Below are 286347 nucleotides of genomic sequence, written 5' to 3'. Positions count from 1 at the left end.
GCAGGAATCTGGTCACTTTTGGTTTTTCCCTTCTCTGTTTTTACATGTTTTCTAGAATGAACCAAAGATGATCGTTGTTCATTGATTCGCATCTTCCTTACAGCTGATTGTGAGTTTGGGTTTTTGTTTGGGTTATTTTGTTGAGGACACTCTGGACCTCAGCCATCTTAGAATAATTGTTGTAGTTTCTTTGTGTATTAATATAATTCCCCTTTTCTTTCTTGCTTTCTTTTCTTGTAATATCTGGGTGGAAGGGCTTCTCATTTGCTGTTGTTTCTTGTGTGTGTGTGTGTGTGTGTGTGTCTGAGTTTCTGGGTCATGTCCAACTCTGCGACCCCATGGGCTGTAGCCCGCCAGTCTCCTCTGCCCATGGATTCTCCAGCCAAGAATACTGGAGAGGGTTGCCATTCCCTTCTTCCATTTCCACTTTTTTCCTGGGAATCTCTGGCAGGGACCATGGAGAGTATAGTAGTTCCCCACCACCCTTGTCCCAAGCTCCTGTCCACACCTCAAAATAATTTCTTTGGTCCTAGGGAAGACTGTGGTGAAGTCTGTCTTATTCTTTGCCTGAAACCTGGCTTTTTGAAAAACCCTAGGAGAGAGAGCCTTCTAATACAATGGAATTCGTGTGGCAGAATTTCTGCTACAACCTTCTACTTACAACAGAATGATTTTTCTTTTTTTTTTTTTTGCAGTGTCGGTTTTGAGTACTTTTTGACCAATTTAGGCAAATAGATGACTGGGGCAAGGGGTGTTTCAGCCTTCCTGTATCATCTTAGGCTGTACTGTCCCTAGGAACAGAGCGCAGGGAGTTCATGCCACCTCTTCTTGTGCTCTGGCATGAGGATTTCATAGCGGCTCTGCATGTTCTAACCTTTTTGGCTGGTGCTTGACGTTTTTTAACCCACAAGCTGCTATTTCTGTACTGATACCCTGCAGGTGCTGACATCTCCCTTCAGGATCATTTTCCTATCTGCACGTTTGTTTCTGTGGTCTTGGTTCCAAGGCATCATGTTTTTGGATTATATGTTTTCTATTTATAAAAGGTGGGTGTGGACAGGCCACTAGACCTATTGTTACCCATGAGGCTGGCGCACTGGACCCAGCTGGGTGCAGAGCATGTGACCCAAGGACCTGTTTTATGATCTCTTGTGGTAGTTAAGTAACAGCCAGGTAAAGAGCTTATTAGAGAATTAGAACTGATACCCTTGGGTTTGCCTGGTTTCTGATTTTCTTTTGTTTTCTTTCAAGCGGAGGTTCATTAAGCTCAACAAACTGAGCATCTGGTGTGTGCCAGGAAGACAGCTGTCCAGATTAACAAGGGTGTTTGGTTTTGCTGCAGAAAGACTATTCTGGGTTTATTATTCTTATTATTATTTTAGGTTTTTCAGTGTTTGTATTGCAAAAAAAAAAAAAATTTAGTAGGTAAACGCATCTACATGATGAAAGAAAATATTCGAAAGGCACAAAAGTGAGGTAGGAACTACATCTCTGCCCGTCCCTGACTGCCGCCACCTGGTTTTATTCCTTAGAGGCACCACTGTTACTGGTTTTTCGTCCTCCAGAGGTGTTCCGGGCACAGCCAAGATATTTTGTAACATCTATTAGCAAATCCATTATGATTATCTTTCCCTTTTACACAAATGGTAGCAGACGATACATGCTATTTGGAACCCTGCCCTTTTCCACTTAGTATTTCTTTGCAGTACAGGAAGAGCTTCAGTATCCTTTTTCACAAAGGTGATCTATTTTAAATATTCGATTCTGTTTCCAAGGCTGCTAAGAACCAGTCTTATTTAGGCAATAGCTTCACATGGAGATCCTAAGGCGTTTCTGTGTATGTTGGAGGGCAAATATTTTTCTCCTCTATGTCCTATAGCTCTGAGCCTTAGAGGAGGCTAGGTGAGTGGGAGGGCCTCTCCTGAAGGTCCTCCTATGAAGGGAGAGTGGGACATTGAAAAATGAGCATTGGACCTTAGGCCCTTGGCCTGCGCTCTGGGCAGAAGGTGCTGGAATCACCTGAGAAAGCTTGCTGTGCTTTCTCTGGTCTCCAGGGAAAGCTCTGGGCCTTCCTGATTGGCCTTTCGGCATCTCTACCACTTCTAATCCATCTCCTACACCCCAGCCCCGGCTCTGTGTTCGCCTTAGGCATCAGAAGGGGAACCCTCCCTTCTTGACACAATGTCCTGTCTGGTCGGCTTTGTTAAGCCCCGGCCCTTCCTTTCCCTCACCCCAGAAACGACCAGCTCTCACACCTATGCCTCTGTGAAGTATCCTTCCCAAACAATATTTGGGAATATAATTTTTTTCTCTCCTCACAAGTCTTTCCCATTCTCCATATCACTTTGTCATCTCCAAGGCCTCTGAGACTCACATGGCCTTGCTAGGCTCTTGATGATTACTCTAAAGAGAGTTTAGGGGGTCTTTGTGTTTGAATTTTCTCTGGCTGCAATTATGTTTTTCTAACCACACTGATTTAAACATGGTCTTATGGTCCTCAGTGGCTTCCATCTTGCCTGCTGCTTTATTTTTCCCTTTTCTTTAAAATCTGCCTTAATCTTCATCTTGTTTTTATTTCCCTCCGAATCTAATTTAGAGTCACCTTGACCTTGCTTTGAATCTTCATAATGTCAGTCAGCCAGTCTAACGGAGAATCGTTGCATTCTGATCTTTGCTCCTCGCTAGGCGTCTACATTCTCAATCAGTTGTGCCATAGCTGCTGTGTGATGTAATATGAGAGGGGGTGATGTTATCAGTCAGCTTCTGGAGGTAGAATAGTTACAAGCTTTGAAAAACCACCCCATATCTGCATAGTCACGCTAGGCATGTATTTGTGTACCGTTTACTTAGTCATATCAGTGACAACAGTTAAAAAAAATCAGGAAGTCCAACACAGGATTGCCGAATTTTGTTTTTCAAATAGGGAAATAAAAAAGCTCTGTTCTCTTCCATCATCACCATCATTTCTTAAGAAAAGACATTTTAACACCAAAAATGAGGGAGGGTCCACCTCCCAGAATAAAGAGCAGCCTTCTAAACAGAGCGTATTTAGATTGATTAAAAAGGTGGAGGGCTTCCCTGGTGGGCTACTGGATAAGAATCTGCCTGCCAGTGCAGGGGTGTGTGCTAGTCGCTCAGTCATGTCCGACTCTTTGCGACCCCATGGGCTGTAGCCCACCAGGCTCCTCTGTCCATTGGATTCTCCCGGCGAGAATACTGAAGTGGATTGCCATTTCCTCTCCAGGGGATCTTCCCAACCCAGGGATAGAACCTGGGTCTTCTGCACTGCAGGCAGATTCTTTACCATCTGAGCCACCAGGAAAGCCAGTACAGGAGACACGGGTTCAATCGCTGGTCCTGGAAAATCCCAGATGTCGTGGGGCAGCCAAGCCCATGAGCTACAGTGAGAGAAGCCACCACAGTGAGAAGCCCAAGCACCCCTAGAGAGTAGCTTGTGCACAGCAACAAAGACCCAGTGGAGCCAAAAGTTTAAATACATAAATAATTGTTTGAAACAGTTTTGCTAATGGAAATTGAATCGTGGCATTTGAGAGGGTCTGAAGTAGAGGATTCTATTCAAGGAAGGTTCCACTCTTTCAGCTTCCTTAAACAGTGCCAGCTTTTCTTCTGCTGGGAAACAAGGCCATTCACTTAAGCTAACCTAGCTGTGGCATCATTTGGTGCAGTTTTGTGCCCAGTTTCTTTTAGGGGATACAGACCACACAATGTCAATATGCGATGGTGCTGTCAGAATGATGCGAGCTGACTCATAGGAGTCAGGGTACGTTCATGTCCTACATGTGGTCTCTGGTAGTTCACTGGTTAGGGCTCTGTGCTCCCACTGCCAAGGGCCTGGGTTCAATCCCTGGTTTGGAGAGCTAAGATCCTGCAAGCTGTGGCCAAAAAAAAAAAACACTAAACCACAGTAATAAAGTGCCATGTTGTAGTTTTTAAGGAAGAGGCGTGGGGGAAGCCAGGGTGGGACCTCCACAGCTTGGAATGGGGCCCTTTGATGTGATGTCTTTTGAAGTGTATGTTTACACGTATTAAATTCTTGATGTAATATGTCAGGGGGTGGCTCATATTATTTCTGAGATGCAATGTGACTTTTCATTTGAGTCCCCATGGCACCCTCTGCTCTCCTCCAGCAGTCAGTACCACGACATTCCTTCTGGGTTACAGATATGTCCCAATCCAAGACCAAGGGTATGTTCTTGACTTTCTTTGAGTTTTCCTTAAATTAAGAACACTCAGACTTTTAGAGTTCATATTAATGATAATTGGCAATATTTTAAAGGTATGCCTGGATCACTGGGATGACCATATTATATTAGGGTCCAGCCAGGCCACCTCAGTGCCTCTTATTATTTTTTTAAAAATTTTTAAAATTTCTATTTTTATTTATTTCTTTGGCTGCACCAGGTCTTAACTGGACTCTTAACCACTGGACCTGGAGAAGGAAATGGCAACCCACCCTAGTATTCTTGCCTGGAGAATCCCATGGGCAGAGGAGCCTGGCAGGCTATAGTCCATGGGGCCACAAGAGTTGGACACGACTTAGCAACTAAACAACCAAACAACCAAAATCAACCACTGGACCACCGGGGAGGTCCCTCAGTGCCATTTGTGTGTAAATTTCTGATAACTTAGAGCCAGGTTAACCTGCTATGAGAAAAACACAGAGACAGACTTAGTGTGGAGAAAAGATAACGTCAGATGAAGCCAAGTGTGCAAATGAAGGCTGAAACAGGGGTTCCAGCAGAGGAAAGTGGTGTAGTCAAGTGTAGTCAATCTGAATTATACTCTTTGGGTAATTTTATTTGTTTTTATTTGTACATTCATTTTAGTCTCCATAATTGGAAAAGTGCTAAGGTAAATTTATGCCTGGTTTTATGTTTATATATTTTAAGAAATAGTATAGGAAATAATAATTGAATAAAAGTAATTCAATGTAAAGACTTCCCTGGCAGTGCAGTGATTAAAACTCTGGGCTCCCAAGACAGAGGGTTCGAGTTCTATCCTTGGTCGAGAAACTAAGATCCCACATGCTACTCAGTGTGTCCAATAAATACATAAATTAGAGCTCCTTTCTTCTGGGGTCCCTGCATTTAAAAAAGAAAAAAAAAGCAATTTAATGTAAGAATCGAATAAAAGGCAGGACTATTTTTTTTCCCATAGAGGGGGCCACCTGGCCCCTGAGTTTGAAATACCCCATTGGAAATCTAACCTCACAACAGAGGTTTCCAGTCACATTTGTGTCATGCATGGCTCCTTTCCACGTGTTTTTGTTGAACACTTTAGAAATACCCTTTGAGTCTGTTCCTTGCTTTGTTCACTTAACGAGGAGCAATGCATTTTAGCAAATCTCTGCATGTATTGTTTGACATCCTGTTCACTTTTCTCCAATATCCAGCTATGACATTACTGCTCTCAAGAAATTCAGGAAAGCACAGTATTCCCAGGATGACATGATAGCACTGAAGTGTTTTTTTTTTTTGGCCACACCACAGAGCATGTGGGATCTTAGTTCCCCAACCAGGGATCAAACCCTCACCCTTGCCTTCGAAGCTCGGAGTCTTAACCACTGGATCTTCAGGGGAGTCCCTGCTCTAGCGTCTTTCAATAAACATTTACTGAGCCCTCTCTTTGGTGGGCCTCTACCATCCAGGCTCCTCTCTGGGGACTGGACACCCTCTGTCCCACTGTTGGCCCCTTGTTTGGCCCAGAGGTGGATTTCCATGAATACTTGCTGAGCTTCCAGCCCCTCCCAGCTATAGCTTTCTGTGTGGCCTGGACTGTAGACTTCAGCTTCTCAGATTCTGAATACCCCAGCTGCAATTCCCGTTTCTATTCTGATCATGTAAATAAAGTGCTCACTCACTCTTGTCAATGACGTTGAAAAATGTGCCCTTCTAAATAGTAAGATGATGGAAAATGCCAAGGAGATGATAGTCAAGCATACTTTTTTCCCAATTTAGAAAACTCAGTCCCTTTCACTTGGTCTGTCATTAATGTCACCCATCCCTCTATTTATTGCCTCTACATAGCTGGATGTTACCCTGAAATTGCGAGAGAAATCTTTACTTTGCCGCCAAAGAGCCTGTGCGGGGAATGCAGATTTCCAGAAGGCCCTCTTTGATGGGAGAGGATGTGCAGAGCTGCTGTCAGTGGAGCCAAAGGGGTCAGGATCCATCCAGCTCTGTGAAAGCTCTCCAAGATAGACAGGTGGCTTGTTTCTCTGTACTCCTAGAGCCCTTCCCAGGCCTGGCCCAGGGTGGGTCTCCAGGCCTCAGCCTCCTCCTCCCTGGCATTAGTAATAACTCACAGAACTGTCGTGAGTACCGAGTGAGGTCATGTCTGAGGACGCACTCTGTAAACAAGAAATTCCATATAGGTCTCCACTGTCAACACCAGTGCACTTTGTGACTTGTTTGAGGATTAACCAATGTAATGTATTAATATTTAGCTCACAAGCATTTGATTAACTGTAGAGCTACACAAATAGGAATTTTGTTTTCATCTGGTTCTGCTCCTTCCTTTTGAAGAGACAGTGACTTGTTAGAATTAGCCAGAGAGCACCTACTGGATTTCAGAGTGAGGGTCTTTGACCCCTAATCTGTGAATCATAAACTTTATAAATTCTCTGGGGGAGCTGATAGATAAGCTACGGGTCAGGAATGGGTACGGGAATGTGTAGAATGTCTGTGATCTGCTCATCACCTGCATGAGATGGTTAAATTAGGGTTGCTGGTGATCGCTCACAAGCAAGTTCAGGACCTGGACTAATCAGGCTTGAAGAGACCCACACTTTGGGCTCTGCCCTGGGACCCTCTAGTCCAGTTGGGTAAATCAGTTTCCTCTTTTGCCACATCTGGTGGACTCACCATTGCCAAGTCGTCGTGTCTGCATCTACCGTTTTTGTGGTAACGGCAGGACACTCTATCATCCCCATTTTAATGGGCAAGGAAACTGAGGCGCAAAGGGGTTAAGAAACTTGCCCCAAGTCATACAACCAGTTAGTGGTAGGATTGTGATTCTGGACAGATGTCTCTGCCCCCAAAGCCTGCCACCCTACTGTGAGCAGCCTCACTACCCCACCACCCCTGCACACCTATGGGAGCATCTCCATGAAGCAGAAATCTTTGTAACAAGACTTGTTCTGACCTATTTACACAAACCTGTTCCAAATGTCACAGATGTTTAAGGAAGCATTTTTCCATTTTTCTTAGATATTAAAAATGATCTTGGGGACTTCCCTGGTGGTCCAGTGGTTAAGACCATGCGCTCCTAATACAGGGGGAGTGGTCAGAGATCCCTGGTCAGAGAACTAAGATCCCACATGCCATAGGGAGCAGCCTAAAAAAAAAGATCCCTATTTTTTAAAATTCCATTAACTTCTCAATCTAGGTTAACCTTAGGATTAATTGTATTCAGATTTAAATTTTCTAGCTCAAATAAGCTTATGTCAGTTGGCAAAAGACATAGACAGTTTTGTTGCATTGGATGTTTTGGAGTAAGAAACAGGAGCCATGAGTCTTCTAATGGTATTTCAGTATTTATCTGAATGCCAACAATTAAATGGGTAGTTTTCTGCCTACCTTCTCTTTGGGCATCTTTCCTTTCTTCTGCTACATAGAACAGCCTGTTTATTAATGGCTCAATCCATTAATAAATATTTACAGAGTGCTGCCCCCTCCCCTGCTCCCGTGCTCCACACTCTGAATTGAAACTTGTATAGAATTGTACACTGAGGATTGAATTAGCAGGGCGTGGACCAGAATCCCTAGCAGAGATCAAAGGGACATGAATCATCACTTTTATGTGGCAGTGAGGCTTGCTGATTTTCTAGTCATGAGGAAGTATCTGCAAAACACAAAGGTAGGAAACGGGAGGTTTTTGAGGGCCTGGAGGGGATAGTCCTCAGCTGAAGACTCCTGTATACTTCAGCAGATTGTCTAAAAACTACTGCAATGTCATGGCAACTTGGGGCGATGTTCACGAGGTGAATGACAATGCTTGTCCAACATCCTACGGGTCGGGTTACACCCAGCCAAACAAGGGCTTCTCATACCTACCGAGGCACATCCGTCCCCCAGTGGGCCAGCCCACTGGGCTCCACCAGGGCACCATCTCCAAGCTGTTGTCTGGAATTCCTCCTGGAAGTAAAGCCCTGAAGCTTCTTCCACAGTGACCCACTCCCACTGCTCCCAGACCCATTCCTCCTGTCCTACCTGCCAGTTTCCTGGTTGTCCAGGATCTTCAGGCCTTGGCTCCACTCCTGAGCCCAGCTTGAGGTCTGCACCCACCCCTCCTTTCCCTCTTTTCTGTTCCTTCCCTTCCCTAGATGGCTCTCTAGCCATCTGAGTCCCCTCCTCCTTCTTCTTGCCTCCTTTGGGTTCCTCCAGTATTCATAGTTGGAACTTAGGATTTCATTCTTCATTATAGATGGGTTTGCACTGTTTGCTCATTATTTCCTGGACGCCATGTATTGTACTTCTTTCATAGTCCCCATAGGGCTTAGAATGAAGCTGATGCCTTTGGTACCTGTGGGGAGCCGAGTGGAGTGTCAGAAGTGGGATGTAGTTTTGCAAATAGCTCCCCCAGTGATATTGACACACTTTGGGTGGTGGGGGTGGGGTGTCTGTCCCCTACTTTTAAAAAGTGAAAAGTGAAATTGTTAGTCGCTCAGTCGTGTCCAACTCTTTGCAACCCCACGGACTGTAGCCTGCCAGTCTCCTCTATCCACGGGATTTCTCAGACAGGAATACTGGAGTGGGTTGTCATTCCATTCTCCAGGAGGATCTTCCTGACCCAGGGATTGAAGCCTGGTCTCCTGCGTTGCAGGCAGATTCTTTACCATCTGAGCCACCCAGGAAGCCCCGACTTTTACAAACCACTGCTTTATCCTTGAGGGTGCATCCAACTTACACAAGTAAATCAATTTGGGGGAAATGGGATCATTTTCCCAATAATGGAGAAACATTTCCCTCATTTCCAGTGAAATCTAACTTACCTTCCAGGAAACTAATGTTTGGCATCACATAAACGCAGGGAAAGCCCAGCAGAGGAAGACCACCTGTAAACTGAGCTCCTGGCTGAGTCTCTGCTCCCTGGGAGGCTCACCTGCCTTCGGTGGAGGTGGAGATGGACTCAGATCAAATGCCTGCCTGAACAGGCAAAATTTAAAAAAAAAAAAACGAAGGAGGAAGGTTGCTGGGCGACTAGGAATAACAATGGAGACTTGCTTTCAGGCTTTAAAGAAGGCAGAGAACTCTCATTTGCTTAGTGGGAGGACTGGGAGGAAAGTGCAGAACAACAGTGTGATGTTTGTGTTGGATGGACAAGGAGACAGGAACTTTTGAGAACGTGAACCTCCTTCTGTTTAGCTAAGACCTCAAAATATATCAACCCAGAGAGCTGCCCTTTTCATGTCAGAGCCTCTGAATTTTTATTCTTCTAGATTTTCAGGGTCCTTGGTAGAAAGATCTGATGAAGTCAAGCTCAAGACTGCCTAGGGACCAACTCCCCTGTTCTTCATATGTTGAGAACTCCCTAGCTCTTTCTTTCTTTAAACAATTTTATTTATTTATTTTTGACTGTGCTGGCCCTTCCTTGCATGGGCTTCTCTTTGTGGTGGCTTCTCTTGTTGCAGAGCACAGGCTCTAGGAGCTTGGGCTTCAGTAGTTGTGGCTCACAGGTTTAGTTGCTGCTCGGCATATGAAATCTTCCCAGACCAGGGATTGAACCTGTATCCCCTACATTGGCAGGCGGATTCTTATCCACTGTGCCACCACGGAAGTCCTCGAGCTGTTTCTTTACATTTTTATAATCTTGAAATATATAATAAGGCAGATTTCCTGTAAAAAGCTCTAACCATTTTGCAAACCGTGTCTTGAGTGTATCAGTATTTTATAATTACAAAGCATTTTCTTAACCAACATAATTTCACCAACTTCTTTCCCTCCATAGTCTGTAATGTAATCTCCCTTCCCCTACTTGATAGAAGAAAAAGTGAACTTGCATGAAATGTAAGTAGTTCACTCAAAGTCACTTGGAACAACCTAAACTCAAACCCAAGGCCTATGACTCTAAAATCTATGTCATTTGAACTGAATTTTTAAAAATGGACAGAGGTTCTGAATAGATGTTTTTTTCAAAGAAGATATGCAGATGGCCAACAAACACATGAAAAGGCGCTCAACATTGCTAATCATCAGATATACGCAAATCAGAATCCCAATGAGACATCACCTCACACCTGTCAAAATGGCTGTTATCAAAAAGAGAACACATAAATGTTGGTGAGGATGTGGAGAAAGGAGGGTCCTCGCGCACTGTTGGTAGGAGTGTAAACTGGTGCAGCCACTGTGGAAAACAGTTGGAGTTTCCTCAAAAAATTATAAATAGTCCTACCATATGATCCAGCATTTCCATTTCTGGGTATATATCAGAAGAAAACAAAAACACTAATTAGAAAAGATATATGCACACTGATGTTCCTTGCAGCATTATTTACAATTGGATTTCCCTGCTGGCTCAGTGGTAAAGAATCTAGCTGCCAATGCAGGAGACTCAAGTTCAATCTCTGGGTCAAGAAGATCTCGTGGAGAAGGAAATGGCAATCCACTCCAGTATTCTTGCCTGGGAAATCCCATGGACAGAGGAGCCTGGCAGGCTACAGTCCATGGGGTCACAAGAGTCAGACACGACTTAGTGACTAAACAACAAAAATATGGATGTAATCTAAGTGCCCACCAATACATGAATGGATTAAGAAGATATAGTATATATGCACAGTGGAATATTACTCAGCTATAATAAAGAATGAAATCTTGCTGTTTGCAACAACATGGATGGACCCAGAGGGTACTATGCTAAGTGAAATAAGTCAGACAAAAACAAAACACTGTATGATTTCAGTTATATGTGGAATCTAAAAAACAAAACAAATGAAGAAACAAAACAGAAACAGATAAAGAGAACAAACAGGTGGTTGCTTGAAGGGAGCCGGATAGGGGAAAGAAAGAAATAGATGAGGGAGATTTAAGAGTACCAACTTCCAGTTGCAAAATAAATGAATCACTGGTGTGAAATGTACAATGTGGGGAACGTAGTGAATGACTGTTTAATATCTCATGTGGCGATATATCGTAACTAGATTTAAGGTGATCATTTTTTAAAAGTATGGACAGATTGAATCACTTGGTTGTATAACAGGAAGTGATATAGTGTTACAGGTCAGTTTTACTTCAAGAACATATGGGCAAACTCATGGAAAAAGAGATCAGTTGTGTGCTTACCAGAGGCAGGTGGCAGGAGGAGGGGCAATTGACTGAAGAAGGGCAAAAGATACAAACAAAGGTCCTAAGATTAAAAAGCACTGGGGGTGTAATATACAACATGATATATGAAAGTTGTTCAGAGAGTAAATTCTAAAAGTTCTCATCACAAAGAAAAAGTTTTTTTTTTAATATATTTCTTAATTTTTGTTTCTCTATGAGGTGATGGAGCTTCACTGAACTTATTGCAATCATCATTTCATGATGTAAATCAAGTCCTTATGCTGTACACCTTAAATGCATGCAGTGCTGTACGTCCAATACATCTCAATGAAAGAAAGAATAAATGGAAGGGGAAAAAAAAATCTTTTGTCATTTGATTATACCACAGGGGCTCTTAGGGTAAACTTCAAAATCCCCAGAGAGGGCAAGTGATCTACTCAGAGCTGCACAGCACAGCCCATGCTCAGATTAGGGACTAGCACCACATACCACCGGAAGTACATCGTATGGAGACGCCAATGGGATGGGATCCCCTTCCTCTTCTGAGAGCCAGAATCCAGCACATCTGGGTCCTTCCACTTGAGCTGTGACCTGGACGCTGGGGACAAAGCTCTATTTAGCTCTCAGAAACAGCAGAACTGATGGCAGAGGCTGGATAGGGGCTCCCTGGAGGCTTGTGCAGCCCCAGAAGGGTGACTGTCTCGAGATACCCTGTCCTTCATTTTTAGCCTAAAGGCCTGAGTATGAGTCAGTGCGTCCTATGGGTCTGCATTTAGCTGGTGGATTTGTCTTCCGGGACGTGGGCACTGGTCTCTGGAATCCACGTGACCTTTAAGCTTACTGCTCCAAGCCTGCAGGAGATCCTGTGTCTAGTCCCAGAGCCCGAGGTATATATTAATAAAACAGAAGTAAGTAAAGCATGCCTTACACTGCATACCCTTGCCCCTAGAACCTTCTCTCCCTCTTGGAAGGACAGGGAGCCCAGAACCTTTCCTGCTTTCTAGGCCAAGCCCTGAGGAGAGCTACTGTTCTCATTACTGGCAGAAGGCTGAGCACTAAAGAATTGATGCTTTCGAACTGTGGTGCTGGAGAAGACTCTTGCGAGTCCCTTGGACAGCAAGGAGAGCCAACCAGTCAATCCTAAAGGGAATCAACCCTGAATATTCATTGAAAGGACTGATGCTGAAGCTGAAGCTCCAGTACTTTGGCCAAGTAATGTGAAGAAGTGACTCATTGGAAAAGGCCCTGATGCTGGGAAAGATTGAGGGCAGGAGGAGAAGGGGCGACCGAGGGTGAGATGGTTGGATGGCATCACCGACTCAATGGACATGAGTTTGAGCAAACTCTGGGAGGTGGTGAAGGACAGGGAAGCCTGGCGTGCTGCAGTCCTTGGAGTCGCAAAGACTGAGCGACTAAACAACAATGGGCAGAATTCATCATCAGAGGCCAGAGCTGGGAGAGGCCAGGAGTGGATGAGCCCAGCCTGGCCCTGTGGCCATGCGAGTGGGCAGAAGTGTCTCTTCCTAGGGGAGGGGCAAGGGGCTTGACCTGTGGGTTGGTTCTCCTCACAGACCTACTTCCTGCTGCCTGTGTGGTGACAGGCAAGTGTCAGGATTATAAAGGGCAGCACATCGTGGTCATGCTCCTATTACAGCTTCAAAGTGTGTGTCTTAGCCAAGTACTGTGCACCAATCTGGCTCTGGGGCCTTTGGGACAGAATGCTGAGGAATGGGGACTCCCGATTATTTTTATTTTCTCAATAACTGAAGGTGGCTGTAAGTGTTTTGTATTGCAGGTCTGGGTGAAACTTTCTTCTCTGTTTTAGTGAGTTCTATGGGGTCAGTGATTCTTCTTCTTCTTCTTTTCTTAATAAGTTAGAACCTAGAGTTTCTTTTTTAGTAAATATTTATTTATTTGGCTGCATTGGGTCTTAGTTGCAGCACGTGGGATATCCAATTGTGGCAAGTAGGTTTACCTGTTCCGTAGCATGTGGGGTCTTAGTCCCGTGACCAGGGAACGAACCCACATCCCTGCATTGCAGGGGCAGATTCTTAACCACTGGACCACCAGGGAAGCCCCAGGGTCAGTCACTGTTCAGCCAAGGGCTGTGCCAGGCACTAGGGCTTGCCCTCCCACCCCATCCCTGGTTTCCTCTATCTAGAAGCTTGTTTGCTGGGTGGGATCTTTGCCATTCCCATCGCACGCCCTGGAAGTTTCTTCTGTTTAATAAGTCTGGAGATGCCCTTCTCTTCAGTTGTACCTATCTCTTAAAAATTCCAGGGACTTCCCTGGTGGTCCAGTGGTTAAGACTTTACCTTCCAAAGCAGGGGTCGATCCCAGGTTAGGGGGCTAAGATCCTACATGCTTCCTGGCCAAAACATAAAATAAAAACAGCGTGTTAAATTCAATAAAGACTTTAAAAATGGTTCACTTCAAAAAAATCTTTAAAAAAATTCCAGTGTACTAGGCAATTGGGTTTGTTGGTTTCTGATAAACTGAGATTTTCTTTTGATATTACAGAGTTTAATTACAGTATGTATTTTTAAAGTGTTTTTTAAATCATTTATTTATTTAGGATGCACTGGCTCTACGTTGCTGTGCATGGGTTTTCTCGAGTTGCAATGTGAGGCTTCTCATTGCAGTGACTTCTCTTGTCACGGTCTCTAGGACTCTCAGGCTCTAGTAGTCACAGCACTCGGGCTTTAGTCGTTATGGCATATGGGCTTAGTTGCCCCATGGCATGAGGGATCTTCCTGGACCAGAGATCGAACCTGCGTCCCTTGCATTGGCAGGCAGATTCTTAACCACTGGACCACCAAAGATGTCCCACAGTGTATGTTTTTAAATACAATGTTGGAGTTACCAAATCTCTCCATTAAAATACCAGTCATATTAGAAAACTATTGGATCTCCGTAGAGGAAACCCCTGGCTTAGAATTTTGGGTTTGTCCTCAGGTTTGCATTGAATGGTTTCTTGACTGTACAGAAAACAATTTTCCTGTAATTTTATTAAGTGCTTTACCCATTGTCTTCCAATAGAAAGTACTACTCTTTGAGGAAGGCTATTTGCTAATGAGAGAGGCCAGCTCCCTTTCGGTAATTTAGTAAATGCATGTAAAAGGGCTCAAATCAATGTGCCTGCTTAACTGGTGACACAGTCTCCAGCTATTTTTAGTTTAGTGACTTCTTTTGTGAAACCTATGGGTTAGTAGTCACTCCTGATACTTAAGCACAGGGTTCACACTTTCTCTCATAGGATGACTTTGCTCTTACTAGACACTTGTAGGACACCTTCTGAAATTGCAGCAGGATGAATGCATGAGCTTATGACTTTGTGGAAGAATATGGTTAAAGGAAACTTATCACTTGGGTGAGTTTTCACAAAAAGGCAATTTCAAGCTCTTCATTTTGAACACAACTGAGAGTGAGGTTAACCTAAATGTATTTAATCATTTGGAAATCCCCTTCTCTTTACCAAATTGCGTGTGACTCAGAGCATTCCCTTCCCCTCATAGGACCTGATTTGTAAGGAACTAGCAATTGGATCTTCCTGCCACCACCCACACCCCAGCACCATAACCTGGTCCCAGGACGCCAGAGCTGGTCCCTGGTTTGATCTGCTGAAGGAAAGGGCCTGGGTACTCGATGCTTAGTGTTCAGAAGTCAATCAGTTAATTAATCAGCATGTCTTGGCATATCTGGAAAATACAATTACCCCTGTCATTGCCAGGGTTCTCCATCAATCTGGGGCTTGAGGTGATGGCAGTGGTGAGAGGCGGGATTTCAAAACCGGGTTTCCCTGAAGGCTCAGCCCACGGAAGTCTCCTGGGAGGAGGACACACAGGATTGGAACAGCCTGGCTGTGCTGAGAGGCGGTTCTCTGAGCTGCTGGCCAAGGCACTGACCTAGAGAATTGAAATCTCACTGTGAGATCAGAATGGGGCCGAAATCAGCTCAGGTTATCAAGCGTGCACACGTCTGGGTTGACTAGGACATACTTCAGAACCTTCCGTCTCAGCCCCGAGTCACTGAGCACTTAGCAAGTGCAGAGAAACAGCTCCTGAGGGGTGGCCAGGCTTTGTTCCAGCAAATCTGCTCTGGGCTTGTTCCTCCCCTTCTGTGTGACTGTGTGTGGTGTGTACAACAGCCCCAATTTCCTTAGTTAAGTGGCAGATAAAGTAGGGAGAAACTGGCCCTTTTCCTCCCTGCTTTCTCCCCAAATATATCATGTTGCCTCCATTTAGAGTTGACTACTTTTATCTAAGGGCTTCTCAGGTGGCTCAGTGGTAAAGAATCTGCCTGCCAGCGCAGGAGACGAGGTTTGTTCCCTGATCCAGGAAGATCCCCTGGAGAAGGAAATGGCAATGCACTCCAGTATTCTTGCCTGGGAAATCCCATGGACAGAGGAGCCTGGCGGGCTGCAGTCCATGGGGTCGCAAAGAGTTGGACACGACTTAGCGACTGAACAACTTTTCTCTAAGTTGTCACCAAAAGGTGGACAGATTAGAATGACCTGACCACCATGTGATATGGCCCTTGCCTTCTCCTATACTACTCACAGGGCCTTCTGAAGGAAGCAAGCCTGCCCCAGGCTTACTGTGCTGGCGTGGGGTTTTATTTCAAGGCGTTGAAGAGGTTTGCTATGAAAGCCGAGCAAGAGTAGATTTACAGGCAGGAAGGAGGTGCAGTTGGAGGAACGGTCTCCGTGGGAAAGGAGGGGTCCCTTGGCAGGAGAGAGGGCGTATGTGTCAGAAGCAGAGGTCCAGGCTGTGGACTGCCAGACCCTTTCAGCATAAACGAAAATGCACCTTGGAACTGTTGATGAACCTTGGTGATGAACATTTACTATCCAGCGATTTATTAAGTGTGTAACATGATTCTGCATTAGAAGATTGAAAGTGCATCCTGGGATTAATTTGAAACTTGTTGGAAGAGCCCAGGCAGTGGATCCACTAGTTATTTCATTGTTGATGAGGCCTCTGTGTCAGTTGGGAAAAGGGCATCTTTTGTGGTACTTGCTATCTGTCAGATTAGTGTTTACTAAGGCAAGATGGAGGAGAGTTTAATGATGGTGATGGGATAGCTAATATTTGGGGTTCACTTACTGTATACTGACTTTCCTGGTGACTCAGTTGGTAAAGAATCCACCTGCCCATGCAGGAGACCCAAATTCAATCCCTGGATCTGCAAAATCCCCCGGAGAAGGAAATGGCAACTCACTCCAGTATTCTTGCCTGGGAAATGCCATGGACAGAGGAGCCTGGTGGGCTACAGTCCACGGGGTTGCAAAAAGCTGGACACTACTACACTTAACTTACTGTATGTCAGGGATTGATTTAAAATTAACACCTTCGGTTTGCAGACAAGGCCCACAGGAGGTAAGAAATGTGGTCCAAAGACAAACCCTGACCTAGGTGGGGTCAGGGTTTAACACTGGGTCACCTTACTCCAGGGAATGAACCTAAGCATTATCTACTTTAACTAGATTGGATTTGGAAGAGAGAAATCCTTTAAGAGTTTGGTTTTGTTCTCCTTGAGGTGTGTTTGACACAAGATTCATGTCTGTGTTGAAGTTTGCTTGTCAGGTCCTTTGGATGGCAAGGAAAAGGGGGCCCTCTGTTCCCAGCCTGTGATATTTCGTCTCTGGGCTCCCTCACTTCACTTCCCTAGAACAGGAGAGGAAAGGATGGTCCTAACAGCTGAATCTCAGAGGCAATGAGGCCAAGCCAGTGAACACTTGGGCCCAGAGTACAATTTGTTGTGTGCTATGCAAGTAGCCTGGGAGTATCGTGTTGTTAGCTGATTATGGTTTGTATCAGTTGGAACTTGTCTGGGTGACTTTGGAAAGAGTGTGGCAATGGTTCTCGTCAACCTCTTGAGGACAGGGGTGTGGAACAGTTGAGTCATGAGAGGTGCTTTGGATCTGTTCTGTCATAGTTCTGGAGGTTAGATGTCTTAAATCAGGTGTCAGCAAGGTTCTTTTTTAAATGAGTTTTTATTTTTTTAGCCCCATGCAGCAAGTGGGATCTTAGTTCCCTGACCAGGAATCGAACCTGTGGCCACTGCATTAGAAGCGTGGAGTCCTAACCACTGGACAACCACTTCCTTTTTGCAAGGTTCTGAGAGCCGGCCAGGTTTTTCTTGAGAGCTCTGAAGGAAATCTGTTCCTTCTGCCCCTCTCCTAGCTTCTGGGGATTGCTAGCAATCCTTGGTGTTCTTGGTTCAGAGAGGTATGACCCTCGTCTCTACATCCATCTTCATTCACATGGCCTGTCCTCTGTGTCCAGATGTCTCTCTTCTTTCCTGGAAACCAATTGTGGGGTTAAGGGTCACTTGAACCAGTGTGACTGCACCTTAACTCGATCATATCTGCAAAGACCCTATAGTCAAATAAGGTCGCATTCATAGTTTCCTGGTGGACGTGGATTTGGGGGAACAGTGTTCACCCCATTATTACCAGCCACTGAGTCTTCTACATGTGCAGTCTCTGCTTGGTGTTTTTCTCCTTTTCTTCAGTGTAAGTTTTAGGTTTTTAGTAAACATTAGTATTCCAAGGCTGAAACCCCACTCATAGAGTTGGAATGAATAGGATGGAATTATTGGTGTAAATGGCACAGCTGAAAATATATTACTGTTTGACTTATTTGCAGGAAGAACAGAGGCCCTGAGGGTTGTTAGTTCTTATGAGTTTTATTGTTTAATGGTCCACAAAGTAGACTGGAAAACAGGGCTGTCTCCTGTTACCGAGCACAGAGAGAGTGTTTCCTGTGCTCTGAAGCCAAGGACTGCAACTCTATCCCTCAGAATCTCAGAAATTTTGAGCTGAGAGAGACCGTTGGCATCATCAACTTCTAATCTAGTCCTCTCCTTTTACAAATTAGTTCTTTAGGGCCCAGCAAGGTTAAGTGACCTCTTCAAGGTCGCCAGCTAAGAAGGGGCAGAGCAAGCACAAGGACCAGGTCCCAGACATCTCTCCTGGAATCTGTGCCTCCATCTGAAAATAACGCCCTTCGTCACGGAGGAGCATTGAGAAGCCCAGGCCCTCGCATCGGTGGAGATGGAGGTGCCCAAGTGTGTCTTAGAGACCAAGGACGATACTGAAAGTTCTTTTCCTGTTGAGCCTTTGGCAACACCTCAGATTACTTTTTAAATGTTAAGACGACAGATGGAATTTTAACTATCAGTTACAGCACCAAAATCCCACTCATAAAAAGACTGTGTTAGGGGATCTCCCTAACAGTCCAGTGGTTAGGACACTAAGCTTCCACTGCAGGGGGCATGGGTTCCATCCCTGATCAGGAAACTAAGATCCTAGATGATGTGTGGCCCAGCCAAAAAAAAATAGGGAAAAAAAAAAAAAGACTGGTGGGAGCAGAGAAATGTGTGGGTTGGAGTGGAAGAAGCACTGATCAGGTGCACCGTAGGTGGGGTGGGGAATGGAAAATGTCTGCTTTCCACCTAATGCATACTCAGCCCTAGGCTGCCAGAGGTCCATTTTAACTGAATTTCACTTGCCCAGGAAGGGAGAGGGAACACACAAAGAGTATGTATGTGCTTAGTCGTATCCTACTCTTTGCGAGCCCATGGACTGTAGCCCACCAGGCTCCTCTGTCCATGGGATTTCCCAGGCAAGAGTACTGGAGTAGGTTGTTATGTCCTCCTCCAGGGGAACTTCCCAACCCAGAGATCGAACCCGTGTCTCCTGTGTCTCCTGCATTGCGGGCCAATTCTTTACCCACTGAGCCATCGGGGAAGCCACCAGAAGTTCAATAGAAGCTAAGTTTGTTATGGCTGTGACAAGTGCAGAATATTAATTTTTAGTGGCAGGTTGAACTTAGAAAGAAGACCATAAAATAAAATGCAGTAAGAGAAATGAACATGAATATCAAAGAGTTAGTCCACAACTGCCAGTTAATTCCTGGTTTAATGTATATAGTGCACATGTACGCATGCACACACACAAAGAATCTCCCTCACACAGACTTACACACACACTTCTTCTAAATCTACACTTCACTAACGCCCAGTTCTAATTCTAGCTGCGCCATAAGTCCTTTTCCCACGTTTTTTTTTTTCCTGGACTACTTATTCTTGTCCCCAAGTTTCTAAAGTCAGTGTAGCGCTAACACAAACTTCTTTTCCCCCCAGCTAAAATGAGAATTCTATTTGATTGTGGTTCTACACAATGCTTAGCACAGTTCCAGGCAGACTGTACGTAGGTCATCAGGTCTTTAAGCCCCCTGAAATTCAAGGAAGGTGGCCCTAGAACCACCCTGCTTCTCGGAGCTTCAGCTCAAGGCTCCACATTTGGACCATAATAATTAGAAACCTCTCATAGGATTGCCTTCAGGAATTAAATCCAATTTTAAACCCTTGGTGTTTTTCAAGGGTTGAGGAAATTAATTCTCTACTGCATTTGCTATTAAAAAATCTTGTAGGAGGACATTGCCTGTCACATTATGCAAGGTCCCCTTATGTAAAGTCTCGAAGAATTTTTTTTTTTTTTTTTAATAAATTTGTGCCAGAAAAATCCCTCTTTTCTCTGAGTGCCTTCCTGGGAGGTAAGAAGAGTGTAACACATGTTGTCTCTGTGTTTTGGAGACTCTCAAGTCTGACTAGGTTTCCCTGTTCCCCCTGGCAGTCAGAAAGCTCAGATATAGTTTAGACTTAGTCACATGCTTAGTTTTATATATCTTGACGTAGGTATTTTCCTTGTTCAGAGTTTCTTTTCTTTTTAAATTTTGTTCATTGCCATTTTGAAGATATTTTTGGTAATAAAAAAATTGTAGTCATTATGAATTTTGGAAAAGAGAAAAGTTTGCCTATGCTCTAATAATAACCCAGCCAGGGTAACATCCATGAAGATTTAGGGAGATAGTAATTCCTCCTGTGTAATTAGAAATTACAGACTCAGAGAGTCTAGAAATAACCGCGGTTGAAACGTGCAAGGGTTTATTCTCTCGCAGAAAAGAAATCCTGAGATAGGCAGTCTAGGTCTGACACGGTGGCTCCATGGAATCATCAGGGACCCCGAGCCTCTGTCTTTCTCCTCTCCTGTCCTCTCAGCGTGGCTCCTAGAGTGACCTCATGGTCCATTCATGGCCCAAGATGGCTGTTGGAGTTGCAGCCCTCTTGCCTGCATTCCAGGGAGGCAGGGAGGGAAAAGGGCAGAACAGTTAATGCCTTTTTAGGCGTCTCCTCAGAAAGCAGACCAGCCCCTTCAGAACAGGCCCACATTTAGTCACGTGGACTCTCCTATCTGCAACAGAGGCTGGGATCTGTAGTTGGTTTTTTCTAGCTAGGCATGTTTTCTAGGTTTCTGTTCCGAAGAAAGCAGAGACTTCTTTTGTTCTTTTTTCTTCCAGGCACTCCACAGGGCATATGGGATCTTAGTTCCCTGACCAGGGATCGAACCTGTGTCCCCTGCTTTAGAAGCATAGAGTCTTAACCACTGAACTAACAGGGAAGTCCTGGGACTTCTTACTGGGAAGCACTCAGCAGTTAACTGCATTTCTGAATCTTTCTCTGTGCACGTCTATCCAGTATTCGCTTGAAGCTATCTCAAATAGTTTGTGGAAAGAGTAAAACTTCAGGAGGCTTCCCTGGTGGTCAAATGACTAAGACTCTGTGCTCCTGATGCAGGAGGCTTGGGTTCAATCCCTGATAAGGGAACTAGATCCCACATACTACAACTAAGAGTTCACATGTCCCAACTAAGGGTTCTTTTGCCTTAACTAAAGATCTTACATAAAAAAAAAAAGTCCCACATGCCACAACTAAAACCCAGCACAGCCAGATAAATCAATAAAAATAAAATGCTAAAAAATTAGTAGGAAGTTGATAGATGACTTCTAAAGTTAAAAAAAAAGAGTAAAGGTATAAATAAACATCAGTGTAAATATCAATAAATAAGACGTATTGCATCTTGTTATTTGCTACTCTGCCTTTCCATAATTCTTTTGTATTAACTTATCATTTATACATATACTGACTGGAGAAGGAAATGGCAACCCACTCCAGTATTCTTGCCTGGAGAATCCCATGGACGGAGGAGCCTCGTGGGCTACAGTCCATGGGGTCGCAAAGAGTCGGACACGACTGAGCGACTTCACTTTCACTTTCATACATATACTGATAGTGTATGTTTTGAATATTCAATCAGCATAGACTTATTCAATGCTAGTAGGGACCTTGGTCTTCCCTGGTGGCTCAGTGGTAAAGAATCTGCCTGCCAGTGCAAGAAATGAGAGTTCAATCCCTGGATGAGGAAGATCCCCTGGAGAAGGAAATGGCAACCTACTCCAGTATTCTTGCCTGGAGAATCCCATGGACAGAGGAGCCTGGTGAGGACTACAGTCGTTAGCATCGCAAAGAACTGGACATGACTCAGCGACTAAACAACAACAACCCTTTCCCCAAGGGTTGCACATTCGGATGCCTATAGCAACCATTCAGGTACCATCAGTGATTAAGGAGGTCAGAGATCATTGCTGAGGACCATATGGGGACGGTGGCCACCTGGAGAGAGCACAATCTGTCTAGAGGGTCAGCCCCGCTCAGCTCCATTCATTGCTGCCATGTGAGAATGCTGGATCAGTTTCCCAAACCTTTGGATTTTTTTTTTTTCTTCTTCTCAAGAGAAACCAGAGATTCAGATTTTTATCTGCAATCTCCTGGTGTTTATAACTTAGCAGCTAATAAATTCAATTTTTAAAAAAATGCCAACCAAATGCAATGCCATCCCACGGGTTGCCAGTTTAAGATCTCTGATCTGGCACATCCCTTGTTTTTTAGTGGACAGCCAAGCCCTGGAAAGATCAGGTGGCTTGTGATGTGGCTGGAGACATGCTCCTTAGTACCCTGCCCCTGCTCCCCAACAAAGCCTGGTCCTCTGTATCTAATTTGTCTCAGAATAGGAAAAAAATAATAAAAATTTGAATTTGAGCAAGGCTACTCTGAAGGTTAATTGAATCTCCCCTCCAACTGGCTTTCATTTTCTTTTTAAATCATTTCGGTGTGATGGAATCAGAAAAAACTGGGCTTGAATCCCAGCTCTACTATGTTACAGCTTCATGATTTTTTGCAAGCTCTTGGTGTCTCATTTGTGTTTTCCTCTACCATCCACTTTCTTTCTTCTCTTTTTCTTATTTTTCCTCTTTTCAAGTAGCACAGCATGGTGGTTAAAAGCATGTTCTTTGGAGCCTGATATGTATCTTGGTTTCTCTACCTACTACCTGTGTGACCTTGGGCAAGTCACTCAAGTTTTCTATGGCTCAGTTTCCTCATCTGTTTTCGTTGTTCAGTCACTCAGTTGTATCCGACTCTTTGCAACCTCATGGACTGTAGTATGCCAGGCTTCCCTGTCTTTTACCATCTCCCAGAGTTGGCTCGAACTCATGTCCACTGAGTTGATGATGCCATCCAACCATCTCCTCCTCTGTCACCCCCTTCTCCTCCTGCCTTCAATCTTTCCCAGCATCAGGGTCTTTTCCAGTGAGTCAGCTCTTCCCATCAGATGGCCAAAGTGTTAGAGCTTCAGCTTCAGCAGCAGTCTTCCAATGAATATTCAGGGTTGATTTCCTTTAGGATTGACTGGTTTGATCTCCTTGCAGTCCAAGGGACTCTGAAGAGTCTTCTCCTCATCTGTAAAATGGAATAATAATAGTACCTACCTCAGAGGTACTCTTAAAAGCATTAGGACGCGTTTTACATGAAATATAAGGGGAGCTCGGCACCTAGATGGTGCTCTGTAAACACTGCTGTCTCTCCCCCTCCCTGTTTCTCTTTTTGTTTCCTCTGCTGCTTTGGAAGCCGTGGGTCTTTAACCCAGAGGGCCCGGCTCTGGTTCCCCATCTCACGGTGCGTGCTTTCAGCCCTGGGTGGCCCAGCACAGCCAGCCTCCAGCCCGCAGTGTGGCCCAGATCTGGCAGGTGTTATGGCTCCCCACTCGTTACTTTCAGTTCTGTTCCATTTCTGGAACTGCGTTTTTGAGCCCATCTGTGCCCTTTTACTTTTCTCAGCTCCTATTTTTTCAGTCGTTTCCGTATATTTGGAAGAGATGAAACAAGTCAGCTGCCTGCTATCTCGACCTAAACCCGGCTAAATTATTTCATCAGTCACACAGAGATGATCCTTGTCGTCGTCAGGTATCTCTGAAAATGATGTTATGAGATAAAGGACAAAAGCAGCATGAGTTTACATTAGCCAGAGTTGTGAACGCAGCAGATAACTTGTCCTGGAAACCACAGAGCCTGCCAGTCTGTGGATTCATCAAGATTTCCCCCAGCAGGTCTGGCCAAGAGTGCGTCACATATGTTAATTAAAGAAATCGTTTTGGGGTTTTTTTCCCTAACGACTTTAAATGCAGAAAAACTTAGACTATGCTTATATTTCAGTTAAATTGCTTCTTTCTCAACCTGTAAAATGTCACTATCCAATCTTTTCAGCTTTTAGGTTAAATCGAATAAGAGATCTGACCTGACCGGCCCAGCTGTTCAACTCTTCTTCAAGATCAATTTGTATTCGCAGCAGAGAGGAACTGGTGACATAGGTATGTATTGGCGAAACTCTTATTTTTGCCTCTTCTCCCTACCTTCCCAGCATTCGTAAGTGGTGAGTGAAAGTGGGGGTGCAGGGACTTATTTTATGTTTTTAATTCAATGTGTCTACTCTGCTGCTGCTGCTAAGTCGCTTCAGTCGTGTCCGACTCTGTGTGACCCCAGAGATGGCAGCCCACCAGGCTCCCCCGTCCCTGGGATTCTCCAGGCAAGAACACTGGAGTGGGTTGCCATTTCCTTCTCCAGTGTATGAAAGTGAAGTCGCTCAGTCGTGTCCGACTCCTAGCGACCCCATGGACTGCAGCCCACCAGGCCCCTCCATCCATGGGATTTTCCAGGCAAGAGTACTGGAGTGGGTTGCCATTGCCTTCTCCGGTGTCTACTCTAGATCAGCCAGAAAACTGGTCAAGCCACCCAGTGCCGCCTTCTCCTCTCTTTGCGATTAAGAGGACAAGGAGAATGTCTATTTCAGTTTTGTATCACCAGCATCGTGCCAGAAAAACTGGAAATCCTCCTAGATTTTGGTTTCGGCCCCCCACTCACTACACTTAAAAGTCTCTATGAAAATTAAGACAACACTATTTCAATCAACTATACTTCAGTAAATAGCAAGCCGTGTCGTCTTGGATATTTGTTTCAAGTTGGTTTGACTGGCAGGTGGCAGGGTTTTGGAGATGTGAGGGACAAGGACACAGGTGGGACCACCAGAGCATCTTTGAGGGTGGTGCTGTGTGCTTGTTTAGGTCACAGGCCCCCTGGAGAATCTGATCATATCTGCAAGCCCTCTTCCCAGAAAACTGTACAAACATGCACATTTTCACACATAATTTCAGGAAGTTCCCAGAAACCCATAGGGGACCTACGGACCCCAAGTTAAAAGAATCCTTGTTTTAAAGGTTTGGGGAACAGCCTTTGAGAGACATGACCCCAGAAGTTAAGTTTTAAGGAAACGATCAGCTCATAAAAGGTCAAAGGTTGATGCAGCTGAAAAGTATATTCTGAGGTCCAGCCTTGATTCTAAACCATGCCAGATAAATTTAAAAAAGTGATTTTCTTGCCCTGATGGTGAGTTAAGGAACTGGGTTCTTTTTTTTTTCAGCTGGACTATAGTTGATTTACAGCGTTGTTAGTTTCCCGTGTACAGCAAAGTGATTCCGTTATACATAGACATACATTCTTTCTTTTTTAGATTCTTGTCTCATATAGGTTGTCACAGAATGTTGAGTCGTGTTCCCTGTGCTATACAGTAGGTCCTTGTTGGTTATCTTATATATAGTAGTGTGTGTGTGTGTGTGTGTGTGTTTATCTCAAGTTCCTCATTTATCCCTCCCCCACGCACATTTCCCGTTTGGTAACCATCAGTTTGTTTTCAGTATCTGTAAGTCTGCTTCTGTTTTGTAAATAAGTTTATCTGTTTCTTTTTTAAAATTAGATCCCACATATGAGTGATATCATATTTGTGGGATCTTTGATTGCCTTTCCTCACTCAGTTGGAGCCCCTGCCAGAGTTGGTCTGCCCTGTACTTGCCACAGTCGCCTCGATTTTAGGAAAGGGCTTCCAAGACCTCTCTGGCCTGACCGTCGGTCTCAGATGAGTTCGTTTGGTTCTGCCCCAAACACATATTTGAGAGATTGTTTCGTCCTGCCTCTTTTCTCTGTACCGCTGGCCCCTGGGGTTGTCCTGCTGTTTTCAGCAGAGGCTACTTGAAACCATTCCAGGGGAAGCTGTTGCCATAGCGACCTTGGCTGCCAGGAGTTACCATTTTCTTCTTTTTGTTAGCTTGTGGTTTCCCTGATTTTGAAGGTAACAGCTGATGTTCTGATTTCCTGCAGTGCAGCAAGGAAAAGATTGGATTTTTGTTATTGTTGTTGATGTCTGTTTTTTTTAAAGTTTGGAGGGATGTATGTGAGTGTCTGTGTGTGTTTTGTGTACAAGATAAAGCTACCTGAAAAGATGAAAAACTAGATATGCGTGTATATTTTCCATACTCCAGTTTTAAATTTTGGTCTAGCAGTTGAATGGTGGTCCACTTTTAGCCCAATTTTGGAGACTAATGACTGTAGGCAGTTGCCTTCAGTGGGGGGAAAAAGTGACCAAGTTCCATTTCACATCGCCTGTGACTCCCAGGCATAAAGACCTCTGGGAGCTGGGCTTAGTCTGAACTTGACTCCAGCGCCAGGACTGCCTCCAAGGGAGCAGGTGGCTGAGTCAGGCTCTTCCTGCTCTGAAAACAAAGCTGGGGCCCACAGGCATGACAGCCGCACCTGGTGGCCACAGCAGTCCCATCTCACGTCTGTCCAAGGCTGTAAACACAACACCTGATGCCCGGCCAGGGCACCAGGTGCAGGTGAGTTCAGGAAAGTCAAGGCTGCCTGGTAACAGAAATCAAAGCTAGTCTCCTGGTCCCCTTGTACCTTTCCAGCTGGACTTCTTTCTCCTGCTCTCATCAGGTTTTATTTATTTCTATTTTACACTTTTGGTCCTGCCACACTGCATGTGGAATCTTAGTTCCTAGACCAGGGAGGTCGGACCTGCACTGCCCATGTTGGAAGGTGGATTCTTAACCATTGGGCCACCAGGGAAGTCCTCTCCTGCTCTCAGCAGGACGCTATTCTCAGCATTTTCCAGTTTGCTCATCTTAGAAATAAATGCTCATTTGTTGTTGTTCAGTTGCTAAGTTGTGTCTGACTCTTTGTGACCCCACGGACTGCAGAACCCAGGCTTCCCTATCCTTCACTCTCTCCCAGAGTTTGCTCAAACTCATTTCCATTGAGTCTGTGACACCATCCAACCATTTCATCCTCTGTCACCCGCTTCTCCTCCTGCCCTCAATCTTTCCCAGCATCAGGGTCTTTTTCAATGAGTCGGCCAAAGGATCGGAGCTTCAGCTTTAGCATCAGTCCTTCCAGTGAACATTCAGGGTTGATTTCCTTTAGGATTGACTGGTTTGATTTCCTTATAGTCCACGGGACTCTCAAGAGTCTTCTTCAGCACCATAGTTTGAAAGCCAACACCCAGCCCAGTTTATCAGTGCTCAGGATTTTTGTGACCTGGGTTGTTGCCAGTTCATTGGCGGCTGTAAGGGCACCGATAGGAATTAGTCAGGGTGGGTTCTGTGGGCCCTTCTGGATCGTCACCGTTCCCACTGGCTTTGTCTCTGTGTGGTGGGCTTTTCCCTCTACACATGCTTCTAAACCCACCTGTACCCCTGCTCCCCAGATCAAGATGAATGCCATGATGGAGACCTCCGAGCTCCCGGCTGTATTTGACGGGGTGAAGCTGGCCGCGGTGGCTGCCGTGCTGTACGTGATCGTCCGGTGTTTGAACCTAAAGAGCCCCACAGCTCCGCCCGACCTCTACTTCCAGGACTCAGGGCTCTCGCGCTTCCTGCTCAAGTCCTGTCCTCTCCTGACCAAAGAGTAAGTAGACGTCAAACCCACCTGTACACCTGATTGCTGATCTGTCTGTCATTACACTGTTCAAAGAAGAACCTTCTCACCATGGGTCCTCAAGGCATCTATGTAAAATAGTGTCACTGACGTTAAAATAGCCACCATCTCTGTAGGAGTCTGGCACTTGAATCCTGGCGGGTAGGGGACAGACTCAGATCTTTGTTGCCCGAAGTCATCCCTTCTTCCACAGTGTGGTGTCATCAACCATGTTAAGGACTTTGCAGAAAACTGTTGTTGTTTTTAGGTAGATGCAGAAAACTTAGACAGTATTTTGCATGTGTGCAGACTCAGTTATTTCCGATTCTGTGTGACCCCATTGACTGTAGCCCACTAGGGTCCTCTGTCTGTGGGATTTTCCAGACAAGAATACTGCAGTGTGTTGCCTCTTCCTTCCCCAGGGGATCTTCCCAACCCAGAGATCGAACCTGGGTCTCCCACATTACAGGCAGAGTCTTTACCACCTGAGGCCAGTTCTAAGATAGAAGTCTTCCTGACCCCAAATAATTAATGAGCAAAAAAAAGCATAGGTTTCTTGGGTACCCTTGGTCTGCCCTATTGAAAAATATACATTAGCTAAGAGAATCCACTCTAAGAGAAGGTTTTCATTCTAGTTCAGTTCAGTTCAGTCACTCAGTCATGTCCAACTCTTTGCAACCCCATGAATTGCAGCCCTCCAGGCCTCCCTGTCTATCACCAACTCCCAGAGTCCACCCAAACCCATGTCCATTGAGTCAGTGATGTCATCCAACCATCTCATCCTCTGTCGTCCCCTTCTCCTCCTGCTCTCAATCTTTCCCAACATCAGGGTCTTTTCAAATTAGACAGCTCTTCGCATCAGGTGGCCAAAGTATTGGAGTTTCAGCTTCAACATCAGTCCTTCCAATGAACACCCAGGACTAATCTCCTTTAGGATGGACTGGTTGGATCTCCTTGCAGTCCAAGGGACTCTCAAGAGTCTTCTCCAACACCACAGTTCAAAAGCATCAATTCTTCGGCACTCAGCTTTCTTTATAGTCCAACTCTCACATCCATACATGACCACTGGAAAAACCTTAGCCTTGACTAGATGGACCTTTATTGACAAAGTAATGTCTGGCTTTTTATTATGCTGTCTAGGTTGGTCATAACTTTCCTTCCAAGGAGTAAGCGTCTTTTCATTCCAAGTGAACCAGATTTCCCTGCAGAAGCCCCAGCTCTGTGTTTTGGAGGTGACAGGGGTGAGCACAGCTTCTGACAGAAGTAAAACAGTAGTTGTGAAAGAGACAGAATCTGTGTTCCACACCACACATGCTGTTTCCAGGAGACGCATTTGACAGGATCTTCACTGAGGCACGTGGAATCTAGTTCCCTGACCAGGAATCAAACTTGGGCCCTCTGTATTGGGAGCACGGAGTCTTAGCCACTGGACCACCAGGGAAGTCCCTGAATGATTCTCTTCGAAGAACAGATGGGCAGCAGAGACACCTGAGATTCTGGGCTCTTGCTTTGTCCTCTTTGGTTGTCTAGGCATTTCCACAGCCAAGGGTAAAGAGCTGTGGGCTATGGGTGTTTTGGGTGTCTGTGTACAGTTTGCTTGTTAGTTGTAATGCCGTGACCCTAAAAAGTTGTAATCAAGCTGAAAGAGACTTATAGCTCAGTTATATTGCCTAACACCTGTGAACTGCCATGTACAATATAAATCGTGGTGACCTTGGACCTGCCCCTGCTGAGGGGATTCTACATCATAGTGGGCTCCACAACTATGATCAAGGGCGTGGTGTTCTTAGTAAGCAGTGTTTGCCGTGGAAACTCTCCTCTCTGAGGAGTGTGCACAGCGTTGGTGTGTTTTCAAAATCATCCAGCGTTTTTCTTCCATGTTTAATTTAGATAATTCACTCATCTGAACTGGCAAGGAACATTTGCATCCCCTACTTTCAGATGGGGTGGGATGCAGCTGGATCCAGTTCCTGGGTCTCTGTTTGTAGAGAGCTTTTGAAAAACCAAGGTTTTAAAAGCCCTACAAGATTATAGGCAGATGAATACAAATTTTCAGCCAGCATCAGTTCCTGAGTAATTAGAGGAAGCCCTGGGAAAGCTTCTCCCCTCTAGGCTGTTTGGAAAACATCACGTAAGGTTTCAGTAAGGTTTCAGTTCGTCGCTCAGTCTTGTCTGACGCTTTTGCAACCCCATGGACTCTAGCCCACCAGGCTCCTCTGTCTATGAGGCAAGAACACTGGAGTGGGTAGCCATTTCCTACTCCAGGGGATCTTCTCGAGCCAGGGATCAAACCCGAGTCTCTTGAGTCTCCTAGGTTTGATTTCACACTAATTGTTCAAAGCATTTAAAAAAAAAAAAAAAACTGATTTTTGGCAGGGTTTTTCCTAACCTGGTTTCTTGGTTTCCTTTGGAAAATAGCCTGGAGACATACGTCCAACAATTTCTCTTTGCTTTTTCTTCTTTCTGTACACTTTCTCGATGAACCTATGGAACTTCAAGGTTGGATTTGTTTTCCTCGCATTTTAAGGATGGGGAGATGAGGAATAGTAAGAGGGGGAGCCTGGAACCAAGTCTGTGACCCCACAGCTGGGTCCTTTCTTGTCCACAGGGAGGAGGAACAGTGACCTTTCTGAGGGTGCAGGCGAGGGATGGGAGGCAGAGAGCAGTAAGGGGCCAGTCCAAGACAAAAGTCTTTAGCTGGGCTAGCCCTGGAGTGGCCTTCTGATTCCTGCATGACCCTCTCGCTATTTTAATCACTATCAGAAGCCGGTGGCCTTGATGTTTTTTCTCTGTGTGGCCTTTCTGGCAACAGCCTTCCGTGTGTTTGAAGCCGAGCTCAGGAAGCTTATCTGTTAGGGGTAAAAGTGCTTCTCCCGGGACTTTGAAGATTTTTTTTTCCTACAGGAAGCCTGTCTACGGCCTTTACAAACAACTGTCTCGGCTAAAAATTTCACTTAACTGATTTAAAACAAGCTGATGGGGTTATTCAGTAACCCTGACGGAAAGCAGCCAGTTAATTATGACTTACGTGCAAAGTCACGGACATAGCCTTTTGATGTTCTGGTGTAGGGGAAAAAAAAAAAAAGTCGGTGAAAGGTGAACAGTGAAAACATGTTAGGAGAACAGGGATTTTTTCCCCTCTCTTTTCAGCATTAAAGTCAGTTTTTAAGTCTGTCTTGAGATCACCTACCCAAAGATACATCAGAAATGAATTTTTCAATGTCTCGAGAGAAACTTTTCTAAGGTGAGGTGATACATCTCTTGTTCACTTAGCAACAGGTCAATATTTACCTAGTGATTCAATTTTTGTTCTCAAAAAGTGTTCGATTTCAGTGAAACAGGCAGACTAAAAAGCTCGAATCAGGATTATGAGAAAATTTAGATGGTGATACAGATCTCCATTTTTTTCTCAAATAAAAAATTTAATGCATGTTCGTTTTTTTGTTTTTTTTTTTTTAAACGGAGAGTAAGGTGAAACACAAAAATCATCTGTGAGTCTCTTCCTTGGGGATACACATCACTACTACGTTGGTCATCACGCCTGCAGGGTTTTTGCTGCTGCAGATCATTTCCCCCAACAAAATCAGGGGCATATGTAGCATTTGGTAACCTGCTTTAACACTTAGCATACCATGGGGACTTCCTTGGCGGTCCAGTGGTTAAGAATCTGCCCTTCCAACACAGGAGCCGAGGCTTCGATCCCCGGCGGGAGAACTTAGATTCCATAGGCTGCATGGTGTGGCCAAAATATTTAAAAACAAACAAAAAACAAAACAGTATGCCATGGACATTCATCCACACTGCTACATATCTTCTAACATTTGATTTTTAGCAGCTTCAGGATTCTGTCAACTATTCAGATTTCCTAACGGCTGTTGGCAGCAGTGGCGCAGAGAAAAAGCGTTGATCTGAAATGTGGGTTAGGATGCAAACTGAGGTCTTCTAAACAAGGTGGACCCCTGGACCACGTGACAGGCCCTCTGGCCCTTGGTTTCCTTGTGTGTGAAATGAAGCAGTCTTATAGAGCTCCTTCTCATCATGAAGCTATGACCAGAAAGTACTATCCAAGAAAGCATCAATTTTTTTTTTTTTTTATACATGTGGCACACACTACATAGACTTCTAATGCCCCAGCTTTTTGTTGGGGTGAATGACTCAATGACTAGAAGTCACAGAGGGTGTGATGAGATGAACATTCTAGAGTTCTGATTTACATATATCTCTAGTTTTAAGCTGTGAAGAAAAGGCTGAATGTTCCTGATGGTAGTTCTTTAATTGTAATGCATGAGAAAAAACAGGGCCGATTGAACCCATCATTCTAGCTGTGTTTCCTACCCCTTCTCCCATCCTAACTCAGATTGAAGCATCCCAGTGTGGCTTGGAAAATGAGTTGTGCTATGGACTGAATTGTGTCCCCCCAAAATTCATATATTGAGGACCTAACTCCTTATATGATGATATTTGGAGGTGGGGTCTCTAGGAGATTATATGCTCTAGATAAGGTCATATGGGTGGGACCTTTATGATAGGATTAGTGCCCTTATAAGAAAAGGAAGAGCACCAGTGCTCTGTCTGTACCATATAAAGACACAGCAAGAATGTGGCCTTCCACAAGCCAGGAAAGGTGTGCTCACCAGGAATCAGATTGGCTGACACCTTGATCCTGGTCTTTCATCATCTAAAATTGTGAGAAATAATTTCTGTTAGTTAAGCCAAGAAGATAAATTAAGTAAAAATAAATGAATAAAATGAAACTGGGCTTTCTCCTGCAGTGCCCTTTCAGCACTATCATCCTCCGAGTCTAGGGCCACTGCATCGTCACAAGCACTGAAAGACTTTCTTAGAAGGACCCTGGGTTGGGAGCCCTAGCGACCAGGTAAGGACCGGAACCCAAAGAAAAGGGTTTTCTTGTGTATCTGCCCACTCCTAACCATTCTCACTCCCTTTGCTCTAGGACAAGGGGACACTGGACCCTTTGGACTTTTGTTTTTTTGAGGACTTTGTTGAGCTATCATTTACATGTAGTAAAATACACAAACCCTAAGTATACAGCTCAGGGCCTTTTGCATATATATTCACCTGTGTAACTGCCACTCCCCTGTGCTTTACAGGAATGTCCCACGTCACCTCTTGCCTCTGACCCACTTTGTCACTATGCCACTTGAGTTGGGTTCTTTAAGCAGGCCAGCACCCAGAGTGCAACACTGTGACCCTGGCCTATCCCAGCCTCACCACCCATGGCATTTTGCATTGCCCATTAAGTGCCTGCCCCTTAGGCACTCGTCCCTGGCTCCCCCAAATCTCTTCTTTCTCTCCACCAAGATGCCTCCTTACCCTGCAAGAAAAACTTAACTAGCATAACTTTGCTGGTGGTCCAGTGGCTAAGACTCTGAGCTCCAAATTCAGGGGGCCAAATTCCCTGTTTGGGGAACTAGATCCCACATGCTGCAACTAAGAACTGGTGCAACCAAATAAATACATTTTTCTTTTTTGAGTATGTCATAAAAAAAGAAAAAACTTAAATAGCTCCTATTCTGAGACACTTTACCTGACTACCCTCAGCTCCTCTTCAGTCAGAATGAGCCCCCTCTTCCTTCTTCCTGTCCGAGTTTCCCCAGCATGTAGCTTCTGTGTCCATTTAACATATTTCATCTTTTTCTGCAGGGCTTCTCTGGTGGCTCAGTGGGAAAGAATCTGCCTGCCAATGCAGGAGATGTGAGTTTGATCCCTGGGTAGGGGAAAATCCCCTGGAGAAGGGAATGGCAACCCACTCCAGTATTCTTGCCTGGAGAATCCCACGGACAGGAACCTGGCGGGCTACAGTCCATGGGGTCAAAAAAGAAATGGGCAATGGGTTGGACATGACTTAGTGATAAACAACAACAGTCTTATTCTATAGAGGTTTGTACCTGTCTCTTTTCTTCACCAGTGGAGTATATGTACCCCAAATCAGGATCCATAGTCTTGACCAGACAGAACAGGATTCCAAGCCATTCTAAGTCTTAAGTGTAATGCTGTTCTGCCACTTGTTTTCCACAGACAGGTGTAGTTGAGGGATGTTCCCATTTTGGTTTGGTTTGGTTCCCCACTCCAGCTTAAGCAATCAGTGCTGCTCAGGGGCACTTCAGGGAATCAGGTGTACCTTCAGCTCTGAGCTTAGGGCTTCCCTTGTAGTTCAGTCAGTAAAGAATCTGCCTGCAGTGCAGGAGACCCAGGTTCAATCCCTGGGTTGGGACGATCCCCTGGAGAAGGAAATGGCAACCCACTCCAGTATCCTAGCCTGGAAAATCCCCTGGACAGAGGAACCTGGTGGGCTGCAGTTTATGGGGTTGCAAAGAGTTGGGCACGACTAAGTGACTAACACTTTCTCAGCTCTGACCAAGTTTTGCTTATTAGGAAGTCACTGTGCTGTCTCTGAAAGAGGATGGATTGGTTGTTTGGTCTTGCTGCTGCCGCCAAGTCGCTTCAGTCATGTCCGACTCTGTGCGACCCATAGACGGCAGCCCACCAGGCTCCGCCGTCCCTGGGATTCTCCAGGCAAGAACACTGGAGTGGGTTGCCAATTTCCTTCTCCAATGCATGAAAGTGAAAAGTGAAAGTGAAGTCGCTCAGTAAGTGTCCAGCTCTTCGTGACCCCATAGACTGCAGCCTACCAGGCTCCTCTGTCCATGGGATTTTCCAGGCAAGAGTACTGGAGTGGGTTGCCATTGCCTTCTCCGTGTTTGGTCTTAAGTCAGGGCAAACCCAGGTATATCCAGAAAGCAGTTTGCAGCCTCCGCCCTCCCCTTGTAGTTCCCATCACCAACCCTGGTTTAGAAAGTGAAGACAGGAAGCAGGTGCCCTGTCTCTGGAAGCTGTTATTAAAATGCATACATTCCCTGTGAGAAGCCAGGCGTCTACTTTTTCACTCATTAGTAGGCTCGTCAGTATGGATCGTGGTAGAGCTGAAGATGAAGGCTTTTAAGAAGAATGTGATGGAGCACTTAGCTAATAGGCAAGCCTAAAAACAGATGACCGAGGTGTTTTTATTAGATGCAAGAGACATCTGTGAAGCCCTGCACAGTCTAGTGAAGGGACACAGTGAGATCAAATCGTCAACCATATGCTTGTGGGTCCTTTCTTCCCCAGAGGCAAAAAAGGTAATAGCTTCCTTCTGTAACCCACTGCTGCCTGTATTAATAAGCTCTGGATTTTATTATTCTCCATGGGTTTGAGAGACACCTGAAACTTGGAGTAGAGGGTCACACCCATTCCAGCACCAAGCCAAAAATAGTAGCTGACTCATCTCTGCCAATGGTGCCCTTTCTGAGCACTTCCTCTTTGAAGCTGCTTCAGACACTCATCAAACAACAGCAGAAACCCTGTGACCTTTCCATGGATCGTAGTGGGTTCGTCTTCTGTGGTTTGTTTTTTTTTTTTCTATTTCTCTCCTCATTCACAAGAGTAGACTCCAAACAAGAATCCCATGGAAATGTTGTTCTCATCGTAATTAGTCCCTATCTTTAGTTTCCTGCCAGTGGTCGGTCATTAGCCTGGGTTAATGAACATCGGAAGATTTACTTCTCTGAGACTCTTGTTGTTGGGAGGTATTTTCAAAAGATCATTTATTTTAAAACCATTTCATTGTGAAAAAAAATTTTGAGGGACTTTCCTGGCAGTCCAGTAGTTAGAACTCTGTTCTTCCTGCAGGGCATGGGTTGCATCCCTGGTCTAGGAACTGAGATCCCATATGACACGTGGTATGGCCAGAAAACAGAAACAAAAAATGGTATTGGTTTCTACACACCTGTGCTTAATTATTTCTTCTCAGATGCAATATCAGTTCCCTTTCTATGCAGGCATTCATACTCCCTTTCTATCAGTAATATTCACTTTTCTTTTATTTATCCCAAATAAAGGCCTTTTTCTATATATAAAAATACCATATTGTTGCTGTTGTTTAGTCGCTAACTCATGTCCAACTCTTTTTCGACCATGTGGACTGTAGCCATCCATGGGATTCTCCAGGCAAGAACTGGAGTGGGTTGCCATTTCCCACTCCAGGGGATCTTCCCATCCTAGGGATTGAACCTGCATCTCCTGCATCGTCAGATGGATTCTTTACCACTGAACCACCAAGGAAGCCATTCACACATGTATATATATCTGTGTGTGTGTGTGTGTGTGTGTGTATATCCTAGTATACCAAGGACATATTAAAAAATTAAAAGTACTCAACAGAAAAGCACTAATTCAGATCGGTCTCATGTTGCAATATATGAAATTATTTTCCAGATCTAAAGAGCAAAGGGCTCAATATGTAAATTCCTATTCCCCTTTCCATTTCCTGCCTTGCCTCCTTTTTATTTTACTGTCTCTTCTTAGTGGTGGTGTCACAGGGGAAGCTAGGACAAGAATCTTGGATGTGAATAATTGGTGTTTTCTCAGTCTTAGAGGAAACCGTGCAAAAGCAGCTCCACGCGTTCCCTTCCGGTCACATTGCCACCCCTGGGCCCCTCCTGGGTAGAAATTCCGGAGCCAGCACGGCTTATTTATAGTGAGTTAAAGTTGAAAAGAATTTCATTATCTTGGGCTTAAATTCTTAATTCCTTCTTGTTCACAGAGACATTCCAAATCAGATTTAGATCCTTTCCTTCTTGGCTGCACACTCAAGCTTTGTCCTTTTTATAGGATAATCTCCTAATTGCCAGGAGCCTTAATTCTATTGACCTGATTTTACCCATTTAAGAATTGTGCAAATATTTCCTTAGATGCTTGTGGTAAACCATTAACAATTGATAAGTGGATCTGGAGCACTCTAATGGGCTTATTATGTACGCACCAGACCTTCAGAGCACATTTGTTGAGAAACTTACATTGCAAGAGAGTCCTTGAAAGATGAAAGACTCAGAAAGCATCTCTGTTGAGACTGATGATTGGTGGTTAGCTCCCATGAGGTCGCCTTTTCAGGGGCCTTCATCTTAAAATGGCTTGTGTTTTTGATGACAGTGGCCCAAACCCAAACTGTCAAGGTGAGAAAGTTGAATTGCTAAAGCTGGGTTACTGTCCTGTCACTAGGCTGACCAAACATCCCGATTTTCCTGGGGCTTGATAGGGTTCCCAGAGTATGGAACTTTCCCACTAAAACCTGGGAAAGTACCAGATAAACAGGGATGCATCATCGGTCACTATCTGTTTCTCACTGTCTTCTGGGATCAGATGGTGAGGTTTTGGTAAGTGGGTGCCATTAGGAGTAAGTGTTTAGTTCGCCAGTGGTCAGCTGTAATTTAACCCTTGGATGTTGCCCATCTGTACTGTCTCTGCTCTAGCAGCTCAGTTATCCAAGAGACCAGGAGGAAAGTGCTGCCGCCTCTGAGGCCTGAACCGTGGAGAGATTCGTCCGCCTTCCTCTAGCCTTGGGACAGGTTGTAGCCTCTTGTTAGAGACTCTGCTTTCGTGGAGGAATTGCTGAAAGCTCTAAAAGGTTCAGAATCTAGAATATGTGAAACTCTCTTGATTTGGTTCAGATGGAAGGAACATCTCCTATGTGCCATGCACTCCGTAAAGCAGACGTTTCCAGTTTCTAAGAATGTATTACCAGCCTATTCCCCTGTTCATCATGCTTGAGTTTACCCTTCGGGGCTCTACCATGCCTTCAGAAGGGAAAAGAAGCACGTGCTACAGCTGATTCTAGCACATGGTGTCAGAGCCAGCACATCGGGTGGGGGTGGGCCTCTGCTTTGTGCAAGGCTGGCTGCATTGCCAAATCACCGTCTCTTTCAATTTTTCCCAGGACTCCAGGGTCAATCTTTGTCCATCAGTCAGCCTTAATTTTATTTAAACTACTTTAAACCTAATTTCCTTTATAGGATTTGCCTGGGATTAGATCCACTTTTGGGGTCCTTCTCAATATGTAGTTGACTGAAAACAGGTCCAACATCTAGGAGCACGACCAGGCTTCATTTTCTAGAAACGGTAAAATTTCCAAGTGTAGCCAGCTTTTGTCAGTTTTTCTTGTTCTATTGATCCTATAAATTTACTGCTTACGAATTTTGATCTCAAACTGTTTCTTTTCTCTGCCAGCTCCCTGGCACAGCTCCCCTCACTGTGACAGTGTGCTCGATATTATGTACGCTTTATTAATAAAGTATAATTAAGACTGCAACTTGATTTTGAACGTGTGTCCTAGGGACTTCCCTGGTGGTCCAGTGGTTAAGACTTCACCTTCCAATGCAAGGGGTGCGGGTTCGATCCCTGGTTGGGGAGCTAAGATGCCACATGTCTCGTGGCCCAAAAACCAAAACATAAAACAGAAGCAATATTGTAACAAATTCAATAAAGACTTTTAAAAATCTTAAAAACGTGTTCTAGAGGGTTCAAGTCAGGGATCGAACCAGGGTCGTCTCCTGAATTGCAGGCAGTTTCTTTACTATCTGAGCCACCTCCAGGGACGCCTCCTCTGGAGGGTTAATAAATATGGTTTCTAAACACTTAACTGCCCTCATCAACATTCAGTGGTGTGGAGGGTAAAGAGCTGACTGCCGTTTTACTTCATCTTCGTCCAAAGCAGCAGCAAGCAAAGCAACCAATTTTGGAAGCCCAGTCCTCTTCAGCCACCTCGAGGATGCCTCCCGTGCAAATGCAGTCTGTTGAGGGGACGGGGTTTTAGGATCAGAATCTGCTAAGTGGTATAATATTAATTCAAGGTAAGCATCTTCCGAGGTTTTTAAGGAAACTTATCCCTCTGTGAAATTCTGGGAAGTGTTTACTCCAACAGAAAACTGTAGTCCTTGACTAATCGATGTTTCAAACGGTTGGATGAGATGCCAACCCTGTCACCACTCCCAAGTGACAGTCTGCCAGACTGAGCGGCGCCATCCCCCAGGGGCCATGTCCTTCTGGGAGCACGCCCTCTGCCCAAGGTGACTCCCAGTGGTACAGCGGCCCCATGAGCCTCGGAAATGAGTCAGCCCTCCTGGCAGCTTGTGAACCAGCCTAAATCTCCACCTTGTGCCGTCTCTAATCATAGAGTGAGGACCCAGTCTGCGTGGGTGCAAGTTGGACGGCTTAACTTGTGACGTGGCCAATAAGAGTCTGCAAGCCGGAGCATTTGGGAAACCTCCTCACCCGGAGGTCAGCAGTTGATCCCTGCCAGGAAGGGAGAGGTCCACTAGAGGTGGCAGGTTGTGTGTTTTCCATCTTTTCCACTGGGTACTAAAGCCATTGCCAACCAACCCCACTTCCTTGTTGAACTGTGGTACCAAATTCTCCAACACTGGCATTTTCAGCCAGATAGCAAAAGCTTGAACAGTAATTCTTTTTTTTTTTTTTTTAAGATTTTAAAAACCATTTTATTGATTTGTTTATTTTTGGCTGCGCTGGGTCTTTGTTGCTGTGTAGGCTTTCCCTAGCTGTGGCGAGCCGGGGCTACTCCCCAGTGGCGGCGCTCCGGCCTCTTGTTGCAGTGGCTTCCCTTGCTGTGGAGCAGGGCTGTAGGGCTGTAGGGCGCGTGGGGCTTAAGTAGTTGCAGCTCCTGGACTTAGTTGCTCCAAGACAAGTGAGATCTTAGTTCCCTGACCAGGGATGGACCTTAGCACCCAGCAGTGAAAGAGCCGAGTCTCAATGACTGGACCACCAGGGAATTTTTTAAACTTGAAATCTGCCAAGCCATAACAATGCAGACATTTCCTTCCTTAGTATTTCCATAAAGGACAATTCTTCTTCTCAGTGGATAAATATATACATATATATATATATATTTTTTTTAAGTTAGTCAATTAATATAGAACAACATGCTCTTCCAGTCTGTTCTCTGTGTGTGCAGCCCATACTCACCCCTTCCCTTACACGCAGAATCCTTCTTCTCGTATTTCTATCTCCTCTGTGTATCAAAATCCTCTTCATCTCTCAAGGCCCCTTCACATCCTAGCTCTTCCAGCATTCTCTAACCTTTACTCTTCTTCTGTCTCTTTGGCTCCTACTTATCAGCAGAACTATAAATGATGTCTTTCCCTGTGTGTATCTCTCTTCACCCTCAGCTGTGTTCTGAGAGGCTTAAGGGCAGAAGCCGTCTTAACATTTTCTGTATTCTCTATGGCCGCTGCTTTGCACAGAGTCAGTGCACTCTGACACTTGTAGATCGTTTTGGTAGGAACCCAGGTGATTAAGGGTCAGAATGAGTAATTCAGATAAGTGATTAAGGAGTGTAGAGGAAGAGGGAGATGGTGCTGTGGCAGCTTGGATGAAGTCTTGTGGGATCCTGAAAGATGAGTTGGTTTGGAAAGAAGAAGACAGAGCAGTAGGCATGATCATGAGCTAGCGAAATCCATCATTTAAGCAAGTACTTCCGGTAGAAGACTGCCTTTGATCCCCAGGCCAACACTCTTCACCCACCCACGTTTGTTCCTTGGTCCTGTTGGCCATCCAGCTAGCCTGCCTGCATAAGGAGATGATGGACGTGCCACCGACTTGGCCTGTTTTCTCACTGTCCCTCTTTGCCCTACCCCCACAGCCTCTCTTCTCCTGTCGCCCATGTTCCAGGATCTTTATTTGGCTAGACTTGGACCATCTGTCTTGCAATTCCCAAACATTTCTTTGACGCTCTTTGTGTAGCATTTGGACCTGCTGCTGTCTCTGCCCTTTGTTCTCTGTGCCCTGGATTTTGTTTGCTAATGTGCTTTGGCCCCGTCACTGGCCTCATCTCCATAGCTGCTTCCTGGCAAGCTCCTTGCTGGATCCCTATGCCATGATCCAGTGTGAGGAGAGCTGTCTGATTACAGCAGATAGCCCCAGGTCACCAGGGGAGAAAGAGGAGTCTCAGATTCCCAGAAAGGAAGTGTCTGGACTTGATCCCATGAGCGCCTGTGGAGAGAGCAAAGGGAAGGGTGGGAGGCCTTTCAAGGTAGAATCAATAGGTGCTGGTAGATAGTGGAATAGCCTTGAGTGGTTGGAGGGAAGGGCTGAGTAACAGAAAATGCCATGATTATCGAGCAATTGAGAGAAGAATAGAGCCATTGACAGAAATAAAGGAGTCCAATGGGGAAGCTGCTTTCTCGGGGAAAGTTGTTTAGTTTGGGACAGTCTATGGGACATGCCTGGGCAACGAAATTTAGGTGTGAGCTTAAGGCCAAGTGGTTCAGATGGTTAAGAGTCCACCTGCAGTGCTGGGGATGTGGGTTCGATCTCTGGGTTGGAAAGATGCCCTGGAGAAGGGAATGGCAACCCACTCCAGTATTCTTGCCTGGAGAATCCCATGGACAGAGAAGCTTGGCGGGCTACACTCCATGGGGTCGTAAAGAGTCGGACACTACTAAGCAACTAACACTTTAAGGCCAGGCATGCAAAGTCCAGAGCAGCTATCAACAGGGGAGAGAAAGGCAGATGGGGAGAGAGCTGAGGACTGATGGCCATGGTAGGTGAGGGTGGGAGGAAGAGCCAGTGAACGAACCAGAGATGGGCAGTTCTTGAGGAGAACCAGGAGCCCCGGGTGTCATAGAAGCCAGAAAAGGAAGACTTTGAAGCAGACCATGTCAGAAGCCACAAAAAGTCAGGAAAAGTGAGGGCTGACCAAAGACCTTGGAGCTCAACTAGAAAGAAGCAGGGATTTTTGAGGATGAATTTTCTTTCTTTGGGGTTGGTTTTTTTGTTTGTTTGTTTGTTTTTACTCGGAGTATAGTTGCTTTTGGGTTTCCCTGCTGGCTCAGCAGTAAAGAATCCGCCTGCCAATGCAGGAGATTCAGGTTCAATTCCTGGGTCAGGAATTGATCTGGAGGAGGAAATGGCAACCCACTCCAGTATGCTTGCCTGGGAAATCCCATGGGCAGAGGAGCCTGGCAGGCTATAGTCCATGGGGTCCCAAAGGAGTCGTACAGGATTTAGCGACTGAACAACATAGGTGCTTTACAATGTTGTGTTAGTTTCTGGTGTACAGCAAAGTGAATCAGCTACACATATACATGTATCTCCTCTGTTTGGGGTTTCCTTCCCATTTAGAACAGACCACAAAGCACAAGGCTGAGTTTTCAGTAGTAGGGTCATAAATGAAGTCAGTTCATAGAAACTGCATGAGAAACAACAACAACAACAAAAATAAGTGTGGCAACCAAAGCTGAGAGAGAAAGGGGGGAAAATAGGAAGCTAAAAAGTGAAAGTCACTCTTTCACTTTTAAGCTTTCACTTTTAGCTTTCAAGTGAAAGCTAAAAAGTGAAAAGAGTTGTCTCAAACTCTTTTCGACCCCATGGACTGCAACCCACCAGGCTCCTCTGTCCATGGGATTCTCCAGACATGAGTACTGGAGTGGGTTGGCCATTTCCTGTGCCAGGGGATCTTCCCCATCCGGGTATATGAACCTGGGTTTCCCACATTGCAGGCACATTCTTTACCATCTGAGCTACTAGGTTAATCCTAGGAAGCTAGAGGAGAAAGCCAAATTGGATGAAGGTCTTCCCCAAGATCAGGAAGGTTGGTGCTGCAGTGCCAGGCAGAGGGAGAAGTTAACAGCTATTGCTCATGGAGCTCTGGAGCCCAGCTCTGTGGCAAGACCACCTGGGTTCTCGTGCCAGCTCTTCCATGTCCTGGCTGGGCCACTTCCCCTTGCTGAGTCTCTGCTTCCTCATTTGTTAACTAGCACTTGTTTCATTGGTGCAGTATGAGAAAAGGCATGTGAAACGGTTTATAGTCTGTTTAGCATGTGTAAGAAGTCAATAAGCATATATTGCTATGGGTGTTATTATTCTCTACCTCTGTCCTCCAATTTTTAACTAATAAGTAAGTGCAACTCAACAAGGTAATTGACTTGAGCAAAGTTGCAGAGCTATCAGGAATGAGATTGGACCCTGGTCTCTCTGACAACCTAGTTCTCGTTGTATTCTCTCTGCCATGTGTCATGACTGCCCAGTATTGTGTCCAACACATAGTAGGTGCTCCACAAATATTTACTGAGTGAAAATAAGAATACACAGATCACAAATAAAGGAGCAAAATTGTTAATTCCACTGCTATGAATCTAACACAAAGAAATCATTTAAACCCTGGTGGTCCAGTGATTAAGAATCTACCTTTCAATGGATGGGACGTGGGTTCCATCCCTGGCCAGGGAACTAAGATCCCCCATGCCTCAGGGCAACTGAGCCTATCTGTCCCACCTGCCACAACTAAGACCCAACACAGCCAAATAAATATTTAAAAATAAAATAAACAAAGAGAAATGCTGAAAGACTTGATTAAAAGTGGCAGATTGAACACATGTTTACCTTCACCTCTTCTCGAATCCCCACTAAAATGACAGTATAGGAAAAAAAGGCACGAATTTTCAAGAACATAGAGACTAGGAGGGGAGATGGGGGCAGATAAGTGGAAAGGAGACGGATAAGCGGTGGACACTAACTTAGAGAAGCAGAGAAAGCTGAAGCACAAGCCTGCAGACTGGGAACTCTACAAGAGTCAGGCTGATTTGAAAGCTCAGGAACTAGAGGCACCTCTGAGGTTGGGGTGTGAAATATGTCTGAAACCACAAAGACTGAGGGAGAGTCCCCCAATCTCCTCCTATCCCACACAACCAAGTGAGCACCCTGCCTCTGCCTGTTGGGAGACTGGCAGACTGAGAGTGGGAGTGAGGTGCCAGGTCATAGAGTCTGCCCACAGAAAGTCCCAGCCATGCCTAGGTTCCCCAAGGAGTTGGGAGGACTGCCCTCTGGGGAAACTGACCTGCCCAAGAGAAAAGTCCGAAAGACCTTTTTCTGGGGGTCCTCTAACAAAGGAGCTGGAACCCACAGATTGACAGGCCCTGCTTAAGGAAACAGCTGGGCTTCAATTTTCCTGCCACAGGAGCAAACACAACCAAGAGTCCCTGGACATTTGAAGAAAACCTTGAACATGAAAGCCAAAGATATAAAGCAAGCAGATGAAAGGCTAGGGAGGAAACACAATGGGAAGGAACCAAAATAAACTTGAGAAAACCTGTAATGAGCGTACTCAGAACTAAGAGAAAATGTACATCCTTGCGGCAGGAAGAATTGCAACATCAGGGAACAGGAAGAGCTTTGGGAACACAAATGGAGAAGATTGATAAAGGAATTAGAAGATTAAAGGAAGATCTCTTCCAGAAGGTAGAATAAGAAGACAAAAGATGGAAAGTGGAAGAGATATTAGAGGATCAGTCCAAGAAATCTAATATCCAAATAATAGTAGTTCCAGAAAGAGGTGAGAGAAAGTGGAGGGGAAGAAATTATCAAAGAAATATCCCAATATCCTATAAGTATGAAGTGAAGTGAAGTGAATTCGCTCAGTTGTGTCCGACTCTTTGCGACCCCATGGACTGTAGCCCACCAGGCTCCCAAATCCATGGGATTTTCCTGGCATGAATACTGGAGTGGGTTGCCGTTTCCTTCTCCAAGGAATCTTCCTGACCCAGGGATCGAACCCACGTCTCCCACATTGTAGGCAGATGCTTTACCATCTGAGCTACCAGGGAAGGACCTAAAAACTCTTATTAATTGAAAGAGCCTCTGAAATTCTAGCTCAGAGAAAAAGACCTAATCAAGGTTCTTTGTAAAATTTTGAAACACTAAAGCAAGGTCCCCAAAATTTGCAGAGTAAAGAATTAGATACTTTGGCCACCTGATTCAAAGAGCCGACTCATTGGAAAAGACCCTGATGCTGGGAAAGATTGAGGACAGGAGGAGAAGGGGGCGACAGAGGATGAGATGGTTGGCAGGGCAACCTGCCAGGACAGGGTAGCCTGGTGTGCTGCAGTCCATGGGGTCACAAAGAGTCGGACATGACTGAGCGACTGAACAACGGCAAAAGAAACAGAGCGCACGTAAGGACCAGGCATCAGCATGACACCAGATCTCAGTGGCGGATCAGAAGCTGGAGGACAGAGGATCGAGGCTTCCAAATCCTGAGGTGTTAATAAAATGGCTTTTAACTTAGACTTCTGTACCTGCCAAACTAAACCTACTGTGAAGATAAAATTAAGACATTTTCAGGGACTTCCTTGGTGATCCTGGGGCTAAGACCCTGTGCTGCCAAAGCAAGGGCCCAGGTTCAATCCCTGGTCAGGAAACTAGATCCCACACGCTGCAACTAAGACCCAGCACAGTCAAATAATTTTTTTTTTTTAAGTCATTTTCAGATATGGTGAGTTGCTCTCAAAAGGTTTTTTTTTTTTTTCCCCTAACTTACTTTTTTGCAAGAAACTAGTAGAAGCTATTGTTGTTCAGTCTCTAAATTGTATCCAACTCTTTTCGACCCCATGGACTACAGACGCCAGCTACCCTGTCCTCTACTGTCTCCTGGAGTTTGCTCAAACTCACGTCCACTGAGTTGGTGATGCCATCCAACCATCTCATCCTCTGTCGCCCACTTCTCCTCCTGCCCTCAGTCTTTCCCAGCGTCAGGGTCTTTTCCAATGAGTTGGCTGTTCGCATCAGATGGCCAAAGTATTGGAGCTTCAGCATCAGTCCTTCCAATGAATATTCAGGGTTGATTTCCTTTAGGATTGACTAGGTTAATAGAAGCTGTTAGTAGAAGCTGACCTCCACCAAAAGAAGGAAGTAAATGAAGGCAGAATAGCCATGGCATCCACTGCAGGATAGAGGCCTCACAGGATGGAGGGAAGGGAGACCCTTTCATAGGGTTGTGAGGGCAGAGAGCTCCTTGAACAGTGTCTCCAGGAGAAAGCAACACTGGTGATGTCTGATATCTTTGTCCGGTGGTCAGGGAACTAGACCCCACATGCTACAACTAAAGATCCCACATGCCACAATGAAGATCAAAGACCCCCCCCCCGCCCCACTTGCCCATACTGCAACCAAGACCCAATGCAGCCAAATAAATAGTTTTTTAAAAGGCATCCCCAGTGGAAGCAGAAGCACTACAATGCAGGGTTAAGAATGCAGGGTATCAGGTTAAGAGACATGGAGTTCAAATGCAAGGTCTGCTGCCTACTGTTATCTTTGGACCCTGTTTCCTGGACTACAAGGAGAGGTCCTGATAATAAATGTTGCTGTGAAGGATAAATTATATTATGTAAATGTGCCCATAGAAGGTGCAAGATAAATGTTTGCTCCCTAAACTACAGCTAATAAACAGGTTAAAATTGTATGTAGCCATTCAGAACTTAGTATTATAACTATATGTACAAACAGGGATTAAGTGAAGAAAGCAGAAGATATTAATAAAATTATATAGCTATATATCAAGAGACCAATATTATAATTATATAAATACTCTTTAAACAGATACAGGTAAAAAGGAAACAAAAAAAATAGAAATAGTTCTTGTTCTGTAAGGGTTGTGAGGATATGGATTTTTTTTTTTTAAACTTTTGGTTTCTTCTAGCTGTTGCAAATTGATATGAAATGAAATGAAGGGACTGTGAGTATACATTTCATCCTCCATAGTTTTGAAAGTCGTTTGTAGTTCATTTGCTTAATAATAAGGATAAGCAGTAATGCCAGCCACTGTCTTCTGAATCTATCCTTCATGTGTAAAGAGACATGTGCTTTGCTTTAGCAGAACTTTCTAGAATATACTTATCTGTACAGTTTTGTGATACTCTCTTGTCATGTGGGCAAGAATGAAGGTTCAGTGCCTAAGTTGCCATGAGTTTTCACAAGGGTGGAGTTGTTGACTAGCTGAGGAAATATTTTTCTGTTCTCATGTCATAGGAAAGAGCTGCCATTTCATCTGGGCTAAACCACAGCCCTCAACAGTGGCCTCTTTCAGCTTTTTGGAACCGCTTTCCTCTTACAGAAAGCTCCAGGGCAGCTGCATCATTTCCTTCCTTTTACATTTCTGCTCAAGAAGCAGTGTCTGCATTTCACAGTCGTTCTCTCATCACCCAGGAGCGTCCATGACCTCGTTCTGTCCTTCAGTGTTTCCCTGGCCATCAGTATGCTCTGAGGTTCATCAGGGTAAATTTGTAATAGTCATGCATATCATAAACATCCTTAACTCCTGGGTAGCTTATATTTGTTTTTAAAAGACAGGTTACATCCCCGTGAAGAGACTCCCACAGACATCATCTAGTTACCTTCAACCGATGTTTCCAGTTTCTTGACTGTTTTTCCAGATATATTTTTAAAATTTATTTTTTAATTGGAGCATAGTTGCTTTACAATGTTGTATTATTAATAGTTTCTGCTGTACAACAATGTGGATCAGCTATAAGTATTCATATAACCCCTCCCTCTTGTGCCTCCTTCCCAACCCCCGATGCCCACCCCTCTCGGTCATCACAGAAAACACCGAGCTGAGTTCCCTGCGCTAGACGGCAGCTTCCCTCTAGGTCTCTGTTTACACATGTGCTGTATACATGTCAGTACTATTTGCTCGATTCATCCAGACATTTTATGCAAAAACAGTTACACACACACTTCTTTTCCTCCTATTGCACAACTAGTAGTACACTATATACGCTTCTACACTTGGTTTTTCTTCATGAAATACCACCGAGAGCTTTCATATGAATATAGGAAGAACTTCCTCCATGTATGTCTCAGCTGCTTAGTATTCCATTAGTATTGCCAATCTGATGAGTAAAAAAGTGTTTTCTCACTGTGTGTTTTAATTTGTATTCCTCCTGTCAAAGAGGCTGTGCATTTTTTTTACATCTAAGAACTATTTTTATTTCCTTTTCTGTTGACCTTCTATTGGTAGCCACTGCCCAATCGTCCAGTGGTCACTGGTTTCTTCAGAATCATCTGAAAATATGATTTTTGTTTTGTTTTTACTTGGGCAAGATTTTTATTTTCAAATTATTGGTGATACCAATAATGATTATACCAATGGTACTTATAACATTAAAAAAAATCCTCAAATAGAATACAAAACAGTGGAAACTGATTGTAGTTACCTTTGGTATAAATTGCTCAATCTAGAAAACAGTTGATGATCATACCTTTTTCAATTATCAAATCTCCTAGACAGGCTCCTGTTTTGAAAAAAATTTTTTTTTCTTCCTTCTCTTTTAGAATGTATAGTTAAATATTTTCCTTCTGTAGTCTAACCATGCATGCTTTTAGTTTTTGGGGAAGGGACACCTCTGTCTCCTATAATATCACTTAAAGTGTATTTTTGAACTTCCTCTTAGTTTTCTCTGTATTACTTTAGCCCAGAGACCTTTGGGTGGGGTAATGGAACCTAGTTCTGTAATGGATCCTTTATGTATACTGGAGATTAGCCCTTTGTGGTATGTGTTGCAAATATTTGTTCTCGGTCTGTCATTTGTTTTTGTGACTTTGCCCATGCTGGTATTTGCCATGCAGATTTTTTTTTTTCTTAATATTTGCATAGTCAAATCTTTGGATCAATTCTTTTGGATTCTGGGATTTCTGTTTTCCTTTGAAAGATCTTCTTCATTGTGATGATTTTAAAAACCGCCAAACTTTCTGTGGGGTTTCCCTGGTGGCTCAGACAATAAGGAATCTGCCTACAATGCAGGGGACCCGAGTTTGATCCCTGGGTCAGGAAGATCCCTTGGAGGAAGGCATGGCAACCCACTCCAGTATTCTTGCCCGGGAAATGCCATGAACAGAGGAACCTGGTGGGCTACAGTCCGTGGGGTTGCAGAGTCAGACATGATTGAGCAACTAACAGTTCCTTTTCTTTCACTAATCTTTTTTGGGGCACATGTATTCTTTCATTTCCTATTTTAAAAAGTCGGATCTCTCTGGGATTTGTCCTGGTATGAAGGGTGACTCCAACTTAATTTTTTTCTACATGGTTACCCCTTGTCCATAGCCACTTATTGAACAGGCCATCTTTACCCCATTTATTGAAATGCCACCATCCTCTCCTACTAAATTTCCTGGATGCATTTAGGCATATTTCCAGTCTGTTCCACTCTGTTGATAATCCTGAATATACATCATTAGCAGATTTGTAGCTTTTAAATACGTTTTGCTGTGGGCAGAGGGGTTGGTACTAGTGCCCTGCCACTACTCCTCTGTTTCATAATTCCCTTGACTATTACAGCTGGGTCTTTTTTTCCATATGAACTTTAGAATGCTTGTTTAATTCCAAATATAAAAATCCTGCTATTTTTACTGTGACATTTATAGATAATTTAGGGAGAATTGGCATATTTGTGATGCTGAGTTTTCCTATGCAAGCTCATTTGTTCTTGTTTCCTGAGCCCTAAAGAGCTTCATACACTTTCCTTATTATCTCCTTCTCATGTCTGTGAACTTCCTGGGAACAAGAACGGAGCCAGATTTTGAGTGTAGGGTAGTAACAATGATACATATATTGCTGACAAAAAAAAGCAGCATATTTTTAATTAACTAGTTTAAGAACCTGTCTTCTTCTAATGGCAGTTTGCCATTTTGTGAATTATTTTCTGCATATCAAGGAAAGGCAAAATACATGCTATTGTTGAATGCTGACATTTTTAATTCTTACAGTAATCTCTTGATTAAAGTGCTCTTAAAAGGTACTCCATGTAGATAACCCAGGAATCTCACATTTCGGTATTCCAGTTCCCCCCACACTAGGAATAGTAGCAGATACGATGTGACATTTCAGCTCTTATCATCCCTCCTGTCTAGCCCTGGCATAGATTTTGAGGTGACCTTGGCCTGAGATGTGAACAAAGAGGTTGGACGAAGAACAGACTATTGCTATCTCTGTACCTGTCCTTCATACAGATGACGGGTGACCGAGGAAGACAGGGACAAAATGAAGGTGTTCCGTGTGCTGCGTGTCACTGTAGGTCCAGTGTGGTCAGCAGAGGCAGCTTTTCCAGAGCTATTTATTCATTTTTCCCTTTTGGCCACGTCGCATGGGTTATGTGATCTTAGTTCCCCCACCAGGGATTGAACCTGGGCCTTCAGTAGTGAAAGTATGGAGTCCTAACCACTGGATCACCAGGGAATTCCCAGAGGCAGTTTTTTTCAAATCCACGCTTTAGAAATAAGAAAGGTGAGGTGGGGGAACAGTTTAGCATCTTGGGTGCCAAACTCCAGGAGCTGTGATGTAGTCTCCAAGCAGAAAAGTGGAAGTGTTAGTTCTTCAGTCGTGTCCGACTCTTTGCGGCCCCATGGACTGTAGCCCGCCAGGCTTCTCTGTCCATGGGATTCTCCAGGAAAGAATACTAGAATAGGTTGCCATGCCCTCCTCTAGGGGATCTTCCCAACCTAGGGATTGAACCCAGGTCACCTGCATTGCAGGCAGATTCTTTTCCACCTGAGCCACCAGGAAAGTAACTAGTATTTGACTGGGTCTTTGCAGGACTAGTTATTTAATAGGTGATATTTGTCGGTAGAACCCCCAAACCTCCTGATAAACTATGAGCCCACTTAGAGCATAGTGTCCAAACCAGGTCAAGATATACATGAGGAGAGAGGGCTGAGCTTCCTCCCTTCTATGTACAGAGGCTGGTGACCAGAGCTAAATGTGCAGGAAGATAATGGGATCAGAGACATTTAACATGTGAGTACAATTCAGAGGGATTTTAATTGGTTTTCTTTGAACTTTAAAATTGAGTTTATTTTTCCTCAGAGTAAAAAAATGTCTGATTTCTTTTTAAGTGGTTTTTTTGTCACTCATGGGCTTCCCCAGTGGCCCAGTGGTAAAGAATCCATCTGCAACGCAGGAGACTTGGGTTCGATCCCTGGGTTGGGAAGAGTCCCTGGAGGAGGAAATGGCAACCCACTCCAGTATTCTTGCCTAGAAAATCCTGTGAACAGAGGAACCTGGTGGGCTACAGTCCATGGGGTCACGAAGAGTTGGACACGACTGAGACACTGAGCACACGTGCACACACATTGTCACTCGTGTGCTTCTTCCTGCTAATGTTCCTTCTTCATGGCTTGCACAGGATACATAATGGTTCAAAGATGTGCCAATGTCCTGTATATACTTAGAAACCAGGCAAAGGAATGGAAGTCGACTTCTCTCTTGTTTCCTTCAGCCACTTTTGGCCACTTCAGGCAGAAACAGCCCTCTCTGCACTGGAATTTTTCTGTGCACCATCCTGTAATTCAGGAACAGAGCAACAGCCGTTTTAAAAATGTAGCGTGTGACAGCTGTGAAGAGGAATTTGCCTCCAGTGGGGAGAATGCTGTGTTCCAAGCAGACTGCTGATGAGCCTATTAAGGGGCTTGGGGAAGCTGAATGTGCCATTTTGAGATAAAACGCCCAAGATGTTGGTTTCCAAAGCCAGTGATGAAGTCCCTTCCCAGCCTCAGCCTCGCCTCCCCAGCAGGACTGGTGTCACATGGTTCAGGGTCTCCTCCACGTCTGGGCCTCCTGCAAAGAAGGGCCCTCCAGGGGGCTGTGTCCTAGCGGAAAAGGGTGAGGTCCAGTGTGGGGAGACCACAGAAGACCTGCAGGCTTCGGGCCAGCCAGGCTGGATGCAAAAAGACAGGGGGGACCCAAGGGCTCTGCGGTAGGAGCAGCAGCAGTTCTGTGTTCAGGGTCTGTGAAAGAGAGGCTCTGGTAGTTCAGGATCCAGGACAAGTGTCTATAGGATGTTCCCCTAAACTCGAAAGGGCTCTGCCCCTTCCCCTCTCTTCTGTGTGGACACAGGCTTGTGCACACACACAGGCACATACACACAAAGGCCTGACATCAATTTTCTGACATCTGGAGCTGCCACAAATCTTCGCTCCCAGTGTCCTCCCCCCACCCCACACACGCCTGCCCCAGTGATCCTTGTCTTGATTAATTTATCCTCACTCAATTAAAGCAGGTAAAAATGATTCCCCAAACCAGACACCTCTCACCTTTCCAGAAGTATCTCCAGCCTCTTGCTCTACCATCCCTCTCCTGGGTCTCACTATCTTTGGGGAGATATTTAGTATGAATTTATTAACACTCTGGCCCCATCTTGAAATAATCCATGTGAGTATTCAAATTAATTACCCTCCAGATGACTCTCCTGCAGAAAAAAAAAAACTTCACTAATGTGACGGAGTTGGTTACAGTTGTGAAAAACATGTAAAATCAAAGAAGTTTCTTTTGTTTGTTTAATGTGTGCTTAGAACACCAAAGAGAAGTTCCAACAAATTCAATTATCAGATTGGAAAAACGTGATTTAACCTAACATTCTGCCAGTTGATCAGACAGAAAAGAGCGGGCACAAAACTGTTTGTTGTTTTAACTCATAGTTGAGGGAGTTGAGAAAGCTCAACATTCAGAGAACTAAGATCATGGCATCTGGTCCCATCACTTCATGGGAAATAGATGGGGAAACAGTGGAAACAGTGTCAGACATTATTTTTTGGAGCTCCAAAATCACTGCAGATGGTGATTGCAGCCATGAAATTAAAAGACACTTACTCCTTGGAAGGAAAGTTATGACCAACCTAGATAGCATATTAAAAAGCAGAGATATTACTTTGCCAACAAAAGTCCATCTAGTCAAGGCTATGGTTTTTACAGTGGTCATGTATGGATGTGAGAGTTGGACTGTAAAGAAAGCTGAGCGCTGAAGAATTGATGCTTTTGAACTGTGGTGTTGGAGAAGACTCTTGAGAGTCCTTTGGACTGCAAGGAGGTTCAACCAGTCCATCCTAAAGGATATCAGTCCTGGGTGTTCACTGAAGGGACTGATGCTGAGGCTGAAACTCCAATACTTTGGCCACCTCATGTGAAGAGTTGATTCTTTGGAAAAGACCCTGATGCTGGGAGGGATTGGGGGCAGGAGGAGAAGGGGACGACAGAGGATGAGATGGCTGGATGGCATCACTGACTTGATGCACATGAGTTTAGGTGAACTCCAGGAGTTGGTGATGAACAGGGAGGCCTGGTGTTCTGTGATTCACGGGGTCTCAAAGAATCGGACACGACTGAGCGACTGAACTGAACTGAACTGAGGGAGTTGATGCGTCTGGAGTATGGCATGGTAAGAACAGCTCTGAAAAGAAAGCAGAGGTCTGTGCTCTAATCCTGACTTCCTGATACCAAGCAGGTCAAGACTCTATTTTTCTCATGTGTAAAGTGGGGGTGATACCATCACTCAGAGATGTTGTAAACACTGCAAGACATGACCAGCCCAGTCCTTGACCAGAAGTTGGATGCTCAGAAACTTGCCCACTCTCTGGGAACCTTAGACTCCTGTCTTAGCTCAGGCTGCTATAACATAATACCGTAGACTGGGATGCTTAAACAACAGATAGTTACTTTTCAAAGTTCCAGAGGCTGGAAGGTCTGTGATCAAGGTCCCAGCAGGTTTGTTTCCTGGTTTGTTTCCAGGGCTCTCTTCCTGGCTTGCAGGTGGTCACCTTCTCACTGTGTCCTTGCATGGCAGAGAGAAAGAGAGAGAGAGACCTCTGGTCTCTCATCCTCTGCTTATAAGGACACCAATCCCATCATAGGGGCTCCACCCTCGTGACTTTATCTAAGCCTAGTTACATCCCAAATATTCCACTTCCAAATACCATCACAGGCGGTAGGAGAGCCAGGTAGGGCTTCAGTGTGTGAACGTTGGGGGAGGGGACACAAATATTCAGTCCTTAACACTCCCCATCAGATACTGAGTTAAACTGGTACTTCTCAGTCATGTGACTCAGTCTCCCCAAACGTCCCCCATCCTGCCTTTCTGACCCCATTGCCCACGCCTCCTCTCTGAGTAGTTGTCTGTGTTTCCCTCATGTGCTTCCACCCCCAGGATGTGAGCCTTCTAAGGTCAGGCACTGTGTCTCCTTAATCTCTGAACTGTATTGACTCAACATGTTAGAGCCAAAAAAAAAAAAAGTAGGGCGCGGCCGGCTCAGTTTCGATGACGTCTCTGGTTGGGTCCCAAGTACCAGCCATGTGCTCCTAGAGCCATTTCTGGTCCATGTGCTCACTCTCCAAACAAATCTCCTGGTCAGAATAAAGGTCATCTCTCTTCTCAGTGGTCAAATATTTTTGCTGAAATGGAAAATTTGTTTTTCTTTACCTGAGGCTGTGCTCTGAGGGTCTGTTGAGAAGAGTACCCTCTGCAGAGGCTGAGCGAAGGGCCCCAGCACCTGCCCCGACCCCCGGCCGGCATCTCGGCTCAAGGCCAAGGAAGGACATTATCAGCCACTCAAATGAGAGGTTCCCAAGAGAGAAACAGGAGCAGCTGTGAGGCAGTGCTCTGTGGGCCTGATGTGAGGGGAGCTCGTCCCTTGGGAGGCTGTCCCAAGACACCATGACCGCTCCCTTTCTGCCCCTGTCACTGAGGCATTCCCCGGGATTGGGCTCTGCAGAAGGAGAGCGAAGCTGAGGGCAGACTAGAGTCTGTGGAGTGAGCCGCTGGGTTGGGAACACAGTCAGGGCCGTGGACTGGTTGGGCCTCCAGCCAAGTGCTGTGTTCACAGATGCTGACATTCGAAAGTCACCAACCCTTGAGAAGGTGTCGTTCATTTTACCAAATTACCTTTTTTTTTTTTTAAATTGGAGTATAATTGCTTTAAAATGCTGTGCTAGTTTCTGCTGTACAATAAAGTGAATCAGCTTTATGTATACATATAACCCCTTCCCTCTTGAGCTACCTCCCACCTACCCCCATCCCATCCCACCCCTCTAGGTCATCACAGATGACCCTTTAAACCTAAAGAGCAAGTTCTAGGTGAATCCCTGAGGTCACCGTGGATGCCTGGGAGAATCCTGCAGACAGATCTGCTCAGTGTCTGAAACTTAGGCAGGGAGTAAACAAAATTACTGCTTCCCAGGTGGCTCAGTGGTAAAGAATCTGCCTGCAATACAGGAGATACAGGTTCTATCGTCGGGCCGGGAAGATGCCCTGGAGGAAGAAATGGAAACCCACTTCAGTATTCTTGCCTGGAGAACCCCATGGACAGTGTAGCCCCCTGGCAGGCTACAGTCCATGAACTGACAAAGAGACAGACATGACCTAGTGACTGAGTGTGCTCAAATGGAATCACTACTTTTAAAAAAAAATGTTTTTTGCAATATGTAAATTATTACTCCGATATGCTTTCTAGTCTTCAGTTGGAGCTGTATCATATATATTGGATTGGCCAAACAATTCATTCAGGTAGTGAATGTGTTGTGCAGTACAGTTCTTGGTGTATATGAAAAAGTATGTATTTTATTTTTACTTAAAACTGAATGAATTTTTGGCCAGTACAATAACTCAACTTGTGTAGATTCAGCTTTTTATGTCAAGAACGACAGACACTTACACGCACGCGCGCACACACACACACTCTTCCTTTGTGCTGGTCCTGCAGCCGGCTTCTTTACTCAGACACACTCAGCCCCCTTGTGTAGGTTGGGAGCCTCGCATCCCCACCAGCAGTACCAGGGCCTGTGTGCTTCTCCTGCAAGGGAGGAGCATCGTGCTATGTCCTTGCATTTAAACATTTGGGATTTCCTGGTTTCACAACACGACCCTAACCACAGGTCACCAGGGCTATCTGTGTTAATGCCGTCCCAGCCATCCGCCTGGCACTGGACGAGAGCTGCTTGGACTTCATGGACAAGCAGTGTGTTCCTGCCTGTAGGGTATTCAGAAGGTGATTTGACTTTAGCTGGTGGTTTGAACTTTTAATTTGAAAATCAGACTATGGGTGAGACATGACCCCACTACACTAACAGAATGACCCTGTGGAGGAGAGAGCAAAGTTAAAACAGGAGAAGGGATCACTTCTGAATGACCCCTTTGCCATGACTGTTGCACTCACCGAAGACCCAGGATGTGGTCTGAGGCTTCGTCCTTTCTCTGGGGTGTCACCAGCTTCTGACTCAATAAGTGGATTTATATCAGGAGTAGCTACCAGGGCTCCCTGTGTTGCTAAGAAGCCCCTGATTGGCCATAGCCTTAAAAACCGACAACTCTGGAATACGCATATGCTAATTTGATGTATTTTTAAAGCTAGAGGCTGCCTGTTGACTAAGATATGTTAAGTTTCATTTGCACTAGTTCTCTATAACTGTAATATTTTTAAAGGATGACTAATAGAATCATAGGAGTATCTGGAATGAAAATATCTCTTTTTCATCATCATGCCTGTTTTGTCATCCAGATAAGCACTGGACACAGTGGTCATCAAGGTCTCAGTTGAAGTCCTGACTCTGCCCTTGATTAGCAGAGTGACCGTGGCTAAACTCTGGGCCTCAGGGTCCCCATGGTTGACAACAGCTGCCCATTGCAAAAACTTGGTATCAAAGGCAAATGAAAATAAGATCGGACTGTGTAGCACAGGGGACTCTATTCAATATCCTGTAATAAAGCATAATGGAAAAGAATATGAAAAATAATACATGTATATGTGTGTAACTGAATCACTTTGCTATACAGCAGAAACTAACAACATTGTAAATCAACTATACTTTAATTTTTAAAAATTATTTAATTTGGGACTTCCCTGGCAGTCTTGTGGTGCTTTCAATGCAAGGGGCATGGGTTTGGTCCCTGGTCAGGGAAGAAAAATCCCATATACTGCATGACCAAAAAAAAAAAAAAACAACTTTTTTTTTTTAATAACAAACAGCCCTGTGATAACATAAATAAAAAAACAGTTTAAATTATTCTTAAAAATAAAATTTTAAAAGGCAAGTGAAATCCTGTACAGAAAAGATTTTGACAAATTGTGAAGTGCTGTAAGTAAATGAAATGTTCTGCGTTGAAAGTAGGAAATAAATGTGGTGATGGAACCGTAACTAGCACCTCAGATATTCCTGACTACTTTGGAAAAGCCTTGGGGGAGGATCCTTAATGTGCCTGAAGTCATGAAGGGTTTCAGTCCTGGTGATGTTTCTTTGCTCTAGTAAGCTTCCAGACCTTTGTCTTCACAGCTATCTCATTCTTGCAGATAATTAGAGTTTGGTGACTCTTCCCTCCCACTTCCTTTTCCTCTGTGAAATCACTGGCCCTCCTACTTCCTTATGATGGTGGAGAAGCAAGACTTCTCCCACGACTCCCACGGATCTCAACGGCCCCCAAGTGGACCCTGCATTTGGGATCTTGTCTTCACTGCCTCCTTACTTTTCATATCATCTACTTTGTTGGTACTGGTCTTGTCTGGATCGAGCTGGGAAGAAGGACCTCTAGTTGGGTTCTAACCATCTGCATTCCCGCAGGGAGAAGGCTCAGGAGAGGTTGAACCCAAGGTCATTTTAAATGCAAGTATTTTCATCAGATTTATGTTACCATGAAAGAATTTTAGAGAAACTATCTTTAGGAACAAATTCTACTGAACCAGTTTGGTTTCATGTTGATTTTTTAAAATATAATACAATTGAATTTTATCTCCATCAGGTTTATTTTCCATTTAACTTTACCTGCAAAGCTTGGATTCAGTTTTTTGTTCATATTGTGTGTTACTGACCATAGCTTCTTCTATAGAAAGCTCTCTTGTGGCTTTTCTTTTCATCAAGACCAATTCTCTAGGTTAAATTTTGCAAGTCTAAATGCTTTTATGAAAATGGATTCTTTTGTCAAAATTTAGACAATGCTAAATTATTGTTGTTGTTTAGTCACTAAGTCATGTCCCACTCTGCGACTCCATGGACTACAGCACATCAGGCTTCTCTGTCCTCCACTGTCTCCCAGAGTTTGCTCAAATTAATGTCCATTGAGTAGGTGATGCTATCTAACCATCTCATCCTCTTTCGCCCCCTCCTACCCTCAGTCTTTCCCAGCATCAGAATATTTTCCAGTGAGTCAGCTCTTCACATCAGGTGGCCAAAGTATTAGAGTTTCAGCTTCAGCATAATTTAGTATCCAACATAATACTAAATTATACCACATGCCATTTTAACTGTTACCAATTTTACTCTGATGTGATTCTTTCTACTGGTAGTAGCCAAATTATGATTAATATTAGAGATAGAGATAGAAGCAGAGATAGAGTGGAAGGAAATAGCCTGGAGTCAAAATGGTAGGGCTTTTCAGTGCCATTAATCATTAGGGAAATGCAAATCAGACCACAGGAGATGCCACTTCATACCCACTAGGGCGGCTGTAATAATTTTTCTCATGGAAAATAACAGGTGTTGGCAAGGATGTGGGGAAATTGGAACCCTTGTATGTTGTTGATGGAAGTGTAAAAGTGTTTCAGCTGCCATGGAAAACAGTTTGGAGGTTCCTCAGAAAGTTAAGCATGCAATTACCAGATGACCCAGAAATACCACTCCTTGGTATTTCCCCAAAGAATTAGAAACAGGTATTCAGTCAAAAACTGGTACACAAATATTCATATCAGCACTGTTCATGATAGACACAAGGTGGAAATAATCCAAGTATACATCAACAGATGAATGGACAAGCAAAGTGTGATATATCCATGCAATGAAATATTATTCAGCCATAAAAAGGAATGAAGTACTGACACGTACTACAACATGAATTAGCCTCGAAAACATAATGTAGGTGAAAATTCACAAGACAAAAAAATCACATATTGTATGGTTCCATTTATGTGAAATATCTAGACTATTCAAATACATAGAGACAGAAAGCAGATAGATAAGTGGTTGCCAGGGGCAGGGGGAGGGGAGGAAGTGAATATGTAGTGGGTGTAGCATTTCCTTATGGAATGGTGAAATGTTCTGAAACTAGGTAAGGGTGATGATTCCACAATGTTGTGAATGTACTAAATGCCACTGAATTATAGACTTTGAGATAGTTAATCCCATGTTGTGTGAATTTTGCATCAAAAAGATGAAAGTGAAAGTCGCTCAGTTGTGTCCAACTCTTTGGGACCCCATGGACTATACAGTCCATGGAATTCTCTAGGCCAGAATACTAGAGTGGGTAGCTGTGCCCTTCTCCAGAGGATCTTCCCAACCCAGGGATGGAACCCAGGTCTTCTGCACTGCAGGCAGATCCTTTACCAGCTGAATCACAAGGGAAGCCCAAGAACACTGGAATGGGTAGCCTATCCCTTCTCCAACATATCTTCCCGACCCAGGTATCGAACTGGGGTCTCCTGCATTGCAGGTGGATTCTTTCCCAGCTGAGCTACTAGGGAATCCCGGTAAAAGATAGTGGGGCAAAATGACGGGTTATGTAACATGTGTTAATTTAAGGTCAGTAAAAATCACTGACCGGGAGTCATAAAAACTCTACTTGATATCTCCTTTAAAGAAAACAACACAAACTTTATATATATATAATATTTGCTTTTATAAAGACAGGTGTGTGTGGGGGAAAAAAACACACTTGAGCAAGTAGGTTGTCTGTTTCTGAGCTATGCTATGTCATAAGTGAAGCAAATACTTCAAAGTAGATACATTTGAAAATAATGGGAAAATACTGAGTTGGGACCAGGTTTGGGGAATAGGAACAAAAAGAAAGAGGAGACTTTGGGAGCACTAGAAGAGGCATTGTGGTTTGATGGGGCTGTGGGGTGTCAGGGGCACTGAAAAAGCCTCCTTTTTAATGTTATTTATTTGTCTGTGTCTCTAGTTATGGTGTGTGGGCTCCAGAGCAGGCAGGCTCAGTAGTTGTGGCGCACGGGCTTATTAATTGCCCCATGGCATGTGGGATCTTACTTCCCCAACCAGGGATGGAACCTGTGTCCCCTGCATTGGAAAGCAAAATCTTAACCACTCGACCACCAGGGAAGTCCCTGAAAAAAGGCTCTTGAAGCAAAGACAAGTCCAGCTAAAAGCCTTGAAAATGATGTTTGTTACTTTTCTGCCGCCCAGTGTCCATTCCTCCTCTCCAACGGCACACACATTCCCTTTGGGGGACGTTCTTCTCTCACAATGCACATGAGTAGTAATTCAAGGTGCCCTGCCCAGCCACTCTGAAATTCCATGCTTCTAGACATCTCCCTCCTGGGACATTGATTCTTTGCAGGGAGTGATCCTGCTGACTGTGTAAAGAGCGCATTGCTAGAGCAGCCCCCTGGTTTCCTTCCTGGATCCTGCGCTCTTTAAGCCTGCTCCAGCCTCTCGTCCATTTGGGGAACATCCAGCATCCCTCTAATATGAGAGGAGTTAAGTTAGTCGGGGCTGGGTTGTTGCTTTAACCAAAGTATCCTGTTTGATACAAACATAAAACTCCAAGAAGTAGCTGCTAATGGGCATTTGTTTCACTGGGAAAGACTTGCTTGGAGTCATGGTGGGGGAATTAATCTCAGACAACATATCCTGAACACCTATTGTGTGCCAAGCCTGGAGCCAACTTGGTAGAGAGGTGCTGGAGAGAATCAAAGGGAATAATAACTAAGTCTAGGTCCTATAGCTATAAAGTGGTTTGATCTATTAATACATCCAAGGGACCCAAGTTCCCATAGGGAAGAATCAGTCACCCACAGATTTAGGGCAAAGATGAGCATTAGTCACCTTTTTTTCCAACTGTCTTATAAACAGCCCAGCAACCATCTGTCCTTGCTCATGTGAACTCCATCTGCCCAAAGGTGATGTGTGTGTGTGTGTGTGTGTGTGTGTGTGTGCCTGTCAGGAGGGACGTGGGTGGGAGGGAGGTCTAAATTTTCCCTTGAGGGCTTTTCCTTTGGGAATTCTGTTAGTATAGCCAGATGTTGATTATAAGTATGTTCAGAAGATAAAGACATACTGGCCTCTAGATTTTATTGTGGTCTTCCAACTTCTTTCTTAGTAACAGGATTCATTAACCACTGACCACAGCACGACATTGGACAAAATACCATCTAGATAAGTAAAGAAGTAGAAAACATCACTTCTGCTTCCTGGGAGTCAGGAGTAAAACATGCCCAGATGCTAACTCTTAAGAGTAACTTTTTAAAATGTAGACATGAATGCAAATTAGTGTAGTGGAAACTCAGTATTGAAACATGAAGCAAGCTATAAAGTTTTACTATAAGACATAAATACTTGAATAATGGAGAGATACACCATGTTTTTGAATGGGACAAGTCAAATTGTAAAGATGTCAATTCTTCGCAAAGTAGTATGTGTTTGGTGTGTTTCCAATGTAAAAATCCTAAATTTTTCATAGAACAAGCTAATATTACAGTTCATCTGGAAACTAAAATGCCAAAAGTCTGCCAAGAAAATGTTGAGTGAGGTAGGCCTATACTATCAACTCTCAAAATACTCCATAAAGCTATGTTAATTAAAGGGATAACATATTGGCACAAGAATAGACAAAGAAATTGATGAACCAGAATAGAAAATGCAGAAAGAAATCCAAATATTTCATTGAGAACTTGGTATATATTTAAAATGACAGTCAAAAACAGTAGGGAAAGGATGGGCCATTTATGGTGTAAGGACAATTAGCTAACTGTCAGGAAAAAAAAAATGACTGAAATCTTCACATCATTTTCAAAAATAAGTGGATTTAAAAGAGTAATACATTTTTAAAAACTATAGGAATAACAGAAAGAAGTATTGGGAATATACTTATAATTGGGTGTTGGAATAGTTTCCTTCTAAACACAATGCAAAACACAAAGGTTTTAACAGAGAAAATTAATAGATTTAACCACAACACATAAAATTTATATAAAGTGAAAGACAAAATTAAAACATGCAATACAGTACATGGTAGTTAAAAGAAAAAAGGAGATGTTTTCAGGTGTTAAGATCCCTGACGAGTCCTTTCCCACTTCCACACTAGCTCTCCTCCCCCAGCCCCTCCATAAAGGGCGGGGCAGTGGATGGGGATGGTGGGTCTCGGGCCTTAGCGCTCCTTTCTGCCTCTGCTCGTCCCAAACCACGGCTGTAAGAGTCATCTCATGATGACTGCACTAGGTGCTCAGCACATGCTTGTGAAGTTAATTCACACACACACACACACACACACACAAATAAATGGGATCAGATCAGATCAGATCAGTCGCTCAGTCATGTCCGACTCTTTGCCACCCCATGAATCGCAGCACGCCAGGCCTCCCTGTCCATCACCAACTCCCGGAGTTCACTGAGACTCATGTCCATCGAGTCAGTGATGCCATCCAGCCATCTCATCCTCTGTCATCCCCTTCTCCTCCTGCCCCCAATCCCTCCCAGCATCAGGGTCTTTTCCAATGAGTCAACTCTTTGCATGAGGTGGCCAAAGTACTGGAGTTTAAGCTTTAGCATCATTCCTGCCAAAGAAATCCCAGGGCTGATCTCCTTCAGAATGGACTGGTTGGATCTCCTTGCAGTCCAAAGGACTCTCAAGAGTCTTCTCCAACACCGCAGCTCAAAAGCATCAATTCTTTGGCGCTCAGCCTTCTTCACAGTCCAACTCTCACATCCATACATGACCACTGAAAAAACCGTAGCCTTGACTAGACGAACCTTTGTTGGCAAAGTAATGTCTCTAAATGGGATAGACTGGGAGAAAACCTTTGCAAAATGTAATATATATAATGACTTAATGTAGGGATGATAAAAAGGAAAAAAGAAAAGTATAATAGAAAATGGATGAAGGATATGAATAGACAGTTCACAGAAAAGAAATACAAATTGCTAATAAGCATATGATTCAAGGAAATGCAAATTCAAATACGAAACTTTTGGCCATACCTTTAAGAAACACAAATTGAAGTGAAATATACATTTTTTGCCTATCAAAGTAGCCAAAATGGGAAAAATTGATAACACCAATTATTGATGAGAGTGAAGAAGACAAGTACTTTCATACACAATTGGTGGGAATGTAAATTTGTAAATTTTTGGGGAGGCAGTTTGGTGATACAGTAACATTTAAAATGCACATAGCTCTTCTGTGTGTGTTTATTTTTTTAATACTTATTTATTTCTGGCTTCCATGGATCCTAGTTGTGGCTCTCAGGCTTAGTTGCCCTGTGGCTCGTGGTATCTCTGTTGCCCAACCGAGGATCGAACCCAAGGCCACTGCATTGGAATGTTGATTCTTAGCCAGTGGACCACCAGGGAAGTCCCAAGCTCTAGGTTTTATTTCTCATCCTCTCAGCCCACTCTGTGTTTCCCCACATCACTGTGTAGTCAAGGCCTGGCTTCTATATTGCATATGCTGTGCTTAGTCGCTTAGTTACATCTGACTGTTTGTGACCCCGTGGACTGTAGCCTGCCAGGCTCCTCTGTCCCTGGAATTCTCCAAGCAAGAATGCTGGAGTGGGTTTCCATTCCCTTCTCCCAGGGATCCTCCTGACCCAGGGATAGAACCTGTGTCTCCTGCATTGCAAGTGAATTCTTTACTGTCTGAGCTACCAGGGAAGCCCCTCTTTATTGCATAGCACCAGGCTTCCAAGGAGGTACAGAATAAGCTGCCAGATTCCTGAAGGGCCAGGCCCAGATCTGGGCAGCTTCCCATCACATCCTACCAGTCCAAACAAATCACAGGCCTGCCTGGACTCACAGGGTGTGCAGATGTTTCTAGCTCCTAATGGGAAGAGTGGCTTTCGGGGACAGAAATAGGTAAAATTATTGGCACCCGTATTTTCAGATGAACTCTTCCATCGGTAGTTAGAGTAAAACATATTCCTCCATGTATTATTTCAGCAGCATTTCTTAAATGTTTCCATATTCATACACATTTCAAATGTTCCGTTGTTTCGGTCCAGATTTCTTCGCTGAGCTAAACCATGTAACTAGGCACCTATTCTAGTTTTTCATTTCTTAATGTTTTTCTTATGATCTGTGGATTGGTTATATAAACAAACAAAAACACACAGTAAAGCTCCACTACAGTAAATGCTATGCAGAAACTCAATTTTGTAAGCCCTCGTTTTGTGTTACCGTGACGTTAATTAAAGACAGCGTTTTATCAGTAGGTGGTAGTGTCATAAAATGATAGATTATGAAACCTCCTCTGTGCACAATTGACTTTACACTGAAGGTTCCAGATGACCCTGAGGCAGTCGTTTATTCTCATACACACACATGCATGCATGTGTGTGTGTAGTAGAATTTTATCCCAAGCCAGTCTGAGAACAGTGCTAAGTAGCCTCTAAAGAGATCAGCAGCCAAACCTATCATGCCACAGCCAAGTTCACGTTATTATGATGCGTATGATATTTTAATCATATCTTTATCTTTTCAGAGGGCTTCCCTTGTTAAAGAATCCACCTGCAGTGCAGGAGACCCCGGTTTGATTCCTGGGTTGGGAAGATTCCCCTGGAGAAGGGAAAGGCTACTCACTGCAGTATTCTGGCCTAGAGAATTCCATGGACTGTATAGTCCATGGTGTTGCAAAGAGTCGGACACGACTGAGTGACTTTCACTTTTCACACCAGTAGGTCTGTACTCTTCATCCTCAAGTCCTCCCTACGTGTTTAGTGTGTATGTGTAGTGCCATGAGGACAGACACAAGAGAGAAGGAGCCTGGCTCCTGCAGGTGGCAGGGAGGAGTGTTCTTGAAAAGAGTGTATTTTAATGAAGCCTCAGGAGTGCTGGAATGGAGTTATGTCCCTGGGTGCTTTGCCAGGGGGCACAGAGAAGAGGCAGCGCCCCCAACAATCTGATTGGAAGTGACTCTTGAGAGACAGGTAGTAGCTGGACAGGAGAAAAATTGGATGTAGAAAGAGAAGGAGGAACTTCCAATGCAGGAGACGTGGGTTCAATCCCTGGTCAGGGAACTAAGATCCCACACGCCAAAGGGCTGCTAAGCCCGCGTGCCACAAATACTACAAAAACCGCAACTAAAGAGAAGCCCAAACGCCGCGACGAAGAGCCTGCTTGGGGCAACTGAGACCCAGCGCAGCCAAAAATAAATGCATATAATTTTTAAAATGAATAATTATTTAAAAGAGAGAAGGAGAGAGCATTCCAGGCAGAAGAAACAGCCTGAGCAAAGGTAGTTGGGATAAAAATAGCTCCTGGGTGGAGCTGGGCTGGTGGTTCAGGTTTTTTGGAGCTTAGGCAGAAAAGGCAGGCACCAGAGTGTGGTGGGCCTCCTAAGCCAAGCTACAGGGACTCAAGCAATGGGGGGCTGTGGCCAGGGCTATGTGTTAGTTATCCCTCCACTGGTCGGGGGATGCCAGAGTCGGCGGGAACAAGACTAGAGGCTAAGAGGCCACTTGAGGGAGGCAGATGCCAAGATTCAGAGGTGCTGACAGGACCTTGAATCTGGAGCATGGCCTCAGGGTCATCACATGTGTCATGATTATACAGGAAATCTGTGACGAGCCAAATGGAAATTTTATTCTTTTGTCATCTTCTCTAAGGTTATATTGTATTCCAAACAAAATCAGAAGATTTTGTATTCCAAACAAGATCAGAAAATAAGTAGATGAAATTTAACCCATTCTTCTGACATTTTTAACCTCAGAACATTTCCATTTTTAATTTACATTATAAACAAAATTTTCTCCCAACTTTTCCTCTAGGAGTGATTGGAAGTTTAGTTTCTTGGACCACTCCCCTACTCCATGCCCAATTTATCATCCAATTTAGTAGTCTGATGGTCATCCTCATCATTTTTCAACAGGGTTTTTATTGTTTAGTTGCTTAGTCGTGTCTGACTATTTAGCAACCCCCATGAACTGTAGCCTGCCAGTCTCCTCTGTCCACGGGATCTCCCAGGCAAGAATACTGGAATGGGTTGCCATTTCCTACTTCAGGGGATCTTCCCAACCCAGGGATTGAACCCAGGTCTCCTGCATTGCAGGTGGATGCTTTACCACTGAGTCACCTGGGAAGCCCCTAAGTAGTCTGAAACCCTTCATAAATTCTATTATCTAAATCTTGTATAGTATTCACCTGTCCAATTGACATTATTTTTATAGGCTTGCTTTCTGTTGCTATCATAATCCACTCATCTCTTATAGATGCTTCTGCCTGCTTTCCAAAGGCCATGCCCTCTGCACTGAGATTTGCACCCGTGGTGTGACATTGGCAAGTGATTTCATGTCCTTAGGTCTTAAAGTACTCTTCCTTGTCCTCCCTGCCCCCACAGAAGAAGCATGTCTGGGAACTGCCTTGCTTAAGTTGATAACTTCCCTTCTCTTAAACCTTGTGATAAATTAGTTAACAGTTAATGAATTACCAGGAAAAAAAAAAGAGTAAATCTGGTTTAAGGAGAGGATCTAGGATCATCTGGTCTGATAAAAAAGATGGTCTCGAATTGGCAAACAAACATTAAGGTAAATTCTTAACAAAATGCTCACCACTGTGATACGCTACGGAGATGGATTGACGTCAGTACCAAATCCTGCTTGACCATCAAGCTGGGGCTCAAAGCCGAAGAAGAGAAACAGATAGCAATTTCAGAAGATGGGATCATCTTGAGAACTGTGATTGTGAACAGTAATCATTTCTTAATTGTAACTTGGAGGACCTTGTTTTTCCCAGTAATTAACTAGTTTGTGGTTTTTGCACTTCCCTCTGACGACCAGAGTCACTCTGTGTTTTCACGAAGGACAGTTGTTAGGGTGGTGTCGTGCCTTGCTTGTGCTAACAAGACTTTATCCTTCATTAATCCAACAAATATTTACATTGCTCTACCCTTCCAGCACATTCTCCGGAGCATACAATGCTGCCCCCGCAACACACACAGACACGCACAAGGCACTCGACAGACTCTCAGGAGCTTTGCAGCCCTTGCCAGTTTAACAAAGGCAGCAGGTTTGTGTTCATGGGGTCACCCCTGCAGCTGTGGCTGCCTTATTAGGGGAAGGCAAAGAAGTGAGCATTTAGTGTGCGTAGGCGCCTGCCAGCTATTTTATATACATTAGCTCAGTTGATAATGAGGCTAACCCTGTCAAGTAGCATGTGTTCAAAATGTACTAGTTGCTTTCTTTCTGTTCTACATTATGGAAATAACCCATGTTGAATTAATTAACACCTTCAGTTTGAAATCCTGTCTATATAAGCATGTCCTGGTTGATTTCTAAAGCTAATCTGATGCATCAGTGGGAAAAGTAAATCATGGCCTGGATGTAAGGTTGAAAAAATATCCTATTTGTGCTTAGTGGACAGAATTGCCAGGGGGGGGAAAAAAGGTTGAAAAGCTTTTGTTCCAAGAGTTTTTCAGAGTGTTATTCCACGAGTGTGGGAAAATTGACCTCTCCTCTCCTTCTTTCTAGATACATCCCACCATTGATCTGGGGGAAAAGTGGACACATCCAAACGGCCTTGTATGGGAAGATGGGAAGGGTGAGGTCGCCACACCCGTATGGGCACCGGAAGTTCATCACCATGTCTGATGGAGCCACTTCGACCTTTGACCTCTTCGAGCCCTTGGCTGAGCACTGTGTGGGAGGTGAGCTAGTTCAGGTTGTGGGATTGGGCCAGCCCTCAGGGAGGGAGCATTAATCCCTGAGGGAGCTCAGTGTAAATGCTCAAGCCACTGACTGTCACCATCGCATCCAGGGGGCCCAGAGGACATCAGCTGAGGTTCATCACTTAGCTACCACCTGCAAGGACTGGGTCCAGCATGAGCTGGCCGAGTGACTTGTAGGGCTCTGCAGAGAGCATTGTCGAATACAGTTGTTTAGTCCTCTTGTGAAATAGAAAGGTTTGTATAAGAACTTGGAGCCCAGGATCAGATCTCTGGTTTGATAACGGCAACAGAAGCTGGCCTAGTCTAAGTGTTTCATATATACTATCATCTCATTTAATCTTCACAACCACCCTGAAAAGTCAGTGCCTTATTATCTCTACTTTACTGGTGAGGAACCCGAAGCTAATAGATGCAGTGTAGCTAGACTTCTTTGTTGGACAACAGCAGGTCCCAAAGGCTCTCAGGTACCCTCTGCTTAGGTTTTCAGGGGTCTGGGACACCTATTTCTCAGAAACAACCACAGTTTCTATTGCTGATAAAACTCTCATTGTTCCGTCCAGGCTGCACAATAAACAGGCATTAAAAAGCTTCACAATGAGGACTTTTGCGGAAGTGGAGTTACATGGCAGCATCCTCTGAATGTTGTTTCTACCAGAAGAGAACAATATTTTACTTCCATAGTATTCAAATGCACCTGGTTTTTTTTTTTTTTTTAATAGGAGCTCAGTAAATATTTAGGGGTAAATTCCAGTAAGTATAGTATTATAGCTCTCAGTTATTTGAAGCACTTAGAACTGCTGAGTAGCTAGTGACAACGTAGCTTATGTTCCCTCTGTCAGGAACGCTTGTCCCAGACTTTCACATGACTGCTCCCTTGTCACTTAGCTCTGCGCTCCAATGTCACCTCCTCATAGGGATGCTCTCTGGTCCTTCCCAGGAAATCCATCACACCTTCTTGCTCAGGTTCTTCATGGTACCTGCCAATCTCTAAATTTACTTGTGTAGCTGTTTATTATCTGTCTGCTAGAATGTTGGAATCCTCCAGAGTCCAATAAACAGTCACAGAAGGAATGAATAAATGAATAAGTTGGGCGTTCACAGTGTGTTTATGGTCTTGTAGCTGATCTTTCAAATATTTACTTCTCTACCAAACCCAGTTAAATATTTTTTTACCTTGTATCTAATGCTCTGACTTCTTCTACTATTGAAGCACAAAATTTAATTTAACCAGTCTGCTCTTCTAGGACAGAGGTATAAAGTTGAAAAAGACAAAACTTATATTCTTTTTTTTTTTTTCCAACTTGTCTGTGTATTTCTATCACCCTTGTGCCCAGAAAGAATTGATGAAGGTAGTTGTGGAAAGCAGTATTTGCATCCAAGAAATGCTTTAAGGAAAGCAGCCCTTTTTCCCCCCCTTTTTTGATTTTTTTCTGACAACAAAAGGAATACTCACTTTAAAAAATGTAGATAACATAGAAACTTTTTTTAAAAAGAGAAAATAATCATCAATAATCATACACCCTGCATACCATTGTTAACATTTTGTTCCATTTACCTTCAGTTCTATGTAAAACAGAACTGAAAAATTTTAATTACTACACATTATAAGTATATTCCCATATCATTAAAAGTCTAAAATGTCTTTAATAACAAAAGTTTAATGATTGCTTAATAGTCTACCATGTGGTCATGACATAATTTAATCAATCTATTTTTGAACATTTAGCTTGCTTATAATTTTGTTATTAAGTAATCCTTTGATAAGCATACTTATTCATAAAATTTAAGGCAGGATTCCAAAAATTGGAATTTCAAGATTTATTAAAAATTTTAATGTTCTTTATACATTATTGCATAAGAATTTAAAAATTATTTGTCTCAACTTTTAGAAGGAAAATTTATGATTAAATTTAATGACCTAAATACCACTTTTCTTTTAAAGAAAAATGCATATCCATATTTTCAAGTAGGTAGTTCATACTCACAGTAGAAAATTCAAAAGTTACTAAAGGACATACAGTAAAAGTGTAAATTTCTCTCCCACCCTTACACCCCAGTGGTACCAACTGTTAGGACTCATGTGCATGATTCCAGAGCTAGTGGATGCATTTATAAATATAGATGTCCTCCCCCACCCCCAAATGATAGCATAGTATAGCCTTTTTTTGCATCTTGCTCTTTTCCACTTAATACTTATTGGAGAGCTTGTCTTTAGCAGTGTATATAAAAATCTCATTATTTTTAAGGACTACATAATATTTCTTCATTTGGATATGCAAAAACTTATTTAACCAGACCCCTGTTTCTGGACATATACATTATGTTCAGATTTTTGCCATTACTGCAGATGTATTGCTTTGTATATGTACCATATATTTGTAGAATTCATATCTGAAAGTAAAATTGTTGGATCAAAGAAGTCTGTGCAAACATAGTTTTTTATTTTTCTGTTCATTGATTCATTCATACAGAATTTCATATAAAAATTAAGAGTGATGCTCAGAAATTTGTATGGTGGTTTGACAGGAATTTTATATCTGTTGAATCTAGTACTAAAAAATTGAGATTTGTATTTCTTCATTTTATTTTTCTAGTAATTAATTTTTATTGTATTTTATTTTTCAAAAGCATCTGCTCATATGGATTAGAACTTTTTAAAACCTGACCCTTCACTATAAATAATTTGAGAAGCACTGACGTAGACAGTTCCAGCTAGAAGGGAAAGTTACTCTGTCTGAAAGTAGAGTGAAAAGATGAATGTTAAATTCTCTCCTACTGTTTTCTAAGCCAGTGAAGTGTAATTGTGTCCATTTACCACGTCAGTATTTATTGGCTATCTCAGAATCTCCTTCTCCACCCTACAGATGACATTACCATGGTCATCTGCCCTGGAATTGCCAATCACAGCGAGAAGCAGTACATCCGCACCTTTGTCGACTATGCCCAGAAAAATGGCTATCGGTGCGCTGTGCTGAACCACCTGGGCGCCTTACCCAATATTGAACTGACCTCGCCACGCATGTTCACCTACGGTAAGCTGGGGCCACGGCCAAGCGGAGTCCCCCCCAACCTTTTTTTTTTTTTCTGTTCCCACTGCAAGTGTGCTGCTCCATCTGCGTCTGCCTTACCTTTCTGAGTTTAGAGTTTGTGCCCATGTGCAAGAGCTGGTGAGGCACACAATTGTAACAGCAGGGCATTTAAGAAGCTATGCCTCCCAACAGCAGCTTAGTGGGGTCCTGGAACCACCAGGTGCTGGATCCAACTTCTCTCATCCCATCTCAGGGGCAGGAGCTAAAACTCACAGGGGAAGATCTTGCACAGCGCCCCCTGCTGGTAAGTCAATGCCCTTCACTCATCCCTCCAGACTCCAGTGACTGGCGGGCAAGCATTGTGTTGAGGCTGGTGGATGCCGGTGGGAAGGGAATCTGGTACCTTAACAACCCAGTGGCTTTCAGGCTGCTTGAGGACAGGAATTAAATCTCATATTTAGACACATGCTTCTTGCCTTTAACTGAAGCCCTATGTTAGGTAAGGCTCTGTGTTCTGGACTGCTCATTCTTGAATCTTACTTAACTCTCCCTTCAGATTAACTGTGAACACTCATAAATAATAAACACTTAAAATATGTGTCTGTATATATGTACCATCCTATGGGATGTTCATAAGTAAATCAATTATAATGTGTTTTCATGGGAAACAAATGAAAATTATATCTATAATCTCACCATAACTAATTTTCTATTTCTTCATCCTCCCATTCTTCGATCTATGTGTAGTTTTTGAGTGCAGTCCTAGGGTGTATATCTATGGTGACTTAATTTAAATAATTTTATATTCACTAACATAAAGATGCATAGTCATTTAATCTTTTTAAAGAGCCATCTTGCTGTGATTACCCTGTTATAGTTTATTTAACCATTCCTCTTTGTAGTCATTTAGGTTGTTTAAAGTTTTTCAGCGTTTTAAATAACGAAGCTATGAATATTTTTACATAGAATCTTTTTCTTCTCTTTAATGACTTCTTGGGAGTAAATTTCCAGGAGTAGAATTTTGGAGTCAGCATTTCTTATGCATGTTTATACTTATTGTCAGATTGTCCTCCAGCAAGGTGGTTCCGGTTTATTCTGCCCTTGGTGGCATGTAAGGGCAGGTAGGGAAGCATGAGCAGGTTCGCCTGCTCTGTGCCTGGCTGGGGGCTCCCCATCCGCCCCTCCTCGGTATGCACTCCCACCTAAAGACACTCACTTTACAGACTCTCTTCTGTACAGCAGTTTGTTTAGTGGCTTGAAGATATAGGTGAAACCCCAGATTTACACATAAGACAGGAACATGGGACCCTGATGCTGGGAAAGATTGAGGGCAGGAGCAGAAGAGGGGGTGACAGAGGATGAGAGGGCTGCATCACGGACTCAAGGAATGTGAGCAAACTCCGGGAGATAGTGAAGGACAGGGAAGCCTGGTGTGCGGTAGTTCATGGGGTCACAGCTTTGGACACGACTTAGCAACTGAACAACAGGCACGTGGGCTATAGTGAGTAAGTGGGAGACAGGTTTGGGTCCAAAAGACAGAAACAGAATCTAACAAAAATGAAAACAGTGGGGGATGATGATAAGGTCTGGGACTTCCCTGGTGGTCCAGCGGTTAATACTTCACCTTCCAATGCAGGGGGTGCAGTTTCAGTCCCTGGTCACGGAGCCAAGATCCTACATGCCTTGCAGCCAAAAAGCCAAAACATTAAACAGAAACAATATTATAACAAATTCAATAAAAACTTTAAAACTGGACCACATAAAAAAAATCTTAAAAAAAAATAAGGTCCTGTACTTGGAATACAAATTCATCTTCACGAGTAGAGAATGGGGAGGTGTGGCTTGCCTGGCCACAGGATCTGGGATGGGAGCATGAAGTGCTAAAAGCATAAAGTGTCAAGAATTCAAGAAATACCAGCGAGAACACTGATCACGTGCCCGACACAGGGAAACATCCATTTCCCTTGGACAGAATCCCTCCCACCTCCGCAGCAGCCCTCGAGGCTGTTAGTAAAACTGATGGAAAGACTGAAGCACAGAGAGGCTAGGTAATTCAGGCAGAGAGATAGAGCCAGTAAGTAAAACAGGCAAGATGAGAGCCTGGATCTGGCCGCCCCAGCCTCCAGAATCCTCGGAAAAGAGCTAGGTGTGTGTGGTCTAGGCCCCTGCCCCACAGCATGCTGAGCCATAGGGACAGGAGATTAGATTAGGGGGCATTCACACCCATATCCGGAAGTCTAGTGGCTAAAGGAGAAGAGAAGAGTTGCTCAGTGTGGGATGTGGTCACAGAGCGGCCACCCTGGCCCTGCCACTGGCTGGCCGTGTGTCCTTGAGTTTGCTTAACCTCAATTCCAGGTTCTTCATTGGCAAAGTGAAGATTACAATTTTACAATTAAATATGGGTTACTAAGGACTTAGCCGGCAATCGAGTGCCTAACGTACAGTAACAGCTTATTAAATGTTCGACTTACTCAGATACTTGAAGATCCATTAATGCTAGTGAGAGATTAGCAGTGTTCTGTGTGGCCAAGATAAATAAGTTTTCCAGGGGCAGATGGGAGTATCAATAATAATTACAGTACAGTATGATGAGTGAACCAGTAGAGAGTTCTGGCGGGCACACCACCGCAGTATAGGGAAACCAGCCTCTTTCTCTGTAGTCAAGGAGTCATTTGTGGAAGGAAGTGTTCTCCCAGAAAAAGCATTTGAAGTGGCTTCTCAGGGTGAGGATGGGGGATTTCCTTGGTGGTCCACTGGTTCAGACTCCATGCTCCCAATGCAGGGGGCCCAGGTTCAATCCCTGGTCAGGGAACTGGATCCCATGTTTGGCAACTAAAGACTTGGCATAGCCAAATAAATAATTTTTTTTTTTTAATGGTGAGGATGGTTGGAGCTCATAAATAGAGGGAAGAGCTGTAGGGGAAACAGTAGTACAGCTGCTTTTACGAGCATTTCACACCTAGGCTGGCCATCAGAAAGGAAGAGCCTGGGATTAGATGAGTCCATGTAGGGCCAACTCAGCCCCCACATTTTTCATAGACATTTAACTGTTTCCTTCTTTGTTGTTGTCACCGTTTGCTTCATCAGAATTTTAGAAGTAAATTCCTATAGTGTATTATATTTTAGTAGTATTTCAGAAAGACAGGCGACCTAGAAGATGTGGATGATTTTTCTAGCTGTGCTATTTAGTTCTCTTGTTTATCAATACATCTTTGGCCTGTTCAGATGCATTGGTTTAACCATCAGTTAATAAGGTCAAACAAATGTGACCTTAGGTCAAAAATCCTGAACTCCAGTGCTTTGTTGAAATCCAAACAAAAACATCTCAGGTAGCCTTGAGAAGGTATTAGTGCTTCCATAAGCGCTGTTCATTCCAGGAGATGGTGGCGGACAGCAGGCCTGGCGTGCTACACTCCATGGGGTGGCAAAGTATCAGACACAACTTAGCGACTGAACGACAAAGTGCTATTGATATGACTTTAGCTTTTCTCTGGTGGCTCAGATGGTAAAGAATCTGCCTGCAGTGGAGGAGATCCAGCTTTGATCCCTAGGTCAGGAAGATCCCCTAGAGAGGGGAATGGCAAAACCCTTCTCCAGTATTCTTGCCTAGAGAATTCCATGAACAGAGCCTGGCGGACTACAGTCCATGCGGTCACATAGAGCTGGACACGAATAAGCAGGGAGTCTTGACCACTGGACCACCAGGAAAACCCCTCTACACCTAATATTATTCATTTTTAATTACTATTGTTCTGTGATATCACTTAATTTCTGACAAGGTTCACCCTGACTCATTACTTCTTCAGTGTGTACTTTAGACTTTCCTGCTTGTTTATTTTTTCCCATTGAACTTTAGAATTATTTTGTCAAGTTCTGTGTTGAATTTCTGTACCAGTCAAGATGAACTAGATTATGCTGTGGAAACAATCCCCAAATCTCAGTGGTTTAAAAACAAAGATTTATTTCTTCCTCAGACAACAAATCCATCCTGAGTTGGCTGAGGGGTTCTGTGTCCCATCCCCGTCCTCACTCAATGACCCAGGTTCACCAAGCAGCTTCCAGCTAGAGTGGTACCCATAGAAGTCACAACTGATTGGCCAAAGAACATCACATGGTCATGCCTAACTTCACTTGGGTTGGGGAGGTGCACTGCTCCCAGAGAGGGAAAGTAGATTTTGGTGAATTCTAGAAGGAAATGGCAACCCACTCCAGTGTTCTTGCCTGGAGAATCCCATGGATGGAGAAGCCTGGTGGGCTGCAGTCCATGGGGTCACACAGAGTTGGACGCAACTGAAGTGACTTAGCAGCAGCAGCGGCAGCACACTGTATTACAATTTTTTTTTAAAGGCTTTTTGATATGGACCACTTTTTTAAGTCTTTCTTGAATTTGTTACAATATCGCTTCTGTTTTCTGTTTTGTTTTTTTGGCCATGAGGCACGTGGGTTCCCAGCTCCCCGACCAGGGATCAAACCCACACCCCCTGCGCTGCAAGCGTGGAGTCTTAACCACTGGACCGCCAGGGAAGCCCCTGTATCACAGTTTTGGAATAGGAATTTTATTGTATAAATTAACTTGGAGAAGTTTGTTGTCATAGTACTTTCTCATCCAGGCATATGGGACTTCCCTTGAAGTCTTTCTTTATTTTTCCCATAAAGAACTTCTGGCTCTTAGTGTATGTAGGTCCATGGTTATCAAGATTAGAATTCCCCTGGGGACCTTCTAAAAGATACCAGCGCCAGGGGCCAGGCCCCAAGAATGCACGGCGCCCCCAGCATGGAGAGCCATAGACGTAGCTCTTTCATATTGTTTGTTTCCCCTTCAGCTTTTCCTTTCAACTTTTCATTATACAATTGTTCAAACTATAGAAAAACAGAGAGCATAGTAAAATGAACTCAGGATAAACCCATCACTTAATCTCAACTATTTCTTAGCTTGGGCCAATCTTATTCCATCTATAAACCACCCCTTCCTGTGTCCCCCTTCAAAGATTATTTTGGAGCAACTCCCAGGCAGCCTATCGTGTCATCTATGACTGTTTCAGGGTGTGATGCTAAGGTACACATACTCTTTGTTTTAGTCTGCTAGGGCTACCAAAACAAAATACCACAGTCTGGTGGCTTTAACCACAGAAATGTATTTTCTCGTAGTTCTGAAGGCTAGAAGTCCAAGTTCAGGATGTTGGCAGGTTTGCCAAGGCTTCTCTCCTTGGTTTAGAGATGGCTCTCTCTCTGTCCACATCTCTGTCTGTATCCTAATCTCTTCTTATCAGGATACCAGTCAGATTGAATTGGGCTTCCCAAGTGGTGCTAGGGGTAAAGAATCCACCTGCCAGTGCAGGAGATGCAAGAGACTCTGGTTTGATCCCTGCGTCAGGAAGATCCACTGGAGGAAGAAATAGCAACCCACCCCAGTATTCTTGCCTGGAAAATTCTATGGACAGAGGAGCCTGGCAGGCTACAGTCCATGGGGTCACAAAGAGCCGGACACGACTGAGCAGCTGAACCACTGCCACGACCGTGTTGGGTTGGGGCTCATCCAAAAGACCCCAGTTTTACTTGACTACCTCTCTCCAGAAGCTCTGTCTCCAAACAGAGACATTCTGAGGTCCTGGGGCCTAGGACTTCTATATAGGAATTTGAGGGGAATGCAACTCAGTCCCTACCATAAACATAAACCATCATCACACCTGAAACGTAGTCCTTCATAGCCGTTCAGTTTCCCCAGCTGACTTCTTTGTTTTTGTTTTTCCTTTTTAATTATAATTTGCTCAATTCAGGATCGGAATCGGGTCCCATATAGTGCAGCTGGCTGAAAGGTTCCTTAAACCTCTTTCAAATCTCCTTCCCTCCACTTGTATTTGGCTTCCACTCACGTCAGCCTCCTCCGTGTGGGGTGACTGGATGTGACGTGAAGGAGGCGCCTGATCTGAGACATGCCACAGCCCACCCAGAACATACGCGGGCACCGGGCACTGGCCCGAGGGCCCGCTGACCTCAGGCTGCCCACGTCCTGTGCGGAAGGCCCTTCCCTAGCCCTCACCAGGTTGCTCCTTGTCATTCAGGCCTCCACCAAGATGGCACCTTCCTGGAGAGCCCTTCCGAGACTGCCCTCGACCCACCATTCTCATCTAATCCCCCTCTTTACGTCCGCCAAGGCACTTATGATTTGGTGAGACCGTGTACTTGTCTACCTGTTTGTTTCCTGTCTCTCCGTCCCCAGTGCCCCTCCACAAGCACCAGAGGTCTTTGTTCTCCTGCTGTGGCTCTCCGGTGTCTCTGCTTGGCCCCTAGAAAGTGCTCACTAGGTCCGTATTGCCTGAGTGAGGGCTGAGGGGAGGAATGTGAAATGACGGTTTTTCTGGATGGAAGGTGACGTGCAGACGGGCACGTCTCAAACAGGTGTGTCTTGTGGTTGTGTGACCTGCCCTTGTGCAAACTGTGTCATTCTGGAACAGATAGCAGGCCTTCCTGTCACGGAGATCCCCTTCTGGCCTTTCGAAATTGTGAGTTCAACCAGAGGCAAACTAAAGAGGGCATTAACAAGAAACCCTTCTTCTTTGTTTCCTGTGTCCCACCCACTTCAGATCTCTCTGAGAAAACTGCAAAAAGCCTTTTCCTGCTTACCTACCAACTTTGTTCTAAACCACATAAGCACTAGTTCCTTGTTATTGGGCATCCTTGCTGATGTGATTAGAAATTTTTGGCCCTAGATCTCTCTTGAACAGAATTTCCTAAATGGATAACCGTATGTTCTTGTGACTTAGAATCACAGGAATCCTTCCTGCTGCCTTTGAAACATAAATTCATTAAAGGAAAATCCCACATGAAGCAGTTACCATTTATCTCGCATTGACAGTGCCAGGCACGCGCTGAGCATCCACGGGTGTTACTTCCCTTCATCCTCCTGATGCCTCGGAGGTTGGCATTAGTTTCCCCACTTGCCAGGCTAAAGGAGGGTAAGTACCTTGCCTGGGGTCACACAAGCAGAACGTGGCAGGACCCGCCTTCAAACTGTGTGGTTCTTAACCCCAGCTCAGTGCCACCTCTGGCATAGTGTTCATTTCCTATTTGAGATACTGCTTATTAGATAGAGTAAGGGGCTTCCCAGGTGGCTCAGACGGTAAAGAATCTGCCTGCAATTCAGGAGACAGGGAACTCTACTCAGTACTCTGTAATGACCTATATGGGAACAGAATCTAAAAAGGAGTGGGTATATGTGTATATGTATAACTCATTCACCTTGCTGTATAGCAGAAACTAACACAACATAGTAAATCAATAATACCCCAATAAAAATTTAAAAAACAAAGTTGAATAACTTGCTCCAGATCACAAAACTGATGAATGGGTGACCCAAGTTTCCCACTCAAGCAGTCTAGTCCTGGAGTCCATACCTTTTTTTTTTAAGCTTTATGCTACATTATGTATTTGGGGTTTTTTTTTTTTTAATATTTTTTGTTTGTTTGTTACAACATTGCTTCTGTTTTATGTTTTGATTTTTTGGCCACAAGGCACGTGGGATCTTAGCTCCTCAACCAGGAAACCTGCATCCCCTGCACTGAGCATTGAAAGGCAAAGTCTTAACTACAGGATGGCTAGGGAAGTCTCTTGGAGTTCATGCTTTTGAACAACAAGCTAAACAGCCTTTTTAAAAAAAAATTTTTTGTTGTTCATTTATTTCATTTTTGGCTGCATCAGGTCTTAGTTGTGGCACATGGGCTCTTCCTTGCAGCCTACGGGCTTCTCTCTAGTTGTGGCCCTCAGATTCCTGAGCGAGAGGGCTCAGCAGCTCCATGGCATGTGGGATCTAAGTTCCCTGACCAGGGATCAAACCTGCGTTCCTTGCATTGGAAGGCGGATTCTTAACCACTGGACCACCAGGGAAGTCCCCACACAGCCTTTCTGTGTAAGGAACTACATCCTGCCGATACTTCTAAGGAGTAAGGAAATAGTTCCCAGTCAGATATATTTTAGATTTAAAGCAAAAGAAGAGCGAGAGCTTCTCAGAGTCACAGAAATAGGCCTGGTGGGTTTGGGCTCCATTTTTTTTTTTTAATCTCACATCCTACAGACATTCATGAGGCCAGACCCCGAGATGAGAATACAGGTGGTAGTCTAAGCCCCTTGCTTTCCTCAAGCGCCCTGTCTAGTGAGGAACAGCTCAGCATCGAGGGAAGAGGTTGGGAGACAGTCCCAGTCAGGCTGCACTTGCTGGCTGGGCTTTTCCAAAAAGAACATTTACCAAACCGCATCTTTTTTCAGGACAGGAGCCAGATTTCCGTGTTTAATTTTCATAGTATGTTAATCTCCTGCACCTAGTGGATCACTCGGAGAGAGATGCTCAGGAGAGGCCTGCGGAAGAAGGCAGGGTTTCAGAGTCCAGCAGATGGGAGTCTGCATTCCCCAGCTGGGGAGGTCAGCAGTAATGTGAAGGCACACAGCGTGGGGTCCAGCAAATACCGCTGCATGGCCATGTTACTGCCTTTTTCCGTCTTCATTCTAAGTCTGTGTGTTCTGTGAGCCCACGTAGACAAGAAAAGGTGGAAGTTCACTGGAACCGTTAAAAGGCCTCGCCTCTAGGTCAGTCGACTGCCTGTGAACACTCACAAGGGTGAGACGCTGTGCTTACAAGAGCATAAATTGCTGTTTTGAATTTGGTCTGAATTCTGACTCTTTACATGCGGGGATGGCAAGGCCCCGGTGGTTATTTTGAAGGATGCAGTGCTTGCTCTCCAGAGGTGTAAACTTCAGAATTGGCTCCTTGCCAGATCTTGTGGGCCAGGGCTGAGGATGGGGCGGAGGCGGAGTGGTGGTGCATGTGGGGGTCACACACCTCCATGTTACTGGCTTGTTTTGTAGTACATGCAGTGCGCGCTTGCTAAGTCGCTTCAGTCATTTCCAACTCTTTGTGACCCTATGGACTATAGCCTGCCAGGCTCCTCTGTCCATGGGATTCTCAGGCAAGAATACTGGAGTGGGTTGCCATTTCCTTTCCCAGGGGATCTTCCCACCTCAGGGATTGAACCCGAGTCTCCTGTGTCTCCTGCATTGGCAGGTGGGTTCTTTATCGATAACTCCACCTGGGAAGCCCCAATTGTAGTATATGTTTATTTAGCTATATTTTAACTTTCTAAAATTTATTTTCATTCTTTAAAAATAATTCATCATCCCTTGCCTCAGAATAGTTCATAGATTTTTTTTTTTAACCAGCAGAATTTCCCTTTTGAAGAATTAAATTCAATGACATTATCTGATCTGACCAAAGACAAAATGTGAGGCCATTAGGATGAGTAGTAGAATCCACAGGGGTAAAATTTATTGATCTTTTTAATTTCTTATTTAAATAGGATTCTTTCCTGGATCAGACTGGGTCCATAACCCTGTCATCTGAATGAGATCAATGAATAACACTTGAAAATCAAGGAACACCTAGAAGTTGTGAATATTTTTTGAAGTGTATTTATCATACAGAGCCTAGTCTTTAATTGGAACACAGCAGTCGTGGACATGTGGGCTTGCTCTTTATTGACTCAACTAATTTTCTAACCTGGACAGTGTTTGGAATATAAGTAATTTTGTCAGCGACACTGCAAGGGACCAGTAAATTCAGAAAGTATTCTGCTCCATCTTTCTGTCTTGGGCAGAAGGCCGTATCCCAACAGTCCAGTGTTCATATTCAGAGCAGAGTACAGCTGGGTCAAGTCCACCAGCCAAGGAAACAAACTGAAAACCAAAATGATCCAGTTGTGGTTATTCTGACCTCCATTTCTAAGACTGACCCTGGAAATGTTATGACCAGAAAGAGCCAAGCAACAAAGGATCCATGAGTTTGATCTTGATTAGAGAAAAAAAAAATGGGATTTTTTTTTTAAACAGCCTTTTCTATATCGTATGAGAAGAATCAAAATAATAACCTGACATTAGCCCCTATAAGGTGACCAAGTCTCTTAGAATCATGAACCTCCTAAGAACTTATGACCGAACACCAACCTAGGACATTTTGGCGTTGAAAATGGTCTCAAACTATTTACATTGCCTTTTCCTGTGAGTTTTAACAGTGAAGTGGGCTCTTCCCTTATTTCTAAACACTTGGCTTTCTTGCATTAGCATCAAGGTGAGCAGATGTGCCTAAAATCACAGCATTGTTTTTTATTGCTCAAAGGGGGAGCTCATTAATGTCCATTTGGGTTTAATACTGGAATTGTTTTTGTATTTAAAACTATCTTTTGTAATCTCAATGTAAGATCAGAAAGCTGTGCCTTACTTAGAGTACAATATTTCCATTTTAGAAGGGAGGGAGGCCCTGTACCTAGGGCGACCATATAATTTAGCATCCCAACCAGGTCACTTTTGAGAGTGAAAGAGAACTTTCCTCATAACTGCATCAGAATAACAGACAAACTCTGAGGTCTCTCTCAGGCAAACCCTGCTATACAGCAAGCTGTAGAGATCACCCATGATCCAGTACATCTTGCTACAAAGACTTGCAGATCAGTGATTTCCTGTTTTATTTTTAAATTTTTATTGATTTGTCTATTCATTTCTGACTGTGCTAGGTCTTTGTTACTGCACTCGGGCTTTCTCTAGTTGCAGTGAGCAGGGGCTACTCTTCACTGTGGTACAGGGGCTTAGTTGTCCTGGGGCATGTGGGATTTTCCAGAAGCAGGGATTGAACCCATGTTCCCTGCATTGGCAGGCGAACTCTTAACCACTGGACCACCAGAGAAGCCTGCAGATAGTGATTTTTAAAAAACTTCTACTTTTCCATAAGTTTCTCCTACCTACCATTTTAATTGCTGCAGACTGTTCTCAATCATATTCATGATTCCAGATGATAACCAGAGCTGGTTTGCAATTGGTTATACAATTGTGTATAATAATTGCAAGAGGATGCCATGGGGTTGGGGGGTGAAGAGAGAGAGGATGAGGAAGTGAAGGCAGTGAATTTGCAGAAAGTCAAGCATCTCAGTAAAACATCTGACAAGACCACCTGCTGAGAGGACTCGAGCATCGAGAGAGTTCCCAGGGAGGGGCCAGAGTTTGGGATGTGTTCGGGGGCATCCCATTTGCACTTTCAGGATGAGATTTAAATATTTAACATTCAGCTGGAAGAGGGCCGTATTCAGCACCCTGCACCCAAGGAAACAACGCCAAGAGCACTCACGCGCGAAAATCTTTGTTTCAGAGATAAAGACAAGGCCAATTAACATGGTGGGCCAAAAGGGCTCTCCCTTTATTTCTACAGCTGTTCTCTTCCCTGGGTGACTCAGCTTGGCAGTAGCTTGCCCACAGCTCGAAGAAATGACTCACACACCTTCACTAGGAAAATGCTAGGGACTGCGAGGCTCCTAGCTGCCTGCCAGCGGAACCATGTTGTTGGCTAACCAGATCATACTCGGGGGTTAAATTTAGGGGGAAGGCTATTTAGGTTCTTTTCCCCCGATCCCCTGTGCAGTCACACTGGGTGTTACTGTGTGGTCTCATTCCAAATGATTCAGACTTCCTCCTTGCCCAGTTCATTGTGGCACACCCACTATGTGCCTAGCATGGAGCTCACAGATGACTCAGCGTCTCCATCCACAAAGAACACCAAGTCTCTGGTTCTTGTATTCCAGCCCACTGAGTCATGTCGGTGCCATTTTGGGGGAATGTGGATTTGAAACAGTAGCATTCAGACTGTCTTAGCCTTGTCTCTGTTTAGGGGTGGGAGGTATAAGAAAAGGGTCTCTCCTGTCCTCCACAGTTGGCCTTTCAAAGATGGGCCTGTGGTACTCATCTCTCTAAGGCCAGTGGTTGTGGTGGTGGTAGTCGCTCAGTTCTGTCTGACTCTGTGACCCCACAGTCTGTAGCCTGCCAGGCTCCTCTGTCCATGGGATTCTCCAGGCAAGAATTCTGAAGTGGGTGGCCATGCCCTCCTCCAGGGGATCTTCCTAACCCAGAGATCAAACCCGGGTTTCCTGCATTGCAGGCAGATTCTTTACAATTGAGCTACAGGGAAGTCCTAAGGCCAGAGTAGTGTCTCATATTTCATTGTGTCTTAAAATTGCAGCAAGATTAGAGACCTCAATCTTGTTACTGGTGCTAATCCCTTAAGGATTAAATATGTAGAACCGAATTAAAATCTTCCTAGTATTAAAAAACAGATTGCTGTAGCTCTTAATATCAGGTTAGCCGAAAAGTTTGATCAAGTTTTTCCATAAGCTGTTACGGAAAAACCCAAACGAACTTTCCGGCCGGCCCAGTAAACACACCCAGGAAGGGGTTCCCAGACACTGAGGAACTGAGGGTGTTTGGTAACTGACATCGGGTGGAGATTTTGGGAGGACCCAGCGTCTACCCAAACGCTGATCCTGGAGGTAAGCAGACACCATGGCTTCGCCTTTCCCTTGCCTGGGAGAGACAGCAGCCCTGCACAAACACCCAGCAGCTTGTCCAGGATTACGCGGGCCTGGCCTTTTATCCACATCAGAAGTGCTTGGATTGAATTAACTTGCAGCCCCTAAAGCACCTACACAGTTAGCTGTAACTGCTCCTCAGAATCCGCCTGCTGATGCAGGAGACTTAGGTTTGATCCCTGGGCCAGGAAGATCCCCTGGAGAAGGAAATGGCAACCCACTCCAGTATTCTTGCCTGGTAAATGCCATGGACAAAGAAGCCTGGCAGGCTACAATCTATGGGGTCATAAAACAGTCGGACACAACTGAGCGACTAAACAACAGTATTTCACTTAGCGTAATGTCCTCAAGGTTTGTCTTTGTCACAACATGTGTCATGATTTCCTTACTTTTTAAGACTGAATAATATTCCACCAAATACATGTCAATATCTGGTTTATTCATTCATCTGTTGATGGACACTTTTGTTGCTTCCACCTTTTGGCTGTTGTGAATAAAGCTGTCATGAACATGGGTGTCCTTAAATGATATTTTAAAAAGAAAAAAGAATTAACGCTATACCCTGTCTAGCCCTTTACCTATAACATCTTACTTAGTCCTGACTTCACCAGCTTCTCAAGGGGCCACTAGCTGGTATCATCCCTCCTGAGCACACTGGGCCCAAGTGCCCTCTCCATTCAGAAGTCTCCTCTGTGTTTCTGAATGGGTCTGCCTCCCTTGACACCTGTCTCTACGTCACCAAGAACATTTTACCCTAATCCCACAGAACATGTTGGCCATCCCTCTGGACTGAAGTTTGTCTTTCCTTCTCCCCGCTGGCAAGGCGATCCTGTAAATAACATCCACTTGGTACTTTTCTTAACACCATGAATCACTGTACATGTGGGCATAGCATCTTGTTTTGTAGCCTAAGATGCTGATCCCTAAGAGTATTGCTCTTGCTTTTGTTTTCCTCTGTGTGTGAACCGAGGTGCTCATGCACACCTTGAATATATGTTTTGATTTCAGTGAGTATGGGAGGGGCTTCTCAGCTCCCGCCTCTGAAGGAGCATGGCACATGCGTTTGGTAAATGGCCCCTTCCCTCATGGGCGCTACTTATGCTGTGTTTCTTCACACTGAGGGGCTTCTTGGAGCTTCTCCTGTTGGTCAGTTGCTAGGTCATGTTCGACTCTTTGCGGCCCCATGAACTGCAGCACACCAGGCTTCCCTGTCCTTTACTATCTTCCTGGAGCTTGCTCAAACTTGTGTCCATTGAGTCTATGATGCCATCCAACCATCTCATCCTCTGTCGCCCCCTTCTCCTCTTGCTCTCCATCTTTCCCAGCATCAGGGTCTTTTCTAATGAGTCAGCTCTGCATCAGGTATGCAAAGTATTAGAGCTTCAGCTTCAGCATCAGTCCTTCCAATGAATATTCAGGGCTGATTTCCTCTAGGATTGACTGGTTTGATCTCCTTGTTGTCCAAGGGACTCTCAAGAGTCTCCTCCAGCACCACAGTTCAGAAACATCAATTCTTTGGCACTCAGCCTTCTCTCCAGGTAGCCAAAGAGAAGTCTGGTTTCTCTCTCTACACACACACCCGAAATACCTGCCGTCCCTCAGCATCCTCAGGGAACTGGTTCCGGGACCCTCTTGGACACCAAAATCCATGGATGCTCAAGCTCCTTATATAAAATGGCATAGTATTTCCATAAAACCTAGGCACATCCTCCTGTGTACTTTAAAATAGTGGTTCCCAACCTTTTTGTCACCAGGGACCGGTTTTGTGGAAGACAGTTTTTCCATGGACCAAGGTGGGGGGTGGTTTGGGGATGATTCAAGCGCTTTACATTTATTGTGCACTTTATTTCTGTTATTATTACATCAGCTCCACCTCAGATCATCAGGCATTCGGTCCCAGAGATTGGGGACCCCTGCTTTAAAACATCTCTAGGCTACTTATAATACCTGATAATACCATGTAAGTGCTATGTAAATAGTTGCTTATGTACGGCCAATTTAAGTTTTGCTTTTTAGAACTCTGGGATTTTTTTCCCAAATATTTTCAGTCTGTGTTTGGTTGAATCTGCAGGTGTAGAACCCACAAATACAGAGGATGGTCTGTATACTTACATTTCTGTCTCTCTCTCTTAATGCCTTGGCACCCACTTAAGTAACCCTCCCAGCTCACATTTTCTCCAAACTTTGTTGCATCTGAAATGACCAAGTTCTCTTACCTCTCTGTCCACAGGCTGCACCTGGGAATTTGGAGCCATGGTAAACTACATCAAAAAGACATATCCCCTGACCCAGCTGGTGGTCGTGGGCTTCAGCTTGGGCGGTAACATTGTGTGTAAATACTTGGGGGAGACCCAGGCCAACCAAGAAAAGGTTCTGTGCTGCGTCAGCGTGTGCCAGGGCTACAGTGCACTGAGGTGAGTGATCCTGGCCACATGCTCCCACTTCCTCCTGCCACTGGTCCTCCAGTTAGCTTTCATTTATTGAGATGTCCCCAGCACACCAGACGCTGGCCCGTGAAGACCTGGGGAAATGCTAGGGCAGACTAAGCAGAAGTGTCTGGGTCTTGGTTTCACCTTGCTTTGCTTCCACATCGTATACTGAAGTGGTCCTCTCAGACCCTTTCAACCTGGGATATGCAGCTGTATTTTGGGGTCAGATCTGTAACGGAGTAAGCCAAAGCCCCCCCCCCCCCCCTCCCTTTAATAGCTGCTGTTTCCCTTTGGAGTCTCTGAGATGACTTATGTTGTTCATGCTCCAGGAGTTTTGTAGAACTGTGGGTTTATGAAAACACAGGAGACTTGGCAAACCAGGGTCTGAGAGCTGGACCACCTTATGACCCCAACCCCTCCTACCTGCCGAAGAGTTGAGTCTCGGATGGCATCTGAAGGGATCTGTAGAAACTGTTTAATCCGTGCCCTCACTGTCAAATAGTCATCTCTCTCAGCATCCCAGGATCACACATAAGAGACGACCTGCTGGGTAGAGGTTTACTTCCCCGCTTAGTCCCAACAACAGAAACCCGCAGGATGAGTCCTAGGGGGACACGTGTCTGCTCTGACCTCCCCGCCCAGATCAGTGTTGTCCTCGACCACTCCAGAGTCACCACGCACACACATTCACACACATACACATGCACCCATACACATACACACATACACGTTCATGTACACACACCCATACACATACACACTCACAAACATGCACGTTCATATATATACACCTATACATGTACACACACACACACACACATATACACCCATACACATACACACTCATACACACACACACACACCCATACACATACACACATACACATTCATGTACACACACCCATACACACACACAAACATGCACATTCATATATACATACCCATACACGTACACACATACACACTCATACACACTCACACACAAACGTACTCATATACACACACATCTCTCCAGATTCTTTAAATGCATTCATATTTTTCCTGTACTCACTCCTCATGATAATGTCTTTTGTGTTATAAATGGTTAATGAAGAAATCTAAAATCACACACACAAAAAATAAAAAACAAACTCCCTGCCCTGATTGATCCAGTTTAATACCACAGTCCTTGTAGACAATCCTTACTTTTTGCCTCACCTGTATCTCTCGGTGTCGTTTAAACCTATTTTGTCATTTCTAATGGATAAGGGGCTATGTTATTTCTAAAAATATCTATTACTGGAATTTGAAATCAACAAATCCAAAGGGCAAATGCAGGCTCAGAATTCAGCCTCTGCCCATGCCTTAAAGCTTGGCCAAAATGGGGAATTTAAATGTACCCCAAAATAGACAGGAAATACTTCCCTGCTGGAACCTTTCCTGAGTTCCAGGGCTGAAGCCTGGGTCCCAGTTGTCCTCACCTGCAGTATGGGGGTGACAATAATCGGAACCTCCCCTGTGGCGCCATGGTGAGGGTCAAATGAGTTCATGAGAATGAACTACTTGGAACAGTGCCAGGCACGTAGAAAGTTGTCAGTAACTACCAATTATCATCATTATGCATTGTCAAATGAGAAATGGGCTACATCAGGGGATCGTAGGATCACAAAGACCAATCTAGAGAACTAGTGACTGCCATACTTCGTTAAGAATCACTTGGAGGATCATGATAAAAATAAATTCATTTTCTCGGGCCCCAGCCCTGGAGATCCTGATTCGTGAGTCTGGGGCATGGGGCCAGGAATCTGCTTTTGGACGCATTTCACGGGTGACTCCTGAGGTGTTAGCCATGTTTAGCAGTCACTGGGCCCAGGGACCTCAAGGGTCTCTCCAGCTCTAGTGTTGCAGGCTAGGTTATTCTCCTCATTCTCCTGTTGGGAATCCTCCCCTTCAATTCCCCTCTACACTCTGGTTTGAATCAGGACATGTTCCTTTGTGTTGACTTGGCTAGAAATACTCAACTCCTGATTCTCAGCCATGATGTCACCAGAGTTACCCAAAGCCCCATCCTTGCCAGTGCCTGGGATCTTAGAGCAAAGAGCAGAGGGCACGCCCCAGGATCCCAGGTAAATCAACTCTCGTCTGATTAGCGGTCCAGTTTTTTGGCCAGGCTTCTAGTGTCTGTAAAAATCAGAGTCCCTTCCTAAACCAAGCGCCGTCAAGTGACTAGAACACTGACTTCGTGTTCAGAGAGCACTGGGTTTGACAGGAACGAGAATGTAGGACGAGTTTGTTTTCCCTGTTTTTTAATGCGCAGAATCGTCAATTAACAGCCTTGTTTCATTTTGCTGCAACAGCGCCATCTGCTGTTGGCCAAGCCCACGACTCGCACAATTGAGGATCCCAGGTATGGGTTTAAGCTAGGAAGCTAACCAACATCTGTGAGGTGCTCTATGCACTTTGCAGACGTGGTCCACACCACTTCTCTTTGAGGCCTCAGAGATCTTTATATTCATAATCATTGTCACATCAGTTGTCTGCAAAGAGAAGAGAAACAGGCAACTTTATCCTCTGGAGCAAAGAGATCCAGGCTAAGATCCTACACCCTACACACAGGAAAACTGGAGGCAGATCAGAGACACGGTCGTCTTATGTGTGCTGGGGCCGCTCACGGCTCAGGTCCCCTCAACGTTTCAATGAGATCTACTCGCCAGGAGACAGTGCCTTACTTTCAACCAGCGTAACCTTTTTTTTCCTGCCAAGGCTTGAGGGCAGTGAGCCTTTTCCGCACTGGAATGATGGCAGCCATGCTTCCTTTACACGGAGGTGAAGCGGGGAGGGCCCATCTGCCGCTGCAGGGGCCACACAGGAGTTCATGCTTCTGGTAAATCCCTCCCCTAGTTGAGTCTCCAGAACCGCTCGTCAGTGATCCGTCCTCTCCCTCTGGCTTCTCATCCCGTAACGCACCTCCCCATTAGCCACAGCCAGTTCTAGGCTCAGAAGCCAGCCCCCGCTTGCTGTAGTTAGCAGAGTCTAGCTGCTGCTAAACTAGCTCACGCTTGATGAGGTGCTGAACCAGCAAAGGAGGGTGACAGATGTCCCCAGACTACACTGTATCCAGCAGACTTAACTCGTTCCCTCAGCACAAACAGCTGCTAACTAGCCCTGGAAATGTGTGTGTTCGGACTCAGCCTAACTCTCTGGTTTAATTAGTCATTTAATGCTGTTAAGAAGACATGCTGCGTGCTCTGTCATTCAGTCATGTACGACTCTTTGCAACTCCATGGACTGTAGCCCTCCAGGTTCCTCTGTCCATGGGATTTTCCAGGCAAGGATACTGGATTAGGTTGCCATTTCCTTCTCCAGGGGATATTCCTGACCCCTGGATCGAACCTACGTCTCTTATGTCTCCTGCATTGGCAGGCAGATTCTTTACCACTGAGCCACCTGGGAAACCCCTGATTAGAAATTGGGGCATCTTGAAAGAACTTTATTGGTTGAGATAGGTAGATATATGGATGGGTAAAGCACTTCTTGCCTGAGCCATCTGCTTCCCAGGCTGACATTCTCTTTATCCTCATGAGATGTATGCCCAGGAGCCTGCCCATCCCCCAGAGCTCTTCAGCTGAGGCCAGAATTCAGACCCATTCTTAACACCACTGGTTGGCCAGCTCTCCACTCACTACATGCACCCCTGTCTGCCGAATTTCACCTGCTAGCAGAAGCAATGAAAACACCACCAAGGCTCCCAGGGCGACCTCTGTCAGGCCTGAGATGGAACATACCTCACCCATAGAACAATCTTGGTGTGAACATTGCTTCTCTAATTCAACCTCCTAATTTGACAGATAAGGACACTGAGGCTTGGAGAGGTGAAGTGGCTTCCACAGAGTTTGGTGAACCACCCAGTGGGGTCAGATGGGCCATAGTTCCAAGTCTCTGTGCTAACTCATGCCCACCGGGAGGCCTGGACGTCTTGTTAGACCATCCCATCACCAGCCCCATTCCCTGGAGCCTGGTTCTGCCTCCTCCCTTCTCTCACTGCAGAAACATGGCATATAAATTGGAGCTTGGCTTCAGTGGGAGCTGAAGTTCCCAGTGAGGTTCTTGTTGGGCCAGGTGTACAGTGGTTCCAGACCACTGCTGATCTTTCCTCAACCCTAAGAAATAGTTGATGAGTTTCATGGTTAATGGTTAAAACTGACTTTAATCTTCAGTTCTCCTCCTCAGGGTAGATAATTTTCAGGAGATCATAATCCAGAAGATTTTCTATTTTCTGTCTTCTTCTCTTTCTCCCTCTTCATTATTATGGAACATTTTAGATACACACAAAATAAAAGCAATGGGGTATTGGACCCCTGTATATCCACTACCAGCTTCAAGCGTGCTTAACTTTTGGCTACTCTTATTTCCTCTGCACCTCATTCACACATCACTCCCCTGTAAGCTGGATTATTTTGAAGCAAATCCCAGACATTATGTCATATCATTTGTAAATATTTCACTTGGTAGCACTAAAAAGACTCTAAGAACTTTTAATTTTTAATTAGAGTGTAATTGCTTTACAAGGTTGCCGGGGTCCAGCCCCAGCAGGATCCAGGGGTACCCTCAGGATGATGGCATAGGCGAAAGGATAGCAAAGCAAAGAGAACAGAGGCTTGACCTTCCTTGATTAACACAGAAAGCCAGTAAAGCTCCTGTATTCCAAGGAGTCATCCTGAAAGAAGAACAGAGAGAGAAAAGGAGGGAAAAGGAAAAAAAGAACAACACAGGGAGACCAAGCTTTGGTGAGTGAGGCCCATAACTTTATTTTCAAAAGGAACTTTTATACCTTGACTTGTACATAGAAGGAAATAAAAGATGCAAAGTCATTCAGAGTCAGCCCAAACATTACATCTGTTTTGTCTTTATCAAAACCAGGATTTTTTCTGCTTACCTTTCCCATAAACAATGTTGTGTACATTATCTTCTGGCCTTGGAGGCCTGTGGACATTTTATGACCCTTTTTTGATAAAGGCTGCTCAACCAGAAAACTTATTTTCCCTTAAAGTGTTTCTTCTTTATTTCTCCCAGCCTCAGAAAGTACTAAACAGAGTTACATTCTCACGGAGCAAAGGTGCAGTGGGCAAGAACCAATTAGCTCAAAGGTCTGATGTGGCTAATTCCAAGGCTTCTACTTATTTTTCTTACATTCCAACTATGTTAACTAATGCACTCCCAGGTGCACAGTGGATAAGGGATATGGGCACTTGGCAGCAAGCATTGGCCCAATAATGAAGCCCTTTACCAGTACTGTCTATTCTAATAATTTTTCATCCCTTAAAGGACTCTATGCTCATTAGGACTTTTAGAATGTTTTGGCTTCCCATGCCTTTCAAGGTTGGGGAGTTATGAACAATCATGTGTGTTAATTCCAGAGTATGGATAAACCTGTCAGGCAAGCTAGAAAGCCATCAGAGGGGTTTGAATTGAAACACTCCTATCATGCCCATTAACTAAAGCCCTAAGTTGATTTTTTCCAGAGAAAGGTGGTCAGGGATAGCCCCCTGTTAATGTCAGAAGAGTTGGTGAAAGGCACAAAATAGTAAGACAGATTCTGGTTTTGGGGTAGATGCTCGAGCAGATTCAGGGGGTCCCTTGAGGCCTGATCTGCCTTTGCCTGTCAGGTTCTCTCCGCATGACCTTTGTCATGGGTGGGATCTCTCGTGGTGGCTCCCGGCACAAGGTTGTGTTGGTTTCTGCCATACAACTAAACCTGAGTCAGTCATAAGTATACCAATGTCCCTTCCCTCTTGAACCTCCCTCCTACCACCCCTCTAGGTTGTCACAGAGCACCGGATTGAGCTCCCTGGCAGCTTCCCACTAGCTATGCGTTTTACACGTGATAATGTATGTTTCAGTGCTACTCTCTCAATTCGTCCCACTCCTCTTCTTCCCTCCTGGGTCCACATATCTGTTTCCTATGTCTGCGTCTCTTATTTCTGTCTTGCAAATAGGTTCATCAGTACCATTTTTCTAGATTCCATATATATGCATTAATATACAATATTTGTTTTTCTAGGAACGTTTTCTTAAACATAATCACAATATCGTCATCACACCAAAAGATTATTAACTCTCAATATTAATATCATCCTGTCTGTAGTCAGTGTTCAGATTTCCTTGATTGTCTCACAGAAGTTTTTTAACAGTTTCTTTGAATCAGAATCCCCATTATGTCCACACACGGCATCTACTGATTTGTCTCTTCAATTCCTTTTAGTCTATAGGTTTCCCTCTCTTTTATTTCTTCTCAGTTTGTTGTTGGTGCTGGTATTGAAGAAGGTCTTTTTTTAAAGAGATGAAATGAATGGGTTTTTTTTTAGTAATACATTGATCTCGATTATGCTTTATTAAACTAATATAAAATTAAGTTCAGTCCCTTAATTTTATACTCAAAGGTGATGAAAGACATCCCTTAAATATATTGAATGATAAACCAAAGATACAAGAATCACTGTTGGCCAGTGTTGACTGAGTGAAGCATTGGTCCCAGCATCCTTATCCCCGTCCCTCCTTGAGCCCCAGGCCCCCGTGAGTCCCCAGAGCCTTTCAGTGAGTGGTTTCTTGGGTTGGGATGAGATGGTTGGGTGGCATCACCAACTCGATGACATGAGTTTGAGCAAGCGCCAGGAGTTAGTTATGGACAGGGAAGCCTGGCGTGCTGCAGTCCAGGGAGTTGCAAAGAGTTGGACACAACTGAGTGACTGAACTGAACTGAACTGAACCTCTGGGGTTATTCAACTAAGAAACCCACAGAACTGAAGCGTCTTCTCATAGCCCAGGTTTATGATCAGTGCCCCCTCCCTTCCCTACGTCTGCTGTCCCTCTAATATGAAGGTAATACTAACAAAAGCAGTTGGAAGGTCAGCAAAGGGAGAAATAGATGAGGGCAAGACTACTTCTTCATTTCTAGACTATTGACTTTCTGAGGAAGGGGCTGTTTGGGTCCAACGTCAGAGAAGAGGGACCCACCCTGGCAGCAGGGTGCAATTCACAGACTGGGTGACACCCTTCTGTGACACCCTCACAGACCAAGAAGCAGGTGCCCACAGCCTTGCCTTAGCTGGGGTCCTGCCTAAGGTGATCTGGCCCATCCTTTCTACTCATGAAGTGTTTGAGGAGCCGCCTCCAGCCCCCCATGGATTTATGGAATGACCTTTTGACTTTTGAAAGCAATGTTAGTCTTCACCGTACACTTTAGCCTGTGTTTTATGAGCATGTCACAGGCCGTTAAACCCACCAACTCTTTCCCTTTTAACTTCCCACTAGCTCTTATTTTTTAACTGTGATGTTATGGGAAATGTTTGCTATGTGCCAGAACTGAAGTGTGACAGCTTTTGGGAAATAACTTTCATAACTCCTTGGGTTTATATATATATACATATATATGTGTGTGTGTGTATATATATATATATATATATTTGAAAATGTTTTATTTGTATTTCTTTGATTATATTTTTCATTTTAATCAAAGCTTTTGTAAATTGTTTTGATCATGCCATTGCCAATATTTTTGCTTTCATTATTTAAATTTATTTATTTTTAATTGGAGGACAATTGCTTTACAACATAGTGTTGGCTTCTGCCATACATCAACCTCATCCTTGTTTTTTGTTTTGTTTTTTTAATGCCTATGAACCACCATTTCTCTCAGGAGTCCTCTCTCTGGCCATCTGGGAAATGAGACCATTGTGGGCGTAGTGACACCCAGATTCATTCCCAGGGTGGAATCAGGCCTTGAGACTCAGAAATCTGCAGAATGGAGGTCAGCAAGGATGCCATGGCAGCTGTGTTTGGGTTCACACCCAAGGGAAGAAAGCACAGAGTGGGGAGGGCTGAATGGCAGCCTGGGAGTCACCACCCTGGTGTTTGTTCACCTGACATGTGGGCAGGGAAATCTGGCTGCAGAGGAGAGCAGAGGAGGCTGGCCCTGTGGTCTCCTCCCGCCGCACAGGGTGGTGATCCAAGCAGGGACGCTTGAGCCACGCCAGCCTGGGTCACACTCAGCTGTACCCGACCACTGTGGTGGGACCTCTCTGAGTCCCTGGTCTCCTGATCTGGAAGTGGGGATATTACCTGTCTAGTGACCCCCCTGGAGAAGGAAATGGCAATCCACTCCAGCAATCTTGCCTGGAGAATCCTGTGGACGGAGGAGCCTGGTGGGCTACAGTTCCATAGGGTCGCACAGAGTCGGACACAACTGAAGCGACTTAGCATGCATGCATGCATTGGAGAAGGAAATGGCAACCCACTCCAGTACTCTTGCCTGGAGAATCCTGTGGACGGAGGAGCCTGGTGGGCTACAGTCCATAGGATCGCACAGAGTCAGACATAACTGAAGCGACTTAGCATGCATGCATGCATTGGAGAAGGAAATGGCAACTCACTCCAGTATTCTTGCCTGGAGAATCCCAGGGCCAGGGGAGCCTGGTGGGCTGCCGTCTCTGGGGTCGCACAGAGTTGGACACGACTGAAGCGACTTAGCAGCAGCAGCAGCAGTGCTTTACAATTTTAAAAGTTTCAAGTGCCATTTGCAGAGACGTGGATGGACCTAGAGAATGTCATATGGACTAAAGTAAGTCAGAAAGAGAAAAACAAATATCGTAGAATATCACCTATTCATAGAAATCTAGGAAAGTGGTAGAGATGACCTTATTTACAAAGCAGAAATAGAGATACAGATGTAAAGAACCAAACTTATAGACACCAAAAGAGGAAGGGGCAATGGGAGGAATTGGGAGATTGGAATTGACACATATACACTGCTATGTATAAAACAGGTAACTAATGAGAACCTACTCTAATGGCACAGGAAACTCTACTCAACGCTCTTGTGGTGACCTAAATGTGAAGGAAATCTAAAAAATTGTGTGTATATATGTACATACAGCTGATTCACTTTGTTGTACTGCAGAAAGTAACACAACATTGTAAAGCAACTATACTCAGTAAAAATTAACTTTAAAAGTTTCATGCACATGATTTCGTATAATCCCATAATAACCCTTCCACCCATATTGCCCGTTCCCCTTCCCTCTCCCCACTGATAACCACTAGTTTATTTGGTGAGTCTGCTTCTTTTTAGTTTTATTCACTAGTTTGTTGTATTTCTTACATATTCCACACGAAAGTGATAAAATGAAGCATTTTTAGGTTTTGTCACGCACTTATCTTCTCCACACACCCCATCCCTACACACAGTCCTGTTATTAAGCCAGGAAAACTTGCTTGCAGGGTAGAAAGCCAAGGAGGGAAACCGTTCAAATGACAATCGAAGCAGGTCCTGTGACAAAGACCTAAGAGATGGAAGAGGGGGTCAGGAGTGTCCCCGGCAAAGCCCGTGGCCCCAGAGACCTTTCGGGCCGGGGCCTCTCGTTGAGCAACGTTCATTCACTTAGTGTTCGGGTGGCTCTGCCCTTAGTCTGAGGACCACATGTTCAAGCCCAGGTTCCCGCCGAGGGAGCCAGCCCCCTCCAGTGGCGGGAGCTCTGCCTCCTGCCCCCGGCAGCCCCAGCCTCTCCACTCCAGGACGGATCCCCGCTTCTCACTCTTCCCTTGTGGTTCTTCCAGGGCCCAGGAGACCTTCATGCAGTGGGACCAGTGCCGGCGCTTCTACAACTTCCTCATGGCCGACAACATGAAGAAGATTATTCTCTCGCACCGGTGAGGCACCTTCCCCTCCCTCGGGAGACAGTACCTTTGTTTTTTGGGGTTTTTTTTTTTGGCTGCAGCAGGTCTTCATTGCAGCCTGCAGGATCTTTAGTTGCAGCATTTGGGATCTAGTTCCCTGACCAGGGAATCAAACCCCAAGCCCCCTGCTTTGGGAATATGGAGTCTTAGCCACTGGACCACCAGAGAAGTCCCCCAGACAGTGCCTTTCTGAGCTTATTTCACTGAACGCCAAAATTCCTCTTTCTCTAGGATAAAAAAAAAGAAGGCAGGGTTGGTACAGATTCTCTGCTGACTGCTTTGTGATTTGGTTAGAAACAAATTTGTCCCAAGCTCCCAAATTAACCATGGAAGCTATACTGCTTCCATATTTTTCAAAAAATTCAAGAAGGAAGAGAAACCATTTCCACACCATTCTTTCCCAAATGAGGGCCATCCTGGGGCTTCCCTGATCGTCCAGTGGTTAAGCCATTGAGCTTCCAATGCTGAGGACACAAGTTCAATCCCTGGTCGGGGATCTAAGATTCCACATGCAACCCCCCAAATTTTTTTAATTTTTAATTTTAAAAAAGCAAAGTTAATTATTAAACAAAAAAATGAGGGCCATCCTGAGGGTGGCTTATCACTGTGGAGGAATGTTTCTCTTTAGGAGACTTTTGTGCTTGGGGGAACCCAGAATCGTTCTCTGCTGGCTCTTGGGGTTCTGATCAAGCAGCAGTGGGATGGGGATCCCACCACTGGCGCCAAGCATGGTGTCCACACTCTCCACACCCTGCCTGCCCATCTCCTGCTCAGAGTGCTTTGGTGCGTTAGCCCCTGACAAGTGCTGAGAGCAGCCCGTGGCTGGCAGTAGCACTCAAGGAATATTAGTGATGATTTCATCACTGTGACTGTCCTTGGCCATATGGGTTCTCCCCCTTCCCCCACATGCTTCCCTCCCCCTCCAGCTGGAGCGGGCCACTCAGAGACCCCCGTGCCCCCTGGCCTCTCCCAACCCTCTTCCCATCACCTCTGCTTGTCCAAACCCAGCGCACGCCTTTTAGGTCCATCTCTGATCTCCGCCTCCATGAAGCCGGCTCCTTCCCACTAGTTGTTTTTCTGTTGTTTCTCCCCCAGTGTGAATCCTGCATCCATGAACCAAACAGGAAAGCACAGGAGGGCTCGGGCATGTTTTGATTTGCTCAGAGCCTGGTACACAAATGAGCACTCAAAGAGGTACCCAAAGCAGGGTTCTGAGGCCATCCTAGGAAAAGCAATCTGTCTGAATGATCAGTTTCTTATTCTCTTTTTCTCAGCAGTTAAAAGAAAATGTTGTACTGTCCAGCCAGCCAGGCACCCCACTGGGCTTCCTGTGGGTGGGGTTCCCATGGCACCTGGGCTGGAGTGGTGCTCACAGGCCCCTGGGCAGCCAGGCAGCCGGGTGCATCCCCAGGCTGTGGTGCTGGGTGGGCGGAGACCTTCGGAGACGAACGTGCCCCAGGCTGGCCTTCCGCTCAGCTCCTGGTGTGTGAGCATCAGCTGTGTGCCGGGCTCCGAGTCAGGTGTGGCTCGGCTGAGGTTTGGATGGATCCAGGGGTTTGCTGAGGATCCGCAAGGGGTGAAAGCAGGCCATCAGACCCCAAGTCCAGGCCTCTGTCTGGCTTTCCACACCTCTGGGGTGGACAGTGAGCTCCTCCCAGGGAACGTTTGTTTTGCTGCCGGGCCCAGACTTGCCATTAATTAGTGAGTCCAGAAAGGCCATCGTGTAATTCTTAACAAATTGGGAGAGTCCTTTGAATGTGCTCTCAGTGTATTTAAATGTTTTTTTAAACTTACCACAGAAAGTCACACATCTCGAAATTTTCAGGATCCTTCATTAGAATTTTTGTTTTCCCCACCAGCATCATCTTTCCTTTCTTAAAATTTTTTTCTAGTTTTATCGGGACACACTTTAAATTGGGAATTCTATCCTTTAAGTATATGATCTTCCTAATACTCTTTTGAAAAAAAAAAAAAAAATTTTTTTTTTTTTTTTAAGAAGTTGGTTCCTTTCCTTTGGAAGAGGTGGTGACTGGCTACCAGAACATTTAGTTTCTATAATGAATTTTTCCCACTGTGGGGCCAAACCTCAAAACAAACTCAGTCAGTCTTCGTTGAGCTGTGTGAATGACAGCTTTCGCTGGGAATGGACATCTAAATGTATTCACTATGACCTCTGTCTTTACGCTCATCCTCTCCAGATGGATCATTTTCTTAACTAGAAATGATTAGTCTTCCGATATGTTGTTGTTGTTCAGCTGCTAAGTCATGTCATACTCTCTGCACCTCAGCACGCCAGGCTCCCCTGTCCTCCACTTTGGAGTATACGTTAGCTTTTTATATAAAAAACAAACTGAGGTGAATGTTTGATGGGGAAAATTTTTTAATGTTTATTGTTGTTGACTTATTTGGCTGCACTGGGTCTTAGCTGTGGCATGCAGGATCTTCTCATTTTGGCCTGTGGGATCTAATTCCCTGACCTGGGATCGAATCTGGGCCCCTGCCACTGGGAGCGTGGAGTCTTAGCCACTGGACCACCAGGGAAGTCCCTACATTCACTTTTTAGCTAACATATTGGAAAGTGGTTGATTTGCCCAAGTGCTGAATGGGTTAATCATTATCTTCCTTGTGAAGTGGCACGAAGAGCTCACAAAGGGAAAGAGGTTCTGCCAAAGAGAGCAGTGGCAATACCAGTGTAAAGTTGGGGGGCCCCCAACTTTAGAGTAAGCGCCCCCACCCCTGCCTTTGGTTGGCTGACAGCCTACCCCAGGCCACACAGCCCATCCTGAGGTCTCTCTGCAGGGCCAGTTTTGAAATAGTCATCTAGCTGAAGCCTGGTCCTTAGTTTGTCTAGCTGCCCCTCACAAGGAAAATAAGGTCTTGATAGCCATCGTTCTCTGGGTCTTCAAAAGTCAACAAGCTCATGCTCTGGGACATTCCGACGGCTGAAGGGATTTATTTCTAAGTTATCCACATCTGCTTTGTCACAGACTCTCTCCTGGCTTACCTCTGGGCCAGGAAGCAGGCTCAGCCGTGGTTGTTTATCATGTGCTTTAAAAAACATTTTTTTTTTCAGCTTTACAGAGGTGTAAGTGACAAAACAGTAAGTTATTTCATTGTACAGCGTGCTGATTTAACATCTACTTCTCATTCCGTTTGCTTTCCATCCCCTTCTAGGCAAGCTCTTTTTGGAGACCATGTGAAGAAACCCCAGAGCCTGGAGGACACGGACTTGAGCCGCCTCTACACAGCCACATCTCTGATGCAGATTGACGACAACGTGATGAGGTGTGCCCACGGCCTGGGATGGGGTGCCAGGCGGGAGGTGGCAGGCCAGCACTGCCCAGCGCCAGGGGTTTCCTCTGCACACTTTGGTGTTAAGGGTTTGTTTGTTTGTTTTTAATGCCCACTGTTTAAAAACTGAAGATTTCAGGACTTCACTGATGGTCCAGTGGTTAATATTCTGGCTTCCACTGCAGGGGCCCCCTCGGGTTCAATTCCTGTTCGGGGAACTAAGATCCCACATGCCGTGCAGTATGGCCAAAAAGTTTTTTAAAAAAACCCTGAAGATTTCACAGAGAAATCCAAATTTCTAATGTCTCTTAAAAAATAGGAAGATGCTCTGAGCACTCATTCTGCATTCCTGCCTTGCCCAGCTGAGCGTGAACAGGGGAGCTGGGGTGTGTGCGCCGTAGTTGTCCATAGTCCTCAACTCTGGGATGGAGATCAAATGTCACATAAACTGCATGTGGCAATGGAGTAAAAGGAGAAGGAAATATTTCTGTACTTGTACCTGCCCATGTCTCGATCCAAAGTAGAAAAACCAAAAGTAAACCAAGAGAGCTAGGTGTTGCAAGAAAAATGGACAGAGCCTCTTCCTTTAGGGGCATGAAGACGCTTCTCTCTGAGTGTAAAACCAAACCTCGCCCACTTCGCTCAGGGACCCTTTCCTGCCCCACCCTCTCCAGGTGCCTGAGGTCACCCCTTTGACAGGGTCCTCTTTTCTGGCACCAGTTGTTTCTGATTGAGGTTAGCCTCACCTGGAAAGGTAAAGCTGATCTCTGACCTCATCATTTTCTTCTAAAAGCATCATCCTTTTTGTTTAATGATTATTTGATACCTTCAGATGTGGCCTAAAGTTCATCCAAATAGACAGATATTAACCTGAGGGCATGGGATCTGTACTTACCTTCCTTATGAGGTTTTAGTAGCCTTCTTATACCAAGTAACTTTGAAATATGCCCGTGAATATGCCCAGTTACTCAGAGGAAATGGAAATTGCTGGTATGTTCAACAGGCAAGAATGAATTATACCCACGCTCACCTACCACGGGGCATGCAGCTTTACTGTGGTACAGACACTGTCCTGGGGCTTCCGTTGTGGCCCAGACAGTAAAGAGTATGCCTGCAATGCAGGAGACCGGGGTTTAATCCCTCGATTGGTAAGATCTCCTGGAGAAGAGAATGGCTACCCACTTCAGTATTCTTGCCTAGAGAATCCCATGGACAGAGGAGCCTAGCAGGCTATAGTCCTTGGGGTCGCAAAGAAGTTGGACACGTCTAAGGAACTAACACTTTCACTTTTCAGACACTATACTAATGAGGGAAAAAAATATTACATAAATTTCATTTATCTTCTAAGTCCAAAAGAGAGTGTTTAGGAAGAAGCTGCTCTCTTTAGCTCCGTTTTACAGAGGAGAGGGCTTCCCTTGTGGCTCAGCTGGTAAAGAATCCACCTACAATGCAGGAGACCTGGGTTCGATTCCTGGGTTGGGAAGAGCTCCTGGAGAAGGGAAAGGCTACCCACTTCAGTATTCTGGCCTAGAGAATTCCATGGGCTGTACAGTCCATGAGGTCGAAGAGAGTCAGACATGACTAAGCGACTTTCACTTAGAGAGAAGCTCAGAGAGGTTAAGCCCTTTGTGTAAGCTCACATAGTAAGTGACAGAACCAGAATTTGAACCCAGATGCCATAGCCGGGTGTTCTTAACCGCTAACTCTGGTACCTGTGTATATTCTCTGATATGATGTGTTAGCGTGGGAACCGGCACAGTAATATATCAACTCAGCATTCCAGTCTTATTCCAAGTGTTGTTTTTTCTTTTTCTTGTGTGTGTGTGTTCCAGGAAGTTTCACGGCTACAACTCCCTGAAGGAATATTACGAGGAAGAAAGCTGCATGAGATACCTGCACAGGGTGAGTGGCCACAACTCAGAGAGCAACATCTCAGAATTAGCATCACTCCACCCAGCTCCACCCACTGTATAACAAGTTTCCCTCCTCAGCTTCCCTGGTAGAAGTTCAGCCGGCATCTGGCTCCATCCACTCTAGTTGTTGACTTGAGTTTATTATCGAACAAAGCCCTGCCCCTCTGTGACCTCTGAGTAGTAACCCCAGAGCTGTTCCTTAGTCCAGTCTGCTCCCCACTCTGTTGTGAAAGCCCTTAAAGTCACTGCCACATCCATTTTTTTCATAAGTCCTCCTTTGATAGTGTCATCCAGCCTGGTTCCTACTGTGGTTCCTCATAGGAAGCCCATGTAGATTTCTTACAATCCTAGACTCTTTTGGGTCATTGTGTCTTTCATTGGTGTGGTGCCCAGGACTGAACTCAAAATTCCTGCCTTGATCTGGCAAGCACAGAGCAAAGCAGATGTCTTTCTGTATCCAAATGGTAGAGAAGCATGTCTTTGGTCGAAGTGGATTGGTTTATATTAACAGAGTTGTCAGCAGCGATGATGAACTTTGTGTGTATTAAATCAAGCTTGTGTCCGATCATAACCACTATGCTTTTTTTTAACCTGAATCACCACCAAACCAGTGTCTCCCTTTCTATCTTTGATCAACTGCTCTTTTTACTCAAACACAGGACTTCCTATTTATCCCTGTCAATGTCCACCTGTTAGTCTGGCCCACCACTCCCCCAGCTAAAGCAGATCATTGTGAATGGCAGCTCTGCCATCGTGTCATGCCAGCCACCCCGCATACTTTAGCATCATCATCTAGGCTTTTCATGTCTTCATTTAAGCCATTACAGAAACGTGGAACTGTCCAGAGCCAATGTCAGGGCCTCCAGGTTAGGCAGCCAATCGTCACACTTCCTGAGCATGGCTGTTCAGTAATATCTGAGCACCCCCATCAACACCATCTCCGCTAAGAACAAAAAGGGCACTACTGGCTGTTTTGCTAAAGTGGATGTTGAACGCACAGCTGCCAAGAGCCTCCCGAGATCTACCAGCCTGCTCCTGTTTTCCTTCCTCAGATTCTTCTAGAAAGGCTCCTTTGTCTACAGTGAAGCAGACTCCTTTCTTTCTCCCCACAACATAAATTGGATGACCATGTACATAACTCTGTAAAGTCGTTTTTCTGAAAGATATGGCTAATCTGAGACACTGTGAAGAGAATCAGAAATATGTTGCCGGCGAGTGTTGTAGTCTTGAGCCTTGCTCCATCAGAGCACGTGGGTCACCTAGGACACCAAGCACGGCTCCTGTACGTGCCTGCCAGGGCTGCAATCCCAGCGGCCACTGCCAGGGAGCACAAGGCATCCTTAGTCCATTAGGTCAGCAGACTGAACACCGACCCTCTTCCCTTTGCTTCAGAAACATGTCCAGTAGTGTATTTCAGCCTTGAATCAACGGGATCTAAAAAAAGAGAATTGATCATTTAATCCTGCTTTTATTGCCTTGTTTCAGATTTACGTACCTCTCATGCTGGTGAATGCAGCCGATGACCCCTTAGTGCACGAAAGTCTTCTAGCCATTCCAAAATCTCTTTCAGGTAAGTGTTTCTTCCCGCCACTCTCTCAACCACTCAGCAAACTACCACAGTACGTCACCTTCACCACACTGACATCTCCTGGATACCAGAGCATCTTATGGCAGTATTCTTATTTAGTCTAGCCTGATAGGCCTGGGGCTGTGGTAGAGCCTGTGTTGAGCCTTTCATGTTCTGTCCTGGTGCAAGAGACAGGATCCTCATTTATAACCACAACCCAGAGTTTGGGGGAGTCCCCTGGTATTCTATGAAATTATTGCCTCAGGGATGTGACTCCATTATATCTGAGAGCTTGAATTAAAGAGATATTTAGACTTAAAACTTTGACCTGAAAAGGAAAAAAAGAGTCAGTTCTGCTGCCTCTTGTGACAGCCAGCCTCCCTGTCCACTTTGAGGATAAAAATATAAGCCATTGAAAAAGTAGAGAAGGTCACTCATGGGAATACCATCGTGTTTCAGGCTGGCATGACCTCATGTCTTGCTAGGTAGGAGCTACAGAAAGAACTAGAAAGAGGGAAGCAGAGGAAATACTTGGGTGACAAACCACAGTTACTGTGCATTGTCATTCAGATCCCTTGGACCAGACCTCCCTGCCCCATCCTCTGTGATTGTTTCCTCTTATAAGCATCACATGTTAACCAGAGGGAAAGGGGTACATCTGATTCTCTCATGACCCCAAGTTAAAGAGTAGATAATGCAGCAAACAGACCAAGGACCAATGTCCAGACAGAGCTCTGTTCTCCACTCAGAGCGAATGCATGTGTCGCAGGTGTGTTATGTGATAAAAGCTGTCGCCTGTCAACCGCCTGTCAAACCACAGGCTCCCTGCACAGAAACAGCCACGTTGGCAGCGGCAGGAGGACACAGGCTTCCTTCTGCACATCTAAAGTAACACCCACAGCGCTCGTGCTATCATACAGAAACTGATGAAATAGCAGCCAAAAGGGAAGAATAAAGGGGATCAGACAAGAGCCCTGCAGAGCCAGAAATGCAGGTGCCAGGAAGCGCCTCAGAGGCCTGGAGCAGCCAGCAAGGGGCCCCTTGTCACTCGTCCCCCTGGGAAGACAGATGCTCTTTGTGGTACCTGAATGCACCTGGCTCCCCATTTTTGCACGTCTTCAGTAATGGCTTTACTAGCACATGTGGGACTAGCTTAAACGTGGACTCATAAAGTCAAGCTCCAGGTTTGTAATTCTCAGATGACCATTTATCACGTGAGGTTGAGAGCTCGGGCAGCTTTTAACACAACTTGCAGCTTTATGTTTTAGTCTTGCAAGATAAAGTTCTGTAGTGGAAAATCATTGGCTGCATTGAATTCATCTGGTTCTTTGGTCAATAAGAATGTGTTAGGAATCCGTCCTCAAAGTCTGGGCCCCACCAGTAGCATCGGCATCACCTGGGAACTTGTGAGACCCGCAGAGTCTCAGCTCCTTAAATCCAGGCCTGTTAAAGCCAAACCTATATTTTAAGTCAATTGCCTGGGTGATTTGGATTGGCCAAAAAGTTTGTTCAGATTTGTAAGATGGTGCAGAAAAATCCGAATGAAATTTTTTGGCCACCTGGATACTTGGCTGTATGGTTGAGTCACCTGGGAGTTTTAGTAACACCAATGCCTGGGTCTTTCCTCTTTCACCTGCCAACCCCCAGTTCCATCCCACCCCTGCCCTCACATCAGAATCTCACTGGTCTGGGTGCAACATAGGGACCTTTATTAAAAAAAAAATTCAGGTGATTCTAATAGGCAGCCAAGTTTGAGAACCACTTAGAGTTCTAAGGATGTCCTAAAAGGCAACCCACGCCAGTATTCTTGCCTGGAGAATCCCATGGACAGAGGAGCCTGCTGGGCTACGGTCCATGGGGTCACTAAGAGTTGGATACGACTGAGCAACTAAACCTAAGCTAGTGCCCGTTCTGCCCCAAAACTAAGCTGCTATTCCCAAACCTGCTTGATCTCACCGTCTTGCCTGCCCCCATCAAGTCAGCACCCGCCCCCACCGCTGGTGAACGAGGCGGAGGGGGTGGAGATCAGATGCCCACTTAGAGGGGGACACCTGCGCCCTTGGGGCAAGCCTGGGCCATCCTGGCCAGCTCGCCCTCCCACCTCCAGCCCCGGAGCCAGTCAGAGGACAGTGACTCACTCAGCCGCCTTTCTCCTGCAGAGAAACGGGAGAACGTCATGTTTGTGCTGCCCCTGCACGGGGGCCACCTGGGCTTCTTTGAGGGCTCCGTGCTGTTCCCCGAGCCCCTGACGTGGATGGATAAGCTGGTGGTGGAGTACGCCAACGCCATCTGCCAGTGGGAACGCAACAAGTCGCAATGCTCTGACACGGAGCTGGTGGAGGCTGACCTGGAGTGAGGTGCCCCCCGGACTCTGGCGTGCTCCAGCCGCCCTCCTCTGGAACTCTCATCCCTCACCGGCTGTTTTCAGGTCTCCCATCTCCCTTAGCGACCTGGATCTGACCTCACACCATCAACGGGGACCACCCACTAGGCACACACTCGACCTGAAGTGGGTGGCGGTCCCTGGGAGCTCCAGGCTATTTTTGTGCTTAGTTACTGGTTTTGTCCATTGCATTTGTTAGCCATGGTGACAAGCGACAGGGTTCTCACCCTGCTGTCCGGTGTCAGCATCGGATTGCTTTCAAGCCAATTACATCTAGTTTCCCTATTAAAAAGCGTGTCTGAACAGCAGTTTTGCTTTGCCCATCAGATTTCCCCAAGAGCAGGGAAGGATGGATGTTGCGCTGTGGCGGTTGCGTGTGTCCTGGGCGTAGACCCTAGACAGAGCCCGTGCTGTGGCTTCAGTTCCGCTCGGGGCCCCCTGCTGCGAGTGTGGCCTCTTACGTGACAAAACTCCCTCCAGTCAGAAGCCAAGTTTCTCTCTTACGCATTCCTGACGATGAGAGTTACCTGGGGCGCTTATTACAAATTCAGCCTCCCACGTCCCTCCCCTTGGAGGTGTTTCTGTGGGGCTGGGAAGGGGCCTGGGATTTTAATTTTTGACAAGTGCCCCAGGTGATCCTTATCACCAGGCAAATTCGAGAAACCCAATGGTGCGGAGCCTGTAAATTAGAAACGTCTTGGTAGCTCACGGTATCTCGTAGCTCCCAGGAGCCTCTGAAGCAGCAGTGCCTGTCGCGTGCACCTGCCCTGATGTGACAGCCATGAGCAGTTTCAGCACGGGCCTGGGCTGGTGGTGGAGACTTCAGGCCTGCCTCTGCCTCTCACTGGCTATATGACCCTGGACAAGTCCCTTTGAACTTTTCTTTCTTCACCTGTAAAATGCAGGAGCGGCTGGACCAGGCAGATTGCCGAGATCACTACCAGTTCTAAAGTTCAATGACAAACTCAGTTTACTGAGGTTTGAGAGAACTTCTCTCCAGGGGAGCCCGGGAGCTGTTCTAAGCATGTCGATATCATCATTTGCCTTTCTTTTTTTTCTTTTTCCTGTCCCTCACTTCATATAAAGTGGTTTGTTTTTGTTTTTTAAAGTACTCATTTTATTTTTTTAACCCAGTTCTCTCTAACTCTGGCTTTTGATACCAAACAGTTCAAAGGTTGGATCTGAGTTTGGAGAAATCGATTTTCAACTGAAGAGGGTGTGATTTTGGAAACCGGATTTTTAGTTGAATAACTTATGTCTATAGGCTATTGGATAGGTCTTTCCAGAGTGTGTCTTCTCAAATGAAAAGCCCACGCTGTGTTTCAAGTACTCCTTTCCTCCAATCCTGTGGTACTTGAATATCTAAAAACCCTGCACTTTGAAATAATCAGCAGTTGCTATCTGGAACTGAACAGAATTATGAGTGAAATGACCTAGATACTTAAAAAAAAATTATTTTTTCCCCTGCTTCTACTTTGCTCTAGGACAGACAGGAATATTAATAGTGGATCTGTGTGCGGATATTTAAGGGGTAAAGGGAGCCATATGAGGGCCTGGGTGCAGACTCTCTGTCACAGGTGGTTGTAGTTTGGGCATCGGTCCTAGTCACGTGAGTCATGTGTTGTTTTCTGACAATCACCAGGTTATCCTAAATGGTAACATCAAAGACCACTGTTATCTGAAGAGACTGAGGCTTCTCTGGTCTCGACTTGGCTTTGGTTTCTCTCTCTCTCTCACACACACACACACAAATTCATCATCATGACTTTCCCCCCAGGTTGTTATTTTTCAAGTGCATATCTCGTTCACGTGCTTTTAGCACAGATCGGCACTTTATCTTCTGCCCCTCGATTTGGAAGCTCGTCTCTTCCCCCTCTGTTAATTTTTCCTCCAACCCGCAACCACAGCTGTAATCGAGAAAATTCACAGTCATATTTCCTGCTCCTACCTTCCTGTCTCAAGACTTTTTGTGAAATCAGATAAACGAAGCAATAACCTAACGGGGCTGAATCACCATCCCAGGAAGCAAGAGGCTCCTTTTCACTTGCCTTAGGACACATCCCTTGATCTGTTTCAACTATATAGCAGCCAGGTACCAGCTCCATTCAGGAGGAGAAAACAGTCTGGTTGTCACACACTTGGCGGAGACAGGGACAGGAGTCCCTGGAGCCTGGTGTGCCCGGCAGTTCTGTTGACCCACGGAGGAGAGGCAGGGCTCAGAGCATTCCCTTTGTTGCTGGACAACCGGATTTTACCCCACAGGACCGTGGGGCGCCGTGCACAGCTGAAGTCTTTTTAGCGTGTGACTCTGAATGGCACTTTTTAGCTCACATGAAATCAACTGAGGCCCTTTGTTGGAGCTTCAGGCTCTCATGCATGGAAATGAGAGTGTAACTGTGGCCGTCTTACAGGAAAATTCTTGTTTGTTTCTGAATGGGAGCACAGAGGCATTCAAGCCTAATAAACAAGGGAGCAGCACTTTATATGTCGGTCAGCTTTTTCCTCCCTCCCGCTTGCCTGGCTTTTCTGTTCATTTCTGATGATAATGTGGTGGCTCTTCTTGCTCCTGAGGAACTCTTGGGGTTAACACAAGGCTGAATTTTCAGAGTGTTTGCATATTATATTTTAACATCAGGTTAAGGACATAAATTGCAATGGCCTAGATAATTCTGTTGCTGGAAGAACATGTTAAAAAACCAAACAGGCTTCTAGCAACATTTTTCCAAGTTTTTCTCCCTGCCTCTGTAAACAGTTTTGAGGACAACAGTGAGTAGCTGATCCCAGTCAAGTAAGGATTGTGCATGTTCAGTCACTCAGTCCTGTCTGACTCTCTTCGACCCAATGGACTATAGCCCGCCAGGCTCCTCTGTCCATGGGATTTCCCAGGCAAGAATACTGGAGTGGGTTGCCATTTCCTCCTCCATGGGATCTTTCTGACCCAGGATCAAGACCTCGTCTCCTGTGTCTCTTGCATTGGCAGGTGAAGTCTCTACCACTGAGCCACCTGGGAAGCCCAAGTTAGGATTATCTGACTTGAAAAATGGTCTCAAGTCTTCTTGATGCACTTATATCAGTAGCGAGTTTAACAGTCTTAAAGAAAACCTCTTACCTTCTCTGATGTGAGTCTGTACCAATGATTCCAGGGCAGAATGAAGACAGAAAGTTATTTGTTGTCACTGTATTCCTTGAACCTCCTGCAAGCATTTCCCACATACCTTAGAATGGGAATATACCTGCCAGAGGAGCATCCTCTCCTGACTTGGTGTTAATGTAACCAGGGTCCTGGACACTTGGATTCTTCTCCTGTCTAAATCACACTGGTCTGTGGGCAACCTCTTCCCCTCTCTAAGCCTTGGTTACCTCACCTTAGACCATCTCCAAGTCCACTTCACCTGTTTACACATCCTTTGCCAGAACATTCCCAACTGGCCTTCTACAGCCCTTGTAAGTGGACACAGATAAGTCAAGGCTTCGGGCTTGTCTTGAGGGGACTTGGAGAGAGAGAGTGAGCTACTGCATTCAGCCTTTGCTGGTGAAGAACCTTGATTTTGCCCCAAGCCCCGTGTCCCTAACTAGCTTCTCTTCAGAGCCTCCATTGTCCTCCCAGTAGCCTTTCTGTGCCGAGGGCGGTCTCATGACGGGGACAAGTGCTGACCATTGGAACAAAGCGAATATCCCCTTCATTCTGTGAGACTTGGGCAAGCCTTGACCGTTCCCAGGGCAGGAATCCTTCCTGCTCAGACTTCCATTCTCAAACTGCAGCCTTCATTAGAGCTGAGATTTCTGGATAGTTGAGTTTGTCTGTCTGGCATCTGAATGAGAGCTCTCTTTGTCACTGTGTGGCTCATGATCCATTTTGCCAGCGCCTGGGAAACAATACACGTGTTCTTGTTTGTGTTTGCCAGGCTAGCAGATGTCTGAGCTCTGAAGGGCTTTTCTTTTCCCATGGCACTGATTCTGACTTAGCACTGAAGATCACTGAAACATCACCTTGAGTTCAAAGAACTCTGGTCTTTGTCCTCTGAGGTAGGACAGGAGAGTTATCATATTAAGCATTTTGCTGCAGCGTCCACTCACAATATCAGCTGGAATCATTTTTCTTTGCCCAGAAAGCCTTAACTTGCCTCTAGAATATCCCCTGGTAGGACAAAGCTATTTGGCTGCAGAATTGAAATTCTCCTGCTGTATTAGTCTGCAACAAAGCCACAGCAAAACCAGAGAATGTTACATTAGGCACCTCCCACCCCTTGACAATTAAGAGCAGTCTGGAACTGGCCAAACACCTGATGTCTCTGATGTCTTTCTTCCTTCTTGGCCTCATTCTGTAGTTCAAAGACTACTTGGATACTTCCAAAAGCCATGAAAAGTGGCAAAAGCCTGCGTGTGGCATTTAGTGGCCAAGCAATTGAGGGAAAGGTGTTCTTCTCCGCATGTTATCAAAGCAGAGGAAAGTGTCCCCCATCCCACCCTGCCCCCGCGAATTCCCTGGTGGTCCACATTAAGACTCCGCACTCCCAGTGCGAGGGGCAAGGTTCAGTCCCTGGTTGGGGAGCTAACATCCTGCATACTGCAAGCATGGCCAAAAAAATACAGAAGAAAATAGCCACCACCAACCCCCTTCACATACTAAGATAGCTTTTGCCAAATTGTATTTGAAGGGGAGCAGGCAGTGAGAACTGGAATGCTGTCCAAAACTAAAACTGCTTCCTCTTGTGTGTTCTCTGCTCCTGCTGCCTTGGCCGCTGTAGCCCAAGCACCCCCAGCCCCGCAAGTGGCCCTTAGAGGCAGGCTGCAGAGCCTGGCTCAGCGGCAGTTCTCAGACCCAAGGACAGTGGACAGCTGCCCCTTTTGAAGGAGCCAGCCCCTCCTTCCCAACACATCATGTTTTCTGAACCATGTTTTCCCCAGCATGTATGTGGATAAAATTCATCTATCTCAAATGAGTAAGCTGAAGTTAATTTCGAACCGCTGGATTGTCTTTTTAACTCAACTCCTGTCAATTAGTAACAAAGCCTATAACCTGCCTTCCCTCCCTCCTGGTGTCCCCATTAGCCAAGAAATCCATTGCCGCAAGTTAGGGACTGACCACCTATATAGCACCTACAGAAGTACCCTTCATTGCCGTGGGGCATTCTCCTTCCAGGCCACCCACGTGCCGTGGCCAACAGTCCCCTAGCACGACGGCTGTGCCCGCAGTCCCAGCGCCAGTCACCTCCTTCCCGGGCTGTTTGTGGGGGGTGAGCCGAGTTCCCGGGCAGGCGTGGGAGCTAGGTTTCCTTTGGTTTTTGTTTTGGGCCTCTTTAGTCTTCCTAAAGCACAAGTCCTTGTAGACTCCTGTCCCCTCTTCTCCACACCGGTCTCAGACGATCTGGGTCTTGCCCACCGCCTCAGGAAGACCTTCACTGTACCTGAGCTTCTGATTTCTGCCACTGCAGCTGCCTTAGTGACACCAGGGGCTGGGGGGGTGGGGGGGGGGGGGGCCAGTTTGCATCTCCCCTCTTTCCTGGTTAGACTCCCATGAACCACTTTCTTTCTGTTGGCAAGATGTGCTTCCAGGTTGATTTTTGAGAACCATCACTTACACATTCCTAAATTTCTGTTTTGTTTGAGTTTGGTTTCTTTGTTTGTTTTGTTGTTGTTGTTAATTTTCTGAAACTTCAAATGCTGCCCTGAAAATAATGTATTTTTGAGTTTGTGTTCTGAAGGCCTTTGTGCTGCTGGATTTGGGGGCGGGGGTGGGGGCAAGATACAGGATCCTCCAGCACTGAGGTGTTTAAGATTTGCAACTAGCAATGCAATTTTTTCTAAATATGAGGATATTTACCTTTATTAAGAAATTATACTAAACAGTGGTGTCCTTGATCATTTTATGTTCTCATAAATTACTTTTGGTTCTGTTTTGATTCTGTGTGGTGGTAAACAAAGATCATTACAAACAAAAGCTGTAATTTTGTTATCTTTGATTCAATGGAATTTCTTTACTTAAAAAAAATAAATAAAAAAGACTAAAAATGTGACCTGGCTGTGCAGTCATTTGTAGTGGAGATTTTCTGTCTGTGAATAAAAGGATTCTTCTTGAGCTTGCCTGGTGGTTCAGTGGGCTAAGACTCAACCCTACCAATGCAGGGGGCCCAGGTTCAGTCCCTGGTCAGGGAACTAGCTCCCACACACTGCAACTAGAAGACCCTGCATGCTGCAACTAAGACCTGGCACAGCCTAATTAATTAATTAAAATAAATTTTTAAAAAATAAATAAAAGGATTCTTCCCATGTCTTCACCAAAGCATGAGCTTGAAAGAAGTGGGCAAAATACCAAATTCTCATCACATTTGACTTTAACCCAGCCTTGCAAATACTGAAGAAATGACCAGCCCACAGGTGTCTTTACAAGCCCATCCTCTCTGGGAAGACAGCCAAGGCCTGGGAAGAGTGAGATAATCAGCATTTTAAACACTTGCTCTATAAAGTCTTTGCTCTATAAAGTGAACCACGTAGACAGAATGTAAGAGATGTCAAAGTGGTAGTTGTCACACATGATTCACAAGCTTTTCTGATAGTGTTCTTTGAAAAGACCAGGTGAACATGACCTAAATTAAGATTATATTGGGTTGGTTGAGTAATAGTGGTGTTTTCTTCTTTATATCTGTCTGAATCCAAGCTAAGGGTCTCCCAGGGCCAAGTACTGGCCCAGCCAGGAGGGTTGTGGTGGTCCATGCTCCCCCACCCCAAGGACCTTGCACTTAATCTTCTTCCTTCCTTGGTCTTGCAAAACCTTTGACAAACTAAGTGGGGAGAGGTGAGTTGGTTTTGGGGGACATACATCAGCAAGATCTAAGAATGCTCACAGACAGAGGATCCCCATGGGTATAGCCCATGCAACCCATGGGGTTGCAAAGAGTTGGACACAACTGAGCAAGTCATCAAGCTTCCCAGGAGAATCAATCAGCAAGGAGGTTGCAAACCCCTGCCTTGGAAGCTCTGATTGGTTATGTGCATTCCCCTAAGGATCTTGTTAAAATGCAGACCGTGATCCAACAGATCTGGGGTAGGGGGAACTAAGATTCTGCATCACTAGCAAGCTCCCAAGTGGAGCAGACATCCCCTCCTGGGACCACACTTTGAGCAGGAAGGCTCCCGGGTATCCTGTGAGCTTCCCCTCCCCGCACTGCTGCTGCTGCTGCTGCTAAGTTGCTTCAGTCGTGTCCGACTCTGCAACCCCATAGACGGCAGCCCACCAGGCTCCGCCGTCCCTGGGATTCTCCAGGCAAGAACACTGGAGTGGGTTGCCATTTCCTTCTCCAATGCATGAAAGTGAAAAGTGAAAGTGAAGTCGCTCAGTCGTGTCTGACTCTTAGCGACCCCATGGACTGCAGCCTACCAGGCTCCAACATCCATGGGATTTTCGAGGCAAGAGTACTGGAGTGGGGTGCCATTGCCTTCTCCGCCCTGTACTGCTAAAAGCTTCCTCAACACCAGAGCCACACCCACAATGGAAAGTATAATAAAAGGTGGTCCAATTCACCCTATAGGTGACTCCTCAGCTTTCCCAGATTAACTTAAGACCCAGGCATCCCTCTTCCAGGAAGACTCTGCCAGGACACCCAGCAGCATTAGCCTCCTGCAGCATCCCTTAGGTAAACTCAAGAATCTAAGAAGTGGCTAGTCTTGCTCAGAGATTCTTTGAAGCTGATGGCCCATTTCATTACTGAGACCTCCACCCACACCTTAACAAATGCTTCCATCTGCAAACAGTATTTCCCCAAGAGGCCACGTGATGCGTCACTGTGACCTCCCGACTTTGCTGTTGTGCTGTGTTCAGCCATATCCAACTCTGCAACCCTGTGGACTGTAGCCCGCCAGGCTCCTCTGTCCACGGGATTCTCCAGGCAAGAATACTGGAGTGGGTTGCCATTTCCTTCTCCATGGGATCTTCCTGACCCAGGGATGGAACCCGTAGTTTCCTGAGACTCCTGCATTGGCAGGCGGATTCTTTACCCACTGAGCCACCTGGGAAGCCCTCCCAACTTTTGCTTGGCTCAAATTACTTTCGTGTGCAGAATCCCTGCCTCATCCCAGATGTCTCCGGAAGGAAGGTGTTCTGAGCAGCAAATGGTTGTCATGAAAGTCATGTTTTGTTATCCCCTTTCCCATATTTGGTGGCTTTCAAGAGTATTTTATTGTCCCTCTAATTTTCTCATGAATGAGAGGGGTGGTAGTCACTTGTAGGAATCCAGCATATCCAGGCAGCTCAGATTTTGGGAAACTGAGCACATCAGATTTTAACATTAACATTCATGGCCTTCAGGCACCTACTCCCAAAGGCAGCACCACCTTCCTGGCAAGGTCTGGCTCAGCCTGCCCCTGCCCAGAACTGCCATGGACATCCATGGACATGGGGGAGCAGTATCAGGGCATGGCCAGCAGGGGGCGGTGGCAGCCCACAGTCAGAACCGACTTCCTCAGAAAACCCTTGGGGCTTTTTTGTCAAACCATTCTTAAGCTAAGTCTCTAGCCCTGCTAACTTTAGCGGGGACCCCAGCATCCCATTTGGATTTGAGTAAGAACCAAATGTATGGATGTGAGAACCAAATGTCATGTATGGAGAGCTGCATCATAAAGAAAGCTGAGCACCGAAGAATTGATGCTTTTGAACTGTGGTGTTGGAGAAGACTCTTGAGAGTCCCTTGGACTGCAAGGAGATCTAACCAGGCAATCCTAAAGGAAATCAGTCCTGGGTGCTCATTGGAAAGACTGATGCTGGAGCTGAAACTGCAATACTTTGGCCACCTGATGTGAAGAACTGACTCATTTGAAAAGACCCTGATGCTGGGAAAGACTGAAAGCAGGAGGAGAAGGGGATGACAAAGGATGAGGTGGTTGGATGGCATCACCGACTCGATGGACATGAGTTTGAACAAGCTCCGGGAGTTGGTGATGGACAGGGAAGGCTGGCATGCTGCAGTCCATGGGATCACAGTCAGACACAACTGAGCGACTGAACTGAACTAAAGAACCAAAGCTGCCCCCAAGAACCTCTGCCTGCAGTGTTTTCCATATCCTGATTTCCTTTGTAAATTAGAGCGCCCAAAAATCAGAGGGTGGGGCGAGGAGGGCTCTGGCAATAAGGGACCAGGGGGAAGAAGGAAGTCATCCAAGAGGAATCAGCCAGGGCTTTCCTCAAATCTGGGAGACAACTCTTCTGCAAAACAATTATAAGTGTAGCTTGAAAGCTTTAACAAAGCTCATTCCTTTAATCTTTTCAGCTCAGCCTCATCCTCTCCCGGCTTCTACCAACACCTGTACTGTCGACTCACCAGTGCCCTCTATCTCGGCAAATACAAGCCCCATTCTCCTATCACTTGCCCCCAGCAGCATGCTTCTGTCCTCACCCTGGACATAGCCTTCTTAGCTCCAGATATTCTAGATCTCTTGGGGATGAGGCTGCAGAGCCCTCTTCAATCAGAGCAGCTCCACTCTTTTCAGGCTTAATAGAGTTCATGTAAGGTTTGATATAGAAAGGCTTCAGGTTTTAAAGAATTTGAAGACAGGTTTGAGAGAAATCCTCACTGGTTGTGTATGCTCAGTCACTTCAGTCATATCTGACTCTTTGCAGTCCTATGGACTGTATCCTGCCAGGCTCCTCTGTCCATGGGATTCTCCAGGCAAGAAAACTAGAGTGGGTTGCCGTGCCCTCCTCCCGGGGATCCTCCCAGCCCGGGGATCAAATCTAGGTCTCCTGCATTGCAGGTAGATTCTTTACCGCTGAGCCACCAGGAAACCCTCTTCACTGGTCAGCCACCCATAATAACTTGCTGTGATTCTTCCTCCAGCTCTGAGGTTGTATGTATATCATTTAAGAAAATAGAGATTGTTGACTGTGAAAGTGATAAAGGAGAAAGTTACTCGGGTGATGAGTATACACTACAAACCCCAGAAATGAAAGAAAAGATACAAGGAATGAATGCATATATATGCACAGTCACATATAGATGTACATGTACATAGCCACACTGGAAAACAAGAAAGAGAATTCAGTGGCTTCAGAGAAATTTCCAAAGGCATGAAAGCAGAGGGCACTGGATTGAACCCACAGCCCAGGAAACAGCTGAGGGTCCTGCACCAAAGGGTGTGCCCAGCACCAAGGGTGCTTTCGTGCTCAGAAGGAGGCAAGAGCAGGGAAGTCTTGGGATGAGTACTGAGGTACCTCAGTGAGAAGAGCCAGGCCAGTCGACCCTCACCCATCACCACAAGCTGGATAACAGGAACAAGCGTCTGTCTGAGTGGGTAAGTTCATGCAGGACCTCGGGAGAAGAATCAGTCAGTGCCTCTGAGCCCCATGCCCGGAAGAAGCCAGGCTTTCCCCAAGAGGGAGCAACATGCCCAGCACACACTCAAAAATCACCAGACGCTTTGAGGAAAGCCAGCTCCACAGAAAGAAAAGCATTTATGTTTGTCTAAATATGCAGAGCTTGAAAGTAGAAGCTCACTGCTGTAGGGTGAGACTGCAGACAAAGAAGAGCTTTCACCATATAACTTGAGGTCTGGGAGGGTGCTCAGAGAAGATACCATCTGTAAATCTAAGTAAAACCATCCGTGGAGGCAAGGGGTCTGGAGGAGACAGCTTTGGTGGAGGGACTCCACAGACAGAAGGAGGGGGACACAACAGTCACCCTTGAAGGAGGTCCAAGCTCCTGACCATCACTGCATACATCAGAGGAGGAGGACCCGACCACCCCAAAATGGAGCCATGTCAACAGTGCTTCCACTCCGTAATTCAACATTGAAAACCTTTCACCTGCCTACCAGCCACTAAGGTCACTATACTTGCTAGATCCTTTGGACTCATATCCCTCCTCGTTTGGGCTGAGCAACTAACACTTTTACTTTACTCCTCTTTGATCTTTTATTTTTTTTTTATTTTTAGGGAGGAAGAAACCTGTAACACCAGACTCCTTGCCTATTTTCACAGATCCTAAACAGTAAAACTCTATTACAAAGGAAATCATTCAGAAGCTTGACTAGAGTCTTTGAAACTCAACCCCATACCAAGTCTGTGTCCTAAAGCTTCAGAGGCAGTAGAAATATTAAGTATCCTCACTTTTTCATGCTCAGGAAATTCCCCTGCTTTTTTTATTGGCCCCCAGCTTGGGAGGAGAATGACATCTGAGTTTGCCCAAACTTAGGAAGGTTCAGAGGAACCACAGTCACCCCAGGAAGCCCTTTTTCACAGCATTCTGGGTCCAGGGCAGTTGAGGAGAGGCCTAGGGATGCTAACTACAGGTCAGATGGCAGGAGATGTTCTCAGAAGGCTGTGTTCTCAGTTTGGTCCCGAGGACCAAAGAGCTGCTCAGCAACGGCTTTGCCATCATACTTGGGCAGTGTACCCCCAAAGTCGGAGGGCAGGATGTCCTCGTCAAACTCCTGGTAGAAGCTGGAGAGGTCTTCTCCATGGACAAATACCTGCAAGGAAGCAGAGGAGATGGGTCTGAGCAAGGAGGTACCCTAGGATGAGGTTGGGGGGGAAGAGGAACAGGAAGACAAAGGCACGCATGCCATCTCTGCCTGGTGATGTCCTTCTCAAAAGTCCTCTTTGCTGTGCTGTCCATGGGATCCACTTAGTTCCAAGTCTTCATACAGAGCCCGAGGAGGTGGGGTTCCCTCCTCCTCCACCCTCATCCCTCTTGTCTCCTGAACCCTTTCCTGCTACAAGCCCTTTCACTCACTCACCCACACACCAGACGATCAGTGGGCACCTTCCCTGTGCAGCTATGCACTCACCCTCTGGAGCAATTTGCTCTTCAAGAAGGGCTTGACCACGTTGTAGGTGGTGGTGAAGTACCAGGGCTGGTAGATGAAGTGGATGGCTTTGAACCGAGCTGGGAAGGAATCCTGCAGGGACAGACAGCACCCCCACCACACGGCCCCATGACCTCAAAGGTTCCCACTCGCTTTCCCACTACACTGCCCCTCCCCACAACACAAGGACAGAGTTGTCATCACACAGTTGCCCCAGAGGATAGCCCACTGCAGGTTCCATCCCCAGGCCAGTACCTGGGGAGCCCTGGTTATGCCGTAGGTCCAAACTGAAGGAAGGATGCCCCAGAAGCAGCCCAACCCTCTTCCTGCTGATGCACAAGACTGTCATTAGGTGGAGTGGAAATGGAAAGGTAGCCTTGCTTGGCTTTTAGGTGACCGAGTTTTTTCAAATCCACTTGCCTGCTGAGTAGGCTACAAGCTGTGATAGACCAGAGGGACACTATTGTCATGCCTTATGGTCCTGATGTGCAGAACCGACTCATTGGAAAAGACCCCGATGCTGGGAAAGATTGAAGGCAGGAGGAGAAGGGGACGACAGAGGATGAGATAGCTGGATGGCATCGCTGACTCGATGGACATGAGTTTGGGCAATCTCAGGGAGTTGGTGAGGGACAGGGAGGCCTAGCGAGCTGCAGTCCATGGGGTCACAAAGAGCTGGACAGGACTGAGTGACTGAACAACAATTGTCCTCCATCCCCTCCCGTGACCCTTACCTCCCATCTCTCCTTTCCAAAGCAAAGCAGATTTAAGATTAGATTCAGTTCAGTTCAGTTCAGTCACTCAATCGTGTCCAACTCTTTGCAACTCCATGGACTCCAGCATGCCAGGCCTCCCTGTCTGTCCATCACCAACTCCTGGAGCTTGCTCATGTCCATCGAGTCAGTGATGCCATCCAAACATCTCATCCTCTTTCATCCCCTTCCCTTCTTGCCCTTAATCTTTCCCAGTATCAGGGTCTTTTCCAATAAGTCAGTTCTTCACATTAGGTGGCCAAAGTACTGGAGCTTTAGCTTTAGCATCAGTCCTTCCAATGAATACTCAGGACTGATTTCCTTTAGGATGGACTGGTTGGATCTCCTTGCAGTCCAAGGGGCTCTCAAGAGTCTTCTCCAACACCACAGTTCAAAAGCATCAATTCTTTAACACTCAGCTTTCTTTATGGTCCAACTCTCACATCCACACATGATTATTGGAAAAACCATAGCTTTGACTAGATGGACCTTTGTTGGCAAAGTAATGTCTCTGCTTTTTAATATGCTGTCTAGGTTGGTCATAGCTTTTCTTCCAAGAAGCAAGCATCTTTTAATTTCATGGCTGCAGTAACCATCTGCAGTGATTTTGGAGCCCAAGGAAATAAATTCTGTCACTGTTTCCATTCTAAGAAAGGACGTCAGATACATGAGTATATAGGAGTGAGTTGTCTTGGGGCATTAGTGCTATCTCTTTCTCAGGATAAATTCACATGCAGAGGGAGACAGCATGACAAAAGGGGACAGAGAATGGGATTCCAGGTCAGAAGGTGCAGTTCAAGTCCCACCTCTGCCCCTTGATAGCTATGTGACCTTGAGAAGTCACTCAAATCTCTGAGCCTAGGTTTCCAGGTTTGTAAAATGAAGCAGCGAAGCAGGGAGAGGATGTTTTTAAAGAGTGAATGAACTGATGAATGTGAATACATGGCAAACTATGGATCACCGTGAAGTGTTTGTGGTTGGGGTTGTGATTATCCAGCATCATTAAACCAGAAAACCGGGCCCTCCCTCTCAGTCTTCCCACCCATGATAGGCTCCTGCAGGACAGAGTTCTGAGGCCTCACCTGGAGCATGTCCACCATCTTTCTGAGATCGGAAGGCCGAAGTCCGGCAGCCTGCTGCATGGTGAAGCCCTTGAAGTTCTCAATGATGCAAAAGCCATTAATTTGAGTCTCCTCATTCTCCAGTAGCTTCTCTAGGATGAAGCAGTATGCCTGCAAGATCTTGGGCACAAAGTGAATGGGCTGTAAGATCCAAGCCATAAGGACAGCTAAGGCTCAAGGTCCTAAGAGGAAGGCTTCCCTAGTGGTTCAGTGGTAAAGAATCCACCTGCCAATGCAGGAGACTCGGGTTTGACCCCTGGTCTGGAAAGATCCCACTTGCCACAAAGCAACTAAGCTCTTGCGCCATGACTACTAAGTCTGAGCTCTAGAGGCCGGGAGCCACAGCTACTAAAGCCCGTGTGCCAAGAGCCTGTGCTCCACAAGAGAAGCCACTGCAATGAGAAGCTGCATACTGCAACTGGAAAGTAGCCCCCGCTCACCGCAACTACAGAAAAGCCTACACAGCAATGAAGACCAACACAGCCAAAAGAAAGAACATTTTTAAGAACGGTCTTAAGGGAAGAGCTATACCAGTGAGCAAATTAGAGGTAATCTGTCACAGGCTTGGAGCTGGGATAGTCCACCTCTCTGAATGTATCCCAAGAAAATAATCAAATCATCTTCAGTGTCATATCCATGGTTAGATGCCAGAGTGTCTATCCTTATACCATTGTAACAGTGGAACAACCTAAATGTCCAGCAATAAGGGACTGGTGAAATTATGGTATATTCACACCATGGGGTATTCTGGAACAGTGATATATAAGACTAATGATACAGAAAGATATCCATTTATGGTATATTATTGTACAATACGATCCATGTTTATAAGAAAAAACGTGTACGTCTGTATGCATTTGCATGCACATATGTTTCTAGGTTTCTTGCAAAAATAGACTTGGAAGAATGTCAGTGGTAGAAATCTCTGGATGGTAGAATTCTGGATGATTTTAAATTTGTGTTTTTTTTTTTTTTTGTATTTTCTAAAATGAGTGGTATCATTTATGTAATCAGAAAAAAAATATTTGTAAGTCTCTTCCTTAGCAGATATATGTATGCTTCAGTCCTAAAACCAATATCTTATTCAGTAGCAGACACTACAGTAGGATCAGGAACAAGATAAGCATGCTCATTTCCCCCTGCTGCTGCTGCTAAGTCGCATCAGTCGTGTCCAATTCTGTGCGACCCCATAGACGGCAGCCCAGCAGGCTCCCCCGTCCCTGACATTCTCCAGGCAAGCACACTGGAGTGGGTTGCCATTTCCTTCTCCAATGTATGAAAGTAAAAAGTGAAAGTGAAGTCGCTCAGTCGTGTCCGACTCTTTGCGACCCCATGGACTGCAGCCTACCAGGCTCCTCCGCCCCTGGGATTTTCCAGGCAAGAGTACCGGAGTGGGGTGCCATTGCCTTCTCCATCATTTCCCCCACCACAGAAGTATTGACCAATGCATTCAAGTTTTTTTGTTGTTGGTTTGTTTTGTTTTTGTTTTAATAAGGGACATAAGAGCTAGAAAAGGAAAAGAAAAAATGTCCTCTAATTACAGATATTATGATAGCATTCTTAGGAAATCTGTATATGACTAACATAAATAACAGGAAAATTCAGTAAAAATACTAGGATATGAAACTAAGAGACAAAAACAATAATCCTCATAGATGCAAAAAATAACCAATTAGGAGATATAATGGAAGAGAAAGTTCAACTAATAGCAAAAACAATAAAATAAATACTTTAACGACAAATGTGCATAAGGATTGAAAACTTTGAAAAACTTCTGGACGCTCAAAATGTATTCATAAAAGGGAAGGCATCCCTTTTTTGTGGATGGTACCACTGGCCATGGATGTTGCATTCATACTGATGCTGATTCTCCTTGTTTGTTATTTATATTAATGTTACTCCAATAAAAATCTTCTGACATTTCTCCTGAAGCTAAACGAGTTAATTCTAATTGTTTTAGGGAGGGTAAACATGCAAGAATAGCTAGAAAAGCCCTGAAAAAGAGGAGCATTAAGGACCAAACAAATCCCAACAGATATTGAACATTCTATACTGGACATGGAATAGCAGACTGGTTCCAAATAGGGAGAGGAGTACATCAAGGCTGTATATTGTCACCCTGCTTATTTAACTTCTATGCAGAGTACATCATGAGAAACGCTGGGCTGCATGAAGCACAAGCTGGAATCAAGATTGCCGGGAGAAATATCAATAACCTCAGATATGCAGATGATACCACCCTTATGGCAGAAAGCGAAGAACTACAGAACCTCTTGACAAACGTGAAAGAGGAGAGTGAAAAAGCTGGCTTAAAGCTCAACATTCAGAAAACTAAGATCGTGGCATCTGGTCCCATCAATTCAGTTCAGTTCAGTCGCTTAGTTGTGTCCAACTCTTTGTGACCCCATGGACAGCATGCCAGGCCTCCCTGTCCATCACCAACTCCCAGAGTTTATCCAAACTCACGTCCATTGAGTCGGTGATGCCATCCAACCATCTTATCCCCTGTTGTCCCCTTCTCCTTCTGCCTTCAATCCCTCCTAGCATCAGGGTCTTTTCAAATGAGTCAATTCTTTGCATCAGGTGGCCAAAGTATTGGAGTTTCAGCTTCAACATCAGTCCTTCCAGTGAACATTCAGGACTGATCTCCTTTAGGATGGACTGGTTGGATCTCCTTGCAATCCAAGGGACTCTCAAAAGTCTTCTCCAACACCACAGTTCAAATGCATCAGTTCTTTGATGCTCAGCTTTCTTCGCAGTCCAATTCTCACATCCATACATGACTCCTGGAAAAACCATAGCCTTGACTAGATGGATCTTTGTTGGCAAGGTAATGTCTCTGCTTTTTAATATGCTGTCTAGGTTGGTCATAACTTTCCTTCCAAGGAGTAAGCGTCTTTTAATTTCATGGCTGCAGTCACCATCTGCAGTGATTTTGGAGCCCAAAATAATAAAGTCTGACACTGTTTCCACTGTTTCCCCATCTATTTGCCATGAAGGGATGGGACCAGATGCCATGATCTTAGTTTTCTGAATGTTGAACTTTAAGCCAACTTTTTCACTCTTCTCTTTCACTTTTATCAAGAGGCTCTTTCATCTGCATATCTGAGGTTATTGATATTTCTCCTGGAATCTTGATTCCAGCTTGTGCTTCATCCACTGGTCCCGTCACTTCATAGCAAATAGATGGGGAAACAGTGGAAACAGTGACAGACTTTATTTTGGGGGGCTCCAAAATCACTGCAGATGATGGCTGCAGCCATGAAATTAAAAGATGCTTGCTCCTTGGAAGAAAAGTTATGACCAACCTAGACAGCATACTAAAAAGCAGAGACATTACCTTGCCAACAAAGGCCCATCTAGTCAAAGCTATGGTTTTTCCAGTAATCATGTATGGATGTGAAAGTTGGACTATAAAGAAAGCTGAGCACCAAAGAATTGATGCTTTTGAACTGTGGTGTTGGAGAAGACTCTTGAGAGCCCCTTGGACTGCAAGGAGATCCAACCAGTCCATCCTAAAGGAAATCAGTCCGAAATATTCTTTGAAAGGACTGATGCTGAAGCTGAAACTCCAATACTTGGGCCACCTGATATGAAGAACTGACTCTTTTGAAAAGACCCTGATGCTGGGAAAAATTGAAGGCAGGAAGAGAAGGGGATGACAGAGGATAAGATGGTTGGATGGCATCACTGATTCAATGGACATGAGTTTGAGCAAACTCCTGGAGTTGGTGATGGACAGGGAGGCTTGGCGTGCTGCAGTCCATGGGGTTGCAAAGAGTTGGACATGACTGAGCGACTGAACTGAACTGAACTGATCCTGTCTCTATAATTAAAACAATGTGGAGCATGAAAAGACAGACCGATGGCACAGATTAGAAAGTCCAGAAATAGATCCAAACACCTATGAAGATGCAGAATATGATAAAGATGGTGTCTCAAGTCACTGGGGGGAAAGATGAACTTTTAAATACATGTTGTGACAACTAGATGGCATTTTCTAAAATAAGTTTGTACATTTTTTTAAGGCTTGGTGTCACATGCCAACGTCCTCCCCAGATGAACCCTATATCCCCAATTATGACAGCTCTCTTAAGGCTTGGCAAGTGAAATCACACACATACACAAATGCAAAGAACTCAGGCGCTTAACAGATTGGAACCCATGCTTTCCAGAATCTCTCCCAGTCCACAGTCCACTAAGCCCTGTTCTCTGTATTGCTCTCCACTTTCAGCATTTGGCAGGGTTGATCCCAGCTCATGGCCCCAACTGTCAGTCCCATTCAGTAGGGATACAGGGGGCAGCCATGTACTGGCCAGTGGGCCCTGCCTACAAAGCTGCTGGGTTTTCCAGCTGCCACGGCACATCCAAGGAGTTCTCTTCCTGCCCGGAAAGGGCTTGGTGCCATGAGTTTACCAGATATTCCCTCACAAACCTTGCCTCCCGGGGAGCCAGGAATAAGGTTCCAGTGGAGACCAGATCTAGAGAAGGGAACCCAACCCAGAGGATGGCAGGGAACCAGGCGAGCCCCCACTGACCTCATCAAAGGTGATTTCTTCCGAGTCCCAGTTCTCAATATTGAAGAGCATGACCACTCGGCCATACTTGTCCCGCGTGGAGAGGACACCAGGGTAGCCAGCCTCAACGGTGCAGCGGACGGCCTCCGGGGACAGGCTGTCGAAGAGCTCTGGGTACTGCAGCCGGAAGTTCACGTAGCCTGGCAGAGGCGGAGCAGAGGAGGCCCCTCAGAGAGCCAGCCCCTCCCGAGGTGGCACATGGTTGGCATGCAGAGACCCGGGCTCCTGCCTAGCTCTTCATCTACATGCTGTGTATAACCCGGCAGGGTACTCAACCTCTCTGTGCCCCAAGTTTCCCCTCCAAAAGATAGGAGGATAATGCTGGCCTATCTCGCCAAGTTGCTGTGGTAATCAAACAAGATTCCAGGTATGCTACGGTCTAGCACAGGGAACTGTGCTCAAAGTTGTGTGGCAGCCTGGATGGGAGAGGAGTTCAGGGGGAAGGATGTCTGAGTTGCTCTGCTGTCCACCAGAAACTATCACAACGCTGTTAATTGGTTATATCCTAATGCAAAATAAAAAGTGAGAAAAAAATGCATGAATTTTTCCAGGTATGAATGCCATCAGTAAACTGTATAGATGTAATCAGTAAACATCAGTAAACATTAGTAAACATAAGGTATAATCGTAAATCTGAGGACAGCTACTACTGGTTATTTTTCTCTTTCCCATGAGTAGAAACACAGGTGTTTCAGTTGGGCACAGGTTAGCTGAGCAGGGGTGGGGAAATGACCCCCAGATAAAATCCAAACCCCAGGTAGGACACAGAGGTCCCTTCTAATTTCAGCGGAACTTTTACCAACGCCATCCTGAGCCATCCTGAATGGGTCCTTTCTTCTCTGCGGTTGTCTCCTCCACCAGACCCTGGAGGTGCCAGGCTCAGAGGAGGAGTTTGGGAGGCATTTGCCAAGGGAAAGGCACTGACCTCCTGGCTGTTCCCCCAACACCCCAGGCAGCCACCATGCAGTGTTGGCCCTTGCCGTACCCTCTGCCTTATTGCTCTCTCCTCGGGCATCTCACTTCTTTCTAGTTTTTCTTTGAAAGTTTCCTTTGCACTAGAGCCTTCCTAATCATTTTACCTAAAACTTCAACCCCTCAATCCTTTATATCCACCTCTTTTGTTTTTCTCTGTATATTTTTAATTGTCTGGATTGTTATTTCTACCATTAGACTATCAGGCCCAGGAGGGCAGACAGTTCTTGTCTACTTTGTTCTCAGCTGCATCCTTTGGCCTGAAACAGCCATTGGCACAGAGCAGCAGTGAATTAACATTTGTAGAAGGAAGGAAGGAGTTAGGAGAAGAACTTCCCTGGCAGTCCAGTGGTTAAGATTCTAGGCTCCCACTGCAGGGGGGCACTGGTGGATATCTGGTGGGGCAACTAAGATCCCACAGCCAAAAAAAACCAAAAAGAATAATGAAAAAAAAATTTTAAGAAGAAGGAGAATCATTAGGCTGCTGAGCGCCTGCTCAGACACTGTTCCCTCCGACAGCACCAAAGACTTGATTCCCTTAGGACACTGGTCTCCATCCAGTGGGCGTGGCCAGGAAGGTTCTGTCCTCCAGGCTCACTCCCAGGGCAGGCACCATCTTCGATTCCACTCTTTGTGAGGTTTGAGTACCTGCGAGGAATCAGGCTCATACCTACTTTCCATGCAGTGCTCCAGAGCCAAAGCATAGGAGGGGCCGGTGGGGGCGAGAGGGAGCAGGGCTTGGAGAGGAAGCTCTCGCATCTTGGGCTCCCAGTTTGGGTGGCTAAGTTCTGCTCATTGAGAGTGGAAAGAGGGGCCGGATCTCCAGGAATCTGGTCCTGCCAGACTTACTCCTTTGTCTGAACAGAAAAGGATCTCGAGACTATTCAGTTCACACACCCATTTTACAGATGAGGAGAAGGAGGCTCAGATACAGTCACTTGATAGAGCATGGGAAGGAGGTGGAGTGGCCAGTCTCCTCAGTGCCTGGATGAGGGTCCACACCACCCTCATGACCTTCCCCTCCCACTCCCCAACCCCCGCAACCTTCCTGGGGCCTCACCTCTGAGCAGCTCGTAGGCGCGTCCCACGTGGAACTTGCGCGCGCGGATGAAACGCAGGAAGAAGGCGCTGTCTTTTCCCTGCACCCTCTCCGCCACAGCCACGGCCAGCTCCTGCCCCGAGGCTGCCTCCGCCTGCACCAGCTCCTGTAGCTCCCGCACTGCCTCCTCCCGGGTCTCTTCCTTCTCATTCAGCTCGTCCTTGGCCTGGAGCAGGGGCAGGGTGCAGGCACAAAGTCAGGTAGGCGCGGTGCGGGAGGCTCCTCCCGGTGCCAGACCGGCGGACGGGCAGAGGGCACGGCAGGTAGTGCCATCGCTCCTCTGCCCACGAGAGCAGCATCAGCACTGGCAGCAGCTCAGACTGCCAGTTATATTTGGAGAAAATTAGGTCAAACTGCTCATCCTGGGTTTGTTTGCAGGAGACGGCCAAAGGACTAAATGTTTCTAACCACAACAGCCTATGCTTACTGGAGCCCTGAATTAGCACACTGCTAAGTCCTGGGTGTTCTTTGGAAGGAATGATGCTAAAGCTGAAACTCCAGTACTTTGGCCACCTCATGCCAAGAGTTGACTCATTGGAAAAGACTCTGATGCTGGGAGGGATTGGGGGTAGGAGGAGCAGGGGACAACAGAGGATGAGATGGCTGGATGGCATCACTGACTCGATGGACATGAGTCTGAGTGAACTCCGGGAGTTGGTGATGGACAGGGAGGCCTGGCGTGCTGCAATTCATGGGGTCACAAACAGTCGGACACGACTGAGCGACTGAACTGAAGTCCTGTAGATACTTTTTTTTTTTTTTTAATGTATTGACTTGTCTGCTCTGGGTCTTAGCTGCAGCCCACAGGAGCCATGGGGTTGCAAAGAGTCAGACATGATTGAGAGACTGACACACACACATTCAAACTCCTAGTTGGGGCATCTGAAATCCTAGTTCCCTTGACCAGGAATAGAACTCAGTTCCTCTGCACTGTGGAGGGCAGAGTCTTAGCCCCTGGACCACCAGGGAAGTCCAGTACATGATGTTTTTAAATCTTGGCCACAGTCCATCACAAGAAGGTTGTATTCTTATCCCCCATTTCTCAGGGTGAGCAGATTGAGGCTCATAGAGGTCGAGATATTCTTGCTCAAGATCACCCAGGTAAAAAGAGTTGAAGTTGAAACTCCTGATCAGGTTGAACTGTTAATTGCTTCACTCTTCTGCGTCCCAGGTTCATTTCTGATCTTCTCAAAATTAAAGATACCATTAAATAACAAAAAAATTAAAGATACCAGTCAGATGGCAGCCTGCCCTCTCCCTCACATTCCTCCCCTTGAATAAGCCTGGAGAAATCCTGAGCATGCCAGGGGCTGTTCTTTCCTTGGATGGCATGAGGGGCGAAGGTAGATCTGGGGGAACTCGAAGCAGCTTTCCCTTGAGATGCCCAGGGAACAGAGATGGAAGCCAGGAGCCCAGGGCCAGCTCAACCCCAGGCCAGCTCTGCCACAGTTTGATCATCTCTGAACTGGTCCGACAACCTTCTTTCATAGATAACGAAGACAAGACCCAAAGAGGGAAAGCAGTTTGCTCAAGATCACACAACAAGTTGGAAGTCGTTGTGATATTAGGACTTGGGCCCTTTCCTATTCAGTTGGGGGCAGCAGTTGTATCCGTGCTCTCTAAGGCCATTGCAGATCAGGGTTCCTCATGTCTGAGTCCAGGATGATCCCTGGTCCAGAAGCCCTAGGTCCCAGCCTTGGTTTCAAGGAACCCTGTTGATGCCATAATCTTAGAATCGGGTAGCCTGGACATCTGGTCGACCCAATTGCTACCATGGCCCTGACTTCAGAATAGCCCCTAGAACAAGTCAGTCCTTTAGGTCCAGAATAACCCGGAGGGCTGATACTGGACCTCTTCTACAGGAGAGAGGATGTTATCAGTATTCCCTTATGTTGGGACTACCATGACGGCCCAGTGGCTGAGACTCGGTACTCCCAATAAGGGGAACCCAGGTTCAGTCCCTGGTCAGGGCAGTGGATCTCACATACCGTGACTAACAACTCCTGCATACCACAACTAAAGATCCCACACGCTGCAACCAAGACCTGGCACAGCCAAATAAATAAATAAATATATTCCCCCTTGTTACCTCCCTATCTGTCCCTTCACACACCCCCAGGCCACCTCACCTTCTGCAAGGTGTGGCGGGGCAGCTGGCTGCACGGGCCAAAGACAGGTCCATGGTCTTTGGTCGTAAGCCTCTCCAGTTGGGCACGGAGCTCCTGTTCCTCTTCAGGGACCATGCGGAATGTGCCCGCCTGAGGAGGGAGAAGCCAGGAAAAGGGAGGAAAAGGCCCCCATCAGCCTGAGCAAGCCAGCCAAATGGGTCTGCTCAGACCCCAAGCTAGTGCTTTTGCCCAAGGTCACTGTTGAACTTCCTCCCTGCGGGTGGGGTCAGGGACTACCGAGAGGTTTGAAGGGTGAATACCCATAACCCTGAGGAGAGCAGATAATGGAGAAACAGGGAGGAAGAAAAGGAAGGAGGGAACGTGGACAGAGGGGAGCCCCAGGGCACGGGGGTACTCACCCCCTCTGACATGCTGTCTCTGGAAGACTGTGAGTGCTGCAGACAAAGAAGGAGCCCACTTCGTCCGTCCTGGCCTCTCAAGGCAGCCTCCTTTCTAGGGGAGACATGGAGAAGTTCTTCTGTTATTGTCTCAGAACAATGAATCTCAGATTTTTGAGTGCATCAGAGTAACATGAGGCATTTGCTAAGAATACAGATGCCTCAGCCCTGTGCCTGACTCTGAATAGGAGACCAGACATCTGTATTTTAAAGCAGTACCCCAGGGACTTCCCTCATGATCCAGTGGTTAAGACTCCGTGCTTCCAGTTCAGGGGACCCGCGTTCAATTCTTGGTTGGGAAACTAAGATCCCACCTGCCATATGGCGCAGTCAAAAAAAACAAAGTAGCACCCCCAGTGGCCCTGAATAAGGTGGTTCTTAGGCTGTGCTTTGGGAAACACCCCTCTAAGAAGGAGCACACACAAATATACTTCGAACTTCAGTTCTTAAAATGAGATGGCCCAGCCAGGGAGAAACTAGAACAGGCTTCCATTCTTGGTTACATGGTCACTGAGGGATAAGGCAATCCCTCCTCCCGTTTGTGTCCCTCTTTTTCCAGTCCCAAGGGGCACCTGAGAAACTCCCCAGCCTAGTGAATGGCACCATTCCAGTGAATCCACTCCCTGGAGGGATGATGGCTAGTTACATAACCATAACTGGATGTGTGTTCAGTGCCTTGTGATGCACTTTTCAAATCCATTGTCTGGGAGCCAGCATTATGATATCCACTTTACATAAGAGGAAACAGGCCCAGGAGAGTAGGTGATTTGTCCAAGGTCACACAGCCAGATATAGTCAGGGATCAGGACTCAAGACCAAGCTGTTACTTTCCATCAGCACCAAGAGGCAGCCTGTTGTGGCAGAAGTCAGATCTGGGTTCAAATTCTGTCTCTTCCCCTTGCAAGTGATGTGATCTAACCTGAATCGGGGTTGTCCCCTATAAAAGGGAGGTGGAAGGTTATGAAGATTTTATTAAATAATGTACACAGAAGCAGTGGGAGGCCAGCAGAAAAAATTTCATCCTTTGCCCATGTGACACCCCACTGAGTATTTTTGGAGACAATTCTATTTTCACATTTTCCCCTCTCCTACCTAAACATCCTCAGGCCCGTCACCACTCCACTCCTGCCTCCGACCAGGTTCCCGTCGGTGAGTTCTGTCACCTGGTCACTGTTGATTAGTGGCAGAGGTGGGACTTGAACCTATGTCTGCCTGACACCAAGACTTTTTTTTTGACACCTAGAGCCAAGACATCTCCAGGCAAACTCTTAGGACAGCAGGTGTCACAGAAAACCACACTTTTGAGTCAGAGAGACCCAGGTTTGAATCAGCCTTTGTTATTTATCACCCATGTGACTTTAGGCAAATAAAACCTTTCGGAGCCTCAGTTTTCTCATCTGCAAATTGGGGATAATAGCCACACCTACCAAACAGAGTAGTAATGAAGATCATAGAAGTTCTGTAGGGTCCCTAGCACAGTGTTTTGCGCTGAAACATAGTTCCCCTTCTCTTTCTTAGCACCATCCTGATCATTACCCCAGCTTGCAGAGAGAGGCTTAGAAGATTCCAGGGAGTATCTGAGGATCTTCTATCTCCTACCTATCCCACTCTGCAACCCCAGCAGGACAGGGAAGTTCTGGGGGGCTGTAATCCACCAACAGGAATAAAATCAAAGTCAACTTTCTGAGAGAGAGACTTCCAAATATGCAGGAAGATATATAAGATAGACTGAAATGCGACTGTGTTCTCATTTCGGTTTTGCTGGAACAGAAATGGCAAGGCTAATAGAACTCCCTGAGCGAGAGGCTCAGACAGGAGAGACAGTAGCTAGACACCCCCAGAGAGTTAAGCAGATCATCACAAGATCAAGGGTCTTAGAAATGAAGGGTTAAAGTCAGTACAGCAACTCTTTTTAACATACGCCCAGGGATGGGAGGGGAATTGGGGGGAGAATGGATACAAGTATATGTATAGCTGAGTTCCCTGTTCAACTGAAACCATTACAACATTGTTAGTTGGCTATGCCCCAATACAAAATAAAAAGGGTTTTAAAAAATAAAATAAAATATCCCCAGGGGACTTCTCTGATGGTCCAGTGATTAAGACTCTGCACTGCCAATGCAGGGGATGTGGGTTTGATCTCTGGTTGGGGAACTAAGATCTGACATGCTGTGCATGGCCAAAAAACTAAACATAAAATATGTCCAAATTACTAACTGTGATTTTAAACTATTGATTTATGAGTTGTATACATGGAAAAAAAACCCCACACCTCACTTCATGTCAAAGCTATTCCCTGCCATCTAGGCTTGCCAGATAAAATATAGAATGTCCAATTACACATGAATTTCAGATGAACAAAAAAGTTTTGAAGCGTTTAAGTATGTGCCATACAATATTTGGGACATACTTATACTAAAAAGGGCTTCCCAGGTGGCACAGTGGTAAAGAATCCACCTGCTAATGCATGAGATGCAAGAGACTCTGGTTCAATCCCTGGGTTGGAAAGGTCCCCTGGTGTAGGAAATGGCAACGCACTTCAGTATTCTTGTCTGAAAAATTCCATGGATAGAGGAGCCTGGCAGACTACAGTCCATGGGGTTATAAAGACTGAGAACACAAACACTTACACTAAAAAAGTATTTGTGGTTCATCTGAAATTCACATTTAACTGGGTATCCTATATTTTTATTTGCTAAATCTGCCATCAGGTTGGTCGAACTCAACCTGAAGAATGGCCAGTTGGTTTCAGTTTTAGGGGCAGCCTGGAATCTCCCCACCACAAACTCCTTACCCTAATCCTAAGCTTCCTGGCCCAGCCAGGCCCCTGCTACTGACTTACCTGACAAGTTAGCAGCTCCTCCTTGGGACACCTGGTGCCTGTGTCCTCCGGGAGCCTGGAGGTTGCCTCTGCTGGGGGCGTGGTCCAGTCAGCAGGCTGGGATTACTGGGTCACAAGGAACTTCTCAGGGCCCACAGTTTCCGTTTAAATCAGGCTCACAGGGAGGCCCAGATTGGGGCAAGTGACGCACCAAGGGGGAGAGGGGCTCAGCTTGGGCCTGGCTACAGCTCCCTCAAAGCCCTCCTTTGTGTGCGGCTGCTCCAGAGTTCCTGCTTAGCCATGTGGAAGCCGGGCCATGGGGGTGGGATCTGGGTCAGTCCCATTCTCTCCTCCCCTTCCTCTCTCTCATTGCAGGGGGGGTCTGAGAAAGCACTCCCTAGGGTAAGACATGCTGGAGATGGAGGGAAAATTGAAATGTGATCATTGATGAAATGGCAGTGGCAGAGAATCTGGGCCGGTCACCCTCTCCCTGAGCCCAGCAGGGCCTGGCATGGTAGGGCAGGGAGCAGGGCCCACTGGGGAAGGTAACTGGTTAAGGCTTCGTGGGGAAAGGACAAGACCAGGCTGACCCACGTCTAGGCAGGGGTGTGCAGTGATAAGAGCCGGCTTAGGAGCCATTCTGCCCCCTCCAGCACCTTCTAGCTTCAAGAAGTGACTTCAGCGCTGAGTGACTCAGTTTCCTCCTCAGAGAAGTGGGGATCATTAGAGGAAGTCCTATTCCCCAGGATCTCAGAATGGGACTGTATTTGGAGATACAAGTGGTAATTAAGGAAAAATGAGGTCATCACAGTGGCCCCTAATCCAAATCACTGGTGTCCTTATAAGAGGGAATGTGGATGCTGATACACACAGAGGGAAAACTGCGTGAAGACCCAGGAAGAAGGCGCCATCTACGAGTCAAGGAGAGAAGTCTCAGAAGAAACTAGCCCTGGTGACTCCCTGGCAGTCCAGTGGTTAGGACTCTGCACTTTCACTGTGAGGGCCCCGGTTCCATTTCTGGTCAAGGAACTAAGGTCCCACAAGCCGCGTGTGGCATAACCAAAAAGAAGGGAAAAAAAGAAACCAGCCCTGCTGACACCTTGACCTTAAACTTCTAGCCTTCAGAATTGTGAGAAATGAATTTCTGTTGTTTAAGCCACTCCGTCTATAGTACTTTGTTACGGCAGCTTTAGCAAACTGATAGAGATGCGTCCTTGGATTTTTTTTTTTTCCCCAGGTACTTCACAAAGTGTGAGAGCAATAATGAAAGGAGGCGGTGGTGAGAGCTCAAGCTGCCCTGTGGGAAGGAAACATAGAGACCCCAGAAGCGTGCATGCGTGCTCAGTTCATGTCTGACTCTGCGACCCCATGGACTGTAGCCCACCAGGCTCCTCTGTCCGTGGAATTTTTCAGGCAAGAATCCTGGAGCGGATTGCCATTTCCTTTCCCAGGGGCTCTTCCCTACCCAGGGACCGAACCTGAGTCTCTTGCATTGGCAGGCAGATTCTTTACCACTGAGCCCCCAGGAAGCCCAGAGACCACAGAAGAGGCTCTGTCAGAACTGGATGACGGGAACTTCCCTGGCAGTCCAGTGGTGCAGACTCTACACTTCCATTGTAGGGGACACGGGTTCGAGCCCTGGTTGGGGAAACTAAGATCCTGCACACCACATGGTACAGCCAAAAATAATAATACAAATTACTTAAAACAAACAAACAAACAAACTGGGTGATGAACTCCATCATGAGGAATATTCTTTTCTACCAAGAACGCTTTCGAGTTGATGGCACAGCCCTGACGGGAGTGGGGATTTTCAGGATGCTGACAGGCCACAAGGCCCTGTGTAAGGAGCAGAGCTTTCTGTGGTGTTCTTCTGCTCACAGCCCTTCTGTGCCTCTGCCCTGCCCCTCCCCCCTCCCAAGAGTCACGTTCACGTCCAGCCTTTCTGGCTGGAACAATGGTGCCGCTGTGTGAGTGGGGACACTGCCCTGTGCAGGCTGCACTGGCAGACCCTCTGGGCTCCTTGGCTCTCTCTGCCAGGCTAGAGGCACAGACGGAGGGGCCTCCCTCCTGGGCCAAGGAGGACCCCAGCGGGTGGCCAGGCCTCAACCCCCCAACTTTGAGAAGTGGGAAAACCCAGGTTGAGGGACATTCTCAGTTCAGTTCAGTCGCTCAGTCGTGTCCGACTCTTTGCGACCCCTTGAATCGCAGCATGCCAGGCCCCGCTGTCCATCACCAACTCTCGGACTTCACTCAGACTCACGTCCATTGAGTCAGTTGTTAAGGGAAGCACACCGATTAAAACCACCCACCCTGGCCAGGTACCATAGTAACCATTTGCATGAGTTGCTTTATGACAGGAGATCCTAATAAGGAATAAGGAACTAATAAGCCACCTCCAACCGGAAGAGTTCAGGAAATGTCGAAAGGAGACACCGCGTGTCCGTCCACTTGCCAGAATCCCTCTCGCTAGCATGCATCTTGACTGAGCGATGTGTGCCGCCACCAAGAAAGACTCTGAATTAAAATGATTGGCCAAAGACCACCCGGAAACTAATCCCATCACCATAAAACCCGAGACTGCGAGCCACGTGGCAGGGCAGTACTCCTGGGTTCCCTTACACTACTGCTCTCCACCCGGGTGCCCTTTCCCAATAAAGTCTCTTGCTTTGTCACCACATGTGTCTCCTCGGACAATTCATCTCCGAGTGTTAGACAAGAGCCCAGTTTTGGGCCCTGGAAGGGGTCCGCCTTCCTGCAACAAGTGATGCCATCCAGCCATCTCATCCTCTGTCGTCCCCTTCTCCTCCTGCCCCCAATCCCTCCCAGCATCAGGGTCTTTTCCAATGAGTCAACTCTTCTCATGAGGTGGCCACAGTACTGGAGTTTCAGCTTTAGCATCATTCCTTCCAAAGAAATCCCAGGGCTGATCTCCTTCAGAATGGACTGGTTGCATCTCCTTGCAGTCCAAGGGACTCTCAAGAGTCTTCTCCAACACCACAGTTCAAAAGCATCAATTCTTCAGCGCTCAGCTTTCTTCACAGTCCAACTCTCACATCCATACATGACCACTGGAAAAACCATAGTCTTGACTAGACATTCTACATCTTCCTTAAAATTGCACAGTGGTAATGAAAGTCCCTCAACTAGTGTGGGCTGACCCACAAGGATTGGCAGTCACCTTGCGCTCTAAAAAGCTCCACGTTCCCTGGCCGTCCAGTGGTTAAGACTCCATGCTTCCACTGCCGTGGGCCCTGGCTCAATCCCTGGTCAGGGAACTAAAGATCCTGCAAGCTGCATAGTGTAGCCAAAAAAAAAAAATTAAAAATAAATAATAAAAAGCTCCTGTTCTTAGACATAGACATAAAGAACAGATTTATGGACACGGGGGAGAAGAGAGGGTGGGATGTATGGAGAGAGTAACTTGGAAACATATATTACCATATGTAAAACAGATAGCCAATGGGTATTTGCAGTTTGACTCAGCGAACTCAAACCAGGCTCTCTAAAGACCTAGAGGGGTGAGATGGGAAGGGAGGTGGGAGGGAGGTTCATGAGGGAAGGGACATATGTATACCTATGGCTGATTCATGGTGATGTTTGGCAGAAACCAGCACAATTCTGTAAAGCATTTATCCTTCAATTAAAAAAAAAGTTCCAGTTTTTCCAAGAGGCATGCTCATTCATCCCATGAAAAGGGTCTGCCCTGTGGCAGTGGGGGAGAAGGAGGTGCCAGAGATGAAAGTAACGAGAAGTAGAAGAGTAAAATCAACCAATATATTGTTCAAAGAGTATTTTCAAATTAGTAGGTTTAACAATATGTGACGGCTCAGCGGTAAAGAATCCATCTGGAATGCAGGAGTTGCATGTAACTTGCGTTTGATACTTGGGTCAGGAAGATCCCCTGGAGTAGGAAATGGCAACCCACTCCAGTATTCTTACCAGGAAAATTCCATGGACAGAGGAGCCTGGTACAGTCCATGGGGTCGCAAAGAGTCAGACATGACTGAACACGCATGCAACACAACAATACAGGGAAAAACCAGTTGGTGCTTTCAGAGGGCAGGTTGGTTTTAACTCCCACCACTAAAGAAAAAGACACAAGTATTTGCTATGGACTGGATGTTTGTGTCTCCCACCAGGTTCTTATGTTGAAGTCCCAACCCTCAATGTGTTGGTATTAAGAGGCAGGTCTTCTGACAGGTGATTAGATTTAGATAAGATCTTGCCAGTGGGGTCCTCGTCATGGGATTAATGCCTTTATTTAGAAGAGGAAGAGGCCCAGACCAAGCTCTCTCTCTCTCTCCATGTGAATACGTGGAGAAAGGCCTCAAGCACACAATGAGAAATTGGCCATCTGCAAGCCAGGAGGAGGGTCCTCACCAGAGCTTGACCATGCTAGCCCCTTGATCTCAGGTTTTCAGCCTCCAGAACTGTTAGGGGAAAAAAAATGTCTCTTGTTTAAGCCACCCAGTCTGTGGTGTCTTGTCATTGCAGTGTTTATAGGAAGGAAGCCATAGAAAGGGAGAGGTTAAAGATGAGTTTGAGCAAACTCTGGGAGATAGTGAAGGACAGGGAAGGCTGGTGTGCTGCAGTCCATGGGGTGGGAAAGAGACGGACACGACTGAGCAACTTAACAACAACAGTGACCAAGTTCAGAGAGGGGGAAGTGACAGGAAGTGAGTTTCTTGCTGAGAAGATGGAAGAGAATAGGATTCGGTGCTCCAGCAGAAGTACTAGACATAGCCAGTTTGGTTGAACACTCTCCCATCACTACAAGAAGCCAAAGAGAAGAATTTGTGCTGATGACAGTGAGTTTAAAGATTTAGTATAAAGTTCAGGTCATCTGCTGAGAGTAAAGGAGGAGATAGGAAACTTTGAAATAATCTTCATAAAGAAAAAAATTGTTAAACTTATTAGGGAAGATTGACTGTGTTGAAGCCTTGAGATTGGTGACAATGGCTTTTTCTTCTTTTTCAAATTGAAGAATAGTTGATTTATAATGTATTAGTTTCAGGTGTAAAGCAAAGTGATTCATATATATATATTGCTGTTTAGTCGCAAAGTCATGTCCAACTCTTTTGTGACCCCCATGGACTGTAGCCATCAGGCTCCTCTGTCCATGGGATTTCCCAGGCAAGAACACTGGAGTGGGTTGCCATTTCCTTCTTCAACGGATCTTCCCAACCCAAGGACTGAACTTGTGTCTCTTGTGTTGGCAGGTGGATTCTTTACTAATGAGCCACCAGGGAAGCCTATATATATATTCTTTTCCAAATTCTTTTCCTTTATAAGTTATTACAGAATGTTGAGTATACTCCCTGTGCTATACAGTGGGTCTTTGGTGATTATTTATTTTGTGTATAGTAGTGTGTATATGTTAATCCCAAACTCCTCATTTATCTTCCCTCCCTCTTTTTCCTTTGGTAACTGTTAAGTTCGTTTTCTATGTCTGTGGGTCTACTTCTGTTTTGTAAATAAGTTCATTTGAAACTTTTTTTTAAGATTCCACATATAAGTGATATCATATGATATTTGGTTTTGCCTGGCTTATTTAACTTGGTATGATAATCTCTCAATTCATCCATGTTGCTGCAAACGGCATTATTTCATTCTATTTATGGCTAATATTCCATTGTGTTAATATGTATATACCACATCTTCTTTATCCATTCATCTGTTGATGGACATTTATTTTGCTTCCATGTCTTGGCTATCATAAATAGTGCTGCAATGAACATTTGGGTGCATGTATCATTTTGAATTATAGTTTTGTCTGGATGTATGCCCAGGAGCGGGATTGCTGGATCTCTTGGTAACTCTATTTTATTTTTTTGCCACGCTGCAAGGCTCGTAGGATCTTTGTTCTCTGATCAGAGATTGAACCTGTGCCCGTTGTATTGCAAGCTGAGTTCTTAACCATTAGACCACCAGAGGTGCTTCCCTGGTGGCTCAGTGGTAAAGAATCTGTCTGCAATTCAGGAGACAAGGTTTCAATCCCTGGGTCAGGAAGATATCCTGGAGGAGAGCATGGTAACCTACGCAAGTATTCTTGCTGAGAAAATCCCATGGACAGAGGAGCCTGGCTGGCTATGGTCCCTGGGGTTGCAGAGTTGGACACAGCTGAAGCGACTACATATGCATGAGATCACCAGGGAAGTCCCTAAGTCAAAATATTCATTTTGAAATTTATTTCATTGAAATAATTTAAAAACCTATTTTTCTAAGGATGTGTTCATAACTTTGCACCCATTTAACAAATATCTGAAGCACCCACTATGTGCCACTTCTCCAGACACTGGGAATACAAACAGTGAGCTGTTAAAAACTTAACAGCTTAAGTTAAGGCTTAACTTAAAACTTCAGATCAGATCAGTCGGTCAGTCGTGTCCGACTCTTTGCGACCCCATGAATCGCAGCATGCCAGGCCTCCCTGTCCATCACCAACTCCTGGAGTTCACTCAGACTCACGTCCATCGAGTCAGTGATGCCATCCAGCCATCTCATCCTCTGTCGTCCCCTTCTCCTCTTGCCCCCAATCCCTCCCAGCATCAGAGTCTTTTCCAATGAGTCAACTCTTGGCATGAGGTGGCCAAAGTACTGGAGTTTCCGCTTTAGCATCATTCCTTCCAAAGAAATCCCAGGGCTGATCTCCTTCAGAATGGACTGGTTGCATCTCCTTGCAATCCAAGGGACTCTTAAGAGTCTTCTCCAACACCACAGTTCAAAAGAATCAATTCTTTGGCGCTCAGGCTTCTTCACAGTCCAACTCTCACATCCATACATGACCATAGGAAAAACCATAGCCTTGACTAGACAAAACTTTGTTGGCAAAGTAATGTCTCTGCTTTTGAATATGCTATCTAGGTTGGTCATAACTTTCCTTCCAAGGACCAAGCGTCTTTTAATTTCATGGCTGCAGTCAACATCTGCAGTGATTTTGGAGCCCCCCCAAAATAAAGTCTGACACTGTTTCCACTGTTTCCCCATCTATTTCCCATGAAGTGGTGGGACCAGATGCCATGATCTTCATTTTCTGAATGTTGAGCTTTAAGCCAACTTTTTCACTCTCCACTTTCACTTTCATCAAGAGGCTTTTGAGTTCCTCTTCACTTTCTGCCATAAGGGTGGTGTCATCTGCATATCTGAGGTTATTGATATTTCTCCCGGCAATCTTGATTCCAGCTTGTTTCTTCCAGTCCAGCATTTCTCATGATGTACTCTGCATATAAGTTAAATAAACAGGGTGACAATATACAGCCTTGACGAACTCCTTTTCCTATTTGGAACCAGTCTGTTGTTCCATGTCCAGTTCTAACTGTTGCTTCCTGATCTGCATACAAATTTCTCAAGAGGCAGATCAGGTGATCTGATATTCCCATCTCTTTGAGAATTTTCCACAGTTTCTTGTGATCCACACAGTTAAAGGCTTTGGCATAGTCAATAAAGCAGAAATAGATGTTTTTCTGGAACTCTCTTGCTTTTTCCATGATCCAGTGGATGTTGGCAATTTGATTTCTGGTTCCTCTGCCTTTTCTAAAACCAGCTTGAACATCAGGAAGTTCATGGTTCACATATTGCTGAAGCCTGGCTTGGAGAATTTTGAGCATTACTTTACTAGTGTGTGAGAAGAGTGCAATTGTGCGGTAGTTTAAGCATTCTTTGGCATTGCCTTTCTTTGGGATTGGAATGAAAACTGACCTTTTCCAGTCCTGTGGCCACTGCTGTTTTCCAAATTTGCTGGCATATTGAGTGCAGCACTTTCACAGCATCATCTTTCAGGATTTGGAATAGCTCCACGGAATTCCATCACCTTCACTAGCTTTGTTCATAGTGATGCTTTCTAAGGCCCACTTGACTTCACATTCCAGGATGTCTGGCTCTAGGTGAGTGATCACACCATCGTGATTATCTGGGTCATGAAGATCTTTTTTGTACAGTTCTTCTGTGTATTCTTGCCATCTCTTCTTAATATCTTCTGCTTCTGTTAGGTCCATACTATTTCTGTCCTTTATCGAGCCCATCTTTGCATGAAATGTTCCTTTGGTATCTCTGATTTTCTTGAAGAGATCCCTAGTCTTTCCCATTCTGTTGTTTTCCTCTATTTCTTTGCATTGATCACTGAGGAAGGCTTTCTTATCTCTTCTTGCTATTCTTTGGAACTCTGCATTCAGATGCTTATATCTTTCCTTTTCTCCTTTGCTTTTCACTTCTCTTCTTTTCACAGCTATTTGTAAGGCCTCCCCAGACAGCCATTTTGCTTTTTTGCATTTCTTTTCCATAGGGATAGTCTTGATTCCTGTCTCCTGTACAATGTCACGAACCTCATTCCATAGTTCATCAGGCACTCTATCTATCAGATCTAGGCCCTTAAATCTATTTCTCACTTCCACTGTATAATCATAAGGGATTTGATTTAGGTAATACCTGTATGGTCTAGTGGTTTTCCCTACTTTCTTCAATTTAAGTCTGAATTTGGCAATAAGGAGTTCATGGTCTGAGCCACAGTCAGCTCCTGGTCTTGTTTTTGCTGACTGTATAGAGCTTCTCCATCTTTGGCTGCAAAGAATATAATCAATCTGATTTCGGTGTTGACCATCTGGCGATATCCATGTATAGAGTCTTCTCTTGTGTTGTTGGAAGAGGGTGTTTGTTATGACCAGTGCATTTTCTTGGCAAAACTCTATTAGTCTTTGCCCTGCTTCATTCCGTATTCCAAGGCCAAATTTGCCTGTTACTCCAGGTGTTTCTTGACTTCCTACTTTTGTATTCCAGTCCCCTATAATGAAAAGAACATCTTTTTTGGGTGTTAGTTCTAAAAGGTCTTGTAGGTCTTCATAGAACCATTCAACTTCAGCTTCTTCAGCGTAACTTAAACCCTTCTAAATCAGAATTTCTTCAGAATGAAGTCAGCTGGTTCTTCTTAATAATCCTTTGGACTTCCCAGATAGTAATATCTTTTTCAAACCTTGGCCATTTTTAAGTATACACTTCAGTAGTATTAAGTATATTCACGTTGTTGAGAAACAGATCTTCAGAACTTTTTCATCATAAAACTGAAACTCTACACCCATTAAACAACAGCTCCCAAATCCCCCCTCTCCCCAGCCCCTGGCAACCACCATCTACTTTCTTTTTGTGTGTGTGTGCTGCACAACATGTGGTATCTTAGGTCCCCAACCAGGAATTGAACCCACATTCCCTGCAGTGGAAGCTCAGAGTCCTAACCACCGGACTGCCAGAGAAGCCCCTTCCATTCTAATTTCTCTTTCTTGGAGTTTGTCTCCTTTAGATACCTCATATGAGTGGAATCAAACAGTGTTTGTCTTTTTCTGACTGGCTCATTTCACTTAACATGTCCTGTGGGTTCATCCATGTTGTAGCATGTGATAGGATTTCATTCCCTTTTTAGGGCTGCATAGTATCCCGCCTTATGGATATACCACATTCTGTTTATCCATTCATCTGTTGGCGGACATTTGGGTGTCCGAATGTTTTGGTACACTGGCTTAGTTGCTCCGTGGCATGTGGGATTTTCCAGGATCAGGGATTGAACCCATGTATCCTGCATTATCAGGTGGATTCTTTACCACTGAGCTACCAAGGAAGCTCCCTCTTTTTAAAAAAAAGAAAATTTTTTTACATGCTACTTTGATTATTCCCTCAAGCAATGTCATCCTTAAACCCAGGCAACTGGAGTGCTTGGGCTTAGTGGTGCCTCAATGGCCCCCTTATTTGATGATGATGAGTCCAAGGAACTTGAAGGGTATATCCTCTGAAACCCACATACTCTCCTTTAGACCATACTCGGGGTACCTTCCCAAACATCTCCAAGCTCAGTTCCTCAGTCTATACTGACTTCTTCCTAAGTTCACCCTTCCCGGAGTAGACCTGTTAGTGTGTATAGCCCTGGGCCCAAAGGTAGTCAAGGGTAGCCAAGGGCAGCTTTCAGGGAGACACGTGGTGTGGATTTTCAGACTGAGGGTCCACATGCAGGCATATGAAGGCCCTTACACTGCAGGACTGAGTGGGAAATGACAGGGGGCCTCCATTTGTAGTTTTTCTCTGCTAAGTCACTTCAGTCGTGTCCGACTCTGTGCAACCCCATAGACGGCAGCCCACCAGGCTCCCCTGTCCCTGGGATTCTCCAGGCAAGAACACTGGAGTGGGTTGCCATTTCCTTCTCCAAGTTTTTCTCTGGAGCCCTGCAAATATCAGCAGCTATAATATTATTACCCAAACATGAACCAGGTCTGAAAAACATGTGGTTCCAACATTGCAAACCTGTTTTTAACTGGCTGTATTTTCTAGAATCAGTGTATGCCTAGCTGCCCAGTGTATGGAGTATAGGCGGTTGAAGCAGATGGGTAAGGTTTGTTGCTTAGTAAGGAAGTTTGCACCAGGATGGAAAACACTGTCATGAGTCTAAGTCTGTTCTCATCCTTTGCATACATAACACCCATGAGCACTAATAGGAATTACAGATGATACATTCATGCAAAAAGGGGAGGCAAGCCCCTCTAGTTGTCAATGCCAGTAGGTAAATACTTACACGGGCAATGCAGCAAGTGCACCTGGGAATGCAAAAATGGAAGCTGAAAACAAGCCTGTTTGAGCTACCCAGACACACAAATTCATGGTTGCTGGCCCTTCCCCAGAAGCATTCTGGAAGGGTGGTTTTGTGAGGAGAACACGAGGTAAATTCTCTTCCTTGGAAAGCTAAAGGAGTCCCCTCAGGAATAATTTTCCAACTCAGCTGCTGTGCTTTAGCCACATGTGTTTGTGTCTTTAGTTGCTCAGTTGTGTCTCTTTGCAATTCCAGACTGTAGCCTGACAGGTTCCTCTTTTCATGGGATTCTCCAGGCAAGAATACTGGCATGGGTTGCCATTCCCTTCTCCAGGGGATCTTCCCGATCCAGGAATCAAACCCAGGTCCCCTGCATTGTAGGTGAGTTCTTAACTGTTTGAGCCACCAGGGAAGCCCACTTTAGCCATACATCACAGCTCAACACTGGGCCAGGGATATGGTAGAAATAATAAAGTGCTTATGAAGGGCCGTGAGCAAGTAGTAGACAGCTGAGAGGCATCGTTCTCTTCCAGGAGCTATGTTTCTTCCAGAACTGGCCAAGTAGATTGATTCCACCCCTGGGGACTGGGATTCAGTCTCCAGACTGAATACTCCCTGATCTTAGCATTCCTTCCAATGCCATCCCATGGTCTCACACTTGGCAAGTCCAAGTCTAAAAGCCACACTATCACCCTCAAACTTGCATCCTTCCCTGTGTGTCAGTTCATTGGCAGATTCACCCACTTCCACCCCTGTCACTCAAGCCTGAATATTCCTCAACCCCTCCCATCTTTTCCCAAGCCTGGGCCACCACCACCTTTGTTCAGGACAATTTAGAGCCTCCTAAGGGGATTCTCAGAGAAGGTGATGGCACCCCACTCCAATACTCTTGCCTGGAGAATCCCATGGATGGAGGAGCCTGGTAGGGTACAGTCCATGGGGCCGCTGGGAGTTGGACATGACTGAGCGACTTCACTTTCACTTTTCACTTCCATGCATTGGAGAAGGAAATGGCAACCCGCTCCAGTGTTCTTGCCTGGAGAATCCCAGGGACGGGGGAGCCTGATGGGGTGCCGTCTATGGGGTTGCACAGAGTCGGACATGACTGAAGCGACTTAGCAGCAGCAGCAGGGGATCCTGACTTCAGTCTTGAGCTGTTCCTCACTTGCTCCTAATGTGAAAAAGACTGCTTTTCCACCTCCATCCAAAGCACCTGCATCTCCTGAGCCAGCCGGGGGCTTGATTGCTTGTTGCCATCAGACCCTTTGCACAAGCTGCCACTTCAACCTAACACAGGCTCTCAAACCTCCCCTCCATTGCTCTTTGTTCTACTGTCAGTTGTTTGTTTTACAAATATTTACTGCTTTGCCAGTGGTGGTGGCTTAGTTGCAAGTCTTGTCTGACTCTTGCGACTTCATAGACTGTAGCTTAGGCTTTGTGCTAAATGCTGAGGTTTTGCATGCAATAACCCCTCTAGCCACATGGACTTACATCTTAGGGCTGTCAACTGAGAAAAAAATACACAACCTAAAAGTGAGTTAAGTTTTATCCAGGGACCTTACACAGAATGATAACCCAGGAAACAGCTTAGCCCTTAAGGGAGGATATATATGAGTTTTTTTGCAGTGGGTGGATGGGTGGGAAATCCATCCATCAATTGAACATCAAAAGATAACTGATCATACACAAAAACCCAGCCATTTCAAGATAATGATTTAAATGCTCTTCTATGTGTAGGAAGATGCAAGAATCTTGTTCGGTGGCTAAATAGCGACCAACTCTTTGCGACCCCATGAACTGCAGTACATCAGGCTTCCCTGTCTTTCAATATCTTCTGGAGTTTGCTCAAACTCATGTCCATTGAGTCAGAGATGTCATCCAACCATCTCATCCTCTGTTACCCACTTCTCTTGCCCTCAATCTTTCCCAGCATCATGGTCTTTTCCAATGAATCGGTTCTTTGCAACAGGTGGCCAAAGTATTGGAGCTTCAGCGTCAGTCCTTCCAATGAATGCAGGAATCTAGGTTCATTTAAATTATTCCTTAGATTTGCATTTTCACTATCTAAGGATCTGTACATTCAAAACACAGAACGTTTCCTGTTTTCCCTTCAGGCACACTGAGACCAGAGACTGCAGTGGCTACAGACTTGATTCCAGCAGAACAGGAATTGCACGCAACGTTTATTTTTCCTTTACAGGGGCAACTGGCACCTCTTCTGGCACAAGGAGTAGGACGCCTTCCTCTGCCTTCCAGGCATTTCCCATGCAACAAGCCATTACTTGATTCATTGCCTCTCTCAGAGTGGGAACGTCCGAGGATTCCACAGCTCGCCCCCCCCCCCCCGGTTGTCTTAATGGTACGCTCCAAACACGAGCTCCCGGGTACCGGAAATAAGCCGCGGGGGGCGGGACCCGTTGCTCAGGGTAACGGAAGGACGGAAACCGCAGGTTGAGCGGGTTTTTTTGGAATTCAGTGGCTGCATTGAAGTGGAAGTGACCGGCTAGAGGAGCTTCGCGCGTCGCAGGGGAGGAGGGACTCAGCTCCCGGGAGGTAACGGGTCTGGGAGGACAGGACGGCGCCCCTTCCGAATGGCGTTCTGGCGTTTTCCTTGGCCCTAAAGGGTCTGTGCCCTGGCGTCTCCCGTTGCGGCCTTTAGGGTTTCCCGCTCCTCGGGCGGCCTACACCCTTGGCCCTCTCGTTAAATTCCTCCTCTCCTTTAGCGTTTAGCTCCTACGTCTGAGACATTTCTCTAAACCCCTTTCGCCTTTTTAGCTTGGTCACAGCGACCATCCCCAGCTGCCTTGTTTTGTAGTTTCTCCGTGTTTACTTCTCGCTCTCCGAGAAGCCCGGGTGCTAAACCCGCGGCGTCTCCCTTCCATGGTGCCTCACTAACCTCAGGGCCTTTGGACAAGGAGTCTGCTATCCGCATAGGGACTTAACAGCCACCTATCTGTGTGCTACTCAATTCTGGTTTTAGGACTAATTTAGCAAATGTACCTGCTGAAATAGAAGGAGTTCAGCATCTTCCATTTAGGGCTGGACGTCTCTTTGGTTGATATCCCTTTTCTGAATCCTCTACCACTCAGCCCCTAATAGAGGGGCCAATCGTAGGTAAGAGTCCCCAGTAGTAGGTAAAAGCATGGGTTTTGGGGTCTGGAGTTGGACAGATTTAGGTTTCAGTTCTACTTCTGCAACTTACTAGCCTTCTAACCTTTGGGGGACGTTCCTTAATTTCTCTGAATCCCAAATGATCTTCATCTGAATTGGGAGTAATAGCACCAACCTCAGAGGTCTGGTGTGAGGATCAATGTCATTTTCCCCACAAATATTTATTGGGCACCTATTACGAGCTTACTGTGCTAAGTCTTGGAGATTCAGTGATAAACCAAGCCAGAGGTGGCCCCCTGCCCTCTTGGAGTTTGTAATGGAGTGGGAGATGTAGTTCTTAATCTAATAATAAGTGTAATGTTAAAAGTGTGGTGATGGTGAGAGATTACAGTTGCCTTGTAAGAATGTAATAGGGGAGTGTTTAGACGGAGCTTGTAAAGGAGTGTGGGACTGAGCTGAGACCTGAAGGATTTTTAGGAATTAACAATAAAAAGATTGGTGGGCAGGGGATGAAAGAAGGGGTCTTTATTTTTATATAAGTTCCAGACAGAAAATCATGTGGAATTGACTGTGGCAGGAGGAACTTGGGGGTTTGAAGGACTGAGCAGTTCAGTGTAGCTGGAATATAGAGTGATGAAAAGGAATTAACATGGACCAGCCATGAAATTAAAAGACACTTAGTCCTTGGAAGGAAAGTTATGTCCAACCTAGATAGCATATTCAAAAGCAGAGACATTACTTTGCCAACAAAGGTCTTTTCCTGTGGTCGTGTATGGATGTGAGAGTTGGACTGTGAAGAAGGCTGAGCGCCAAAGAAGTGATGCTTTTGAACTGTGGTGTTGGAGAAGACTCTTAAGAGTCCCTTGGACTGCGAGGAGATGCAACCAGTCCATTCTGAAGGAGATCAGCCCTGGGATTTCTTTGGAAGGAATGATGCTAAAGAGGAAACTCCAGTACTTTGGCCACCTCATGCGAAGAGTTGACTCATTGGAAAAGACTCTGATGCTGGGAGGGATTGGGGGCAAGAGGAGAAGGGGACGACAGAGGATGAGATGGCTGGATGGCATCACTGACTCGATGGACGTGAGTCTGAGTGAACTCTGGGAGTTGGTGATGGACAGGGAGGCCTGGCATGCTGCGACTCATGGGGTCGCAAAGAGTTGGACATGACTGAGCGACTGAACTGAACTGAGACCTTTATATCCTGACGTCAGGATTTTGGACTAATAATGGAAAGCCACTGAATAGTTTTTAAGATGAGGATGAATCACAGATCTGGTTTGTGTTTCAAAGACATTTTAGCTGCTGGGTGGGGAATGAGTTAGGAAGCTGTGTAGTAGTTTAGGTGAGAGATGATGGTGACTTTGGAATACTGTGGCAGTAGTGAATCTCAGAAGTAGACTTGAGAGATGTTTGGGGACACAGGACTTGGTAGTGGATGTGAAGGATGAAGATGAAGTGGTTAAGAATGTTGCCCAGGTTTCTTGTTTCAGCAGCTGGGTGGATGATGGTACAATTTAGGGAGATTGAAAACAACAGAAAATAAGGAGGAGGTTTTCTTTCCACCAGTCTGCATTGCCCTCTTCTCATAATACTCCCATAGCTACTCACTAAATCCTATCTACCTAATGTGCTTCCATTTCACCCTTTCCTTTGCACTCTCCAGAGTCAGCCCCAACACCAGCGTTTGTCACTACCACTAAAATAGCTCCCAGTAGACTCTTAGCCTCTGCTCTTCTTCCTTATTCCCTCCCTACTGTAATCTGTGCATTGATGATATATTTCGTTTCCTCCAGCACTGTTTCAGTCTTGTCAGATTCTCTTTTACTCCAGAACTTTTTGTCACTATTACTTACAGAATAAGGTCTAACTTCCTTAATTCGACATTTGAGATCTTGCACAGCTTAGCCCCTCCCTTTTACTAGCCTTCTTCTCTCTGCTCCCCTAGTTGAACTCTCTACCTCAGGCTACATACTCATTTTCCTCGAATAAGTTTTTCAGATTCTCTTATGAATGCCTTTGTTGACAGTACTTTCCTTCCCAATAATGTACACCATGTGGTTCTGGTGACTATCTACATTTAATCTTTAAATTCCAGTTCAAGGTTTCCTTTGCTGGGAAGCCTGCTTGATGTTTGAGCACACATTTATTTCTTAGCCTTGTTAACTTCTCATTTATTTTTATACCATTTAATTGGTATAAATGCATTTATAGTGCTATCGCTTTATTCATTTATTGTGTATGTATAGATAATAGTATATATTTGCAATACTGTTAAATGACAGCTTTGTTCTAGGTAGCATAATGGGTAGATACTTAAAAAAAAAGAAAATGTGAACAATTGAATTATGAGATGACTTGATTAGACTACAGCTTTCTAATAAGGAAATTCCAGGGGATTCTCCAGATTCTTTGGTTTGGTTAAGAATCACCTACTCCTACAGTTGGTAGTCCTTAGCCTGTTGAGTACTCATTGTGTACATAACATATTTGAAATACTCAGTTAACAAGTAGAGAAGGGAAAAAATCAAACTTGTTTACTTTTGGTAGTTTTATCCAGCTCTTGACATTTTTCCTTTTCAGTTCCTTGCTTGTGCAACAATGGACCAGAAAATTTTATCTCTAGCAGCAGAAAAAACAGCAGATGGCCTACAGGAATTTCTTCAAATCCTGAAAGATGATGATGTGAGTATTGGGAAGCAAGTTCTGCCAAAAGCAGATGCCAGGCATGATGACAGATGTAAGGGACATGTTAGAATTAATTCTGCCACTTCATCTATCCCCCACTCTCCTTAGGAGACAAGGGTTTATTTGATAACAACTCATAGATGTAACGGAGAAGGCAATGGCACCCCATTCCAGTACTTTTGCCTGGAAAATCCCATGGACGGAGGAGCTTGGTGGGCTGCAGTCCATGGGGTCGCTAGAGTTGGACACAACTGAGCGACTTCACTTTTCACTTTCATGCATTGGAGAAGGAAATGGCAACCCACTCCAGTGTTCTTGCCTGGAGAATCCCAGGGACAGGGAAGCCTGGTGGGCTGCCGTCTCTGGGGTTGCACAGAGTCGGACACGACTCAAGTGACTTAGGAGCAGCAGCAGCAGCATAGATGTAAAGAAATGGAGGAGAGGAAGAGATATGGACTACTTAAGGGCATTTGAAGAAGGCAATGGCACCCCACTCCAGTACTCTTGCCTGGAAAATTCCATGGATGGAGGAGCCTGGTGGGCTGCAGTCCATGGGGTCGCTAAGAGTCTGACACGACTGAGCGACTTCACTTTCACTTTTCACTTTCCTGCATTGGAGAAGGAAATGGCAACCCACTCGATTATTCTTGCCTGGAGAATCCCAGGGACGGCAGAGCCTGGTGGGCTGCTGTCTATGGGGTCGCACAGAGTCGGACACGACTGAAGTGGCTTAGCAGTAAGGGCATTTGTGTATATTTATACAACTATAATTTCTTGGGAACATACAGTTTAATGAAATCAACCCAATTTGAGATGGAGTGCTTAAACAGATCAATTTTCATAAAAGAAAAAAAGTAAGCAGTTATACTTCAACAAAAATACCAGGCCCAGATAGTTTTGCAGGAGGCTTCTACCAAACCTTTAGAGATCAGAGGTAAGAGCTAGATAGTCCCAGTGCTACACAAGTTGTTTTAGAGCATATATATTACATAATGTATGTACATACATAAGGAGAGCTTCCAAGTGCTTTTTATAAAATATAACATTGATGCCCTAAACCTGATAAAGACAGCTTGAAGGGGCTTCCATTGGTTAAATGTGAACATCAAAATAATCAAGTTCAGTTATGAATTATAAACCACTGAAATATAAAGAAATCTGTGAGTCCATATTGATAAAAAAAATAAATAAATGGTGAGAAAGGTTCTTGCTTACCATAAAGTTAGAAAATCATCATTTGGCAACAGTCATGATCAAGATTGGATCAGGCAGAAGCAGCAGTGGATGCTAAATCCAGGGAGAAGTTTTTTGAACTTTTTATTTTGAATTGATTTTAGACTTACAGAAAAGTTGTAAAAATAGTAGAGTTTCCATATAGTTCTCTCCCCCGTGTTAACATCTTACATAATAATTTCAGTAAAATTTTACAAACCAGGAAGTTAATATTTGTACAATACCTTTAGTGAGACTAAAGAGTATTTGAACCCTACCTGGTAGTTTTTTCACTGATACCCGTTTTTTTTTAATGTTCCAGAATCCCACTCAGGATCCTACACTGCACTTAATTATTGTTATTTTCCCCTGATTTTCTGCAATCAGCAACTGCTCCTCAGTCTTTCTCTGTCTTTTGAGAACACTGAAGAGTTTTGATCCATTATTTTGCTGAATGTCTGATGTGTCTCATGATTGGACTCAGGACATGCATTCTTAGCAAAAAGACCACAGAAATGGCTCCATGCCTTTTCACTGTGTGTTATATCATTGGGCTTGTGATGTGCCATACCTGGTGATGCTGAATTTGAGAACCTGATATTAGAGGTTGCTGCTGGGTTTTTTCATTATCCAAGAGAAAGTGAGATGAGGAACATGATACTTGCATGGTCTTAAAGTTACTTCCACAAACTGCATACTGGTTGCAAAGGGAGGGGAAAAAATAATTATAAAGTGGGAAAATCAGGCAACACATTTGACTGGGTGATCAGACTCATACTGTCAGTGAAGGACAGATGGTATCACATGCCTCCAGGTGTAATACTCCAAGAAGGACACAGTATCACTTGTATTCTGGCCAAGAATGCATAAACTCAGTCTACTCATGAGGAAGCATCAGACAACAGAAAATGAGGAATGTCCTGTCTTATAAAAATCTATTTTGACGGTGCCATTAACTTGGTAGTTCCAGTCTGTCCACTAAAAGAAAAAATGTTAAGCCTTCCAACATAGCAAGGATACTTAATCTTACTTGGGGCTTTTCTGGTGGCTCAGATGGTAAAGAATCTGCCTGCAATGCAGGAGACCTGGGTTCAGTCTCTGGGTGGGGAAGATCCCCTGGAGATGGGAATGGCTAACCCACTCTAGTATTCTTGTCTAAGGGAATCCCGTGGACAGAAGAGCCTGGCGGGCTACAGTCCATGGGGTCACAGAGTCGGACATGACTGAGTGACTAACACACACTTGGTTTACTTTTGCATTTTAAAATGCAGTAAAAAGGTAACTGAATAAGGTCAAAAACTAAGACTGCAGATCATGTAACTAGAGGGAGGAGGACGAAACAGGAGTAGAGGACAGGAGGAGTGGGAGAGAGCCAACATTTGTTTGGAACCTGCTGTGCACTAGACCTGCACAGGGTCCTCTCTGCCTGTCATCTAATGTAACCCTTCTAGCAGTGCTTTGAGGCAGGGACTAGACACGCATAACAGGTTAGATAACTTGAGGTTGTAAAGCTAATATATGGCAAAGTGAGGGTTCATATCTGGGTCTTCTGATTCTGGGGCCAGTTTTTTTCCCATATGCCATGTTGCCTTCTCTTAAAACTGAATTTTTTCAAGAAGAGTCAGGGTTTCTCAGCCTTGGCACTGTGTATATTTTAGAGTGGGTAATTCTTTATTGAGGGAGGTTGTCCTAAGCATTGTAGGATGTTTAATAGCATCCCTGGCCTACACCCATTAGGTGACAGCACCCTTCCAGTTATAACAACTAAAAATGTCTCCAGACATTGCCCTGTATACCCTGCCTGTGGTGGAGGTTAGGGGGTAACCCCTGGTTGGGAACCTCTCCTCTAATAAGGGTTATGTCAAGGGCTATTGGAGGTTCCAGGCGGAGCAGGCAGCTACTTCCTTATTAAGTATTTAAGAAGGGAGAGATAAACTCCAGTCAGAAAGACCAGGCACATGTAGAAGAGATCAAATTCAGTGTTTTATTGGCTTCTATGGTAGTCCTTTGTCTGGATATTATCAACCTCATCTTCTCAGTTTTTTCTGGCTGCTGCTGCTTAATCACTGAATGTTTGTGCTTTTTTTATCTTTACATTTTCTCCCTGGATGATCTTACATGTTCCCATTGACCTCTTTCCTCTCTGAGCTCTACTTTGGCATATCCAGTTATGAACTTGACATCTCCACTTGGATACCTTAGGAATAGTAGTTCTGAGCCCCACATCAGATCTGCTAAATCAGAAACTGCAAGTGAGGGTCTCTGTTTTAACAAGCCCTCTGGAAGATGTAGATGCTTGCTTAATCGCAAATTTTCACCATGTCAGTAAATGGTGTCACCATCTACCCAGTTAGTTGCTTAAGCCAGAAATTTGAGTTCTTCTTGATTTATCTTTTTCCTTTATCACCACAGCCATTTCACTTCTAAACCATGAGGAAATCTGTCTTTGTCTTAGTCCATTCAGGCTGCTATAACAAAATACAGTAGACTGGGTGACTTATAACAACAATTATTTCTCATAGTTCTGGAGACCAAACGTCCTGGATGATGGTTCCAGTATGGTCAAGTGAGCACTCTCTTCTGGATTTCAGGCTTCACATTGTACCTTCATATGATAGAAAGAGCCTGAGAGCTCTGTGGGATCTCTAATAAGAGCTCTAATCCCGTTTGTGGGAGTTCCGTCCTTATACCTATTCACCTGGCAAAGTCTCCACCTCCAAATACCATTACAATGGGTCTGAAGAGTCCAACACAGGAATTTTGGGGGACATAAACATTCAGACCCCAGTAAAGTCCTCCTGATCAAGCTCTCAAATATATCTTCAGTGTACTGATTTTCAAATTAAGATGGGGTTATATCCCAATAAACCCATTTTAAGTTGAAAATATTATACATTGAAAAATATCGTAAATCGGAAATGCATTTAATACACCTACCAAACATCGTAGCCTAACCTTACCTTAAATGTGCCAAGAATACTTATATTAGTCTTCAGTTGGGTAAAATCATCGAACAGCCTGTTTTTTAATAAAGTCTTGAATATCTCATGTAATTTATTGAATACTGTTCTGAAAGTGAAATACTGAATGGTTGCATGGGTGCAGAATGGTTGTAAATGTATTGGTTGTTTATCCTTGTGATCCCAAAGCTGATCACTAGCCCAGGAAAGGGCAAAATTTTGAAATATAATATCTACTGAAAGTGTATCACTTTTGCACCACTGTAAAGTTTAAAATCAAAGTTGATCCAATGTTTTAAGTTGGGGACCACCTGTACTTCATCTTACAAAGTACTTCAAACTTCAGTAGCTGTTTTTACAGTTCTGAGGACTAGAAGTCCAGGATCACAGTGTTGAGTGTTGTTGGTTCCTATTAGGGCTGTGACTATCCATTTCACGCCTCTTGCTTAGCTTCTGGTCGATTGCTGACAATCTTTGAGATTCCTGGCCTTGCATCACCCACCTGTGGTCTCTGCCTTCATCTTCACATAGCGTTCTTGCTTTGTATGTGTTTCTGTCCCAAGTTTCTCATTCTTCTAAGGACATTAGTCATATTGGATTAGGGCCTACCCATGTGACCTCACCTTAACTAATTACACCTAAATGTACACCTCACCTTAACTAATTACACCTAAATGACCCTGTTTCCAAATAAAATCACATTCTGAGGTGCTGGGGATTAGAACTTAAACATGAATTTTGCAGGGGAACACAGTTCAGCTCATGTCTTCTCTGATGACGTCAGTGTAGGCCATTATCTCTCTGTTGATCACTGTAGCAATCTCCTAGCGTATTTCTAGTTCATTCTTAAACCCTTCCATAGTGTATTTTCTGCCATAGGAGGAAGACTGATTTATTTTTTAAACATCTGTCATGTCCCTCTCCTCTTTTCTCTTTAGTTACTTCTATTGCATTTTGACAAAAATCTGAACTTCCTACCATGGCCTACAAGATTCTTATCATCTGGTTCATCTTGTGCCACTCTTCCTTACTACTTTTCATCCAAATTGGTCTTTAAAATTTTTTTTCAGGCCATCCAACTTGCCAAATTCCTTGCTCCTTCAGGACCTTTGCGTGTAACAATGCCTTCATCTGAAGTGTCTTCCTTTTCCCCCTTTGCATAACCAGCTTTTTCTCATCCTCCAATTCTCTATATGGAAATGTCCTCCACCTCAGAGAAGCTTTCTCCCTGACTACTCTAGCGGAAGTTGCCTCCCTTTCCTCAATTACTATCTGTTTCAGTCTTTTCAACCATTTCTTTTTCTGATTTTTTTCCTGTTATCCTTTTTGCTTCTGTCCTACTGTAAACTGAGTCAGACTATGTCTGTCTTGTTCATTCTTGTATACCTAATGCTGAGGAAGAGGAACATATTCAGAGTATTTGTTGAATGAATGTATATCCCCAAGAACATAGCTCAATACCTAGTGCTGATTAAATACTTAATGTTTGTAGAATGAATGTATGAATAAATTTCATCTTGACCACCCAGTATCATCTTATGATCCACCCTCTATAATGTGAACACATATCTTATTTTTGATGCCTGGAGTTTCTGAAAGATATGATTCTGACAGATGAGCGTTTTTCATATTGGGAGTTGAGGTCATTCAAATAGGGAAATTGTTGCCAGACTTGTACCTTTTCCTTCGTTCTTTGTAGCTGACTGACCTCCTTCAGAATCAGGCAGTGAGAGGAAAAACTGCTGGAGCACTGCTGAAAGCCATCTTCAAAGGTAATAATAATGCCACTTCTCTCTCTGGGTTCACTGGTATGTTTGTTTACTTTTGGCTCCTATGGCTACTCTTCATATTGCTTGAAGCCCCACTGAAACTTTTCTGTTTTGGGGATTTTACAGAATCAGTACCACTATCTTGTGGACTTAAATCTATCTGAGATTGTATTGCTAGTTTTGGAACCTGTAAAGGTTGTACTTCATAAAATACGGTTTGGTTTACTTGTGCTTTTAAGCTTGTGGAGAACGGCAATGTTTAATACTTAATCTGTGTTTAACAAGAGGCTAGGGAGCTCTGAGTTAATGAAATGGAATACCTTAGTTGACTTATTTAGAGATGCTTAATTCCCAGTGGGGAATATTTGTTTCCGTATCTTGAACAAGGGCCAGTTTTATATTGTGGCAGATTGTAACTCACAATCATTTTATAAATTGTAGTAGAATAAAATTCTATAAGCACAAATTAAAAGTGGCTTTAGACTCTTAGGAGGTTATTTTAACTTGGTTTATTTTTCTTACCCCCTCAAGTAATTGGGTCTTGCCTTGCAAGGGTTCAAAAACACGTATTTAAAATTTGGAAACTTTTTAAATGACTGTTCTGTAGAAATATCAGAGACCAGGAAGTAACAGAGAATCAGGAGCTGCTGCCTGTGTATACTAAGTGAAAGTAATAAGAGTAAAACTGGGAACAGATTATCATGGCTCCCACTTGTGTAACTAACCTTATTTTTACCTTATTTAAAATCATAGATTTGGAAATCCGAGTTTCAAAGTAGCATGAATTATCGAATATTTATGGAAACTGCCTCATAACTATTTTAATCCTGTTAAATCAGTGCTGTGAAGGACCAATAGTTAACTAATGATACGTTTTATAAAATTGAGATATAATCCATGTAGTAAAAAATTCACCGTTTTAAAGTATATATTATTTTATTGAGATGTAATTGACATAAAATTCACCCACTTAAAATATCAATTCATCGGCTTTTAATATATTCACCAAGATGCACGCCTGTCAAAATTTTCGAGTATTTTTATTATCCCTGAAAGAAACCTTACATTCCTTAGCTGTCACCTCCTAAATTCCTGATCCACTCCAGCCCTAAGAAACCACTTATCTGCTTTCTGTCTATAGATTTGCCTATTCTGGATATTTCATAAAAGTGGAATCATACTATATGTGTCCTTTTGACTGGCTTCTTTTACTTCCCGTAAGGTTACTAAGATTCGTCCATGTTGTAACTTGTATCAGTATTTCATTTCTTTTATCTGTTGAATAATATTCCATTATCTGAATAGATCATACTTTTCCATTCATGAATGGGTGGACATTTAGGTTATCTACACTTTTTAGCAATTACGAATCCTGCTACAAATTTTTGTGTAAACACATTTTCATTTCTGTTTGGTAAATATTTAAGAGTAGAATTGCTAGGTCATATTGGACACAAGTGAAGGGACTTAGCAGCAGCAGCATCATGGTGACTCTGTGTTTAAGTGTTTGAGGACTGATGAGCTGTTTTCCAAAGCTGCTACATTGTGTTTCCATCAGTATTGAATAAGGATTCCCATTTCCCACATCCTCTGTCAACACTTGTTATTGTCTTTTTCATTCTAGCCACTCTGGTGAGTGTGAAGGGGTATCTAATTGTGGGTTTGATTTGCATTTTGCTGATGACTAATGATATTGAATATCTATTCTTGTGCTTACTGACCATTTGTATGTCTTTGGAGAAATGTGTGTTCAAATTATTTGACCTTTTAAAAATTGGATTGTCTTTTTATTACCGAGTTGTAATATTTAAATGTTCTAGATATAGGTCCCTTATTAGATGTATGAATCACAAAGTTTTTTTCCATTTTAGGTTCTTTTCATTTTTTAATGGTATCTTTTGATGCATGAAGTTTTAAATATTGATGTCTACTTAATTTTTTGTAGCTTGCACTTTTGGTTTTTATCTAAAAGATCATTGCTTAATCCAAAGTTACAAAGATTTATACCTTTTCAAGATTTCTTGAAAAGATTTCTTGTGTTTTCTTTTCAAGATTATAATCTTAGCTTTTACATTTAAAACTTTTATCCATTTTTGAGTTAATTTTTGTATATGATGTGAGGTAGGAGTCCAGCTTCATTTTTCCCCATTTTTTTCTTCTTTTTAAAAAATATTTATTTATCTGGCTGTGCTATGTCTTAGTTGCAGCATGTGGGATCTAGTTCCATAACCAGGGATTGAACCTAGGCCGCCTGCATTGGGAGCACAGAGTCTTAGCCACTGGACCACCATAGTACCTTTATTGAGAATCAATTGCCCATAAATGCGAGGGTTTGTTTCTGGACTCATAGTTGTATTCCCTTGATCTAGATGTGTCTCCTTGTGTCAGCACCACACTGTCTTGACTAGAATAGCTTTGTGGTAAGCTTTAAAATTGCGAAGTGTAAGTCCTCCACTTTTCTTTTTTAGAATTAGTTTGGATATTCTGGGTCCCATGAGTTCTCATATGAATTTTAAGATTAGCTTGTCAATTTCTGCAAAAATGGAAACTGGCTTTTTGGTAGGGATTATGTTGAATCTATCTATGGAAAGTATTGCTATCTTTATATGTCTTCCATTGATAAATATGATACATCTTTCCATTTACTTAGGTTCTTTTTCATTTCTTTCAACAATATTTTGTTCTTTTCAGAGTACAAGTGTTGCACTACTTTTATTAAATTTATTCTGAAGTACTCTTTGAGTGTGATTGTAAACGAGATTCTTTTCTTAATTTAATCTTCTCATTGTTCAGTGCTAGAGTATAGAAACACAGTAGATGAGTGTATTGATCTCATATCTTGCAACCTTCCTGTACTTGCTTATTAGTAGTAGTTTCTTTTTTGTGGAGCCCTTATAAACAAAATTATGTCATCTTCAAATAGCTGTAACTTTACCTCTTGCTCAATCTAGATGCCTTTTATTTTTCTAACCTAGTTACCTCAGTTGGAACCTCCAGTACAGTATTGAATAGAAATGCTGAGAGTGAACATCCTTGGTTTTTTTTCTGATTTCAGGGGGAAATCTTTCAGTTTTTTATTAGTAAGTATGATGTTAAGTTAGTTAAGTCGCTCACTTAGTCGTGTCTGACTCTTTGCGACCCCGTGGACTGTAGCCCACCAGGCTCCTCCGTCCATGGGATTCTCCAGGCAAGAATACTGGAGTGGGTTGCCATTTCCTTCTCCAGGGGATCTTCCCGACCCAGGGATCGAACCCAGGCCTCCCGCATTGCGGGCAGACACTTTAACCTCTGTGGGTTTTTCATGGATGCCTTTTATCAGGTTAAGGAGTTTTCCTTCTATTCCTAGTTTGTTGAGTGTTTTTTTTTTTAATCATGAAACAATACTGAAATTTTCAAATGTATCTGTATCTGCTGAGGTGATCATGTGACTTCTATCCTTTATTCTATTTATGTGGTATATGAAATGTGGTTCATACATTGAACCAGTATTGTGTTACTGGGTTAAATCCAGTTTGGTTAGAGAGTACAGTCTTTGTTTTATGTTGGTGAATTTAGTTTGCTAATATTTTGTTGAGGATTTTTGCATCTGTAGTCACAAGGAATATCATTCATAGTTTTCTTAGAATGTCTTTGTCTGCTACTGCTGCTAAGTCACTTGAGTTGTGTCCGACTCTGTGCGACCCCATAGACGGCAGCCTACCAGGCTCCCCTGTCCCTGGGATTCTCCAGGCAAGAACACTGGAGTGGGTTGCCATTTCCTTCGCCAATGCATGAAAGTGAAAAGTGAAAGTGGCTCAGTTGTGTCCAACTCTTTGTGACCCCATGGACTGCAGCCCACCAGGCTCCTCTGCCCATGGGATTTTCCAGGCAAGAGTACTGGAGTGGGGTGCCATTGCCTTCTCTGGTCTTTGTCTGGTTTAGGTATAAAGGTAATACTGACCTCATAGACTCAGTTTGGAAATGTTACCTTCTCTTCTATTTTTTGGAAGAGTTGCTGTTAATTCTTTAAATGTTTGGTGAATTCACCAGTAAAGCCATTTGGTTCTGGACTTTTCTTTGTAGAAGAGGTTTTATTGCTAATTCAGTCTCTCTTTATAAGTCTGTTCTGGTTTTCTATTTCTTTTTTAGTCAATTTTGATAACTTTGTGTCTTTACAGCAATTTATTCATTTCATATGTTGTTTATTGTATTACTTTATTTTATTTTATTTTTCTGCAAGATTAGTAGTAATGCCACTCTCATTCCTGATTTTAGTAATTTGATTTCTTCTCTCTTTTTTTCTTGGTCAGTCTGAAGATTTTTCAACTTTGTTTATCTTTTCAAAGAAAAAGATTTGGTTTCCTTGATTTTTATTATTCTTCTATTCTTTCATTTATGTCTGATTTTATTTTTATATTTTTTTCACTTGGTTTGAGTTTAGTTTCATCTCTTTATAATTCCTTATGGTAGAAGCTTGGGTTATTGATTTGAGATCTTTTTTAATGTAGGTATTTACAACTGTAGGTTTCGTTTTAAGCTCTACTTTAGCTGTATTCAATAACTTTTGGAATGTGTTTTTTTCTTCCCATTCATCTCAAGGTATTTTTCTCTCTTTTCCTGCTGACTTCACTCAGTGATGATGTTTTGAAGTAAAGTATGTTACTTAATTGGGGTTACTGGATCCCAAAAAGCTTTAAGAAATATTAGAAGGTGTTCCTTCTTCTGCACTATAAAATTATTTTAAAAATTAATGGCATGGATGGAAGTGTACAGAAAAACAAGTATTTCAGTTTTCTGTCTAAATTAAAAGACTTTTTCAAAGCTCCTAAATATTGGCTGTTCTAAGTACCATAGTAAGTATTTTGATAATTCTGTTTCTGTATTCAACTGCAAAGCTGTTTGTTATTCCTGTTTGCCCTTCAACCTTGTAAGACTTTTTCCTTTTTTCTTTCTTTGTTTCTGTGCTACCTGTTTAAAATGATAAGGTTTACCCTATTCTGAGGAAGCTGGAGCTCTTAAGAGACTTAAGATATACAGTTGTTGTATCCAGTTGTTGGAATCAGGGGATTTACAGAAAGAAGTAGCATCTGAAATCACAGGATTGCTAATGCTGGAGGTGAGATGGAAAACAAAACTTCTTTGGTTTTGGTTGGATTTGGAGCGGGGTTGGTTATATGTTGAGGGAGGGAAAATGTAAATGTCTCAAACCCACCATAGTTCCTACTTGTAAGAACTACCGTTCTAAAACAAAATAGCCGATGAATGAGCCATAAACCACCTAGATGTTTATGTTGCATTTCTGGTATCATGGACATGTGTGTCTTTCAAGAGCTGGAGTATTTAAGAACATCAGGGAACTGATGGAAGATCCTGACCTTTTGAAATCCTTTACCAGAGCAGAATGATTCCCTGAATCACTTTTAGAACCCATTTTGGGCTTCAATGCCAGTTCTGTCAACTCAGCAAAAGACTGATTTTTGAAAAGAGGTATCAAACATCTAGATATCTGCTGAATGTTTTTTAATCCCATGAACTTTTAGGTTCACCGTTTTCCGGGACAGTTATTGGTTGAATTAGCCAATGAGTTTGTTAGTGCTATCAATGAAGGCAAGCTAACAAATGGAAAATCTTTGGAGCTGTTGCCCATCATTCTCACTGCCCTTGGTACCAAAAAGGAAAATCTGACTTATGGAAAAGGTAATTTTTCTTCCAATTTTAGTGGCTTTTTCTCTCTTTACTTAATGGGATTTATTCTTCAGTGTATTTTGCATTTCTAGGTGAACTAAGTGGGGAAGAATGTAAGAAGCAGTTGATTAACACCCTCTGTTCTGTCAGGTAAGTCCTTAACAATATGAAGAATTTTTCTCAGGACTATAAGTCACCAAAAAAAGGAATACCATTATTTTGGGAATTTATATCACTGAAGTTTTAGTCCATTTTTTTGTTTATGATTTACCACTATAAAAGCATTTAGTCTGTGATCGGTTTTTGAGAGAGGTTATTTGCTGTATTCTTTGTTCTAACATTATACATATAGTCTCTACTTACTTAACTGTCCATCTTAACACAGCAGTTTAGCCCTATAGTATTATTTGGAGTCCCAGGGTCTTCAAGGCTAGAAAGTCACCTTGCCACTATCTTTTATTTTGGGGCGGGGGGATATATAAGTGATATTTTTATCATTAAGCCTGATATTTGTATCTTTAAACCTGAAATACAAGTGTCTATGCTAAGGAAAAACTGCATTGTATAAGAAAGTCTTCATACATGAACATTTCAATACAGAAATTTGTGACTAACTTAAGGATACAATAATAGAGATATGTAAGTTGTGGTATGTAAGCTATAAAAGAGCCACTCCATGCAATTTATACCCATTAAAAATGAAATATATAAAGACATATAGTGAAGATGAAAGATCTTTGTGTATACATGTGTATATATAGTAAATCCTTAATACATATTTTCATAGATATATAGTCTGAAATGAATAGAGTACTAAGTTACATAATACTGTGATTATACTTCAATATATTGAAAGGAACTAGATTATCCAAACCAGAGATAACTGCTTTCATGGTTCATAAGGTCTCTTACAGAAATAATTTTAAGCATGTATCAGCTCAGGTATGTTTATCCATTTATTCTTAATTACACAAAAGTTTATTCATTCCATATTGTAATGTACCTTGCATTTTTCATTTAACACATACGTTCATGTCAGCATATTACGACTTTACATCATTCTTTTTAATAGTTCCATAGTATTCTATTATTTGGCTAATCTCTAATTGTTAGATTATTTAGTTTTTGCCAGTAAATAATATTGGCTATTTGGGTTTTTGCTATTATAAAAGATGTTGCAGTTAACATTCTTTTATGTCTGGGTGACCTTTTATAAGCATGTACATGGGATATATTCCTAATAGTAAGCTGGGTGGCTCTTTGGTTATGTGCATGTTTAAAGTTGATAAGTAGTATTGCCAACTTGTCTTCCCAGAAGGATTATATCAGTGTATGTTCCACAAAATAGTATGTGAAGTGTTTGTTCACCAAAATCTCACCAGCATTGAATGTCATCAGGCTTTGATTGTGCCAGTCCAGTAGGTTAAAAGCTGGTATTTCATTGTTTTAAATGTCATTTCTTTGATGTTATTTCCCAGTAGCAGCAAATCAAACTTGAAATGGCCCTAATTCTTTTTCTTCCTTGCTAATTTTACAAAGTAACATGTAAATAAGTTAAAATAACATAAACTTTTCTTTTTCATTTTTAATCAGATGGGATCATCAGTATGTAATCCAACTCACCTCTATGTTCAAGTAAGTATCATCATTCCCTTCTTTTTTAATCCTGCTGTGAGAACTTACCTGCTAGAAATTGAAATGTAGTAAGCTCAAATACCACTGTTCCTGAGTAAGAGTATTGATACCTCTGTTTTCTGTTACAAGATTTCCCCCCACCCTTTTTTGCTTTAATTTCTTATTTAAAGTATATGATGTTTTATTTCCAAGATAACTTTGCTGAGGTAAGCTTATTGGTTTCCTTTAAGGTTCTCCATTAGAGAAAAATCAAAAGACGCAATTAACAATATTCTGATATCTCCCAAATTGATCTCTAACCTTTAGAATCTTTGATCCACAGGGCTGTCCCTCTGACTACAGAAGAGGTGGAATTTGTGGTGGAAAAAGTGTTGAAGGTGTTCTCCAAATTGAATCTTCAAGAAATACCACCCTTGGTCTATCAGCTTCTGGTTCTCTCCTCAAAGGTATAAATAAAATATTTTTTTAAACTCTGGTGTAATGACTAATTATTACCATTCAGCTTATTCATACTCTTTATTTTATGTACTAGGACATAGAAACTTTCATTTCACATATGACAATTTGGTCTGCTAAAAATGTCATGGTCCTCAGAGTGAACGTGTGTTATCTCTGGTCTCGTGTGTGTGGTAGGAAGAGGGATGAAGAGCTCTGAAAGGGTGGATTGTAGGCCCCTTAGAGTCTGATATTAAGATGTATTTCAAACTCTGTTTCAAAAAGTGTTTTTATGAAAGTGTTCTATAAATTCTTAGTGTGAGTCTAGCTTATAATTTATTTAAATTCATACTTGAAAATTCTTTAAGCTGATAAGTACTTTAACTTGCACTTATTTATTTTGTTTTATTCTTTTTCAGGGAAGCCGGAAGAGGGTCTTGGTAGGAATCATAGCTTTCTTCAACAAGCTAGATCAGCAACACAATGAGGAACAAAGTGGTGATGAGTGAGTCAAAGAGTATAGAAATAAAATCATTTTTCCAAATTCATCATCTCGTTATCTACCTCTTCAGTCCCTACCTTCCCCTCAGTATAGAGTTTCCCTAGTCCCCTTAGCTGCTCAGTAATAAAGTTAAAAAATAGTGTAGTCTCCTCAACTCTTTTATTTTAATCTTTCCTGGAAAACAGCAATAATGACTCTGTAGTTACAGACTTCAAAGGCATTTATTAAGTGTTTACTCTGTGCCAGAAGCTATTGGACCTGGGACAGGGATGAACCAGTCAAAGTTCCTGCTCTCCTGGAGAAATTTTAATGAGAAAAGAAAAGAAATGACAAGAAAAGTATTAGAGTGGAAAGGGCTACGCATACGTTTCAAGTGGATGACGTGACAGTGACAGCATGGCTACGTTAGGTTGAGGGGTCAGGGAAACCTGAGCAGTGCTGTGTTACCTGAAGCCTGAAGGATGAGAGCCATAATATATAGCTCAAGGAAAAGAACATTCTCAGTGGAACAGTTAGTCCAAGGGCAGGACACAGCACGGTATGGCTGGAAAAGAGTTTTTGAAGCAAATATTCGTAGAATGCTTGCTGTGTGCCAAGTACTGTTCTTAGCACTTTAAACTTCACAGCAACTCCATTTTGTCTCTCTTTTATGCATGGAGAAACCAAGGCACAGAGAAATTAAGGGATTTCCTGGGGTTATATAGCCATAAATTGGTGGAGCTGCGATTTGAATGCAAGCAATTTGTCTGCAGCATTTGTGCTTTTAATCCTATCTCAGTCGACTAACCTGGAATAACTTCTAAGTTGTAGTACTTGAGCAGTTGATGAGAAGTTGTTCTTGTATACTGAGTCAGGAAGGACTGACAGAACAAGCAGGTTTAGAGGAGAAGAAGCTCAGTTTTTACCATGGAAGTTTGAGATATGTATGAGTATCTTATATGAAGGTGCTGAGCAGGCAGTCTGGAGTTTCAGGGAGAGGTTGGGACCAGAGATACAGATTGGAAGGGACTGAAGCCTGCAGGCTCTTTAGGGTCCCTGGGGAAGTTGTGAAAAGAGAAAAGGAACCCAAGATTGAACTCGGAGAGGCATTCCACCACTTGAAGGATGAGCCAGCACAAATAATTTGAGGCCAGTGACAGTGCCCCAGGAGCTAAGAGAAGAACATGTTTCCAGAAAGAAAGGGATCAACTGTGTCAGATCTACTGAGGCTTTAATTAGGGTGAGACTTGAGTATTGATTTTGACAACGTAGAGGTCATTTTTAGCCCTTGCAAGGATAATCAAATAGCATTGGAAGGGAGGTTAGGGAGGGCACAGAAGCTTAATTGAGTTGGATTTAACTGGGGAGAGGTAAACAAGTGGAAATAATGACCATAGACAGTTCATTCAAGAAGTTTCATGAAAAGGAGCAGAGAATAAGACAGTAGATTTTGTACTTTCTGCCTGCCTCCAGTGATCCTGTTAGTTCAGCCTGAGTTTTTCTATTCGTTCATATGAGCAAATGCACCGTTGTCTCTTGGTCAAGCTATAGCTCAAACCTTTCTGTTGAATCTTTTAGGTACTTGGATCTTGTTACTGTACCATTGGATGAACTTCGTCACGTGGAAGGCACCATTATTCTACATATTGTGTTTGCCATCAAGTTGGATTTTGAGCTAGGCAGAGAACTCCTGAGACACTTAAAGGTAGTAACCAGACTCTTAAGGTGATCTAGAATCTCTATGAAACAAGGACGTTTGAACTCAAGCCTCTTTTTATGCTGTTTAATGACTGGAAACCAATACATAGAAATACTATAGAAAGACCCTGGATCTAGAGGGTCTCTTTTTTAACTTTGAAAGTGGAAGATACATGATACCACTACATTTTTAAGCAAGTCCCTTTTTAAAACCAGACCTTAAGTGTTCTAGTGTTTTTCTGTTTGTTTTTAAAGATGAAGACTGTTCTGTAGGAAACTCAAAATTTAGCCTTAGCTCCATTATTATATGAACTTCACTCTTGACCTGTTTCCTTATTTGCGAATTGGGGAAATTGTCTCTTTCTCATAGTAAATCATGGAGTTTGGTGAAGCTAAGTCATTTTTAAATATTTGTGAAGTAGTAAGATAAAAATTAGAAATGTTTTGAACTCTTAAGTATTTTGCTACATTTACCTTATCTCACCTCTCTCAAGTATATTTTTTCTGAACCATTTAAAAGAAGAAATATTGACACTTCAGTGCCTGAATATGTCCACATGTGTCTCATAAGAATAAGGATTAATACCTTTTTATTGAATTTTTTAAGAATCCTGCTCAGTTTTCTTGTGTCTCACATTGTCAGATTTGTCTTATTGTCTCCCCATGATTAGATTCAAGTTAAACATTTTTGGTGAGAATATGTCTCAAGTGCTGTTGTGTTTTTTCTCTTGTTGGAGTCAGTGAACTTTCTCTGAAGGACCAGATAAACTATTTCAGGCTTTGCAGATGACATGGCCTCTGTCACCGCTACACTACTCTTGTAGCAAGAAGGCAGCTGGAGACAACACATGAATGAATGAGTGTGGCTCTGGGCCAGTGAAACTATATGGGCACTGAGTTTTAATTTTATTTAATTTTCATGTGTTATGGAATACTATTACTCCTTTGACTTTTTTCCCCTCAACAATTAAAAATGTGAAAAGCAGTCTTAGCTCATGGGCTGTACAAAAAGAGGTGGTGAGCTAGATTTGTCCCAGAGGCTTTAATTCTATTGCATCGCATCAAAAGGCTCATAGTATCAGGCAGTCTTAGCCAAATCATTTTATTAAGACAAGGACCAGCAGTTTTCTTCACTTGCAAAGATATATGTTTCCCTTTGTAATTAGAAATTGATCCATGGGATCATAATTTGAGACATGTGAAAATCCTTTCCTTAGCAATCTTCCACACAGTGGATTTTGGTTTCCCATCTATTAATGATTCTTGTCCTAAATCAGTAATTATACTGGGAGTTGCAAAATGGTAGAATTAAAATCAGAAGTTTTTATTGGTCATTCCTCCTAGTTGGTTTTCTGTGAAAAGAGCCCCACACCTCCCTCTATTTTTTTGAATATTGTTATGCAACCATGAACCTTTTAAAATTCCATGTACTCATAAACAGTACCCAGAATGATCCATATTTGGCCATTTGGATCCCTGAGGTTGGCTTATGTGTCCTTCTGACATGGCCACGTTAGTCTTTGAGCACTTCCATGGCGTAAGCTATCCAAAACACACCTGTGCTTTCCTTATTGCATCTGATTTCTCCAAGGAGCCTCAGGTCCCTTTTGTAGGAGAAGATATTTAAAGACCAAATGTGAAAAATAGCCTTTAAAGCTCCTTTATCTTCTCTGTGTCTATATACTCTTTTTTTATTTAGGTTTCTAGTAACTGTTCTTTTCAAAGAACAAGCTTTGTATTTGTTTACTGTTTTATTTTTGTTTGTTGGTTTTCTCTTTTATTCATCTTTTATTTTTTTCTTTTGTTGTCTACCATTTCTTTTAGGGCTCAAAAACCTATTTTTTAACTTTATTGAGTTACAATTTATGTAATGTAGAATACACTCATTTTAAAGTATAGTTCAGTGATTTTTCATAAGTTTACCCAGTTGTGCAACAACCATCATCATAATTCAGTTGTGGAACATTTTTATCACCTTGTAAGATCCTTCATGCCTGTTTCTATAGATTTACTTTTCCCATCTTTTGTGTATAGCTTCTTTCATTGAGCATAATTTTTCAAGGTTTTTATCCATGTTGTAGCATTTATCAGTATTTCATTCTCTTTTGTTGTTGAATGGTCTTCCACTGTGTGTGTGTGTGTCCGTTGATTAGATGTCCACCAGTTGATGGACATTGCAGTTGTTTTTACTTTTTGGCTATTATGAATAATGCCGCTGTGAACATCCAAATGCATGTCTTTGTGTAGGGACGTATGTTTTCATTTCTCTTGATAGATACCTACCAGTAGAATTTCTGGGTTTTATAATACATTCATGTTTATATTTTAAAGAAACTACCAAACTGTCCTCCAAAGTGGCTACAACATTTTACATAGCCACCAGCACTGTATGAGGACTCCTTTTTTTCCCACATCCTGGCCAACATTTGTTACTGTCTGTTTTTTTATACCTATTCTGATAGCTATAAAACAGCTTATTGGCCATTCTAATATCTTTGGTATTGCAGAGTCAGACATGACTTAGCAGCTGAACAGCAACATCAACGATCTTTGATGAAATGTCTATTCAAATCTTTTCCCCATCTTTTGATTGCATGGCTTACATAGTTTTAAGATTTCTTTGTATATTATGGGTACAAGTCCTTTATCGTGTATGTAATTAGCAAATATTTTTTTCAGTCCGTGGCTTGTTTCTTAATGGTGTTTCTTTTGAAGCACCAGAGTTTTGATTTTTAATGAGGCCCAGTTTATCAGTTTTTTACTTACATAAATTATATTTTTGGCATTGTATCTGAGAAATCTTTAATCCGAACTCTTGAAGATTTTCTGCTGTGTTTCCTTTTAAAAGTTTTAATAGGCTTTTTTTTTGGTCATACTGTGTTATATGGGATCTTAGTTCCCCAACCAGGAATTGAACCTGCACTCCCTGAGTTGGAAACACAGAGTTAACTGCTGGACTGCCAGGGAAGTCCCAAAAGTTTTATAGTTTTAGCTCTTAGGTTTAGGTTTCTGATCCACTTAAGAACCTGTTTTTAAGTAGAATATGTTGTATTTTTCAGATGTAAGTTATGACTTCTTTTTGGTTTGTCTGTTCTAGGCAACACAGCAAGGAGATTTCAGCAGTATTTGTCCTTTCAGCATCGCCCTCTTGCTCTCTGTAACAAGAATACAAAGATTTGAGGAACAGGTATTTATGAGTGACTCTTGGTTTCCTTCTGTAGTTGATAAGGAGTATAAGAGCCTGTTTATCCTTTCCTAAACAATTTCACTCCCATCCTGCCAGCAGCAAATTCCCCTGTAAGAATGTAGGCCCACACTCTTCTCTGGGAGCTGCTTGAAGACTTCTTCAGATACGTGATTTATACTTCTGTTTCCAACTATGTGGCAAGCCAGGGGCTGAGATGGGAATAGCGGTGGGAACATCACACAGTCCAGGTAGCAAGAATGGCAAGTTTAGCTGGGTATTCATAGCAGTCGTATTATGTTGTAGCTTTCTAAGAAATATTCCTTGACCAAGTTGAAATTAATGAGAATAGGTTTCAACTTGGTCAAGGAATATTTCTTAGAAATATTATTTGCGAGAATGAAAATGTAAAATCCTTTACCCTTTTTTCTCATATGTGTTTCCCTGGGTGTGGGTAATATTGATTTTTAGCCATTTTTCTCTCAAGTCAGGCATGTCTTCAGCTCCTTTAAGTTCTCACTGAAAGTTATAATATTTGCGTCATGCTCATCTAGTGAAACAGTTGTAGGGATATGAGTGTGTGGCAGCAAGTAGGAACAGTTACAGGGTTAAGATTCTCTAGTATGGGCTATACATTTTTTGCTTCATTTTCCTATTTCTTTCATCATGTTAGGTGTTTGACTTTTTAAAGTCTTCAGTTATAAAAAACTTTAAGGATCTTCAGCTTCTCCAAGGCTCAAAATATCTTCAGAGTCTATTTCCTAACGAATGTTGTATTTCAACCATGATCTTGGAAGTGGTAAATAATAGGTAAGTTTATGAACCATAAGGTTTAAGCTATTTAGTGCTAGAAAATGCAGTGTGGTACCATACTTATGGCCCATCAGAGAAAACTGTTGACTATAGTTGTTGACTTCACATATCAAGGTTTAAATCCCTTAAAATTGATCAAGCAGACTTCCCCTGTATCAACAGATTCTTAAATCCCAAGGCTTGATTTCTTGGCCACCTTGTTAGCAAGAATACGAAACTGAAGTCGGCTCCTTTCATACTATTACTACTCTGTTGGTCTAAGTCTTCATTGGCTTTTTAGGTAAATAAAAAAGTTTTTTTTACTGTTAACTGTTGGAGTTTGGGACTGATGGATGGAATTGAATTAGTAGTTTTAGACAACAGACTAGCAGTTTTAGGCAAATCTATCTTTAACCAAATATAGAAATAAAAATAGAAAAAATAGAAAAAAAACACTGGTTACCATCCTGGTTGTTATTTTCATGGTTAATGTTGTATTTCATTGTATACATGTATACATCGGCCGTTATAATATTCTTTACTGAGTCATGCTTTTTTTGTGGTTTTGGTTTGCTGTATTTAGCTCTGTTGACAATTTCTGTGCTTACCTGCAGATAATTTGAAGGTGCAAAACATTAATGTACTAGGAAAAAAATCACTATGAACCAATACAACCTCTAGGTTGTACTTACTCCCGTCTGTACCAATCACATATGAACTCTTTCACATTACAGATAAGACATTTTGTAGCAAAATGGATTGTAACTGCCTCTTCTCTCCAAAATGAGAACTTTAGGGCACAATTTCTCCACTTCCTTCTTGTTCAGCATTATTACTAACAAGCAATACTTACTTAGACTTCATTATTTTACTGGTTTCTTTGTTTGCATTTGTCTTTTGAATTTCATACTTTGGCCCATCTGATTTCTGCTTGGTGTTTAGTGTACCCTTCCACTATAAGGATTCATGTATTTCCTCTTGAAATGTTTTCTTCATTTTTTTTTTTGAGTACTCTCTCCTTTTTCTCTTGGAATATCTTGCTCTGTATACTGTGTCTCAATTTTTCTTTCATATTTTATGTATTTTTGTCTTTTTATGTCAAGTTCTACAAAAATTTCTGGGACTTTGCTCATGGTCCAGTGGCTAAAACTCCATGCTCCCAATGCAGGAGCCCTGGGTTTGATTCCTAATCAGAGAACTAGATCCTGCATGCCACAACTAACACTTGGCACAGCCAAAATAAAACAAAAATTCCTGAGCTCACTCTTTAGTTACTTCTTCAGTTCTGTGCATTTTATTCTTAGGCCATCTGCTGAGGTTTTCACTCTATCCATCATGTTTTTTATTTCCAAAATTTCCACTTGGTTGTTTTTTCATAACAGTTTATTTTTTTGTTTCTTGTGATAATCTCTCTTCTCTGAGAATATTCATTAGACTTTTAAAATCTTCTATTTGTTCCATTAATCTTTTCCCATAGGATTGGTTCTCTTTGTTGAGTTTGGTGCTTCTCTTTCCTGGTCGTATTATTTTCTCGTATTTGGTGATTGCTTACTTCCTTATTATTGTATTTGACGTTCCCCATTAGTTTGTCTGAGAGTGCTGTATTTATCTAACACACTCTACCTCAGTGATACGAGGATAGCAGTAGGATGTACCAGGGGCTCATCTTCTAGGTATGGTGTCTCCCTCATCCTCCAGCGTGTTGTCATCCTCTCAGAGTGCTGCTCTGCCTCTCAGGCCCCAGATGCAGTGAGGTCTTGGAGAAAAAGGTGGAGAAGGCTGATGTGTACTGAACTTCATTCAGGGGTATCCTAGCCAGTCACCACAAAAGTTGCCCAGGGTTCCTTCCAGTTCCCAGCATACCTGCCCTTGGCTTCCGCTTTTGGAGGCACCCTTTCAGTCTGCATAATGCTGTCTATGATTTCTTTTTTTCCTTCTATTACTTTCATTTTTTAAGGATTCTTCATAATTTCTAGACAGTCAAAGCACCTCTTATTTTTCCACATTATCATGGATTGTATGCATGCACCACATATAGACATTCACACACGGTTATATCTATCTTTTCTGTCATTTGTAAGTATTCATGTTGGGAAAAATGGAGCATGTACTCATTTTATTATCTTGATCCCAGATCCCCAGAGTGTGACTGTTGTTAAAATCTGTCAGAATGTTATGAGAATCTATTCACAACTGTTTCATTCTTTAATGCTGTATTATAATTTGTTGCTGTTTAGCAGGTAGATGTAATGATATAAAGGTTATTATAAACATGATTTCCACTATAGTGGGTAACATTAAGTGGTATAAAATCACCAGGGATTCTCTTGCTTTCCAAAGGTTGGTTGTAGTTTTATTTCATGCTTTTGAAATCCATTCATTCATCAGTCCTATTCCTACTATAAATATGAATATGAAATAAATATGAATATAAATGTTCCTACTATAAATATTTACCAAGTGCCTTCTATATGCCAGAATTTGTGCTAGGCTCTATGAGCAAAAATATGACTACAGTGTGCTCTCCACCATAGAGAATCTCAATCTAGAGAGGAAGACAAACTTGTAAGCATATGTATATAAGTGTTGTTATTGGCATGAGGGGAATAGTAGAAGCAGAAATTAAAATGTAGTCATGAAATCTTGAATGGCAATCTCTAATGATCTGTACACTGAAATATTCCAGTTTCTTCCATATGTTACTTCATGTTCCATAGTTTCTGGATTTTCATGGTGATCTGTCAGTAGAGATTGCTTGCCTACCAATTCCCCATTACTGTTCCTCCAAAAATTCAGAATTTTGCCAGATTAAGGGTACATGAAAAGGAAAGACTCATGTGGAGTGTTGGTTATACAGGTCAGGTTTGGGAAATGTGTAACATGGCAAAGAATGTAGAGGTAAGGTGTTTTATTAAGTTTTTCTTCTTAACTAAACTTTGTTTTCCTGCAGTGTTCATAGTTGGGATCATGTTACTCAGGGCTTGGTAGAATTTGGCTTCATTTTAATGGATTCCTATGGGCCAAAGAAGATTCTTGATGGAAAAACTGCTGAAACCAGCTCAGGTCTTTCTAGAATGCCAAACCAGCATGCTTGTAAGCTGGGAGCTAATATCCTATTGGAAACTTTCAAGGTGAGACTCGAGTTCAGCAACCATTCCCTCATTTTGTTTTATTATATTACAAATAGGGCATTCACCTGGGAGTTTGGGGGACTGGGCAATTTGAGTATGTAGCAGTTTCTGAGAACAGAAACTGGGATAATAGTGGAAACATTAATAGATGCAGTTTGATGAATACTTTCTCAGTCTTTATCTGAGTTTTTCATCTATTCTAATTTCTGTTCTTTCTGACCATTTCTTAGAAGTTTGAATATAGGTTAGCTTCCTTATGATTTCCTCTTCTTCCTCCAGCAGTAAATCATTTCTGGATTTTTTTTTTTTCCCTTATACAAAAAATAATCTTTTAGGTCGCTGTAGAACATCAGACTTGAAGAATCATGCCTATTGGTTTATTGTTTTTGAAGAACCCCAAATGGGAAATTCATATTCTTTTAATTCATTACCATATTACGATTGTTATCTCAATCTAAGTAAGATCATATCTGAGGCTAAACAAATTTGCTTTGCTAGTGATTTCTGTAAGTCATCTTGACATCCATTCTTCAGTGTATCTACACACCAAAAGTATCTGCTGACAGTGTTATTTGGAGGTCAATTTAAATGTAAATCTGATGTTCTGATCCAGAAGTAAAGTGAATACCATATAATAGTCCTTGAGGGTTATGTGTTAGATACACATGACTCTTTAACAGTAATATGATTTTAAAACATTCTTAGAATAAGAGACTTAATATTTTTTGTTTTAAAATTAGTCTTTTTTTAAAATCAAGGTTCTACTTGGTTCACACAGTTGTTGGCTTTGTCACGGTATCTGTAGAACATAGAATTTACTAATAATCAAATTATTAGTCCAGAGTCTGAAAGAAATCAGTCTCTACTGAAAGTAATCAAGTTCAGGTATGAAATTTAGCTAAAGTTCAAGTAAAATTTCAAAACAGGTCTTTTTTAAGGCAACTACTCTGCTTCTAGAAACTGAGGACAGGGTTGGTGAAGATTTTCTAGATTTTTCAGGGTTTTTTATGGGCTTTTAAATTTTAATATGAAAGTTGTGCTTACTGTCAGAAATATGGACATTGACATAATAGTAGATACCTAGGTAGAATTATTCCTGTTTGCTGCTGGACCTTACTTACATGTAGCAGTACTTTCATATGATCTCTCTATAAGGCTAATAAAATTTGCCTGGTTAATCATTTGAGTACAGGATGAGAATTGAATGATTCTTTCCAGATGATTCACATAATGTTTGTCTTTGAAATAAGCAGTCCAGTTTTACCCATATTCAAACTTTTGTTTATTCTGCCTAATAGGTATTAATACAATTGTAAGCTGAAGGTCACCAAGGAATATTTTATTGATTCTTCTGTTCCTTTTAGATCCATGAGATGATCAGACAAGAAATTCTGGAGCAGGTCCTCAACAGGGTTGTTACCAGAGCATCCTCCCCCATCAATCATTTCTTAGGTATTGAACTTTGAAAGGGTGGAAAAAGTTGTCAGTAATATTTTTATTAAAATGTCATAATGCTTTGGATCCTGGGAAAAAACCTTAATGATATAGTAGATTAATGCAAGATTAATACAAGATCTTTGATTATGATGCCAGTAAAAATAAATTCATTTATATTGTCTAGGGTTGTCAAGAAGGAAAGGAGCATATAACTAATGAGTGAAACTTCTACTTTGCATCAACTTTCTCTCTTTTTTGTTTTAATAATTGTCAAGTGAGTCCTGTCCTTCTGTCTACTTATTGACCTCCCATTCTCTTAACCCTTGACATTCTGACTTCATTGGTCAGAGTGACCAGTGGTCATTTGGTGACCTCTTTGGTCTCTTTGGTGACCTCTGAATTTTTTGTTTTTTTAATACATATTTCCTAATGCCTAAATCCACTCATCTTTATCACCAACTTTCTTAATTTCCTTTTCATTCTACACTATGTATAACTCTCCTGAAGTTCTCTGATAACTGTAATAGTTTGCATCTTTTATCCTGCCTTTGATCAGTTTTTCTTTCTTCTTAGAGATTGGTTTTCTTTCTTCTATCCTTAAATGTCAAGGTTCTCCAAAGTTCTATACTTGACATTTCATTCTACTTCTTTTCTTTCTTTACATTCAGCTTTACTGAAATACAATGAGGTACAGTAATGTACACATATTTACAGTATAACAGTTTGACTTTTGGTGTGTGTGTACACCACAGTCAAGATGAACATATCTGTGTGTGCGCTGAGTTTTCAGTCATGTCCAACTCTTTGCAACCTCCTGGACTATAGCCTGCCAGACTCCTCTGTCCATGGGATTTCCCTGGCAAGAATACTGGAGTGGTTTGCCATGCCGTCCTCTAGGGGATCTTCCCAACCTGGGTATTGAACCCTTATCTCCTGCATTGCAAGCAGATTCTTCACCTGCTGAGCCACTGGGGAAGCCCATGAACCTATCTATCACCCAGAAATGTTTCCTGGTGCCTTTTTCTGATTTGTTCTTGCATCTCTCTTTTCCTTCCCTGACCTCCTATCTAGTCTGGTCTGCTTTCTGTCACTATAGATTTTAAATATTTTGTGTAAATGGAATCCTACAATATGTACCTTTTTTTTTTCTTTTTCCTTTTGGTTTAGCTTTTTCAGCATAATTTTGAGATTTTTCAAAATCCTTTGTCAGATACATGTTTTGCAAATATTTTCTCCTGGTCTGTGGTTTGACTTTTAATTTTTGTAACAATGTCATTTGAAGAGCAAATATTTTTGTCAGTTCGTCAATTTCTTTGTATAGTTGCTGCTTTTTGTGTCATGTATTTAAAAAATTTTTTTGCCAAATCCAAGGTCCCTAAGGTTTCTCCTATATTTTCTACTAGAAGTTTTATGTTTTCATCTATTGTACTTAAATGTATGATCCAGTTTTGTTAAATTTTGTGTATGGTGTAATATAACAGAGTTTGTTTTTTTTGCTTATAGCTATCCAATTGTTCCAGCACAGTTTTTTGAAAAGATTATCTTTCCTTCATTGAATTACTATGGCGTCTTTATTGAAATCAACTAACTATATAATGTGTGGATCTATTTTAGGAATCTTCTATTCCAGTGAGCTCTGTTATGTCTTGATTGCTATAGCTTCATATTGAGTCTTAGAATCAGTAGTATAAGTCCTTTAACTTTGTTATTTTTCAAAATAATTTTGGCTATTGTAGGTCCTTGATATTTCCAAGTAAATTTACTAATCAGTTTGTCAAGTTTTATAAAAAGTCTGCTCAAGTTTTGATGGAGATTGCCTCAAATCTATGAATTAATATGGAAGAGAATTGGCATCTTAACCATATTGAGTCTTCTAACTCATGAATACAGTATATCTCTCCATTTATTTAGGTCTTCAATTTCTTTCAACACTGTTCTATATTTTTAGTGTGTGTATCTTGTATCTTTTGTCAGTTGATCCCTATTTCATTCTTTTGACACTGTTGTAAATAGTATTTAAAAATTTTTAAATTTGTGATTGTTAACTTGTCATGTAGAAATAGTTGCTTTTTTAATGTTGACCTTATCGCCTGCAGCCATGCTAAACCCATTTATTAGTTCTAGTAGCTTTTCAGCAATTCTTCAAGATTTTCTACATAGAAATCATGTCATCTGCAAACTCAGGCATTCTTGATATCAGTGATTTGTCTTTTTTTCTTTATCAATCTGGCTTAGAAACTTGTCAGCTTACAGCCTTTCAAAGAATGAGATTTTAGTTTGAATTTTCTCTATTGGTCTTTTATTTTCAATTTCACCAAATTTTGCTTTTTATTATTTCCTTCCTCTTGCTTGCATTGGGTTCATTTTGCTTTTTTAAAGTGGGTGAAAAAAATCAATAGAAGAATATTTCTTGATACATGAAAATTTTAGATTTCAGAGTCCATAAAATACAGTATTATTAGAATACTGTGTTTATCAGCAAGAGGTTTCGGAGAAGGCAATGGCATCCCACTCCAGTACTCTTGCCTGGAAAATCCCATGGGCAGAGGAGCCTGGTGGGCTGCAGTCCATGGGGTCACAAAGAGTTGGACACAACTGAGCCACTTTCACTTTTCACTTTCATGCATTGGCGAAGGAAATGGCAACCCACTCCAGTGTTCTTGCCTGGAGAATCCCAGGGACGGGGGAGCCTGGTGGGCTGCCATCTATGGGGTTGCACAGAGTCAATCACGACTGAAGTGACTTAGCAGCAGCAGCAAGAGGTTTATCAATTTTATTAATTTTTTTCTAAGAACCAGCTTTTCATTTCATTGAGTTTCTCTTTTGTTTTTCTGTTTTTAGTTTTTATTGATTTGTGTGCTTTTTTGTGTCCTTTCTACTTCTTACCTTGGGTTTAGTCTGTGCTACCTTTGGTTAAATGCATGTGTCATTAATTTGAGGTCTTTCTCTTTTTTTTTCAATACAGGCGTTACACTGTAAATTTCCATCTAAACATTGCTTCAGCTGCATCCTATAAATTTTGTTTTTTATTTTCATTCCATTCCACATACTTTTTCATTTCTCTTGTGATTTGTTCTTTAATGCATGGGTTATTTAGAAGTGTGTTATTTAGGTTAGGTCTACTAATTCTATCATTGTGTTGTTTCTGATGTTTTTGTTGATTTATGTCGTCTTCATCATGAGTTGTGTTTTCCTGCTTTTTTGCATCATTAATAAGTTTTGATCGGATGGCAGACTTGATGAGTTTCACATTGTTGATTTGCTGGATTTTTTTTTCCTTCAAATATTCTTGAGCTTTAAGTTCCCTGGTGGCTCAGATGGTAAAGCGTCTGCCTGCAATGCGGGAGACCTGGGTTTGATCCCTGAGTTGGAAAGATCCCCTGGAGAAGGAAATGGCAAACCACTCCAGTACTCTTGCCTAGAAAATTCCATAGATGGAGGAGCCTGGTGGGCTGCAGTCCATGGGGTCACAAAGAGTCAGACACAACTGAGCAACTTCACTTTCACTTGTTTCTTGGAAAGTATTTAATCCTTTTGATGATTATTTCTATGTTGTGTTATGAAAGACCATTCAGCTTTTAATCTAGGGCCAACTTGATGCTGCAATTAAAGCAATGTTCCTTGTATATTATGAGGTGTGTACAGTGTGGGTGTTGTGAATGTGAACTATTTCCTGCCCTTTATGACCTCAGAGAATGGATTTGTGTACTCCTTGCCAGTAACTTTTAGCTTCCCTCAGGTTGTTTTTTCACATACATGTACTGAGGAGCACTCAGCTCACATGCAAGGAGAGCTCCCTGCCATCTCCAGGGTGCTTTCACTGCAGCCCTTTCCTTGCTAGTGCTAGCTGCCTTGGCTTTCCTGAACTCTCAGCTCTGTCTCTTTAACTCAGGAAGACCACTGGGTTCTCAGTTTTTCTCTGTGTTCCTGTCTAGAAGCTCTCCAGGCAGTAACATGGGACAATTATAAGCCTCTCCTCATGTATTTCCCTCTCTCAGGGATCATTTTGTGTACTGCTTATTATCCAGTGTTTGAAAATTGTTGCTTTATGTAATTTGGCTTGTTTTGTTGTAGGTGTTTAAAGTGAAGATAACTGGTTAGTGTTACTCCATTGTGGTGGAAAGTGTCTCTTCCTCTTTTTATACATTCTCTTACTTATAGATATCATCACCTCTGTTCTCATGATTTCAGTTTTGTTTTGTTTTTTTTTGTGGGGGGGGGAGCTTTTGTGGGCATGGCTCCCAAATCTTTATGTCAGGACTATTTGCTTAGTTCAGTGCCTGAGTGCCTTCATTCCTGCTAGCTGTTTCCATTTAGCTTTTTTTTTTTCCTTTTATTTCAAATGTAATACCGTTTCCTTTGAACAACCTCCTCTTTCTTTGTCCCTATTTCTGTTAGCTGAAACATGGATGTCTGAGTCCCAGAGGCTAGAATTTCTTTTAATCTTCTGGAATACATATGGTACCTAAGTTCTCTCATTCTTTCCCTCATAGTTTTTATCTTCTTTTTTATATCCTCTCTGCTACACACAGACATCAATTTGTCTAATTCCCAACCTTATAACCTTCCATTTAGGCTACTGCAGCAGCTTCCTAACTGGCTTCCCTGCTTTCTTTTCTCTCTGCAGCAATTCACCCTGCAAATTGCTACCAGAACAGTATTCCCCAAACATCTGTCCGTCACCCAGAAATCACCAGTACCTTGTTTCATAAATGACCAGGTCTTTATCCTCTTATTTCAAGTTCTTGATGGAGTACCCTGGCTGTCCGGTGGTTAGGACTTGGTGCTTTCACTGATGTGAGCCTGGGTTCATCCCTGGTTTCAAAACTTAAGATCCTAGATGCCACATGGCATGGCCAAAAAAACCCAAAAAAGCCCCTGACAATTTGATTGAACCTCACTTTCCAGCATTAACTTCCGTTATTTACTTTTCTGAATCCTTCACCCCACCTCCACAGAGTTCCCCACCATCCTTTGAATATGTCTTACACTTACCTTCCTGTACTTTTACTTGGACCTTTCCCTGTTTCTTTGTGCATTCTTTAGAATCTAACTTAAATTTCCTTTTCCTCTTTGCTCACCTAAAGCATACTATCCCATAATGATCACTTTCTTTACACTCCTATTTAAATTCTCTACTGTTTCATAGACAGTGAACAATGTTTGGAATTATTAGATACTTGATATGATTTTGTTACTTCTTTCATTCTTTTAAAATATTTTTTTCTTGGAAGATGGGAAGGAGGTTTCAGAGGGAGGGAACATAAGAATACCTGTGGCTGATTCATGTTGATGTATGGCAGAAACCAGCACAATATTGTAAAGTAATTATCCTCCAATTAAAAATAAAATTTTAAAAAAAGAAAATTTTTCATGATTTTCATCTAAATTATCATTCTTGAAGGAAGAGAGACCATGTTTTGTGTTTCTTGTATTCCTTGTAGGACCATATAATTATGCTTGTTTATAATAAAAATTCATAAATATTTATTGATCTATTTCAGCTTGGAAATATGAAGACAATGTGTGCTGGTTGTTCAGGCACTATAATGAGTTTCTTCCTTTCTTTTAGACATAAAATTTTTTTAAAGTATCTGGTTACCATTGACCTTACAGTATATAGGATCAGCAGAAATGTATATTACTTACTTGAGAAAGGAGCAGAAAACTTTTTTATCTATTCTTTTTCGATATTTATATTCCTTTTATTTAAAACCTCTTTAGTTATTTGAGGCAACTGATCATAGCTTCCATTTTTCAGACCTACTTTCAGATATCATCAAGTATTCACCATTAGTTCTTCAAAGTTGTTCATCTAAAGTTATAGAAACTTTTGACTATTTGTCCTTTCTGCCCGTTCAAACTGTACAAGGACTGCTGAAGGCAGTGCAGGTAAGTCTTTTGACTCCTAAGCAGCTCATGAGCAAGGTTGCAGTGGAAGTCTGATGTATTTCTTCATAATTACGTATGTATAAGAAATCCTATTTCCCTTGATTCTAAGACAGAACCTTCTATTAAAAGAGCAGAAGCACTGAGCTAGGGTCTATTTTCCAAGTTTATCCCCTCTTCATAGTACTATTCTCTCTCCTTTGATTCTGTTTCAAGTCAGTGAAGTAATTGAAAGGCTCTTAGGAAATTATTAATTGAAGACAGTAGATATAAAGGTATTCACAACTAGTTTCAATTTAGCATTAGTATTAACTCTCCTTATTACTAAGTGCAATAAACATTGCAGCGTGTTTATAAAATGGAACCAAGCTTTCTTAAGCCAAATGGTGACAGTATTGAATAGAAATGTGCTAAGGCTAATAAACAAATTGCTGCTTTTAACACTGATTCTTCCTCTTTCAGCCCCTTCTCAAAGTCAGCATGTCAATAAGAGACTCCTTGATACTTGTCCTTCGGAAAGCCATGTTTGCCAGGTATGTAGCATCCCCTGAGATCCTGGGAAGTGACGCTCTCTAATGTTACCTAAAGTCCTCTCTGCAGTCACCTCTAGTACAGCAGTCATGCAAATTTCTAATGCACGATCGAGATGACAGTACCATCTCCTAAAGGGATTATGAGATGAGTACTGTGGAAAGAACTTGCTACTTTAAGGATAAAATACCAAATTATTATCACATTGTCCATATTATAGTACACTCATGGGTATTCAGAGGAGCAACTAGTAAGCAGCCAAATGCTGTTTCTCCATGTTGTAGAGCTGACAGTTTTTGTTAGTCCTTTCCCAAAAGCGTGTGTGATAGGCCAGCATTGTATGTTGTAGTCTCAGTGAGATGAATGGTTTCTCTGGATGGAGGGTTTACAAGATGCCAAGCACTGCACTCCTCTATGTAGAAGGGAAGTCTCCTTTAGACTCAGAAAATCAACAATTTCCTTTGCTGTTTAGTACTTATGTTTGAGTTATCAACTCATTGTGCAGCCTCTCAGGACTCTTGTTCTCACTGCCCACAAAGGCTTGTCAGCAGGATAGAGAAGAGTAGAGATGGTGTCATGAGGTTAAGTAGATGAAAACTTCAGCTGAATTCCTGTCCTTCCTAATTGATGTGAACAGCTATGCCTTGTTTTAAGTATGTTTATTTTGCTCTGTTCTTCATTGTTAATACACATTCTTTTTCTGTACATAACTAACTGGATTTTTCTGACACAGAATCTTATTCCTGTGAAATCAGTACTGTTTGGTAACTTCTCTGTCTATTCCTGAGCTAGCCAGCTTGATGCCCGAAAATCTGCAGTTGCTGGGTTTTTACTGCTACTGAAGAACTTTAAAGTTTTAGGCAGCTTGTCGTCATCTCAGTGCAGCCAGTCTATTGGTGTTAGCCAGGTAAGGACTTTTTTTCACACCAGCTTATCATGTGTGCACTGATGCAGTAGTTGATGTAAAGATTTTTTTGCTCGGGTTCTGGTTGTACAGATGATCCTGAAACTGAGGGTCTGATGATGATAATATCAGCCATCACTTACTGATGGCAAATTTGCTGTATGGTAGCCTCTAGCTTCAAGTTGGCTCTTGAACTGTATGTTGATTGAAATGTAGCTAGTTCAAATTGAGTTGTGCTGTATATATAAAACACACACACTGGATTTTGAAGACTTAGTGTGAGATAAAAGTGTAAAATATCTCATAATTTTTTATTTTGATGATGTGTTAAGATAATATTTTGGCTATGTTGGGCTAAGTAAAATGTTAAAATTAATTTCACCAATTTCTTTTTACTCTTTTGATTTGGCTATTAGAAAATTTAATATTATATATACAGCTTGCATTTGTAATTTGTATTGTGTTTCTAATGGACAACACTGTGCTAGACACTGTTCTGAGTGCTTTACATTTATTTTCTCATTTAACCTTCACAGCAGTCCTCTAGCTAAATACTGTTATTGTCCTCAGTTTTAATAGTTTATTTATTTGCACACCTGATAAAACCTGTAATCTAAGAAAACAAAGCTTTTTACAATAATATGATAATCTAGGCTTTGCAGCAGTAAAATTGTCATTTAAATTCAGTACTAATATGATTTGTAAATAAGAGACATCTGTATAGCAGTTTCTTTAGGAATCCTTTATTGCTGTTACAACAGCTCAGCACTTTTGTTTATAACTTATGCCATAGATTAAATATTAGGAACACTGGATATCATTTATGAATGGTTAATATCCCTATTTTAAATATAAGAAAACTGAGACTGAGAGAGGTTAAATAATTTGCCCAAAGTGATATAGCCAGTAAAGTGTAGAACTAGGATTTGACCTCAGAAGGAAATGGCAACCCACTCCAGTGTTCTTGCCTGGAGAATCCCAGGGACGGGGGAGCTGGTGGGCTGCCGTCTATGGGGTCGCACAGAGTCGGACACGACTGAAGCAACTTAGCAGCAGCAGCAGCAGCAGTATTAACTACCTCACTAAGATGCCTGAAGTAAGGATTAGGGTTCTTGGTCTATAATTGCTGAAATTATTATGTAAATCAAACAGGCAGTATTATTCTTTGTCATGTCCATATCTAAACAAAACTACCTGCCTCTAAACCTCTCAGGAGTTCATGGAACCCTCAGAAGAGCTCAATCCTTAGCCTTTTAAGTAAAATTAAGTTTATTATGACTACTAAATTCTAGTGGCATGAAATAATCTGTGTGCCTTCCTAAGTAGGTGACTTAGGAATATTGTACCACATTGCCAAGGAAAATCTTAAGGAATGAGAAAGTTAATTTTTTTTAAGTGCTTGAAAATTCTTATTCCAAAATGGAATAAGATACTTATCATGGCCTGATAATGATTATAATGTCTGCCTCAGCCCTGGGTTATGCCATATGGGGAAAGCTAAATGTAAGGTTCTTTAACCAAAAATACCAGCTCATTTTACTCCTTAATGGAACTATTAATATTTACTCAGGTAAGATCTACATGAACTGACCTCTCTTCCTTTCAGGTCCACGTGGATATCCATAGCCCTTACAATTCTGTTGCCAATGAGACCTTTTGCCTTGAGATCATGGATAGTTTGAAGAGATGCTTAGGTCAGCAGGCAGATGTTCGACTCATGCTTTATGAGGTAAATCAATAGGGTGAAAGGAATGTAGTACTCCACTCCCCAACTCCACTGATCCTTTTAATTTTAATAATTTTTCTTACCAGAGTACAGTAGATATGCTCTTATTTAGTGCTGTGAGGACTAGTAGTTATTGATGCTTGGCCAAAAATTCATTGAAGGTGAGGAAGCGTAAAGAATAGTTGAAACATGTTAAATATTTTCATTTGAAATATTTAAATGTACTGTTAATTTACCAGCCTTTTGTTTTAAGGAAAAGTTCTTTTGCTTTTGAGTATGAAAAATACTCCAGATTAGTCTTAGTAGAGAAATCTTCTAAATGTGTTCAGTTTTTTCCGTTTTTAGAATTGTCTTACCCCTCCCCCAATCCATCAGAAATCAGTTTTACAGATTTACTTTTATTAAATATTTCCAAAATATTCAACTTAGTTTTCATAAAAACAACTTCTTGGGGTTTTTTGTTTGTGTTTTTAGTGGGTTTTGGTTTTTTTTGGCCATGCTTGCATGCCTTGTGGGATCTTAGTTCCCTGACCAGGGATTAAACACACACCCTCAGGAATGAAAGAGCAGAGTTCTAACGGCTGAACTGCTAGGGAATTCCCCCAGACAGCTTGTCATTTTGCTCTTGGTTTCCAACAGTTTACAGAATGTCTTGAGTAGATTACATAATGACAGTACAATTAGCAAAAAATGAATGGAACAAATATTACTACTGACTTGTAATTAGGATATAATTCAGCCAGTGGAACAAAAGTCTGCAGTCATGGGAGACTGCAGTACAATTTCTAGCATTTAGTATGCTTTGTGCTTCAGCACACATATTTCATAGGATGGAGAACATTAGGTAATCTAGCAGGTAGATTAAGTTTAAGTCATTTCAGAGCACAGCTATACTTTCATTTGGCATTTTTAAAATAGCATTTATTGAGCTACCATAGTTGCCAAGCACCATACCTGACATTGGATTTTTCAGGTTTATTGTAAAAAATATAGAAAGTATAGAAAAAAAATTTTTTTATTATTACTAGTCCTACCACTCATATGCATACTTACACAAAATTGGAATCATAGATTTCTCTAGCTTTTTATCTCTTAATATTATGCTGTAAGCATTTCCTATTTTATTAAATGTTCTTTGCCACATAATTTTGAATGCTAAAAAGTGCTCTTTATGTATACAGTAATTTATTTAACTTTTTTTTATTTTGGGGGCATTTTTGTGGCTTCCAGTTTTTCACTATGAATATTGTTGTACCACATTGAATGTTTGACAGTAATGTACCACTGTGAATGACCACATTGGCAGGTTAAAGATAGAACTTTTTCAAGTCTATAGCATATGCTGTCAAGCACTGAATTTTTTTTTTTAATGATTAAGAATACCTTTGTTTTAACATTTGTGATGAAAAATCTCAGACACTCTTTGCAAGTGAGGATTAGAGGGGAAATTTCTCAATTTAATAAAAGGGGTCTATGAATCCTACATCTAATTTAAATAGTGAGAGAACTTAATGCGTTTCTCTTCTGGTCAGGAACAGGATATTTGTTCACAAAACTTCTGTTCTACATTGAAGTGAAGGTCTGATCCAATGCAACAAGGCAAGAAAAAGAAATAAAGGCTCATAGATTTGAAAGTATGAAGTAAAGCTGTCTTGATTCACATAGTGTACATAGACCATACCAAAGAGTCTACAAAAAATGATATAGTAAGGTTGTAGAATACAAGATCAGTAACCATGTAATAGTCAATTATAGTTCTGCTTACTAGCAACAAACAGTTCAAAAGTGAAAGTAGTATTTATAGTAGATGAAAAATACTTAAGGAGAGGTTCCACAAAGTATATGCAAGATATGTACACTGAAGACCTCAAAATATCACTGAGAGAAATTAAAGAAGAGTTAAGTAATTGGAAAGATAGGCAATGTTCACAGAATAGAATGATCAATATTGTCAATATTTTTAAGTATCAGAAAGATCTGTAAATTGAGTGAAATCCCAGGCTTTTTTGGTAGAAATTAAGAAGTTGATTCTACAAGTTATATGGAATGTAAGCCACCTCTAAGATGAACAGCACAATTGAAAAGTATAAAGTTGGTCAGTAGAGTTTTGACAAAGATCCCAAGGTAATTCAATGGAAAGAGGATAGTCTTTTCAACAAACAATGCTGGAACAATTGTTGTATTGGTGGGGGGGTCCCCAAAGCCACCTCTATTTAAAAATTTCTTTAGGAGTCATAAAACAGCATGTATTTGTTCTCATGGCTAAGATTATAGTTAAGGATACAAAGCAAAAAATAGCACAAGCAAGAGGCTCATAGAGGAAAGTCCTCAGGAAACCAGATTCCTCTTTAAGAACATAAACTATATTGTTTATACAGTTTAGGCACAGTAAACACACTCATTGTTTTGGGAGTTTCATATCAGTATAAGAAACTGTTGATCAGCCAGATTCACAGCCACCAGCCAAGGGCTAACCTTGGAAGCGGACCTTACCAAGGATAGCAGTCTCAGACTACTAAGTTAACTCTTCTCCACAGTCATCTGTATTAAAAAGAAGAAACCCTCAACCCTTATTTAGCTCCCAATTTAAAAAATTACTTTGTAATGTCTCATAGTCCTAAATCTGTTAGGATATTGGTATTCATTTATTCATCAAAGACTTAAGTCAGTACTTTTGATTTGTAAAAACTCTATGTATTATTAACATAAATACCTTTTGTCATACTTGTTGTAAGTACAGGCCAGATTGCCATTTGCTTTTTTTTTTTTTTTTTTTTAATGATAATCATTTTAGAGCTAGAAATTTAGATTTTACAGTTTGGTTGTAATCTTTACCTTTGAGATACCTACTATCTCTTTTGTGTGGAGTCCATATCCTTCCAGTGAATATTTACTAGCATTTTCTTTTATTTTTTTAAATGCTTTTGTTTAATTACTTAATTCTTCTGCAATTTTTCTATTAATATATAAAGACCCAACTCCTCCCAGATTAGCCATTTCTTTTTTCAGGTATAATATATTGCCTCTTTCATGTGTACTGAGTCTTTCTGTTTGTATGCTGTGCCTTTATTTTTCTGTAATTTTTGTGCCAGGACCACAGTTGTCTTTTTATTACCATTATACTTTTATAAAATATTCTAATATTTATTAGGGCTGATCATCCTTTGTTTTTAAAAAAAAAATGGGGGGGATGTCAATTCTCATTTTCTGTTTCTCACTGGTGAACTGTATAACCTCTTTCTCGGGTTCCAAAAAGAAAAGCCTCCCCAGGATTTTAATCTGAGCAGTTTTAAACTAAGACTGGGAAATTTTGGATGGGAAGAAATGTCATAGTCATTCACATTAGGGTGCTTAGGTCCAGGAGGCACTTTTGAATCACTGGAGACTAGGGGAGTACCCCCAAAAGGAAGGCTACTAATGTATGATAAGAGGAAAAAATGAGGTCTGGGAAAGGGAAAAGTACCCCAAAGCCAGACGAGACTTGATGTCTAACAGTTGTGAGGATTATGGTCAGTTTATAATCCAGTTCTCATTGTCAGAGATCTCACATTAGTGTAGGCCAATAACCTAAACTTTCTGAATTGTTTCTCCCTCTAGCATATATGGCCTCCATCTTTTTTTCAGAGAGCTGAGAATAGGTAAAGAAACACAAAGTTATTTTAAAGTTAAGATTGTGCAAATCACTAGTGACTCTGATAGAGAGCTTATTCGTCCTCTGATTCCTTTTAGGGGTTCTATGATGTCCTTCGAAGGAATTCTCAGCTGGTTAACTCAGTCATGCAAACTCTGCTCTCACAGGTAAATTATATTTTCATGGATATAAGGGAACAGGTACCAAGGCATTAAGTAATTGACATTTTTCATAATTTTCAAAATATAAAATAATTCCTAACTAGTCCACTGGTACATTGTAAACATGCCTAGGGTATATGATGCTATTTCGTGTTGTTTTATTTTATTTTATTATTATTTTTTTTTATGTTGTTTTATTTTAATCACTGTTTATCTGTCTACCATATTGCCATCGTCTGACAATTAACCTTCTCAGTTAACATCCTAAGTCAGAAGGACATTTTGTAGAACCATTTATACAAAGGCCATCAGCAGTAGTATCTGTTATGTTTATTTCTGATAAAGAAGAGTGATTTGGAGAAAACAGTAAAATATTGACATTTCTTAAATCTGAATGACATATTCATGAGTGTCTCTTAGGTTATTTTCTGTATTTCTCAGCTTTTTTAAAAAGCTGCAAATTAAGAAATATTTCAAAGGACCATCAAGATGAGAATTTAGCTGAAGAGTTTCTAATGTGAATAAGACCTTTTTACTCTCAACATTTATTATTAAGCATTTATTTGAATTAGTGAATTCACAAAGTGCAACCATCACCAGTCAATTGAGAACGTTTTATCTTCTCAGAAAAAACCACACCGTTTAGCTAGCCCCCCCTTTAATCTTCCCATCCTTCCTCAAACCTTCTATCCCTAAGCAATCATCAGTCTTATTTTTCTCTCTATAGATTTGCCTATTCTGGACATTTCATATAAATAGAGTCAAACAATGTGTGGTCTTTTATGACTGACTGCTTTTACTTAACATGATGTTTTCAGGGGTCATCCATATTGTAGGGTGCATCAGTCTTTATTCCTTTTTATGGCTAAATAATATTTCATTGTATGATACATATATATATATATATTTTTATTATGTACTAATAGTAATAACAACAGTACTTAATGTTTAGCACTTACAGAGGGGCAAACAATTTATGAATGGTATATGGTGGATGATCTCATTTAGTCCTCACAAAACCCTGTGAAATAACTGCTTAGTTCCATTTTACAGATGTATGTTTTAAGGCTCCAAGAGGTTAAGTAATTTAATTTGCCCAAGGTCTCACAGTTAATAAGTGATGGAGCTAGAATTTGAACTCAGATCTGGCTCAAGAGCCAAAGCATGTGTTTCTCCTATTTGGAGTTGATTAAGTTATTTCAATCTTTAAGTTGATGCTTGTCACCAAATTTGAGAAATATCCGTTCATTATTTCATCAGATTATTTTTTCCTATCCCCTCTTTCTCTCCTTTCCTTCTGGGACTTCAGTGGTATGTATATTGGAATGCCTGATATTGTTCCACAGATCTTGGTTCATTTTTCCTCAATATTTTTACACTGTTTTCTTCAGATTTTATATTTTCTCATAATCTGTCTTCAAGTTTACTTTCTTCTGCCATTTCAGTTCTGTTGTTTACTCTTGAATGCATGTTAAATTTTATCAGATGTTTTTCTGTATCTATTGAGATGACCATATGATTTTTCTCCTTTACTCTGTTACCGTGATGAATTATATTATTTGATCTTTTAAAAAAACATTGCATTCCTAGAATAAACTCAAATTGATTATATTACCTTTTTTATACACTACTGGGTTTTGCTTCCATTTAGGACATACATATATCTGTACAAGAAGGAATGGCCTATAATTTTCATTTTTCATACTGAATGTCTTTGGTTTAGTGTGAGCTTAGTAAAATGATTGGGGATGTTCCCTCTTTTTCTGGTTTTTGTAAAATTTGAAATTTCCTTTATTCCATTTCCCCCCTTACTTGTTTCAAAATTAAACACTTTCTTTAAACTTTCAGCTATATTGTCTAATGATTTGGACAGTCTTAACTCTAAAATAACCCTATATTTGAAGTCATGTGAATTCTAGCCCCAGCTACATTTGGAGACTAACTTATGGTTAGAAAGTCCCTGAGGAGACTTTTCCCCCTTCACCTGAAGTCAGAGGTAGTTAGGTAGGTACATATCCCCCCACTATCTTCCTCCATGTGGTGGATTTATTTTTTAGGTTCATCCACTAAGGATATCTGCTTTTGAGAATTCCAGCTTTCTGTGAAGGTCTCTGATACAATCTCAGATACAATCTAGATACAATCTCTGATACAACCCCATGCGGACCCTAGGCGCTGTCTTTAATTTCATGATTTCTTTTACTTTCCTTTTGTCTTAGCTATCTATTTAATAAATGTATCTATATAAAAATTTTAATGCAGTGTTTTTTATTCTTTACCGTGAGGGTTTCTCTAAACCCTAGCCCACCATTTTGCTATAAATGGGACTTCTCTTCCCCTCTCGCTCTTCCTCCTTTTTTATGCCGTTACTTTGTGCTAATTCTGCTAAAGAAGCTCCATTTGGAAGTGGAGAAATGATTGGAAGGTCTTACACTACTTATCAAAAGTTTTTCAGTGGACCTTGGACCTGATCTTATATAAAATTTATATCTTGTTATATTTTATCTTTCAAACTAATGATCAGTCCATCTACATTTGCACATTAACATGGCAAGTTATGACTGAAAGCAGAGAGCAGTGCTTCCCAATTCAGGTTAGTATGTGGACCAATAAAATTATATAGACTCCAAAAGTTAAAAAGAGGAAAATGGCAATTAACATTTTTTTTTTATGAAAGTATAGTTGATTTGCAGTGTATTTGTTTCTGGTATACAGCAAAGTTATTCAGTTACATATATATTCTTTTTCATTATGAGTTATTACAGTATATTCAATATAATTCCCTGTGCTATACACTGGGATCTTATTTATCTATTTTATATATAATAGTTTGTTTCTGCTAATCCCAAAGTCCTAATTTATCCTTTCCCCACCCCCTTTCCTTTTTGATAACCATAAGTTTGTTTTCTGGGTCTGTGAATCTATTTCTATTTTGTAAATAAGTTTTATTTGTATCATTTTAAAGATTCCACATATAAGTGATATCATATAGTATTTGTCTTTCTCAGTCGACTTCACTTAGTATGGTCATCTCCAGGTCCATCTATTTTTCTGTAAATGGCATCATTTGATTCTTTTTTATGGCTGAGTTAATTAACTTTTTTTGAGCTCTGTTATGTGCTAAATAGTATTTGAAGCTCCTTACGTGTGTTAGCACATTTAATCGTATACAAATGTTTATGCTTATATTAATAATATCCTCATTTCACAGATGAGGAACCAAGACATCTACCTTCCTTGAATTAATAAGTAGTGGTACTGGGATTTTAGATTCAGTCAGTCTGACTCTGGAGCCTCTATTAATAACCAAGCTGTACTGAAAGTGCTTGATAGCCTATACAAATGAAGTAACTGGTGTGAGAGAGCATGGTGTTTTATAGGAGAGGTGATGAAGTGGACTAGGAAAGATGTCAGTCAGTGCACTGCCTGATGCAAGGGCAAAGGAAGGACAGGGTTGAGCCAAAGCAACAGATTTTCCTGCAGTGTTCTTTGGACAGTTGGGAAATAATGTCTTAGAAAGCATTAAACATTAAAGTTGCCATTAGCTTGACCAGTTAAAAAAGTGAAAAGCATTCATGAACCGTGATGTCTTTTTCCTTCCCATACACAGTTGAAACAGTTCTATGAGCCAGAACCTGATGTACTGCCTCCTCTGAAATTAGAAGCTTGTATTCTGACCCAAGGAGATCAGGTCTTTCTACAGGAACCACTGGTGAGCCATTCTTTCCTCCTCCCATAACCATTATTTTTACTCTTAAGTAAAACTAGCAGCCCTATTGATATGGTTGAGCTTCAGAAAGAGATGACTTCTCTGTGAAACACCTGGTACTCCCAGTGAATTTTTACTCTTGATTCTTCCCTGACCCATCACCACCTTGGTTCTGGTGGTGAGATATCTGCATATCAACACTTGACTAATAATCAAGGCATCTATCACTTCTCCCAAAGAGCATTTTACCTCCCATTAATGGCTCTTTGATTGCAAGTACTAAACAGATATACTTTAGAATTGGAAGAAGGAGGTTACCCAGAAGCAGGTGAACCCAGGGGATCTGCTTCATTAGTCTGGAGTGTATGATTTAGGCTGAGCTAGAACTGGCATTCTGTTGAACCTTCAGAGGAACTGGGACAGGTTGGTTTTCTATTCTCATCTAGCCTCAGAAAGACAGGGAAGAAAGAAACTGAAATGCCTGAGTGACTTACAACAGATGTCCTCAGCCTAGGTCAGAGAAGCTATGGTGGTCTCCCAAAGATTCCCTCAACCTAAATCCATATGTTTAGAATAGCCTTTGGGACTATTTGGGAAAGGTGCTGCTGCTGCTGAGTCACTTCAGTCGTGTCTGACTCTGCATGACCCCATAGACAGTAGCCCACCAGGCTCCCCCGTCCCTGGGATTCTCCAGGTAAGAACACTGGAGTGGGCTGCCATTTCCTTCACCAGTGCATGAAAGTGAAAGTGAAGTTGCTCAGTCGTGCCCAACTCAGCGACCCCATGGACTGCAGCCTACCAGGCTCCTCCATCCATGGGATTTTCCAGGCAAAGGTGCTGGAGAGGATTTAATTTCACAACCTGGCTCCTTGGTATTTGTACCAGATCAGAGATAGCACATTTGATGTTACATTCTTAGGTGTCAACTACTTGGAAAGCCACTGTCTTTGGGAAAGGCCAGAAAACAATGCCTCTGTTAGTTCAATTCTTTTTTTCTGTTTTGTTTTGTTTTGTTTTTAACTCCAGATTGACTTAATTTGTGATGCTAATGAATAACTTTATTTAGCCTTATAGATAAGGATTATTTGTCAGTTATCAACAGTTTGATAGGTTATCCTTTAACAAGAATATTCAGTTATTATATTTTCTTCTACAGGATTATCTGCTATGTTGTATTCAACACTGTTTGGCCTGGTATAAGAGCAGAGTGGTACCATTACAGCAAGAAGAAGAGGAGGAGGAAGAGGGGTTCTACCAATACTTAGATGATATGTTGGAGTCGATTACGAATAGAATGATTAAGAGTGAACTAGAAGACTTTGAACTGGTAATTGCTAAGTCTAAGCTGTGTTGAGTAATGGAGGTTTTTAGTAGCTTATTAATTTTTATCTTGTGCCTTTTAGGACAAATCAGCAGACTTTTCTCAGAGCACTGGTATTGGCATCAAAAATAATATCTGCGCTTCTCTTGTTATGGGAATTTGTGAGGTTCTAATAGAATATAATTTCTTCATAAGTAATTTCAGGTAGGGTATACTGTAACTCTACTTGTAGTTCATTTTGTGTGTGGGAGTGTGTTTTCTTAACACTGACAATAGGCTAGGTATGAACAGACTACAGCACATGACACTCTTAGATGGACCTCTAGCCTAAGACCAAACTATGTTCTTTCTACCAGGGAACATCCAAGCACATGCCAAACAGGCTCGTGAATTTTGTCTCTCCATCAGGTTTTACTTTATTGAACATTCCCCAGGCCTTGAACATAACAACCCCTGATTTTAATAGAGAAATTTTGATTGGTGGTAGTAGTAAACTTTCATTCTCTGCAATGACTGATACAAATAAAGGAGGAAAAGAAATGACCCAGATGGGTATTACCGAGGAGTACTGTGTTAATAGTGAAGATCGATTCATTTGTAATATTGGGTCTAAAGTATGACATCTAAAGAAGTATTGTGATTTCCTTATTACTGTTTTGAAAGTAAACCGTAATATTCTGATGCCTGTCCTTGGTGGACTCTTTTTCCTTTTATACAGTAAGACTAAGTTTGAAACAATTCTGAGCTTATTTATGTGTTACAAGAAGCTCTCTGACATTCTTAATGAAAAATCTGGTAAAGGCAAAACGAAAATGGCCAGCCGACCAACCAATAGTTTTTTGTCCATGAAATTTGTGTCTGATCTTCTCACAGCTCTTTTCAGGTAAGGTTCTAACAAAGGGCTTAAAGACAGCCTTAAGGTGAAGGTTAAAAACACCTACTGAGGGTCACTGATATTACCTAGTTTGGATTCACAATTCTTAGCATATATACAGTAAAAAGTAAGTCAAGGGGGTTGTAATTTTCTTGAAAGCAGAACACATAGACATTTAAAGAGATGCTTTGAATTACTAAAGGGAACATCAGAAACAATGAACTAGTGGATGAAAAGATAGGATAGATTCCAAGAAATTAACCTAAGTAGCATGAAAAGGGGGGAAAGAAAAGCTTGAATTTAAAAAAAAAGTGGGGGAGACAACAAAAAAAACATTACAGAAAGTTAACTAAGACTGACCTTTAAATTTCATCAAAGTTAAAGGATTGAGGGAAGAGGGAGAAAGGGAGGTAATACTGAGAATAATATTTGTAGAAAGACAGCCTTGGCAGTGACTCTTGGCATGGGCTGCCTGGAGTCTGTCTGTTAGAACTGGCTGGGTGCTATTGTGAACTGTCCCTAGAAAACGTAATTTCAAGTCCCAGTAGCAGGGGAATCTTTCTGTCTCTTTTTTCCTGTCTAGGGACAGTACCCAGAGTCATGAAGAGAGCCTGTCTGTTCTGAGGTCCAGCAATGAGTTCATGCGCTACGCAGTGAATGTGGCTCTGCAGAAGGTCCAGCAGCTAAAGGAAACAGGGCATGTGAGTGGCCCTGATGGCCAAAACCCAGAGAAGGTCTTTCAGAACCTCTGTGACATAACTCGGTAAGCCCCACACACCCTTAGAGACCTGTTCCACTTGCTGTGGCATCTCCAAGAGAGGAAATCAATGGCGGGGGTGGGGAGAGAAAGGTGGTTTGAAGTTGGGTGGGGAGGAAGGTGGTTTGAAGTTGGGCATACCCAAAGGTGGAAGTGCAGTCACTCACTATGTTGGGGTTTTTTCCTAGTCCTGTTTTGGTGTGGATTGTTGGCCACATATAAAATGTTAATCTAATACCAGGAATAAAAAGGGATATTACATAATGACTAAATAATTCATCAAGCAGACAGAACAGTTTTAAATGTATATGTACTTAACAGCACCTAATAACAGCTTCAGAATACTTAAGGCAAAAATGGTAATACTGAAGGAGAAATACACAAATAATAATCTACCTCTCTCAGTAAACAGTAGAATTAGATAGAAAATCAGAAAGGATGTGGAAGACTCAAACAACACTGTCATCCAGCTTGACTTTAATCAATATTTATAGAACATCAAATAAGTATTTAAGATAGTGAGGTATTGCCAGGATCAGTGGAACAGATGGTTCAGAACTGATCTACACAAGTATGGTCTTTGGACTTTTGACAAAGGTGCTAAGGTAATGGAATGGAGAAAGAAAAGTCTTTTCAAACAGGTGTTTCTGGAACAATTGTACAGGAATATGTGAAAAAATGAAATTAAAAGATGCTCTTTGGAAGAAAAGCTATGCCCAACCTAGACAGCATATTAAAAAGCAGAGACATGACTATGCCAATAAAGATCTGTCTAGTCAAAGCTACGGTTTTTCCAGTAGTCATGTATGGATGTGAGAGTTGAGCTATAAAGAAAGCTGAGTGCCAAAGAATTGATGCTTTTGAATCAATTGATGTGTTGAAGAAGACTCTTGAGAGTCCCTTGGACTGCAAGATCAAACCAGTCCATCCTAAAGGAAACCAGTCCTGAATATCCATTGGAAGGACTGATGCTGAAGCTGAAACTCCAATACTTTGGCCATCTGATGTGAAGAACTGACTCATTTGAAAAGACCCTGATACTGGGAAAGATTGAAGGCAGGAGGAGAAGGGGAAGACAGGATGTGATGCTTGGATGGCATCACCTACTTGATGGATATGAATTTGCACAAGCTCTGGGAGTTGGTGATGGACAGGGAAGCCTGGCATGCTTCGATCCATGGGGTCACAAGAGTCAGACACGACTGAGCGACTGATGTGAAAAAAAATTGAACTTTGATCCATTTCTCATGTTATAACTAAATATTGAAATGAATCAGAGGCATAAGTATAAAACCAAATATTGTAAAACATCTAGAAGACAGAAAAACCTTTACAACCTTGTTTTAGGTAAAAAATTTCCTAGGTATAATACGAGAAGCACAATCAATATTTCTTAAAAATTTAACTCTGTTCCTTGAAAAACATTCCTAAGGAAATTTAAAGACAAGCCACAAATTAACAGGAAATATTTGCAAAACACGTGTCTGATGATGTACTGATAACCAGAGTATATAAAGAACTCAAACTTGTTAAGAAAACAATCAAATTGAGAAAATGGATAAAGTGTTTTAACAGACACTTTACCAAATAAGATATATAGATGGCAAATAAGAACATGAAAGGGTGATCAACATAATTAGTCACTAGGTTAGTGCAAATTAAAATCACAATGAGATATCACTAAACACCTAACTTTTTTTCTTTTTAAAATTTACTTATTTGTTTTAATTGGAGGCGAATTACTTTACAATATTGTGGTGGTTTGCCATACATTCACATGAATCAGCCATGAGTGTACATGTGTTCCCCATCCTGAACCGCCGCCCCTCCCCCCATCCCATCCCTCAGGGTCATCCCAGTGCACCAGCCCTGAGCACCCTGTCTCATGCATCGAACCTGGACGGGTGATCTATTTCACATATGATAATACATATGATTCAATGCTGTTCTCTCAAATCATCCCACCCTTGCCTTCTCCCACAGAGTTCAAAAGTCTTTCTTTATATCTGTATCTTTTTTGCTGTTTCACATATAGGGTCACTGTTACCATCTTTCTAAATTCCATATATATGCGTTAATATACTGGATTGGTGTTTTTCTTTCTGACTGACTTCACTCTATAATAGGCTCCAGTTTCATCCACCTCATTAGAACTGATTCAAATGCATTCTTTTTAATAGCTGAATAATATTCCATTGTGTATATGTACCACAGCTTTCTTATCCATTTGTCTGCTGATGGACATCTAGGTTGTTTCTTTGTCCTGGCTGTTGTAAACAGTGCTGCGATGAACATTGGGGTACACGTGTCTCTTTCAATTCTGGTTTCCTCGATGTAAACACCTATTAAAATGCCTAAAAGTTTAGATTGACTATGCCAAAATGTTGTCATGGATGTGGAAGAATTTAAACTCCTTGTTTTTTGGTTTTTAATGTTTATTTATGTATTTATTTTTGGCTACCCTGGGTCTTCTTGCTGTGCGGGCTTTTCTCTAATTGAGTGAGTGGGGGCTACTCTAGTTGAGGTGCACGGGCTTCTCGTTGCCGTGGCTTCTCATGTTGCAGAGGACGGGCTCTTGAGTGCACAGGCTTCAGTAGTTGCGGCTCCGGGCTCTAGAGCACAGGCTCAAGTAGTTAGGTGCTCCACTGTATGTAGAATCTTCTAAGATCAGGGATCAAACCCAGGTCTCCTGATTGGTAGGTGGATTCTTTACCACTAAGCCTCCAGGGATGCCCAGAATTTAAACTCTGATACACTGTTGACATAAATGTAAAATGCTGCAGCCACTTTGGAAAATAATTTGTCAATTTCTTAAAAAGTTAAGCACACACCTATCTTACGATACACCCATTCCACTCTTAGCTATTTACCTGAAAGAAATGAAAGCAGATGTTCTTATAAAAGTTTGTATATAGTAGTTTTATCTGTAATAGCAAAATCTGGAAACAACCTAAAGATGATAAATCGGTGACTATGCAATCTGTGGCACATTCATACCACATACTGCTCAGCAGTGAAATGCGACAGGCGGCCAGTACGTGCAGCAACATAGGTGAACCTCAGAGCTACATGCTGTTAGCAAAGCCGACTTTAAAAGCTACAGAATGAATGATACCATTTTTATATGATAGTTTGTAAATTGTAAAACCGCTGGGACAGGAAACAGATCGGTGGTTGCCTGGGAAATCAAAGAGAAAGAACTGACTGCAAAGGAGCACATGAGAACTTTTGGGGTGATGGAAATACCTAGATTGAGGGGGATGAGTACACAACTGTGGAAGGGAGTCAGCAGAGCCATACAGTTACAGGATGGGAATTTTACTGTATGTAAATTGTATCTCAGTGAACTTGACTTTAAAAATCACTTTTCCCCAGGGTCTTGCTTTGGAGATACACTTCAATCCCTACCTCAGTGGAAGAGTCGGGAAAGAGAGAGAAAGGAAAGAACATCTCACTGATGTGCTTGGAGGGCATACAGAAGATACTCGGTGCCGTGCAGCAGTTATACCAGCCGAAGTGTCATCAGTTTCTCAAGGCTCTGGGTGGGCATTTCAGTTTTGATAACTTGGCTCGATCTGAGTTTCTCTTTCTCAACCAAACCTCTCGATTCCAGTTGTTAGCCCAGCAGAGGACACCTGCGAAGAGTCCCAGTGTGGCCAAGGAGTGACATCTAGTGGATTCAGAATTGGCACTTACTGGATTCCATTTAACCACAGATGGGACTGGGAAACTGAATATAGCCTTAACAAGCTGCTGAATGTTAGGAATATAATTAAAGCTGCCTCCAGGCTTTTTTGGCCTCCTAAAATTTTAGCTTGGCAAAAAAAAAAAACCAAGCCCCTTTCAAAGCAGATAGCATTCTTTTCCTTTTCCTAGATGCCACAGATAAGGAGGAAGAAGAGGAGGAAGTCAGTGTCAGTGAGAGAGCAGCTTTCCAGATCCGGCAGTTTCAGGTGAGACACCTAGGAGACTGCTGTGAGGGTCCTCAGAAAGGGACTGTTAGCAGGCCAGCTGGGAACAGGCAGACCGTCCACAAGTAGGACAGCAGTTTTTCCTGGGTCATCATTCAAGCAACTTGACAGCTCTGAGAATGAAAGGTAATGCATTTAAAAGCATCATTCCAGGAGGGATGTGTGTCAAGCCACCCCAGTCTACAGCACTCATTGCCTCTAAGAATCACTGAGCTGGTATTATACAAAGAGCTGGCCAGGAGCCCACTCGTGCAGGGAGTGTAACTTGGCTTTGTCTGTCAGATGGTTCTAACCACTAGTTGTCACGTATCAGGATCTTTTATCCCAGAGGATTTCTTTAATGTTCCTATCATGTGCCAGGAACTGTTCAGGTGCTGAAGTTCTAGCAAGAAATAAGAGACAAAACCCTACCCTCACAGAGCTTACGTAGTGGGAAGAGACTGACGGACCAAAGACAGTGTTTTGGGTGGTGAGAGAGGAACAGAGAAAAAGGAAATGGAAAACGTGTAGGGAATGCCAGTGCTGGGGTATGGTCTAGCCCTCAGGTCAGTGAATGGGCCTCAGGAAGTTGTGAACCACCCAGACCTGGGTGCACTGGAATTCTGTGGCGATCAGTAGCTGGGACACAGCACTTTGATTGGGCCTGTGTTCTGTCCCTTGTTAGGGAACTAAGATCCCACAAGCTGTGTGGTGCAGCCTAAAATAAAACTGGGTGCACAGTTCATTCCTAATGTACATGTGGCAGGGGTTTGAGGCGTCCATAGCACTCAAGAGAACACTCAGACGTCTGATCACAAAAGGGTAGGAGACTACCTGCTCGATCCAGGTCTTATTTCCAGATTTTATCCTCTTGGATTTTTGGTGTTTTTGAGTCATTTCTGTCCCAGCCTTAGGAATCTCTGGCTGGATGTCTCTTCTCTTTGCTAGTATCATGTCTGCTAATGTTTCTGTGTGTCCTTTCTCAGAGGTCCTTGTTGAATTTACTTAGCAGCCAAGAGGAAGACTTTAAGAGCAAAGAAGCCCTGCTTCTGGCCACTGTTCTCACCAGCTTGTCCAAGCTGCTGAAGCCCATCTCTGCTGAGGTATGAGCACCAATCAGTCCCACTCTGCATCCCCCAGAAGGCCAGAATACTACATCTTACAGTGTACAACTAAATGTCTTCTTGAAATCTGGCTTATTTAAAATCATGTATCCAGTTATGCTCCTGAATTAATATAAGATCTGTAAGATGTACCTCCACCCACCCCTGCCCCGTACATAGTGTTTCTACCATGACGTAGTTACTGCTTTTGTTTATTTGGCCACTGTCAAGGGTAAACAATAAGCACTGTAAAAAAAAAAAAAAGTCTTGTTTATCTGTGGGGCCTTCAACCTTCTTGTGTTTCCCTACCTCCTTCTAAGATGAAAGTATGTTAATTATCAAGGTAGCTGACATTTAGCAGTTAACTTTCTCATCAAAATTAGCTGATTCTGAGTTTGGGGGATATTCAACAAAAAGTGATAAGTCAGAAAGCATGTTTATAGTCCTAAAAGAGAATCTGTTCTATCCAGATAGATTTTAGGTATATGTGCTTGGGTTTGCATGTATACACGAAGAATATATGTACCCACATGAGCATTCACACATGTGAAATAAGAGAAGCCATATTCTGTGGGTCTGTTCCATTTAGGAGTAATTTCCCTAAAGGATGATAAAGAGAGTCCTTGAGACTAGGGCTGTGTGGTCCTCCCACATCTATTTCCTGACCTGTGGGGAGACAAGTTGAGAGTGCTGAGGTGCAGGCCTCCTTGTGTAAGCCCTTGCTTTTAGGAAGAGCTAGCTGGACTATAGCCTGGTATGTTACGACATTTGAGCACTGAAAAAGCAGACTTCATTTTCTTGTTGTCCTAGTTCCAGGTAGCCCAAAGAAAATCCCCATTGCTACTTATTTCATCCTAGATCGGAACAACGCATCCCCACTTTACTTTCAGCTTCATTCTTTCATATTGCTACTTTTGCTGCAAGGAGCCCAAGACTAGGAAAGAAACACAGGGAATTGGAACATGGGGACAGTTGAAGGAAAATAGATTTGGAAAGGCTAACATAAAGAAGAAATTTTTAAAATTTTACCACCCCCTCATAATTTCAGGTAGTGTGTCTAAAATTTTTTAATTTAACTTTGAATGGGTAATAAAGTTCAATGATTTGAAAACCAGACATTATAAAAAAATTTGCAGGAAATGGTCACCTTTCTATCCGTGTCCTCCATCTGTTCAGTTCTTCTTCCCCAGTAGGTAAATATCTTCTAGTGTCTTGTGTAAAGAGTTCTTTTATTCCTGTACAGCAATATGAATATAGCTTCTTAGACCCAACCCTACCCTCTTCACACAAAAGTTTTTTCAGCATCCTGCTTTATTTATTTATTACATTTAACACTGTATTCTGGACATCTGTATTCTACAGTAATCACTGTATTCTGGAAAATATTTTTATATCAGTTCACAGAGAATTTTCATTTAGCCTCTGAAGTTTTTTTCCCTGACAGATCAAAACCTGAATTCTTACTGGTCATTTTACCTTTAAACATCACTGCGTTTCAGTGTCTGGGCGGCTGGAAGCCTATCCCAAATAACTGCTGAAGCAGAAAGCTGAGTGTGTGTCTAGCGAAACATGACCTACTAGTCCAAGGCCTTAAGCTTCCCCAACTCTTTTCTTTTGCCCCTTTTCTTTTTTTTTCCCCTGCTCCCTTTTAACCTCCTATGGCCTCTTGGTTCCTAAAGGCTAATTTGACTGTCACTGTGGCCAGGATCTTATTCTCCTATGCCTCTATTAGCTTACTATCCTTAAAGATGTCTCAGATGCAGAGAGTGCTGGGCATGGGAAGAGGAAGAAGGGCACTTTAGCCCCAAACTGTGGTGGGAGGGGCCAGGGAAGCTCAAATAACAGCCCAGACCCCAGGACCTTTGGCCCTTAATGAGGGCATTTGAGAATTGAATCATAGGCTATATTTAAGAAAAGAATCAGTAATTCAGCTCATAACTTTGGACTTACTTTTATGCTGTTTTTCAGTAGAGTACCACTTTAGATCCATGCACATGTTTTAGCAGGTGATTTGTTTATACTTGGAAAGGCCTAGAGCTCTCTCAGTCTGATAGCACCTAGGTCTGTCTTTTGAATGTTTCTATAATATCCGAATGATCTCTAGTTTGTGCAGATGTTATCCTGGACATCTAAGATTTGCACGGAAAACAGTTGTGGTAAGTTTCCTGCCATATTTCCTTTTTTGGGTTTATATAAAATCATCAGCACCAAACAACATTTAGAAAATTACACATTCACTGGAGTATCCAAAACTTCAAATACACAAAACCAGTCCCAAGGGTTGGTAAGAATACAGTGCAGTTGACCCTCTCATTCACTGCTGCTGGAGGTGTCAGTTGGTATAACCACTCTGGAAAATTGTTTAGCAATACTTAACTACTAAAATTAAACATAGGCTTACGATCAAGCAGTTCCACTCCCAGCATAAGCAGGTGGGAAAATTCTCACAGCAGTACTGTTCTAATAGGCGAAGCCAAACCCAGACGTCTGTCAGCAGTCGAATGGGTCGAGGGGTTGCGCTGTGTGCGCGCAATGGGACACTGTACGGCAGTGGGCGTGAACAGACTCCACTGACACGTGACCTGGAGGGGTCCGGCGCACACGACACTCAGCAGGTGGCAGACACAGACAGAGTACTTACTGCATGGTGCTACTTAGATACAGTTCAAAATCGGACAGAACTCGATGTGAGGTTACAAGGCAGAATGACAGTTTCCTTGGTGAGGGGAGGGGTGTCCTGGGGTGCTGATATTTCTTGACCCGTATGCTAGTTATATGATGATAGTGACTAATAAATGGGAAACATCCCCCTCATTTGCACCTGTGGGTCGAAGTGTACCTTTGTGGGCCAGCCGCCTGGGTTGGAGTGTGTGCAGCATGGGGATGTTGTGCCTGAAACGACAGGCTAGCATTCCAGCCAGGCCACCCCCACCTGCTACAGGACTGACTTTGGTTATAACTGAATTTTCTTTCCTTCCTACTCCTAGAGGATGCCTCCTTCTGCAAGGGCATGCTGAGTTTGCTCTTCAACCTCCATGTTTCGTGTAAGAGTCCTGTTGGTCTGCTGCGTGACTTGTCCCAGGATATCCATGGACATCTTGGAGACATAGACGAGGTACTGTAGTGAGCCTTCAGTATGGCGGCTGAGTTGGGAGTAGAGGCCAGGGGAACAGCCTTACTGTCATTACATCTCACCTCTCTTTCCGTTCCCAGGATGTGGAAGTGGAGAAAACAAACAACTTTGCATTGGTGAATTTGAAAACAGCTGCCCCTACTGTCTGTGTAAGTGTTGATCCCTGGCACTTGGGAAATAGCCTTGTCATCCCTTCCATTTTATTCCCTGTGAGGAGTGAATTACAGTGGCTCAAGTCCTGAGGCCTGTAACCCGCCCACTGGTGGCCGTGGCTATCATGTTACACCAGCAGCTGTGTGCAGTGAGCCATGCCAGGCGTTTTTTTCTTTCACAGCTGCTTGTTCTGAGTAAAGCTGAGAAGGTCCTAGAAGAAGTGGACTGGCTGATCACCAAGCTTAAGGGACAAGCAAATCAAAAAGTCATACCAGGTAACATGAGTTGAGGGAGGGGTTCCAGGAATTGTGATCAAAGCAAAGCCAACTAAAACCGGAACTGGAGGAGACATAAAGGCAGAGCCCCTGAGCTCTGTTTGTTTGTGCTAGACTTCCAAAGCAATGAAAGTAGAAGATATAGTTATTAATGTGTTCTGCATCCAGACTTCCTAGTTAATGATGTTTAGTTGGTTTCTAAATCTCTTTGACTTGAACTAGAAAATAAGGTCAGTTGGGTTTGAATGTGCTAATAACTTCACTTCCTTTCAGAAGAGGCCTCTTCTCAGGCAGCCCTAACAAACCGTCCCATGGAGAAAAGCACCATCATACAGTTGGGAACTCTGCTTACATTTTTCCACGAGCTGGTGCAGACAGCCCTGCCATCAGGCAGCTGTGTGGACACTCTGTTAAAGGACCTTTGCAAAATGTACACCACTCTTACAGCACTTGTCAAATATGTGAGTATCGCAGAGTCGGTCACCACCATCATTCTGCCCCACCCAGCCAGGACACACCCCAGTGCAGAGCCAGCGTCTACATCTCTGCAAGTCACAGTTTGACCAGTAGATGGCAGGTGACTCCACAGGCCTGGAAATAACAGTTGAGGCATAATTCTAAATCTGTTTTTAGAGCCCCATATTTCATTAGCATATGAGTATGTTGCTCATATGATTGAGTATAATGAATGTAAATGCCTCTTAATTGAGTGTAATTGAGTGTAAATGCCTTTTCAAACACCTTCTAAGACTCAGTCTAAACTTTAGCTATAGAATTTAATCTGATTCCAATTACACAAAAAATTAGACAATTTCAGACCAGTCTGGACACCGAAAGGGTATTTGTCCTATAACAAGTAGGTGTTAAATGCCTCACAGGTCAGGTACATGAGTAGGGAATAAGTTTATTTTTTGAAAATACAAGGTATACTTGCCCTGAGTTTAAGTTAATGCTTTTTAGTATCCGTTAACAAGAAACTTTTTTTGTATTTGCAGTATTTTGATTCTCAGCAGACGTTCAAGAGTGCTAGGAACTACGTAATTTAGTTCCGATTCTAGCAATGACCCACATTACTTAGGAAGGCACAGACAACCCAAGAAAGATGGTGGACCGCCTCACACCATGTACCCAAACAGCAGCGCTGCCATTTCTGAGAAGGTGCAGCTCTGGCTGTAGTGTGTGGCTAACTAGCTTCTGTGGTAGAAATACTGAGAACCTCTATAATCTTTATTGGCTTTTTCTAAAAGAAAAACAGCAAAGTCATTGGCTTTCTAGATGCAGGGACTATCACCCTGAAGGATTTTTAAAGCAATAAATGGAACAAGTCAGAAACTGAAATCTTTCATTGCCTCCTGTCTGGGAAGCTTTGGAGCTTAGGGGAGGGAAAAAAGGAAGCCTGGAGTCTTAAGATTCTGCACGAATCTGGGTAGCTTATTTTCTTTTCCTCTCTCCAGCCAGAGCAATAGTCATACACCATGTGCTTACTGAGTCACTACCTGTAGTTTCATGGGACATCTGTGTAGGAATAGCATTCCAAATCTGGATTCCCAGGTGGCTCAGTGATAATCTGCCTGCCAATGCAGGAAACGTACGAGATGCGGGTTCAATCCCTGGGTTGGAAAGTATCCCCCGGAGTAGGTAATGACAACCCACTCTGGTATTCTTGCCTGGGAAATCCCATGGACGGCGGAGCCTGGTGGGCGACAGTCCATAGGGTCACAGAGTTGGACATGACTGAGTATGCATGCATGCAAGATTCCAACACTTTTCCCTAGAACTTTATGAAACCTTTGAGAGAAGTGGGTGTCCTGCCGTTGCCTAATACTGAATCTTGGAATCTTTTGTTAGTATCTCCAGGTGTATCAGCCCTCCACAGGAATTCCGAAAAATATGGAAAAACTGGTGAGTTGAGAATGCCTTTCCTAGGAATGGGGAAAGCATCTTATTCCTACAGTTATTGAATTCTTTCTCCTTTGCTGCAGGTGAAGCTGTCTGGTTCACATCTGACTCCTCTGTGCTATTCGTTTATTTCTTATGTACAGGTAAGTGATTGTCTGTATCACAGTGTATCTTCAAGTGAGAAAGGACTCCTTGTATTCCCAGGGGACTGATCACTAAGTTTGATTTAGAGAGAAAAAGCGTTTGGTATGCTTGTACTTGGAGCAGAGGAGAAACATGCATCCTTAGGCTCAGTGACTTGGTTTATTTCTGGGTGATTCCAAACCCACTCCTTTGGGAATGTGAGTGAAGTAGTGGCAGGCATGGTGAGGATAAATGAGGTAACTTGTGGAAAGTGCTTAACACAACGCCAGGCAGGTGTTCTCTAAATATTTGCTGTTCCAATAAAATGAACATGACTTTAGAGCGTCATTTCCCAAGCTGTCAGACATAAGGCCCAAAACAGAAAGGTTAAGATTCCGAGCTTCTGATACAGGGGGCGTGGGTTTGATCACTGGTTGGGGAACTAATATCCCACGTGCTGTGTGGTACGGCCAGAAAAAGGGGCAAAGCTGAGGTTCGAACTGGGTTCGTTGACTCCATGACAGTGGTCTGCAAACTTTCTGCCAAGGGCCAGATGGTAAGTGCTTTGGGTTTTGCAGGCCATAGAGTCACTGTCACAACTCAGCTCTGCCGTTGTAGAGTAAAAGCAGCCATAGTCAGTATGCAATGAAGGAGCTTGGCTGTGTTCAGTGAAACTTCTGAAAAACAAGCAGGAGCTGGATTTGGCCTCTGCGTTGTAGTTGGCCAGCCCCTGCTCTGGAGCCATACTTGACACTCACTGACTTGTAAAATGCTGGGAGGTTTGGGGTTTTGTGTGTGACCCATTCTCAAGCTTTTCTTATCACTAGGCACCTTCTAGACTATCTTTTTTTCTACATTACACAAAAACTGGTTTATATATTCTTCCTTGGATATTTCTCGCCTTCTCAATCTGTGTTTGACTTAAAGGCTTATTTGACAAATCAGCTGATCCACAGGCACTTTTTGTCTTTGTGAGATGTGCTTAAATGAGTCAAGAGCCCAAGGTTCCATTAACTCTCTCCAGCTTTTATCTAGAAATCTGGATTGCATTTGCCACATCTTTCAAAGAGCTGCTTATTCTCTTTTAGCTCCTTTTTTCCCATAGCCTTGGATCTCAGTGAGAAGAAAGCAGTGAAAGCCATTGCTCCAAAACCGGTAGCTTAGCATCCTGCTGAGGACTGTATACCTTTAAAAGATACTTCTCTTCCCACTACAGTTTTAGTCCTGCCTGAATCAGCAGAAACAGGCCGTAGCTGGGATTGATTTAGGGAGTTTCAACAAGGTCCCATCTGGGGTACAACTTTTAGGAAGATGGCTCACTTCCCATTTGGTCACATGAGTTCTACTACCTGTGCCGCTTCTCTGCCCCCCCACAAAGTATTCACCCTCCACCCTGCCTTCCAGGGCCAAACGTAAGTTTCTTCACACCAGCATCTCTGGGATCCCTACATTTTCTTATTTTCCAGAACATGCCATGTGGACCAAGCCTCCTCTCTCTCACATGGCTTGTAGTAGTGTGATTCTCTCCGTTTGCAGGCCTCTGTTTTTAACTGTTAGTTGTCCCATGGGCCGTGGTCTGTCATTCCTAGAGGGCACAGAACTCCCCTTCAAGTAAAGGGTTCCTGTTTGTGTGCCTCACACTTGGGTGGTCCCTGCCTCACGTGTCCCTTTTCTCCTCCCTTATCAGAATCCTGTACTTCTTGGTCCCCTTCTTGATTCTTCCTTTCTCCAGGAGCCCTTTATTGTGATTATCTGCAACATACGGAAACAAAGTGTTTCTATGACCTTTAAACATTCCTGGAGCCTGTAACCACTTGTCATGTGAGACACATGGCTCTGAGAGCAACCTCTCCAGCTTCCTGTCTTTTCTCTAGCCCTTTTAGCGAACATCCCAGTAGGGAACACCTAGTCCTACTCCCCCCTTGACAGTACTTTTGTAGCTCACGAGTCCCTTGGCTGCCCTAGTGTTAATAACGGTGGGTTCTAACCTCACTTCCCTGTGATAGACCCATCCAAGAGCAAGACTGTAAATCTCCCAACAACAAAAAGCGGGAAGATATCTGAGGATTATAAAGTATCCCAGAATGTTTCCCATTGCCCAGCATCTGCTTCAGGAAAATCTCTTCACCCAGACTTGGCCCCCTAAGAGTTCTCCCGTTATCGCTATAATCATCGTATTAGAAAATTACCACTAGCCTGGTAGCGCTACAGAAAAACCTTCAGGAATGAGAGAACTTGTTTCCTTTTCTTTAGAACAAGCACAGTAGGAGCCTAAAATGTACCAGAGAAAAGGAGAAAACCGCTGCTGGCCCCACAGCCATGGTAAGTTGCTGACAGTGACCAAGACGTGGCCACTGGGAACTCCCTGGTGGTCCAGTGGTTGGGACTCTGCGCTTCCACTGCAGGGGGGCACCAGTTTGATCCCTGGTCAAGGAACTAGGATCCTGCATGCCATGCAGTACAGCCAAAAAAAAAAAAGGTTGCTGATGAACCTTGAAAATACGTTAAGTAAAAGAAGCCAATCGGACAAAGACTACGTGTTATATGAATCCATTTATATAAAATGCCCAGAAAAGGCAAATCTAAAAAGATTAGTGGTTGCCTGGAACTGGGGAGCAGGAGTGGTTAGGGGGATGTTAGAGAAACTGGGAAGGTGCCTGCTAAAATGGGTATAGGATTTCTTGTGCAGGTGGGGTGTGTGAAAATGTTGTAAAATTATGGTGATGGTTGTACAACTCTGTGAATGCACAAAGAAACACACACAAAAAAGTATGCAGAATAATGGGTAAACTGGTTGGTATGTGAATTACATCTCAGTAAAGCTGGAGAAAATATGCTTGTTTGTGTATGGCTGCTTCTCAGCTCATGGACATTGTTCAGATGGTACATCTTTTTCCTCTGTATATGCTCTATTCAGGAAGTACCAGGAAATCTTGAACTCTTCAAAATTAGAAATAGCTTAGGATAACCACTGGGAAGGAGCTGATTTTAGGAAAAGATAGTGAGTGCAAAAGGTGCCCCTTAAAGGATGTGTAAGATTGGTGCCGGAAAGTGGGTTCTCCAGGGCACTGCTGGCAAAGTAAGAATTGAGTCCTCTCTCAAGGGGAACATTTAGCAATAACTGTTCACATGCACCAGTCTTTAATGCAGCAATTCTACTTGTAGAATCTCTCTATTGTAATATTGTAGAATATCTCTATTGTAAAGGCTTGTGTATATTCAGTCCTAGTAATGTTGTAAGTAAAAGTGAAATATTGGGAAAACTAGGATGCCCACAATAGAGGGCTGGCTTTTATAGTATATTTATACTGTAGAACAAACTATGCAGACATGAAAAAATACAAAGCTAAATGTTCAGATATAGAATTCTAAGATAATGTTAAAGAAAAAAAAAGATGAGAACAGTGTCTTCATTTGTAGTTTAAAAAATATAAAAACATGTCTATATGCATAAGAAACATATGGAAGGATCTACAAGCTACAATTCAAGTTGAAGGGAGAGAGAATCGTAGCTATGAAAATGCATCTGTAGACTAGAGCGGTAACAGAGCCAGTGCAGAGGGGCTCATCATCACAAGAATCCCAAGTCAGAGAGGCAGCCAGACACCCACATACGGCCCTTCCCTCAGCCAGCCTCTAGAAAACACAGGTCTAGGAATTACAAGTAGAAGGATTAATTGCCATCTCCATTAGCATTTAGGTCCTTTGATGAAACTGAACTGTCAAAAAAAATCTTAATGACTGGTGTATAAGTAAAACTGCATTTCATTGGAAGTTAGACTATCTTTCCTTCAAAGGCACGAGCAGTTCTGCTACAGGCAGTTTCAGAGCACTTTACCACCCCTGAACCCCAAATTTAGGTCTTCTCTTCTTTGCCCTGTAGGCCAGAGCTCTTCGGGAAACCAGGCCAATTCCTAATCTCATCTTTGCCATTGAACAGTATGAAAAATTTCTCATCCACCTTTCTAAGAGGTCAAAGGTAAGCATATTCTGTAATTTTTCTACTGATTTCCACTTAGCCTGTGAGGGGACCTGGCAAACTGAAGCAACACAACTGCACGGGGAAGGGGGGGCGGGGGGGGGCGGCGACTGCGTTTCTTTTCTTTGCTATTTCTGATCTGATGGCCTGAAGCCAAACACTGACACAGGGGACCTGATGTGAAGTCTAGTGGGTGTGTACTTGCTTCTCCAGGAACTAAAGGGTTTATCTGGGATGGCTGAGGCAGCCCTGGGCAGGTTTTACTGGTAGCAAACTGTGCCTGTGTTTACAATTCTGTCCCAGGTGAACCTGATGAAGCATATAAAGCTCAGCACCTCACGAGACTTCAAGATCAAGGGAAACATCCTGGACGTGGTTCTTCGGCAGGAGGAGGATGAAAATGAAGAGGTCAGTGCCTGCTTGGACTGGAGTGCAGCAGGCTTCCGCTGCCCTCCTGGCTGGTTGTCAGTAGCCTGTCAGGGAGCAGCCACAGAGAAAGGGCCAAAAGGTGGTCAAAGACGAAACTAAGCATTCTCAAGAGAAAGGTTGTAAACGGTGAACTACCCCCAGAGTTTCCTAGGCTTGTATACTTTTAGGCTGGACATTTCCAGAAAGGGAATGTTGAAAACAAGGTCTTACTGTGGGTCTTCTCCCCATAACCTTTTAAACCATTGGAAAATGCTAAGCAGTCTGGCTCAGAATCCAGTTTTCCCCTCTTCTGCCATGCTCTCATTCAAAGTAGGGCCACTACTCTGAATGAGGGTCAGCACATTTCTTAGCCTCCTTTCCCCTCTGCTGAGACTAAAGGGAGAGAAACAGCATGCCGTGAGCCCTATAGCATCTCTGAAGCAGAAATCAGTGTTTCCTTACCTCTGGTGCCCAGAATTTCTATCACCTTACATATATCCAAGATAAACTGGAAGTTTACATCAACCACCCTGGATTTCTAGCTTCTCAAAAAATTCTGAATCTACATTCTTCCATTACCACACTCTAAGCCATAATACACCTGGCCCTGTCCACTGCCTCTGCCTACCTGGCATTTGAGTTCAGGGGAGTTCTGCAGCATCTTGATGCCCCTTCTCTGTCACCGTGTTCCCTGCGTCATTACAGATGTCCAAAGGGAAGGAGTCAGCACCACCTTGCTCTACTGCAGAGCTTGCCCCATCTACAACAGTTACCTCCCGTGAGTGGGACGGGGGAGAAAGCATGACCAACACAGGCTTTGATGAGAAGATAAAGGATTTCTGTTTTTATTTCCACTGCCTCTGAACAGGCTTCTCACATTACAGCGTTTACTTCTCTCCCCTTCTAGGGCACTGCATCAGAGCATGAGGGGCAGAACAAAGAACCAGCCAAGAAAAAAAGGAAAAAGGAAATGAAATGCCTGAGTTAATGTGAACTTTGGGGCTTCTGCTTTCTTTTTACCCAACAAGCAACAATGCCCCTTTGTCCTGCTGCCTGCACCACGTTGGCATCTTGGTTCTGAACTCAATTGCACCTTCAGTTTAGAGGCAGTCATTCTTGGCAGGCCCTGCTACTGAAAAATGGCTGGCCTGAGGCCAGCCCTTTTGCAAAAAGCAGAGCTGAAAGCCTGAGTTTTAGGAGCCTGCACTGCCCCGATGAAGCTCCATGGGAGCAAATACAGAGCCTCCAGGCAGGGCTATAATCCAGGCTGGCTTCATTTCTCCAGGGAGCCTTTGGTGAGTTCAATTATCTGGTAAATATCCAGCGCTTCACCTGAAAAATAGTGCAATTCATTAGGATGCCCCCTCACGAAGCAGTCAGAAGTGAGACGCTTAATGTTAAGGTCAAAAAGGACTGCCAAGAATGGTAGGGTCATACTTGGGGAGGATCTGTTACGTATAAAATAAGTTTGTCTTAGATACATTTTAAATAGACTTTAAGCTTTCTAATTTGTTTGGCATTCAGAGCATAATTTTGTCACCTAAGAACCCACTGTGACTTTAAAATAAATCGCGTTTAAATCTTGTGTGTGTGTGTGTGTGTGTGTGTGTGTGTGTGTGGTTGAAGAGGAAAGAAACCAGAGTCAAACACTTCGTTTACTAGGAACACCTTTCTACAAACACGCCTTTGTGATCTGAACATTATGCTCACTTTGGACTCAGCCCGTTATAAACCGAACCAGCCCAGTACATAGCCCAAGATAGGGGTTCTCCTCCAGTGCCCCAAGCCTCTGTTGTCCAAGACCACTTTCTAATCCACCTCCCGTCCCATGTGTAATAAGGAAAGAAGGTGTTGTGCTCACCCTGGGGAATCCCATATCGCCTTTCCATCCCAGTTGGGTTAGAAGGGGTTTTACAGTCCATGGTCACTTCCTTCCTGAGGCACTGGTCAATATCGACTGTACTGAAAAACGCCACCGACTGGGGCAGGTCATTCAGACCCAGCTTGTGGGCAAACATGCACCTGAAAGAGACCCGGCCCCTGCAGCAGTCGCGCCCGCTGTGAACAAGACCCATCTCCCAGGAGGTGGCCTGCAGGGCGTGCCCAGCCAGCTCTGCAAGCGAAGAAAGCTGACGGGCCAGCACCTCCCGCTGAGACACTCGCGTACCACTGTGGACTCAAAACACACCTTTTTTCCCACTTTGGTCAGAAGACGAGGGCAGCAGTATTGATCATTGTAAACACTCATTATATACCCATTAATCAGGACAGGCCATGGTTCCCAAACTGGTTCTTAGTGGCAGATCAACATGGAACTGTAACATCAGTTAATCCAATCATATAAACTAGGGATTTTACTACAAGGAAATACAACTCAATATGTATACTTGAGCTTCCCTGTTAACGATGTTTTCTGTTTAGTAACAGAATAGCAAACTTTTGGCACTTAAGAATAAATGTTTACAAATGAAAAAGTATCTCAATTTTCTGAGATACTTTGAGAAAAGCCTGTCATCTGATTTTCAAAACAAAGCTGTATTCCGAGGGGAGCACAGTTTGAGAACTCCTCTCCCACCTCCTGACCACCCCAGTGATCTAGTCTGGCAATACGACACTTTCAGTCTCCAAAAATCTTTTCTAAATATCGAGCCAGTCTTTTTAAGACTTCGTAGTTTTTAAAAATCAGAGATAAAAGTGGAAACACTTATTCCTGGGGGCATGAAAATTCAGATTGTGCTCAGTGTGGTCCAAGCCCCATGTAGCTGGCAGACGCTCAGGCCGGAGGAGCCATGGGCCCTGCCTACCTGGTCAGGAGGTTGGTGATTTGCAGGGCGAGGGCCGCGCGGTATCGGTCCTCCTCCCGCACCAGGTAGCGAACCTCATCGTGGATGCTGATGCAGAAGCGCCCATCAATGGCAAACTCCTCGAACAGCCACTTCATGGCCACAAGCATGAGGTGCAGGTAGTCCACCGCGGAGCTCTGCACCACCCAGTTCACTCGGCTGGTCATAAACTAGGGAGGGAAGGCACAGGTGAGGAGGGCCAAACCACAAGCAGCTCCCTCCTGAGCAGGAGGCGGCACAGGAGCCCTGCCCTCCCTGAGGCTCCCGTTGCCCCGTTCTGAGGGTGGCGGTACCTCCCCGCGGACAGCACAGGGTTCCAGGGCCCGGCTGATGCGGCAGCCCAGCACCGGGGTACGCGGTATGTCAGATGTGGCAATGCTCTCCAGCTTGTTGAACATTTCTGACTCTGTGCCCCCCATCCAGGCTCGCTCAGCAACCACCTCCCACTTCTTCCATCGCGATCTGGGGAACAAAGAGGGCAAGCTTTGTGTTTCACCATATCAGAGCAAAAGCACGCCAGTTCTCCCTGGGCAAGCCCAAACCCTCCCACTGACATGCACACACAGAAGGGTCTCACTTCTTTGAAGCTTCTCTCTGGATCTTGCGCAGATCCTTCAGGGAAACCCAGCCGTCCTCGGTCCTCTCCACAGGGAGGTCCAACTCCTTCACCAGCCACTCGCCCTCATCTGACAGCCGGTACCTGGGGGGCAGCATCACAACTGTCGTTTCCATGGGAACGCCTGTTCTGTGCCAAACTCTGGGCTAGGCGTGTTCAACTCCACTCCATTTCCACAACCGCCCTGGGGTCAAAAGGCTCAGAGATGCTAAGTGACTGGGATCACACAGCAGGCAGAAACAGCCTAGACAGGATCCCAGGATTCTGTGGGCTTCCTGAAGGTAGCCCAATAAAGGACAGGGGACCATTACTGTCCTAAACCTTCAACCCTGCACTGCCCAGTGACCAACAGGTGTCATGTCAGTCCAGCAGGCAGCAAAGGCTACCACCCTGCATTTTGGGGTGAGGGTGGGAAGAGCATTTAGAAAGGCAGAAGACAGGACATACAGCCAGGCCTGGCTCACCCTTCTCGGTCCCTGCTGCCCCAGACTCCCAGCTTCACTGCGGCTTTAGACGACACCAGGTTAGTCCCCTGCTGGCCAGTCATGTCACTTACCTGCTCACAGGTGCAATAGGCTTTCCCCACCACCCCTCAGTCCACACCATGACGCTTTCAAAGGTCTCCACGACTAAGACCCAGCCGTGTCTGTTGTCACTGCCTTGCCTCCGCCAGTACACGCTACCCTAGAGCATCCCCCCAACCCCGTCTCCCCTCTCACCTCCCTGGACAACACTCTGCTCCCCCTCTCACTTGCTCTCATGCCCTGTGAGCATGTGGGTTTGCAACCCCCACATTACTGTTTATTCTGCAGGAGCAGAGCAGGCACCCTGCAACCACTCAGTGATAACAAACGCACGGCTATGAGGAAAACGGACTGTGAAGCGAGCAAACATCACAACCGAAGGACAACCCACCTACAGCTAGGTCAGAGGCCATATGAGGGCTCAGGCAACAGAAGGTCAAAAAGACAGGCGCAGCAAAGACAATAAAGCAAGCCTGAGGCCCAGGGGTGGGGAAGGGGGGACACTCACCGGCGGAGGCCCTTGGTGACTGCATACATGTGCTGGGCCTTCTCAGCTGCCTCCTGCCGCGTGAGTCGGTGGTTGAACTGCATGAGCAGGCGCTCGGCGAAGGGCTGCCCGGCCCCATAGATGCGGCCGTAGTTGATGATCTTGGCGTGCTCACGGCTGATGCCCACGGTGGCTGCTGTCTTGCTGTGCAGATCAGTGCCCCTGCTCTTCCTGCCCTGCAGGGTCATCCAGCCGAAGGCCGTGCAGCCTGGGGGGCAGGGCGACAGTGAGAGAGGTGGCTTTGGAAGTGCTCCGCCGGCCAGGCATCAGGCCGCCTCCACTCTGCTCCAGCCCTGGCTCCCGCTCACCATGCATGCCGGCAAAGTGGGCGTCTCCCAGCACAGCTGCGATCCACAGCTCCTGGGAGTCCACATCAGCACCCACGAGGACGTAGCCAGGCGGGGCCTGCACCATGGCCTTCAACTCACTGCCTACGCGGTCAGGCTGTGGGAAGAGGGAGGTCATACCCCACGTAGGTACCCGGTGAGACTCCTCTGGCTCGCCCCGAGGCCTGACTAGACTGAGATGTGGTGGCCCTTCCCAAGGGCATGGTTTTAGGGAATGCAGCCAGCTCTGCCAGTTCCAGGTAAAGATCCCCTGCCCCATGCCTGGCTCACACTCAGCCCCGTGCAGACTCCACAAAAGCTGTGCCACGCATGCCTGGCCAGGAGCAGGTGCCCAGAACTTATCTGCCCAACAAATGGAGGGGCTGTGATGCCAGATTTGGACTTGAGTCCCGCCAGACTCAGATATTAGTACAGGCTCATTGCAACCCCAGCTTCTCGAGACAGGAGAGGAAGGCCAGGGAGACCAGACGTACAAAGAACACGTACCCGGGCATTGCTGGCAGTGAGCCATGTGGGCTCCACGGCCCGTCGAGTGATGGTGCCAGCCGTCACCACCTGGGGCAGGATGGCCCCGTAGCGGCCTTCCTCATCGTAGTTGGCGTGCCTGTGGGGGTGTCGGGGGGAAGGACCTGAATCCCCACAGCTGGCTTTGGTCTTAGGACCCGCCTCACTCAGCTTTCCTGTTCCCACAACCCCGATAGGACATACCTGGTCACGGCCCGGGGCAGCGCAGACCGGGGCAGCCACACCACCATCTGGGAGCTGTGGGGACATGCTGCTGAGCACAGCCATGGGGGCAGGAGCCACCCCTTCACAACACGGCTCTCGACTACCTTGCTCTGCTGCGTGCCCTCCGTGCCCGGCCTCAACCCTCTACACTGACCTGACTTGGGCTGGGCCCTGCCATCCACCACCCAGGAGCACAAGCCCTCAAGGAGATGGCCAGGCAGCTGAGGCCGCTTCTGCCCGCATCCTGGGGTGACCGTGAGGCACCCCGCTGCAGCCCTGCCACCACTGCCTCCTCCACGCTCAGGGCAGACGTCACCAGCCCTTGCCACTCTTCTCACAGGAGCGTGCTGCTGGCGGCCACCTCCGCCATGGAACTAGACTTTGATCCATCTGCCATTCCCGGCCTAGGACCCAGCCCCCAACACAGCTTACAGGCCACTAGCCCTTCACAGAAGGGGCCTCACAGGGCTGGGAGGGGCCTTCAGGGACCTACAGTACCACTCTTCTTACATAACAAGGAAACTGAAGCTGGAGAGGGAAAGAGCCTGGTCCGTGGGTGAGCGGCACCAGGACCACAGAGAGCCTGGCCTCCAGACCGGGTGAGCCCTGCACTGTAGTACAGGCTGTCGGGGCCCCGGGGTTGGGGGGGTAGGGAGGGGGGAGGGGAAGGGATCCCAGGAGAGCGGTGACCTGGTCAGAGGCATGGATAGCAGCAAGTCTCTGCCCTCCCCGACAGCCCACCTGATACGCTTATGGGCGTTCCTCCAAAATGAGATCATCTTATTGATTTCCAAGGCCCGGGGCCCGCTGGCGCCTCCCGGGCCAGCCTGCAGGCTGCCGTCCTCCATCTTGGGCAGGAAGTCTTTGGCGAAGGGGCTGCCCACGTTGCAGCTGTTGCCATCCTGTGGAGAGCAGAGGAAGCGGGGGCTGGAGGCGCGCTGCGGTCCCCAGTGCCCGAGGCACTGCCCGACACTGAGCCCAGACTGCCCCACCAGCAGAGCGGTCTGGGGCAAATCCCTGATTGCAACATACACACACACACGGGCGCACACACACACACATTCACACGCAGGCACACACCTAGCTCCCCTCCCAGTAACAGCCACCAGTCACCAGATGCGGTACTAGGCCCCCAACACGCTCTATGTCATTTTTCTCTTTTTTCTTGCCCTATGTCATTTAATTCTGCCACCAGACCCCTTGCCACTCAATTTTTAGAAGGAAAACAAAGGCTCAAAAACATCCCCAGTGGCTCAGATGGTAAAGAATCTGCCTGCAATGCAGGAGACCCAGGTTCAATCCCTCTGGGGAAGATCCCTTGGAGAAGGAAATGGAAACCCACTCCAGTATTCTTGCCTGAAGAATCCCATGGACAGAGGAGCCTGGCGGGCTATAGTCCCTGCCCCTATATAGCCATGTAGTCCATGGCTATAGTCCATCACAAAGAGATGCCCCATGTCATTTTTCTCTTTTTTCTAGCCCTATGTCATTTAACTCTGCCATCAGGCCCCTTGCCACCCAATTTTTAGAAGAAAAACAAAGGCTCAGAGAGATGGCAACTTTTGTCCGAGATCATGCTCTGCCCCTCTACTCCTGGCATTCCCACAGCAAAGCCGTCTCCTGGTTTGAGTCACTCCGCAGGCCTACTATGTGCCCCAAAACACCACGAAACAGGGTGTGAACCAGCACACACACCTTGTGAGGCAGCTTGAAGAACCAGCAGCCGGGGATATCCACGTCGTTGTAGGGTCCATTGCCATGGTGATAAGCTGGCTGGCTGGCTTTGGGGCCACCAGCAGCAGTCTGTGGGGGCCACACACCTAGATCAGGCCCTGCTCCAGAACCTGCATTCAGCGAGGGCCATGGGGTAGGGGTGGGAAAAGGGCCTGAAATGGCATGCAGCTGGGAAACGACAGGATGGCCACGCAGTCTCAGGCTCCCTCTCTGGCCTCCAACAAGGGTGGGGCTGCCTAAGGGCATGGTGGTCATCTCCCAGCCCCCCAAAACCTTGGGAACTGAGGGGGAAAGCGCTACCTGGGCGCAAGAGGAGGACGTGGCCAGCCAGCACCCACCCAGAGAAGCCCTGAGCAGGCGCCCAGCTCACCGGAGCTAGCGGTTGACCTGGGACTGCCTCTTGCGAGTTCTCCATCTTTGCCTCGGCCTCCACTTCCAAGCAGCCCAATTCTTCCACCTGGAGGGGCCCAGGTACCAAGTGAGTAAAGCAGGGGGCTGGGCTGGCCCACGTCCGCCAGCCCCACTCTGGGGTGAGTGAGCAGATGAGTGCCCCTGGCGCCCGGCCCCCACCCAGAGGCTGCCCGGTCCTGGAGCCAGAGCCGCCCTCACCGTCTGCCACATGGCGCCGCTGTCGGACAACAGGAACTCCTCAGACAGGTCTGCCCGAGGCGGCTCCAGCTGCTGCTTCCCCTGTTCAAGACAGTGCTTCCTGTACAGGGACTCGATGGCTCTGCGCAGAGAACGGCAGCCGCAGCCTGATTACCGCGGGCCCCCTCCGGGCCAGGCTGCTCGCCAGGTGCCTTCCACCGTTCCCTGTTCAGTCCCCAGAAGCGGCTCTGAGGCAGGAATGGACAGCACTCTCCCCGGCTCACAGATAGCGAGTGACAAGCTGAGAACAACAGCACGCTGCTGGCAGGCTGGGCCTCGAGGCCCGGGCTCACTCGGGAGAAGAGCGTGTGGGGAGCAGGGCAGCGGGGAGTCAGGGCCAGGCCCACCCCGGGCCGGCTCCTGCCCACACACCCACTCTTCAGCTCACAGGCGCAGGCCGACCCCCATCCCTCTGTCCTCAGGCCCCACAGGCGGGTCAGACTGCCCTGCCGAGCCAGGGCCCTCAGCTCTGGGCCACTTCACGCACTATGGCTTCTCCCCATCACCTGCCTGTCAAAAGCTCAAGGGTTTGGGTTCTCAGACAAGAGACTTCCCCATGGCCTTTTCTTCTGCCAGCTCTAAAATGAAGATAACCACCCTGTCTCATGTGGCTGCCTGGGGAACAAACGAGGAAGCACTGTAAAGGATTTAGTAACACAGAAGATAACCAGTGCTCGATAAATGATACTCAACGAAGGCACACAAAGTCCGTGGACCCATCACGTTCAACGGCCCTCCAGCCCGCCCTCTACGTGTTCCTGTGCGGGCAGCCGGGCTGCAGGCTTCTGAGCAGGGCCTCAGCCCTTCCCACTCCAACCCCACGCCCTCAACTCAACAGGGCTCGGAGGCCTGGACGGAAAGACTGCCATCAAAAAAGAACTGGAAGCCAGACACTCCGACTCAGGCTCCTCACCCTAGCCCGAGCTGGGCTTGGCCTCTCCAACAGGGGGAAGGGTCCCGAGATGCTAGCCCCTTTCTCCCCGAGCCAGAGCCTTACGTGTGGGGGCAGGCCGCCCCAGCCGACGTGGGGGCACTGCCGGCCGGTGCCTGAGCCAGGTTGTCCCGCCGCCCGGGCACCAGGTAGCCCCAGCCATGCTGCTCCGAGTAGTGCAGAGGGAAGCCGTCCCAGGTCAGTGCCATGAGCTTAGGTGTGACCCGCATCTGGAGGCTGAGGAGACTGGGGCCAGGGGTCCACTCAGGGTCATCGAGACGGGGACACAGCTTCCGATACCACCTACGCCGCCAGCAGAGAGTGCATCACAGCAGTCAGGGGAGGACAGCATGTAACGAGGAAGGCTCTCTTCACCCATGACAACGCCCACCCATCCCAAGGCCTGCTGGTGACCTCAGCCTGACATCACCACCCCCTCCCTCTGGGACTCAGCCAGGACCCCCATGGAGGCCCCTAGAATAATTCAAATATTCCCCAAGGACAGATCCTCTGTCAGCTCCCTGTACCAGGACCCATACACACTGCCCAGGGCAAGACTCCTCGCCAAGCTCCACTTCACCAGGGAAACTGCCCAGAGCAGCGCACAGGTCTACCCAACCTCTGCTGCTCCAGAAGCACACCAGGGCCTCCAGTGCTCCATCCCTCACAGGCTGTTCACCAAAGCCAATGCCAGAGCTAGGCAAGTGAGACACTCAGGGCACAGATTTAAGGGGGCCTCCTCTCAGGGAAACACAAAATTGGCCCCTTGCTGTTCAGTCTGGATGCCCCTATTTTCCCATCTCTGCCACTTTGTGGGGCGAGAATGAAGGTCACCACCTCAAGGAAGCTTTCCTTGATTTCCCCAGGCAGTTTTAGGTTCTGCCTCGACACTGATGACTCTCCTGTCTCATGATGGATATCAACTCCAGCGCAGGCTGGCTCCTCCCAGGGAGAAGCTACTAGACAGGAGTTATGCTTCTCTTCGCCCCTCAGAGGCTGCAGTAAGGCCAGAGCACAGCAGGTGCTTAGTGCACTGGTAGTGAACAAGCCCAGGGACGCAGGGGTGAGAGCAGGACAGGAAGGGGCAGGAACAGACGGCAGCGTGTTAGCAGGGGCGCATACGAACGCTGCCCGTTGTGCTGGGGCCCAGAATACGGTGTCTCGAGGTGGAGGGAGGGATAGGGTGGCTTCTGGACATGTGAGGGGAAGGGCTCACCCTGGGTGTCCAGGAAGATGCTGGGGCCGCTTGGGCAGGAGCTCTGTGGTCCCCCTCAGCTGCTCCAAGCAGGTGCGGGCTGTGGCATCTCGCTGGAACTCCTCCTCCTCACTGGGGGGGCCGGGGTCTGCACAGGGTGGGGAGGACAATCAGGACCAGGGAAGGGTATCTCAGAAAGACCCTCCCAGGACCTGCCCAGCGGTCCAGTCCAGTGGTTCGAATCCTGTGCTTCCACTGCAGGGGGCGTGGGTTCTTCTCTGGAAGGCTGGAGCCACCGCTGCCAAGGGACCCCAGGGTCCCAGGCCCTTCCCAGCGCCCCTCCCTTCCCCGCCTCCCGCCCATGCTCCCCACCTTCCTGATCCCTGGGGTCCCCAGGGGCGTCAGCCCCCTTGACAGGCAACTTGCTGGCTGTGGCCGGCTCCCTCCTCTTCCCTTTCTTCGCCTTCTTCTGCTTGAACTCCTGCACGTCCCACTCCAGGTCCCAGAGCCAGGGGTCCTCTTTGTACCTGCACAGCCAGTTCACCAAGGCAGGGCTAAGGCCACGCTGGAGGCCAGGCCTCCCACTGCCCGGCCCCTGCAGGGGGACCCTGCCCACCCAACGGCCTGGCTACCTCTCTCCCGAGAGCAACTGGCAGGCGTCGTTGGCCAGGTCCATCAGCGACTTCTTCATCTCCCGCTGGAGCTCCTCGTAGGTGCCCTGTGCCTCCGCCAGGTAACGCTCCCAGTTCTGGTTGACGGGCAGGTAGGAGACACCCATCTCCAACATGCCAGCCAGAGTCACCGGGTGGGGACACCTTCAGGACAAACACCAGGGCTGCCATAAATGACCACGGGAGGCAAGGCTCTGGCCCAAGCCCTGAGCCGGCCTGGCAATCCTCAACCCAACCACCCACGTCAGAGAGACAGGGGTTTAAACCCCAGCTCTCTCCTATTTCCCAGCCATGAGACCCTGCATAAGTGACGTCATCTCTCTGAGCCAAAGTTCCTTCATCTATAAAATGGGGGTATCATTCCATCCTCAGGGATAATGTGGGAATGACAGCTCACAAAAATGGAGATAGCTGCCGCTTGCTGAGTAATGACCAGGAGCCAGACGCTGTGTTAACAACTCCACACACACAGTGTCACACAAGAGCCTTACAACTGGATAGTCAAGTATGCCTGTGTGTGCTTCACAGACAAGACCACTGGGGCTCAGAGAAACCAACTGCCCTGCCCAAGGTCACATGAGCTGGACCGGACAATTAAGATCAGAACCGGGTTTGGCTGAGGCCTCCAATTCTGACCGCATCATCAGACTGACTCACTAGGACACATAACAAAGATGGACGTGAAGCCCTTGGCTCAGGATCTGGGTTCAGAGACGGCGCTGAGCAGACCATGAAATAAGAACAGCCTGGGACCTCCCCTCTAGGACCCTGTAGACACCCCAGAGTCCAAGGCCCAGGTGGCCACCCCTGGACAGAGCAGCTCCATGCTCTCGGGCCAGAAAGGCTGAGGGCCCCAGCCTGAGAAAGGCCCAGCAGCACCTGGCTACAATGGGCCCAGGTACCACCGGGAACCCACTGACCCCCAAGGGGTTCCCAGAGGGGCACTCCCTCACCTCTCCAGGAAGAGTGGAAGCTGCTGCTGGAAAACCTCATAGGTGGCCCACACGTCCTGGGCACAGTACTGCATCAGGTCCTGGCACAGGCGACAGGAAGGCGCAGGGTGGGCAGTCACCCACTACTGCCGCTGGGCCCAGGCCCAGGCGTGACAGCGGCACTCCCAGGGCCTCTGGGGCCTGCCCCTGCCCGCACCCCCAGGGCACCCCACCCCTGCCACACCTGGAAGTTCTCACGGACGTCCTTCATGTTGCCCTTGACAAACAGCTCGCGGGGCTCCTTCTCCAGGCGAGGCCCCCCCACGTAGAGGCCGTGCACGTCTGCCAGGTTATTGACACTGCTGATGTCCAGCCAGTCCCAGGACGAGATCTGGAGGCCAGAGCGAGGGACATGGCAGGTCAGCATGGCCTTGAGCCAGATGGGCAGGCTTGTGATGGGGTCCCCCCACGCCCACTGTGCCCTCACCGGTAGGCCGTTGGCTTTGCTCTGGGACTTCTGGCCTCGTTGAGTAGGGGGCCGGGCCTTGTGCTTGCCCTGCTTGGCGGCCATCCACAGACTGCGCTGGAAGCTGCTCAGCCCCGAGATGGCCATGTGCATGCTCATGGTGTCCAGGAAGCGCATGTGGGAACCCTGAGGAGTGGGGAGAGGCTGCAGCGGAGGGGCTGCCCACCCCAGCTCAGTGCTTCAGCCCACCAGCCCCACCACAGCCCCCCTCCCAGCACACAGCTGGATGCTCAAGATGCAGTGTCTTCAAACTTGCTCGTGCTTGTTCTTCCACCTGTGAGGGGCCTGCCTTCTAGATCCTAGCCACCCTGGAAGGGACAGGCCAGGCTCAGTCCCAACACAAGGCCCTTCCCAGCAACAGCACTGAGAGGCACCTTGGGAACAGAGGGGCTAAACCAAGCCTTCCGAGCTATCAGGCTTGGCTGCCCCGCCCTGCCACTCACCAGCTATGAGGCCCTGGCCAAGTTAACAAGGCTGTCTGAGCCTCAGCATCTGCAGCTGGAGGCCAAGGCTGCTCCCACCTGCCCCACCTCTCCTGGGGCACTTTCCACAAACTCAAGAAGTGCCACACTATGGTTCTGAGTGTCTGACATGTGCACTGTTCAAACCCTCTCAGCAATCCTATGATGCAACTTCTGCTATCTCCCTCTTTTTACAAAAGAGGAAACTGAGGCTCAGGGGTGTCAAGAAGCACATGCTGCTCACCAGTGGATGAGGCAGGACGCGTGCCCAGGCTGCGGGGCCCGCAGCCTCCAAAGCCCAGGTCAAACTCTAAAATGCCGCACAGACAAGGGCCATCAGTACTGTGACAGCTCAGGTCCTGTGCCAGGGATGCTGGGCACCCAAGAGCTGGGCACAGGGACCACGGGCAGGGCTGGTCAGCAGGGCGCCCTGGAGCTGCTACAAAGGCAATGGAGGCACTAGCCAGGACACGCAGTCCTTCCCCGGCCACTGAGAGCCGGGCTCCAAGCCCACCCCGAGCCAGGACCTGCACTCAGCCCCAGGATCCCTACCTGGATCAGGTACTGCTCCCGGATGTGGGCTCGGTCGAAGGACACATTGTGCCCCACCACTAACCGCTCCTGCCGGTCTCGCTGAGCGGGGCCGCCGGCACTGGCAGGGACCTCCAGGGGAATGAGGTCAGCCGGCGACAGCTGGCTGGTCCAAGAGTAACGCTCTTCCACCAGCCGCCGGCTGCACCAGGAATACCTGAGGAGGTGAGAGGCAGGCAGCTCAGCCCAGAGACGTGCACGCCCCGCTCCACAAGCCCCACTGCACACCTTCCACCACATGCAGGTCCTGTGCTAGCAGCTGGGGACACAAGAGGGACAAGGTCTCCTAACCCTCACAGAGCTGGAGGTCGGGTGGGGCGCTGTCAGGGGCCATGCTGGGAGTGAGGAGGAGTTACAAAGCCTTCTTTACTTCTCCACCTCCACAGAGAGGAAGGCAGCTACGCGCCAAAGTCCCCGGTGTCCCAGACGGGCATGCAGCCTGGCCGTCAAGATGTCTGTTAGGTCCGGGGCTCACCAAGTCTGTGCTTGGCTCTGAGGTGTCTTAATGAATGTTACCGACCCCTCACATCTATGAGCATGAAACAGCTCATGTTCAAAGAGCTAATAAAGGGGACAGACAATTATAACAGGACCCAAAGTGGAATTTTTTTTTAATTGAAAGTGGCAAAAAAAAAAAAGACAAACGCTGCACACATGTACAGGATGAATCATCTGACGGCTGGAAAGATTCCGAAGGACAAAGAGCAAGTCACGCACCTTGGAGAAGGTGCTGGGCCTCTGAGCAACCACCCCCAGTGACAGACCAGGGAAAGTACCAGAAAGGAGGAGATGTATGCACATGTTCTAGAAGTATGTGCTAGAGCTGGGGGGTGGGGTGGACAGGGGGTGAGTGCTATCTGTTGGGGGCCTCTGACACTGACTCGGGAAAAGGCTGGAGTTTGCTCAAGATCCACAAGGATAAGTGTAGGGAAACGGCCACTGAGCAAAAAGCCTCTTGTGAACCATGGATCACGCCAAAGGGTCAAGGCCACTCAGCACCAAAGTGAGTGACGAGGCCACCTGTGTGGCCACCACGGCTGCAAGCAAGCTCCCTGCGTCCCTTATAGAGGGGAGGAGGGGTTATCTGTCACAACAGTTAATGACAAACGTAAAACTAGTTTCTCTCGGGGAGGGCATTACCAGCAAAAAGTGGTTCCTAATTTTAAACCTGGTGAGATCTAACCCACACCCCCAAATGATGGGAAAACACTCAGGAACTCAAGTTGCAACCTCCTTCCCTCTCAATTCAGCATGTCAAGGCCCTTAATAACACGGAAGAAAAGGCTGAAGGATGTCAAATATCAGAGGCTGCGGGGATGACAGGGACTTTGGTTGCAATAAAAAGCCAGACTGGTGTTAAGATCTGGGTCTGCAGCTGTGCATGAGAGCCATCTTGTTAAATTTTTGTGATAAAAATGAAGAAAGCCAAAATGCAAACACCTTTGGCATATTTAAGATGAGTCCGAACCAACGCCATTAACACTACACTTTTCCTGTGAGCCTCAGCTTGGCACTGACAGCCTGTGCAACGTCCCTCCAGTCTGATGTCCAAAGCCCTCACCTGCAGCCTTTGGGAAAGCTGCCCTCTGGCCTGTGCAAGGCTTCTCCCTTCCACTGGAAACTGCGGGCTGCTCAGGCATCTGACGTTAGACAGCCAGGTGCCAGGGATGTGCTGAAGTTAAGTGGGCTGCTGTCAGGGCCCCAGCCTCCCGCCCCCACCACAGTCAGGCTCCCAGGAGGAGGCCCTGTATGAGCCCGGTCCTCACTAATGACTTCCACTGCCAGGCAAACTGAGCGGTGCCCCCCAGTACCACTGGCAAGAATGGTATGAGAATGAGAGGATGATGGAAAGGACAGGAAGAGAAAGAGGTGAAAAGTCAGGAGAGGAAGAAGAGAAAAGAAAGAGACTAGAGGTAAACTGGCCAAGAATGACCAAAAGATCGAAAAACAGTTCTTATCACTGGGTCCTAATTTCCTTTCAGCCACCACAGCCTACTTTACTTTCTCAAATGAGGGACAGTATTCCCTCTAGTTTGACCATCAAGTTACATAGTAAGCTCTGAGATTCTCATCTTAACTGGAACTAATCAATAAGGAATCATCTGGTTTTGCTCTTTTCAGCCATTAATGCCTACCTTATCTATTTAGCCATGTTTTCACCATTTTCAACTGCATATTTAACATTTCGCAGCTTTCTTTACAAAGATGTAGCTTCCAATAGGAATAAAGAAACTGCCAACTTTTTTTTTGCTGGCCATGCCTGAAAGCATTAAGGTTGTAAATAGTATTTTAATCCTGGAATGAAGAATAAAAAAGGGGAGAAACAGTACTGCCATCATTGTTTGAAAAAGAAACTTGGGTAGCACTTAGAAAGTTACTCAAAAAGAAAAGAGTGATTGGATATACATTTGGGGGACCAAAATGCCTGCAGGCCTACTTGGGAGGCTAGGGGATGGAAGAAGTGTTTCTCAACTAGGGGTGGTCAGCAAGGTGTCACCTGAGGGGAGGGGTATTTGGAAACTGAAATGGGGGGGACAGCGGGATTTGGTCTGGCACTTAAGAGAGCAGCTGGGGATGCTAAGTGTCTTATACTGCCTGGAACATTCCCACCAAAGGGAAGTTTCTCCTGCCCAAAATAACCAGACATCCCCAAATAGAAACACTGTTCCAATGCCTTGGACTAACTTTTCAGGAAGCTATTAGGGGAAGGGGTAAAGGCATCAAATCAAGGTAATCTCAAATGGTCTCCCAGTCAGCCTCAAGTACATGTTACTGGGACTCTGCTGAGCCCATCAGCACCTGACACTTGCTAGGGTGTCCTTTACCACCCACACCTTCCCCAACATAAAGTAAGCTCTATCAAAGCTGGGGTCGAGCTGATTTCAGTTCACCACTGAGTCCACAGTCCCTGGAAACCCACCCGCCAGACACAGAGTGGGGGCCCCCCCTCGAAGGCTCAAGTCCCCTGACCCCGGCCCCTCCCTACTCACCAGGCCGAGGGGGATATGGCCACCGCCAACGTGGGGCAGGTTCCCTCTGCCAAGCAGACCTCCACGTCGAACACCAGGGCCCGCTCCTCGGGGATGGCCACGGGTTCGGCCTCCCCCGCGGGGCCGTACCGGGTCCAGCCCTCCGCCCAGGCCCAGCTCGGGGGCCGCGGGGGCAGCTGCGCCTGCAAGAGCGAGTTGGCCGCCTCCAGGTAGGGCAGGCTCTGCTTCTGCGCCAGGAGGCGGAAGTGCTGGTCCAGGCTGCCCCCGAGCAGGGGCGGCAGGCGCAGCTCCACGTCGGGCAAGGGCGGGGCTGGCTGCCCCCAGAGCCCGTGCTTCTGCAGGTGCTCCACGCTGCGGCGCACCGCGGCCTCGTCGGGCCTCTCCCCGCCGGGCCCGAAGATCTGCTCGTGAAGCCCTCTCGAGAGCATCTGGATGTGCAAGGGGTTGTGCCGCAGCTGCCCGCCCACCGAGGATGGCACAGGCTGCGGCGACGGCGGCCCGTCGCTGGGGACGGGGTCGGAGGCGGAGCTGGAGACCCAACGTCGCGGAGCTGGAACCCGGCCTGGCCCGACGGTGGCGCCGGCCACCTTCCTCCAGAGCAGGCGGCTCATGGTGGGTGCAGGGAGCCCCTCGGTGGGCGTCAGGACACCTGGCTTTGGGCTCCAGCTTGGCAGCGTTCACTGGCTGAGAGACGTGGAGAGGGACACGTCCTGTCTCCGCTTTCCTGCCAGGGAAATGGTTCTGACCATGCCTGCCTTCCACCCACAAATCCTAAAGGAGACAGATGATGTACAGTGTTACCAACATGCAGAGCACGTGTGATCTTAACAGCCCTCCTTCCGCGAGCACTGCCTGCGTCCCAAAGCAGGGTGCCAGGCGCCTTTAGGTGCATGTTCTCAGTTGATCATCAAGCAACCTTGGGAAATACCAATACCCCTCGGAAAACCGAGGTTCACGTTAAGTTCATCAGAGAAGAAGACGGTAGTGGTTAAGAGCGCAAGACTCTGGTGGGGACAACGAGGGTTTGAATCCCGGCTCCAGCTCTTTCGAGACGTGTGACCTTGGGCAGGCGCCTTAGGCCCCCATTTCCCTACTCTGTAAAATGGGGTGACTGGGTTCTACCGGTCATACAGGACTGCTGTTCGGGTGACACAGGGCGAACCTGCCGCGGGGCACGGCCCTCGGCAAGTGCTCAGCAAACTGGCTGCCGGTGCCCCTCGACCGCCACAGCCCGAGGGCCTAGCGCCCTTAGGGGCCGGTGCCCGGGTTCGAGCCCGCCAAGGGGGCCGCAGTCCCGCGGGGCCCCCACTCCCGCCCGATCCCTGGCCCAGCGCGCCGCAGGGGCCCTCGGCCGCCAGCCTGAGCCCGGCGGCCACGCCGCGGTGCGCCCTGGGACGAGCCTCCGCCCAGCCCAGATCCGCGCTCCTAGACTGGAGAGGGAGGGGCCGCGCCGCCGCTCAGCGACCCGGCCGCCCGCCCCCCTGCGCCGAACCCGCCGGAAACCTCAGTCCGCCCGGTGCCTCCTGGTCTGCGGCTCCCGACCCCAGGCTGGCGACGCCCCGGCTCCCTCCGCGCGGCCTGTGCAGCCTCGGGGTGGCCTGTGGCCTCCACCCGAACGACCCGCCTCGCTGGCAGGGGCAACTTCCCGTCTGTACCCTGCTTGGTCCCGCGGCTACCCAAGAGGCAGGCGGGAGACTCCTAGCGCGACCAATAGGAGAGCCACAAGTAGACCGGTCCGCCCGTAGGGGGGTAAAAGGACTTCCGGATGGACTTTCCCCTGCGGAACTCGGGGAACCAAGGTCCAACCTCCCCTGCTCAAGAAGCAGGTGGGTTAGTCCCAGGCAAGCCGGTGGGCGGTAATAATACTTTTTAGATTGTCCAAAGAGCTCTAGCTAGCGGACGGCCGCGTGGCCTAATGGATAAGGCGTCTGACTTCGGATCAGAAGATTGCAGGTTCGAGTCCTGCCGCGGTCGCAAAGGGGAAAGTTGCTTTTTGGTTTATCCTTTCTTAGGAATTCAAGTAATAGGACCGTAGGGAAACGCTGTTGCCGATTATTACCCCTCGTTCATGTCTGGCAACACCCAGATCTGACGAAGTAACTGCACCCACATCCCACCCTGCAGTGTCCTTGTGAAATTGTTCCTCTACCTACTAAAGCTACATGGAGGTGAGCGGAAGTGGTGGTCCATTTCTAAAAATGTACCATCCGTGTTCATACCCCCACACGGTAGAGAAGCAGGAGCATCCTTTGCGGGAACCCCGATTTTAAATCAACTGGATCCTGGGTGTTCATTGGAGGGACTGATTTGAAGCTGAAACTCCAATACTTTGGCCACCTGATGCGGAAAGCTGACTCATTTGAAAAGACCCTGGTGCTGGGAAGGATTGAGGGCAGGAGGAGAAGGGGACAACACAGGATGAGATGGTTGGATGGCATCACCGACACAATGGACATGGGTTTCGGTGGGCTCCGGGAGTTGGTGATGGACAGGGAGGCCTGGCGTGCTGCGATTCATGGGGTCGCAAAGAGTCGGACACAACTGAGCGACTGAACTGAACTGATACGTGGGAATCACAGAGATTCACATTTGAAGGCAAGCCCCTTCCCTCTGTTCATCCTGGACAATTCTGATGAGTAAAAATACTGCCTTCCCTTGAAGCCGAATCTGTCGCAGGCTATTAAGCTCTCATCCAACGCGTTTGTGGAGAAGGCAATGGCAACCCACTCCAGTACTCTTGCCTGGGAAATCCCATGGACGGAGGAGCCTGGTGGGCTGCCATCTATGGGGTCGCACAGAGTCAGACACGACTGATGGGACTTAGCAGCAGCAGCCGCAGCCAACGCGTCTGGCTCACCCCGCCGGCCCGAGGAGTCACCAGAGGTAGCCTTCCATCTTCGCGGTCTCCTGTCTGCAGTCCACCGCTTGTTGCTCCACGTGCCTCTGATACACTGTACAGTGCTGCAGAGAATCAGGCCCACGCAGACGACGAGAGCCTGGAGGCCGGATCCTGGAGGCTAGGCCGCGTGGATGAAGAAAGTGAGGCTGGGAGAGGTTTGAGACACACCTGAGGACACACAGCTGATTAGGGACAAAATTCAGGCCTCGCAGAAAGTCGGCCCCCACTTCCTAGGCCGTAGGTGTGCCAGGACACCCTGAACTGACTGACTTGAGCAAGGGACTTCGGTATTTTTCAGGGGTGTGGTTTGGGGACACCCAGGGAAAGGAGAAGGTGGCAGCAGAGGATGAGATGGTGAGAGAGCATCACCAACTCAATGGACATGAATTTGAGCAAACTCCTGGAGATAGTGGAGGACAGAGGAGCCTGGTGCACTGCAGTCCATGGGGTCAGAAAGAGTCCCATGCGACTTAGCCACTGAACAAGGGGGAAAACATGCTGCCCCGCTGGTCCTGTGAACTGATCGCGCCCAGGGAAGCAGCGAGAAGCCCCAGAACAAGGCTTGAAGACTGCACAGTAGCACTGAACCTAGATCCTTCCATACATTTCCCCTTTTTTAGTTTTAAGTATGAAACCTTGTTTATACATTGTTCTAGATGTATTTAGTATATATACTGTGCTGTGCTAAGTAGCTTCAGTCCTGTCCAACTCTTTGTGACCCTATGGACTGCAGCATGCCAGCCTTCTCTGCCCTTCACCATCTCCTGGAGTTTGCTCAAACTCATGTCCATTGAGTCGATGATGCCATTCAACCATCTCATCCTCTGTAATCCCTTTCTCCTCCTGCCTTCAATCTTTCCCAGCATTAGGGACTTTTCCATTGAATCAGTTCTTCTCATCAGGTGGCCAAAGTATTGGAGCTTCAATTTCAACATCAGTTCTTCCAATGAATATTCAGGATTGATTTCCTTTAGGACTGACTGGTTTGATCTTCTTGCTGTCCAAGGGAGTAATACCTGAGAAACCACATACATTTCCCTACAATTTCTTGGACCTCTCCTCCCACAGAGCAAGAGACAAATTCATTAGGAACCCCCTACCCAGACGGAAACACTCTGTACTTTCTTGCAAAGCACGAATCTCAGGTGTAACAGAAGCTGATTTTATTTTTTTAATCTCCCCCTTCCACTCCTGTTAAATACCCAGGAAGACTGACCTTGTGTCTCATTGGATGCTCTGCTCCAGGACCTGGCTGGAGCTTGGTAATAACTACCAGCACATATTAAGATGTCAGGTTGTGGCATCTAAATTAATTAATCCTTGCATTAACCCTAGGATAGAGATTCTGTTATTATCCCCTTTTACTGATGAGGACACTGTGGCCCAGAGAGATAAAGTAGGGAGCCTAAAGCCCTACAGCAGGTAAGTGGTGGAGCTTCCCCAAGATTTGAACCCAGGGAGACCTGCTCTACTGTATTACTCAGTGACCACCCACTAACCCTGAAAGCTGAGGACCCCTGCTCCTAGGCTGTGGGCCAGACACAGGCTGAGGCTGGAGATGCAGGCTGGGGCGACTCTGCATCACTGTTGCTGACTAAGGGACTCTCCGGTCACTGCCTTCTCCTCCACAGTCCCTCTAGGGAGCTTCCTTCCTGATGACCTTTTTGTGTCATCTTTGCCAAGCCCAGTTTCAGCAGTTTCTGCCTCAGAGAGAAACTATCGCTGTTCTACCTTTAACAAAAGCTACCACTGCCAAATGAACCAAGCTAAACGCTTTAGAGTAGCTTCTCCTTCAATCTGCTCAATGACCCCTTTGGTACTATTGGTGTGTGTGTGCTAAGTCGCTTCAGTGATGTCCAACTCTGTCTGACCCTATGGACTGTAGCCCACCAGGCTCCTCTGTCCATGGGATTCTCCAGGCAAGAATACTGGAGTGGGTTGCCATGCCCTCCTCCAGCCAATCTTCCAGACACAGGGATCAAACTTGAGTCTCTTATGTCTAACTAGCATTGGCAGGCAGGTCCTTTACCACTAGCACATGGGTACTATTATTATTTGATTTTTCTTTTAACTATATTTATGGGGCTTCCTAGGTGGTACTAATGGTAAAGAGCCCGCCTGCCAATGTAGGAGACATAAGAGACTTGAGTTCAATCCCTGGGTTGGGAAAATACCCTGGAGAAGGGCATGGCAACCCACTCCAAGATTCTTGCCTGGAGAATCCCATGAACAGAGGAGCCTGGTGGGCTACAGTCCACGGAGTTGCAAAGAGTTGGATGCAACTAAGCATGCATGCATGCACACAATACTAGTTTATTTCAATATTAACTATTTTATTAGCATGACTATATTACTATAATAGTTATATAATATTATTTATATTAAAGTAATAATTTGGGTTTGGACTAATTGAATCTTAGAATAGAAAGGTAAGTTGATGTTCATTGTTTTTTCTTTTTAATACCCAGTCTTTCTGCTTTTTAAAAAAAATTTCTTTTTCAATTGCAGGGAAATTGCTTTATAATGTTGTGTTGGTTTCTGCCCTACAACAATGCAAATCAGTTATAATTATGTATATATCTCCTCCATCTTGAGCCTCCCTCCCTTCTCCCCAACCCACCTCTCTAGGTCATCTCAGAGAACCAGAGGAGAAAAGAAAGTCTCCAGTAATAAGTATGAGGTTGACTCACTTATCCAAAAATCATACAGTCAGTGCAGGGCCTGGCTTAGGACCCAAGCACCGTATGATTCCCAACCCACCAGGCATTTCTTCGAGCCCACTAAACCCCCCACAGGCAAGAAAGCCAGCCCTGATCCTGGGTTTGCTACTAGCCCGCCCCAGAGTGACTGGCATAAGATCCCAGGTCACGGCAATAGCGGCCCTTCTGATATTGTCGTGTGCCACAACTAGTGAGCCTGTGGTCTAGAGCCCGGGAGCCACAACTACTGAGCACACTCGTTGCAACTACTGAAGCCCTTGTGCCCTAGAGCCCATGCTCTGCAACAAGAAAAGCCACCGTGATGAGAAGCCCGCGCACCGCAACTAGAGAGTAGCCCTCACAGCGACAAAGATCCAGCACAGACAAAAATAAAATTATTTTTTAAAATCCTTAAAAAAAAAAAAAAACCCACTCCTGAAAGTAAGTTCTTCCATCAGAAGAATGAAATGTTATGAACACCCTGCAGAAAGGAGACAGTTAACATATCTTAGTTTAAGATAAAGAGGAGGTTCTGGGTCAACAAGACAATTTCATTTCATATATATATATATAATGGTAATATTAATCAGCTCCAAGCATCTCAATCCACATGTGCACACCACCAGAAAGGCAACTGAACTGCCTTCTCGGACAGACATTAGCATCCTTACATGTATTTCACATACTAAACAAATGCCAACTTCTGGAAGTGACAGTTCTACAAATCGCTGGGGAAAAAAAAAAATCCCCACAAGGATCCATCCTGGGGGCCATGGCATCAGTGCCATGTGTCCTTCCAGACAGAGAAGGGCAAAACCCTCAGTTCCTGAAGGATTGAAATATCCATGGGCTCCGAGCCCTGGCAAAGGCCCTGTGGCATGTTTTGCCAGCTGCAAAATTGCGAATCCCACATCCTAATCTGTTAGATCCTGGCCTGGCCTGGCTTGGCGAACAGTATCTCCTGCAGGGTGAGAACAGCACAGAGCCTAGACCCGCAGTGGCCACTCCACCTGCCCGCCGGAGAAGGCAAATGGGTTTCTTGCCATTTGTTTGTCTCTAAAGACTTTATGCTCAAAATATAAGCTGTGGGGTTAAAAGAAATATGTATTTCTCTCCTGCAGAGACATTTTCTCTGAGGAGTATGTTGGATTGAACTCGTCTACTTTTTTAAGCTAATTTTTTGGAGTATAGTTTCTTTACAAAGTGGTGTTAGTTTCTACTGTATAGCAAAGTGAATCAGTTATATATATATACACATATATCCCCTCTTCTTCTGGATTTCCTTCTCATTTAGGTCATCACAAACATCAAGTAGGTTTCTCATTAGTCATCTACGTTCTACATCCTATCAATACTGTATATATGTCAATCCCAGTCTCCCAATTCCTCCCTCCCCGTGTTCCCTATTAGTGTCCAAACACTTGTTCTCTATGTCTGTGTCTCTACTTCTGCTTTGCAAATAAGAGCATCTGTACCATTTTTCTAGATTCCACATACATGCATTAATATACAATATTTGTTTTTCTCTTTCTGAGTTACTTCATTCTGTATAACAGTCTCTACGTTTATCACATCTCTGCAAGTAACCCAATTTTGTTCCTTTTGGTGGCTTAGTAATATTCCATTGTATATATGAACCACTTCTTTATCTATTCCTCCACTGATGGACATTTAGGTTGCTTCCATGTCCTGGCAAAGCTTCCTTGGTGGCTCAGATGGTAAAGAATCTGCCCGCAGTGCAGGAGACATGGATCAGGAAGATCTGGAGAAGGGCATGGCAACCCACTCCAGTATTCTGGCCCGGAGAATCCCATGGACAGAGGAGTCTGGCGGAATACAGTCCATGGGGTTGCCAAGAGTTGAACACGACTGAGCAACTAACACTTTCACTTCATGTCCTGGCTATCGTAAATAGTGCTGCAATGAACACTCGGGTGCATATGTTTTTTTTTAACTATGGTTTTCTCTGTATATATGCCCAGTAATGGGATTTCTGGGTCATACTGGGCTAAATTCCAAGCACCAAGAATTTTTGTAGAGACAGTCTTGCTCTCCTATTAAAAGAGGACACACCCCATCCCATCCCAGTAACAAAAAAGGTTTAGGTTATTCATTCAATTGGGGAAAAATGAGAGCAAGACTCTCTGAGAGCAGGTTTTCTCATGTAGGGGAACATCTAGTACCCCACTCTTGGAAGGAAATGGTCATCCTGCCTTGGCATTTAATTGTCAGGGTTTCGAGAGAAGATTCTGTCTGTTGTCCTTCAAGGGAAATGATGGACATATTTGGTAATTGTAATGTGCCATTCAGTTTGGACTGGCATGGCTATTTATTTATTTATTCCCTGCTTTGTCCCAGAAACACTTTAAGGTGGCAGAGGTTTGTTGCGCTGGAAAAGACCATGATGCTGGGAAAGACTGAGGGCAGGAGGAGAAGCAGGTGACAGAGGATGAGATGGTTGGATGGCATCACTGACTCAATGGACATCAGTTTGAGCAAACTCCAGGAGATGGTGAGGGACAGGGAAGCCTGGCATGCTGCAGTTCATGGGATCACAAAGAGTTGGACACAACTTAGTGACTGAACAAGGTTAGTTGTGATCAGGTAATCATTAGAGCGTAGAACCAGGAAGCAGCTCGGGTTAGTGTCTGGTGGGGTCAGCAGCCACAGGGGAGGGGGTCCTGCCAGAAGTTGCCCAAAGACTTGCCATGCCCAAAGACCCACCCCTCAGTAAACCAGCTGTGCTCACCTGACCACGACTGACTAGCTCAGGCAGGTACCCGAGCCAAGGTAGCTATGGACCAGCCAGGTCTGAAAGAGACTAGATGTCAATGCAGTGAGGCTTAGCCCACAGGGGTGATCCAAACCAGACAGTGACCAAGTGTCCCTGCTGCATCCTCTTTCAGGAAGCGTGACGGGGCCCTGGCCATTCTCATCTGAGAACACAAGAGGCCCCAAGCCACCAGAGCTCCTGCTGTACCCCTGTGAGCTCTCCCCACGACGCTCGGTGCTCTACAGTGATGCAGAATTGCCGGCCTGGCCGTGATTGTGGCAGGATGGTCGCTTTTCTGGAGGGTCAGTTCTGGAAGTTCATCCTGGAGGCCCAACTAAGAGTCTACCCTGCAACCTTCCTAAGATCTGTAAGCACCTAATTCCCTTCTCTAAGTCCCCTGTGTATTAAAATATCTGGAAAGGGAAAGAATTGAAACATATACATTACCGTATGTAAAACAGATAACCAGTGCAAGTTTGATGTGTAACTCAGGGCACCCAAAGCGGGTGCTCTGTGACAACCTGGAGGGATCAGGTGAGGAGGGAGTTGGGAGGGGGGCTCAGGATGGAGGGGACACACATATACCTATGGCCGATTCATACTGATGTATGGCAAAAACCATCACAATGTTGTAATTATCTTCCAATTAAAATAAATTAAAAAAAATCTGACACTGAAGCTGAAGCTCCAATACTTTGGCTACCTGATGCGAATAGCTGACTCATTGGAAAAGACTCTGGTGTTGGGAAAGGTTGGGGCAGGAGGAGAAGAGGGCAACAGAGGATGAGATGGTTGGATGGCATCATTGACTCAATGGACATGAGTTTGAGCAAACTTCGAGAGAGAGTGAAAGACAGGGAAGCCTGGTGTACTACAGCCCATGGGGCCACAAAGAGTCAAACATGACTGAGAGCCTGAACAAACAACAGAAATATCTGGAAAGCCCTTTGTTTCCTGAAACTGAACGCTGACTGATGCCAGGACCCTCCTCTGGGCTCCCATCACGCTCTCTGGTGTGGATCACATGCCATGGGGTGCTTAAGTTCCCTGCTGCCCTCACCCACCCCAGCCACAAGCTTGCTGAGAGCTGTGTCTGGTTTCCCTTACATCCCTAGCGCCCAGCACAGAACCTGCAGGAAGAAGGTGCCCGGCCAATATTTGTTGCATGGACCAATGAATCTCCCCGGTGAGAATAAATTCTTTTTCACCTTCATAGCCACATCATTCAGAGTAGGAACTAGAGAACACTCTGGCTATTTCTTGCAAGAGGAGATTCGGTACAGAACTTCATCAGCAAGAATAAAGATAGCGGACGGGCTGGCGGAGTGGGTGTCTCGGGTGACTTTCTTCAGGGTCACACCACTGCAGCGGGGGACCTGGAGCCAGATTCTAGAGGGAAGGAGGCCAGTGTTGCCACGGCTACCACTGTGGCTGCTGCCACAATGCGAATCCAGTGACTAGAGGGTGACGCACCGAGTTGGGCTGTGACAACCATCATGTCAGCCAGAGCATGCTGGTCTGTGCAGAGGCCACAGGAAGGCGGTCCCTGCCTCTCTCTGGCCTCTCAGGCCTCTCATATGTGTGTCTCACAGGCAGAATATAAATTACAGCCAGAACCCCAGCTGCAAGGGCCTCTGGGAGTTGCATGCTGGCTCCCAGCATTGAGGGCAGGAGCTGTTTCATCATTACCCTGGGCCTGACCCATGCCCTGAGGACAGCAAGAGCTCCATTGAGGTTTCTGACCAAGTTCTCACACACGTTTCTGTGGGTTCCCAAGAATGAGGATCTAGGAGAGGGACTGCTGGGCTACTCCTAAAAAGTGCCAGCAAACCACCCCCTATCCCCTGACCCCTACTCACAGGAGTTGAGAGGCGGCAGGAAAAGCAGCTGAAGGCCTGGCCTGAGGCACCTCAGCTCAGGGACCAGTGACCTCTTGGAAGGCAGAGCACACAAGTGGGCAGGAGGGCAGGCCTGGGTCAGGCAAACAGAAGAACTCAGAAGACTTTGCTGGGCAAGCCTGGTGGTTCCAGACAAGGGCTATGCCCCCAGTGTGGGGGTCCTGGGCAGGGTGTGTAATCCCAGGACCCACAGCAAGAGAAGACAGGGCTCAGCTGCCCCTCCCTGGGTTTGCAGAGAGACTCAGTGACTCCCAAATGGAAGCCAAGGCCACTGAAGTGTGACTGGTGTCTGAGAGGGAGGAACCCAGGGGAAAACAGTGGCCTCGCTGCAGGGTCAGAGAGCGAAGGCGGCCACCCTTACCCACCGGCACAGGGATCGAGGTGCGTGGGGTCTGGCTGTTCTGCTTCGGCGCCTCCTGAGGGGGTCTGGTCCCTTCGGCTACCCGTACCTGGTAGACGGCAGAGTCTGACCACCATTTTGGGTGCTTCAGCCTCCTGCCAGTCCTGGGTCTGAAGGGCAGTGAAGAGCCCCCGGGGTGGGGCAGGCCATGATCAGGTCAGCCTTAGGAATTAGAACCTAAGCTCCCCGGCAGGCAGGGGTGGGAAGGGGAGGGCGTTGTGGAAGCTGCTGACACACCACAGCACCAGGGTCTCCCACACTTCTCCCAGGGCTCAGCTGGGGAGACTGGGCCACCAAGAAAGCAGGCACATCCAGGGCCTGATAGGAGCGGCAAACACTGGCACCTGGTTCTCCCCGCCACCTCCCCTCCACCCTGGACGTCCTGAGGGGAGCTCTCAGGGCTCCTTGCCTTCCCCCAAAATGCAAGAAACTGGCGCCATCAATGCCCGGAGGTGGGACACAGGGAGAATCTTCACTTCAATCCTGCGGTAGCTTTTGAATTAAAAAAAAAAAAAATTTTTTTTAAGTATTTATTTGGCTGCACCAGGTCTAAGTTGTGGCATGCTGGGTCTTTAGCTGTGGCATGCAAACTCTTATATGAGGCATGTGGGATCCAGTTCCCTGACCAGGGATCAAACCCTGGCCCCCTGTGTTGAGAGCGTGGAGCCTTAGCCACCAGACCTTCAGAGAATTCCCAGCTCTTGAATGTTGAATGATAAACTTGTTATTGTTCAAAAATAATACTAAAAAGAAAACTGAAAAGGAAAGAAGTGATTAAAGAGAAAAAGAAGTGATTTCCCCCCTACATATATTATTATTATCTACTTCCATGGTTAGGGCTTCCCTTATGGCTCAGCTGGTAAAGAATCCGCCTGCAATGCAGGAGATCTCAGTTCAATCCCTGGGTTGGGAAGATCCCCCAGAGGAGGGAAAGGCTACCCACTCCAGTATTCTGGCCTGGAGAATTCCACGGACTAGAGTCCATGGGATCGCAAAGAGTTGGACATGATTGAGCGATGTTCACTTACTGCCATGGTTAACATACATTCAACTTAACTGCAGGCAATGGTCAAGTCACTATGGTTCCTCAAGCAGGTCCCTCCATGCTATACTTCACACCCACCCTGAGCACACACCCGGCTTCCCACAATATGCCTGTGTGTGTGTGCAGTTGTGTCCAGTTCTTTGTGACCCCATGAACTGTAACCCGCCAGGATCCTCTGTCCATGGGATTTTCCAGGCAAGAATACTGGAGTGGGTTGCCATTTCCTTCTCCAGGCAATATTCCCGACCCAGGGATTGAACCCAAGCAAGTGGGTTCTTTACCACTTGAGCCATAGATTCCCACAGGTGGTCTGTAAAGATCTGCAGACCCCACCTTGTCCACAGGGACTGATCTAAAGGTGGCAGGTGAGCCAAAGGCAGCCCATCAGCTCTTTGCCTGGAATTTCCTTAAATGGCAGCTAGAAGAGGGGGTCAGGTCTCAAATCTGCTGCAGCCATGCATCTGCAGCATGGAGAAAGCTGGTCTGACCCGCAGGGAGGGGAGAGGAGAGGAGAGCCGGACGAGACCCCGATGACGTCAGGTTCCTGTCGTCCTTCCCTTTCTGTAGTTTGGCTGAGAAAGCCAATACATTTTCCCTTTGTCTGCCAAAACTGGTGTGAATCAGGTTTCTGGTGCTTGCAGCTAAGAGAATTGTAAGTGATTCGTCTTGCCCTCTGTAAAATAAAGGGGCTAGACAGGCTGCTCTTGGGAGTGGGGTTGGGGGGGGTTGTCCTGGTGGCTTTGGTATCAGGGGTTGTAAAGTCCACGCCCTGCGCCCTGGAGTGAGCCGGGGTGTGACCTGGATATGACACAAACCATCCCCCTCTGTGTCGGGCCTACTGGCTCATTCTTGGGACACTGCATTCAGAAGGATGGGCCAAATGATGAAAAGGCCTTTGGCCACCTTCTCTAGCCCCAGCCTGCCATCACCTGCCCTGCTGCTGGGCCAGCCAGCTCTGGAGAAGGGGGAACACAACCAGAGCCTTTCCGAGTAGGGAATCAGCCCCTGTTACTGCAGTGAAACCTCACAAGCTCCCTCTGGAGCCAAGGCTTCTCACTTCTAGAGAGGAGGGCTCAGACCCGGGGAGGTCCAGCATACTCTGTTGGAGGTCACACGGCTTCAACAGGTGGTGTCAGGGTTCAAACTCCTTTTGTTCATAGGCCTCTACTTGGCCTTGCTTATAGGCTCAGTTGCTCTTGGGGGCAGTCCCTTAGGCCCTCCAGGCCAGACCCACCTAGGAGGAAAGGGGAAAATCCACTATTTTCCAGGGGCTTAGCCCCCAGAATTTTCCAAGGGCTTCCCTGGTGGCTCAGCTGGTAAAGAATCCACCTGCAATGCGGGAGACCTTGGTTCGATCCCTAGGTTGGGAAGATCCCCTGGAGAAGGGAAAGGCTACCCACTCCAGTATTCGGGCCTGGAGAATCCCATGGATAGTCCATGGGGTCGAACGAGTTGGACACGACTGAGCGACTTTCACTTAGTCCCCAGAGGCCCCAGAGCAGCACTGACTCCATGGATGCCGGGAGAAAGCATCACAGTGAAAGGCCTGAGCCAGTGGTGGGCCACATCCAGTGCTACGTGACCGCAAGAACCACCGTCGCTCATCTGTGGAATGGGGAGAAAATGCCTCCTTGCCTCCCTCACAACCAGCTGAGCCCTCGGGAGTGGAAGACTCGGGACACCGCCCAGCTCCCTGCCCTCGTCAGAGTTCTCTGTGCCTTGTGGACAGAGTTGTGGCCTCCCATTCCCCCAGCCCCCTCAGCCCTGGCCACAGCCCAAGCCAAGGGCCACCTCCATTTGAAGCAACTGCTTCCACTTTAACTCTGCATGGAGGACCAGGGTGGCAAATGGAATTAATAGCGGAGGCGAAAGCTCACCCACTGCCCCAACCCTTGCCTTTTTTTTTATTAAGTAAGCAATATTTTTTCTCTGTTTACCACCCCTCCCATTCAAAAAAAAAAAAAAAACCCCACAGATGAACTATAGAAATTTTTGAAAATATATCTTAATCAATATACAATCCTGGACTTCCCTGATGGTCCAGCGGTTAAGAGTCCTTCTGCCAGGCTTCCCTGGTGGCTCAGTGGTAAAGAATCCACCTGCCAAAGCAGGAGACATGGGTTTGATCCTTGGTCCAAGAAGATCTCACATGCTAGGAGCACCTAAGCCCATGTGCCACGACTACTGAGCCCACGAGCCCTAGATAGAGCCTGTGTTCTGCAACAGAGAAGCCTGAGCGCCACAGCTAGAGAGCAGCCCCCACTCGCCACAGCTAGAGAAAAAGCCCGTGCAGCAACGAAGACCCGCACAGCCAAAAGCAAATAGACACATTTCTTTTTTGAAAAGAGACCTCCTGGCAATACAGGGGACACTGGTTCAATCCCTGGTCCAGGGAGATCCCATGCCCCGAACTACCAGGCCTGTGACCCACAACTGCTGAGCCTGCACACCTAGAGTCTGGCTCGGCAACAGGAGAAGCCACCTCCATGAGAAGCCCGCGAGCCACAGTTAGAGAGCAGCCCCAGCTCCCTGGATCCAGAGAAAGCCCACACGCAGCAAGGAAGACCCAGAGCAGCCAAAAAAGGAAAAAAGAAAAGAAAAGAAAACAAAACACAATCCATACTTGTGGATTCATGGATTCTGTATTTGTGAATTCACCCATTCTCTAGCATTTACTTGTAACCCCCAAGATCGATACCTGTGGGATTTTCACGGTCATTCTCCAACATGGGCAGAGCTGAGAAGAACCTGAGTGGCCAGGTGCTGGCGTTTCTAGCTGAGGTCCAGTAAGACAGAGTTCTGCCTTATCCTTTCAGCTCGCAGATCCCAAACAAGTGTCCTTTTGGTAATTTACGCAGGATGATCTTTTTTCACATCTATGCATTTTTTTTGGTAGGTGATATATCAGAAAAGGCGATGGCACCCCACTCCAGTACTCTTGCCTGGAAAATCCCACGGACAGAGGAGCCTGTTGGCTGCAGTCCATGGGGTTGCTAAGAGTCGGACACAACCGAGCAACTTCCCTTTCCCTTTTCCCTTTTGGTCTTTATAACAACCCCCAAGCCTAAAGGTGAATGAAGTACCGTCAGGTGTTCCTAAGCAGACTCAGCATGCGATGGGCCTTAAGGCGAAAATACGGTCATTCAATTAGCTCTGTTCAGACATAAGTCATAGAGCTATTGACCCTGAGTGCAACATTAATGAACCAGCAGTACACATTAAAAAGATGTCTTTAAGTAGAAACATCCCCCCAAACAAGGCTATATACTTACCTATTGATCCACTGAGAAAAATACAGTGACCCAAGGTTGGCAAGAATCCAACTCCACATTACCCTAGGAGAGCTGGGTCAGCCTTCGCTTCTTCCCTGTTTTCAAGAGTCTTTACAGAGCATGACTACTGGATAATGAGCATCATCTGCTCTCTAATTTAGAGGGATGCCCGTGACAGTTCAGTGAAGACTGAAGGCTGAAAAGTACTGACCACAGGATGACCCCATATTGTAAAAAGTAAATAAACAAATCAAAGTTTTTTTTTTAATCCTCCACCTCTGTGTTTTATGTTTGTTGGAGCTCAGAGAAGAGTGGAGAGGTTCAACCTGACTTTCCTGGGGAAGAATAAAGGGTGAGGGGATGATGAAGTGTTTTCTTTTTACACCTCTGCTTTGTTATGAGAGGTGTGTGTCACTTTTGTGATTTTTTGAAGTTCCATCCCTCCTCATACTGTTCATGGGGTTCTCAAGGCAAGAATGCTGAAGTGGTTTGCCATTCCCTTCTCTGGTGGACCACACTTTGTCAGAACTCTCCACCATGACCTGTCTGTCTTGGGTGGCCTGCACACGGCCCGGCTCATAGTTTCATTGAGTTAGGCAAGGCTGTGATCCATGTGCTCAGTTTGGTTAGTTTGTGATTGTGGTTTTCATTCTGTCTGCCCTCTGATGGATCAGGATGAGTTGGGCCATTAAAAAGACTAGGCACTGAAGAATTAATGCTCTTGAACTGTGGTGTTGGAGAAGACTCTTGAGAGTCCCTTGGACAGCAAGGAGATCCAACCAGTCAATCCTAAAGGAGATCAACCCTGAATATTCATTGGAAGGACTGATGCTGAAGCTGAAGTTCCCAATACTTTGGCCACCTAATGCAAAGAGCTGAATCAGAAAAGCCCCTGATGCTGGGAAAGATTGGGGAGAAGGGGACGACAGAAGACAAGACGGTTGGATGGCATCATCGACTCAGTGGACATGAGTTTGAGCAAACTCTGGGAGATGGTGAAGGACAGGGAAGCCTGGCGCGCTGTAGTCCATGGGGTCGCAAAGAGTTGGACATGACTGAGCGACTGAACAAAGTTCCATACAACAGAAAAAAAAAAAAAGCAGTAAGCTCTTTCTGCTAGTGGCGGCACCTAGTGGGTACAGCTGGAATTACTGATATTACTGATTCTCTGTACCTGGTGAGGCTCATAGTTTCATTGAGTTAGATAAGGCTGTGATCCATGTGATCAGTTTAGTTAGTTTTCTGTGATTGTGGTTTTCATTCCTTCTGCCCTGTGATGGATGAGATCACCCATGACCCCAGCCCTTACCCCCAGGTACTCCTCAGAACCTCTGGGGACATCTCACATGGATTCAAGGACAAGTCACACCGTCAGTTCACCGAGGCCTGTCTGCATGCCAGCTGGCCCCCAGCATGGCACCCCGAGTGCCTGGCTACTCTGATGGGAAGATGGAGGGAGGTCATTCTCAAAACCACGGGGGAACCTAAAGGGTGGTCAGAGTGAGTGGGGCTTCCCTGATGTCTTAGTGGGTAAAGAACCCGCCTGCAATGCAGGAGACACAGAAGACGTGGGTTGGATCCCTGGGTCAGGAAGATCCCCTGAAGGAGGAAATGGCAGCCCACTCCGGTATTCTTGCCTGGAGAATCCCATGGGCAGAGGAGCCTGGTGGGCTACAGTCCATGGGGTCACAGAGAGTCTGACATGACTGAGCATGGGGTTGCAGAGTGAGTGGTTAAAAGCTGGGTTCTTAGAGCTGTGTGACCTTGGATGAGCTACTCAACCTCTCTTGGCCTCAGTTTCCTCATCTGTAAGATAGGCATACCAAGGTTATGTAGGCATCAAAATCAAACAAACTGCTTGACAAATACCTAGACCCTTATAATGAGGTTAGCTATTATTATTATAGAATTTGTAAACTTTCGAAGATTCCTGTGATGTTGTGATTTGCAAGAAATATACATTTGGTCCTTATCCATGGTTCCTGGCTCACAGCTTTCACGTGAGAACCACGTGAGAGTCGGACACGACTTAGTGACTAAACATCAACAAGCCAATCTCAGTTCCTGAAATCACTTCAGAGCTGTAAAAGATAAATGTTTGTCTCATCATTCACAAACCCCTTTCCACCACCACTGGGTTTATGCTAATGGGGTGACTTTTGGAAATCCTCTAAAGATGGGGAGTTGGTGGCCAGAGGAACCAACACTGAACAGAGAGGTGGAACTTTCCGTCTCACCCCTTGATTTCCAGGAAGGACAGTGAGGTGGAGGAGGAATCAATCACCAATGATCAATGTATTAATCAATCCTGCGTATGCCATGAAGCTGCCAGAAAAATCCAAAAGGAGAGGGTTCAGGGAGCTTCCAGGTTGATGAACCAGAACTCTTCCACATGCTACCTTGCTGGGCCCCAAACTCCCCAGACTTTTCGAGGACACAGGCTCCTTTATTCAGGGTCTTGTCCTGTGAGTCTCTTCCCCTGATTGTTGACTCACATTCTTTAATGTCCTTTGTAACACACCAGTGGTCTAGTGAGTCAATGAGTTTCCTGAGTTCTGTGAGCCATTCTAGCAAATTCATCAAACCAAAGGAAGGGGTCATGGAAACCTCTGATTTATAGCCAGTTGGTCAGAAGCCCAGGTGACAACATGGACTAGCAAGGAACACCCACAGTGGAGGGTGATCTTGTGGGACTGAGCCCTTAACCTGTGGAGTCTGATGCTATCTCCGCAGTGTCAGATTGAGTGGAATTACATGACACCCAGCTGGTGAGCAACAAATTGCCTGGTGATGAGGGGGAACCCCCTACACACACTAGAAACAGTGACCAGAATCCTGGTTGGTGGGGACTTCCTCGGTGGCCCAGTGGCTAAGACTCTGCACTCCCAATGCAGGGGGCCAGGCTTCGATCCCTGGCCAGAGAACTTGTTCCCACGTGGTGCAACTAAAGATCACACACACAGAACAAAGATTCTGCATGACCCAACTAAGACCCGGAGCAGCCAAATAAACACATAGATGTTAAAAAAAAAGAAGAATCCTGGTTGGAGGGATTGTGGAACTAGAACTGTAGTTCCCAGAGGTCACATGCAAATAGCCTAGTCCACAAGTCCAGCCCAGGCTGTCTGAATCCCATTTAGACCCAAGCTGGTCCTCACCACCACCCCCACACTGACAAACAAAAAAAAGAGAATTCAAATATTCCAAGCCCATCACTTGGAGATAATCGCAGCTGACGCTTCGGTGGGTGCACTTTGTGAAGCTGCTATATTTGTCATTTTCAGTGTGAGCAGTGCACCCACACCCCTGTCTGTCATCTGACACTATCAAGTGATTATTTTTCTGTGCCTGCACGTATTCCTTTACACAAGCATATTTGCAACTGCCTGGACACTCTGCTGTTTTCCACTGATTTCTCGCTTCACTTGGCCTTCCTCATTCCAGATGGTTTATGTGGATCCATGGGCTCTGCCAAGGTGATGACTAACTCGTGAGCAGGGCTGGATGCCGCCCGAGTGGCACAGAAGGGTGGTATTGCTGCCTTTCCCTTTAGCTGAGACGCAAACACCCACGGATGCCACCTGCACAGACTGCTGGGAATGTGGCCCGGGTTTATGCCATAAAATCTGTCCTGATCTAGAACCAGCCTGTCTCTAGGACAGAAGGGCTTTAGACAGATGAAAACAGGCCTTTGGGGGGATGCGTCTTATGACTTGCTCTAGCTAGGAGTGAGGCGGGGCCCACTGCTGGCCCTGGCTGGCCAGCGAGCAGGAACGGAACAGGGGAAATATGAAATAACAGAACCTCTCTTCTCAACCAGGCTGAAACTGGGGCCAGGGTCAGCCTGGAACCGTCCCAGTTTCCAGGGTGAATGTGGGAGCTGATGGCAGATTTCTGAGCACGTGCAGGGTGAGGACAGGTGAGTGTGGATCAGGAAATGACAGCAGGTCCCTCAAGGAGCCACACACATCAGGCTTCAGGCAAGGATGGTGGTGGGGACTCGCGGGGGAGAGGGAGCAAGAGAGTCCAGTGACCTGGTGACCAGGTAAGACCTGTGGACGTGGACTGCACGCCCTAGGACATGGATGGGCATGGTCTTTGCATGGTGATGACCCCTCTGACCCAAATCCACACTGGCCCCGGCAGGCTGGTAATCAAGTTGCAGTGAGGTCCTCAGAGTGGGCTGTAATCCAGTCTGACTGGTGTTCTGATAGGAAGAGGGGATAGGACACAGACAGTGCAGAGGAGAGACCACATGAAAACTCGGGGAAGAGAAGACAGCCATCCGCAAGGAGAGGGGCCTCAGGGGAAACCAACTCTGATTTGCAAAGTGCTAACTCTGTTCTCGGAACCGTGTGGGGCACGCAAGATGCAGCATGGATAGACTGACGTGACCCCTGCCAGGAACACCCTGCCGGTTCTTTTCTTCCTCCTCCTTTAGACGGCGTAGGATTGTGATTATCGGTATGCTTTGGGGGGGCTATTGAAGGCTGTTGGAGGTTACATGGGGCCTAAAGCTACCCCTTGGCCCACCTCTCCTGCTGGTGGCTGGGCCCCCTGCCTTTTTACCACATTTGGCCCCCACCCAGCCTGTCCGGTGCCCTCCAAAATGCATTCACTTTCTGCTGGACACTCAGAGGTGTCAGCCAGGAACTTGTCCACTCTTTGGGACAACCAGATTTCTCAACATTTTTCTATGATCACTATTTGGTGGGGGGGGTGCATTCTGCACCACGCAGCTTATAGGAACTTAGTTCCCTGACCAGGGATCAAATCCAGGCCTTCTGCAGTGGAAGCCTAGAGTCCTAACCACTGATTGCCAGGGAAGCCACTCTGATCACCTTTTACAGACACAAACATCTCCTGCCCTCCCCTGCCAGCTGCACACACCACTGAAAACCAAGATCTTCTCCACAGAACCATCAGAAGAGAAGATTTAGTCCACCTTTACTCTCTATGGTTGCTTTGCCTAAACAATGAAGGATTTAATTTTTCTGAAAAGGTAATTGTATCCCAATAATGGATATATATATATTTTAAATATTATCAATTTATTTGACTACATCAAGTCTCAGTTGCAGCACTCAGGATTTTTGCTGTGGTGCACAGACTCTCTAGTTGCAGCACGTGGGCTCAGTAGCTGTGCTCAGGCTTAGTTACTCCTCGGCCTGTGGGATCCTAGTTCTCCAACCAGGTTTCAAACTGCATTGGAAGGCAGATTCTTAACCACTGGACCACCAGGGAAGCCCCTGGATATATATGTTTTTTAATGACATTTCTCCTTATCTACAGGGGCTTCCTGGAGAAGGAAATGGCAACCCACTCCAGTACTCTTGCCTGGAGAATTCCGTGGACAGAGGAGCCTGGTGGGCTGCTGTCCATGGGGTTGCACATGCATTGGAGAAGGACATGGCAACCCACTCCAGTATTCTTGCCTGGAGAATCCCAGGGACAGAGGAGCCTGGTGGGCTACCATCTATGGGGTCGCACAGAGTTGGACACGACTGAAGGGACTTAGCAGCGGCAGCAGCAAAGGGGCTTCCCTGGTGGCTCAGTGGTAAAGAATCTGTCTGCAATGCAAGAGACCCAGCTTTCATCCCTGGGTCAGGAAGATCCCCTGGAGAAGGGCATGGCAACCCACTCCAGTGTTCTTGCCTGGAAAATCCCATAGACAGAGGAGCCTGGTGGGCTACAGTCTATGGAGTCGGAAAGTTGGACATGACTTAGTGACCAAACCACCACCATTGTTCTGATAGGATTCCCTCCCTCTGCAATATGTAACCCTGAGGGGGAAGTACTGGGGTGCAAATGAATGGTACCCCCTGGAGAAATGCAGCACCTAACCTGTGCAACTGTGACCCTGGCTTGGGAGGAAATCCTAGCTGAACATGACCGCTCTACAAACTGTCAAAGCTGTACTGTCAAGGTGTGGGGGCTGTAATCACCAAGACAGGCAGAGATGTCTGCAGACAGGGAGAAAGAGTGCCTGCCAGGCTCCTTCTGAAGCCAGAGCAAGGACCTGAGGCTCCTTGTTTCAAGCCTGAGGGAGGTAGCCAGGCCTTGGCTGGCATCCCCTGGCCTTCGCTGAGAGGGTGACTTCAATCACCAAAAGGGACAGAGAGGCAGCCAAATCACAAGGGTTTGGCAGGGAGAAAATGAGGACATGAAAGCAAGGAGATGGAGACCAGCAACCCATTAAAGAATGAAACCAGGAGGGGTCTGCACGGGCTGGATGCTTAACACATGAACTTCAACACAGTTCCTGAAGCCCCAGATGAACTGTGGCCTGAGGGCATCCCTGTCTGTCTCCCCCAACCTCTTGACCCTGCTTACATACCTCCAACAACAGGGAGATCACTACCTCATCAGGAAGCCCATTTCCTATTTGTGCAGATCAAGTTCCTGAAATCTCTGACTTGCATAATCCTAGTCTCGCAGGATGCACTAAGAAGGAGAGGGCAGACCGTGGTCCACAAGGAGGTTCCACTCCAGTTTTTTTTTTTTTTTCCTCTAGAGTACAACGTGTGAGGAAATTTACAAACAATAATTCAAAGACTTGTTGCTGTCTCTAGAAGAGAAATGCCATAATTTGCCATGGGAGTAATGAAAACAAGCAGAAATATGCAGAGCATCTCGGCAGCTTCTTATCTCTCGAAGGGTGCAGCTTCTAGAGATGTTGCCTGGACTTCCCTGATGGTACAGTGGATGGGAATCCACCTGCCAATACAGGGGACACAGGTTCAATCTCTGGTCTGGGAAGATTCCACATGTGTGGGAGCAACTAAAGCCCATGTGCCACAACTGCTGAGCCCCAGAGCTGCAACTGCTGAAGCCCACACACCCTGGAGCCCACGTCCCAGAATAAGAGAAGCCGCTGCAATGAGAAGCCTGTGCACCACGATGAAGAGCTCCCCTGCTCATACCTACAGCAAGCCCTCGAGAAGCAACGAGGACCCAGAGCAGCCATCGATAAAAGAGTAAAAAAAAAAAAAGTCATTTGTTAGAGATGCTGCCTGTGTCTTCTGTGTTAGGAGCGAAAATGTGGAGATGAATGAGACAGGATTTCTTCCCTCACTGGGCTCACAGTCGTGTAGAGCAAACAGATGAGGTGTACAACAGAGTCTGATAAGGTAAAGGATCTGCCAGCCAATGTAGGAGATGCAGGAGAGGCAGGTTCGATCCCTGGGTCAGGAAGATCCCCTGGAGAAGGAAATGGCAACCCACTCCAGTGCACTTTGCCTGGGAAATCCCATGGACAGAGGAGCCTGGCGGGCTACAGCCCATGGGGTCACAAAGAATTGGACACAACTGAAGTGATTAAACAACAACAATAAAAAGTGTTGCCTGGTTTTTTTTGTTTTTTTTTAAAAGAACATTTGGATGATTTGAACAGAAAGTGGGACAATGGAAAACTATTACTAAGAGGCAGTGTGATGTAGTGGTAAAAAACGTGGACCCTGGATTCACATCCCGTCAGCCACTGACTTTTTGATTTATTTATATATTTATTTAGGTTAGGGTTAGGGTTAGTGTTAGACCTGTGATGGGGCAAACGACTTAACCTCTCTGTACCTCGGTTTCCCTATCTGTTGAACGAGGAGAGAAAGAACCTCTTGGAATAAGGATGGCTGTGAAGATTAATCATAAAGTGCTAGGACAGCATACTCAGTCAATTATTGTTGCTCTTCAGTTGATAAGTTGTGTTGGATGTGACCCTAGGGACTACAGAACGCCAGGCTTCCCTGTCCTTCACCATCTCCCAGGAGTTGGCTCAAACTCAAGTTCATTGAGTCGATGATGCCATCCAACCGTCTCATCCTCTGTTGCCACCTTCTCCTCCTGCCCTCAGTCTTTCCCAGCATCAGGGTCTTTTCCAATGAGTCAGCTCTTTGTATCAGGTGGCCAAAGTATTGGAGCTTTGGCTTCAGCAACAGTCTTTCCAATGAATATTCAGGGTTGATTTCCTTTAGGATCGACTGGTTTGTTCTCACTCAATTAACTGTTAGCAAACTCTCACCCCGTGAACAAATCTGAAAAATGCAAACCCTAAAACATTTTAAACGTTAATCAATAAGCACATTTTTCCCGGGCTGGCTCTCGAGTGGACTGCAGGCTGTGTTTCTCAGAATTGTCACACGGTGGCGCTATGCAGCAGGCGCAACAGAAGCGCCCGCATTACGCCAGGTGTGATTCTTGCCAGGTGGTCAGGAGGGCCGCTTCCGCGAGATATGCCCATTGCCAGGAGGTGCCCACGCACACGAGGGAGGAAGGCCAGGCTTGGCAGGAGGGGTTTTTTTCTGGGTCAGGAAGCTGTCAGGGGCAGAGAACAGAATCCTATGCCAAGCAGGCCAATGGATGCAGGCTTATTGCAAGACTCTCCTGCCAGGGAGGGGTGGAAACCCTCTGAGAAGTCTCAGGCTCTCTCATCCTGGAGCCCTGGGACCTTTTCTCTGTCCATTGGCTCCATTCTCTTCTCAGCGTCTCTGCTCCCATTGCCTGGGCTGATGCAGCATCCATCAGGCCCATGCAGACCTGCTCAGCCTACTCTCACTTCAGTGCTCAGGAGAGACTCCACCTGGGCCAGAAACTAGCCTCAGGGGGCCAGTGGCCATGCTTGATAAAATCAATGGATCATCGCAGAGAAGAAAGAATGCAGGAGGTGCAGACGTGGCCACTTAGGACTTCCCTGATGGACCAGTGGATAAGAATCTGCCTGCCAACGCAGGGGACACAAGTTCGATCCCTGGTCCAGGAAGATTCCATGTGCACCAGGGCAACTAAGTCCACATGCCTCAACTACTGAGACCCACGTGCCCTAGAGCCTGTGCTCTGCAACCGGAGAAGACACCACAATGAGCAGCCTGCACTCTGCAACTAGAGAGTAGCCCCAACTGGCCACTTAGGCCCATCTGGTCTTTTATCTGAAGGGAGCTATGTCTGAGTCAGAAGGTTTTATGGAGGAGGTGACATTTGCCTAGAATCCAAAAGATACTCAGGAGAGAGGAGTATTACAGGCAGAGGAAGTGTTGGTCACACAAATGCAGGGAGTGAGTGGTGCAAAAGTGTAGGCCTTGGGGAAATGAAGACATCTGAGATGGCGGGAGTGTTGGGAACCCAGAGAAGAGGTCACAGATCAGGTCATGGGGGGAGCTTGAATGCTTCTGAGGAACTTGGGCTTTTATTTTGAAAGTAGCAGAACCCTCTGAAAGATTCTGAGCAAGGAGGAGACATGACCAACCAGACTGGCATCTTAGAAGGGTCCTGGTCTAGAAGTGTGGATGACATATTGGAGGGGGCTGAGTTCTGAAGAGGAGCCCCAGCTGGGAGACCTCTGAAATCATTCAGGTGGAAGACAAGAGATGGAGGTAGGGTGGCATGCTTCTGAAGCTGAATCCTGGCTCCAGCAATTTCTAGCTGTGTGACTTCCAGCAAGTTACCTCCCCTCTCTGAGTTTTGTTCCCAGAGGCATGTAGTTGGAGCTCAGCTCTGTTGAATGCATGTCAAGAACCTATCAAAACATGATCAGGCAGAAAGCAGAACACCATGCTTGTAGGGGCAGAGATGCTTCTACCCCTGGAGGTGTGAGTCTAGACTCTCCAACTCTCTTGGAACTCAAGATTCCAAACCCCAGGCTTTGCCCACAGGTCCCACAGTTCCCGTGGCCCATCTCTCATTCTTCAGACCTAATCTCATTCCTCAGGCTTTTTGCAGAGGTGGGGAGGGGAAAGCTGGGAAGTGACGGGCAGCACAGCTTGCCTGGCTGCAAGAACCCTGGGGGGGGAGGTCCTGAGCCTGCCTGATCCCCCTCAGTCTTCATGGGATCTTCCTGAAGGAGGCCAGGATAGCAGAGACCCCAGTCCCAGGTAGAACAGGTGAGCTTTAGGCTTGCAGACTGGCTGCCTCACTGTTGTTCCCACTACCTGAGTGCCTGTTTCCCGTGAAAGGGCCCGGTGCACGCGAGCGGGTGATGTACGTGCAGGCTGAGAAGACTAGCGGAGCCAGGGGTGAGAAGAGACAACCCTAAACCACCAGGCTGGTCTGGAGGCTTTCCTGCCCAGGCCGCAGTGCGCCTGTACTTCCAGGAAACTGCCGCCAGAGGGCGTTGTTGGACAGCGCGCCGAGCCGCGCTCCGGAGGGCGGCGAGGTCAGGACAGTGAACAGGAGGACAGCGGACACAAGGAAAGAACAGGAGGAGGGCTTAGGGTGGGAGGCCGGGATATCCTCATAACTCCTGCGTCCTGCAAGAGTCCTGGCATTGCATAGCTAGGTCTTGGGCGTGCGCGGGCTTCAGCCTCTCCAGCTTCGGGTCTTGAAACCTGTGGCAAGGAGGATGACCAGGTGGCACTGCTCGGGCTGCAGCAGAGACGCCAGGGGAGCTAGTCTGGCCTCTCCGCCATCCATCTAGGCCGCAGTCGGTTCCTCGAAGTTTCCCCGTCCTTCCGCGGTCCCCGCCCGGGGGTCCGAGTCGCGGGGCTTCCTGGGAGAGATTGTGCAAAAGAGGCCGCCCACCCGCCCTCCCTCCCTCCCTCCGCGGCCTGCGTAGACCACCATCCAGCGCTCTTCCTCTGCGGTCCCGGGCCCTTCTCCCGCGGAGGGTCTGGTCCTCCTATCCCCGGCCCGCCTATGAGCTCATCTAACCTCTTTCCCTCCAGTTCTGCTCCTGGGAAGGGCGTGCCAATCCTCGAAATGGACGAAGCAGGTCGAGCCAGAGGTTTGAGTGACGTCTGGGGCCAGGCGTCTATTCACCCTGGACTCAGGGACCCCATAGTCCCGGAGTAGGAGGGTAGGATGGGGGCTGCGGGAAGGCTAGGGGCTGGCTGGGGGGCTGGCTGGGAGCCAGGAAAAGACGTGCTAACAGTAATCGACCCTTTCTTTCGTGGGCACTGGTTCTGGAATCTCGATGTTTTTTCCCGTGGGTTCAAGCTGAACTCTCAGTCTCTCCTGGGCTCTTAGGGGCTCAGAGTGCAAACACCTTTCTGCAGGACCGGGAGGGACACTCGCTGGAGCGCTTGGTAGGGCCTAGGCATCGAAGTCGGATTCCCAGGCTCGCACCACCGAGCTGAGCCCTCGGAGGGGTTCCTGGGCACTCTCTCTCCTCGGGTCCTGAGGCAGCAGAGGTGAGGCCACTGAGGAGCCCGCTCTGGCACCCTGGGAGCCTGAAAGTCATGCCTCAGACCAGAGCATCTCTCTCTCATCCTTTTCCTAGTGATCTGAGAGAAGACCTGTCATGCTGAGGAGACGGGCCTTCGAAGGGAACACAGGGCACCTGGTGGGCGCAGGACAGAGCTGATGTGCCCTTCTGTGCTTCTCCCCTCACACTGGGCTGCCTTTTTTTCATGCCCTTAACTCAGGAGAGGCTTGAACCGACTGGAAGCTGGGGGTCTGGGCCGGGAGGAAAGAGAGGAAGGGAAATTCGGGTTGCAGGAGAGCAGGGGAGGGTGGCGAAGTCGCAGCGGTGTGTGCTGGCTGTCCCCTCACTGCCCAGTCCTGAGGCTGAGACTGCGGCCTCCTCAAAAGCTGCCCCACGGGGCAGACGACAGGGTCTCGGCAATCCCCAGGGTGAGAACCCGCAGGCTGGGACAGGGTCAGCAAGAATCATACTAGGCCTGCATCTGCGCCCATTCCCTCCGGAAGGGGAGAGACCCATGTAACCCTGGGCGGACTCCACTGAGGCCTCCAAAAAGGGCAGCTGGGCGCGGGAGTGGAGAGGACCGGAGGGGGCCAGGAGCCCGGGTTTGGCGGGTGCCTCAATGGGCGGCAGGGACCCGAGCAGCGGCCTAATGGATTCAGGCCCGCCGGCAGGAGAGCGCCTGCCCCAGCTCTCAATAGCGGACAATGGAGTCCCGGGGTGACCTGAACAAAGAATTTGGAAGTAGTTAAACTGCAGAACACGTTCTGGGCCTGGGTGCCTCCTTTCAAAAGGAGCTCTGGGAGAAGAAAAGAAAGCACTGGGGGGTGGAGGGGGGGTGAGAAAATGCCCAGGGGAAAAGTTGGTAGGTCGCCCTAGTTGCCGCCAGCTACCAGACGCCAGGAATTCAATAGGAAATGGGGGTGGGGGGAGGCCAAGTCTGCCGGACGGCAGGGACAGGCTGAGAAAGTTCTCCTGGAGGAAGCTAGGGTTCCCGAGCAGGACTGAGTCTTTGCCCAGTGCAGGGATCCAGACCCCAGGCTTTCTCTGTGGACCAGACTCAGGAGCTGGGCTGCCCAGAGAGGCTACAAAAGCTTCTCTTGAACTTTGAATGCTAGAGTTCAAAGGGGCAGGGGGGATGGAGTGACTGGGCCCAGCCCTTGTTCTCCAGTAGAGATTCTAAATGTACCCTCTCCCTCTGGGTCCCTGTGTCTAGCCCTCTACCTCCCCGTTTCTCTCCGAGGCTCCTCTAGCAGGATCTATCTGGAGAGGTCTCCCTCTATGATCCTTTCCTCAAAGCTTATTTTTGTTTTCCTTTCTCCATCCGTTTCAGGAAGGATGGGTGCCCTCCCCATCTCGGCTCACCCCACCCCCAACCCCACAGGACCAGCAATCGAGATTCTTCTAATGAAAATATTTTTTTCTATATCTTTTGCCTTGAAAGTCAGGCCTCTAGGCTAGAAATCAGGGCCAATTATTATTTTTATCTCATATTTTTCTAAATCTCATTTTCCCCCACCATGAACAGTCATAAAGCAGAAAAAGGGGGAGTCAGTTAGAAAAGCACTCAGTTACACTGCTGTCAAACTAATTTAGAAGAGGAGAACCTGGAGAGATTATGGAGACCAAAACAGTAAACAAAATGATGGAGGAAAATGGTCAGGTAATGCGCTGGGGGTGGTGGGATGGGGAGACAAATCTTCTTTCTCTTTTCCAGCCCTTTTTCCGAGTTATTCAGGAAAGAGGGAAATGGGAAAGAAAAAAAGTGCTGTGTCGACCACAGCTTTGGGGAGGCAATGAATGCCTCTAGAATCGGAGAGAGCGCGCCCCAGCCAGGCAGCTCCTTCTTATGGGAGGCGCTCGGTTTGCAAGGGGTTAACAGCGTTGCTCGTGAACTTGGCCTGTCTGTCTGGCTTGTGATGGATGGTGAAACCCGCTGACAAGTTCAGCCGCAGGGACCTCCCCTGCTGTGGCGGCGGGAGAAACACACAAGCAGAGAGGACCCGGGACGCGCGGCCAGGGCGCGCGGGGAAAGACGGCGGTTCGGCGACAGGGCAGGGCGACCGACACGGCGCGCGGCTCTGCCTGCCCTCTCGGCTCCCTCCTTTCCTTAAACGCTCGCCTCCTTCCCTGAAGCTTTCCGACCTCTCCGTGGAGCACCAAAGTTTCCCGGGACTCCGCGCTGGGTGTCCCAGAACCCCCTGCCGGCGCCTGTGAGCACTCTGGGCGAGGGGAACGAGGCATCAGGAGCCAGCCTCTAAGGAGGCCGGGTTCAGCATTTGGACAGCGGCTCCGGGGCGCCGTCGGCAGAGCGCGTGGAGTTTGCAGGTGCACAGCCCCGGGCGGGCCGGCAAGGAAGAGGAGGCGGAGGCCTTGGGCGTTGGAGAGGCAAGACCCAGGCTGGAGGGCTCTCTGCGCTCCGCACGGGACACGTTTCCCCATGCTAAAACATCCCTTCTGAGCTCCCACGGGGGCTCCGGCCTATCAGCGTGGATATCCTCACCCTAACCCACACTCGCGTAGGGAACAAGGTAAGACGTCCCCTTCCAGCCCGGAGAGGAGACGTCCCCATCTTCCCAGCTCTCCATTCTCCGCGGGTCCCTGAGCTCAGAGCTGCCAGTGAGGCTTCCAGCCCGCTGCTTCCAGTTGTCGGCTCTGCACGAGTCAGGAGGCGTGAGGGGAAAGGAGGGCTCGAATGGCGCCGCGACTCCCCGCGAAAAGCTGGGAGGCGAGCGGGGCGGGGGGCGCAAGCGCCGGGGCGCGGGGCTGGGCGCCCCTCGCTGCTTGCCTCCGCCCCCTCCATTCCGCACTGGTCCGGGTGAGGGGAGGGGGGACGGGGGGGGGAGCCGCGCTGACGTCACTGCGGGCCGTGCCCGCCCGAGAAGGCGGCGCTGAGAGCGGCTCGGAGCCGGAGAAGCAGCGTACCGCCGGGAGCCCCCGAACCACCGCTGCCACGCTCGCCTCCGGAGGCTCTTGGCCGTGTGTCCGCCGGGGCCGGGGCGTCCGGAGAGCGGCCGGAGCCGGGCCTGAGCCCGGGGACGCGCCAGATCAGGGACCGCGGAGCCGCCGTCCCCGCAGCCGCCCCACCCCCGCCGCCGCCTCGCGGGCCCCCGGCCCCCTTCCCGGTCCGTAAGTGCCGCTGCCGGCTGTGTGTCAGTGAAGCTGGGGAGCGGGGTCTCGGGCGCCAGGGCGGTAGCCTCGCCTAGGGCAGCGTCAGGAAGCTGTTCTGGACTGGGAGAGGGGCCTGGGGCGCCCCTGCTCAGCCCCTTTGGGCAGCACGGGCGGCTTCAGGCTTCCCGTTGGCGCCGGGCGGGGTGAGGGGTGCGCTCCGACTGCGGGTGGAAGGCAGGATCGGCCTCTGGAGCCTGACCGCCCCCCTCCATCCCCAACAAATCACCCAGGCCAAGGTCAAGGGTCATGGGGCAGTGGGAAGCGCCCAGAGGTGAGGACTTTGGGTGTGCAGGAAGGGGAGGGGCGCACGGCCGACAGAAGTTGTGGGATGACAGGTTGAGCAGAGAGGAGGCAATGTTTCGGAAGTGAGGTTCCCTGGAGTCCCCGACCCCCCCTTCCCCACCCCACCCCCGCCCCTAAAGCTCCTCTTCCTTCTTATCCCCGCCCCCCCCTCACAGAAAACAATCCAGAAAGTGGTTTCCTGGAAAAATATTTTAAGGACTATTGCAACCCACAGCACCCACTCTAGACAAGATTTATGGCAGGCTTTCCCCTTCTGTAATGGGAAGTTGTGGGGAAACCTTTCTGCTCTGTTCCCTTCTCTATGCCCCAGAGCAGGCCTCTTGGATCTGTTTGGGGGTGTCTGCAGCCTTTTCCAGCCTGGGTTCCAGTGAACTGAGAAAGAATGAGGGTGCCAGTGGAGGTTGAGGCTCTGGTGAGGGCCTTCTCTGGGAGAAGTCTGGGCGGGGGCGGTAGCCAGGCTGGCCCCCCAGAAAAGCAGAGAGGTAGAAGAAGCTGGGAGTGACTCCCGGCCAGTTCATGGGAACTGTACATGCATCCGAAAAGACACAGTGTGATTCTTTGTGACTGAAAAACAGATGCTGGGGCTGAAAGGGAACTCCTTTCTGAGCTCCCCCCACTCCTACCCTGAAAAAGGTGGTTTCTCTAGCTATGTAGAGGGAGAGAATGGAGTTTGGAGGCCTGGCTTTCAATCAAGGAACAGAGGCCAGAAGGTGAGACAGGTGGGCACTAAGGTGGGGGTAATGTGCAAAGCTCCACCACAGGAGCTTCTATCAAAGATGCCAGCTGGACCTCGGAGAGGGGTGCTGCTCTGCCCACATCTTTTCAGGAGGGCTGTTTCCTGGGTCACCCCAGTGCCCACACCCTGGATGTCTAAGCTTTAGCTGCTGAGGAAAGGGAGGCTGGATGTAGCAGCCATAGAGAGCACCACAGCCCTGCTGACCACGTGGACATGAAGGTGATGTGGAGGTCCTGGGTGCAGGAAGCTGGGTCCATCCGAGGCAGTCCACTGTTGGACTTCCAGACTCCAGACAACAGGAAGATCATTTTAATCAAAGCTTGAGCCTGAGGGAGGAGGAAGGAACGGAGGGAGTGGGGAAAGGGCACTCTGGACTTGGCCTGGGTTGTGACCAGAGATGTCATCTTCTACTTAAGTCCCAGAAGAGCTCAGGAAGGGAGCACAAGATCCAGGCTGAATGTCAGGTCCGGTGGCTGCATCTGCCTGGGCTTGAGCTTGGGGAGCCCTGTGGGTCTCAGGCTCCCAGCCTCTGGATAAGGGCCAGTCTGGCAGCAGGAAAAACGGGCCTGGCACAGGCTGCTGGCTGGAGTCAGGACTGCTCACTCTCCTTCCATGTAACCAGTTAACTCACTGTGTCTTAAAGTGGGGGTCACACTCCTGTGGGATGGTTAGGGCCCTCACACTGACTGGTATAACAACCAAGAGGAAACAGGAACTTGGGCCAAAGCCGGCTCGGAGCCCTAGCAGCTGAGGTTGCCAGTGGATATGAGAACGCTGGTGCACAGAAGTGCCTGGATGGGCAAGGGATCTGCCACCTGCCTTAGGCCAGCTGCTAGATGGGTGCCTGGGCTAGGTTTTGAAGGAGGGGTTTTCGGGTTGCGTGGCTCTGCAGGGCTACAGGGCACGTGTGGCTGAAGCAGGAATGAGCATTTCTGTAGATGCAGGTGTGAGGGACCCATGAGCCTCTCTGTCCTTTGGCGAGACTCAAGTATGAAAAATGAAATCTCTGGCCCTTGGGGGAGGTGCCTAGGAGGGAAGCCTCTTCTTGAGGAGTCACTTGCCAACAGGACTCTCTTCAGGAGTCGCTCCCTTTTTTTCCTGGTAGCTGCTTGTGTCCCTGGAGCTTGGTTTAGGACTGGGGAAGCGGGGGAAGAGGCTGAAGACAATCAGGGCAAAGGGAGTGGGGGCAAGAAAGACCCAGCCAGTGCTTCTCAGCACCATGGCCAGGGCCCAGCTGCACCACTGCCGCCTGCATCTCCCCACCCAGCACTCAAGTCAGCCCCAGTGTGTGCTTCCCCATAAGGCCTGTGCTGGGCCCCTGGTGCCAAGGCTTAGCGTGGGACAAAGCGTGTAGATGCTAGACCCAGTCCACTGTGCAGAGAAGAGAGTGATCCGGGCCAGGGCAGATGGGGTTCTCCCCAGTCGGGCTTGGAATCGGCCTGCTCAACAGCCTGCCACCTCAGTTGTCTGTGTCAGGCCCACACAATGCACCTCCACCGGAAGGGCTCCAACCTGGACCATTTCCTGGGCCCCCATGTAAGCTGTGCGTGGAGGCCAGCCACGAGCCTGAGGAGAACACAGTCAGCCCTGACCCCGCAGAGTGGTCTCCTTCCCAATGCCTGTGCCCCCAAGGTCGGATTTTTCTGTAGCCTCCTTCCTGGGAGCAGTGCTCAAAGGGCCAGCTGCAAGTGAGGTGTAGGGGTCGCTCATTCTGGAAGCATCCCGCTCAGGCAGGGCCTGGGACCTTTGCTGGCTGGCTTCACCTGCTCCCCGCCAAGGGACTCAGTTTCTCAGAAAGGATAGTGGATACGTGGCCCTGAAGACAGTGGCCTCTCGCATCTGAACTCAGCCTAAATCGGGCTTTTAATTCTTCCTCCCAGAGCCCCTACTCGCCCTCAGCAGGCCAGTCGGGCCTCCGGCACCGCCGCTGTGTTACCGTGAGCCTCGCTGAGGAGCCATTTTGTGCAGCATGCTGGTTAAATCACACTCCGAGGGGCTCCTTTCTCGCTCTCTTCCCCCACGCTCCCTCTCTCCCCTTCCTCTCCCGCAGGTGAGCAGTGCTTCTCCACCCCTTCCTGCCTCTGCAGCCCCACCCTTCCCACCCTGGGGTGGCCCAGAGGACTAGGGCTCTGGAGGCCACCCACACACACACACCAAGAAGGGGAGATGGTGCGGGTTCCTGGAGCTGCTGGAGGAGGGGAAGCAAGGGGCGCCTCCCAATTATGGTAATCCTTTGGAATTAACTGTCTCAGGCCCAAATTCAGGTGGTTCCTTCCCGGAGGCTGCTGTCAGATGCTCTGTTCCTCCACCCGTTGTGCTTCTGTCTAGTTCTTGTTCACGTTCTGGGAAAAAAGGGATGTATGTGCAAAATGGGATTGGGGGGAGATATGTAAACACCAGGTCTGGTCTGGCAAAAGCGGACTGGGATGGGAATGGGATGCAGGCTGCCTTGGATTTAGGTTCAGGATGAGACAAGTGGTGGGGCGACAGGAATTGACAAAATTGAGAACTTGGAAAAATGGAAATGTGTCATGTTTTTAGGGGAAGATCAGGGAGATAAGGGATATTTAGAAAAATCATGAAATCCTTTCCAAGCCACCCGCTTTGGCCCTCCTGTTTGGAACACATCCTGTGGAGATTTGCCTGGTTGAGAGTGGCTCAGCACCCCTGGACCCCATGAAAATAGATCCTCATGGGTACCTCCGCACAACCTCCCCGGTGCTCTGCTCAGTGGCAGCAGTCTCTGTTCGGAAAAAACTGGTGTGTTGGCTGCTGAAAGTGGAGAATCCACCTGCCTAGTCCATTTCCAAATCTCTCCCTAGCTCTTGAACTCACTACCCACCCCGGGGTGTATCTGGGAGCAAATATAACACATTTTTTTCACATTTAATCTTTTGCCTCCCTGGGATGGCTGGCGTGGGAAGGTGAATCTCAGTGCCTAAGGTTGGAGGGTAGCCACAGCATCAAGGAGGAAAGGGATGATGGCTGGAGTGAGCGAGAAGGGCCGCCCCTGGCCATGCAACCTCTGGAAGGCTCCAGTGGGGCCTCCAGGTCTGTGTCAGGCTTACTTGGGGGTGATTCTGGGAGGTCCTGGGTGGCAGCCCCTTCCCCTGTGGAGCTACTTGCAGTGAGTAGGCCAGGCGGGTGCTGAGAGTCCTAGAAGGAGGGCCGAGGCAAGGCTTTGTGCTTTCATTTTTCAGTGACACAGAAATGTAACCAGCATCGTAGTTCGGGCCTAGGACATCTCCAAGGGGTCGGGCACAATCGGTTGTACGTTCCCAGGCTTGCAGAGAGAGGAGGGACCCAGCAGCCTGGTACTGAGCTCCAGGGCCTGGCCCAAGTGTCGCACGGCTCCGGAGCCTCTGGGTGCCAGGCACGCATCAATGGGTGGGACACCGACCCACGCGCACCAGGACATTTACTTCCTCCCTCCCTTCTCACTCAGTCTCGGCAGGCACGTGGGCTGGGTCGACTGTAAGGGGTAGGGCGTGGGGGAGGGAAAGGGAAGTTAAAGGTGAAATAGCGCCTAGTCTCGGCTCTCGGCCTCCCAAGCGCGTATCTCTGGCCGTTCTAGGGAGACCTTCACCACGCCCCACGAGCGCGTCCCCAAAACCTGTCACCATAGCTCCCTAACTCTGCTGGTCCGCGGTGGCTGCCAGGCTCCCAGGGACTTGGGGGAAGGCAAAGGAGTTGGGGGGAAAGGCCAGACGGTGCGCACCCAGGCGCGCAGCCCCAGCGCTTTTGAGAGCAGAGGGGGCGCTCCCTGCGCTCGCCGAGGGGAAGCTGTGAACGCCGAGGCCATTGTAAGGCTGGGTGGTGCGGAGCGCGGGAAGGGGGCTGGGATTTGAATGAGAGCCGGTGATTGGTCAACCCCTGGACTGACGTCACTTCCCCGCGGGGCGATTAGCCTGAGAGAGGAGGGCTGGCAGTCCAGAGCGCTGGGGGCGGCCGGGGCGCCCGGGGCTGCCGACGCGCGCCGCGCGGGTGCCCTCGGTGCGCCCCGGGGCGCCGTCGGAGCGGGCAGCCGGCGCCGGTGCCCGGACGCACAGCGCGGGGAGCCGGGCAGGAACGCTCTAGGAGGGCGAAGGAGGAGGGGATGGAGGGGACTGGGCGGGGGCTGCCGGCCTCGGCTGTTGGGAGTCAGTGTGTCTGTGTGTCTGTCGGTCCCCTTCGGCTCTCCGCGTGCGCCCGCGGCTCCCAGAACGGCGCCCGCTCCGGTTTCCGCGCCCGGTGGGCAGCGGCACGTGGGGCCAGCGGCGCGGCAGCGGCGGTGGCGAAGGGAGGCCCGTTTCTCTCTTTGGTTATCTAGCTGTATGAGTGCCACAGAGCCGTCATAAAGCTAGATAACCGAAAGTAGAAATGACTCTCACAACTTCTGCGTGCGAGCGCCCGTCCCGCCGGCCGCCCCGGCCCCCACCAGCCCGAGGAACCCGGAGGAGCCCAGTGCCGGCCCAACGGACTCCAGCCCGGCGGAGCGGCCGCGCCCGGACCAGGTACCTGACCTCGGCTGTCTCCCGAGACACTCCGAACCCTGGAGGAACTCGCCCGCTTTCCCCACTCCTCCTCCTCTTTCCCCGCCCCCACCCATCCCCCAGCGCCGAAGTTGGAACCCCAAAGTGGAGAGGGCCGGGGGAAGGGAGGGGGTTGGGGTTGCAGAGGGGTCGCTGGCGGGGAAGGCGCCAGCCTTCGCCTTCACCCCATAAATCAGGCTGGAACAATCCTCTCCCGGAGCTGCGGACGGGGATTTTGGGATGCAAATGTGGACGGAGAGAGACAGTGGCCGGTAGGGGGTGGGAGTGGGGGGAAGTAAAAGGGTGGGCAGGGGGGCTGCCCTGCCGCTAACAATGCGCCCTTTATCGAATTATTCGACGAGTCAGTCCCTGAGCGTCATTAGCATACGGCTTGGGGGTTGCCGGAGCCTCGCCCCTCGGTGAGGTCAAGTTCTTGATAATTTGATCACTTTTCACGGGCTCTGGCAGCTGCCTTTGTGTGCAGTTGGGGGGTCTGTGTGCAGCGTGAAGCGGAGCAGAACCGGCGAGGAGTGCGCTCAATGGCTAGGGGCTGGGGCGGGGGGCCTCCCTCCCCGACGGGCCGGCTCTGCCCTGCATACAAACCGAGCGCTGGCCAGCCAGCGGGCGGGAAGGACGGAGCTCAACCCCGCCAACCTCTGCACTAGCCCTGGCTCAGCCATTCCTGCCCGCGCCTCCCCAACTTCCCGGAGTGGTTAGGGTGCAGGCAGGCTCCCGGCGCCTTCCCACTATTCTCCCGCACCCCCCACCCCTTTGCAACATAAGATGTATTACAATGTCTAGCAAATAAAAAAGCAATTGGGGGAAATCTGCATTCCGTTCCCATGGCAACCCAATGCAGCACACCCGGCCACTCAGGCTCCCAGCCCCTCTTAGCTGGGTGTGGGGGTGTGGGGATGCACCCCTGCTCACTGCATGGGCATCAGGATCCCACACAGCACACAGCGCTGGGGTCCCTCCTGTGGTCCTCATCTGCCTCCGGGTCACTTTCCTCCCTGGCAACTGACTTGTCCTGGAAGCCCTGGAACCTCCCGGGCTCCCAGGGATGAGTGGCTGTAGACCCAGCCCTGCACCCTGCCATGCTTCAGAGAAGAAAGAAGCCAATGTGGGTTCAGACCTCCTGATGGTCTGGGGGGCTTTCTAGGAATGTACGTGTGTGAGTGCTATGACAGGCAGGCTGGAATGAACTTGAGCCACTGTTTAAACATGGCCCTCCATCCTATTTCCCTTTTATACAGGAGGAAACAAATCAGGAGGCCTAGAGTGATTCCTGCGGGTCTCCCAGCTCAGAATTGCGGAGCTGGGCCCAGGTCTTGTTCCCACCTCTGCCCACTTCACTCCCCAGACCATCTCCCTCAGGTGTTTATATGGCTTATCATTCCCATCCTCTTACCCAGAACCTGCCCAGTCCTCTTTTATTACAGAAATCTTTTTCCATTTTTCATCCCTCTAAGCCTTTTTGTTTTGCCTTTGCTTAACAAAAAAAATTTTTTTTGAAAATGGGTTATATGTGTAAAATGCAAAAATTCAAACAGTACAGAAGGGAAGTCCATCAGCCCTCTGGAGAGGAACTGTGAGGCTGAGATGAATGGTGGATGGAGACTTTCCACTACATCACCTTTTGAATTATGAACCACTTGAATGTGTTAGTTATTGAACATAAAATTAAAGAAGAAAACAAAAGATTAGGCAGGGAAGTTCAAGTTGCCCTGCCTCTGTCCCCCTTCTCCTCCCTAGAGATAATCACCAGGTAGAAGGTTTTTACGGATCCTGTGTGATACCCGCCTCCCATTTTTAAAGGCCAGTCTCCCCTTTTTTCCTGGGAAGAGGCAGGGAGGGGATGGCTATCTTGTTTCAGGATCTTGGAGGCCACAGGCAGCATCCCTGGGGTCGGCCCTCCCCTCTCAGCACACCTGGGAGTCTGTGCAGTGATCGTGACCCCATTTCGGAAGAAACCAGAACAGCCCTTCCTGCCTCCGTTCCCAGCCAGCTGGCCCTGGGTCCCGAGCTTCCATCTTTCCTTCCCACCATCCCTATCCTTTGCTGTTTTGCAAGAACTAGTCTTTCTAGTAGCCTGATGGCTTTGCACCTTCACAGCTGTGTCTACGCAATTCAAATGAGTTTTTGTTTGTTTGTTTTTAAACACTAGGGTCCCAAACCCTCTGGTCAGTCCTGAAATCTAGGTCAGGGGAGGAGGAGTCTGAGCAGGAGAGAATAAGGTTTTCTTTCCGCTTATTACGAAAATTCGTTGATGCAAACCCCTGGGTCAGGGAAAGGATCATGGCGGGGCTTTGGCAGACAGAGAGCGCCTGCATCCTAATCTCCCGGACCCCACCCTACACCCACTAAGAAGTGGCCCTCGTAAAGAGGCCAACCTACCGGATTTGGCTCCAGAGTATGAATGCCCGGCCCTAACAGAGCCATGTTGACATCCCCTCTGGACACTGAAAGCCTGAGGCACAGAGTCAAAATCGATGCCTCACCCCATCAAACCTTATCTGGCTTGCCCGGGCCTGGAGGAGCCGGCTGGGCCTTGGCCCTTCTTGGCTCTTCTCTCCATGCCCCAGGGAGGCCTTCCCCCAAGCCTCCTCTGGCCACTAGGCTCCCCATGTTTGGGCTTCATTTTTGCCCCATGTTTCCGCTACCCACTCAAAAAGGCTTTAGGGAGCCTGAGAACGCAATTAAAGATGGAGCTTGGAAGCTGGGAATGGTTGGTGTCTCAAAGATGCTCTTTACCTAACCTCTTTCATTTGACATCTGTAACAGCGAGCTCGGTAAGGCGCGGTTTCTCGCCAAAGGTCGCACGGCAGGCAAGCCACTAGTAGGGCAAGGATCAGGGTAGCCACCGTGGTGAGTGAGACATAAAGGGTTTCCTTCTCAGTAGTCTACGAACTCCCAACCGGGAGTGCCTGCCGGGACCTCTGCCCAGCGAATGAAAAGCTGGCATCGCTGGGCGCCGCCGAAAATCAGGCTGCGGCGCGGCTAGAGGCCTGATTTAGGCTGGTCAGGGAGCTCTTCACGGTCGCGGGCCGACCTCCCGGGAAATGGGACCTGAGCGCGGAGGGAACGAGGCCAGAAGGCCTCTCAGGGCCCAGCCGCGACGCTGAAAAGCATGAAGGGTCGGAATTAGGCGCTCATTTAGCGAGCGTTACTAATCCGAAGTTACAGCGCTAATTCCCTGATCCGGCCGCTCCCACACGCAGCGCTGGGATTAGAGGCGCGGCCGCCGCCCCGCCCCGCCCTCACACCCCCAAACGCGCGGGCCCCGCGCCCTCGGGTCTGCGGGCTCAGGGCTAATCCGCCGCGCTCGCCCAGCCCGAACGTGCCGTGCGCAGGGCGGATCCGGCCAGCTGGGGTGTGCAGTCCTGTACGCCTAGGTCGGGGAGAGGCAGGGAGTGGTCTGCCCCGAACCCCGGGGCAGCCCCAGCGGGATTTATGCGCCCTCCAGGTCCCAGGCGACGCGGCGCGGTCAAGGAAACCGCCCGGATTTCTCCAACCCGGTTATGCGCACCCAGAGCAGCGGCCCCGTAGAGGCCGCGGCGCCATTTTAATAGCCTTCAGTTCCCCCTTGGCATTTCTCTTTCTCGTGTGTGTGTGCGCGTGTGTGTGTGTGTGTGTGTCGGGGTGTCTCGGTCCCCCATCCCGCCTAGACTTTAGCCCCCCTCCATCAGCCTGGATGGAGTGACCAATCAGCTCTGGCCTAGGGTGGGATGCGCGTCACCATGGCGACAGTCAGGGCGCCCTGGCAGTGCCGCCCATCACAGAGGGTGAGTCTTCAATCCGCCTGGACAGGAAGGTGGTGACAGGTGGGGGGTTGGAGGAAGGCTGTGGCACCTCATCCTTACTCCTATCCCATTCTCTCTAGGGTCAGTTCAGCTTGGGTCAGGCAGGGGGAGAATGGATGACGTGGGCAGTGCCTTGGTAGAGACCTGAGCTTGTGCTGGGAATTGCTCTTTCAGGAGTTTTCCCATTCCTCCAGGTGGTATTCCCCTCTGTCTCTCATCTTGGTCAACCTCTTACCCTCTTCTGTGTCTCTCTTCCTCAGAGAGTGGTGTTCTGGGGCTCTCAGAGATCCGCCTCCCCTCCAAATTGCCTTGCTCTTAGGTGCTGTGATTTGGGGCAAGTCACTTCCTCTTAGATTTAATATCATCCATAAGGTGGGCTGGTGTGCTGGCTCATGATGGAACATACTGAGTGCACAGTGGGAGCTCTATCAATGTTAGACCTCCTCCTTTAGCAGGGAGGGCAAGATGACTGGGGACAGAACTCAGGGATGTCTTCTCTGTCTGGGGTAGCCAAGTTTGGGTGTCTCATGGCTTCCTAGAGCCAGCTTTTCATTTCTCTTCTAGACAGCTGGGAACTGGAGAGGAGGGGAGGGTTTTTCAAAATAGAGTCGGGGGTGGGGGGCTGTGCCTGGAATAAAACCTTGGTCAGTGGCTCTGAGAATGGGCCGCTGCAGTTCCTATAGTGCTGGCTCCTTCCTTCCAGGCCGGTTCGGCTTAAGCACCACTTTAAGTGGTCCCGGCATTCACTGGCCAGCCCCTCACCGCAATTGAGCCGCAGGGGTTTGAAAAGAGGGCCAGGGCCTCAATGACAGGACCTTGGGCCAGGCTAATTGGTTTTGGTTCAAGGGGATACTGGATTTGTGAAAAGCTCCAAACGGCCTTTCCCACGCCAGAGCCAGGCCACGGCTTTAAGGAGACGGGCTTGAGGAGCTTGGAGCCAGGCGAAAAGGCTGGGAGCCAGGTGTCTCCAGCTGATGATCCTGCTCTAATGGCCAAGATATCCCTCTGGTTGGAGGGCAGGGAGTTATTATAAGGCATTTCATGGGTGCAGGCAGGTTCTACTAACCCTCTCTCACACACATGGCTATGCCAAGAAAAGCGCCCCTTTATCTGCACCTTTGGCCCGCCTTATTTGAGGAGCAGCCTTGTTTTTTTCCATCGCAGTCATCCAGTAAGAGAAACCAGCAATCACTGAGTTTTCATTCTTGACCCCAGAGCTGGACCAAATTTAGTCTGTAGACTGTGGGAGAATCCTGGTCTCTTCTTGAGGCAGGCAGTGGAGTTGGTCTTAAGGTAACCCACTTCTGTCTCTTGAAATGTCCTTACACCACCCTGAGTATGAGCAAGCAAGACAGAGGTGGGACACAGGGAACCTTGAGGTACTTTTTTTTTTCCTATTGTTTTTAAATGAAGGGTCAACTATTTCTTTACATTAAAAATTAAGCATTAATTGTATTATGATAAGTCTATCATTATTGTAGATAATAACATAAATGCTTTGGAGCTTTATGTCTTGAGGTGTACCAGATATCTGTGTGCGTGGACCAAATGAGTGAACATCCGTATGTACAGTATACCCATTTTTGTATATATGTGATCTGTAAACTGAATCATACACTTACATGACAATCAGTTATGTTAAAAGGATGGCGGCAGGGTTAAGGAAGAGCTGTAAAAAGATCACTCCCATTTCAAACATTGCATTGATTGAGACCTGTTTTTCATGGTCCATTGTGTGTACTAGAGGGAACATTCCCAAGTAGTCACCAGTGAAGGAAACCCTCTCTACCTTTCTTATTATTTTCCACATTTTGCACCATGTTTGCCCACTTGAAACGTAGGATAAGTAGGAAGAAGGTACTTTGAAGAGATATAGAACTCTGTGTATCACATTTTCCATTTTTATTTCAATTTTTAATTGCCCAGAGCCTATTTTCTTTGGGCCTCTGCTGATTTGCATATTTGAGATTCATGTGTAAATATGCATGTGGCATGTGTGCACGCCTGGGCTTCCTTATCACAAAGTGTGCTCTCTTGGTGTTTAAATACACACAGTCCACATCGATACATGATTACAGGCTCGCATATTTGCCTCTTCTCTAGAATTGGGTTAATTTTCCATTCGCTAATCCTCAAACCCATTAAGTTCCTCATCCCACCCCCACCCCTGCCCCCACAAAAAAATTGCAAACCCTATCACAGACCACTGGTCTCACCCTACTTCTCCAGCAGGCAGCTCCCAGGCAGGGTGCTGGAGTGAAGGTTCCTATTAGGCAGACTTCATTAATGTTACCAAATATACCCCAGCACATTTACTCGTCTACTATGAAGTATTATCATAAATAATTAAAATTAAACTGCACTTGTCAAAATAAATGAACAAAGTACAGTTTGTGATGTCTTTGCCTTGATTTGCTGATTCACTAATTTGAAGAAAAGGAGGAAAAGAAAGGGAGAGAGGGGAGGAGAGAAAGGACAGACCTCCGTGAGAAGGGGAGAGGAGCGGTGGAGAGAAAGCAGAGGGAGAGACGGAGAGAGGAGACCCCTGCAGTCCTCTGCCCTTGGGTTTCCAGTCGTTAGGGCACTCAGGGAGGCTGGAATGCAGTCTCTAACGTCCGCTCCTAATGAATATTGAGGTGTGGATGTCGAAGGAGGATTTCTTTGTTTACTGAGGAATGGCCATGGGAATGAGGGAGAGGATTGCCTTTGGGGATTAAGGAGGGGGCTTTGTTTTTATGAAGGGCCTTACTTCTTTTCTGAAGTTTTCTGCAGCTAATTGATTCAATTCAGACCTTCAACCTCCCTACCCAGCCAGCTCAGGCCCTGTGTCTGGGAGATGCGCGCGGCTCCACTTCCCCATCTGCTCCGACCCCTTTCTCTACTGTGACCCTTGAAAAGGGTGTGAACCTTCACATCCAGGAGATCACAGGCTATGGAGAAATCAGTCATCGGCTGAGACCTTTGTGTGCATATGTTTGAGATATACTGCCACATACTTCTACACCTACATATATATTATTAGAAGTATAATTTACACGTAGAAACAGCTATAGCTGTACAGTGCATTTACATCCATGTAACCAACACTCAAGACAGCATTTCCCTCATTCTAGAAACTTCCCTCCTGCCTCTTCCCAGTAAATCCCTGCCCAACCCCCTTCTGCCATCACCTACCAGGGATCTGTTTGACCCATCTAGAGTGTCATATGCATAGAGTGTGTGCCAGGACTTCTTAGATTTCATGTTTGTGGATGCATCGAGTTAAACATGCTCCCCTTGAGTGAGTCCAGAAGCCCGACCTGTAATTAGATTTGTTTGGGTGGGGCAGCTGGATTGGGGTGGTCTTCCTTCACGACAGCCCTGATCTCACCTGAGGTCTGTTAACGATGGGGACAGGTGAAGCTCACACTTGCCTTTGCAACTTGCTTCCCATCAGCGGCATCTAGGAGCTGATGGAGAGCTATTAATGGAAGGTGCCGGCTTTGTGCTAATTAGAACTTCCTTTCAGTTTCCATCTGCACAAGCACTGGAGCCCTCACTGGTCAGCCTCACCTCCCCCTGCCCCCGCAATCAGCGTGCAACCTAGTTTGTGTCCCTCCCCCCTCCATGAATTAGGAGGTACTGTGAGTGGAGCTGCTCTCCTCTGTCTCTGGCCAAACCCGGGTTCTTTGTGTGTTGCAGGAATGTGCAGAGTGGCATTTCTCAAACCTTCTCTGTCTTGTTAGGGTGGGGATGGACTGCAAACTGGAACGGGGTGGGGGCCTGGGTACCATGGCCATTGCCCCAAGTTAAGCTGGTCTTCCACTCTTCCACTTGAGTTTATTTTGAAAGGAACCTTTCTCCTCTGTCCCCTGGAAAGTGTGTGTGACTTCACATTCTTGTTCCCTCCATTTCCCCTGTTCCTAGTGTCTCTCCAGTCTGGCTGTACCCACCCCATCGCAACCTTCAGCTGCCATCTTTGCTGTGTCAGGCAGCTGAGGGTGGGGGCTGTCTCCCTGGTCCTCTTCTGAAAAAAGCCCAAACTTCCTCCTCACCATTTTGCTTTATCTTTCTTTCACCTCTGGTCCAATGGACATAATTTTTTAATTATTAGAGGTTGTTTCTTATACAGATTTCATAAAAAAGAGAGAGAGAAAGAAAAAAAACATTAACGTCACATTAACGTCATTTAAAGAAAAAGCACCTCTCAGCTTGAAGGCTGGGGGAGTTATAGCTAGCTTCCTGTCTGATTATCAATTGGGATTGAAATCTCTTACAGAGAAACAGAAACAGGGGCATTTCCTCATAACTCTCATCTTTATAGCCCCTGAATCCCCCCAGGTCTCCACTGGGGTTATGTGTAAAAATATCATGCCCTCCTGACCCTTCATCTCATTTTCTCCTGCTTGAATTATCTTGATTATAATACAGGTCACCCAATTCTTTGACTGTGTAGACTGGGATTTTAAAAATCAGGAGTGGATTAATGACCAGTCTGAGGCTTTGCTAGATTCCCTCAAGGTTCTGGACCCAGTCTAAAGAGGGTGGAAATGCCCCTGGGGGGGTGGCTGGGGGGCAGATGGGTTGCAGAATTTCCCCATCACAGGTCACGGGGCGAGCAGGATGACATGTTCTCCTCTGTGACCCTTTCTGCCCCTCTGGGTGACAATCCTGAGTTCAGGCACTAGGATGGAGAGCTCAGGACTATCCTGGAATGGGTTAATAATCCAGCAGTCCAGATTTCAGAAGGGCAGCAGCTGCGGGTGGGGTGGGGCTGCCCATGCCTGTGAGGCAGGATTTGAGGACATGCTTTAGCCATTACAACTCAAGTGTATCCTTGACAAGTCACACCATCTTTCTGGGCTTCTGTTTCCCCATCTGTGAAATGGGAATAATAGTCCCCACACGTCCAGGGGTCCTGGGAGAATTAAGTAAAATATACAAATAAAGCGCCTGGCATATGTAGGTGCTAAGTCAATGATAGCTACCTTCAGGGTCAAACCGGGGTGCACATGAATACTTGGATCTGAAATTCAAACCTCCACCTGCTGGAGACAGAGTGAAAGCACCAATGGATGTCCAGAACCCCCTGGAAGAACTGACCAGTGCCTGCCATTACCCCCTGGGCCCCTGAAGTAAGAGGCAAAACAGGACTCCAAGGTGCACCCAGTTTTCTGGGGGGCGGGGGGCGGGGCGGGGCGCTAGACCAGGTATAAAGGTCCAAGCTTGGCAGGCTGGGGAGGACACATCAATGTCTACAGACTTGAAGGGAGCAGGATAAGGATTGACTTTCTCGCCAAGAGGGCATAACCAGTTGGTCCTTGTCAGTTCGGGGGTTGGGGATTTCTAACAGTCGACGCCTGGTATCCCAGCTCTGGCAGGTTCTGAATCTCAGGATTCATGAACATCTGTGAGGGGAGCCAGGAGAGTTTTGGGGCGCTGTAGCCTCTGCACTAATCCAGGTGCTCCACTCACGATTCTCCATTTCTGGAGCTCCAGCTCTTAGCGAACCTCCTAGGGGTTCAAGGCATCCTTGCTGGTGGGTGGATGCCTGGCCCACTGGCCATATGGAGCTTCGGGCCGGGCCGGAATCCCCCTTAGCCGGTACACCAGTGCCCCCTCCCCTCCGCCTCGTCTTCCCTCCTGAGTCCTGGGCGGACGAGAGAGACTCGCGGAGAGCGCCCAGAGGCCTCCCTGGGCTGTGGTCTTGACCTGGAGGACGCATACGCCTCTACCTGACCTTCAAGTGGACGCGGGCACCCTTCTGGCCCGGCATGGGTTGAGAAGGGGAGGCAGGGGCTCCTGATTCTCCGCTCTGTTTTGCAGCTACTGCCCTGCAAGCGCTTGCCTCCTGGCGCCGTTCCGCCTGCGCTCGGCGCCCTCTTCGCGGGCACGAAGTAGCAGTGGGCACAGGCTCTGTCGTAGGAGGGCGCGCCGCAGGCAAGGTGAGTGGCCAAGAGCCAGGGAATGGAAGGAGGAGCTGTCCTCCCGCATCCCACCTCTGCCCTGAGTTGTCTCCAAGAGCCGACTCGCAGGCCAGCAGCCTGGGGGTTGGGTGATTCCCAGCTCGGGACGGTGGAGCGCCTGTGTTTTAACCTGGGTTACCAGAAAGGCGTCCCCTCCTCCCTAAGCCCAGATCCAATGGCGCGCGCGCGCACACACACACACACACACACACACACACGCCCAACGCCCTGTGAGATGCCATTAACAACACACTCTCTGGCTTGCGGTGCTTTGTGATACAATTCGGCAGGGCTGGCGCGGAGCATGCGGGTAGCACACAGTAGGCCTCAAGTAAATGGCGGCCCTGACGCTTCCGGCTTTGGCTTCTTGGACACCCGGTCTCCCCCCCAACACCGTCGGCTTTCTGCGGGAGGTCGAGGCCCCCAGTAGCCCGCGCCTTGCCCCTCTTTCTGGGGGTGCGCGGCTGGCCTGGGAAGGGTGGAGCTGAATAAAATGGAGTCCCCGGCACAGGCTCGAGGGCCGCAGCGGAGCGCGAGCCTAAGCTGAGCGAGACTCCTTTGTAAGCCTTCACACCTCATGTATACCCGGGGCACTGCCTGGGCCTACGGCTTTCGGAACCAGACGCGCCCGCGGGCCGCACAGCGTGGACTCTGAGGAAGGGGGTTGAGCAAACGGGAGGCCCTCGGGGCGGGCCGAGGTTGGCGGGAAAGGCGGCGGCGGGCCCGCAGCCGCGACCTCCTGACTGGCGCCGAGACGCGGGTGGGGCGCGCTGCGGGGCCCGGGAGGCCATTTTGAGAGCGCGAGGAGCGGCAGCAAGATGGCTGCGTGGGCACCAGGTAGGTCGTGGCCCCGCCGAGCTCCTCCTCGTCCCTCCTTGCGCTCGCCGGGCCGCGGGCCCACAGAAGCGGGAAGCGCGTCGAGCGCGCCCGGCCCCGCCGCGTCCCGGCCGCCGCTCGCCCCGGGAAGGCCCTCGGTCATTAATTACCCCGGTGGGTGGGGCGGCTGGCGAGGGGAACGGCCGCCGTCCTCCTTCCCACCTCCCGCCCGGACCTTCCGTCGCGGCTCCCCGGGTCCCCAGGCCGCTCCGTGCGCTCCCACCCGGCCGGAGACGCGGAGCCCGGCGGTTGCACATTGCGGCCGAAAAAAGAGGCGCCAGGCTGGAGCTCGCCTCACTTAACCTGCATCAGACGGGGGCTGAGACGGCCTTCCCCCTCGGCCCGAGCAGGTTGCTGCAGGGCTGGAGCGGACAGGGAGGTTATATTGGAACCTGGAGCCGCGGGCCTGCTTCTCACTCATTTCTGACGCCCGGTTTTCTTGAAACGGCGAGGCCCGAGTGGCGAGCACACCGTAGCCACTCTTCCTTGGACTGGGTGTGCCACGGAGCTCAAGAGAGTGACAGAGGGTGCTGAGGAGCAGAGAGCCCCGCCGACGGGGGCGGCAGTCTCTCGGAGGGTCTCCGCCGCGCCGCGGTGGTGCGGGACTGAGGACGGGCTTGGAGGCACAGCTCTCATCATCCGGGACTGCTTCGGAGCCGTCGCGTCCTCCGCTGGCCAGTTGGAGCCACTTTGAGGTCGCCCCCTCCAGGTCTCGGCCCAGGTCTCGGTCAGAGCTATGGCTCTAATGCGCCCCCAACCCCGTCCACCTGGTTGAAAAATTTAAGCTGTCTTACCGCTGCCCTAAAGCAGGTTCCACGCTTATGCTTTTGTCCAGACTACGAAACTCCAGTAATGTTCTCTGTGTTTGAGTCCTGCTTTGTGCCTGGCCCGCTGCTAAGCATGCATCGGAGTCTCAGCTTGATAAATAAGGTGATGATTCCCTCTTTGTGATTTTGGCTATATAGCTAAGATGTGGCAGAGCCAGGAGGTGGATTCAGGCCTGTCTTCCCCAAAGCCTGAGTTCTTACCCACAGACTGCACTTGCATAAATAACAACAGACTCATGGATTCATCTGTTGTGGTCTCACCTTTCAAACACACACCAAGCCTGTCCCAAATCCAAGCCCTCATCCCCACATCACCTATGAGGACTCACAGAAGAGGACTCTCCTCTCACCCCGTCATCCCCAACCTCTTGACCTAAATGTATTAGTCGCTGTCCTGTCAGCCTGCCAGGCTCCTCTGTCCATGGAATTCTCCAAGCAAGAATACTGGCATGGGTAGCCATTCCCTTCTCCAGGGGATCTTCTAGACCCAGAGATTGAACTCGGGTCTCCCATAATGCAGGCAGATTCTTTATTGTCTGAGCCTAAAATAGATGTTCTAATTTAATATTGTGATTCTGAGCCTCCTGGCAGCCAAGAGAAAGAAGAAAGCATGATGATTTATAACCTTGTTCAAAAAAGGAAGCTCATCAGGATTTTTAGAGATAGGGACATTTTTTTTCCTCTGGAAGATTTATAGAAAATTTAAGGCTTGGTGATTACATAGGTCAGCAGCTCATGTCACAGATGAGGATCCAGCCCAGAAAGTTTCATTTTCCCCAACGTCATGAAGTTTGCTTAGCAGAGCAAAGAATGGGACCCAGGAGTCCTGATTCCCAGTCCAGTTTCCATCCTCTCATGAGCGGCTTTCGTGGGGTTCTCAGCAGTGGTTTAGCTGTGTTTAGTGACTGCTCCATCTCCACTATAAATTTGCTTGCCCTGGTTCCTGGTGCTAGGCTGGTCTCTTCATTGTGGGTGTCTGTGAATATCTGATGGTGGAGAGACATTCTGGTTTCAGTCCTCTGGAGGGACTTTGTTTTTTGAACATCCCTGAGCCCATGAATTGCCTAGACCTCTCTTGGCAGATGGTGTGAACTAGGTGGTATATTTCCCCCTTTTGGTAGTTGTCCGGCTCCTATCACATTGTTGGACCTAACAGGAAGGGGCCGCTTCTCTCTTGTTTTTATTTTGTTCTGGCTCCATTGTGTGTGGGATCTTAGTTCCCTGACCAGGGAGTGAACTTGTGCCACCTGCAGTGAAAGCACGGGGTCCTCACCACTGGACCACCAGGGAAGTCCCTGGGTCATTTCTCTCTTGAAGGGACATGTCATCAGAGAGACCTGCAAGTCACTTTTTGTGAAGTAAGGAGAGTTTTCCCATGGCCCCAGCACACACAGCTGCTATGAGACCTGGTGGACCCATTCTTTTGTCTTCTTTGAGTGCAAAGCCAGCCTCTCTGAGCCTGCTCAGGTTTGGTTCCTGCAGCTTAAGTACAAGTCACAGACTGTGGCTCATCAGATCCCCAGAACTGATACAGATTAGCAGATTTCCATGGCTCCCAAAAGGTAGCCTTTGAACCCCTGGCATGATAACTGTTGGTGCTAAGTACATTTAGTGAGCATGTCATAGACCAGATTCTCTGGAAATTTGTACTAGAAAGTTGTCACTCCTGTGTGTGGTGGGTGGCGGGGGCGTGGAGGGGATGTGGGGAGGGGTCTGCTGCTTGGTGAGGAGCCCCCATGGAATCAGCAAGGCTCCAACAGACCCTATCCAAATCCTGACCATGGTCTTTGGGCCGGCTCTGACCAGGCATAGCAGAGTGGAGAGCTGAGGCCAGTCTACAGCTAAAGCCCCAGCTGTGGAAGAAAAACAGGGTTCAGCTCCCCAGCTTAGTTACTGTCTACAAGGATTAAAGGCCCCAAATAATGGCTGGCCTCTCCCCTCCTCCGTGCCAAGGGAAGACATGTAAATACAGCCGCACGCCAGCTTAGGCAGTAGATGTGTATAAATCGAATTTAGCAAATCAGATCATGGTTTAAATGCACTATTTAAAGCAGTCCTGCAGTGAAGCCTTTTACAAAGGGAATAATCATTTTGTGATGCTAATCATCAGCCTCCAATTTATCTCCTTTGTAAGTTCAGATGTTGGTGCACTGGGTGTTCTGAAATCGGGGCGCTCTTGTGCCGGGCCCGGGTGATGGCTGTCTGCCTTCTTTTCCTGGCCTCTCATTTTAAATGGGTGTGCGTCCCTGTTCTCACAGGGGCCTCAGGATGCTTGCCACTTAGTCTGATAGTTCTCATCCATCCCACTCATCTTTTTATAATCGGATAGAGGCCACCATTCAGCGGCTCCTGGCTCCTTTTCTGAGATTTGCACCCTTCCTGGGGGGAGATATAAGCCCTGCTGTTCTCAGGGTATTAGATAGAACCAGCTCCCTCTCTGATCTGAACCTTCTTTTGTTTCCCTGAGCTTCTGGTACCTCTGGGGCTAATCATAAAGATCTTAGAGTTGACTGGACATGCATCAGCCTCTAAATTTAGTAGGTAAATTAGATGCAGGCGCCCACCCACTGAATAGACACTGTCCGAAAAATATTCTCCCCATTCACAGCGAAATAACTGAGGCCTAGATGTTCAAGTGACTTTTCCCACAAGTTAAAATCGGGACTCAAAGGAGAACCTGTCTCCTAATTGCTATAAAAGTGTTTTATACACTGAGCCATAGCGCCTTTCTTTGCAGAGAAAATATAATCAAAGACCATCTGGGTGGGAGAGAAAGAATGAAGGGAAAGAGATGGATCAGAGTGGAATAAAGGAAGTGGGCAGGAAGCTGGGGGCCGCGAGGAGCCTGACCTTGCTTAGCTCACAGGCCCTGATATAGTGTCTTTGTCAATGCTGCCACTATTGGCGCGTTCCTCCGTAATTATGACTGTGTGTTGGCATGGCGACTCCGAGTAAGAAGACTAGAAGCACTGGGTAAATGCACGACTTGTTCTTGCCTTCTAAAGCAGAGAGAAGCTTTTGTGGGTAGTTCCTCCAGGGAGACATGGTAGCAGAATCACCAGACCCAGGGCTGGAGTGTGGGTATTTACAACCCACAGGAGCCAGGTGGCCCTGCTCACGGATGCCACACACAGAGGTCCTCATCAAGACTTGCCTCCCATGCAGAGATCTCCCAGAACCTCCCGTCTGTTCCTTCCTGTTGGTCTTTGTTCCGGAGCAGAGCGCGTGATGTCAAGTATATCTATTTCTGCTCCTCTCCAGCTTGTCTATTTCAAGTAGGTTTAAGTCGCAGGCCCCTTGAATTGTATTTATCATAAAATGATCTATTTCATAGGCCACAAGTATCTACCAGGAGGCTGAAGGGAAAGGCCCATGGGCCCAGCTGTAGGGATCGAGTTTGGGGCCTCCCTTTCTGCCCCGGTGCCCTCTCCTTAGATACTTGGGTCACATCCTTCTCCAAAAATGGGGGAGGTTGCTGGAGTCAAGAGCTGCGCTGTCCAGGATGCTAACCACTGTTGGTCTCATGAGTTGTTTGAGTGCAACATGCTGAAATGATAATACTGAGTTAAAATATATTATTAAAGTGAATTTTAGGGAGAAGGAAATGGCAACCCATTCCAGTATTCTTGCCAGGAAAATCCCATGGACAGAGGAGCCTGGTGGGCCACAGTCCACGGGGTTGCACATGAGTCGGACATGACAATGACTTGAGCATGCACACATGCAACTTATATTAATCATCCCTTTACTATTAAAATCCTCCTGCATTTAAAAAACTTTTTTTAAATAAATAAATAAACTTAATTTTGGACTTCTGTGGTGGTCCAGCGGCTAAGACTCCACGCTGTGGATGCAGGGGGCCTGGGTTCAGTTTCTGGCCAGGGAACTAGATCCCACACGCCACAACCAAGAGTTTGCGTGCTGCAACTAAGACCCAGCACAGTCAAATATTTTAAAAAATCAAATAAATTAGTTTTAATTGTTCTTACTTTTTGTTGTGTCTTCCAGAAATTTTTAATTAATTTGACTTCGCCAGGTCTTAGCTGGGGCATGCAGGATCTTTAATTGCGGCATATGGGTTCTAGTTCCCTGACTGGGATCAAACCTGGGCCCCCTGCATTGGGAGCACAGAGTCTTAGCCTCTGGACTACCAGGGAAGTATCTAGGAAATTTTAAAGTGATACATGCCACTCATATTTTCATTGAGCTAGACTAGAGAATTAAGACCTCTTCCAGCCCCAGCGCTCAGTAACTAATGCTGATCTACCCCTGAAAGGTCTCTGGCCATGAGATATCTGTGCATGGAAAAGCCAGACAGAAGGCTGGTATAGCCTTTTAAATGGGGATTAACCCTCAGTCCTTCGACGCAGAAGACCTGATGGCTCAGATGGTAAAGAATCTGCCTGCAATGCGGGAGACCCAGGTTTGATCCCTGGCTCGGGAAGATCCCCTGGAGAAGGGATTGACTACCTACTCCAGTTTTCTTGCCTGGAAAATCCCATGGACAGAGGATCCTGGTGGGCTACAGTCCATGGAGTCAGACAGAGTCGGACACGACTGAGTGACTAACACTTTTCACCCCTCAGTCCTTAGAGACAGAAGACCTGAATCTACAGGCAGCATCGAGTTTCTCAGGTTTTAGGATGGGTGGGGGGAGGAGAGCCAATGGGGAACCCCAGAAGTCTTTGCTTGGAGGTTTAGTGGTGCCTGGTGGAGTTTGTAGGGGCACAGATGTAGATGACAGGAGGGTGGTCCTGGGGTGGAACACGCCCCCCATCAACTCCTGTCCTCAAAGTCATTTCATCGTCTCCCAGATGTGTGGAGCCCTCAGGGCATGAGGAGACAGCCGTGCATCCCAGGTTCATGCCAGACCCACGTGCAGCAGGTTTCCTTTGGCTTGAGGGATCCTTGTTGCCCCTCTTCTGGCAACCCCTCCTCCCCTCCGCCTCTGCTGCTCTCTGGGAGCTGAAGCTTCTGGGATGCGCCTTGGCTTGGAGCCAGCATCTTCTTGGAGAAGCCTCCTGCCCTGGCTTTCTGCCAAGCCTCGGGTCTTCAGCAAGATTTTCTGGGGAGGCGCTGGGCCCATCCTGCTGTCAGAGGGCAGAGGGGCCTTCTCACCTCGGAGGACTCCTGACCTTGGGTCCAGCCTCACTCCCAGTTACCTCCCCATCTCTGAAACTTCCTGCCCTGGAAACCCTGGGCTGGGCTAAGGGCCTCTGAGCTCTGTTAAGCCTCGAGGTTATGAAAAGAGGGCTCCTCACACAAGCCAGGGAGGTGAGGAGTGGGCAGCCAGGAAACCATAATGAGTCATGATAATGGTGACAGGAACCATTTATTGAGCACTTATGTTGTGCCAAGTTCCGCGCTAACGCTCTGCATACTTTATCTCCTTTAAGGCCTGTCTCTTGGGGAGCAGAGAGAGTGATAAAAGTAATCTAGAATCTGCCCTTCTTTTCTAAGCCAGATGCCATTGGGGTGTTCACATGAGGTGTGTCTCAGAAGCTAGAGCCATTGGGTGGGGGCGTCTGAGTCCCCCGTGAGTCCTCGTGTCCTTAGGAGTCAGCCTGGGCTTTAGGAAGCAGCAGGAGCTCACTTGGGCTGCCAGGGGATGGCTCTGTAGTGTCTCCGCTTTGGGCTGGTATTATACCTGGATGATCCAGGTAGGAAGGCTGAGTGCTGGGCCCCTGGGAGTCTTGGTGAGGTGCTCAGAGGGGTGAGAAGCACCCACCAGCCCTGACTTTCTCCTAATTGTCCATGTGGTCCATAGCCTGGCTATGCTTCAGTCTGTGAAGTCAAGGGTGGATTCAAGCCCACCCGTCTGCCCATGATGCCAAGGGATTACACCTTCCCTGGGACAAGAGAGAAGTTCTGCTTTCTGCAGTGTTACATGCCCTGAGGTGGCATGCTGTCTTCTGCATTGGAACATGGATTTTTAACCACTGAACCCCCAGGGAAGTCCCAGACTTGTGTCTTCTGGAGAAGGCAAAGGTCTCCACGTCTTCTGTCTAATCTTGTCCCTAAGCAGAGACCTTCAGACCCACTTCTGTTCACCCAGTTTGGCGGCACAGGAAAGGGAAGGTGGTGCGTGCCCCTGAGGGTGTGTCATGTGGGGAGTGCTGGGAGGCTGAGAGCAAAAAGGAGGAGGTCTCCAGTTTACAGCCACCCCCGCCCTTTGAGTCTGCAGCTTCTCTTACCCATTTTTAGTTGTTTCCAGTCTGTTTTTCTCTCTTCTGCTGTTGGATTGCAGGCTTCAAGGTCATGGTGGTGTAAGGAAGTGCATGTGGCTCAGTGGGCTTCGGAGGTCTGTCTGACCTAGTTGGGACCTTGGCACACTCTCTTGCAGCCAGTTCTCCCATCTGTAGCATTGAGGATAGTAATACTTAACCTTGTAGCTCTCAAGAAATGTCAGTTTGCATCCCCCACCTGCTGTCCTGGAGCGTATGTGTGTGTGTTGAGAGGAGGAACCAGCAAGTTTCTGCAGGGAGCCATCTCACTGGTGGGCCAAACATGTGGGATGAGGGAAGGAGCAGGGAAGGCAGTGAGCAAGGGGCCAGGCTCAGCCAGTCTACAGTAAGTCATGGTGTCCTATCTGCACCAGCTCCTAGCTCCGAGGTCCAGAGAGAACCCAGGAGAAGCCCCGACGTGTTCCCTAAGCCCTCGGGGCAGAAAGCAGCTTAAGGATGCACACATTGGAGATGTACAGAGCTTGACTCAGGCCATCAGAGTTAGGAGAGGAGGAATTTATGTGGGGCAGAGCATCAGAGCAGGCTCATTGTAGCCAAAGAGGTCTTCTGGGTTGAGGAGGGGCAGGACTCCCTGAACAGAGGCTCAGGTGTAGGCATGAGTCTTACAGGACTGACCTAGAAATTTGGGTATGAAAAGCAGGTCAGATGGTGGAGGCAAGAACAGTGACAGTGGAGGGCAGGCTAAGGGAGGTGGTCTTGTCACCCTGTGCACGGTGGGTGTGTGTGCTGCCAGGCCAGCCTGAGTCGAGTAGACACATCCACCCTGGGCCTCTCACCTCTGCTGGCTCTTGGCCTAGATTTCAGTGCTTCTAGGGCTGTGCATGGAACCATACCCCAGTTAGCAAGGGAACCATGAGGCTCAGGAATTGGAACTCTTCCCATACCAGATTGTTTTTTTCTACTTCATTCATTTATTCATTCAGGTTTCATTGACCAGGCATTCCGTGTCAGGCTCTGGGCAAGGCCTTGAGGATAAAGAGAAGAAAACCACAGTCCCTTGTCCAGACCTTTAAAGCTTGTGTGATACAAAATTTCATCTATTCACTCATGACCGGAAGGCTAGGCCCTGGGCAGGGGGTGTTGGATTAGCGGGCACTGAGGGTGTGACAGCTCTCACCCACTTGCAGCTTCCTGGCTTCCCTGCCCCTCTCCACACCCAGAGCCTGATAGGGGCCATGTCATGTTTTGCCCTTGGTGACCTTAAGCTGCCATTTAGCCTGGCCTAGAACTTTAATTTTCCAGATTCCACTGATTCTTTATAGAACTGTGACATCTCAATTGCCTTTTCTTCATTTAAAACACAGCTTTGATCCTAGGAATCAGCATAGCAGTCACCTATCAAGATTTGCATTTGAGGCTAGACTGTATCCCGCCAGGCTTCTCTGTCCATGGGATTCTCCAGTGGGTTGGGTTGCTGTGTCCTCCTCCAGGAGATCTTCCCGACCCAGGGATAGAACCCGAGTCTCCCGCATTGTAGGCAGATTCTTTACTGTCTGAGCCACCAGAGAAGTCCCTGAGATTGGTGAGGAGCATCTTAAATGCAATCAAATGATAAATTACCTCTAATTCTTGTGCAGAAGGTTTTCCTCAGAAGGAATCCAACACTGTTTGGGACGTCAAGGCCAGAATTCTCTCCTGGTTCTGCTCAGACTGGAGCCCACATGCAGTGGTTGGGAGGTGAACCTGCATATAAGGTAGCAGTGGTGGGCGCCCAGATACCTGCTCTCAACACGTCTGGTATTTGGAAGAGTCATCCAGGTAGCCGCTAGGTTGGAGCCCACCGTGCAAATGCAACTACCATCTCTGAAGCCCCGGCTACAGGCTCACATTCTCTCACATGCCTCTCAGGAGAGGGAAGGCCAAACAGATCTCTTCTTACTGTGGTTGTTGGTGGTCATGTTTTGGTGGTTTTCTTGTTGAGGTTAATGTAGTATGTGTTTAGAAAGTTAACGCGGTAACACGAGGAGTTACAGGGCATTTGTGGTCAGAGTACTTTGTCAGAGGTGTGAGAGAGACCACGCGACTTCCTGCTGCATGGAAGTCTGGAACTGGAATCCCAGGCCACCTGGGGACTCTCAAGGAAGTGTCTTGCTCTCAGCTTCTATAGGGATGGGCCAGCTGTCTCTGGTGGGCAAGATGAGCATCTGTGAAACAGGCCTTCCCCTCTGGACAACTAAGAAGCAGGTAGCAATATGCAGAGCATTGCTGGACTCTGCTTCTGAAACCTTCCATCTTTCCTCCCCTGAGAAACTCCGGAGAGATTGGCAAGAGTGATTTCTTGGGAAGATGTGGTACGTTCTGTGTTCTGTGAGCAACAGGACCATAAATGTTCAACCGCTGGCAAGGAGTGGGCCTTCCTCACACTGGGTGGCCTTGTACCCCTCTAGTTTCCTGGGCATGGCTCTCCTACAGGTAGTTGGAGTGAGTGTCATATGCACAGAGCCTGGCCTTGGGTTTGTATTTGGTGGCCAGTTGACAATGCACGCTTTAGTCTCGAAGCTGCATGGTTGATGTCTCCTCCAGTACATGCACAGACTCTCAGCTAGCCTGGACACCTCTCTGGAGAAGAAGCCAGTAGCTCGGCTGCCCCATTGCCCATGCCATTCTAGTCTCCTATTCCTTCCGTCCTCCCTAGGGCATGCTCCAGAGCCAGACGATGGAGAAGGAGAAGCAGGAGCCCTGGTGGGGGAGCCTGAAGGTGGGTCTTGGCCTGATACAGGCCACAGGCTGTGTGTGTGTGTGGGCACGCGCGTGTGTGTTCACAGGTCATTCCAGCGGCCACTGTGACGTCTCTGCATGATGTGGCTGTGGCTATAGACAGATGCTCCAAAAGTAGATCTGGGTCTTGGATCATTGGGTGTGTTTTTTTTCTTTTTTCTTCTTTCAGAAAAAAATAACCCAGTCTGGAGAGGAAGTTTAAAAAGGGAAAATACACTCAATAGTTCTTGGAGCCAGCTGCCTGTTAGGTTGGCCCATATGAAATTTCTTTTTGATAGATCATAAATAGTCAACTATTGGTGATCTTGTGTGGCATTTCCACTTTGCCCCAACTTCAAGACATGTCTCAAAATGCAGGACAGTCGATATGACTTTTAAACACCTTTCTTTCACTGTTAAGGAAATCCTTCAGGGCAGCTCAGACTGCCCTGACTAAGGGCTGAGTCCAGTTCCAAGCCTTTCTGTCTCAGGAGACATTTGCTCCCACCTGGGTGCCTGGCATGGTGTTGCACCTCAGCTCCGCAGAGCCGAGAGCCTGGGACAGGACACTGTGGGGAGCAGGCCTGCAGCCGCTCCATAACCTTTCAGCCACCCTGGTGCTGGGCGACCAGCGGTGTGGGCTTTGGACTGAATGCTGTCGCCGTCCTGCATTCATTACACCATTGTCAGTGTGTGTGTCGGGGGCTGCCTCTGGGTGTGTGTGTTTCTTTTTATGTCTGCGTGTCAGTGTCAGGCTGTGCATGTCTGTTTACATCGTCCTGTCTAGGCGGGCTCAGTGCGACAAGGAGCTGGGGAACTGTTAGGATGAAGGGCTCAAGCCTAGATCGCCCCTTCAGGAATCTTGGAGGATTTGTATAATGTATATAAATTTACATGTGATATATATGTGTGTGTGTGTGTGTATATATATATATATATATATATATATATGGGCCTTCCCTGATGGCTCAAGTGGTAAAGAACCCACCTGCCAAGGCAGGAGATGCAGATTTGATCCCTAGGTTGGAAAAATCCCCTGGAGGAGGAAATGGCACTCCAGTATTCTTGCCTGGAGAATCCCATGGAGCCTGGTGGGTTATAGCCTGTACGGCAAGTCAGACACGACTGAGCACACACACACACACACACACACACACACACACACACAGGGTATTTTTATGCTGCTCATTGTTGGGCTCTGTGCAAGTGTCTGACCAGGTGTGGCGTGAGCAGCCAAGCGCTGGGTGAGCCCATCTGCCAAGAGCTCACAGACTTGCCTTCCCACCTGCCTGCCCGACATCCGTGGGGAGTCTGTCCCTTCGAAGCCCACGGCCTCCTCTCTAATTTATTAGCCGGGAAGGAGGAGAAAATGAAATGTTGCCTGAAGACAATGGCCGAGACAGCAGGTCCCACCCCAAGCAGCCACCAGCACCTCTCCCCGCAGCCCTGTCTCCTTGTCTGCAGTCCGGACCTGTACGTTCTGCTGTAAGAGGAAAAAGGACCCCCAAACCCAGTTACAAAAGGCACACCGGCCATGGACACTCAGGGGTAGCTGTAGACTGCTAAAGGTGGGAGAGGGCGACAAGGCAAAGATTTGAGCCAGACTTTGTATCCACCAGCCCCGTAGATGCAAGGCCCCTCATCTACTGCGGGGACCCCCCATCTCCAAGTCAAGTCCCAGGACTTCTCCCCGGCTGCCGGCCTGGTGGGGGAAGGGAGAGGGGCCCAAGGCAGCTGCAGGGGCTGTGTTAGTAAACACTTTCCTGGGTTCCCATTTTCTTTACCATCCCACCCTTCTCCACTCCCGATGCCCGGTTCCACTGCCCACCCCCCGACACACACCACCCCCCCAGCATCCCTTTTTCTGTGGCCTGCACAATGAGCTCATTGTCCTGGGTGTGATTTGAATAAGGGATCGGCAGGCCTGTTCCCAGCATTGTCCGAGGGGCTGGGAAAAACCCCAGCGCAGGCAGGAGGACCAGACCAGACAGAGACAGATGCCTAAATTAGCAACAAAGCTTTGTGCACGTCCCCTGGACAAGGGCTCGCCTTGTTTGCGTGGACTCGAGGGTGTGGAGCTGGCCGGCTGCTCGCATGTCTCCCCATGTTAATTAGTTTTGCATGCATGTCTGAGAAGGTGCCAGGGGAGACGCATTTGCCTTTCCCCGGGAGGGGGACCTGTTTATGGCTGTGGGGCTAAGCCGGGCCAGGGCTTACCTGGGGAGCCAGGCTCTGTGCCTGGGCAGGAATCTCGGCTCCCCAGCCCGCTTTCCTGTCTCTGTCATTTTAGAGGGGCCTGGCGGCAATCCCCATACCTTCTATACTCCCACCCTGCCATGTCTGCGAGTTGGTTAGCTCTGGCTACAGGGAGCTCACTGGCTTCCACCCAGACCCAGGCCAGCGCCCGTCCATCTGGCCGTCTGTCTCTCGCGACACAGGGCCCCCCGGGACCAGGCAGCAGAAGCGGCCAGTCTCCTCCATCCCCAAGCCAGATGGCCAGTCTGCTTATCGCATTACGGCCTCCCCTGGCCCCAGACCCCTGCCGCCCACAGTTGGGCCAGGATCTCGTTTGGGGTATGATGGAGAAGCCCTCTTTTAGGCCCTCGCAGGAGCCTGGCCCTGAGCAGATGCGGCAGGAGCACGTGCTTGCTGCATGACCCCGGGGAGGCCAGTTCATCCTTCACACTGGATCCCGGTGTTCTCCCTGGCGCAGTGAGTGAGGAAAACTTCAGAAATCTCTTGGTTCCTTCTAACTCGGAAAGTCTGTGATGGTTGTGATCATTTCGAACCTGTGTTGATTTCGCACTCCCTGAGCACAATGACAGGCGTGGGACCAGTGAATTCTGGCGGGCGGTGAGCGCACCTTAGAGGAAGGATTTTACCCCTGCGGACACTGGAGTGTGGGCCTCTGCTCTCAGAGCGGGTAGAGCCTCTCTGCCCAGGTCTTCACAGAACCACCCCTACCCCCAGGCCCCCAGGCTCTCCTCCGCTGCCCCTGCCCTGCAGTGGTGGCAAGCAGGCCCCGGCTGGCAGAGGGGAGCCTGGCAGTGGCAGCAAAGGAGAAACTGGAGTGAGAGCAGCTGCTGGCCGAGGCCCTGGGTGTGTCCTGGTCGCCCCCTGCAGGCCCTGGCATGGAGGACGGGGTGGGGGTGGGGGTGGGGGGGGCTGGACGCCTGCTGGGCTGGGCCTCCAGATGACTTTATGGGTCAGAGTTTCCAGGTCTGCACAGCCCCGCACAGAAATGCTGGAAGGTCAGGGAGTGGGGACCTGGAGCATGGCCCCTCTTGTCCAGGTGCAGGAGTCTTAGGATCCAGGGGAGCTGCTCCAGGCCCTTTTCTTGCTTTTCCCCCACCCAGCCCCACGGGTCCTATTCTCTCTTCACAGCTTCTCAGTGATTGAAAGGGTGAGTCTGGGACCCTCACAGTCCAAAATTCCCTAGGCCAAAACCTCCAGTTCTTTCCACTGGGTCTCTATGAATCTAGCCATCTCATTTCTACAGACCTTGATTCTTTGCAGACAGAAGGGAACTTCTTTTCCTGTATTTGTGCTTTAAATGCTTGGGGATGGCATTGGTTCAGGAAGTGCTGGGGTCTTAGGGAAGGGCTTCAAACGCCTTCTCTTGCCCCTTCTTTGCCGTTCTCCCCATCCCCGGTGCTCCCTCCTGCTTCCTCATGTTGTGGGGGTGCACCTTGCTGTGGAGTTGGATGGCGGTTAGAGAACCTCTGGGATCCCCCTCAGAGGGCATGCAGTCCTGGCCGGGGAGACCTGGGCTCCATCTGGGGATCTGGAGGGGAAGTCAGAAGCTACATGAGGAAGAGTGTAGAGGTTAGAGCTCAGGCAGGAACAGAGACCAGGGCCCACAGTACGGGTGGGAGAGAAAGAGGCAAAGCAGGCAGGCCTGGGGAGAGCTGCCCACTGCCCTCCCTGCCCCTCCCCTCCCCTCCGTCCCCCTCCCTCCCTCCTGGGTGTTAGCTGCCTCAGCTGTAGCCCTGAGCTCCTTAATCTGGTGATCAGTGTGGTGCTGGGGGGTGGGTTGGCAGAGGCTTTAGGGGGTGACAGGGGATCTTGGGAGTCGCACTCTGCTAACCGAGCATCACACAAAGCCTGGGAATCACATTCCAAGCGCAGCTCACTGTTCCGAGGCTGGACCAGCATGGGTGGTGCCCAGTGGGGCTGGGCCGGGCCTGCGTGCAGCCAGGCTGACCTTGTGCTTTGTCCCTCAGGAGGAAACCTCCCGAGATTAGGGCTCTGCTGCCCTTGCTGCCTGGCTAAGGTTTCATTGTTTGGTAGCTGTCCCCACCCTCACCCCAGCCCCCAAATCCTCAGGCTCCCTATCTTAGTAGGAGAAGCCGTTTCTGAACATGGCAGACATTCCTTCCCCTGGTTAGCCAGGAAAATGCTGTCAGGGCTGCTCAGGGGCTGGGGTATTTGTTCTAGAATGAATCAAGTGTGCTGGGCAGTATACCACCCCTGCTTACACCGAACCCTGAGAGAACCCTAGGGAGGAAAGAAAATGAGGTGGGGGTGCTGGGTCCAGGCCCTTCAGAGCCTTGCAGCCCCATGGGCTGGTGATGGCCCGAGCCTGGGACCCTGGCTGGAGAGGAGGGGCTGGCAAGAGGCCCAGATTGGCGTTCTGCTTCTGGCACCACTGTGCAACAGACCCCTGAATGTCTTAGAGCCTCTAAACCCTCATCTGTAAAATGGGAATAATAATTCCTGCCTCCCAGTGGAGTCGCTCACCACTGAACAGAGCTCATCTTCCTCTCCTATCCCCTACGGTCCGGGGCAGGTATGGAGGATCTGAGCTTCTCCAGCTGGGTTGATGCAGCCATGATTCGGAGGATGAGGACAGTAGTGATATGCAGGATATTTAACTGTGGGCACTGGCCAGTCAGGCTGCAGCTGGCCCAAACCAGCAGCCCAGGAAGGAGGGCACAGCTGGGCTGAGAGAAGTTCATTTGTCTTTGTGTCTTTCTCTCCCATCACGTGTCCCTTCATCAGCCAGCGCACAGACTTCCCTCGAGGGCGGTTCCTGACAAGGCTGCACGACGCAGGGTCCCTGACCTCCTTTGCATTTTGAGCAGGTCAGATCTGCCTGGAATGGGGCACCCTGCTCCACCTGGCAGAGGACCCGGCAGCCAAGGGCAGCAAGCCGAAGTCCTCCCCAGCTCCAGACCTTGCCCTGGCTAAGGCTCCACCATCAGGCTCTGTGGGGACAAGCTTCTCCTGGGAGCTCCCACCCGCCCCAGCGCCGTTGCTCCTCCCTCACCCTTCTGGAAAGCATTGGCGGGTCAGGCTTCGGGGCCGGTCTGTGTTCTGATCCATCTCCTCATGCCTGTTTTGTCATCAGCCAGGTAAGGTTTGTGGTCCCACAATGGTGTCTTCCAGGAAGGCTTCTGCTCAAAGAGGCATAGCAGCCACCCCTTGACACGTGGTGTGCTTTGCCAGCAGTAACCTCTTTTGTCTGGTCCTTCTCTGTGCCTCATTGAGTGAAATCCCTGCTTTTGAGGACACAGGGTGGCCTGGTAGAATGCCAAGTCGCATGGGAAGGCACAACCCTACCTAGCTGAAAGTCAGAGACTTGAACTTCTTCTGGCCTTGAGTGAACCCTCTCCCTTTCTGGACTTGGCAAAGGAGCATTGGCTAGGATGACACCTAAGGTCCCTTTTAGCTGTGACATTTTGTAATCTGGAAGTTCTTCCTGCTTTTTCTCTTCTGCTACTTGCCAGTAACCCTCAGCCTCAGCCCCCTGGCTCGCAGGAAACCCAACCAGTGTGGTCTCCTTCAGATTGCTCCCTGGATGAAGGGCAACATCTTCATCCAGAGGCTTCAGACAAAAACCCAGCTCACTGCCGGCCGGGACCTGAGGCTGGGATGTGACCTGCCCTGGGGCGGGACTGTGTCTGGAGAACACAGGTCTAGCTGAGTGTGTCCCCAGCTTCTGAGCTGGGGCCTCCTCCTCTGTTCCTGTTTGCTCTGGCTAGCCTTTGTCCTGTGACTCTGCCACCAGAGACCCTCACAGTGGGCTTGCATTGTTCTCCTTGGGACTTGCCTTGTCCTATTTCCCTCGGCCAGGCCCTTCAGACTCAGAAGGTCCAAGCCCCAAGAAGCAATCCACAGGGGAAATTCTGCTTCTCACTGCCTGCCCCCGCCTTCCCAGGGCCCCAGCCTGGTGGTTCTGCCACCCATACAGCTGACACAATGGAGGCCACAGAATCAGGGGACATGGGCTCAGGTCTTTGTATAACAAGGGTGACCTTGGGCTAGCTCTTAACCTCTCTGAGCCTCTCTTTTCCTAATTCTAAAATGAGGATCACCACACCCTTCTCATAAAGTTGCAGCAAGGCAGAGCAATGATACAGGAAAAGTTCTTTGAAAGCATACAGTGAGTCTGTCTTACCTTCCCGTCCAAGCTGAGCCTTCCTAACCTGTTGCCTTTGAGTTTCAGCCTGCTCTGCTGAGGAGGTTCTGAGACAGCTTCAAGAAGCTCCTCCCCCCAGCCCCAGGGAGCAGAAATACCTACTTTCAGCCCTAATAATACCTGAATGAGATTTCTAGGACACTTTCCTCCCCAGAGGACCAAGCTCCTTCTCACATATTATTTCTCTTATCTCTAGATTGTCCTGCGAAGTGTGATGGGACAGCCTCTTTTCAGCTTCTCTGAAAATGGAGACAGAAGAGCTGTAGGTCTTGCTTGCCAAGGTCATAGGATTGGAGTCCAGAGCCATGCCCCTCGCTCCAGGACACGCACCATCATCAGAGGCAGAAGAGCCAAGCAGAAAGGGAAGATGCAGTCGCTGCTGTCTTGAAGCTGCAGCGGTCAGGGGCCAGGGTGGAGGAGGAGGACTGGGGCAGAGAGCACAGCGCGGGTTCTGCTCCCACTCCTGCCCTTCTGGGACTTGGCTAGGGACCTGGGGAAACGTGCCCCTACCCCCCACCCATCTTGCGGAGGTCTTGGCCTTTGCTCTGTGGGCCACCCTTTCTGCCCTCCTCACATTGTATGCCTGTTCCAGCACAGGGTGTTCCAGCAAACAGAATCTCCGCCCCATATCTCTGCCCCTGAGGGCTGAGGGCTGAGGGCAGTGTGCCAGGTGGTTGCCCACGCAAGGGGCTCCAGCCTTCTAGGAGTTAACGATGCCCTCTCCCCAGCTGTCCTCCCCTTGGTGCTCCTCTTCCTCCCTCCTCCTGCTCACAGCAGGCAGGGCCTGGACCTGGGAGCCATGCCGCTGTGCTGTTGCCAGGGGAGCCGGGAGCCAGATCCGAGCTATGCAGGGAAAAGGCCTGGCCTGTCAAAGTGTCTGAGATGAACCGCCGCCGTCCCCGTGCAGCTGGGCTCAGACGTGTCTCTGCTCTTGTTCTGTGCCTGAGAATGGCGAAGCCCAGTGAGGTTCAAGGGCAAACTCACTATTCATTAGTCAGGGGTTCTTGACGTCCGTGTCTCCCAGGGATGGGTCCTCCCTCCCTTTTCTTCTCCCTCCTGTGACACGTTCCTGGGTGCCTTTGGTGAGGGCTTCACACCCTCCTCCTCCTGCCCAACTCTTCTCCAAAGGCCCCTAAATAAACTCCCCCCAAGGAGACCAGGCAGGGCAGAGACAATGGCCGCAGGAAACCATTCAGGCAGGACTCCAGCCATGCTGGCCCACCCTCCACCCCCAGCGCCCCTGTGGGCCCACTCCCCTCTGACTCAGGGTACCCCTGGACTACTAGACCACACAGGCCTGGACAAGACAGAGGCACTAGGCACTGCCCTCAGGGCAGCAGGCCAGTCCAGCACCATGCTCAGTGGGCTGGTTGGATGCTTCCATGACCTGTGTCTTACATTGCTGCCTCTCTCAATGCCTTTCTCTACCATCACGTATCTCTTCTAAGACACTCAAACACCATTGGTGGGAAAGCATGAAATGTGGCAATATCAGAATGTAAAGGACACGTGTACTTAGTAACAAGCAAACTGCACTGCTAGAAATTTACTATACGGTTAACATGTAGACGTTCCCAAAGAAGAATGTACAAGAATGTTCATCTGAGCATTTATTTTTTAAGAATATAAAGAAATGGAAATGAACCTGTGGTCCATTCATACTGTGTGAAATACTACGCAGCTGCAAAAATGAATGTGGTAGGTCTCTAAATATTAGCTGATATGGAAGGCTGGCCAGTATATATTGTTGGGTGAATAGAATAAATCACAGAACAGGCAATAGAGCATGATCTTATTTGTGTGTATTTAAAAGTAAAAAATATGCTTATATGTGAAGAGATTCTGGGTGTATTAGAAGACTAACCTCGGTGGGGTGAGAAGGAATGAATGCAGTCTTCCATTTTCTTTCCATGCTTGTGGAATACTTTCACTGAGAAATGTAAAGAGGTTATTGAATATATCAGGCTTAACCTCTATTAACCAAGTTGGAGTAGGAGCTCCACAAGAATTTTGCCACTGGCCTTCCTTGTTTGCTTCACCCCAGAGAAAGCAAGGGGCCCAGCAAGTGTCTCTGAGGAGGGACACAAGGTCTCAGGAGTGGGAGGTGTGGGTCTGACTCCACACATGACAGGCCAGGACCTGGCCACGGCGACTGGAGGAGCCCTCCATTGGGCCCTCATGGGCCTGGGTGGGCCCTAGGTGGGATTGGGGGGGAAAGTGCCATAGATCTGGACCAGGTAGCCACCCAGAGCACCCTGGGAAATCCACAGGATTGCAGAGTAGTCCCTGGGACCTGGGCGACACCTATAGTCAACCCAAATCAGCTGTGGAGCTTGCAGAGTGAGCAGGAAAGAAGACTGCAGTGACTCCTCATAACTTTATAGACTGTCAGTATTATTGTTACCCACCCATTCTATAGATGAGGACACTGAGGCCCAGAAAAATTAAGTTTTAGGTCCCAAGTCACACAGCTAGTTAGTGCCAGAACTAAGATTCAAACTCAACTCTCTTGGACTGTGAAGTCTTACTCCAGACTGCAAAGAAATCCTGCTTGGCATGGCAACTAGGAGGTCCCCAAAGCTGGAACCCCTCCTTTCCACCTCCCATTCATAGAGATATTAACCCCTCCTCTGCAAGTTCACCTCCTCAAGTATTTGCTTGCCTGGTGTCCTCCCCCAATTTTAACTAATGCCATGTAGCTCCTGCAGTATCCCTGCCCCTGGACTGGGCAGTGGGGGATGGGGAGGAGGATTATAGAGACTTTGGTTAGTATAGCCTCTCCTCCAGAGCTGTCCAGGGCCAAAAGGGTTGTTCAGATGGACTTCCTGGGGGTGGTGGCCTGGAGGCAAAGACACAACCCAGCTGGTTAAGACAAGCCTGAATGAGCATTGGAAAGTGGGGGCAAGGTACTGGGGAAGGCTCAGGGCTTCCACCTGGTGGGAAATGGGAAGTGGGAGTAGGTGGGGTCAGAGGGTCTAACTGCTGCAGCCCCCCAGTCCCCTGGCTGCGGGTCACCTACACTTCTGCAGACTCTGCTTCTCCCCTGACCTGATAGAAGCCTGATGGGCACTCCTGGGCCTGCCCCAGTGCTTCCCGGAGTCTGGCCTGATGAGGTCCTCAAGGAAAGCTGAAGCTGCAGAAGCAGCAGTCAGTCAGCAGAGATCTCACTCAGGGATCTGGAATCACTGGGGCTCTTGCAAGGCCAGAGGGAGCCCCCTGGATGGTCCTGAGGGACTTGGCAAGTTCTGCAAGAAAAGCCTCTTCTCATCCTGTAAACCTCACCTCTCTCTACCCCCATGGGCTTCCCTGGTGGCTCAGACAGTAAAGAGTCTGTCTGCAATGCGGGAGACTCGGGTTTGATCCCTAGGTTGGGAAGATCCCCTAGAGAAGAGAATGGCTTCCCACTCCAGTATTCTTGCCTGGAGAACTCCATGGACAGAGGAGCCTGGCGGGCTACAGTCCATGGGATTGCACAGTCGGACACAACTGAGTGACTAACACACACACACACACACATACACACACACACACACTCTTCCCAACTCACAATAAATAAAGTTTCTTTGCAAAGCCTTCCATGTGTCTGGTCAGTTCTGTGGGAAGGATGTGGGTGAGGAAAGTAAGATTTAGCCACTAGCAAAGACAATTCCTGCTGTGTCAGGTGTGGTGGGTCCCTGGTATGGATCCAAGAAGCCCTCCCAAGGTCTGGGGAAGTGTCTCCCTGACCTGGGCTAGGCTCATCTGGCTAAGAGGACGGAGGCCATTGGCTGCCGGGTCCCAGGCTTACCTCTAGCCTTGAGGGTGGCAATCTTAGGTGTGCTACTCTCAGAAGTGGGGCTCTGTAGGTTCTGGATTTTGAGGCAGCTCCCAAACCTCCATCAGTGTCTTGTCATTTAATCCTCATAGTGACAAACACCCCCACTGCCATAAGACTTAATCCCATTTTACAGAGTAGCTAACAGAGGCTTCAGAGATGCTAAGAAACGTGCACACTCACACAGCTGGGAAGCAATGGCGCTGGGCTCCAGATCTCATTTCTGTGACCAGAATGGGATGCAAGGCTTCGTAAATCTCCTGAAAGACCCTGACAAGGTTCTCTATGAATGTGCAATATGACAGCATCCCTTTTCACAAGGCCCTGGGACCCCAGACAATTATCAAGACTTTCTTGCGCCAGGCACTAAGTGCTTGCTCATGTCCTAAATCATGGTTTAATCCTCAGACATCCCTATTCAAAACGGGCACTGTATTAATTCCTGTTTAACCAACGGGGAGAGTGAGGCTGAGGTAGCTGATGGGTGCAGGAATGGGTGCAGCCAGGATGTCGGCACAGGCACACCTGCCCAGATGCCAAGCATTCAAACCCCTGCCCACGCGGCCTCCCTAAGTGCC

The 286347-nt window shown here is 46.4% G+C and overlaps 4 protein-coding genes, 1 long non-coding RNA gene and 1 other non-coding gene across 11 annotated transcripts in view; 4 read left to right on the top strand and 2 right to left on the bottom strand.

The window, feature by feature from the left end:
* Nucleotides 1-109044, top strand: part of ABHD2 (abhydrolase domain containing 2, acylglycerol lipase) — a 112027-nt gene extending 2983 nt beyond the window's left edge. Inside the window, exons 2-11 of the mRNA XM_045163820.1 lie at nt 23729-23832; nt 27060-27259; nt 66113-66288; nt 69174-69341; nt 83964-84147; nt 93754-93846; nt 97048-97158; nt 98997-99066; nt 100563-100647; nt 102804-109044. Of these exons, the coding sequence (XP_045019755.1) occupies nt 27066-27259; nt 66113-66288; nt 69174-69341; nt 83964-84147; nt 93754-93846; nt 97048-97158; nt 98997-99066; nt 100563-100647; nt 102804-103000 (1278 nt within the window). The 5' untranslated portion in view covers nt 23729-23832; nt 27060-27065 and the 3' untranslated portion in view covers nt 103001-109044. The remainder of the gene's footprint in view (nt 1-23728; nt 23833-27059; nt 27260-66112; nt 66289-69173; nt 69342-83963; nt 84148-93753; nt 93847-97047; nt 97159-98996; nt 99067-100562; nt 100648-102803) is intronic.
* A 5040-nt stretch (nt 109045-114084) lies between these two features.
* Nucleotides 114085-129042, bottom strand: RLBP1 (retinaldehyde binding protein 1). Its single transcript, XM_006058194.3, has 8 exons — nt 128753-129042; nt 125872-125965; nt 125474-125602; nt 123306-123510; nt 121235-121413; nt 116658-116816; nt 114806-114916; nt 114085-114487 (listed from the first exon to the last, which is right to left on the bottom strand). Exons 2-8 carry the CDS (start codon nt 125881-125883, stop codon nt 114329-114331), a joined length of 954 nt encoding a protein of 317 aa, XP_006058256.1. The 5' UTR covers nt 125884-125965; nt 128753-129042; the 3' UTR covers nt 114085-114328.
* Nucleotides 129043-141693: 12651 nt separating this feature from the next.
* Nucleotides 141694-205606, top strand: FANCI (FA complementation group I). Of its 4 annotated transcripts, none has more exons than XM_006058197.3 (38): nt 141694-141851; nt 144993-145094; nt 150969-151041; nt 156003-156133; nt 156558-156714; nt 156795-156852; nt 158296-158337; nt 158660-158783; nt 159192-159277; nt 160832-160958; nt 164049-164138; nt 164809-164945; nt 167878-168058; nt 169423-169510; nt 175257-175387; nt 175847-175917; nt 176708-176822; nt 178426-178548; nt 182275-182343; nt 185948-186049; nt 187203-187373; nt 187450-187571; nt 188086-188250; nt 188825-189004; nt 192374-192540; nt 192875-192951; nt 193935-194051; nt 196156-196207; nt 197039-197166; nt 197265-197333; nt 197519-197612; nt 197889-198073; nt 199461-199514; nt 199595-199654; nt 201888-201956; nt 203518-203613; nt 203917-204021; nt 204929-205606. In XM_006058197.3, the coding sequence occupies exons 2-38, from the start codon at nt 145011-145013 to the stop codon at nt 205007-205009; spliced, it is 3981 nt and encodes a 1326-aa protein (XP_006058259.3). In that variant the 5' UTR covers nt 141694-141851; nt 144993-145010; the 3' UTR covers nt 205010-205606. The 4 variants fall into 4 exon arrangements, with proteins under 4 accessions (XP_006058259.3, XP_006058258.3, XP_025127630.2 ...); XM_006058196.3 differs by having other exon boundaries at nt 197886-198073; XM_025271845.2 differs by lacking the exon at nt 141694-141851 and adding an exon at nt 141899-141922 and having other exon boundaries at nt 197886-198073.
* On the bottom strand, nt 204838-221060 carry POLG (DNA polymerase gamma, catalytic subunit). 3 transcript variants are annotated; one of them, XM_025271846.2, is made up of 22 exons: nt 220307-221060; nt 217278-217473; nt 216226-216408; nt 215983-216129; nt 215760-215839; nt 214768-214950; nt 214508-214689; nt 214157-214283; nt 213007-213243; nt 211971-212091; nt 211732-211818; nt 211323-211430; nt 210369-210529; nt 209607-209660; nt 209385-209502; nt 208860-208995; nt 208513-208759; nt 207442-207564; nt 207158-207326; nt 206826-207034; nt 205883-206043; nt 204838-205353 (listed from the first exon to the last, which is right to left on the bottom strand). In XM_025271846.2, the coding sequence occupies exons 1-22, from the start codon at nt 220915-220917 to the stop codon at nt 205295-205297; spliced, it is 3699 nt and encodes a 1232-aa protein (XP_025127631.2). In that variant the 5' UTR covers nt 220918-221060; the 3' UTR covers nt 204838-205294. The 3 variants fall into 3 exon arrangements, with proteins under 3 accessions (XP_025127631.2, XP_006058257.3, XP_025127632.2); XM_006058195.3 differs by having other exon boundaries at nt 214508-214662; nt 216226-216390; XM_025271847.2 differs by lacking the exon at nt 209607-209660.
* Nucleotides 221061-222207: 1147 nt separating this feature from the next.
* Nucleotides 222208-222280, top strand: TRNAR-UCG. Its single transcript has one exon. It is a non-coding gene; the product is annotated as a tRNA-Arg (tRNA).
* Nucleotides 222281-264881: 42601 nt separating this feature from the next.
* On the top strand, nt 264882-283599 carry LOC112580807. Its single transcript, XR_003105123.2, has 2 exons — nt 264882-265726; nt 282152-283599. It is a non-coding gene; the product is annotated as an uncharacterized LOC112580807 (long non-coding RNA).
* Nucleotides 283600-286347: the final 2748 nt, after the last annotated feature.

The sequence above is a fragment of the Bubalus bubalis genome, chromosome 20, assembly GCF_019923935.1.
Source record: "Bubalus bubalis isolate 160015118507 breed Murrah chromosome 20, NDDB_SH_1, whole genome shotgun sequence".
Lineage (NCBI taxonomy): Eukaryota > Metazoa > Chordata > Mammalia > Artiodactyla > Bovidae > Bubalus > Bubalus bubalis.
Note: the sequence above shows the minus strand (reverse complement) of the source record. Positions and strands in the feature narration are given on the sequence as shown.

Coding starts and splice junctions, on each gene's coding strand:
- RLBP1 (XM_006058194.3), bottom strand. Junction 116,817..121,234: donor AAGAAATCACCTTTGATGAG/GTCAGTGGGGGC, acceptor TTTGTGCCCAAG/ATCTTGCAGGCATACTGCTT. Junction 114,488..114,805: donor AGAGCAAATTGCTCCAGAGG/GTGAGTGCATAG, acceptor GCTTCCTTGCAG/GTATTTGTCCATGGAGAAGA.
- FANCI (XM_006058196.3), top strand. CDS start 145,011: ATGGACCAGAAAATTTTATCTCTAGCAGCAGAAAAAACAGCAGATGGC. Junction 145,095..150,968: donor AAATCCTGAAAGATGATGAT/GTGAGTATTGGG, acceptor CGTTCTTTGTAG/CTGACTGACCTCCTTCAGAA. Junction 189,005..192,373: donor AACCTCTGTGACATAACTCG/GTAAGCCCCACA, acceptor ACTTTTCCCCAG/GGTCTTGCTTTGGAGATACA.
- POLG (XM_025271846.2), bottom strand. CDS start 220,917: ATGAGCCGCCTGCTCTGGAGGAAGGTGGCCGGCGCCACCGTCGGGCCA. Junction 209,661..210,368: donor AACGCCCATAAGCGTATCAG/GTGGGCTGTCGG, acceptor ATGTCCCCACAG/CTCCCAGATGGTGGTGTGGC. Junction 207,035..207,157: donor CCTGTGCTGTCCGCGGGGAG/GTACCGCCACCC, acceptor TTCCCTCCCTAG/TTTATGACCAGCCGAGTGAA.